The following is a 248,709-nucleotide window of genomic DNA, read 5'->3' as shown; positions in this document are numbered from 1 at the left end:
TGTACCATACTGAGATATGTTGCCCTCCAAGTGTAACTGATAAATCCCCCAACCCATTTCCAGCTGTTCTACATTCTGGTTTTATACTCCAACACAAACAAACCAGAAAAATCAATGTAAAATCCCTTTTTTTTTCCCCAAACCAAGTACACTAAGGAAGGAAAACAAATCTACTTACCTTAAATATTTACATCTAGAAATGTTAAGAGAAAGAAAAAGCTGAAAATCAGCTTCTCCATTTGACAGCATAAATATAAAAGTGTCTTCTTTGAAAAATTCATCTAAGCATTATTCTGCATTCTGACATTAAGGGAAATGGTGCCTGATTGCATCTTTTCCCAGAAATGGTAAACTGCTCTAGTGGTTTGGAAAAACATAAGTAAGAATCAATTTTTCAATTATTTTTCTTTTTTTCCACAGACCGCTGCCATTTTTTATTTGAGTGATGGCCAGAGTTATAAAGGATAAACCACCTCAAGACAAAATTTTCTCAGGGTATTTTTCTGCTATGAACTGCTGGAAATATCAAAAGAAACCAAGTTGGTGTGAAGCTGGTGTCCCATGAGGAAGAACCAGGCTGGGTACACCCACAGTCACCAATGTTTTGTGACACTGGGTAAGTTACCAGAATCAGTGTCTCAAATTCACTCTTTTTATCATGTCTAAAACTTTATTTTTTAAAAATAATCTCCTCCAAGCCTCTCTCTTCTTACATCAGTTATTACAAACTTCAGCTTTAGCAGCTACTCTCAAGGCCACATCAATTCACTCCACAACCATACCAGCCCTTCAGTTACATAATTTACGAGCTTCTTGCCTTCTAGTCTTTATTCCTGTTACCTTTGCACATCTCCTCTTACCTGGCTAAACCAACAACCTACCTACATATGGCCAGCCCACAACCTTTGCCCCACCAGGCTCTGCAGTGCTGCTCTCAGCTCCTTCCCAAAGCTCACACTCACATTCTGCCCAGCTTTCTTTTAAGCCTGGGAAAACCATCCTGATAAAATCTGAAGAGCCACTCCTTTCTCCTCCTTCAAAACCATCCTCACAACTCACTTCTGCCAAAATCACAGCCAAACCTACCTTCTTCAGCTGTGGCTGGGCAACATGAATCAGGGTTTTCTTCCCTCCTTTCCTTGCTCCCTATCTCTGCTCTCAGCTAAGCATTAGCCAAATCAAATTATGCTACCAAAGAAAGGTCCTTGCCATATATATATATATATATATATATATATATTTTGTTTGTTTGTTTGTTTGGTTTTTTTTTTTTTTTTTTTTTTGTGTGTGTGTGTGTGTGTGCATGTGTTGTATATCCCCTTGGCTCCCAGTGCCTGCAGAACAGAAGACACACAGGGCAGGGATTGCCTTTTCCCCTCCACTTTTCAGAGCACCTTGCAGAGCCATGGCTCAATTCCTGTACAGGCTCCCAGAATATAAACATGTGCTGATACAGAGCATTCCCTGGAGGAAAGGTGCAGCAGGGCTGGGAGCCACCAGTGAGCTGCAGCTGGCACTGGCACAGAGCAGAGGGGGACAGGAGATCAGACTGATCAGACAAGGGCTTGGAGTGTCAGGACGAGGGGAAATGGCTTCAAACTGACAGAGGTTGGTTATTACAAGAAATTCTGCTCTGTGAGGGTGGTGAGGCCCTGGCACAGGTTGCTCAGAGAAGCTGTGGATGCTCCATCCCTGGAAGTGTTCAAAGCCAGATTGGATGGGGCTTGGAGCAACCTGATCTAGTGGAAGGTGTCCCTGCCCATGGCAGGGGTTGGAACTGGATGTACTCTAAAGTCTCTTCCAACCCAAACCATTCTATCATGATTCATTGATGATTAATTAATCAATATTACAGTTAAAATATCCTTGATGTAGTAAAACACTTGAATTAATAAGAATTAAGCACAGAGGAATGAGATAGAAATCTCTCACATATCTTTCCAGTGGCTCCAGGACATGATGAATCTGAGAAATGCAGCTGAGGTGTGAGGACACAACCAAAGTTACTGTGCCAGGGTGGGTGTGTACTGCCCAAATGTCCCTTTTCCTGTTGTCATGATGTGGGACAAACAGCAGGTCCCACATAACACAGGGCCAAGTGTGTTCCCAGAAATGCTGAAGCCATGGCCAAGTAGGAGGCTTGGTGTATGTGCCAGAGTGGATGTTGCTGTGGTTCCAGGTAAAATATTGTGTATAAAACATTAGAGGTGGGGATGTGAGTAAATCACTTGGCTGGAGAGGATTGGGACTTACAAAAATCCTATTAGGATGTCTTCACTATCCAGATACACTTAGAAAAGCTGTTTCTAAGTAGTTAATACAAATTGCAGGTTTTTTATAAGTACAAACTATGTAGTTTCTGTGACAAGAGTGACTACAGGAGCAGAGAGCACTGAAGCTGGGGGTACCAGGTGTGGGAGGAAGTGACCCCCAGCACTCTCAGAAGCTCCTGTAGCTCCCTGGTCCACAAAGCTCAGACTCAGTTAGAAGCATCCCAGATTCCCTGCACTTAAACCAAACTTCACTTCCAACAAAAAACTCCCATAGTTTTCAGCCTTAACTCCTAAACCAAACCCATATTCCAACAGCTAAAATGTCAGAGCTAATTAAGAAGAGGAAGCCATGCATAAAGCAGCCAAGATGTGCATCTGCCACCAAGGAGAAACCCCATCCCTGCCGCGCGTGCCAGGGCCCGGCGTGCACACCACGTCCTCCCAGAGGCTGAGAGCTGGCTGGCAGCTTGGGCAGCCCTGAATGACACGCTGGAGTGCTGACTTCCCCTGTGGTTTCCAAAAGAGAAAAAAAAAAAAAAAAGCCTTAAACCCATGATTTTCAGTGATGCCCAGGGGTATGTTTAAGGAACAGCCAAATTCCACTCTGCCTGCTGGAGCAGCTCTGGTGGGGTTGCACAGCAGATAAGAGATCTCAGTGTTTGGGCAATTAGTTTTAACCATCATTATATAATATTGATGTCATATTGACTCCACATATATATGCTGGCACAGGGACTGGAATTACATTGATTTATTAAGTTGATAGCGTGCACCGGTGCCAAGCTACCAGGTCATTGATCAGCTGCCTGGGCTGAACTTCAGTGTGTAATTTCCAGCACAATGTGACTGATCAGCAATACCATAATTGGTTGCAAATGTCCTTCCTTCTATTTGTTTTGTTAAGTGGCTTTTTCATTAACACAGCAGAGCCAAGAAAATAAATATGACTTTACTATTGGACTGCAGGCAGAGAATAGCTGAGAACTGAATGCAGACTGGGGCAGGACTGTGCAATATTGTCAAACCAGCACTCCTCACTCCATTTTTTAGTTATAAATTTTCTGTTTTGCTGCTTTTAGGGCCCTGATTGCTTCAGAAGAGATGGCCTTTGGCTAGAAGGGACTTGGCCGACGTTATGTTCAGTAAAACACAAGTTTATTGAATTCATGCCCCCAAATGCCCTAAGTCAATAGGTTTATTATTAGGCAAAGCCATGATGTCTCTACTTGGAATATGGCCCTCAGATGTCCCTGCTAAGAGAGCAAAGTTGCAAAGTTCCTGAAAATATTGACTCAAGCATTGTATCTGTGAGCAAGTGCAATTCTTTGAACAGGAGAAAGAAGTGAGCTGCTGTGGCACCAGCTATCCCATGAAATAGCTCTGTGTGTCAGATTATTGCATGCCCTTTCTGATTTCCAACAGATGTAGAAATCATTGTCTTCTGGGTGTGGGACTCCTCAACACCTGCTTTTAAATGCTCTTTCCACCTCTCATTTTACCCTGTTCTATTAATGTCAGCCCATTTCTGGCTATATTCTAAACATACATAAGTGTGTAGGGCCTGAGCTGGAGTAGTGGTTATCAATGGATAACTTAATATAGATAATAGATAACTTATTTAGTAGTGGTTAGCAATGGAACATTATTACAGACCTTTCACATGAGTCACCACAATGCATTAGAGGAGAAAAGGCAATAAAAAAAAATAAATGTCAAAAAGAATGAAGGTATTGAGTCAGGAGAGAAGAACCAATCCATTATTTTTCACTATTTTCAGCAGTTTAGGACTTTATACTTTTATATTTTTCATCCACTGGACTCTGCCAAATAGAGCCATTGTTTCTCTCCTGTTAGCTCCCTGAAAATATCTGGCAATGGTTTACTCCAGCATGAATAAAACTAAAGACTAAGCTACTTAACCAATGTGTGTTCTTTGAAGTGCTGGATTTGAATCTCCAGGATACCAGCATGTTGCAAGCAGGCACACTTCATTAATGCTGCTGAAACATTTCCTCAAATCAGGATGGAAGTGTTTGATACCCACTGTTTTATTTTCAGTTCAGTTCAGCTGCAGGTTTCAAAGGGCTCTGGAGCACCAGCCCTGGGGATGATGCGAGTTTGACTGAAGCAGTGGTGAACAAGGCATCACTCCCTACCTGTTCAGGGCATACAGGGCTGAGGACTCTGATTTTGTCTACACTTTATAAAGAGCTCAGCATAGTCATTACTCAGCATGTAACTAAAAGAAACAGGTTTGTAATTTGGTTTGTTCAGAGGGTTGTAAATTATTAGCATTTACTATGCCCTGGTGCATGTACAAGCCAGGGAAAACACCCTTCATGTACGGGCCTGTCCTGCAACTTCTGCTCAGAGTGGTTGCTCCTTGCATGGGGTCACAGAAACATCACCCTCACTGATGTCCTGAAGCAGCAGGTGCCCTCCTCCACATTTCATTCTGGATGTGCTCCTCAGTGCTCTGGTGCCTGGACCTGCTGAGCGCCCCCCACCTCCCATCCCAACCCGGCTCCTTCCCACATTGCTGACAGCTCCTGTCCCATCAGACTGCTCCTTCCAAAGCCTAAATCCCGATTTCACAGGAGTTCTGCCTCCCCCAAGGCCAGAGCAGTGCTCCCAGCAAGGCACACAGCAAACCAGAAGGTCTCTTTCCACGCAAAGGGCAACATAAATCTGCCCAAAACGATTGGAGGGGATGCACTAATTGAGCCTTGAGTCTTTTCACCCCTGCTCTTGGTAGGGAAGAAGGTTGGTTTGGTTTGCAGCTATTCCAGAAGTTTTACATGAGAGGGAAATGCTCACCAGCTCTCAATGATCCGTCAAGGGCAGTGTCTGCTTCTTGGCAGGAGCCTGTGCTGAAACACCAGCGAGCATCTCTCCCTCTCCCAGCACAGCACTGCTGCCAGTGACTAAGCAGTTTCTATAAATCAAGCTGCAGCAGAGTTCAGAAGCCTAATAATAATCTGAAAATGTACAATAACGATAATATGGTGGTTTTAATGGTGAGAAGGTCACAGATAAGTATAATAGGCATTCTGATGTTGAGACTTGTAGCTTGGTTTCAAATAATTTTAACATTCTATTTGATGTCTAGTCTTAGAGCAGTAGAAACTGGAATTAAACAATGCAATTCAAACACAGCAAAGCTGTAATCTGATTTTATGTCCTACTTCCAGCCTTGCTGCTTCACCTTTTCCTCTGAGCCCTTCATCTCTCCCAGGATGAAGTGTTTGCCATTGCCTGTCTGGGGGCTGGAACCAGCTTGCCTGCTGGGATGCCAGCAGTGCTGCTGCTCCCCATCCTGCTCTATTTAGCAGCAGAGGCCACCACAGCAGGTGGATGTTCATGGCTTGGCTGTGAATGTCCTCCCCAGTGCCACAAACATTGCATTCCAAATGCCTGACAGTGCCCCTGCAGCTGGCACAGGCCGAGTGCTGCTCGTTCCATTTACTGGAACTGTCTCATTAATACTTTGTTTATATTGGTGCAACTTAATCCAGCTAATTGCCATCGTGAACCAGCAGCACATGGAGGCCCTGGCTATAAAGGAACTATTGTGCTGCACCAAATGTAATCCTTCCAAAAATGTCCTGTGTTGGTACCTGCCAGTTTTCCAGGATTCCATCTGTGTGGCACACTGACACAGAGGGGTTTGCAGACCTTTGATGTCCTGTGCAAACGGCTCCAGAGCAGGCACAGCTTTGCTCTGCTGCTCTTTTGGGGCAGGAGGGGTTTGTTCCACGTGTGCTCAGTACAAAGCAGTACCAGACACCATGGCTGGAAGTAATAGACATTCCCAGAGCAAGGTTAATGAAAACCTTACCAACAGCTGTCTTTGTACAGTTTTACTGGGAGAAGCCATTTTCCTGGAGTTTCCCCAAGCAGTCTCAAGTGCAGTGTGGTTCAGGACAAGGCAAGCTCTCCTCAAAAAAGCTGAAGGTCAACTTTGGATGTTTTTCTGAGGAGGATGGGGGCTGATGCTGAGCACCTGCTGATCCAGCTCTGTCCAGTGCCATTCTTTAGACCTTTCACCTGCTCTAGTGTAAGTCTCCCTGCCCAGTACAGGGGGGGATGGAACTAGATGATCTTTAAGATCTCTCTCACCCAAACCATTCTGTGATTCTATGATTAGCCAGAGTTGTGACTGATGGCACAAACAAAGCAGGGACTTTGGTGGTGCACAGCCTTTGTGATGGTCTGCTGTGCAGAAAAAAAGGGAAACATCTCTGGATGCATGAAACCATCCCACAGCAGCAGTTTATCCATCAGCTTAGGGAAATATTCCTGCACCACACCAGCCCTTTGCCCAGCAGTCATTCTTCACTGCCTGCATGCACAGAGCATTCCAAAGCTGCTCCATCCTTAGGGAATAAAGAACTTGATCCATAATGTGGCATCACCTTGCAAATCAACATCATGCTTATCAAGTATCCAAACAGTCACACTCTTGTCACATAGTCAAAGACCTGAAACTCAGCCTGGAAAATAATCCAGCTGTATGTCACTTCACTGTGGTGGTTAAATATGACCATGCATGATGTGTGGGTGGGGAAACTGAGGCATGGAGGGAGAGCAATGTGCTTGGGATCCTCATCAGGCCAGGGGGGAGAGCCTTGCTGCTCCATCCCCTGATCCCTTGTGTGCCCACACAGCCCCTGGGGAGCCCTGCACTCCTGCCTTGCTTCACAGGGCCTGGCTCTGGCTCCCCTGCAGCTCAGTTCCTCATTGAGACCAAGGGGAGCTGCAAGAATTAACCAAACCCTCCACCTCCTGTTCATCCCCTGCTCTGCCAGCAAGTTCACCACCAGTATTTAAGCAACTAAAACTCAGCCTAATTTTCTGAGTTCCTGGATGTCTGCATTGAGTCCAGAGACATCTGAGGTTCCTCAGAGCTGCTGAAAATCAGGGCATTGCTCTAGAATTAGCATTTATGTCTCTTTATGTAATCTTAAATGAAGAGAATAGCAGAAGCCCACAATATCCTACCTGAGCTGAGACTCAGATGAAGGTGCTGGTACAGTCAAGGCACTGCAGTGGGTAATAGGAGATTCTGCAGAAATCACTTAATTTCTGTGTGCCCTATTTCCACATCTGTGAAATGGGGATAACAAGACATCATATTGTGAGGTGCTGAGCCACCAAGAGTTATTATGGGAGCTGCAGAAGTTGCTATAAATACCTGAAGAACGAGGGCATTCAGTGTTACACTAATAGAATACAAAGGCTATAAAAGCCTTTGCATTTTAGAGATGAAGGTTTCAGATAACTACAGGAAGCTCAAAAAAATCCTCCCAGAGCTTTGTCCACGGGCACTGATGTTCCCCTGCAGAGAGGGGTGGTAGGAAGGCAGAGTTTATTCTTTGCAGGGATGGGGATCTAAGAGCCTTCAAGCTGGTGACTGCTTGAACTTCACTTGCACAAGGAGAAGGCTGTAGTTTCAAAAGTGAGCAGCAGGGCTTTGGAGCTCACTTTCAAGTTCAAATTAGGGCAGATCTGGAGACCACAGACATTTTACCACAGTTGGGCTGGTCTCTTGGCTTTCTCATGAAGTCAAGTTATGTCAAGTCCTCTTCACATCACCCAAATAGTACAAAAAAAGCTTTAGAAGAGATCCATCCCAGGCTTCCCACAGCAGTTCTAGCCCTTTCCTAAATTAAAAAGGTCCTTGATTCCTGCACAGCTGTGACCTCCTACTCCTTGGACTTAGAGACTCTCCTGCCAGATCCAGCAGATGCAGACAAAACAAATGGGTGAATTCTAAGGAGAGGGGAGGAGAAAGACCTGCCCCAGCACAGGTGGTGCATCAAGGCTTGTCTGGAATCACAAACCTCCCTTTAGGTTATGGAGCCTGTTTCTGTGGGCAGCCACAGCTGGCAAGTCTGTGCAGCACAGCCCAGGAGTGAGCAGGCTCAGACAAGGGCACAGCTCCACCTGGTTGTACCTCCACTCCCAGGGGGTGGTCAGCAGCCTCCCCAGCCTAGAAACCCCCAGCATTTCCCCTAAGGGGCTGCAGCAGGTTGGCTTTCCTGGGTAACCCTCCCCAGACCTTTGGAAGGAGCCCGTGGATGCCTCTGCACTTACTGCAAGGGAAAAATTCTGGAGGAATCTCAAGACTCGTGCAGAACTGAGGATCAGAGGGATTTGGAAAGGCTAATCCCCTTCCTCCTCCACAGCTATCACCCCTGTGCAGGTTAATTTAGCAAAAAGGCAGCAAAGGAGCTTCCCATTGAGGGTTTTTCCCCATGCTGTGCTGGTGGCTGTGATGAGAGGCAAAGAAGAAAGAAGAGGGGAAAGCTGTCCCCACCTCAGCACCGTTACCATCATCCCTCCTGGATATTACATTGGCAGCAAAAGGGAGGTGCCTCAGGCAGAAAAATACCATGAAAAGTACTTTGCTACCCCCGACCTTGTCAAACAATATTTGTTCCTGGTGAGATGTTTCATTTCTCCAATTCAGCTGTTTTCCCAACAAATGGATCTACACCTTGCACTGGTTGCTTCTGCAGGTTAAAAATTGACTGAACACACTGATTTCATGAGCCCTCTGGAGCTCCAGCAGCTCCATCAAAGCTGCAATCAAATGCATTTATTGAGCACTATATGTGAGAGAGATTAAGATGAATTGTGAGTCTCTCCCTGTTAATTGCAGGGTCTACCTGACCATCCTGCATGTGCCAGTCAGTGGGAAAGGAGAAATGAATTTACTCCTAGAGCAGCCATGGTTAAAATGTGCTGGACAAGGTCAATTTGAAGTGCTACTCTGGCAGAGTAGCTCCCATTCACATGGGAAATGTTCAGTAAAAGGGGATGAGGACTCAGATCAATGAGTGCTGGAGTCACTGGAAAAATATGTGAAAGATTCCTGTTTAATTCCTCTGGGCTTAATTTTTATTAATTTGAATATATTACTACATAAAGGATAATTTAACTGTAATATTGCTTAATTAATCATGATAGAATGGGTTAGGCTGGTAAGGACCTTAGAGCCCATCTTATTCCAATCCCTCTGCCACACTTTCTTCTAGACCAGGTTGCTCCAACCTGGCCTTGAACACTTCCAGGGATGGAGCAGCCACTGCTTCTCTGGGAAACCTCTTCCAGCACCTTACAACCCTCACAGGTAAAATTTCTTCCTAATATTTGATCTAGTAGTCAATTAATGTTCATTAAGGTGAAGAGGTGAACTCAAAACTGATAAAGTACACTGTTGGATCTGCTGGAAGAAATCCTGTATGCTCATAAATAAGCAACAACCAAGGAGAGCCCCAAGTCCTGTGTGGGTAAATATAACTGTATATTCAGAGATCAAGTTTTGAGCCAGCCCCCCTAAGTATTAGACTAACATATTTGGGGGGAGAAAATACTCCAGGGGAACAGGGAATACATCCCCACCACCACATCTCCTGGACGCTCTCTGCAGCCTCTGAGACCGGGAGAGACTGAGCCAGCTGGACCCCAGCATGGCACAGTCTGAGACCTTTCACACTTGACAGAAGCTGATCTCAGTCACATGCCTACAGTTAGGGCAGAACCAGCTTTTGGAGATTTTGGCTGCAGAGCTCAGTTACAGCAGAAAAAACTGACCTCTGGAAGAGCTGCTGCCTCTCTCCTGCACTTGGGAAGAATTCAAGGCAGAGAGATTGCAAGGGGCAGCCTCACATTCTGAGATGGAGCAAATGAGGAATTTGGATCTAAAAGCCTCCAGACTCTGGGGGAATTTAGGTCCAAATCTGTGCTTTCCAACTTCACACTTCTCCCTTGTTGTGGTGTCTCGTTTCACTTGGCTCTCTGGCCGTGTTTTTCAAGAAGCAGCCGTGGAAACCTATTGGTTTCAGTTCTGTCTGATATTCTGGGAAATGGCTCAGAAAGCTGGAATTTGACCAAGACTCATGTCTAAGCTCCACTGGACCCTTCAAGCACCACTGTTAGCATTCTAATAATAATAATGTTTCATGTGTCAGAGCCCTGGATCCAAATCTCACCCTTAAAGAGCTGCTTATCCCAGTGGGGTACTGCACAGTGCAGCTCTCTTTGAGGCACCCATCCTCTAAAGAGGCATCCATTTCCACCCATTCACAGAAACTGCCAGTTTATTGTTACAAACCCAAAGAGAATCAGTCCCATCTGGTGGCTGCAGTTCCAGTGCTCTGGAAACACTGCTCAAAACCTGTGTAGGGCTTAGGGTGACTTTGAGGCCATCCAGCTTCTCCTGGCCCCCCAATGTCCAGCCCAGCACTTCCTCATGCACCTTAAGCAATCCACCACCACTATCCAAAATCCTAAAGCAGTTTTATTTAAATTTTTAGCCTTCCAGCACACGCATGTTTCCTGTTATTTCATCAAAGACTTGGATTTCTTTTTGGTGACATAATTTGTCAACACATGCAGTTCATAACAGAAAAAAGGTTGATCAAAGAATAGCAGGTAAGTCTTATTTACTGCCTGATAACCAGCTAAATTGCTGCTATAGCTTTGTATTAGCAAGCTCCACATTTAGGGCTTTTATCAGCATTTCAGCTGCAACACACTCTTCAACTTTGGGTAGACAATTTAATAATCAGAAAAGAGGCTTTTTTTCCCCCCCAACAGAGCTCACTGCCAATGTTAGGATGCAGAAAACTGTAACTTACAGCCAGTGATTAATCCAGGCAAAATACTGGATGTGCACCAGGTGCAGAAAGATGGGAGCAGTGCTCAGCTGGCTAACCATGAGACAGCAGTGCAGGTCTGCAGTGCTCACAGGGAAAGCCTCTGCTTGGGAGGGGAGCAAAGGCAGCAGAAATGGTTCAAAGTATAAAAGCAAGCTGTGGGCAGCAGTAACTGTCAGAATTTAGATTCAGCTTCAGTTTGGGATAAACCCTCAGTTATTTGGATTGATCAGTTCCATTATCCAGCAGAATAAAATGAGCTGTTTTGATAACATGTAGCCTTCTTTAGGAAATGTCAGACATTTGAAGAGTGCTTCACAGATGTCACTGGCTCTGCCTCCCTTCCTGGTAACACCAACATCCCTGGGTTTCAGTCTTGGCTGGGATGCCAGGGGGTCAGGCAAGATCTTCCAGACTGACAACCTAGACACACAGTACCTGTGTTTTCAACCATTCATATCACCTGTAAATGTAATTTTTCTCTTTTTTAAATTCATAATACTTCAGGAGTACGGGGCTCTGGGAGCATGTGGTGGCCCTGTGTCAGCTGGAGTCTGTGGGTCCATCTGAACACTCCACATCCCTTTGAACTTCCCATTGGCCTCCTGCACCCCAAAAAGGGCATGTCAGGTGTTTGTAAATCCAGCCTGGGCAGGGTTAGCAGGGTTAGCAGGGTGCTGTGAGACTCTGCCTCTGGTTTTCTGTATGAGCTGTAAATAATGCCCAGCAGCCCAGGTCTCTGTGAAGGGAGCACACGGTGAGACAAGGCCAGCTCCTCACCTGTGGCTACATCAAAGCAAAGCTGCTCCTTTAAAGGCAGACAGGAGACCTTTCCCTGGAGAAATCCACACCCTGACTCCCAGGCATATGCACAAGGCAGAGTTTGCAACTTGTGACTTAAGTGACTTGAAACAAATCAGATGTTGAACCATATGGGTCTGGGGCTTTTGGAGACTGTAAACTTTTTTCATTACAGACAGAGGTACTGATGGGGCAGCTGTGTGCTCCAGAGCTGCAAGCCCAGAGCAACGAGGACACACAGGTGGAGTGGGATGGAGGGTGATGCCATAAAAATATGGAGGGAGATAAAATTGCAGGAGGTGATTGCGCGCTGCTGGGTCTGGCATGACAGCAGGACGTCACAGAAAGGCTGGAGGGCAAAGTCTGCCCCACTGAGAGGCACAGTGTGGCTGAAGAGCAGCTGAGGGCAGTAGCTGGGCTCTGCAGGAGACAGCAAAGCACTCCTGCTCCTGCCTTCAGCTCAGCTGAGCAGCCCAGGGAGGTTGGAGGGCTCAGACCACACATTATGCCTGCTGCAAGAGCCCATTACTCATTCTGTACAGCTCCAGAGGGCCATATTTTGGCTTGTGAGCTGTGCACTTGTCATTTATCTTTCTGCTTACTGCTGACTTTCTACTGTGCTCATCTTTGCTTCCCCTCCACTATTGCACTGTGCTTATTTCAAAAACAAGACCATTGTTCATTCTCTGCAGTCTCACCCTTTTCCATTCCCTATTTCCAGTGGTCTCCATTCGGTAAGTTTGTAACAGAGTGGTTGAGAACAGCAGACTTACAGGAAAAAAAAAAGAAAAAAACCCAAAAAAAAACAACAACAACCAAAAAAAAAAAATCCCAAAAAACCTCCAAAACAAATAAGCAAGCAAACAAACAAAAAGCCCACAAAGACACCCCCCCAAACAACAACAAAAACCAACAACCAAACACCCACACCAGGAAAAAAGATAAAACAGGGTGTCCTTGTCTAAGGTGAGCCTGCCATGGGAAGATCTCCTTCGTCACATCTTTCCTTGTGTTCATGGATTGCACAGACACAAACAATTTATCACCTAAGAGGGGTGTGAACCCCCATAAGAGTTCTTGAGAGGTGGGGGGGAAGTTTGTCCTGACACCCTTCACAATTTGTAATCTCTATCCTCTGTTTTATGCACTATATTGAATTGTTAAACTTAAAAGTCTTTAATTTGGTTAATATTAGATTTTCATTTTCCTCTAGATTATTTTTTAAAGAAATTATATAAGAAAGGGAAATTCTGAATGGGACAAAAAGCAGAACACCATTAGTGTGTCAAAAACCCTACTGAAGTCAATATATTTGATATTTCCCCTTTTCTTCTATCCCCATGGCCTTTTACTCTTTAAAATTAAATTAGAGCACTGTGACATGACTTGTGCTTGGCAAATCTGTATTGGATGTTGCTCATCTTCTTATTTTCCAGATATGTGTCTATTTGCTCCAGCATTTTTCCAGATTTTGAGAGTAAGCTGGCTGTTGTACAATTCTCCTGTTCTTTTTTCTCTCACCTCTCCCACCTTTTAAAGATAGGCAACACATCAGTCTTCTGGTATCACCCCAGCCCATCCAGGAATTCAGAGATACCGTTAATAGTTCTGAGATTACAGTTTTTCAAGGACTGCAGGATTAAGTCAGCCCCAGCCAATTTCTAAATCTCTAACTTATCTAAGTATTCTTTAACCTGATTTTACCCTAATCTGTCCTGGATTTTATTTTGCTTAGTATTAATTTAGTAAATTCTTATTCACTATTTACTTTCTACTGAATATTGTGAAATAGGCATTAATTCATAGAAGCATAGAATCAGAGAATGGGTTGGAATGGACCTTAAGGTCCATTTGGTCCAAAATAAGGTCCAAGGATCCTTTAGTCCAAACCCCTCAGGAGGACAAACCTTTCATTTGCTCTTCCTCACATTATTAATGGGCTTAAGGACTAATTGTTGTTGACCCTGATGTCTCTTGCTGACTGAATTTGGTTTTATACCTTTTTCATTTGAATTTTCCCCTATGTATTTGAGCTAATCTTTTACAATAATTTTCAGTAATATTAAAATTATAGTTCTTTCGTCTGACGTTGATAAAGGATTTATGATTTAGTAAATAAATTGCATTTCTTGTGCTCTCTCTAGGGTAGTACATTTCTGTATTCTCTCCAATAAACATCTGTCCATTCTCTGATTTTACTGAAGTTTGAATATAAGGTTTTTGCATGGTTTTTTTTGGTTGTAGTTGGTTGGTTTTTGCATATTTTTATTTTGCATATTTTTATTTATTTTGTTTATTTTCTATATTTTATGCATATATTATATATATTTTGTATATTTTATTTATTTTGTTTATTTTTATTTTTGGTTTATTTTGTGTGTTGTGTTTTGTTATCAACTTCTTTTACAGCAAACAGCTCATGAAAGTGGCCATGGGAGTCAGAACAGTCTCGGCAGTATCACCCAAAGAGCTGAGGATTTATGGCCTTGCTGTGGGGCTTTGGAAGCTGCAGGGACAGAGAAGGCAGGAATGGCCACACAGAACATTGCACTGCTCTGCAGCTGGGGCTGCTGGAAGAGCCTGTGGTACCAGATAAGGATTTTCAGACTGTGCTATCTGCCTAACCAGTAAGACTTGTACGAAGTGCTCATGTTGCCAGAATTCAGCCTGAATTTGCAATTCCCTGGCTATTCAACATTTTTTCCAAGGGTCATGAAGAAGCTATCATGGAGCTGGCAGTGCTGAGCCTAGGATGCATCAGGGAGTTCCCTATACCAGGAACTCAGCTATAAGTCTGCTTTGCACATCTGGAGCAATGGAAATGGCCTTAATTGAGGTTATAAACTAGCTCATGATGACATTTCCTCCCAGTTCTGTGTATCATAGAGGATATGCATGCACTGAAAAGTCTTAAATCATTTCTGAGCTGGAACAGAAAATCAATCTATTTAAATATGTTGTTGAGAGTAAAAGGTTCATTGAAAACTGCCTTGTACTTTCAGGAGTAGAGACTCAATGGTGTGTATAGAAATATCCTTCACAAAGTTTCATCCCATACGTTTTGTTTGAGATGCTTCTGGGGCAAGTTGAGAGCGGCCAGTTCCCCTCACTGCATCATTTTCTAGACTTATATCAGCAGCAGGTTTCAGTCAGGCTGCAGATCAAAGGCTTTGATCTCCAGTCATCTCAGCATAACTAAAAGGAAGCCACATCTGGAGAATTTATCTAATTCTGCAAGCTATAAATACGTATGGTTTTGGTACTATGCAGTTAATCAAAAGGCTGGAAAAGAATACATGTGCCAACCTGCAAAGGTTGGATTGTACTGTAGGAACTGATGAAATACCTTCTGATGCCTATTTCTGTGTCTGAGCAAACCACTCAGTGGTTTAGCATTTTGTTCTGGTGAACTCAGTGCCGAGGACACGAGCCTTCCAGAGCCCTTAAGAATTAAGTCACTTATTCCTAAGCAAATATAAGTTTACTACAGGGGAATAGCCCAGAGACTTTCCTTGCAAGATTTTGAATCAGCCCACTCTGAACACAGGGGCCTCAGGATAAAACTTGGATCTAGGTCCGAGTCCTGAATTTTTCATTCTCAAAATCTGGATCAGCTTAAAGTGCCTGGATTGTGTGTCTGATTTTTCCCATTTGCTCAAAATCAGCCTTAAACAGCACCAAGTTTAATTTAATCAGACAGCACTTAAAATCTGTAATCAGGCTCCAGTGGTGACTCCCTGCTCCAGCCTCTGAAATACAACTGATTTGTGCACAGAAACACGAGACCATCAGAACTCCTGATTAGCTGAATGCTCCACTTGTGGGATTATTTTTAAGCTTAGGTTCTTTTGCTGCAGGTTTTTCAAGAGTGTGTAGCTGCTTTATCTGAAGGCTGCACCTAAATGCTTGTGGCAGATCTACAGATACTGGAGTGGCTGAAGGAGGTGTTTGCAGGTCAGTGGCCAAGGTCTGTGCTGGGAAATGGAGGGATTTTGCAGACACAACACCTAACTGGGAATCTACCCCACAATTTCTGAAGACAAAATGAAGAATGAGTAATGAGGATCCCCCAGAAATACTCCCAATCAAACAAGCATCATGCCCTATGCCCACCTGTGCTGCTGCTGGTTTTCCTTGCTGGGCACCATTGCTAAGGAATCTCCACCTGTCTTTTAGCTGCCAGACCCGAGACCCAACTGCAAAAAATACCAAAACTCAGAGAAACAATTTTCTTTGTGGTCGTTGTCGTTTCTCTCCTTTAAAACCCCATTTTCCACAAGTAGGGAGGAAAGATCTGTAATGAAAGGCAAATATTGAGGAGCAGCCCAGGACAGCTCCCAGTTTCCCAGCAACACAGACACTCCGATCATGACTATTATGATTTCACCTTTTAAAGAATCTCCTGGCTGTGGCTAATTTTACATAATGGGCTTTATTAATATTAATTATGTCTCAAACCCATGTGTGATGTAGCTAAGGCACAGTTTTGAGGCAAACCCCAGTTACATGACTGGCATGAGGATTGTAGTGAAGTCAGTGCTTCCCTCTCCTGACGCCCTCATCTTTGGGACCAAACCCAACCCTGCCTCCTCCCCAGCTGCAAGGATGGCTGCTCATGTTTTCCCAAGCAATGATCATGCTCTGTAGCTTCTCATAGCATCCTTCACCTGGCACAAACAACCATCCAAATCTGAGCAGTACCTCCAAATCAGAAGAAATGGAATAAATAGCATCGTGCTGCAAATACAGCATGAAAAGTCGTGTTTGGGACACAGTCTCACCGTACTTTTAAGCTTCTCCATGTTTTATAGAACAATTTCAGAGCAAGACTGATTCATTTACAAAAGAAACCACTTCTCCTTCTCTCTTCAGGCACTTAGAGAGGCTTGTTTCACTGGTCTTGTCCCTGCCAAATACTTGCTACAGTGAAATACCCAGAACCACACTTACTCATCAGAGGACCATCCTCTTGGGAAAATGTTTCCTCACTTTGCTATATTTAAAGCAGGATACTCACAGATCTCTAATTGGAATTCTGTTGACTAAGTATTTTTCTTGACCATTCACACCCATCACTGGGTAATGGAAATTTGATTACTGATGGTTTGCACCAGAAGAAAATAAATTTAATGCTTTCAACTGGTACATGTACATGGAGTCTGTCCATACCACTTTTTTCATTATCTGGCATAGAGTAATTAATTATTATTAAACCTTATGTGCTGGGTTTGGGCAACTACTTTAAGCAGAAGAGAATTCTGGATGGTTAAAGAGCCATTTAAAACCTGGTCTCCAGGGTTTATTTTACCAGATTTTTGCATGGTTGACTGACCAAGTTTGCAGTGTGAAACCCAGAGGCAACACAGAAAGTTCGGCTTTGCACTGGTTTTGAAAAAAAGAAAATAAATCTTAATACTCTAAAATTTATCCCCAGGGTTGAAAGAAGAGAGTACTTTAATTGTAATGGGTGTTCAATAATTAGTAAAGTGAACCACTGGAGAACCATTCCAGCAGTAGCAGTTAAATATTCTCTACAGAGAAAAGTGAACACGATGAAAAGGCTGCAACTATAGACATACCTCCCTAAATACACTTCCTTTGCAGGACAGAGTCACCAGACTGAAGACAGAAAAAACACCACAAGGCAGCCAAAAATAAAGAAATCTGGCCCTGTGTGTGGATGTGTTGGTGAACAAGGTCACACAACCTGCTGTTCTCCAGCCTAGGTGTGTAAATCCCGTCTGTAAACCCTGGAGGGTGCAGGGAAACCATCCTTTCACTGAATAGAACCTGCAAGGCAGTTTGGGTACCTCTGCACTGGGCTCTAATGGAGGCCAGACACAAAGCCAGCTCTGAGGCTGTGGCCAGGTCAATGTCCCAGCCCCACATCCCAGGAAGATCTCCCACCCAAGGTGCCTGCAGTGACTTTTACAACGTTAATTACTTGGAAACGGCCAAAGGAGGCCTCTGCTCTTGGAACGTTCTGACTTCACATGGTTACTTCTCATAAAGGGTGAAGTCTTTCTTCTTTGTTCTTACTTATCATAAAGTGTGAAGTGTCTGCTCTGGTCCCTGTGCCTATTGCCAGCAAAGCCTGACCAGTGTGAAACACTGGCCAAAGGGATTTGGGTAGAATTTAGAAGCTCTGAGCTGGGGTCAGTATTTTATTTGTGCGTGCTCATCCATCGTGGTTCATTCCTCAAGCAGCTCTACAGTCCATGAGTGCCAAGACATTGCTCCAAGCAAGCAGAAAATCCTTGTAGTGGTGAAACTCTAAATGGCTATTTTATTTAATATTTAAAGACCACTTTTATGCAGGTTAGCACCCTTGAAACCCCTCTGATCAATACTGGGGGGCTTAGGACCAGCACAAACCTGGGAGCTGCTGTCAGTGTGTCCCTGCTGTCAGTGTGTCCCTGCTGTCAGTGTGTCTCTGCAGACACAGTTCCTGTGCACAGGCATTACTGCTCAGGAATGAGACTCCACATTCCAGCTGCTATAAGACTGCTGGATACTCAAAACCACCCTCACTTAAGCTCAGAGTCAAGGGTACTTCAGTTTCTAGTTTAACCCTTGAGGAATAAAGCCCGAGCCAGCACGCTGTGCTCAGGGCTCTCAGGGGAAGGCAGACAGGCTCACAAGGCATTTACTCACTCACAGGATGAGCGTGCACACAGATTTAAGTGGCATATTAAACATCTCCAGGCAATTCTGAGCCCTTCAGAACCCACATCATCACTTGGTTTCCGCTTTAATTTTGTCATTTGCCTCCTGGCCTCTGTGGGCACAGGCTGCTTAATGATTCCAGCCCTCAATATGTTTGTAACCACTCCTCCCATCACCAGATATGTCTCCTCTTCACAGCCCTTAATGCACATCTGCTTTTACTCCTTTCTGCTGGGGCTTTTCCACTGCTGTCTGTTGCTTGCAGAGCCCAGATTTCCTCTGCCTTTTACCCAGGTCAGCATCCTCACCTCCCTCCAGCAGATCATTGCAGCAAGTGACACTGGGCTATTCCTCTCAAAACTCTTTAAGCTCAGACCTGAAGCAGACAACATAAATTTTGAAACAAAGCTCTGAGTCTTTATACAGTGAGGCATTAAATAATACAGCAGCCTCATGAATTCAGGCAGAATTCATAACTTTGATACAGCTGAAATATCCTAAGCCTTCACTTCATATTTCCATGCCTTGATGCGACAGGAAGCTGATGACTCTCTGAGGGCTTTGCTGCAAAGAAAGTTGTATTGCTGCAGAACTTAATGTGAATCCATAAACTGATACAGCTCGACTGGAGCAGGACTGCACTGACACTGATTTCCATATAAAGTGGCTGATTACAGGTTAGTCAAATAGAGCCAACCAAACCAGGAAAAATTGATATTAACTTGTATAGATTGAAATGTAGAGATTAGGTGTAGCAGGTGGCTTTGTCCTGTAGATGATCTCTGAGCTGTGTGGCTGGGGACAGCTCAGTGAGGTGCCAGCACAGGGGGCTCTGTCCCCAGAGTGATTCCCTGCCGTCCCTGCAGCGCTTGTCCTGTGCTCCAAACGTTGCTCCTTTCCCTGGCACATGTTTGGTTGGTGTGGAGGAGCTCATGCTGTACCCCCCAACATCTGCCTTTACAGAACTGCAGTGGTTTTACCTTCACCCCACACACCTTGATGGGAAAAAAGATTGTACAGAACAGTGCTCAGCTGTTAGGTGGAGGGAGCAGATAAGAAGCTACTCTTTCTCTCATTTTAGTAATTCTTTCATTAATTGATATCTATGAGCTTCAGATGCTTCAGATTCATCAAGACATGTAATTTTCAAAGCTCTAGGCACTATAAAAAGCTGTAGGTCTGTACTGTTAGACAACCACACACTGCAGCAATGCCTTTGCTTCAGTAAAAAACTCTTGAGTTGCAATTTTCTATTCTAACTTTTGCTACAGAAACACCACCTTGGATCTAGGTAGTAGCTAACACAAAGAACAGTGGGTGAGGAGATCCTGATTTGGATGTGTTTCCCTGGTTATTTTAGGGACTTGTTGAGTAACAGTGTGAGGAGAACCCACTCCATTCCCTGTGTGTGTCTGGAGTTTGTGCTGTGATTAGTGGTACTTCACAGCCCGTCTGTGAAGCAGTCTGCAAAGTTTTCAGACTGAATAAGTCACAGAATTACACACATTTCCATAATTATGCATGTGTATGCTGATGCATTTTTATTAATTGAGTAGCCAGCTGGGAAATTCTAGTCCTAGTAATAAGTCCTAATATGTACAGGCCATATTTTAGCTAGGAATGACTTAGAATACATCTCAGGGATGTGCTGTCACCTGGTGTTAACACCTGCAGAAAAGACATTTGTACAAAGCAGAGGAATTGGGAGGACAGATCCATCAAGGCACTACACGAGGAAGCCCTTTGCCCCAGGACCAGAGTGGGAACAAATGGAAATAATTATTCTGGAGAGTGAGTAACTGAAATTCCTGTTACAAGGACTGTTTTAGCCATAAGCTGGTGAAGAGATGAAAAACTGCCATCAGAATGAAAAGTGCTAGAAGCAGCAAAAATACATGCAACAGCAAGGTTAGCAATTGGGTAGGAAAAAGGAGAAAAAAACTCTGCAGAATCTTCACTCTCAGCAAAAATTGAAGGCAAAACCCAACAGATTCTGTTTAAAGAAATCGTTTACAGCGATTTTCTTTACTCCCAAGTTAAAGTGTGCATGTTCTCATTCCAGCTGAATAAGGGAGCCTTTTTGCTGATGCAGAACACATCTTACTAGTTCATTTTCAGTACAATGCACAGAGAATTAAGTGCACAATTCCTGGTAACAAGAATGGAGATTGCACACGTCTCCTTCCTTCCTGCACATCACAGAATAAATAACTGGGAGTGCAGGGCAGAGAATGCCAGACACATCACTCTGGCTTTGGTTATCAGGACTTGAAGGGCTATAGCTAAAATCTACCCTAAAACAGAGGAAATATTTCTCTGTATAGCAATTCTTCCTATCTGCCATTTACAAGAGCAATGACCAGTCTTAATATGCAGCAGCTGAATACAAATCAGGCTGAGAGCTCTGTGCTGTGCAAAACCATCAGAAATAAATGCCTCAATTTTACTTTCTCAGGAAATCATGTCAACATCAGCACAGCCAGGTCTTCCTTCCAGTATAATCTCAATCAGGGCACAATTCAACTCTGATGGGCTTTTGTAAATATGGGGCTGACCTTTCTAAGCTTGTGACAGGGGCTTCAGTGTCGCCTGATCCGCCGAGGTGATGAGCTCCCTCTGATGAGCTCCCTCTGAGCTCATCTCATTGGGGTTTAACAGTGTGCAGGCTCTAGGCTCAGCCCTAAGCCCTTGGCTCAGCATCTGGGAAACAGGCATGACATTGATCCTGGACTTGGATGGGCCTGAGCCAGAGCAGAAGCAGAGCTGCATTCAGGCATGCAGAGGTGGGGTGGGGAAGTGTTTTTTTCCTTGCAGCAGAAAGGCAGAAAAGATCTTATTAGAGCAGCTCCAAGGGAGAGCCATGGAGATGCTCTGAGGGCTGGAGCACCTCTCCTATGAAGACAGGTTGAGAGAATTGGGGTTGTTCAGCCTGGAGAAGAGAAGGCTCCAGGGAGACCTTACAGTACCTAAAAGGAGCTTATAAAAAGGAGGGAGGGGGATTTTTATACTGGCAGACAGTGACAGAACAGAGGGAACAGTTTTAAACTAAAAGAGGAGAGATTTAGGCTTGATGTTAGCAAGTTCTTCCCTGTGAGGGTGGTGAGGCCCTGGCACAGGCTGCCCAGAGAAGCTGTGACTGCCCCATCCCTGGAAATGTTCAAAGCCAGGTTGGATGGGGCTTGGAGCACCCTGGGATAGAGGAAGGGGTCCCTGCCCATGGCAGGGGGATTGCAATGAGATGATCTGTAAGAGCCCTGCCAAACCAAATAATTTTATGGTTCTTTTGAGTATTGAGAAAATAATTTATGACAAAACTTCCAACCTGCTTGTAAGATTATCATGTCTGTTGGTTTATAGCTTCATCTAATTGAATGTTTTCCTTTCTCAAGAAAAAATGGGGTGTCTCCTGACTGCACAGAAGGTGCTGGACTCCTCTCTGGAACTGGGAGTAGCTGGGACAGGGTTGCTGTCACCTTTAGTATTAAAGCCTTCCCCTCCCTGGTGCAGAGAGGCATGGCAAAACCATGGCTTGAAAATGGCCCAAACTACTCTTTAGCCCTACCTAGGACACAAATGATCTAGGAAAGTGTCACAGCTATAGCTCATGCTCCCCAAGCAATGATTGTGAGGCTTCTAGCTGGAACTCTGAGCTCAGTCTGCCCTTTCTGCCCTTATTTTTTTTTAAGGAAATCACTAAACCATTGCACCTTTTTACCAAGTGACTGAAACAAACACAATCTCTTTGATTTTAATTGAAGGTGATGGGGATGCAAGATACAACTGGTTTTTGCAATCATCAGTGTTTTTCTGAAGAGAAGGTTACTGGATTTAAGTACTACAGTTCTGGATTACTACTCTAGTTTCCAGAACTGGCTGAGAAGAGAGTCTTCCAGTAAATAAACTGGAATAATTAATTTCCTGAATAGTACCCTATCATAATCATAGAATAGTTTGAGTTGGAAGAGACCTGTTCAAGGTCTTCCAGTCCACCCCCCCTGCAATGAGCAGGGACATCAATGACATGGTGTTGGTTGCTCAGAGCCCTGTCCAACCTGGCCTTAAATGTTTCAATGGACCCACCACCTCTCCAGGCAACCTGTGCTAGTATTTTACCACCACCATTGTAAAAAAAACCTTCTTTATATCTGATCTAAATTGGCACTCCTTCAGCTTAAAATAATGAGAGGAGGCTGCTTTTAGTGCAGAGGATACACAGCATCATTTCATTCCTTCCCTGTAAAAACAAAACACACCAAGGAACAGAGACATGAAATTCAGCAGTGAATTGCTAAAACGTGCTGTATTTCAGGCTCTCATCAAAAGCTGCTGCTGCTGTGGCATGCCCATGTGTTCATACAAGGAGGGCACCCTGAGACTCTGCCAGCTACAAATTGTGTTTTGCTTGCAGCTCTGACGAGGAATCATTTTCGTAGCAAGCGCAGAGTGGCCCTGCCTGGAGTTCCTGTCTCCGAGGCTCTTTGTGCATCTATAAATAGCAAATCATCAGCTCACCTCCTCTGAGCTCATCACACCCTCCCTGCCTTCCCCTCTGACTGCTTGTTGAGGCTGTCACCGTGACTCAGATGTCCCCTATCAGGTTCCCTGTGCAGGGAGATTCCCCATACATTAAATGGCATCGTGAAGCTATTAAGCTCCTTAGGTTTATATCACCTAAGCTGCTTAGGTTTCTATCGCCAGCAGTGATATGATGTTGAAGAAGCTGACATTTGAAGCAATGTAATTACAATTTAAGGTCTCAGAGCTCCTAAACACTTAAGTTAACAGAGAAGGTCTGCATCATTTTGATGACAACACTGAGTGAAAATAAAGTGTCAAAATCCCAGACGAATGTCATACACAAAATCAAGGACAAACAAGCTATGACCATGTAGGACTGCAGCATTTCACAGATCCTCCTGCAGAATTCCCTAAGACACCAGGCATCAATCTATTTCCCTTACATCCAGCCCCCTGCTCAACAAAAATATTATTATTTACACTCTAAACCACAATTCTCTGTTATTCTTTGCTTAAGAAATGCACAGATGAAAAAAGATCTTTCTCATTTATTGACTTAATTTTGAGACTTTATTTATAATTGCTGAAATGACTGCAACTTCAATCCAATATTGCTTTCAACCCCTTGTAATGGCAATTATTCGTGTATTCATCAAAGTGCAGGATTGTTTGCACTAGAAATCTCCAGATAACCTGCTTACTCAGTGACACTAGAGATATCTGTCAGGCCCTAATTCTTCATTTCCTGAATAAATGTTTCATAGACTCCATACTCAGAATGCGAAAAGAGAAAAATATTCTTTTGATCATTCATTTGAAATATTTGCTTCATCCTTTGAAAATGAATGTAACCCAGCATGCAGTCAGCAGTGAGACAATTTAGCTGGATAAATTAATATGCAGAGATTTAATGACATTTTGTGGTCTTTCAAGTGATGTAAACCCAGAGTTTCACTTCTCCACTTTTCCTGTATACATCTGGCCTCTATCTTGCAAGGTTTAAGGATGAAATGTTGCTGGAGATGCTGCCCAAACTTTCCATTTGAGCTGAGCGTGGATGCCAGAGCCAGAACAGACACTCAGTGTCTGTGCAGCTCCACCCCTGAGGTCCAGGGAGGTATGGAGATTTTAACATTTTGACTCAATGATTTAAAAGGTGTTTTCCAACCTAAATGATTCCACGGTTCTGTTCTATGTCTGTACCTGTACACACCTAACATTTTACCTACTAATATTGCAGTGAGTCCTGCCCTGCCTGTACCAAATTCAGAAACAAGAAGTCTTATGATTGACCCAGAGCAACTGTTTCTCATGCAATAAAAATCCTAGAGAACTGCGTATTTCTTAATATAACCCACCCAGGAATGCTGTGAGATAAATACCTACAAAACAGCAAGGAAGGTGTAATTTCAGAGCTGTGAATCCATCCTTTTTCAGATGGATGTGCACCAGTACAGCTGGAGAGCCAGGCTGCTCTTCATGCTGACCCTCATAACTCTCACCTGCTTGGTAAGCAAATGCAGTTTGCAGGAAGGAACAGAAACAAGCAGCAATTTAACTTGTAGTGCTTTACAATACTTTTAGAAATGCAGAACTGCAGAAAAACAGAGGTGGAGATCACCCAGTCTGTGAGAATTGTATTCTGTAGCCTGCCTGTGGAGCTGAAATACACACACTGAGGACAATTTGGCTTTCTACTTCAGGTGTGCATATTTTTAATGAAATATATAAATTGCCAAGCTTAACTATTGATTAATTATGATGTTTGATAATTGGTTAGCAAAAAGAGACCAGTAGTTCTCTTGGCACTAATTGTGATTTTGTTATTTTCTTCCCTTCTGTGCCTGACTATTGCCTGTCATCACCTGCCTTACACCTGTGCTGAGCAAAGACAAGGCACTGGATTTGTTTGTGTAGAGCCTATGTAGGCTCCTTGCCATATCCAGGAGTCTGAGACACTATAATAATTCAAATAATAATATGCAAACAGAATCCAATGTCATGTATTGAGAACCTGTTTCTGCTCTGCTTTAAAACATCAATGAATAAGGATTTTCCTTGTGGTGTCACTTATTCTGTTATGTATTTTTATCAAGGGAGCAACAAGTAGAACCCTGAGCTGGTTAAAGCTTATTTCAAGTTAATTTAAAATCATGCATTCTCTCTCTTGACTCATCCATCTCTACAAAGAAAGCAGCAAGCAATCCAGGACATTCAAAGAGTAACAACATTCAGATGTGTCTAGACATAAATAGCAACTTCTAAACCAAGAATTTGCCTCTGGAGCCTTTTCAGTAGGTCCTCAAATAGAAAATATTTAAAGGGTGATCATGATAGTATAATTTCTCTTTGTTTGAGGCAAGGATGGAGTCAATGTGTCATAAGGCACTAAGAAAGAACAAGAGGAATCTCAGTGAGACAAAATGAAAGGACTTCATTATAGACAAGACCCTCACTCTGGTTAAATCAATCATAAATCTGTTGACTTCAGTAGCCAAGGATTTAATGACACAGCTTCAACCAAAACCACTTTTTAGCACTGTATTGTACAATCTGAGGGCTCAATTTTATTTTTTTCTGTAAGTTTATAGCCCAAAGCTCAGGATCTGGTCATGTGCCTGCAGCAGAGCTCCCACTTGAAGCCATGGCTGGAGCAGGGACTTTCAACAACCCTTTGAGCAACATCCCAAACTTTCAGCATGGGAAAACTCTTTCTAAATATGAGTCTACCTGAGATTTCTTTGAGTATTAAGTAAAGAATTGGAATTCCAGCACTAACCAGTTGGTGTTTCCACAAATTGCCATGAAGTGCCCTCAAGAATAGGTGGCACAGAACCCAAGAGAGATGCACTGACACCACCTGCCAACAGCTCCAGCTCTGTCTGAGCTCTCCCAAGCAGGAGAGTGGGAGACTGAAACTCTCCTCACATCCCAGACTGCAGGGAAAGGCACCAGCAGCGAGTGAAAGAGCTCTGCCTTTGCCTGCCATGGGTTATCACCCTAGAACAACACACTCCCTTACCCCCAAACACAAGCTTGAAGCAGATGAATCACAATGAAAATACTTAAAATTTCACTGAAAATACCTAAAATTTAATTTTGCTATTTCTTTATGCAGAAGAGAGAGCACACTGGAAACAACACTGGGAACAACAAATGGAGTTCTCCAGTCCAGTCCTTTTCCCAGCCAATAAAGGGTATGCTTTGCTACCACTTAATTCAATGGAAAAATTCCTTTAGGTCTCCATGGGAACAGCATTGGGTCTATAATACTTAACTATACTATAAGTACCAAATTCTATAAGCTTTGGCTGAAACTTTTTAGTGTCCTTTAAAAGATCTCTGTGGATAAAGAACTTCAGGCTCTGGAGTCAATAAAGTCAATGAAGCAGCTTTCACAGGCATCAAAAGTTCACTTTCAAACTTTTCTACAAAATAGTTACTGGAATTTGGGGGAAGCCAGCACAAAGAAAACACTGTAATAACTAACACAATGACCCTTTCAACAAGGCAGGCGAGCAGCCTTCTTAATGAAATCGGACTTAATGTACGTTTGGACCAGACAGTGAAAGAAAATCTCTCACCAGCACATCACAAGGCCAATAATGTGTAAACAGATAATAGCAAGAGCTGTGTGGTTCATAATTAATTCAGAGGAGATGGCATTTCTGCCTTCTTCCCATTTTGGTCAGTCATTGAAGACAATTTGCCTCAGCCTGTGTGAAGTATCATATTTCAGAATTAAATCCTTCAAGTCCCATAATGATAGAACTAACATGAAGTAATAAAATAGCAATATTTATATCTACTGGACATTGCAGTTATCGGGCAGAATTCTAGACAAACCTCTGAACCCATAATCTTCTAGTCATACCCAAATCAATTTCAAAATTGTCAGAAATATAAAAAATGCAGAAAATATTTAAAATATTATTTATAAATAAATGGTGATGATAATGAACTGTGTAATTAATACTCTAACACTGAGGCTGAGTTGTTAAAAGTTCAACAGGGCCTTGAAAACAATGTGAATTTGTTCAATGATTTTTGCAGAGGTTTATCCAGGATAAAAACCTCTGTGGGTTTCAGATGCTTGGGGTGACCTTTCTCTGACCAACTTTTTCCCTGATGAATACCTATTTAGGGCCCCCTTTGTGCCTGAGGTTGTTGCTGTGTCAGGTAGAGCCTCTGCTCAGGCTTCAGAATCCTCCCCAGCTTGGTGGCTCCCAGCTCAGCCCATGGTATGTGTACCAAATTGGCAGCTGTCAAAATTATTCAGCTTAGAAATGCATCAGACACGGCAGTTAATGACCCAAACTGAAAAACAAGGGAAGAAACACAAGATCTTTTCAGTTCTAGGAGCTGAGGGCTGAACACCCTGTGCTACAGGTGGAGGCTGGGGCAGGGACATCTGCCCACCTTCAGCACTAACAGCCTCTACAGCCAAGTCTCTGTTATCAGTGCCTTCAAAGCACATCTCCCTTATTGCAGCAGTGTGGTGTGACCCAGCTCTAGCACTTGTTTAAGGGCAAAAATAAATTATTATATGACCTCACTGAACTCCTGATTGAAACACTGACATAGTGGGATTTTAAACAAACTTTCTTCTAGTAACATTTGCACCAGCTCAGAAAATCCCACGCTACGTGCTCTGACCACATCATGAACAAGGGCTCATCTGGATGCTGAACAACATCCCCTGCTTGGGAGGAGCATGTTTGCTTTCTGGCAGGATACAGCTTTCACACAGACCACAGCAGACACCAGCATTAAGAATGGATTCATGCAGTCACGGAGGCTGAATATTACCATTAGTGGGACAGTACCAAATACAGAAGATACCCTGTCTTAAAAATCTTTATTTTCAATGCAGAAACCGAGGATAATGACAAGAAATCTTTAGGGAATATCACAATTTCCATAGCTTGTGATGCTAATTACAGTCATTATCAGAAAGTCTAAAAAGTTCTGCCTGTTTTTTGTTCTCTGCTCATGGTGGCTGAGCTGTGAGATGAACTCAGGATGCAGTAACAGTGCTAAGTAAAAAAACTCCTCATATCCTAAAGCCCATTTATTTTCAAACACTACTACCTGAAGTTTCTCTAATAGCTCAAAAAGCCCTCTCCTATGTACATACACACACATAATCCAAGATAAATTATTTTCTATAAGACTCATATCCTTTGAATGCACAGCTAAAGCAGTGCAGCATCCTGTTAATGGGGTTTGTTCATTGATTCTGCATATTTAATTTTTTTTAGAGTTAGCTCCTTTTCCTCTCACCTCTTTCACCATCATGAATATGAAGAAATTTCCAGAGATTATCTGTGAAGATTTATGTTCACCAAAACTGTCCACTTGCCTGCAATAACACATATTCTTTGCTGGTCTTCTAGTTTTGGACTGGTTTTATCCCCAAAACTTTAAAGAAATAAAAAGAACACCTCCTAAATCATTTACTGCTCTAGCTACAGGTGTTCATATGGCCCAAGGCTGGATCCAAGGGTTTACACCACTTTACACTTTTAAGGAATTTGGGTGTGCTGAGGAGGGTCTGTGATCCATTGTCAGTGTGACAACATGGGACACACACATTCTGTACTCTGCTGAAGCTCCTCCATTAGAAAGATTAACAAAATCAGGGAGGGGAGGTCAGATAATTGTTTTAATACTTAAACAACAAATTAAACAGAGTGCTGGAGCTGGCACTGCTCACACTAATGCTGCCCACTCACCCAGAGTCTCTGGTCACTGTTTCCCACTCACAGGTCCAACCAGCCACTCACCATGGAGCCCCAAAGCAGAGGTGGAGAACCTGCCTTGCCAACTCACACATTACAGCAGATTGCCTGCTGATTACACCTTTCCTCTTCCAGAAAACAATTCCAAACAAATAAGGCATAGTATTTGCCTGGGACAGCTTCCACAAACAGTAAAAACCTCAAATAAAAACATAGGCTGGGAAGTCTGGCCGGATGAGAAGTCGCTTCCTCTCCTGGTGCATTTTTATATACATCAAAAGCTATTCTCACACACTCTTGACATGTTAAATGTGAAGTATTTAACTGTCTACATTATCCTACCTATTTTATTTTGAATATCTCAATGCCCCTGTAGTGATCAGGGAATCTTCCTTTTTTCCTGTAAATTCTTTATTAGGCACCTCCTAATCTCTAAATATTTAAGAGCTTTATTTGTTTGACACACTGAATTAATTGACTATTAATACAAAACCTCCCACAAAGAAGCTACAGATATAGTACCTCAAGCTGTGATTTCTTCACTTCTCACAGCCTAAGGCCTTGATTCTTCAATTACACAAATTTATCTGTACTATGGTGAAGAATCCCAAAGGGACGACTCACGCGAGTGAAGTTAATCACATTTGTGAAGATCCAAGTCCCGTAGTTCTGGCTTGGGACTGCATTTGGATGAGACATCTTTAGGGAACTGAGATCTGAAGAAAGCAGCACGAGCAGTGCAGTGTTTGATTCTTCTTATGAATAATGTTAGTGTGATAAACCTGAAGGCAAAGGTGTTTTCATACCTGAAACTCAGACTGGGGAATGCCCAGGAATGGTTCACACCCACAGCCCCACCAATGGCTTCCTGACCCAAGAACTCTGCAAACCTAGATGCCCCTGTCTGTCCACCTGTAAAATCAGGGGAATAACATGGATATGTAGGACAAAAACTCAGGGGAGAATAATTTAAAGACATCTCCACTGTTTTTCAATCTTTATATGAATCCAATGGAAAAGAAGTGATTATGAACTGTTTAAAATCAATGAACGAACGCCCCATGAAAAGCTATAAATCCAAAACTGTGAACCCACCAGCCCTTCCTTAATTAATCCCACTGTACTAACAAGCTTAGTGCATTACATCTCCTAATACATTAAAAATCAACCATCCCAGTATACTATTTAAGAAGGTAATTGTGCCACAAAGTTTATTGTGACTACTGAGTGCTCTTATGAGTCAGTGCACTTGAACCTGTCTTTGTCATCACTCCTGCTCTTTACAGAGGGAAAGGGCTTTCATCTGTCCATTACCTGTTTCATCTGCTCATTACTCCTGACCTGTTGTTTCAGGACCCACACACAGCTTCAGGGCAGGGCTCAGCTCAGGGACCAGATGGTCCCAAAAGGAGGGAGGTGGGAGCAGTGAGGAACACACAGGCCTGAACTGTTAGTACATCTAAACCCTGGAGATGCTGAACATGGGCACGTGAAGGCTCCAAGAGGAACCTGTGGCCCTGAGCAGCACCAGTGAGTGCTGACAGCTCACACACATTGCATCCTGTACACCATGACCTCTGGCCTGCTTCCTCCTGCCTGGCAATATATCTGTTTTCTAGCAAGTTTTAGCAGATTTTAGCCTGTGCTCTCAGATTGTTTTTAATGTGTATTGGTGGAGGGCTCAGAGAAGTCACCCTTTCTCCCACAGTCCCTGGGGATGCCCCCAACTGCTCCAGGACCCCACCTGCAGAACCAGCAGCTCCTTTGTCCCAGTGTGTCCCTAAAGGTCACCCTGCAGCCTGGATTCTCACCATTCCCACAGAGCCTGCAGTCATCTCAAGTGCTACTGTGGGAAATCTGGTGAGCAAGGGAATGCTCCTCTCTGTTGTCATTGTATTTCAGGGGTTCCATACTGTTGCCTCCTTATTGCAAGAGTTCCACACCTTCTCGGTGTTTCTTGAGGGCAGCTCCTCAGAGCACTGACTCTTTCTTCTTCTCACAGCAGCCAACTGACTCCAGTTCCCCCTCACCCAGCCACCCCACTCTTATAGCACTCTTCTTCTCATTGGCTACAGCTGTGGCCTGTTAAAGTCAGGCCTGCTCCTAATCTTTAATAATTACCCCAGGTGCAACTCCTTAGGGCAAGATTACTTGCTATACTACCTTTATTTTCTAATATTCTATCCCCCTATACCTCCCCACCCCAGGACACCTCACCTTTGTCTGAGGGACAGCAGGACATTTTCCAGCCAGACTTTACCAAGTGTAGGCTCCAAGTTCTGCCCTCTGCACAGAATGCTCTCAGACACACCTGCTCCTGAACAGGGTGGGTTCTGCACAGGCAGCCTGCAGTGCCCATCATTAATTAAACCCCTGCTCCAATTTTGTTTCTCACACATCCCAGAGACACAAAAACATGTTCTGAGCGTCACCAATCTATAACTGGGCCAAACTGGCTGTTTAGGAAAAATCAAAATTAATGTGAATGCTAATGAACAGCAAATCTCAGCTCAAGCATACGTCAAAGGAACAAAAATACTGAAAGAGGAGGCAAATTTAAAAAAAAATCAAAGTTTAGATTAATTCTTAGAAGGGGGAAGCTTTTCCATGTTAAATTCATGAACAAAAAAATCTTTGCATTGATGTTTTAAGCCACGTAGCACCAATTTGCCAGTGTTACTGAAACTTCACCACAACCAAAAGCAAATTGGATCCTTTGGAGTTTCTGTTATTAATCAGACATAGACTGAAAAATTCTTAAACACAAATCCAGCAATTCAAGGAAAGCAAACTGACTTCATGAGAGCAAAGTTATTACACAGCATTGATATTTTCTGAGCCTGTGTACACTAATGCTTATCCAAGGCACAGCAGTTTTACTCCACAAGCTACTGTCAGAGTCTGGTTTGGGAGTATTCTGAGTGCCATTTCTAAACTTGAGTGCTGCTCCTAGAAGCCATAGGCCTTTACAAACAGGTGTGAGGTGTAAATTGATATTTTTGTTTCAGTGCATTGAGAATAACTTCTAGTAATGACTGCTGCAAATAAACAACACTTTCTTTTCTAGGTGAAATCAATTGCCACTGCTTTTTAGGCACCACTGAGCTGTATTTTGGTAGGGGATTTGGGGAGTTTAATATATATGTAATGCTGGCTGGAATTATGAAAAGTTGTTACAATTTTAATCCTGGAAATAAAAAAAATGGCTTAATTCTTTACTGCAGTCAGCTAGCCTGGTTTACAGAATACAGTAAGAAATTACCACCACATCAACACTTACAAAAACAAAGCCAAAGTTCTTTAAACTGTCAATTCAAGAATATGTGGAGCCTCTGTGATACAGACATGAGACCTGACCACACAGTACATAGTCCAGCTTAAAAGAATAACTCCATTAAATCTGCAGACATGTTTTCTTTCGTTGGTGATTAATTTTTTCCCTCCCCCCAAGGGAAACTAATGGGAAACCTCTTTAATTATTAGAAGATATTCAAAACTATATTACAGTATCACTATGTGAATATAGGACAGATTTAGATGACAACGTTTCCAGGTTTGTAAAATACAATATTTCAGAAAAATAAAACTTAATAGAATATGTTCTCATCAAGCCTGGTCATCCAGGTTATGTTTGCCATTCTGCTGCTGGTTTAAGGTGGGACTTTTAGCAAATTAGTTAACATCTGTTTCCCCATTTGTAATTGGCAGCTACTAAAATGTCTCTTCCTCATACAACTGAGGACACAATGAATCAAGTCAAGCTGTGGTGCAGAAGCAAAGACATGCCATGAAGACAGTTGCATTGTGGATTAACTTTTCTGTTTGTAAAGTGCAGGGTATCAACAGCATGGACAAAAAAATGAGCCCTTGGAAAAAGATAGAGTGAGAGCAGAATGTCTTGCACTAAGGTTATGTATTTAACAGTTTTACATGAAATATTCATATATAAAAACTTTTTAAGTGCTTTTCTCCAATTTAAAAATCTAAAGAATTCAAAAATAAGGCATTCAATATTTGAAAAAGTACAGATTTACAAAATGTGTATATTCTGTCATGAAAACTCCACACCAACATTATACACTTGGAAAAAAAATACAAACAGGATATATTACAAATTTATGTAGCAATAACTTAGTTCTTACCATGCAATAAAAAGGACGTTAATTGAGATACACAAGCTTTTAGCTTCCCCTAAACTGGAGGGCTTAATTTTGTTTGCAAATGAGTTTTTATGCAAATTCATAGAACTGTGGCACTTGAAATTTCTGGTAGCCTTTCTATTGAGAGTTAAATTGTACATAATGATTATGAGGATGGAGAGTAACACAGCAGCTGTTACGAATCATTCCAACTTTGTTCGACAATAGCTGAAACTCTTTTCTCATATTCACGTTTGTTCTCCTGGTAAAGTTGTGCTGCCTGACTGTTTGCTGGACTGTTTGGATTGGGTTCATCAAGCAGAGACTGGAAAAAGGGGAAAATATAATGTGAGACAAACCAACACATGTAAATCAAGAAAAAAAATCAACTTACTTTCAAGTCAAATGTGTTTCAGAGGCAGACACAACTCAGAATGGTCCAGTTAAAAAAACCTAGTTAAACTCATGGTTAGGCACCCCTCATTATATTACTGACCCACAAATTACACCCTGCCTAAGCATCAGTGCTGCACACACTTGTAGCTTCACAAACCAAACAGAGACAGTTTGTGCTAGTCAGCACTATGGAGCTAAATGACTATTTGGTAATTACATTATACTGTCATTCAGGACTAAAGAGGGCTAAGATATCTACTACAAAACATCACTGTAGAAAAATTGGAAAATCACACAGAAGCAAAGGAATTGTGCACTTCCACTGTGCCAGGCCATTTTTACTTATTCCAAGTAGTGTGTTTCAGCAATATTGTCCCTTTGAGGGCTTCACAGTAAAGTTAAATGCTTCAAACATGAGGCAATTTTCTGCATCTGATATCCTATCTTGAGTAAAAACAGTTAAAAATGAACACAAACCAGTAACTGCTTTCCTGTGCAAAAATATATAATAGCAGTTTTGTATCTCAGAATCAGTGACTACCTAGCATCTTTGTCTTTATTTGATCTAAAAATACTGCTTAGCTCATAAAGATTTGAAGCTCCCCATGATACAGACACCTGGCTAACTTCATGACTGAGCTGTGAATTCTGGAATAGAGACCAACAATAACATAATTATTTGGTAAAACAGATGCAAAGTTACCTGAATTGAAGTTAAAATAGATGAAACATCATATGTTGGACTCCAGCGATTCTGAAGAATATCTAAACATATGCTGCCATCTGCATACACTGTAAATACAACACAGGTGTCACTTAGAAACTGTCAGATTTATGGCACTGCTCAGGGCAGAGTTATTGTTCCAATTCAGTCTGTGCTGAGATTATTAATGCTTTAGGAAAGAGGACAGCAGTTTGCCTCACCATCTTCTGTGGCCTGACACATACTTTGAAGATTTATTACTGAAATTAACAGAACGCCCAAGAGGGAAAGAAGGAAAGTCTGAAGATTATGGCATCAGCACAGGAAGGGGCAGATTTGGTGTCCTGCTCCTCCAGTGTGCCTGACCCACAGGGTCACAGTGGAGAGTCTCCCAGAGAGCAGCAAGGCTCCACTGCAGGAGTGGAACCCCTCACACCATCACACCACGAGCAGGGACAGCTCCTGCCCCATTTTCACACACTCACTATGAGAGGCACCAAGGCAGACCAGTAGAAAATATGGAAAAGTGCCTGAAATCCTACTTCTGTCTGGATACCTATCAGTCCTATGGAGCTCACATGAACCTGAGACTCACTGCTCAAACTTCTACACCTTTGTCTTCCAGCTTGTTCCCAACAAATACAGACCTTGTGGCAGAGAGAACCTGGCCTGCACAGTATGTGAGGTATAATTTCTACAGAGGAGCAGCAGGCAGGATTTTTCCTGCACTCAGCAAAACCTATCAGTGCTGGGGGAGGCAGCACAGTGCACTCTCATAGCTGCCCTCATCACTGAGATGGGGTCAGACTCTTCCTCTACAACTGAGCATCCTCATTTTCTTCCCTGTGCTGCCCTGGTGGGCACAGGGCACCAGATGAAAGCAGGGACTTGGGTGAAACCTCACCTGGCAGGAATAATTAACACTTGGCTCCAGCAGTTCCCCGCAGCTCATGCTGTGGCTGCACAGACATGGCTGGTGTTAAATGGAAGTGGGCAGGAATCTGCAGCCAGAACTGCCTCTTTAAACCAACCTAAGTGCAGCTGCTGCTGCTGAAAATACTCACAGGCTTTGCTACTGAGGCTATATATTGATTAGTAAGAGGCAGATAGCTGCTTCTTAATAGCATCATAACTCTCAATTTTTCATCAAGCAGTTGCTGTCCTAGACATCTACTTAGGAGATGGCAGTGAAGAGAGATTAAGCATTTTGGAGCTGCAGAGAATGCCTGACCACACTGTAATATTTAATGAGTATTACAGCTAAATAAAGATGGTTTACTCACCATTTGGATGGAACATTTTTGATAAAAACCTAACAGTTGGAGGCTTATTTGGATATTCTTCAGAAAATTCTATTACTAGTTTAAAAGTACCTGTCCAAACAAAGATAAATAAAATCAGAAAATTAACAACAAAAGAACATATCCAGGAACATAGACAACAAATTAATTTATGTGCTCCATGAACAGTATTTCTCCTCACCATATCTAAAAAAACCCCAACACTGAATCTGATTGTTTTTCATATATTTCAAGTGATATTGGAACTATGGAATGACTGCTTAGAGTAACAAACCCAGCAGTAGTGGTTGGGTAGAGCTTGGAGACTCACTGCATACATGGCAAAGGCAGTATCCAACATTATCCCACTTTTCCATGACCCAGGGATGCTGAGCCCATGGACTTGGGTGACTTTAAGGCGTTTCATTAAGAAGGCATTGTGGTGCCAGCAAAGAAACACTGGAATTTCATAATCAGCAATCTCAGTCTTTGGAGCTCACAACTGATTCACTGAAAACCTTTGTTATGGATCAGTGAATAATTTACTGTAATTCCTCCAACCCAACACAGAGAAAAACCCATCTGCTGCCAATTACTGCAATAATACTATAATTATTAAACTCATTATTCCACATATGCCTGAGGGAGGGTCATTACACACTAGCTTTCATGTTTATGTACAAATCTGGGATTCCCTCAACCTCACTGAGTTCTATCTATATTGAGAACACCTCAAGGTTTTTCACCTGCTCTTCATTAGGAGAACAGTGATGAATCAAACATGCCAAAAGATGAAACGAGAAAAGCTCTTGTTGAGCTCAGCTAAAGAGATGTGCAAACACACCTGGCAGTGTCAGGCCAATAATCCCTGCTAAAAGCTCTTGTGGGTATGTATGAAAAAGCCTTGACAGAAGCATTGCTTCATAGTTTTCTAACCAACCATGAGCCAGCACAATGAGACACCGCTTAGATTAAGATATATATTTTTGTAGCCCTCATTGTTTCACTTACTTGGTTTGTTTCAAATGATACACATCTATTAGTTTTCAAAAGCAGAACAATGTTAGTACTGTTAACATTTATTAGAATGACAAAGGATACAAAAGTCAGCAACTTACCATCTTCAAAAGGTGTCCCTTCTGGCCTGAAAGGTTTTAAAAAAAATAACTCCAGTTAAAAGTGATCGTTACCTACTTCCACACAGGCACAATAAATGTATATCTTCTTTCTCATCCTCTCCAAGATACAGGCAGAAGCAATAATTTAAATTATTAGAGAAGCATCCAGAGGTAACCTCTGAGAGCTTTGTTGTATTTAAGACATGTCCCACAGTCACCTGCTATTTGGGACATCAACTTTATCATCATCCCAAACAATACAAAGGCCTTTAGGTGACTAGTTTAGAACAAATGAGCAGATTATTAGCAAGCACACTTCAGTTTGATGAAAGGATATTAAGTCCTCTTCCACAGGATCCATACTGTAACTTCCCAGACAGATCCTGTACCTTGTCCTACTAGGATTCAATCCAATCACTAATACATCTGGATTTAATGGCTGAGAACATGTGGCACTTATGTACTTTAAAGAAGAATTCTGCTTTTTCATAACACATGTATAACCTATTTTTCATAACACAGTATATAACCTATTTATTAAGCCACATGCAAGCTTTATTCAACAAAAAAGCTGAACAAATTTAAAATTTAGTTTTTTTCCTTCCTAACCATTCCCCATTATCTTTGAAAAGAGATTTTTACCTTGGCTATTTTTTTAAGTTTACTGACTTTACATACATGAAACAAGATAATAACTGTAAATATAAACATCAGGTTGTCATATTTAACCCTCTAATACTGAATTTCATAGTGACCAAAGACTCTTACCCAAATATAACTGCATTCCATTGCATTATGTTATTCTCAGATGGTGCACCACTGACACCCACAGGAGGGTCTTCTTGCAATCTAAGAATTACAAACATAGAATGACAAGTCATATATATGAAATATTTCCACCTGCAGATATAACTTACCAGTAATATCCACATTTTATAAACATTTTCTCATTCCAGATCAGAGAATACACAAAGCATTCCATGCAGATTATCAACACTCTGAAAGACAGACCTACAAGGCAATGCACATCAAGATTTTCTCATGTTTTACACTGAGACACAAGGGCACAAGAGGTCTGATTAAGTGTTCAGGGAGCAAAGGATTAACTGTAAGAATAACTTATAGCACCATGGACAGCTGGGATTTATGGTGCTACACTGTGAACTATGAGAGAGCAATTGCTGCTGGCTGCCACAGTGAAGAGGAGAACAAGCTGCAGCCACAAGCAAGAGCTGAAATCCAGGCAGTGGCACACACACACAAGGGACTCAGGGCAGGGACCATCAGGGGAGCTTTTCCTGCATCCCCAGATCCATGCAAGACAAGTGGCTATATTTGGTATAAGCCTATTTTGACTGACAAGCTGATTGCCTCAAAAGAGAGCAAAGGGGAAACCTGCGTGCTGCTACTTCCTCTTACCAGCCCCACAAATGTGTTTATCTCTAAAGCAATTACAGGAACATTTAAAATTATTTTTAGTTCCTTAATCCTCAGACTAGGCAAAAGCATGTTGCTCACTGAAAGCTTCACAAACTTGAACCAGAAATATGTACTGCAGCCAAAGGACAGGATCCAAATGCCCCCCTGTGCCCATCACTGATCCATATTAAGGATCACAAGACCCTGACAACTGTACACCAGCAGGTCCCAATCAATCCACCTGCTCAAACCCCCTCAGTGACAGCTCCTACTCCCCTCACCTGTTTTACCTCCACAGTTATACAGGAATAAGGAAAATGCAGTGACTGCCCTTGTGTCACAAACAACTCTTGAGCGTTACCATGAGGTTTGGTAATATCACAGCACACGTATAAACAAGTCACTACAAAAAGCTCTGCAGACCAAGGGACAAATTCTAACTAAATGCCATATGCAAATGCAGATTTACTGAGAGCTATCAGCAGCACAGGCAGGCAATCCTCCCTGCACTTGCACTGCCTCAGCCTGGGGTAACACCATGGATGCTGAGCAATGCTGCTGCCCTACAGAGCCTCTTTAAACTCTGTGTTTACATCTCTGCTCTTTGAGCACACACAGTCCAGACAGCTGAGTATCAACAGCATAAACCACCTACTATTTTGGTCAGGGAAAGCAGGAACAGGATTTCTTCCTACGTGACAGCCAGGCTGCAGGCCAGCAGCAGTGCCTGAGCATTAGCCCGACAAATGCATCTGGGAGATGACTTTGGCTTTTAGATCAACTTCAAAGCACGTGTGCACCCTGCTTGTCACAGGGTCTAACTACAGACAGGATCTGGCAAGGACTGCAACCAGGACTAATCATGAAAGTCCTAAACAGCAGGGAAAATGTGGTTTGAGTACTCCCTTTTTATCAGCAAAGTAAATAAATAACCTTTTATTTATTTTGGTTTATTCAAACAAATTAGAGGAGGTAAGAAATCTGCTGAACTCCTCTCTCTTCACTGCTCCTGACAATCACAGTATGCAAAAGCAGTTTATATTTAATGAAGTGAATCAGAGCTCACAGCACACTGTCTGTTTTTTCAGTATGAAGTACAAGTAACATAAGAAACAAATACAAAACTTGCAACATAAAAGAGCAGAGTAAAACAAAAACTGACATGAAAAAGTTACATAAGTTTTGGAATATCAAAGTCGCTATATATATATGACAAATGGATTTGATTTACATTGTCTACTTGGTTATATTCTTCCACAGCTTTAGAATCTTCTTTCCAGCCTTAACTTCAAAATTATTGAACCATTCCTTGTAGGAATATAAAAGCATAAAACCCACATCTGATTGCAATCTTGAAAAATTGAGTTAGTCAGCCTGAAAAAAAATCACTGGTTCATCTGTGTAAGCAAATACAATAAAAAGTCTGAATATCCTGTTTTGATTTGAACAGGAATCAAGCAACACCCACTTAACAAACACCAACACTCACACAACAGCAGGGGAGGGCTCCACTTCCCAAAAACCTCCTCCTGCTTCCACATGCACGAATCAGGCTTTTGTCGCTGATGCTTTACGTGCAGCCACGTAAAGCAACTACAATACACGTCAAGTGTTTACTGATGTGTTTTCAGGGCCTGGTATAACATAGCTATGCTAAAAAAAGAGACACTATCAAAGCTGACTCACCTCCAACTACTCCTGAGCGACCCAGCCTGGAGAACTCTTACTGTACATCCTACAAGGAAACCTCCCACCCTTTTCCACACTCTGTTCTAAGTATGTTTACGTGTCAGACTGGAAATAATTTATTCCAGAGTCAGTGGTTCAGTCATTAACATTTAAAAGTGCAACTAATAACTGCTCCTTTAGCAGTTCGCGTATATTACACAAGAATTTTCACGACTGCAAACTTTAAACACGATATCACACGATTGTGCATAAAAACATTAAAGGGCATTTTGGTTCTTATAACACACAAACGAAGCGTTCGCTAACTCTTTGCGCTTCGTTTCCAGGTGCCTATCACAACAAACTTATTTTCAGAGAGATCCCCTGATCAGCAAGCCCGGAACACTTGTGAATTCTACCCGAGCTATCCCAAAGCCGGAGCCGGCGGGTTGCGGCCGCACTCTGGGGTGCGGGCCGGGCGGCCCGGCACGGACACGGCCCTGCCAGCGGAGCGGGCCCGGCCCGGCAGGGCCCGCAGCCCCGCCAGCCCGGCGCCCCGTGACCCCGCGGGCACTCCCGGCTCCGCAGACACCGCTCCAACTCCGATCCTCACACGCCCCCAGCCGTCGGCGCCCGGGCGAGGCGGCTCGAACAAAGCCGGCGCTGCCCGGCGGGACCCCGCTCTCCCCCGGCGGTGCCCCCGCTCCCCCCGGCTCTGCCGCTCCCCTGCCCGGGGAGGCTCGGTGCCAGCCCCGGGCGCGGGGCAGCGGCGGGTCCGGCCCCGCTCACCTCTTGAAGTCGCGCATCAGGCGGCGGCGCGCCGGGGTGGACATGGCGGAGCCGCGGCGCCGCCTCCCGCCCGCGCTGCTGCGCGCCCGCACAAACAACCCGCAATGGCGGCTCCGCGCGCGGGGCGGGGCCTGCGCTGGCCGCACCACTGCGCCTGCGGGGGGGGGTGGGGTGGGACCGCACCATAGCATCACGCGGGGGGGAGGCGGCTCCGCCCTCGGAGGAGTTTGGGAGGAGGCAGCGGGAGAGGGTCGGGAGAAAGCGGGAATGCCGGGGGGGACCGGGCCGGGGAAAGGGTCCGGGAGAGAGTCGGGAGAGAACCTGAAATGCCGGGGGGGACACGGTCTGGGAAAGGGTCGGGAGAGCACAGTCGCACCACGGGACAGCCGCACCCAGCACAGCCGCACCCGGGCCCGGCCGGGCAGCAGCGCTGCCTGACGCTCCCGGAGCGTTTCAGCCTGGGATTTTCTCCTTGCCAGGCACTCCAGCTCACTGCGGTTTAGCTGAACTTGTGCAAAGCACACAAACAATTACTCGAGGTCAGATTACAAGGTTGTACGTTTAGATTCTTCTGTGCTGTGTATTCAGCCCGCTCCCACTATTTGCAGTAACTGGATGTTTTAAAAATTTAGTTCTTATCAATTTTTAATTTGGGATAATGGTCCATTTTGCCATATGGGTCCCTCAGTATTTCTTTAAGTTCCCTCTAAATACAGACTGATGTCCTGGCTCTCAGCCCTTTTTAAAAATCCCATTACTCCAACAGACAGAGCAGGTCTCTTTGAAGTCGTGACCCAGTTCTTGCATGCAGTCTTGGAAGTTATCCCTGAACTTGGATTTGTGTGGTTTCATGTGCCTCCCTGCTTTTCTTTCAGATGATTGTAAGGAGGTCAAAACATCATGGGACTCATAATGAAATGACAGAAATAAACACTGTCTGCATCCCCTGCCCGTTCCCTTTGCCTCCAGCCATCCAGGTGGTGGAACAGCACCAGCCCAGGGTTTAACAGCACAAAGCTCAGTGCTGCTTTTTCACCAAGCTACTGCCAGCCCTGCTGCAGCAGCACCAGGGTCTGGGTCGTTTAGAAGAGGAATCTGCATTTCACATGGGATGGGATTTAACTCTGCAAAGATTTACTCAGACCACTTTAATCCAATGTCCCACCTTAGTGCAAATAGTCAGATGCCAAAAGTGAGGAATTCACACAAAGCCTGGTACTGCAGGGGAGCAAGCTTTTCCAAAAGGCTCGGTAATAGGAAACTATAATAACCCAGCCACTAAAACATGATTCCCCACAAGAGTGAGGAATGGTTCCTGGCAAGCAATCCCCTTCTCTGGACTCTCCTTCTCCCACCACACACGTTCCCATTTTTCATTCCACTGCTCCTTTACCTTTATCCAGCTTTTATTTTGCTCCTGTTAACTTGGAAGGCAGAAAGCAATCTGTAAAAACCAATGCAAGCTTGGACCTGTACACAAAATGAAGGTCACTTAACAACTTTAATTAATTCAGTATTAGCAGGCACTGCTTCAGAGCCCAGACAGGGCATCCTCTGTCCCCAGGGCAGCTCTCTGCCCTTTGAAGCCCAAGTCACCCTCAGCCTGTGCAGGGAAATAAACAAAAACCAAACAGCAGCACCAAGCTGGAGCTGCATCTGAAACCTTTGGTATTGCCACCTGGCTTGGGAACTTTTTCAGCAATATCTCATCAAGGACAATATTTCTTCTCCTCTGACACCACCAGGGAACAGTGTATTGATGTTATCGAATGGAATATTTTAATCCTACCTGGCAGTAACATGTGTAGCTGGTAGTTTTAATAATAAATTAAAAGCTTTTTTTTTCTCCTCTGAAGAACTAGGTGCAATTTCTGTTCTGTTGATTGCATGGCACATATATATTTTAAAATTAATATATCCCAAGCTACTTAAAAAAAATCAGTCCAAACTAACAATAAAAGACTCTGGCCTTGTGAAGGTGGTTTAATATGTCTCAAAATGAAATCTGCACTAAATATCCACTTTAGATTTGTATCTGCTGATAATTATTTCCAGTACTTCCTTGCCTAATGAACTTAAATGCATCACTGCCATTATAATGTCACTATGGGAATTTTAGTTCAAATGTTTTCAATTTATCAGGTACTTGTAACCCACTGACTTCCAGAGATGAGTGGAAACAACAATTTCAACACTAGCTTTGTCATTTGGTTCCTGGAGAGTTTTTTTTGTGTTTAACCATTAAAGCTATCGACTGTATCAGTGCTTCAAACACTTGGAAAGAATCCTTACACAGTCTGTGGTCTAGAACAGTAAATAATGTGTTCCTTCTTGAGTAATATTGGGATGGATGTAACAACTTCCTGATCAGGATGGCTGTTTCAAGTTCAATTTTTATTTATATTTTTAAAAATGCAATTTGATAGGGCATATGTTATATATTTATATATTTGTGGTTTTCTATTTTCATATTTTTATATTTTATTTACATATTTTATTATAATATTTATTATAGTATATAGCTTATTTATTTATATTTTTATACTTATATTTTAATCTATTTCAATATATTTTTTAATTTTAATTAATTTTTATATTTGAAAATATTATTTATATATTTCTATTTTAAAAAATAATTTTAATTTTTACAGCACATTCTACATTGATCTTGAGTAAGTACTAGATTCTTGTGCAGCATTTCACAAACCCAAACAATTTCTCAGGTAACTTTGACCATCCACAAGATGATGTGTGTGAGCTGGGTGAGCTCCTGGTGTCCTGCCTGGGTGCTGCTGTGGGTGCTTCCATCCTGGAGTTCCTGGGTGTCCTCAGCCCCACCTGGCCATGGCAGAGGGGCAGCTGTGCTAATCACATACCCTCTGAGAGAGACATGCTTCTCTCCCAGGATTTTCCTAGGAAGCTGTGAGGAAGTTCAGAGGAGAGAATGAGAAACAATTCTCATCTCCATTTGCTGCCCCTGTTGTTGTGCACATGTGGAATGTGTTATGGAGATTGTTTACCAAAGGGTGGTTTCTTAATTGGACACTGGAGGTGTTTGGGTTGATTGACCAAGTAGGTCAAAGCTGGATGGGACAGTCTGTAAGGGTTATGAGTTTCTTCAAAGTATGGTATGATATAGTTTAGCATAATAAAGCAATTGATCAGCCTTCTCCAGTCAATGCTAATTATTCCCTGTTCAGGGGGCTGTTGCCACGACAGAAAGCAGAGCTGGCTGTGGGGGGGACAGCAGAGCTGGCCATGGGGAGGGACAGCAGAGCTGGCCATGGTGAGGGACAGCAGAGCCTGCCATGGAGAGGGACAGCAGAGCTGGCTGTGGGGAGAGACAGCAGAGCTGGCCATGGGGGGGACAGCAGAGCCGGCCATGGGGGGGACAGCAGAGCTGGCTGTGGGGAGAGACAGCAGAGCCTGCCATGGGGAGGGACAGCAGAGCTGGCCATGGGGAGAGACAGCAGAGCTGGCTGTGGGGAGGGACAGCAGAGCTGGCCATGGGGAGGGACAGCAGAGCTGGCCATGGGGAGGGACAGCAGAGCTGGCTGTGGGGAGGGACAGCAGAGCTGGCCATGGGGAGGGACAGCAGAGCTGGCCATGGGGAGGGACAGCAGAGCTGGCCATGGGGAGGGACAGCAGAGCTGGCCATGGGGAGGGACAGCAGAGCTGGCCATGGTGAGGGACAGCAGAGCTGGTCATGGGGAGGGACAGCAGAGCTGGCCATGGAGAGGGACAGCAGAGCTGGCCGTGGGGAGAGACAGCAGAGCTGGCCATGGGGAGGGACAGCAGAGCTGGCCATGGGGAGGGACAGCAGAGCTGGCCGTGGGGAGGGACAGCAGAGCCAGCTGAGAGGCATCTCCCAGCCCTGAAGATCGGGGCCATCCTCAGAGCCAGCCCTGTGGCTCCCCAGGCCCTGTGCCAGCCGTGGGTTGCATCACCAGGCCCTGGTTCCTCCCCGAGCTCCCCAGCACACATTGGCCACGGCAGGGGCGGTGTCTTTACTGCACCAGGGCTGTGCCATCCCCAAACACCCCTGGGATTATCCACAAGCATTTCCTCACAAAGGTATTTCAGCATTGTGGTAGGGATTTCCCCTAAAAGCTCAGTTTGAGTTCAGACCTCTGCCTGTGAAAAGTCCCCAAGAATTTCAGTCTGGACATGGGTCAGGCTGGCTTTTCTCCTTGCCAGACACACCAGCTCACCGTGATTTAACTGAAGTTGTGCAAAGTACAGAAACAATAACTTCTGGTCAGATTGCAAGGGTATAAATTTAGATTCTTACTTATTTGGATTCTTACTTCTGTACTTTATATCCATCCCATTTCCACTCTTTGCAGTAACTGGATGTTTTAAAAATTTAGTTCTTATCAATTTTTAATTAGGGATAATGGCACATTTTGCCATATGGGCTCCTCAGCTTCCCTCGAAGCTCCCTCTAAACACAGACTGATGTCCAGTGAGAGTGTAGCCCTCAATTAAAAAAAAAGAGGGAGGGGGTGTAATTAAAACAACATACTTCTATATTGAGTTAAAACCAGCTTTGTAGTTAACCTAAAACTGCTTCAAATTATCAGTAGATAGTAATGTACAAATTAAATGGTAAATGGACCTCAGTGTGAAAAAGTATATTTTTACTGTGATTCTTTTAATACAGGAGTTCTTATCCATGATTTATTAGTGTAAATAAAACACATTCAAGGGGATATTTTTAAGCTGCTGAAAGGAGCTGCTCCTTTCTTTGCTGTATTCCTGGTGCTGCTGTATTGGTTCAGAGCCTGAAGATGCACCATGAAAAGTAATGTGGTAAATGTGTTTGAATATTGGAGGAAGGCTGAGGGAGCAGAAACAAAGACTTTTAGCGTGTTTTCAAATTAATGACAGTCTTTAGTTAAGCAAATTACAGTTTTTGTTGTCAGCCTTTTAGAGGAAGTTTCTATGAACTGAAATTAAAAGCCATGGTAGAAAGTGTTTTTCTTTTTACCAACAATGATTTCATCATAAGGATATTGTTAACTTGATTCATGTATTTAAGCAAAAAGAAAAGACTTCACTTAGTGTTGGAATTTATCAGTCATACAATTCTAGATTAGGTCCAGTGTTATTTCCATGGATTAGATAACAAAGGACTTAAAAATACCTTTTCCAGTTAGAGCAAGCAATTGAGTACCTTCACAACAATCATGAAAGAGCTCATGGAAAGATTAATCAAAAATAAAATGTTATTGCTTCTAGAGCACAACTTTACTGTTGTGATTTGTCATACAGGTATCAAATGTGTTAATTTTTTATTAAGAACAAGGATTAGTTTTGTAGTTTAAGGCTTCCAGCTGGTATGAAATTGCCTGCACAATTGGAACATTGGACTGAATGACTGAAGGAGGACTTGGGTACCAGCAGTGCTGCTCCAGAGAACTCTTCTCTGAAATTTGGAAGAGCCAAAAGTGTTCAGTACTTGGCATTCCCACCTTGTCCTTCTCCTTCACTCTGTCTTCTGTCTTTTAATCACTTCTGGCTTGTCCTGCTGCTGCTGGGTTGGGTACTGTGCCGAAATCTGTACTGTACTGTGCCAAAATCCTGCTCCCTTTTGCTCATCACCTACATTAGCTGCTGCTAATTGCAGTAGGATCAGGACATTGATGACTTTGGGAAATGAGGGCACTCTGTGCCTCAGAGTCAGTTCTGATGTTACAGGAGGATTTTTTCAGTCCGTGCTTTCATGCCTTGAGTACTTTTAAAACAAACAGAATCTGCTTCTTATTAAACTGTATTGTTTGGTTTTGTTGGATTTTTATTTTTTCCCCTTCCTTTGTTATACACCATGATTTCATCTGAAAATATTTTGTTAACAAAAAGTGGAATTACTGAACTTTCTGATTTAGGTTTTGCTGGAACATGAGCTGCCCCTGGTGATGTTTACACAGATTATGTGCTTACACAATGGCACAGGGCTCCTTAACTGATTTCAAGAGACCCTACACATAAAAAATAAATGTGTGGGGTTTTTTGGAGGGGAATGGCACTTCTGATTCAACTGTATAGAAAAAGCAGTTTCCTGCATATGAACTTCTGGATACAGTACCACATTAGCAAAAGGAAAATAATCATATAAAAGCTAAATTAAATTAGTGACATGTAATGTGCCTACATTTAAGGTCAGAGTTACCATTATGTTCTGGTTCCAGATTCAGTCAAAGCAGTGCAAAGTTCATCTTTAAAAATAGCACTGTTATTATATAAACCAAACAGCAGAGTTGTTTTATAAACCTGTAGAAGATGGTAATCTGTGTTATTCACAGGTAACCTGTGCCTGTTTGCCCTGCAGATGGTTTTCCATATTGTCCATATCAAAACCATCCATCAGTGCTGGCACTGAGCCCCTGGATGATCAGTGACAAGGGCTCTCTGTGGAGCAATGCAAGAGAAAATGCTGGAAATGTGAGGAAGAAACAATGTGGAACTTTGGAGACACAGCACACATAGTTAACAAGGTGGTAATTTATAAGTTTTTCCAAGTGTGTACCTAATTTCCATTAAAGACTTTATTCTGCATAAAATTCTGTTATTGTCCACCTACTATTATGAAATTCTGTAGAGGTTTGGAATTGTGGAGAGGAGAGGGAACTCCTGTGCTAAGTCATGGTATCACTCATGCTTTAGATATTGATTATTATTATTAGTAGTAGTAATAATTATAACAACAGTACCCTGCAGCAATTATTCTGGCAGTGCTGAACTATAAACATGGAGGTAAATAACAAGCCAGGATAATTCCCTTAGTCCCAAACCTCAGATCCAGTTTATAGAGCAGAATGAGTCAGTGGGAAGGATTCTTCTCTGAGAGGAAGCACAGGGAGGAGCAGAGCAGTGTTGGATATTTGGATTCATTTCAGTTTTGAAGACAGTAGGCTTTTTGATGAGAGATTTGGAATTGGTATTTTACCAATCCCCACACGGATACAAAAAAAGAATATGGTATACAATCTTTATATCTCTTTTAACCAGCTGATTTATTGTGTGTTCATAATATCCTGTTTGTCAAGCAGCTGGATACTTCCAAAAAAATCTTGGAGGTTTTTATGGAGACCGGGATTTTCAGGGATGATACTTCTGAAGTTCAGCATCCTAAAAAATGCAAAGAAAAGGTTTCTCCAGCTCACTGCTTTACTTGAAATGCTATCTCCTATTAGAAACCCCATTTCCTATTAGAAATCCCATCCAGTTACAGTCTGTTACCCAAAGTCATATGGGGAGTTCACAGGGTTTAATTGGTTTGTCCACACAGGAAGAATGTGGCATATCAGAAATTGCTAATTAGAGAAGTTGGGATTTTCAGAAATGCCAAGGAGATTCAGAAGTGTAAGTGCCAGTCCACAGTTTTCTAAGTATTTCAGTTAATTTAAATTCTCTGATGTTATAATTACTATATTCACTGAGATGCAGTTGCAGGCATTAATGGTTAAAAAAAAAGTGTTGTGTTCAGACATTGACTTTTGTTTCCTCTGATGTCAGTGGGAATGGGAATGGATTTAAATTTTGCCATTTCCATTAAGCAAAATCAAAAATCCAATAGGCAATTTCCTGCCATAAAAAGATCTGAGAGAACAGATGGAGGAAGAATAATCTAATTGAGATGCATTTTCTTTTTTACTAGCTTGCTCTATTTCATTTTTAAGAGCATACCTAAAATGTCTTCTTCCACAAAGAGAGCTTGTTCATTAAGTCTTCGAATAAATGACAAGCAAAAAGCTTTTTTACAAATCCAGAATGCTCGTGGTGATAGCAGACATTTTTAATAACTGATTAACACCGTGAAAACTCAAACACAAAGGATGAAGCACTTTGTTGAAGACAGCCTAGTGAAGCTTTCACCAGCAGCAGGCTCTTCTGACTCATTCTTTCTATTGCAATAGAAAATGCAGTTGCTGCAGAGGAATGAAGGATCTCATTCATTTCTAGGGGACAGGGAAAAGGAAAGACCAGAGGCCAAGTTTTCCTCCCACGGCTCAGTTACAGAAGGGGTTACTCCTTCTCTCTCTCTCATTCTGTCCTTCCAAATCTCTGATAGCTGTAGTGGGATGTGTTAAAATCTCCAGAGTCATTGATTTTGTTGATGATGGATTGGCTTAGTGTTACAGATACATTTTCAGAAGATATTGAGTTAAAACAACTAAGTTTAACACTTGAAATTAAATGGAGCTTTGGAGAGAAGGGAAAGCAATTTATCCATTAGGCTATTTAGATTCCCCAGAAGTCTTTGTAACCCTTCAAAATCCTTCACAAACATTTTAGACTTTCAGGAGGATTAATTTTATTTTTTCTTAGTATGCTTATTTGGGTTTCTTTTCTTTTCCATGTAAGATGAATCCCACAGAGACAGCATAAGGGGATTCTAAAGTGCCCCCCTTCAGAAGTGGTAGCTGGAAGCTAAATAGAAATGGAGGGATGGAGGATGTTATTTCAGAATGAGGACATGATGCAGGAAGTTGGTCTCTTCCTGCAGCTTTAGAGGGGGATTAGACCATCCATTTCAAACATCAGATTTATTTGTTTATGTTGGAAGCATCTGTTTTTTCTCCAAACAGCCAGGGAAGAGAAGCAGAGATTCTCAGAAAATGCTTTACATGACTCAAATTAGGCAATAATTAAACTATTTAATCAGATGTTCCAAACTGCTTATGGAAGATAGGGATCCTGCCTTTCTCATGTGGGCCCTTTAGTTTAAGAAGTTCTAGACTGACTTAAAGTTGGGAAATATCCCTCAGGTATGCAGAAGAGGAACACATGGAGGTGGATAAAGTAAAATCAGCTCTGGAAACACTTCTGGCAGGGAGTCTGAACCCACCTGAGCTGGGCTGAAAACTCATTGTATCTTCTGACACACAGAGAAGATCCTGCACGTTGGAGGGAGAATCTGTAGTCAGAGATGCTGCATTTTCCTGGCTGCCCAGAAGTTTTAAGAAGATGATCTTATGTGTCTTAATTTCCTACTCCATGCTGAAAAACTGCACGGCTCTAAGAACTTCAGGCTCTGTTCATGAGTGTGAATCACATCCACAGAAACATAAATGATAGGGCAGCACATGTAAATGCAATTTGGAAATAAAGATGCAAGGACTAGCTAAAGAGAGGTGAAACAGCCTCAGCTATCTGACAGTCCATTCATAACCTCTATCTAGCAAATTAGAAGAGTATTTTGGGACAGTCCTCAGCCAGCAGAGTCCTCCTAGAGGGAATAATTTCTCCAGTATAATTTAGATAAAACTCTGGGGCCCTTACCTACCCTAGAACTAGGAGCTAAAATAATAACTCACCTTCCACCCACCCACTGTACTTATTCAAAATGATGAGCAAAAACTGTGAACTAGGTTACACAGCAACAGAATAAGGCACAGACATCCCAGATGTTACTGAAGTAGGTGCAATGACAAAAAATATATGAGATCATTTAAGTAGAGAACAGACACTGTATAGCACTAGATGAGAAGACTCTTAATAATTTGATTATATTAATTTATGGTTTATCTAATGATGTGAACAGATATCACTCCATAACTATGTAGACATTGGAAAACTGCTTCTGTAGAACAAATTGTCCTTGATTTGTGTGTGAGTGTGCAGTAAAGGAGAGATATTCAGAGGAGCCTGAGAATGTGCCAAAAGATCCCCTAAAGCCCATATTTCCCTAAAGTTCTATAAGATCTTTCACAAAACATTGATTATATGTTCTCTCACACAAGAGTAGACTCAGAGACAGTGGCCAAGTCTTCACTTTTTGAGCCCCTCCTAAAAAGGCGTAACTGTATCATGGAAAAGCACCAGATTTGGCCCTTTGCAGAGTGAAGAAATCCCACAGTGAACAGTGAAAAAAACCCATTTTGTTGCCACCAGACAGAGGGTGAGTAACTAAAGCAAACTTCAGTTGAATAGCAGATACCATGCAATCACTTCTTAATATATAAGGAAGAACCAACAGATTGTTGGAGCTTAGTAAACATAATTTCTGGGTTTAGCTTGTTTAATGCTTGGCTTGGCCACAAAGAGAATTTTATAAAAAATTTTTCTAAGAACCTCTAGACAGCACTTGGCGTAAGACAATTTTCAAATGTTGACCATTTCCCTGACGCCATGAGAGGGCACCACGGCGTGACACAGCGTTAAGCATTGCTATGGAGCGATTTCCCTAAAAATTCCCGGGTTTCAGGCGTGTTGTGCCGAGCCCTCCGAGCCAGCAGGTGTGGCTGTGGAGCCTCTGAAAGGCGGGGGTCGCTTCCATCGGCTGTGGATCCTTTCTGAAAGGCGGGGATCGCTTCCATCGGCTGTGGATCCTTTCTGAAAGGCGGGGATCGCTTCCATCGGCTGTGGATCCTTTCTGAAAGGCGGGGATCGCTTCCATCGGCTGTGGAGCCTCTGAAAGGCGGGGATCGCTTCCATCGGCTGTGGATCCTTTCTGAAACACGGGGATCGCTTCCATCGGCCCCGGGCTGTGGAACCCCCGAAAGGCGGGGATCGCTTCCATCAGCCCCGGGCTGTGGAGCCCCCGAAAGGCGGGGATCGCTTCCATCGGCTGTGGAGCCCCCGAAATGCGGGGATCGCTTCCATCAGCCCCGGGCTGTGGAGCCTTTCTGAAACACGGGGATCGCTTCCATCAGCCCCGGGCTGTGGAGCCTTTCTGAAACACGGGGATCGCTTCCATCAGCCCCGGGCTGTGGAGCGGGGCCAGCGCTCGCTCCCTCCCAGCGAGGATCCCCAACAAGAGCCTTCCCCCTGGGAGATCCCAGGGGAGCTGTAAACACGAGTGTGTTTGTCTTCTACACAGACATGATGTGAAAAACGCCAATCACTTGTTTTAAAATTTTTAAAAAGTTTAATAGTAATAAAATGGTTATAAAAATAGTAATACAATTAGAGTAATAATAATTTGGACAATTTGAATTAGGACAGAAAGAGAAAATAAAAACAAACAGTTACGGACAGTCCAGGTACCTTTTTCTGGGCAGCATAAGCCCAAAAAGGACACACGTTAACAGAGGATTAACCCTTAAAAACAATAACCTGTTGCATATTCATACATCTCATACATGATGCATAAATTCCATTCAAACACAGGATTCTGTCCGGTCATCGTCAACTTCTTCCTCTTAATCTAACGGCGTCGTCCTCGCTGAGCGAGGTGGGAAGAAGTTCATTTCTCCTGATAATGGGGCAATAAATTCTCTTTTTCTGAAAGATTAGGTGTCCTGTGACCACTATCTCCGTGTGAGACCTTTCTTTAGGAAAAAAGTATCCTACATGGCATAGTTTTTATTTTAACATTTTGTTATAACCTAAAACTATATTTAGCACACTACTTAAGAGAATTAATACAGCATTACTTTCTAACACAATACATATAATATTCATTTTAATATTTGTGAAAAGCCAATCATAAAATACGCATTTTTCACACATAGCATCGGGATTTTTGCTGCAAAGGAAAAGTTTTGGTTGTGTCCTTTGCTAACCAGCTCCATTTTAATGCACATAATTGCCATTATCTTTGCAAATATGAGGGATTTGGTGCTCTGAGTTGTTTAATAGCAGATTTACTTTAGATGCTGGCGTATGGTTTAAGAGAAAATGTTATTTAATGCAGCTTAAAAAAATCATCATTTGCTACCAGATTCTTACCAGCCCTGAAAGCCAACTTCTCACAAGAAACAAAATCAAATTCTCCTTCAAAGCACAGAGTAACAGCAGAGATGTAGAGCTGCTGAAAGATGAGAATTGCTGATTTTAATGCCTGTCAGAATGGTGCAGGATATGAGAAGGTGAGAACTGCTCTTCTTAAAATATTTATTGCTGCATGAAATTGTTATTGTAATTACAACCTACTGGTGATTTTAAACAACAGCATGAGAAACATCTTCACTTGTTAAAGGACATTCCAGGTAGGGATATGAGATATCCTTTAGGGGGCTGTGCATTTTTATGGAATATTTCTCTTGCAGATGATCCTCTGCTATTTTATTCCAGATATGTTCAGAAAATGCTGGACTGAGTGTTCCAGCTGATGTTTTGTCATAGTTTCCAAAAATAAAAGAAAGTAAATGAAGGTTGTATGAAAGCAGTTGAGATTGTGGAGTCAGCAGTTGCTGAGCTGACTTAACTTAGAATAACAGCCACTGAAAAAAAGCAGCAAAACTTGGCTCATAGAAATTTCCTGAACTGGAACAGTCAACAGGATTATTTTTAGTTCAGGTTTTAATGTTTTATTATTTAAAGGGAAAACAGTTGCCAGATGAAAAACGTTCTGTATAGTTTGAACAAAAGGTATTTTATTACATGCTAATCTTTAAACAACAAATTTTTACAGGGTATGGTTTCTCAACTACCTCTCTTTCTGAAGTGTTCTAGTCCCAGCATCATTAACAAAATAAAGCTAATGTGAAAAAGTGAGGCAGGACATTTTAGCCAAAAACTGGTTTTGGTGTAGTTTTATAGTGAGGTGGTGACGTGTCCAGCATTGCCCAGGAAGACTCTTCACTCTAAGCCCTGATTATGAGAGGTAGTTTGGTGAGCAGGGTGACAGACATGAGTAATCAAAAATATTTATTTAATATTTTTTGTTGTTAAATATCTGATATTTAAATATGAACAGTGAAATTACCTATTTAGACTCTGTAGTCTAATTTTGTATCTGTTTATTCTGTATAATTAGGGAGCAGATTTAGCTTTGGCTGTAGCCTTTTATCCCAACAACTGAACACATTACATTTGCAAGTATTCTGAAACTGTATTTCAAAATGATTTCTAAACAAATACTTGGTACATCTTGATCAATTCTCTTGGCAGCAGCTCTGCCTGCAGTCATGTTGTTCCTCCCCAGTCCCACATCTTTCCCTGAGCTGTGCTGGAGTAATTCATGTGGGGTCGTGTGGTGAACCCAGTCAAGGACCTGATCTGGATTAAAATAACCTGACCAAAGATAGGTATTTTGAGCTGGGATCCTTCTCCTGCAAGAAATCTCATGGAGATGCTGTGGCACCACTGAGACTGTGGCCTGGGGAGGGACACAGTGAAAAGAGGGGCAGCTTCACCCAGGACATGGAACCACAGCCTTGGCTTTTCAAACTGAAACCCCAACAGTGACTTTGGCCCATTCAGTGTCCAAAGGGAAAAAAAAAAAAAGAAAACAAGAAGTAATTGCGTAGCTATGATACTGCAGTCTTGTTTTAATTGTGTTTCTCCAATATCCATGCCTAAAATAACTGAGTGCACCATAATTAATGGCATGCTACAGGGATCAGTGCACACAGAAAACACATGAGGAATCAGCACAATAATGTAAGAGTAGGGAAAGCAGGCAAACATGCATTTCTCGGAGGAAGATCTACTTGGAAAACATAAATTCCAAACAAAAAAAGCTAACAGAAAATCAGTGGATATTTTATAGTTATCTTCATGTTTTCTTTTACCAGCCCTGAGTTATGGTGGGCCTGCAGCAAGAGGAGCAGTTACACATTAACAGCCGAGTCACCACAGCATGAGCCAAGATTGTGACTGAGCATAAATTACCTGCAGAGGCAGTAAAAGAAACTGGAACTAGGAAAACACTGAGTGGAGATGAGTTAAACTGCTGTTCCACATGTTTAACTGAAACTGGAAGGAGTTTGGTTGTACTGGAAATGTGTTACTGAGACTGTATGTGTTGTAGGGACTGTCTTGTCCATCCTGTAATTTTGAGGGAAAGCAGTTTCTGTTTGACCATGACGTTATCTGGTATCACGAGGTGTCTGTAAAGTATTTAAAGAATCTTGCTAAGCAGCAAAGCTCATGCAATAAGGAAACTGGAAGAGTTAATGAATTTTGAAGTCTAGAAGACTTTGTTTATCACAGGAATTAGGGTGTAAATTCCAGTTCCTCTTGCAATCAATTTTCCTATTTATTGTCACATACTTTAAAATTTTCATTAGCTTTCTCCTATTGCATTTTCCAGTTGGTCACTGATATTGCTAGGAAAAAAAAGTACAAGCAACCTAAGCTGGATAGTAGGACATAGTAAAAAGCTATGAAAAGTCTGGAATGTTAAAAAAATTAACAAGGCTAAAAAATAAAGAGCCCTGTTGTTACGTTTAAGTTTAGAACAAATATTTCTTTTCTTTTGTGACTTTAAAACACAATAACTACTTAAATTCAGCCATTACAATATAAAAATTTGAAATATTAACAGTTTTGCAGGTTTCATGACAATTAAAAGTCAGACCATCAAAATTAGGACAATTTTGGTCCATCTTAATTTCTTCCTCTTTCTTCTTGCATTGTTGATTAAACTTCAGCACTAGGATAGTGCTGCCCTTTCCTCTTTGCTCCCTGGCTTGGGATTTGCTTCCAGCTGTTACTATTTGTGAAGTTTATATCCTGCACGTGGCTTGAATTTACCAACACCAGGCTGGTACAGCCCCATGGCCTGTACTCAGATACTGGGAGAATTATAGGAGATTACATCCAGATTTAGATATAGGCTATTTTTAAATGCACTTCCTCTCCTAATGCATTTTCCTGTATAATCCTATCTAAAAATTTATTTTGAGGGCCTGGGGTAAGTAAAGAACTGGGGGCTTAATGTCACCAAATCCAGAAAAAGCTTCCAGGGGCTTGGGGTTAGAGCTACAGTTCAGAAAAACAGATTTCATTCACTGGATCTCAGCTCAGAAGAAGGAAGAACATACCTTAAAGATCCCAGAAAGAAAAACAGTTTCTATGAGACTGAAAAAAAAATATGAAAAGGGGGCTGAGATAGCAAATCCTCCAAAAATAAATAATAACATCTTTTCCATTTTAAATGACCAGCTGGATCTGATGCCAGCCTGTCTGGATCATGTTCCTTCCTTGTTGTGCTGCTGGCTGAGATGGTTTGGGGTAAATAATCTCATTGCTGAACACTGATTCCTCACCTGTGAAGTGGTATTGACTTAACAAAGTCCACTGAGAACTACTGATGGAAAATGCTATTCTAGAGTAGGAAATAAAATATTATGCTTTTCATACAAAATACCAGTATCTGAATTATTTTAGAAATGTGTTCATTGTGTTCAGATCTAAGCAATTATCAGGTTTTAGAGGGGTGGTGAGAGAAGACCAGATAATCAGTTAATCTCTGCTGTTAAACATTTTGGCCCTGGGAAATTAGAAATACTTTCCTGTATGCTGAATGCCTCCCAGCACTCTGCAGAGTTAGCAAATAGGACACCTTGGAAAGAGGAAATCCTAACACAAGCAGGAACCTCTTTGCTGGAAGAAAACTAGGGGGGGAAAGGGTCTTTTGTGAGTAAAGTGGAAATAACTACCCGAATACAGAAATATCTGCTGCACTCAGTGATTCTGTGAGGGCACATCCAGATCAGAGTCACCCACGGGCTGTGCAAGAGCCTTTACCACAGTCACACCCACCATGCAGCTCTGGGAGTTCTGCTCTTTGCCACAAGTTTCTATCTATTTGGGTTGAATTATTTTCTGCAGAAGAGCTGATAATAAAATTATTAAGTATTTAATTGTGTATAGGGGTAAATGTTTAAGAAAAACATCACAGTTGCTTGACTGCAGAAGTGTATTTTCCAAGTGAAAAACCTGATTTTCAGTGAATGTGTCAGGCAAAGAGCACCTTACCTTACCTGCACCAAACATTCTTTTTGAGGTTTCTAACATTTCCTTTTCTAGGTGGTTTGGGGTGTTACAGACAGATCCAACAGGGAAAAAGCTGCACCAGCTGTTGGGAAGAAAATAGTTATTTTCCTTGTGCAAGTTTTTTGGACTCATTGGTTAATTCTGTCCTTTGTTCTGTTGCACAGGGAGCTTATGCAGGCTGTGATGAGACAAAATTACATCAGATATACAAAACCCTCTCAAAATTCAGAACTCGTGTCTCCCCTGGAGTCCCTTGAATACAGCTGCTAATTATCTCATGGAATGTGTTCTGCTGCAGTTTGAAGAGCACCAAAGTGAGGCCAAAGGAGAGACTGTCACTAAAACCATGGGTTTGCTTAAATGGTGTAAATATTTCTCCAAACCAGAAGGTCCTTTTCAAGGGGAGGAAGGATGAGGTTAAAGTAGGGAAGTGAGAAAGAGCCAGAGCAAGAGCCATTCCTCAAGTGAGAGCTACAGAAATGTAGGAAAGACAAAGGAAAGCAGGGAAAAGGGAGAGACACATCTCATCCAGTGGTAGGTGAAGATTTGAGCACCACATATCAGCTTCTCTGTCAAAGCCTGCTCCCATTTAAAGCAATGTTCTGCTTTGTTCTGAGGGAGGTGAGGTGTGTTCTGTTCTGAAACCATTAACCAGCCTGTTTTTCATTTCCTTATGGCAGAGAAGCTTCAGTACATTCAATAGTTGAATACTGAAAATTTGAAAACCTGAGATCTTGGTGACAGATAAAATGTACAGTTAATAAACATATTATTCTTTCAAGGCTTAGGGGCAAATGCAGCATTACTGAAGATGGAAACAATTTGGTTGCTATCACTGGAGCTGAACACACTTATGCCAGAATGAAACATAAATACTCATATAATCCCTTGTGACCTCTCAATTATTCCCACGCAGCCTAACAGTGATTTCACAGATCACACTGCTGGGAAATGTAATTTAAACTTTCTGTGCTATGTGTGCTCATCCCTTTAACTTCCTTACTCAGTAGGCACCCAGGCAAGTTAATCTGTAGGATATTTTAGTTGGAGTTAAGGGTTGCAGCAGAGACACTTGAGCCCATTGTGAGCCTTTGTGTTCTTTCCAGTACTATTTTCCCTGATGATTTCATCCCTATCCTAGTGACTGATTATCAGAGGAGTAGCCTTTGTAAGCAGGAGACAATGTATTGATTGCTAGCCATGGTGAGCTGTGTGGGAGAGGGGTATTATGTATCTACAGCTGGAGCTTGCTGAGTAAAGAATCACTACCACAAGATATTTGCTGCAGCTTTCCATAGATAAAAAGCATTTCAGAAATAAAATAGAATTTTCCCAAAGTGCAGCTAATGCAAGTTTCACTCAAACATTTACAGTTAAGTATAAATATTTTATGAGATTTAGGGAAATCTAGCAGTGTCCGTTGCTGCATATAAAACTCATTCATCTACTTTTGGATTTTCTTTTTCTGTCTTAACTGTAGAAATTCAAACCCACTCCTATTTCAACAGAAATAAGGAAGTTTGTTCTCTGAACTTTTGATATTGTTTGTTATCTCCTGGGTAGCATCTTGATTCCTGGAACTGGCAAGATACTCACTGCTTTTTACCAGTATCAATGTTTGGTTTGGACTGTCTGCCTTAAATCTACTTCTGAAATCTTGTCAAACCCAGCCCCTCTTGTTACACCATTCTTCATACTAGACCAGCTGGCTTGTGCTTCTTGGTATATACTCTTTTTAAAAACTCATTTTTAACTCACTCAGACAGATTATATTGTCCCCCTTTGTTGCCACATAAAATGCACAGGTGAACAGCCAAAAAAAGGTTCAATGTAGGGTGGCATGTGAAATGTACTGGCATGAAGGAACACCCTTTTCTAGCTGGGTTGGTCATATGATTGGTATTTGGCAGAGAGTCATAGCATGACTCAGTGAAATCTTTTCAACAGTGAAGCTGCTCATATAGTAAACATTCCCAAGCACTAGACTGTGGAGTTTTATTTCACTCAAGTAAAATCCCATTATATTAAATTATAACATGGAGACATTCTCTACATTAAATTAATGGATGCAGCTCTTCAAGTTCTCTCCATCTGTTCTACCCTTTAATTACAAAACCAAGAAAGTACAGTTCACAATCCCATGATAAAAAAGGAAAGTAGAAGGGATTTGGATGCACAGGGACTACCAGCATCTGCTACATGCATGGCCTCACTTCAGGATAAGCTCTACTTTGCTGGTAGCACCCCTGCTTTAAAAATATGTATTGGTAGATTCAGGTGGGTACACTCAGTCACTCCTCCACCCAGAGACCTTATTGTCCAGTGCTGTGGTTCTGACATCTCACACAGAGCTACTTTTCAGATTAAGTGAAATTACCTTTGTGTCTGCAATGCATGGAACACTGCAGAATCTCCTGAGACAAATGAAAAGCCATGTTACATATACCCTCTGTCAGTATTTTTTTTAGAGAGGCTACCCTCTCTACAAGGAATGTTTATATGTGTATATATACTTCTTCTGGATTATATGTATAAAGCATTAACATTAAAAGAGATGAACAAAATGCAAATATTTGCATTCAGTAACACTGCCCAGAAGCTTTTTCAAAGATGTAATAATGAATTTGTTTTCCTAATATGACTTTTCTCTTTAAGATACCTTATACTTTGAAGAGAGAGTATTTCAGTTTAGAAAATCTGCTCATATAACTAGCAAAATTAATAGTAGGTGTAACACTTCACAGAAGAGAAAGTGGGAGTTGAAATGGCGTTGAAGATCTTTAAGCAGATACAAGAGACATCCTCTCCTGTCTCCTGATCTGTTCACCAGCCCATGGTGCCTCCTGCTATACTGGTTTCATGGTACAGAGTGAGAACAAGAATTATTTTCTTTAACACAGAAGTGCAATAAATAGTCCCATAAAACCAGAAGAACTTGTTTTGAAAGAAGTCAGCCCTATCTCAAGGCTACTGTAATGTACACACCTTTATTGTGGAAATTCTTTCACTTGGTATATTAATTACATATTGAGTTTCTTGGTAGATTTTGGTACATTTCTGACTGTCTTCAGTTGGACATTTTCAAAAAATAGAGCTGTAGGAGCTATGCCAGTGAAGATTTTCTGCCTACTAGAAGAAAAAATATGAGTGATTTTCTGCTGTAATAGATAAGATTTGTTAAAAGACTGTAACTATAATCAGGACAGAGAGGGCCATTTAGGAAAAATTACATTGAGGGACTTCTTATAGGAGCAGCTCCATTACAAGAATGGTCAATTTAACTGCCCTGCTGTTGAGAATAACTTGGACTGCATCTGATGTCTGGAAGGTGATGTTCCTGGAATAAATGTTCTTATGAGGAGGTTCAGATGGATTTTTTTAAAGATAATTTTTGATAGCAAATTTGAATCAAAATCAAACTTGCTGGGCAGTGCCCCACAGCATGAGCCCAGAGATTTTGTGCTGGGGAGCCTCCCTTGTGAAGCTGGAAGCTCCCTCTCATTCTGCACAGCTGAGATCAGTCACTGCTGTGACAGGCCCTGATTGCCTCTCACTCATTCAGTCCTGATACAGATGCATTCACTGTTGAACTGAAAAATTATAATTGCTCAAGTTAATGACAGTTTCTTGAAACTAGTTCTTCTCTCTAATAATACACCATAACATTATTTAACTATGGAGTAATTGTTCATCCAGTGAAAACAACAGTCATAACTTCATTTGTAATCTGAGGAGGAAAACCACACTGGTTAAGTGTGCAAATTAACGTTTTGCATGTACTAGATATGGACACCTGAGAGTAAATCTCTGTGTGCCCCAGCAATAGGGTAAGTTCCTGCCTTTGAGCACAGTGAGACTGAGCTCTGCATGCCCTCAGTGCCAGGGAGGGACTCATGGTTACTCAGCTCAAGCTGAGTGTGCACTTGGGCAGCCCAGTGCAAATCCAGCTTTTAACCTGCAAACTTTTAGGATTGGCTGTTTTGGGCATGCAACAGGCAGGTGTGAGTAGCACCTGCATGACCAACCTGCAGCTCAATATGTGGTGATGGGGCTAACAGGGAATGTTCCTTTGCCAGGGAAAGAGCTCAGCAGTGCTAACTGATGCTATAATACATCACTAAGGGTGCCAGGTGCTCCCTCAGTAAGTTCCCAGTGCCAGCTGAAATGCCAGGAATTTTGACTATCATTTACCAGTGAGATTAATGTGGCACTCTTCATGGCCATTTCTCATTCTTTTGCCAAACCTGAGATTTTTATTAGTCAAATTTTTAACAGCGTATTTTCTTATTTTCTATTATATTTATCTTATGCAGAACTCCAGGGAGAAAAAAAAGTTTAAAATTATATTTTCAGAGCTTATGAGGTATTGGATTATTTGGCTGATCCAATTCAGTGAGGCTGAAAAGGGGGAAGAAAGGAAGTTATGGACAGGAAAAGGGATAGAGGAGAAGAACAGTAATCAGGAAGAATAAATGCTAGCTTTGATGTGAAAAGGATGTTGATCAAGGAGGGAGGTCACAGCATGCAATGAAATAGAAGATGAAAAAATAAAATTTATTGTTCAAATAGAATCAATCAGGTTTTGTTGTTACTGTGATCACATGGAGAGCAGGGGAGCTTGTTACAGCTGAAGAGAGGTATCTAATATTCTCAGGATTGATCACTACCTCTTCCCAGCATTTTTCATCCTTCCCAAGTCACATGTGTTTGATGGATATGATGAAGAAAGGTGAGGAAAGGTGACACAGCTCATGGCTGGAGGGATAAATGGTCTTCGCTACTAAAAGCGGAGACAGTGCTTTGTAAATGAACACAGAGTTGGTAACGAGAAAGCTCAGGTTTATCAAGTTGAGGAAGCTCAGGTTTATCAAGTTGAGGAAGCTCAGGTTTATCAAGTGCAGTCCTATCCACCTGGAGTTATTCTCTAAGTAATTTACCATTGTTATTGCATTTTGCATGTTTATATATTTACTGTTACTACACTCACAAATATTTGGACTGTCACTGAGTTGGAATTACCACCACTTTCTGCTTAGGCAATTTACCTAAGGATACTTGTGACTGACAATACAAGACTTTGTCATTCCAAAACACAGGCAGTCTAACCATTTTGATATTAATTAGTATCTTTGTTTTGATTAATATTAAAATGGCCCATCAAAAAATGAAGAGACAGTTCTATCCAGATTCTGGATAACTCAGCTACAGTATTGCCAATAATTTCAGGTTGCTACAGCATGTTCTTCCACTCCACACTTAAAATAAACTTTTTGGTGAGAACACTGTTATGTAAGGCTGCAAACGACATTTGGAACAATAAGAATTATCCAACTTGCCACTATTTTTAATACCTAAGATGGAAGGTACTGAAATTCTGAATGAGAATATTCAAAGAGCAAAGTACAGCAGTGAACCCACCTATTACAATTAGATCTGATTCAGTATTAGGTTAAAAATAAGGTCAGGTTCTTATTTGTAACTAGCTATTACTAATAATCCAACTGTTAACCACAGTGAAGCAAAATCAGGATCTAAGTGTGCCTGTGCAGTGAACTTCTCCTTTGTCCTTTAGCACAAACACGAAGAGATTTCAGAAGAAAATTTCCCTCCCCGGGCTGTCTCTTCAGAGGAAGCATTTAATCAGCAGCCAGCACTGCTTGGAACTGGGCTTGAGAGCTGATGCTGAGCTGGAGGCCAAGGCAGCAGTTTAGCCAAGCCATCCTCAGCAGGTTGTGTGGACCTGTTTTGTCAGACAAGACACCTGTGACATCTCCAAACCAACATGGATATCATATTAACATGCACTAGCAGTCATGGGTACTCCCCAGCTGAGTTTGTGCTCCTTCACTGCAAGGCAGAGGCAGTGCTATGAAAGGATCACACAGTCACTGGGCAGGAAAGTGAGGGAGCAATAACTCAAGTTTTCTTGCTGCAATTCTTTTTTGCAGCCTTTCTGTAGCTTAACTGCTTGGCCCAGCTCAAGGTCATTATGACAGTAACTGTAATGTCATATTAACTGATGAGTAAATATCAGAGATGAAAAAAAAAAGAAGCAACAGCTATAATATGCAGAGAATCTCCTTCATTCACTCCAATAAACAGGTACAGAATGACTCCAGCAGTCAGATGTTGCGTGGCTGAAGCGCAACAATCTCCAGGACCAGACAAGAGGTGCAGAATAAAGGTAAGAATGGTTGAAGTGCACTGTGAACTACTTTGCAAGGGCACAGTCAAAGAGTAGAAATGTTATGATAATCCTAAACAAAATGTCACTGGAATTTATAGACATTTAATAGGACAGCAGTCCCATTCTAAGGAAAACTATCCTCATTATGGCCCTGAAGCCTCCCTAGCTACATTGGCCAGCTGCCTTCATTTGGATTAATTACTACATTTTGGCATAATTCTGTGGACCAAGATGAGGAGAGAAAATACGTCCTGAGAGGTTTTAGCCATAATTTGGATGTTGCATTGTGTTTGAGATTTCACAGAAATTAATTGTTCAGCCCCTTTTTAATATGTTGGAGCTTAAAAATCTCAGGTCTTACAAGTCCTACATTTTTAATATTCCTACAGCCAGCCATCTGAAAGGCAGAAGCAGTGGTTTCTCTACTGGGTATTGGCATAAAAAGCAAAGATATATATCTATCCCATATCTAACACAGGAAACATTATGTAGGAATTGTCCATACAAGGCATGTGGGATGTGCCAGGTTTGTGCCACTTACAAAAAACGCACTTGGGATCACATTATCTCCATGACAACTGCTTGTACGTTGTAATAATTTGTTGTGCACTTAAACATAGCTTATGAAAAGGACTGAATAATAGGAGTTTTTCCAAAGAAAGCTCTTGTAACACAAGCTGTGCTGATCAGAGCATTACACCAGCAATCAGCAAGCCTAAAGCCTCCCAGCATGAGCTTAGCAGGACATTTCACAGATGCTTATGTTATCTGTTTAAAATGAAGGAATTTAAGGATGGGCCCAAGTATCTATTGAACTGGGGTCTCTACTCTCCACCCTCAATGCTTCTGTCATGCTTGGAAAGTGAGTTAATTTCAGTATCTGTTTCCTCATCAGGCTGAAATCATGTATTTGTCCATCTGGTGATAAAGTGTCAGTATTTGTCCTTGCAGAGGTGGTGTTTGTCAAGTATTCTAGAGATTAAAACTGGTAGATGATAGATAGGAGGAACGTGGCCCTGTGCTCAGGTGCACAAGGATGTACCCACTGCCTCAGTGCTCCTACCCAGCCAGGCTGGACACAGAGTTCCCACACTCACAGGGAGAGAGCAGGACATAAAATATTTGTAAAATATTAAGCCCCTAACATGGAAGAATCAGCACTCTATTCCTAGCTTTTAAAAGACTCTTGACTATGAAATATCTGTAACCATAGTGATTTGAAAATGTGATTTTCATGGTTACTCTGTAATTTCTTCTTTCAGTAAGACACTGCACTTCTGGCTTTATATACAACACGAGGGTGAATGATGAACTAGCAGATTTCAGTAAAATGTTTTGTGGTATACAAGGTGATTAATAATGAGATTCTATCTTTTACAGAAGCCATTCCATTGAACTGACTGGGCCACTGTTGATAGAGATATTACTGATGTCACTGATTTTGTCATGTACTATCTGGACTCTGAAATTAGTCAAATACACAGATGTAGTATTTGTTTGTGATGATGTAACACATACCTGATGTAAAAGTGTTCTGTTTTTCTTTCGGTCTTTTGCAATGGTTCTACTTAAGATGACAGGCTTACCTGATTTAATGGGACTATTAAGACACAAAACATATATTTTACCCAGTAGTGGCCAGTATCTGAATATGCAAGAGACTATGTGGTGTGTACTTCTGAATTTATTTGATCAGAAGACCCTTTTCTCATAGAGGCAGTTGACTTCCACACTAATGTACCAGTGTCTATATTCTTTGCTTGTAGAAATACATGTATTAATCAAAGTTGGTAGCCCTACATCTAAAGGTGGCAGCTCATTGTTACACTACTGTATAGCCTATAAATTGTACAGTATAGTTTTATATTGTATTGCATAGTCCTTTAATTCTGCATTTAGTATTAAAAAACCATAGCAACAGACATTTTGGACATGCATTGATGGATAATTTAGAATCACTAAAATATTCAGAGAGAGTCAAGTGTGAAGAAACCAATTTACGTGTTCCTTACTCTACAATGCTAAGTTGACAATACGTTGTGTAGTTGGATGGTGTGATATAAATCTACATAAATCTGCATTTAAACACTGATGTCTCATAGTACAATGGAAATGTTGGTGTTACTGATAAGATTATTGCAGCTGCTGACACCCAGGTCCATGAGTTTCAATTAATTTCAGACTCCTACAGAATTAGTTGGCACTATAGGCTAACCTGAATAACCTAGAGCTGGATGTGTGTAAACACAAGTGCAGTCAGCCTGACCAGTTCACCTCTCTCCAGAATGCCACACATGTGACACATTGGTCCTTGACTCAGGTGTCAGCACAGCAGTGTGGCCTCCATACCCCTGACTCACCGGGCAGCCTCACCCAGACAGCTCCTTAGGTACAAACCACACACATGCCTGGCATATACTCACATTCTAAATACGATTTATTACTGCCATCTCACAGGTCACAGTTTAATCTTACTGTGTATCTGAAGCCCTGACAAACACCCAATTTATGCAACACAGCACGTATCCTTTCATTATTACATTCTCCTTTGAAGGCTCAGATAAATATCTGAGAAAAGCAACTGTGATTCTCTAAACTATTGATTGTCATTCTCAAGTAAGAGGGAGGAAGGAGATCTGATTTCTGATCCACATATAGACAATTCAAAAGATATGAGGATAAAAAACAGAGCTAATACTTGGAATGGAGATGGAAACCAAAGCTTTTCCCTTCTCTGTGAGTGTACAGATAAATGAATCCTGAATTTCCTTTGCAAAGTCCTGAATTCTCCTGTAGTGAGTGGCACAGCTTCAGCTTTCAGCAGCAAGCAGGGAGTGCTGAATCATTGACCCCTTCCCAAGTGGAGTTTGTCTGAAAACGAGCTGTGACTGAGCCTTTTCAAGCAAATGTTCTTTACCTCTACACTCCTGGGAACCAGCGGTGGGGTTGGGAACCATCACAAGTGCTCTGAAGACAGCAGTGGTTGTTAATCTGTGAGGTGTCCAGTCTGATCCACACTAGCAGGAAGAAACTGTTAACTTGGCTTATTTGCCTACAAAACTGCAACTGAAATCCTGCCATGTTTTATCTGGTAGGTGTGAGGAAAGCACAGCTCATGTAGATGATTTGCAGTGTGATCCTCAAACATGTAACTATGCCAGAAAGTCAACAGTTATTAAAGAAAATGAACTTTAGCTTGGCAAATTACACTAGAGTTGATGTTATTGTTTCATATTCTTTGCATATATTTGCTCAAGACTGTTTTGGAAAGATGTGCTACAGAGTGAATTCTTGAAACCTATCACTTCTCAATGAATTCTACTTTTCCTTCTACAACTTTAAGCACAAAACTAAGGTCGTCTGAAGATAGGAACCTGTGTAAGAATGGCCAAATTATTTTGGGAGATAAACAAAACCTAAGTCAGGCAACTCAAACCAACTTGTCTAGCAGGAGATTATGACATCAAGAAACTGAGACTGGCCCCTGAAAGCAAACATTCCTTACTCCTTGCTCACTATGGAATTCTTAATTTCCTTCAATAGTAGGCAAAGAATTTAACAAGTCAGACTCTGTATTAGGCAAGTGATGACCAAGACAATTAACACAAATTAACTAGAAAAAGTCATTGTGCCCTCTTGATATTAACAAATCAATATTTTATCAAAATTTTGACCCATTTAAGTGAAAAAATATTAAACTGATCATTTCATACCTTTTGTAAGTTATTTAGGGGAAATCTTCCTCTATAATTTAAGATGCAGATTGCAATAAAATACATAATTCATTAGAAATTGGTTCTGCATATTTCCTACATTCTTTTTTATTGCAACTTATGGGTGTCTTACTGACATATTTTCCCTTAGGTAGCAAGTGTCTGAGTACAATAAGGTAGCTGAGGTCACCATTAGTTTCCTGAAAAAATACCACCTTCCTGAAAGTTTCCTGAAAGGTCCACCAGTAATTTCCTTTACTGAACACTTACACTGCTCTTCATGCATTACTGTCTAAAAAGGTCATAATAAACTCTGGACTTCTACGAACTCGTTCAGTATAAATTGTTTAAAGAAATCCAACACAGCCTTTTTAACCTAAGCACTGCCTGGTGCCTTGGTGGTACAATTAAGATAGTGTTTAATGCCCATGATTTAGAGCTGAAAAGCTTTATTTCAAAGTACCCAACACCAGCAAGCGCCCCCCACTTCCCTTTTCTCTGACAGACACGGTAACCGAGCTCAGGACCTCAGTATCACAGAATTGTTCGGGTTTGGAATGGAGCTCTGAGATCCCCAGCCCGACCCATCGGCCGGCCAGGGCCGGGCCACCTGAGCAATGACACAGGGACGTGTCCAGAGGGGTTCTGAAAGCCGCCAGAGAGGAAAACTCCATGCCCTCCCTGGGCAGCCGGTTCCAGTGCGTTACTACCCACAATATAAAGTTCTTTCTCGTGTGGAGGTGGAACTTTGTGTGTTTTAGTTTACGGCGAGTGCTCCTCGTCCTGTCACTGCAAAGACCCCGGCACCAGCCTCTTGGCACCCGCCTCGGGGATACCGATATGCATTAACTGCAGGGAGAACCACAAACACTGCGGAGCCGCACAAAGCCCTCGCAAACATCGTCTCCCGAGCCCGCAGCAGGCGCTTAGCAGGCGAGGACCCTGCCCAGCCTGTGTCCCGCGAGGAGCCGGCGCTCAGCAGCCGGGCACAGGAGAGGCCGGCACCGCCAGGCCGGCCACCCCTCACGGCAGTGCCCTGGTTCCCGCCTTACGGCTGCGACCGGGCGGGGCTGCGCCACGCCCGTCAAACGGACCCCTCCATGGGAGAGCGCCAGCCCCCAGGGCTCAGGAGCAGACCCGGGAAGGAGGACCGGGAGGGAGCACAACCACCCCCCGCTCCCGGGGCAGACAGGCGGGCGCGCTGGCTGCCCTCACCCGCCCCCTCCCCTCAGAGCGCACTCGCGGCCCCGCCCGAGCGCCGCGCACGCGCCCTCGGCTCCCGCGGCGTCCCCCTCCCCGCGGTGGGGCCGGGGCGGTGACGTCAGCAGCGGCGGCCATTACACGGTGCGGAGCGAGGAGCGGCAGCGCTGCCGCAGCCGGAGTGCCCCGGGCCGCCCTCTCCCCGCGCCCGCCTGCCCGCCCGCCCTGACGCGTCGCGGCCGCCGCCGCTGTGGGGAGCGCGGATCGCAGGGGCCCGCGGGGCGGTGCGGCAGCAGCAGCCGGTGAGGAGGAGGGGGAGAGCGGGATGGAGGAGAAGGTCTTCACCAAGGAGCTCGACCAGTGGGTGGAGCAGCTCAACGAGTGCAAGCAGCTGTCCGAGGGGCAGGTGAAGAGCCTCTGCGAGAAGGTGAGGAGCGAGGGGCTGCGGGAGGCGGCGGGGCCGGGCAGAGCGCTGCTGGCGGGGGCGGTGCCGCTCGGCCGGGCGGGCGCGGGGCCTCGGGCGGGCCGGGGGCTTGGCGCGGCCCGGCGGGGGGAGCGGGCCGGGAGCCGGGGCCAGGCGAGCCGCGGCCCCTCGGCTGTGCTGGAGCCTCGGCTCCGCCTCCCGCCTGCTCAGCGCCTCCTAAAATGGCGCCGCGGCCGCGATGGATCCTCGGGAGAGACCCCCGAGAGACCCCCCCCGGTTAAAATGTTAAATCAGCCCCCCAAAGCGTGAGTTATTATAATGAAAAGAAAAGCTTATGGTAGGTGCTTGGAAATCACACGCGGTAAAGAGCTGCTGCTTTGATTTATTTCTTGTATTTTTCATGATATGAATAAGCGCAGACACGTTTATAACCAATTGAAGGGTAAATTAGCTTTGGGGCTTTGGTTTCTCTCAGTAAGGTTCTGGGTTTCACGAAATTCACAGAATAAACAATCGAGACCCTATATAACTCCATATTTTTATGATGTTGGTTTGAGACATGGATATTACAGGGCAATGTGTTGATTGAGACATTCATAGCATAGAAAGGTTGTAAAGCCAACCAAGGACAGATTGTGTTTTGGAAATTCAGGAAAATTTTGTTCCGGTGGCATCCAGAGGCATTTTCCAGTTGAATTCTAATTCTGGATGTAACCCCATAGCTGAGGGTTGTTGGTGGTAGTGACTTTTTGTTTTGGTTTTTTCTTTTTCAGTTTTCTGGTGGTTTTATGTATTTCTAGACTGAAAGATGAAATATTTGTGAATTTTTTGGGAACTGGATATTAAGGAATACATGAAGTTATGGGTGTACTGGCTTCTAAAGAAGCCTATGTACTTGCCACCGAAAGTCCCTAGAATATTTTAAAATAGGACTCGCGCTCTCAAATACTGGATCAGGTTGTTTTGGAAGCAATTTTTTGAGAGGACTGTCTATGAACTTAATAAAGAACTTGCAGTGATTTTGGCCAGACTGGCTCTTGCTCCAGAACAGATATTTAGTTCACTTGTATTCCAGCAACTCAACACTGTTTCCATTTGATCCAGGCTGTGTATTTTAAAGGCTGTTGCAAGCAAGTGGCAATGTCACCGCCTGGCTATTTCCATGTGCCTCTCCAATGACGGCGGTCCAGCTTCTTCCTTGTAGTGCTTTATGTGAGAGGCAAGTATTTCACTTGCCATCGTTTATGAACTGGTGGGTGCTGAGTCCTGAATCCCACAGGAGTGGGTGCATATGGCCCCATTTTGTGGGGCTGTATGGTAACTTGCAGGATCGTGCGGGATGTATAATGTACAAAAAGCTTTCAATGTACTGGGGGTTTTGGTTCCGTGAGAAGCAGGCATACCACTAGAAGTTCCTTACAGAAGATACAGTCCCAGTCATCAGTGTTGCACAAGATGACATTTTCATTTTTTCCCACTGAAGAATAGAAATGAGCTGTATTTATGGATAAATGTGTAATGCTCATCACCAAGATAATGGTAAAGGGAAAAAGAAAAGACTTCATATCTGACTACCGTGTGTTGAGATGGGAGACCATGAGAATGTGGAAAACTGCCAATCACAGTATTATTTAGCAGCAGCCTTCATGTTGGCTGGGTTGGCTCTGGGGGAGCTCTGGGTGGGGTGACAGTTGTGTGTGATGGGTGTGTGGTCAGCACTGTGCAGAGTTCAGCCGCAGGGCTGCTGATGTTAGGGAAAGTTGATTTGTTGCTGATAGCTACAGGTGGATTTACTTGGACTTTCTGCTAAGAGTAGTTCAGTTTCTTCATGCTTGCTGATGGAAGGAATTGGAAATAGGCCCTTGAACTCTGAGTTTTCCATCTTTGTGTCTCTGCTGTGTTCATGGAAGTGGGGTGAGAGCTCAGCTCTGCACCTTTGTGCTGAGGGACAGCAATTGCTTTAATGGGTTTCCATGTTCCCAGCACTGACTTTCATTAACCTCACTGGGTTGTTCTTTGTTTGGACTGTTCAAGTAGTTTTGTGGATGTAATCACATCATGATTAGCTTAAGGACATGGTCAAATGCAGCTATTGTTTCAAAGGACAGATAAAGACCCTACTAGGTATAAATTGTTGTTCTTCACCACATTGAATTGCAGCTAGGGCTAGTTAAAATAAACAATTTAAAAAATTAAGGGCTTTTCCTGATAACACTGTTTGATTGGATGATCTCCCTGACGAGTATTTCTTGATCTGCTGGGGCTTCATGTTTGCAGACTGGTGCCTGTCTAATAAGAATAAGCCTAAGGGCTCTCTTGTATTTCACTATTGATACCTGAAGAACTCAACAGGTTTTTATGAACATGACAATTGTGTGGCCATTTGTGCATCCCAGTTACTTTCTTGGCGTGTCCTTCAGTGAGCCTGGTTAGCTGGGTGATGGTGGTGGTGGGAACTGGGCAGAAACATCTTCGAAGTCTAGGAGTAATTTGTAACCATGAATAATACATTATACTTTCACAAATGATTTGAAATAATCAGCCTCTGAGTGGCAGTTAAATTATTCTAGGCTTGGTACGTGCTGTGTGTTTAATGCTCCATCAGTTGAGTGACCGATTGTGCTTTGCTTCAGCATTTGAGAAGTGCAAGTTCCAAAGAAGTGATCAAAATATACCCAGTCCAGTTACTGGTACATGTCAGCTGTGTTTGTCCTGTTAGTGCTGAATTGTTTATTGGCAGAGTTGAAAGGAAGTCCTTTATTGCCAGGTGAGAGTTTTTCCACTGGCCATTTTGAATGGAAGGATGCTGGTTTAGTTTCTTTCCCATACATTGTGGCAGTGGAGGGAAATGGTCTTGTCTCCTCTGTGTGTAGATGCCCTTTATCACAGGAACTGGGGGTGTGGCACATTGCTCAGGAAGGTGGGATGACAGTCTAAAACTGCACAAAGGAATGAGGTGAATTTTTGGATAGAGTTTGCTTTGGTTATTGCAGAAAGTATCTAGTGCAGGTGCAGGCAGAGGTGTCAGAGCCACTCCCTCAAAAACACTACTCTGTAATTTAGTGAGTTTGAGTGTGGCATCTCCAGTTTTTGGAGAGAGGGAAGACTATTTGGTCATATATACTGTGTAAAGCGTTTCAGGGTTCTTGAATTGCTAGTGAAATACCTTTGAACAGATAGTTTAATATATTTTGGCTAGCAGCACTAAGTGAAGGGCTGATGCTGGTAAAGGCATTCAAGAAACCTTGATTCAAGGTTTGACTCCTGCAGTTTTTGATCTGTAACAATGATGTTGGTTACATTTGCTTTTTGATTTGTCACTATTGCTAGTTTTTTAGTGTAAATCTGTTTCTGGGCCTGTTCTGTACTGTTCTCTGGTATGTACCTTGTTTATGGTGTATTTTTCTATTTTTGTTTCCTGTTGTAGAATTTTCATTTTAACATCTGATCTTCCAAATTGGATGCTCTGTAACCAGAGGTTACCCACTGCAGCTTTATGAGTTATGCAAACTCATTTAGCTTATGTTGAGTGACTTAATTCTGAGCGGACATTTCTGATGAAGCTTTCTTTTGGGTCAGAAAAGCCTGTGCAAAGTTCAGTTCCTGTAATACATCAAACTTACATGTTCTGTGGATCTCACTCCTGTGTTTTAAGCTGAGCTGTCTGTCCAACCTCTTTTTCAGACAGAGGCACATGTCCCCTTCTGCTTCCTACATTCCGTTCTGTTCAGGAGTTCCCTTTCTTAGCTGATTATTTTGGCCAGAAGTGGATGTTTTAAACTGTTTCCAGCTGCATTTGCAAGGCCTTTTCCATTAGCTAGCTTTTGCATTCCCATATCCATCATGTATAACTAACTATTCTTCAGACTAAGATGATTGTGAACATTAATGTTCTGTCTGAACTTGCTGTCAGCCAAGAAACCTGCCCCAACAGAATTCCCCGGTGGTGAGAGTATGGTGTGCCCTGTGTGGTGGGCTGTGCGTTGGGCAGGTTCTGTGTTCCTCTGCCCCCTGGCACAGGAGGAATGTGCAGCGTTGCAGTTCTGCCGTGCCAGTGCACTAGAGACTGGATTCTGTAGCAAGGGAACGCTGCTGCCAATGGCGGGAGGGCCCCTCAGCAGCTGTTACAGGGGCCCTGGGAGACCAGAGGGTGGTTCAGGGCTCCTTTGCTGCTCTCTTGAACATACCTAGGGATCAAGTCACTGATGGGGCCGTGTACTTACACCTTTTGTCTCTCTAACATTTAAATGACTGTGTTTTAGATTATTCTTGTACACTTAAAAAAAAATCGTTTGATGCCCAGTGTTCTGATTTGTTGTGGGGTTTTTTTTCTGTGGTGGTTTGTTTTTTTGTTTGTTCTTTTTTTTTTTTTTTTTTTTTTTTTTGTTACGGTTGATAATGAAAAACAGAAGGAGAGAAAAACAATTGGAGAGTCAACCTAGCCAGCCTTCTCACCTTGTCTGGATTCACATACAACATTTTGATGTGCATATAAAAATTTAGTCTTGAATGTGCCAGTGATTCTACCATCAGCAGATTTCTGGGTTTGTTTTTTTTTTCAATTCTAGTAAATTCTGTAAAAATTGAGTTGTGCTGACAGTGAGATGTTCGGCTTTGGTTTTTGCTTTTTACTTGCAGTATTAGTTGTGATCAAGTAGGAGTGAAAGATACTTGTGTTGTTCTGGGCATAGTTTAAGCTAACAGCAGGAAGCACTCCTAAGTCAGAGCAAGTTCCTGCTTGAGTTCCGCCAGTTTGAGGCTGAAGATATGGACAAGGCTGCAGGACTGATGTCCTCTTCCAGATCTACCTGTGCTGAGGCTGTTCCCTCCTCAGATGTGATGACAGTGCTGCTCTGTGATTGCTTCCGAGCCATTTCCAGTCACTCACCTGGGTTGCCTTCCCCAGCACAAAACCCAAACCTGTCTGGTTGTGTCTGACCTCGTACAGAGATCTGTGTGAAGGGAATCACAGGGGTAGGGACTGAATTTTCACTCTTGCTTAGGGACCCTTGAACACTACACTGTATTCAGTAATGCTGTTGTTATTTTCTTTCAGGTAGAGAATATTACGCTGGAAAAAGTTCATTCCTAATTAAGGAGTGAATACTAGAGCTCAGTTACTCAGTAGGTCTCCAATATTTCTGCTGAATATTTTGAACATGCCTTCCAGTTCAGGTGTTTCTAGTTTGCTGGTTGGTTCTAAACTGTTTCCTTGACGTTTGACATGCCATCCTCCAACTGGTGTCCTGACCTGTAGCATGACTGTGCCAAGCTGTGTTGGAGTTACTGGAACAAAAGGGTTGAGAACTTTCTGACTTGTTGATATCAGGCATAACTAGTTTGAGAATAGGTTTAGCCTATTTATTTTTTAAAAAAAGTGAATGATTCAAAATGAATACAGCTTGTTCTATAGGGAGGACTGAAAAACATCCCTATAAGTGGTCAGCTTCCTGCATTGCTGTCATTGCTGTGTTCCTTGGAGCTCCCATGAGACAAGGAAGGCATAAGGGTTCCTGAGTTATTTGCCTTATGTTTTTTAAATAAGTTTTTCCTAGATTGTTTTCTTCAATTTAAAGATACTAAGATCTTTTGTATGAATGAAAATAATGGCACTGAGTTCTTTCAGAAGACCCTCTTCCTATCCTCACTGCTCTTGTCAACTACTGATTGATGAACAGCCTTTCCCCTTCTTCCAGATTTGCCTCTGAGGGCAAGAATGCTACTGAACTTTTCAGATGGAAATGTTGAGGGGACTATCAAGGTTTGGAATGGTGTCAGTCCTTTTGTAATACAAAGGAAGGGAGGGTTATTTGGCAGTTTGCTACTTGATGCTTTCTTGTAGACCTTCTAGAATTTACAGGCAATAAAGGAAAGTGGTTGTCTTATTTTAATCTTACAGCAGTCCTGGCATTGGGGTTGCTCTTTTGGTTGGCGAATATCTTCCATTTAAACTGGTCTGTCTTCTCACTGAACAGAAGAGATTAGAAATTAAGGTGTAGGTGCTAGTCACAAATCCAGAAAGCAGATGCATCAACTTCTGTCCTGGCAAAAGTGTGTTTTGCTGCTTAGTATTTCTATGTGGATGGAAATCCTGGTTTTACTTTGGAATACGAAATAATTAAATGTCAGTGGGGAGCTTTGTGTTTTAATTTTGTTCCTACTTACACATTCACACTGAACTCCTTAGTGGATTGTGAAGTTCAGCATAAATCAGTTTCCCATTTGTGTCATGTGTAATCTGACTGCCATGCCTCCTTCACAGAAGGGTGTTACTGGAGGCTTCATTTGTCTAGTTTTGTTTAAAATGTCAGTAAATTAAAATACCTTTTGCTTTAAAAAATAAGCCCATCTTTTGTCTGAACCTGATCTCTTTCCTCCCCTTGTGAGGAGTGGGGAAATCTTTAAATTGAAAAGCATTGACTCTGCAGAAGAATTGCTGACTGTAATGGATGACTTTGCTTGGAACTGGAACCTTTTCCAGGTCATGATGTTGGAACAGCTGAACCCAGTATTCATCCCAATTAGCTGATCATTGTGCCTTTAGTCACATCCTGTGCACCTTGGTGACAGGAAATTATGGGTGTGGCTGAAGTCTTCAATCTCATCAAAATATCTTTCTGGTAACTACAAATAACTATTTCTTGGTTACAGTGGGTGCTTCTCATGACACACTTTACTAGACAGCATGGTGGGCTGCAGGTGTGAATTCTGGTCTGCCAAGAATGACATGTTACCATCTGCAACCATGACTTTGGGGCTGTGTTGTCTAATCAAAGTAATGGTTGTATTTTCTTTACTGAGTTAGTAGAGGTAATCTTTTGATGACTGGTTCATAGTGCTGCTCCAAGCATTGATTTACAATTCAGATACAGGGATGTTTACTCTTTGGTTTGGGTCTTGTTATTTTCTTTTATGTGCCCCAGAGTTTCTCATGGTAGATAATTGGGCTGACTTGTCAGAGCTCATGCTAGAATGTAAGGACCTATGAAGGGGTCAAAGTAATTAAGAAATGTCTGGTACATTCTAGAAACACAGAGGAATTTGGGTGCACATTAATTCAGAGGATTTTGTAGAAATGGACCACTGGAAATTATTTCTGTGAGACAGGGTTGATGATGCACACTGCTCATGAGGGAAGCTTGCATATCCTCAGTACAGAGTGAGTTGAGGAAGTAAAATAGATGGATTATGGCTTTTATGGCACTCGACTCTGAGCCCTAATTTGTTGCATATAGGAGAAAAAGATTTGGAGGGAGCAGGGGAGATAAGAGATACATCTGCATGCATACAACCCGTGCATCTCATTAAATAAACTGAGGATCTGAAAATCATATGGTAGTGACTTTGTCATCTTTTCAAAATTCTTATCTATAGCAGTTCATACACTTGGATCTTGTACTGTCTTAAAACAATGAAGCTGATCTTTGTGTTTGAAGACCAGCACCTTGCAGAGATGTGGTTTGTAAACAGAGCCACCAAAGCAGCTTGGTACTGTTCAGCTGGGCCTTTAGATGATGTGCAGCAGGCCAGGAATGGTTTCATTCTTAAGTACTAGGCTGAGTTTTTATGCAGTGCTACTCTTTCTATAGTAAAGTGAAAATTGGTTGTTTTCTTGCATGTTTAAGCCAATATGATTTTATTCTTGTTAAGTTTTGAGATTTTACAAGTTTTCTCTTTACAGAGAAATGACTGAGTAAGCCAGTATCAAGTCAGAATGAATTCCAGTCACTATGACTAAGCTGAAATGTATTTGATACTTACTGCTTATTGTTTGAACTTTGAGATTGTTCTGAGTAAAATATGTGACTTTCCACCTCAGCAGTAGTGTTAATGACAGCATTGCACTTGGTTCTTATATTCTTCTTGTGTAACTGTCTCACAGCTGTGTGTTTTTTGTCTTTGACTTCATTGGTAATTGGCTGTAAAATTAGCATTTATCAACTTGAAGTAATGTGTTCTTTGCAGTCTTATTCTGTATGTGTTTGCACTTTATTTTGAAATCTGAGAGTGTAGTGCTGAAAAGATAATTAAACTGATTCAGAGGAGGGTTTTACAACTGTAATATGGTAGGTTGTTGATAACAAGTTTTTGCTTAAGTATCCTGCATCACAGAAGTTAGACTTGTGGTGGTATTCTACTATGTAAAAAAGATTAAGTGTTGGAGGTGTAGAGAAGTTCAGGGCTATCTTAATAGGAGGAATTGTTGAGAACTGAAAAAAGGCAGAGATACGAAAGAATTAATAGGTGCTCAAGAAAATCTGATGATGAATTTTATCATTGTTTGTCCTGATGATAGGCAGTGAAGCCTGGATGTTTCAAAATGTTGATGTCAAAATAATGCCTTGTTGCACTATTATCCTTTGTGGCAATAGGTCCCAGGGTGTTTGAAGTTCAGGCTGTGATGTGTGTGTGTCTTTCCTAGTTCTCCTGTCAGATGGTTGGATCAAGGAGTTTTCTGCCTTCTGCTGAAGAGTGCTCTGCTGCTTCCTCTCCCTGAGCAAGCGTAGGAGAGCTGTTGATGGGAAGTCCATTTGTTGGAGAGGAGGATGGGTAGGGGGAGGGAGTTGTGTGATGTGGCGAGTGAGCAGCGCCTTCAAGAATCAATAAAAAGAGGGAGTGGAACCAGGTGGAGTTGCTGTGTGAGATCCAGTACAAGGTCAGGAGCACAGATACTTCAGGAGTAATATTAGTGATCACAATTTGACATTGTGAAATTGTAGTATTAAATGTACTGTTGTCTTACCAACTTGTGTTTGTATTGTGTTATGGTATATTAAAATTCCTTTTTTTTACTTTACCTTTTTATAGGAATTTATTATGAAAGTTGGGGGATAGTAGACTGCTTGCTGGTGGCTTGCTTTCAGGATGTTATTTTTTCTACCTTCAGCTTTGCTGAAGCTCTTTTATAGAGCCGAATGTTTAAGCACTTGAGTATGTGCTACTGTAAATTAACTAAACAGTTCATAACACAGTGTTGCATGGAACTGCTTTTAAAACATGGAAATGTTGGAATCCCCGCACCAGCATTCCTCCACTGCAGGATTTAAACAGAGGTTGCTGTTCTGCAAATTGACCTGGAACAGTCTTTTCCCATCAGAGTAGCTGTCTGACTTCTCTGTGTTTGGTCATGTGCATATCTGAGTGATTTAATATTTCAGAAACTGAGGAAGCAACAACTCCATTGCTGAGAACTCTGCCATTCTCAGCACAAACGCTGCATACCTTTGATGAAAAATAAATGCTGCATTCTTTGTGCAGTGCTTCAAGTGTGTTAAGAAAATCCAGTGGTAGAACCATTCTCATTAAAGAGTAGGTTTTTTATATATATATTGAAGTGCTGTAAGCATCTCTGATGTTCTCCTTCTAAAAGAGAATTAAGCTGGCTAATGCTTCTGAATGTATGAGAGTATTAGAAGAGGCTAAAGCTGTTAAAACACCTTCAAAACATCCGGTGAGTGTCACTGCATTAAAATTAGCTCAAGTCAGGCTATCTTAAAATACATCTGCACTTTAAGCATCAACCACAAGCCAGGAATGACCTATCTTTAGTACTGGGCACAGTGCAAGTGGAAACTGTCATATGAGACTGACTTTTATGTAAATACGTCTGCAGAGTGACATCTAAAGCTTTGTGTTGTGCAGGGTGCTTAGCCATGCTGTATTTTTGCATTTCTTTGCAGTGAAACATTGAATTTCATGAGTTTCCATCATTAAACTTAGGTGTTGCTTCTGTTTGAAGTGGTGACCATGGTGGTCAGCCAGGATGATGTGTGGGACAGTGACACCACTTTTGGGTGGGAGTGTCAGCCACTTTCTTGTAGACAACTTGGGTTATAGAATAGAATATAATTTTTATGTATTTTCTTGTAATTGTGTTAATGAGGTAAAAAAGGGATCCTTTTTGAATAGGAGCATTGATGCTTGAAAAAGAGGGAAATCTTAGGAGATGCTAACTAGTAAACTTGTTACTATTTATATTTCTAATAGCTTCTTGATTTAGCAAATCATTGTGGCATGTGTCTGGTGACTGTTCTGAGAACAAACTGTAACCACTGTCTTGCATTATTTCAGAATTACCTTTCTGGTGCTATATTTAGCCTATGCGTCTTCATACAAATTACCTTTGTCTACAACTTTAATATACACAATTTTTTGGGAAAAAAATGGTGATTACAAACAGCCAGTTTTGGTTTATGAAGATACAGCTTGATGTTACTAGTCTGTGTTTAATCACAAAACTTGTTGAGAGAACTTGCACAGGTAATGGCCTGCTCTGTAATTGCTGGTACCTGTGGATGTTCTCATTCTGCTTCATGCAGGACCCCCTGCCTTTGCAGGTGGGTTGAAGATGTTTCTACAGGTGAGTGCCAAGGCATTGGGAGTGTTTTGGCTGTGTCCGAGTTTGGGCTTTTGGAAGTAAGATGTTAGCAGGATTTTTAGATTCCATTTTTCAAAATACTTAAAAACTTTTAAAGTTCCAGTTCATTATTCTATGCTTCACAGAACCATTTTTGTAGAAAGTCTGAAGGTTTGCTTCAGATACTGTCCGCAAGGAGGAAAAGCAGCCATGCAACCACTAATTACTGATACAAGGTTTCATAAAGTGAAATGCTGTTTTAATGGCATTTAAGTAAAGATAAACTTCTCCCTCACGTGCTTCAGAGAAGGAAGGGACAAAAGCTCCTAAAGAGAGCAGGTAGCAGAGTTGGAAGTGGTAGAGTGTGCTTTCAATAAAACAGCTCTTCATAGACAAACTCACAGTTTGTGCTTTTTTGCTTTACAGGCTAAAGAAATTTTGACAAAAGAATCCAACGTACAAGAAGTGCGATGTCCAGTCACAGTCTGTGGAGATGTCCACGGACAATTTCACGACCTCATGGAACTTTTCAGAATTGGAGGCAAATCACCAGACACAAACTATTTGTTTATGGGGGACTATGTTGACAGAGGATATTATTCAGTCGAAACAGTCACATTGCTTGTAGCTCTTAAGGTAACTTTCTTCTCAGCTTTACAGTCTTGTATAAAAGATATCATTACTATCCTGACTACACTTAATATCATGTTTTTCACTGCATTGGTATTAGAGCTACTGAAACTGACTTCTTGACTTTCTTAGTTTTCTAAGTTCACTTCTTAAAAAAATTACAAAAATGTTCAGATGCAAGCCTGAGCTTTATCTAAAATGAGTGTTTATTTTTTACTTGCCTAAGTAGCAATCTTTAAGAATTTGCTTGGAGAGATCAGCTTAATGCACAGGTGTAGTGAAGTCCTCTAGTAATAATAAATATAACTTGTAATTAATCTCAAAAGTAATTGGCGGTTGAAGATTGGAATAAATGAGTCCTTTTTTCCCTTAAAGGTTATTATATAATCTTCAGAATGGTTTGGTTTTAGTTGCTTTATTGATGTGTAGCAGGGATTGAGGAGTGCAAATTCTGTTCTGGGGAAGAGTTGCTCATTGGTGTGCTAAAATAAACTCTTCTGTGTAGGTCCGTTACCGCGAACGTATCACAATTCTTCGAGGGAACCATGAAAGCAGGCAAATCACACAAGTTTATGGCTTCTATGATGAATGTTTAAGGAAATATGGAAATGCAAATGTTTGGAAATACTTTACAGACCTTTTTGATTACCTGCCTCTAACTGCCTTGGTGGATGGCCAGGTATGTTAACATTTGACAAAGCTGAATGTTTGTTATTGTAAAGGGAGACCTCAACATTGCATTCTTTCAGTTCTCATCTTTAAAGGAATCTCATGCAGATTTTCTCATAATAATTTATTCTTAACTGTTCTAACTGCACTGATTAATGCAAATAAACTTCATGTTTCTTAACTCTTGCAGATTTTTTGTCTACATGGTGGCCTCTCTCCATCTATAGATACACTGGATCACATCAGAGCACTTGATCGCTTGCAGGAAGTTCCCCATGAGGTACTGAAAAATAATTTTCTAAGCCAATGAGATTGATGATTCAGCATGTATTGGGGGGGTTAAGCTTGCAGGCTGAAAATTAAATTCAAATCAACTTAACAATATTAAAGGGCCTGTTGTCTTCTGTTCTGGAAAAAATCTGTTCTGGATTTTTTTAAAGGAAAAATGAGGGGCGTGTCCTTGCTTAAAGAAAGAAACATATTAAGTGTCAAAGAGTTGTGCAGGGGTAGTGCAAGTATTTTTGGGTTTTGTTTGCTTTTGGTTCTTTGCACTTCCCCTCTGAAACATCATCTACATCTCTTACAGGGTCCAATGTGTGACTTGCTATGGTCAGATCCAGATGATCGCGGTGGCTGGGGAATTTCTCCTCGAGGTGCAGGTTACACATTTGGACAGGATATTTCAGAAACCTTTAACCATGCCAATGGCCTTACGTTGGTTTCAAGAGCTCATCAGTTGGTAATGGAGGTGAGCAGGACATCCTGTGTGTTCAAACTTGGGGTTGTGTCCTTGGTCCATTTATTCCATGCTCTATGTGTCAGAGATGTGCATATGCTATTGTGACAGGTGATGATCCAGTTAGGAGTATTCCAGAAACTTGACCTTGGCAGTATTCATGTGCTACTAAAGGAATTTGACAGTGGAGTAACCTTTTTTTGGCGTGGTTTTCCTGAAAATTTACAGCAATATCTCAAACCAAGCTTTGGTACTAGATGTGATTTCTGTGTAGATAAAAAAGGTTTTTAAATATGTGTCTCTTGGAAAAGAGGTGTAATTTTCTTTAGCTTGGATGTGTGCTTTTGTTCTTGGTCTCTAGTTGTTCCTAGCAGTTCAGATTTTTAAACGTATGTCTGGACTCTGGTTTTGGTGATCATAGTTGAAGGTTCAGAGTGGATTGTGTACTTTAGTATTGCCATTAACTATTTAATGCTAATGCAATGGAGAAATATTGCTAGGTAGTTTTTTTGTTTTTTTTAATACCTAGCTCATATTTGCTAGTAGGAAGCAAACTATGAAGGCCAAAATTCCTTTTTGCCCTTTTTCTCTCCAGAAGAGAAAAAAGATACAGCCTTAAGCTTATTTAAAGTAACCCTGCAAATGCCACTTAGGGCTGTGCACATTAAAAGGTTGGTTTATAGTCGGGCAGTTTCATGGGGTACATTAACTTGCTTGTCTGAATTATTTTTTCCTTCCTCTCCAGGGGTACAACTGGTGCCATGATCGGAATGTAGTAACAATTTTCAGTGCTCCAAACTATTGTTACCGTTGTGGCAACCAGGCTGCAATTATGGAACTTGATGACACTCTAAAATACTCCTTGTAAGTATATTTAAAAATGAGAATTATGTTGCCCGTGATTTGAGGATCCCATTTAATTATGGGATTATTAAAGTATGGGGTTTTTCCCCTCTCTAAGCTTTTGGGAGGTAGAGTGAGTGTGGAATTGTTGGGTTAGTCACATTTAAAGTCTTGGAGTCAAGCCTCTGGAACAGTTGCTGTTGGGATCTTCTCTGTCAGATTAAAGTGAGACTCCTCAATTTTGTTTTGCATAACTACCTGGATTTTAATGACTTACTGTATAGGGATGTGATTTGAGAGCAGGATAAGTCTGTAACATCTAAGGGTAATGCCTTCCTGTCAGTCTTGGGCAGGAGACTTTTGAAACCTTTGAATTCTTCTGGTGTTGGGTGTCAGGTCTTTTAATGAGATTTCTAATTAACTACTGCAGCAGCAACTTTACTAGTAAATGAGGCAAAAGCACTGTGCATACTGCCCTCTTTGGTAATAATTTGAGACTTTAACTTTCTGATAGATAACAAATGTTCAACCACTTTGAGTCTTAAAGTTAAAATTAATTTCTCTCCAGACCTTCATGGTAAGAGGAATTTAAAATGTGATGGTTAAAAGTACATACTAACAGGAGGGGAAGAGCTAGAACACTAGTTCTAGAAACCTTAGCTTGGTTGATAAAACTTGCAGTGGCTCACTTGTGTTGAACCAGTGCTCTCTAACTCATGGCTGGGGCACAGCTGGGTGAAGGCTGAGCTCTCACTGCTGTCTGTGCTCTCAGTTTGCAGTTTGACCCGGCACCGCGCAGAGGTGAACCGCATGTTACTCGTCGCACCCCAGACTACTTCCTGTAAAGAGATTTTAGACCTGTACAGTATTGCCATGAACCATATGTTGACCTAAAGAAAATGGGAAGAGCAACAGTAACTCCAAAGTGTCAGAAAATATTTAACATTCAAACTTTGTTTTCACATGGACCAAAAGCCGTGCCATATTCAATACAAAGCCTCTTGTCATCAACAACTGTGACCACTTTAGAATGAACCAGTTCATTGCATGCTGAAGCAACATTGTTGGTCAAGAAACCAGTTTCTGGCATAGCGCTATTTGTAGTTACTTTTGCTTTCTCTGAGAGACTGCAAATAATAAGATGTAGACATTAACACCTCGTGAATACATTTAACTTTCCATTTAGCTATAGCTTTATTCAGCATGACTGTAGATAAGGGTAGCAGCAAACAATCATTGAAGCTTAAAGAACATTTTTAAAATAAGTACCAAGGCCTCATATTTGTTCTGAAACTGTTTGTTTGTTTTATTTTCAGGGAATACTGTTTAATTTAATTGTATTGATTTTTTTTTTTGTCTGCACTCAGTTCCCTTTTCCACTCTGCCCTACCATATTGTCCCTTGTAATTGTCCAAGGATAGTGAATTACTTTGAACAGAACTGTTTTTTTCTGTAAAACAATGTTACTGCAGGACAGAGCTGCAGTGTTTTTCATAATAAACTTGTGAACTAAGTATGGAAAAATGTCAAAATTCTAATTGCATCTCAGGTCAACTGTGGTTTAATAAACTAACATGTAACTGGATGGGTTTTATAAACTTGCATAGAAATTTCCACCTTATAAATAACTAAAACTGAGGTCATTTGGAGTGTGCTGGAAAACTCTGACCTTCTGAATCCTGTCCCAGGAAGGTGCCTGGGTCTGTGTCTCACTTGCTGGTTACTCACATGTTGCTCTTTCCCTCTTGGTGCTCTACTGAAATACTCAGAAATGGAAGAATATAAGTTCACTTAACTGATTGCGTTGTGGCTTTATTTCAAGTGTAAATCTAAGTTTGAGTCATTTACAATGTAGGTGCTAATACTTAAAACCATTTTTCTGAAAAACTAAGAATAAAACCAGTTTTGTAAATATTAAAGGAAACAACTTGAAGTTTAGTGCTACGTGTATTTGCCCAGGCTTCCATTCTGAAAAACAGTGGTATGTGGTTTATGTTAACTTCTGTTTAAGTATTTCCTTTCTACTAACTTCTTCAAAATTTGAACCCAAATTTGATTATTTGGTTCAAAGCAGAAATTCAAATGTTATGCCTTCTTAAGGCTTGTGTGTGAAACTTCTTGGGTACATCTAAATGATGTACCTGGCTGTTGACTTAGTAGAAGGTCTCTTAATATTCATATTGTTTGAGACTTTAAGTTTCTTGGGCACAATGTAGATTCTGTAATAACATGGAGGCTTGTTTTTTAAACTGCTTGTTTCTAAGGGAACACACAGAAGTTTTGCCAATGTCCAACTCACCTGGAGGTCTAGTCCTACACGTGATTTTCTGAAAAGCTGGAGGACCACTTAATTCTTTAACTTGCAAAGAAGATGCTGCATTTCATCAAGCATTACTTAATTCTCTTTCAAAAAGGCTCAAGTTGTTGCTTTTCCTTCAGCAAAATTTGAGCTTTGTCCTGTAGGTTGGGTTCCAAGTGGCTCCTGGAGACCTCAGTGCTGTAGTTTGATCTCTTACAGGAAGAAGTGCATGCTAAAAATAAGTGCATCTGAAGTGACTTTTTTTAGTATATTGGGAGCTTTTGCTTTGATCACTATTAAAAAAATCCTTTGCTGAGAGTAGTTCACGTTCCATTCCTGTCGCTTGTCTTTCTCTGTGTTTGTGTAGATGAGACTTTGTGCTTTCATTGACACCATTCCTTCAGGAGGAATGACTTTGCCCTATTTTCTGCTTTCCTTGTTGCTTTAATTGGTGTGACTCATCTGCTCTGGCAGGGAGCAGTCCTTTCCTTGCTTCAGTTTCTGTACACAAATCCAAATGGTTAGTAAAGTCCATGGACAATGTTGGAGTCACTCCAGTTTTTGTGCTTTCCTCTATAATTATGTTGTGATGGTCTGTGTGAAGATTCCAGTGCAAAAACCACATTGTGAAGAAAAAATAAGTTGCTGTGATGGAGCACTAACCAGCTGAACTCATGTTTAGAAGATGCAAGAGAAGAAACAAAGATAACTGGGATTTGATTTAGTGGTAGCTGATTGGTACCTGCAGAAAACTTCCTCATCCCTGTGACCATGCTGGCTGCAGAGAAATGAGCAGGTTTTGGAGATCACTGGTAATTCCTTCCATCTCCACAATGCCTGCCATGCAATACAAACTGGAGGCACAGCTGGAACTCCTGTGTTGTGGTGGTTCAATGTTGAAGTGGGAATGTCACATCTAAGAACTAGGTGTGGAGGGGAGGTGGGGAGGGCTGACATTGGGGTTTGGTTATCAGAAGGCAATTGGGAATGAAATTACACTTTTCCATGAGCTGTTCTTTCTCTTCCTTTCTTCTCTCTTGAGCTTGAATAGAGCCAGGAGACTATTGGTGGACAAAGGAGGAGGGTTTTAAGCTTTCCAGATTTCATTTTGCATAAGTCATTGGCCATATATCAAAGTGAGCACCCTAAACTGCTGCAGGCCTGTCCTGAACTAAGGGCCCATTAAATCAAAAACAAGAGACAAAAGATATATTATATACATACAGAGGTGTGTAGATTTACCAGATTTTCTTCCCCCTTCACCCTCTTTCTACACCTTCCTTCTGCCTCATTCCACCCTGGGCTTTGTTCCTCTACTTATGGCCCCCCCTTCACAGATCCCTGGAGTTTGGGGCTGGCTGCTGCCCCTGTCCCTGCTCCATTGCTGCCCAAGCTGTTGTTGCAGGTGGATGTTTGTCCAAGGTAATCAATGTCTGTGACTCTCACCTGGGGCTCGTTCTGGATTGTTTTAGCTGCTGATGCTGCTGTACACACTCAGTATCTCTGTCCCAAGTGCTTGGGCAGTGTTACCTCGTTTAGGTCTTCTGATCATACCCTGGCAGGATCCTGGATGTGTGGGAGAGTGCAGAGAGAGCGTTATCTCCTTCCCCAGGTGTCTGGTAACAGAACAAATTCTGCTCTGGGAAAAAGGTGGTGAGGGGACATCCTGCCAATGGAAGCTGTGACATTTCACCTGCCTCTGTCTTGGTCCAGTTCCTGTCAAAAGCTCCTCTAGTGACAAAAAACTGCTGAGAGGTGCCAATACCTACCAATCCATGTTCCATGGGATTTATTTTGATTTTTATAGTAGTAAACTGAAGCACCGAGTCCTTTTTAGAAACCAATTGTGTCTAAGGACCTTGGGACAAGTCTCTGCTCTGACAATTTAAAAATTTATCCTGACTCTTAAAGGATTTCCTCCTGTACAAGACAAAACCAAACTGCTATGAGAGTGCTGGGTTTATTTTGGGCCTTTTTTCATAGTTCAATAAGCACATTCTTTTCCTTAGCAATACTGGAGTGCAGTTTCTGCTCTTGGAGGAGCTATGACCTTGAGAGGGGGCTGAAAAATAAGTACTCATTCAAGAAAAATGGTTGTAAGATGCAAGTGTGATCACAATTTTGAATTTCAACTTAAATGCTGCTCCAAATTCAGTGAGTTGAAGGTGTGCCTCCACTCTGATTACCTCCTTATGCACCTGTTCCACACTCATTTATTGCTTTAATTGCTGCTTGTTTTGTCTGGATGCAGAGCACTCCTGGAAACTCTTAATGTATTTTAAGGGTTGCCGTGTAGGTTAGAGCAAATTTTGCCTGAGAAATGGCTTTTTACGTGTTCTGTTTTTTGGCAACAGTACTCATGGTTTGGATGAGCTTGGATCTTTGGAGCGAAATGTCTGCAAGCAGTGATTTTTGAAGCCTCGTAGAAGGCATTGGGTGCCTTCTGTGTGCTACAGCAGTCATGACACAGAGTATTGGTGTTCTGCAAGTTCTTCTGGGAGAAGGCTGGAAACAGGTAAAGTGTTACCTGAAAATCAGACTGAACTGCATAGAAATCTTTCAGTACCCATGAACACACCAACAAAGCCCTGCAGAGTCAGCAGTTCATGAGTCAGCCTTCTGTGGTTTTACAAAAAGTTATTTTGGTGCTCTAATTCATTTGGCTTTACTCCTTTTGGATAGGAATAAAGGCAGGCTGCTTTCTTGAGCAAAGGACCAGAGCGCTTTGGCATATGGACAGGGAAAAAAGGCTGAAACAACACTTTTGGTTTTAAACTAAGCAGTGCTGCAAGTTTTAGCCCTTTAAAACCTGTGCTGGAGCTTAAAAGCTTTACTCTTTAAGATGAGTTGAACTACTGATCTCTTAATTACTCTCTGGTGAAAAGAACTTTGGGATGGAGACTAAAATGATTGCTGCTGGTATAAATAATGTATAAAACATTAGTTGCTAATAGTACCTGGGACTGCTAATTGGAGGAGGAGCAGCATGATCAGGGTGAGCATCCTCCATGAGAACTTGGCAGGAAAGTGATTTTGAGGAGAACACTCCATTTTGCATCTACTCATATCATTGCACAAGGTTGTATAAATTAAACTAAATCTTTGCTTTTGGTTGTCTTGACTTCTGTATACATCTTCCTCAGTAGATTCCCCCACATACATCTGGGTTTTTTGAGGCTAGGTTATTTTGGTTTGTTTTTGTTGCTTTAGTTAGTTTGTTTTTTAATTTCAATAAATCTATAAGCTGTTTTCCAGATTATGCATTTAAAACCAAAAGTGCTGAACTGTAAAAGAGGAGTGTCGTGTTTACATTGATAATTGCATGATTGATTGGGCTGAAAGGCTTTAGCCTGGCTCCCAACTGTCTTTATTTTTCAGGAGTTTGAGAAAACACCCCCTTACAGCCAGCCTAACCCTAAACCTTGCTGAGAAAACCTTTATCGTGGCCATCAGTGCAGGAGTCAGCAATGATGGCTGCTCTATTCTGCTTCTTTATTTTATAAGGAGAATGGGGGGCAGGGGAGGGGAGCACACGGCTGGAGAAGCCCTGCCTGGGAGTATCCTATGGTGGGTGTTTCATTCCACGCTTGACCCACTTTTCAGGCAGCTCTGCTCCTTTTCCACGGCTGTGTTTGTCCTCGGGGAAGAGAACACAGCCGGCTGCTGCTGGAGCAGGGACAATCCCAGAGGAGGGGGTGCCACAGCCTCCCGGGAGAGAGAAAGGCTGGTGATGGGTTCTGATTGTCTGGTCATGAGTTTATCCAGCTTTAGCTCAGCCATCTCGAAACGTTATTGGACTGTCCCTTTCTCCCCTGGAATCTCTTTTGGAAATGTTTAAAATGCATTTAAAAATGCTGACTTCTGAAACACACTGTATTTATTCCCATGGACTTTGAAACCTCAAAGCAACTGCTCATTATCATCTGTGGCGTCAGAACCAGCCCAGAATCTGCTTTTTGGACTTTGAACGGCTCCAGCGTTGGAGACCAGTGCCAGGCAGCCCTGTAAAGCTAACCCAGTTCCCTTCCCCTTGTGTTTATAGCAAGGATTTTTACAGTTTTATACGGTACCACTGAAGGTCGTTCTCAAGGCCACCCACAGAAAGTCTGCGCTTTCCATTTTCCCGGGAATGCCCGGGAGCGCATCTCTGCGGGGCTGAGCTCGCTGAGGCTCCCGTCCCTCGGAGCGAGCCCCGGCGCCACCGCGTGGCGCTGCCCCGGCACCGGCCGCCGTGACCCGCCCGGCCCGGGAGCCGCTCTGCCGTGGGCAAGGCTGCTGTGACTCCCTCTAACGGGCTGCAGGTGGGTGACTCTTGTCATCCCATCGCAGGGTTCCATGCTGTTGTCTCCTATCACAAAAGTTCCAAACCTTCTTGGTGTTTCTCGTGGGCATCTCCTCAGAGCACTGACTCTTTCTTCTTCACAAAGCAGGCTAAATGACTCCAGTTCCCTTCTTAAGGGGCCACCCCACTCTTTTATAGCACTCTTCTTCTCATGGGTTACAGCTGCGGCCGGTTAAAGTCAGGCCTGCTCCTAATCTTTGATAATTGGCCCAGCTGCAATGCCTTAGGGGTAAGATTACTTTCTACACTCTTTATTTTCTTATATTCTATCCCCCTACAGGTGACCCTTGCCCTCAGCAGCCAGAGGATCCAGGCTTGGCTCCTCCACAGTGCTCCCGATGATTTCAGAGGATGCCAGGGCAGAACTAGTACAAAAATCACTGTTTAAATATGGGGAGGTGGAGTAAGGGTGAGATTAGGAAATAGGTGCTGCAAATAGGTTTGAGGTAGGTATTTCTATTTTCAGTCTTCCTCCTCTTCATCTTCAGTTTTTTAAGCTATCTTGAATCCCCACTGTTATATAAGGGGAATGGGAGTGCTGTTAGAGGAAGGAATAGAAGCTGATATAATCTCACTTGGTGGCTGCTTGACAGGATTTGGTTATTGGCTTTTGCCAGTCCATTGGTGTCTACTCTGCTCCCAGAATGCCCAGCTGCCATGCTGTGTCCAGCTCTGGGATCCCCAGCATCAGAAGGACGTGGAGCTGCTGAAACAAGACCAGAGGAGGCCATGGAGATGCTCTGAGGGCTGGAGCCCCTCTGCTCTGCAGCTGGGCTGGGAGAGCTGGGGGTGCTCACCTGGAGAAGAGAAAGCTCCAGAGAGACCTGAGAGGCCAGGTCTCAGTCCAGTGCCTAAAAGGGCTACAAAAGAACTGGAGGGGGCCTTGGGACAGGGGCCTGGAGTGACAGGACAAGGGGGAATGGCTTTAAACTGAGAGAGGGCAGGACTAGATTGCATATTGGGAAGAAATTCTTGCCTATGAGTGTGGTGGGGCTCTGGCACAGGTTGCCCAGAGAAGCTGTGGCTGCCCCATCCCTGAAGTGCTCAAGGCCAGGCTGGATGGGACCTTGAGCAACCTGGTCTAGTCCACAGCAGAGGGTTGGAACTGGATGAGCTCTAAGGTCCCTGCTGACCCAAACCATTCAAGATTCTCTGATTCTCTGAGGTGGATTCTCACCCAAGTGCTGGGCTCTGCCACCCACCATTTTGCATTGCTGGGGTACAACTTCTGTAAAAAGGTGACACTGTCTCAAGGATGCTGTTTTAATACAAATTTTGATGAAGTGGAAATGCAATAATTAGCTTTTTATATAACTAGCATTTTCAGACTTGTACTGAGAACAAGAACTTTCTTCTTCTGCTGCTGCATTGTTCCAAGACTACTTTAAAAAACAGTGGCCCAGGCTTTTGAGCTCGACAGTGTCCTTCTACCATCTCTCTCACATGAATAATTCTGATGTTTTCTGGTTTTACATTGAACCAGTCAGTTCAATTATTTTCAAACTTGATGTGGCTGCTTGTTTTAAAAAATGCTCTTCATCTTTTGTATTCCTGAAAAAAAGAGGATGATTTTTGCAGCAAGTCTCATTCTCCCCTACATGTAGATTAGGTTCTTTTTCAGATCCCATGGTCATACCTGGCTCTCTCCCTGGCTTGCTCTCCCTCAGAGAATTCAGGATGAGTTCTGCGGATTTTTCAAACTTGTTGATGGAGCAAAGCTGAGCTCTTTCAAGCCCGATTGTCATTAGACTTTGACAATGCCACATCACATTTGTATTGAAAAATAATCGGTGTGTTATCTCCATAGTCTCTAACTCACCTCCAGCAGCTAAAAAAAAATCCCCTTTCTCTGTCAAAGTGAAATGTGAGGTGCTCTGAAGAGTGGGGGGCACATTAATTTTTGCCGGAAAGAAACATCCAAGAAGGGAACATGAGGCTGTGGAGCAGATGCAGTGTCCAGGAGGCTGCTCCTTCACGTTCAGCACGTTAAACTCTCTTCCCCTGCAGCTGCACGGCTGCTCAGCTGGCTGTGCCTGCAGCCCAGGGATGCTGTGAATATGTAGGTCAGGGTGCTTCTGGATCTGATTAAGCGTTAAATCAAGCTCAGTTGCTCCAATCTTTCCAGGTATTTGCTTTGGTGTTAAGCTGCTGCCTTCCTCCTCCATGTTCTCAGTGGTCAAACGCCCTAAATTGTAATTTACCCGTGGCTGATACATGGTGTGATTGTCTGCACTCAGGGGAGCAATGCTCAGCTTTAGGATTGTTTGCAGTGCAATCATTACCTGTGTGCAGAACAATTGAAATTGGGCCACCCCCTTTTTGAAGCAATCTTGTTTTTGCCTCACAGCTTTAGCCAGGGGTGGGTTTTGTGCCATTAACACTGAGTGACCCACAGGACCTGGGCTATCACTGCTGCAGCAGCTGCTTTCCCCAGCAGATAACGGGAAGCAGCTGGAGTGGCTGGGCAGGTTGGTTGTATGATATGTAGGGCACAGTGGGAGGTGCTGGGTGTGATTATTGCATATCTGTCACTGCCATCTGTCTCTTTTTGGGGTGTGGGGTGTTTTTGCTGTTTTAACTTTCCCAAACTTCTAATTCAACAGTAGATTTCAAAGTTCACTGAAGATGGAAGTTCCTCCTTTGGAAAGCTGTGGGGAGATGTACCAAGTATAATCAGCAGCATAATTTTAAATTAAATTTATCCACAACTATAATTAAGCATAGAATTTAGCTTTCTGCCTCTTCCTAGATTCCATTAGATTTGTCTTGTGTTGAGAGCAAACCCCATCCCCCCTTTGCTGAGCCTGATTTGCAGTCTGTGAGCTTGTGCTTGCTGGTCACGAGCCAAATCAGAAACCTTGGTCTTTGGCAACACTGGGAAAGGGGATTTAGAATTTGTAGACAGGTTTTCCACTGGCCACCTTCTCTTATTGTCTGATTCTCTAAACCAAGAAATTTTAATATAAATAAAAAATAATTTTAAGGAAATTTAGGAAAATAAAGGCAGTGGTTTTTAGTGCACTGAATGTGGTTCTCAGCACTAGAGTATGAGATGGTGTGATTGAGGAAGAAAGAGGTAAATGTGATGCTGGTACAATCAAAAAGTCATGTTAGATGTAGTCTGGAGGTTTCACACTCTACACATGAGATCATATAAATTAAAAATGAAAATTACGTCCCATTCAATGGTGAGCAAAGAGCTTATGTGGTTATCAATACCAGGATCTCTGAGGAACTTCTGTTAGTGTCCAAGGCTGCTGCCAAGCATCACCTGGGTGCTCCCTCAGCTCTTAGGATGGGTTCCAGGGGGGCACACGGTAATCCAGGCTGGAAGGAACCACAGAGGTGACCTGGATGCACCTGCAAAGTCAGATCAGGTTGCTCAGAGTTGTATTCAAGTCTGCTCTAACAAGCTACTCAGCATCCTAAAGCCCCTGGAATAAACTTCCCAAGTCAGGCAGTCACCTCAACAGTTCTTTGGAATTTATAGAGAGGCCTGTTCTAAGTGATATGCTCTGTAGAACTCCCAGGCTACCAGCTGAGCTCTAGGAGGTCCTTTCTGGCTGAGAATCTATTTGAGTCCTCCATCTCTCCAGATAAACAGCCTCAAAGAACAAGGTATTTCATATTGAATATTTTCTAATTGTAGTCTCACTTGTTATGTGAGATAGACATTGGCACAGGTTGCCCAGAGAAGCTGTGGCAGCCCCACCCCTGAAGTGTCCAAGGCCAGGTTGGATGAGGCCCTGAGCAATCTGGGACAGTGGAAGGTGTCCCTGCCCATGGCAGGGTAGGTGGGACCAGATGAGCTTTAAGGTCTCTTCCAACCCTTAACATTCTATGATGCTGTGTCTACTCTCAGATGGAAGGGAAGGGAGCAAAGGAGGGAAGGGAGTAAGGAATACTTGACACTTCATTGGCTTGGCTACTGAACTGAGCAAAAAAAGATTCTCAACTAAGAAATTCTGAGTCCTGCGAAAATTCTTCATGTTAGAAGATATTTTCCAGACCCACTGGCTTTGTTCCCTAATGTGTGGGGTGCACAGCCTGGGACTCTCTGGAACCCCAAGAGATGGGAAACCTCTGACTTAGCACAGAAATATTAAGGTTGGAAAACATCTCCAAGATTACCAAGTCCAACCCCTGATTGATCAGCACCTTGTGAACCAGAGCAGAGCACTCAGTGCTATGTTCAGCTGTTTCTTGCACACCTCCATGGATGGTGACTCCACCATGCCAGTGCTTGACAACCCTTTCAGGGAAGAAATCCTTGCTGATGTCCAACCTGAACCTCCCCGGGTTCTGCCTGAGGCTGTAAATGATGCTGTCCTCTGCAGTGTGGTGCTGTTGCAGGTATCAGTGTGCTTACAGACACCCTGGCTGTGTCTGCATTGGAGTGATGTGAAAACATGCTTTTTGGTTCCTAAAACATTTTTGTTTAGGATTGGAAGTGAAGAAAATTGTCAGAATCCTGCGTTGTCACTGTGTAAATACCTTGCCTATTTCAAAGCCATTTTGCCATGGAGAGCTGACACAAAGCAGGGCTCAGCATGGAGCGTGTGCTGTGACAGCTCATACCCTGCCCTTCCTCACAACGCAAACCCCTTCACATACCGTTTTTATTCCCCTGAAAACCCAGTACCTGTCGCTTTCTAGCACACACTGGTGACCTGTCAGCTGTCACCTGTGCTGGGGGCAGTGCTCAGGTGGGGCTGTGCTAACACAAAGGCTTTGGCTGTGGTTGGGTGCCCAGTTCCGCTCTGCTCCTCGGCCCGGGGGCTCCTTGCAGAGCTGGTGTCCAGAGATGCTTTAAAGGGCTGAGCTAGAGCTCTCTGAAATTCCTGGCGGCACCTAGGGCAGGTGTTCTGTGAGCACCACTCAGAGCTAAATCCATTCCCGGCTCCATGAAAATTCCCACACCTATTTCCACTGGAGGAAGGCTGTGTGATGTTGGAACAATTTTAAACTAGCCAGTTCTTCAACGTTGTTTTTCGGCTAAAATGTCTTCCGCCTCTGGAGCAACACCTGGCGATGGGATTTCACCGTGTTTACCGGCGGGAAGCTTCCACAGATATTGGCAGCATCACCCCGCCTTTCTCCCCGTGAAGGAAAACCAGCACCGTGGGCGTTCTGGGGCGAGCCCGGGTTACTCTGAATGATCGATTTCCCCACACGACCGGCCAGCCGGGCCGCTGGAGGGCACCGAGCCGGCCCCGGTACTCTCCGCTGTGGCGGGAGCCCCGCCGGGCCCGCTCCCCTCAGCCCGCGGCGAGGGGCCTTGGCCTCCCTCTATTGTGCGGCTCCTGGCGCGGCTCCGTCGCTGCCTGAAAAACGCTCCACCGGCTGCTCCTTCCCCTCCGACTCGTTTCGGCTCCGCTCCCCGCTCCGCACCTGGCGGAAGGCGGCGCGAGTACCGGATTTCGCCGTTTGGGAGCCGCGGTGCGGTGTTTTGCTCAGGCGTTCTCGGCGGGCAGCCCGGGCGTTGCGAGGCGGCGGGAGGCGGGTCCTTCCCCCTCCCCCGCTCGGTATAAGAGCGCCGCCGCAGTCGGGCCCGAGCGCCGCCGCCGCCTCCTCACGGTCCGTCAGCGGAGCCGCCGCCGCCTCACGGTGAGGCCCGAGCGGGCCGGGGGGGCGCGGGGGCAGCGGTAGGAGCTGTGTGGGCGCGGCGGGCCCGGCCTGCTGCGGACGGAGGGTCGGCAGGCCGTGGGGTGATGGCGGGGGCCGGGGCGGGCGGAAAGATGAGCGCTCCTGGGCCGCGTAGGAATGGAGCGCCCGGGGTTCGCTGGCCCCGGGCCGTGCGGGAATGGAGCTCCCGCGGGGGCGGCGTGGGCAGCGCTGCCCGCGGGGGTGGTGAGCGAAGCCTCCGAGCAGACCGAGCCTCCCCCCGCGGCTCCCGGGCCTCCCCCTCCCCGCTCCCCCTGCCCCCCCGTGACCGCAGCGGCCGCGCCTCAGGTGTGAGTTCGTTACCTGGCTCCTGGTTACCGGCGCTGACGCGGGAGCGAGGGGGGAGCAGCGGGCATCCATCCGGAATGGCGCTGGGAGGCGCAGCTGTAGGTGGCTGAGCTCGGCGTTTCAGGCTTAGACAAGTAAATTACTGCTGTAATTCAGGTATGGCCTGAGCTCGGCTCCCAGCCTGTTGTGCTGTTGTCAAATAAAGCTTTTAGGACTGGTTTGCTTAGTCACCCAGTGGTGCTGCTGCCCAGGGACTGTCACCTGCCGGAGCCGTACTGCAGCTTGTTAAAAATTAGTTCTGTTTTTTTCTTGTTCTCTAGGAAATCGAGTTCAGTGATGGTAAAAAAAAATTTTTTTTCGATGAAATTCTGATGTGTTGCCAATGATAAGGCAGTAGTTCAACTTCATTCTGCTTGTTTCAGACCCTCAGCAATAACTGAAGTTGTTGTTATAAGCAGGTTTGGGTGATTGGAGGGGAATATCCTTGCTGGGGCTCCCCTGGCTAAGTCAGCATCCCGGCCTGGCTCTGCTGTGCAGCATTATGTAAGCTCAGGCTCGGGGAGGCTGGCGATGGAGCTGGGTTTGTTCTGGAGTGCTCCCAGGCAGTCACTGCAAGAACAGATGCATTAAATTTAAAATGTGTGCCTACAGCACTTTTCCCAAACATCATTCAAACTGCTAACACAGAGCTGTGCTGTAGCCCAGATTCTGTGTGTGTGTGTGTATACATATGTATATTTATATATATGCACACACTTGTACCTTTGGAATAGTCATGACTGTGTTCCTCCAGAGCACCCATCTTAATTAGAAGTAGCACTGTCATATAGGGTTACACTGCTGTGTAAACATTAACTGGCTGCTCACTGCCAAATGGAAATTAAAGCAATGAGGACTCGGGGCTGGTGTGAGCTGCTTAATAACGCGTGTTGGCCGAGCCTGCCGTGGCCTGGGTTTGCACGGGGCTGTCAGGCTCAGCCACACTCCACCGATGAGCTTTCAGAAAGAGGTAATGCAAGTTTGCTTCAAGTGCTCCAGTTAATTAACTGTTGCTAGCTCAGGTACTACTGTGAGGAGCTAGTGTGTGAAGCTGGTAAGTTTGGTGGGGGAAGAAGGTAGGCAGTTTAATTGCAGTTGAAATTCTTTGTTCCCAGAGCTGTTCACATAGTTGCAGGCTGTGCAAATACATGCTTCAGTGATCTTGAAGCAGGTAACTCGAGGACCAAAAAAGAAAGGAAACTGTTGCAATGGTTTGCTGCTAACAAATATTTTGTGTGGTAAAGGAACTTACAACACATCCTACTAGCTGGTTGAGAACAAATTTATAAATTTTCTGTGGCCGGACAGTTGTGTTTATAGTGTTCTTTGGTTGGCTCAAGTGCACTGATACCCACAGTCTGCATGTGTAGCTTCAGCCAGAAGTTGTAATCTCCTGGCTGCTGTGTCATGTGCTTCACTTCTGGGTTTCAGTTGTTACATATCTGGAATGGTGCTTTTTTGTAGAATTTGATTGTTTTTTTGCTAATGGCATCTTTCAAGCCTGCTGCCTCTTTATTGTAGATCTTACTACAGTTTGTTTCAGGAACTTTGTTAAAATGCATGGTTGTCTCAGATGCTAACAAAGTACTGATCTTGCTTCCTGCTTTGCAAGGGCAGTAGTGAGTGCTGAAGGCCTTCCTTGTAGGAGTTTATTGCTTTTTAATCTCTTCAGAAAACCAAACACTTTTCTGGAGGAAAGCCTTTGATCTTGAGTAACCTGGTCTGTTTAACTGTGTTTGGAGCAAGGGAGGCTGGACTAGACCCTCTAGAGGAATTCCTTCCAACCTCAATGTTATGATTCTGTTCCAGGGGCTATCATTTGAAAACTGCTTTTGAGATCTGACATTGTTTGAGCAGTTGAAGTGAGTAGCAGTTGTTTGCATTTGGAGGCAAGTGGTGTTTTGGAAGTGTTGAAGTTTTTTTCAAGAGAAAGATAGCTGTAGTGTTATACTGGGAAAAAAAAGCACTATTGACTAATCTGTGTATTTTATGCTTTCAAGTTAAAAAAAGAAAGCTCATGAGTTTGTGTTAGACTTCAGTCAATCCTTGTTTCTTCAACATGAGGATTAATGAATTTAGGGCTGTTGATTCAAGGAGTGAATAATCTGAGTGCACCTTAAGTGGCATTAGGCTATCTGCTGTTGGGAGGAAACAATTTCAGTAAAGATGCACATCTTTGAGTCAGCTGAACATGTAACATCTGAATATTGTGTGGAAATAACTGTCCTTCTCTTGTAGATGCCTTCAATTAAACTGCAGAGCTCAGATGGAGAAATCTTTGAAGTTGATGTGGAAATTGCCAAACAGTCTGTGACTATAAAGACCATGCTGGAAGGTAAGAGTGTGAGACCCTGAGGAAGCCTCTTGGACAGGAATTGGGACAAGCTGGTGCTGTGCTGAAAAAGGATTCCCAGGTCTATGGAGCAGCTTCTGTCTCCTGCCTGAACAGCTGTAACTCCTGCTGTTGTAGCTGAAACTGTTCAGGGTGGATGTGCTCTTGTAAAAAGCCCTGGTTAAGAGCACTTGCAGAGAGATCAGTAAAATACAAGCAGCCCACTGCTTTGCCTACAGTCTACTTCAGTTTTGTGAGAGTTAAGCAAACAGAACATTAATAATATTTAAAAATTCAGTTTATTTAATCACACAAACCAGTCTTAGAACGTAAATATCACTTGTATGGAGTGGGAGATAATAAATCAATGCAATAAAGAGCTGAAGTTAAACCTGTATTGTGAGCTTGTGAATGCTGTTAAATTATTTGGGATAAGTACTTAGGGCTGATCTCCTGCTGCCATAAATTTGAAACAAAAGAACTCGTGGCGGGGGAGGGGAAATCTGCCAGATGGCTGGGATACAGAGCGAACTGTCTAATCCCTCCCGTGCAAATCCTCATTGTTTACTGGTGGTTTTTTCTAGTTTTTGGATGTATTCATGAATTAGCTTAGGAACAATTATTTCTGTACATATAGTTAGTATTATGCTCTTGCATGTAAATGTTTGGTTGTGGCACCTTACGAGAGCAGTAAAAATAAGGTTGAATGTCAGGTGTTGAATGCTTCTATTCTCTTAATAAGATGCTGTTGAACAAGGCTGGCAACACAAACAGGAAATGGAATGCATTAGGGTGCACAATTCTCAGTTTTCTCCTGCAGAAGTTGTGCCAGTGTTGGTGTTTAGTGACCCTCAGCTGTAGATAGAGGGAAGTTATTCACGGGAAGTGTGTAAGCTGGGCACCATAAACTTGCCTCTTTCTAACCTGGGAGAGAACCAGTCTGCTAGCACAGGTGAAATGCATTTTCAATGCAGGTGGCTGAGCATCAGGTGATGTTTTGTGTGTTGGGTGCTGCAGCTGAGAGAGGAGGAGCTGAAAGTTTGGGTTGTACTGAGCACCATGGGACCACCATTGAAATATCAATTTTCTGCTAACAGATAAAATTGCTGGTTAAGAGGTGATGGTGACAAGTCAACCAGAGTTGACTCTAGTTCAGATATTGCTTGAATTATTTCAGTATCTTTTAATGGCAGTGTTTCAGTTCTGAATCTGTGGAGTCATTTCAAACAAAAAAGCAATGTTAATTAGCATCCCACTGATAACAACAGTAGCAGACTTGTCTAAATACAGAAGTGCATGATTTTTATCACGTACAAATTTGAGGCGTGATGATGGTCATATGTTCTTGAAAATTAGGTTCCTTGGTGATGTGGAATTGGCTCATCTGTGCATGTAATGAGTGAAGGTCTGCATTGTTAGTCAATTACATAACTAATTCCAAGATGTCTTTGACAGCTAGGGTGTCATCCAACTGTTAGCATTTGGGTAATAAAAAAAGCACATTCTTTAATCAAATATGGCTTTTGTTCTATGGTGGTATTTGTTGGTTGGTGGTATTTGTTGGTTGGTGGTATTTGTTCTATATATCAAGTTGAAACTTTAATTATCTTTTTCTCCTTATTTTCACATTGATTCCTTGATCATATCAAGGAGATAAATCCAAATCTCTCTGGAGTGTGCTGACAAGCTTTTAAAACAAGGAGTGTTGGAAACATGCTTTATAAATGCTGTTTTTGATGGAAGGATTTGTGCTGCTGTCATACCATGTGAACTTCTTCAGCTGGTACAGGATCAATATGAGTGATTCAGAGCCTGAGAGCAGCACTTCTGTGGCTACAGTATTTCCTGCTCCTGCAGAGGACAAGATGCTGTGTCTATTTAACCACAGTAGATTTGAATTCTTATTTAATCATTAATGGAATGGGAGCCCTCAGTTAGAACTTGTGGGTTGAAACTATGTAAGTGGTAAAAATTCACAAATGTTTGTCAGGTTGTTCAGCATCTGAGTTCATATTCAGAACACTGAGTTAGCAAGTGACAGCTTAGCTGATGGTTTGTAGATAGTGTCATTTGATGAGGCAGCCTTATCAACCACTTAACCTCAGCTTGGTACAACCTAGGATGTATAATGCAGCCATAGCTCCACACAGCCTTCCAAAAGCTCCTTACCTCGCAGTCCTTTAGAGGTCCTTTGTTACCAATCTTCAGCCTCAGTGTTGTCAAAATAGTGAAGAACTGATGAAGCATCCCAGTTCAGTAAATGGTGTTGTCTGCCAATTGCTCAGTCATCTTTCCATTTTTAGATTTGGGAATGGATGATGAAGGTGATGATGACCCAGTCCCTCTTCCAAATGTTAATGCAGCCATCTTAAAAAAGGTAAGATGATGAAAGCTGTTGTGCTCCATGGCAGTAAAGAAATGTAAAATTCATCTTGGAGTTGGGTATTATGAACTACTGGTTAGAAAATATTTTTCATGTGCTACAAGCTTAACCAAATCAAGGTGCATGAGCATGGGTGTGTGGGCTGAGGCTGGCAGGTGGGTGATGGCAGAGTGTGTACAGGGGTGACCTGGAACAGCAGCTGTAAGCCAGACAGGCTTCCTAAGGAAGTGGTGCTGGGCATCGCTGCACACTGGCATTTCATGGTGTTAAAGCACTGCTTTTAATTGGATTCTGTGAACTGAGGTGGCTGTTCATGAGATGCAAATGTTTGGAGACTGGATTAATGGACAGGCAGTGGTGAGAGTGGCAGTCACTGTCTCTGGGTGGCAGTGACAGTGCTTAAGAGACACTGTGTGCCCTTGGTGGTATTAAATTCATTACAGACCATGGTCATTGGGTTAAGGGAGAAAAGTGTAGTTGTGTGGTGTCCAAGATTCTTTATGCTTTCAGATAGAAAGAGTAGTGCCAAAGTAAGCACCAAACTACTGTGCCCATTTTGGGGTAAACATAGGGTTAGGAATTGTTTCCCAGTGAACAGACACATAAATAACTTAAATTTGTGGAGTCTCTTGGGTTGGTGAAATGGAACAGGATTTTGCTTGCAGTAGATCCCTGCTTCTTTTATATGTCTAGGTCATGAGATTGCATGTTCCCAAACTAAAAAAAAAAACAACAAAACAAACCCCAAACCAACACTAATGGCAAACTTGCTGTCTGAACTTTGTACTGGGGTGAGTGTGACCTGCTGGAAGCTGTTACCACTCTGCTCTCTTCCCCTGTGCAGTGTCTGCTTAATACAAAGTATGTTTCTGCAAACAGATTAAATGCAGCAAAATGAGGTTTAGGTTTTCTTTGTACAGCCCATGTATGTTAGCCCAGGGACTAATAACTTCATAGCACCAGCTGCTGGCTTTTAAGATTAAGTAATTAACATGCTACTAAATCAGTTGGGATTTCTGAAAGCTGTTGTATTCTGGGATTGGGGATCTATTGTTCTAATTTATTCCAAAATGAAGTTAAGTTATAGTTGGGGTTTCATGGAAGAATCACTTGGATAAAACTTTAATATCAAAACCATAATTAGGTGATTCAGTGGTGCACCCATCACAAGGATGATCCACCTCCTCCTGAGGATGACGAGAACAAAGAAAAGAGAACAGATGACATCCCTGTGTGGGATCAAGAGTTTCTGAAAGTAGACCAAGGAACACTTTTTGAACTTATCCTGGTGAGTGTCCTCAAGAAGGGCAAAGCCTGTGCCTGTGAAGCTATGCTATGCACCTGAGAAATAAAGCCTTTATGCTTCTTGAGTTGCTGCTTCATTGGAAAAGGGGGGATGTGGGGAGGGCAGGTGGCTCTGGTGAGTATTGGCTGAAATCGGTGAGGATGTTGGAATGCTTGTTAGCCTAACGTTCATATACTATACTTGCTCATCAGTCAAAATACTTTACTAAATAGCACTGTCTTTTATTCTTGTTGCTCTCAAGTCCAAGTTGAGGGCCTATTGCTAGTTACAGAGTTCTGGAGATCTGCATAAAAATGAAAATCTGACTTTGACTGTTAAATTTGTACTGTGTATGGACTGTGAGCCAGCATTACCTGCCTTGGCTAGTTAGCAGTACTGCAACACTGAAGATCTTGGATGTTTGCAGACTTCTGAAAGCTATTTGTAAAGGGTGGAGCAGGAGGAGTGTTTTCCTGGTACAAATGACTACCTTCTATTTGGCAAGCAAGTTTTAGGTACTGTCCTGAAGGTTTTAGCTAGAAGCTTCTCAAAGTGGGGATGATCTGTTTGCATACAGTATTCTAAAATTTCAGTGTAAACTTAACTTCTGTAGTGCATCTACAGACACAGAATTTTGATACGTAGGCTTTAAATCTGAAAACTCTTTCACAGGCTGCAAATTATTTGGACATCAAAGGTTTGCTGGATGTCACATGCAAGACAGTGGCAAACATGATCAAGGGTAAAACTCCAGAAGAAATTCGCAAGACATTCAATATTAAGAATGACTTCACTGAAGAGGAAGAAGCACAGGTACTTGGTCTGGGTTTAATTACAATTTAGATGGCTGTTTGTGCTTAATTACTGTGTGATGCTTCATAACTCAATTTGTGATGCAGCAGACTTGTTACCAATCAATGTAAGCTAATGCATCAGCTCCTCATAATTGGGGAGCTACTAGCAGGAGACTTTTTGCTGTCTACCATGCTTGCAGCCCATTACCTGAAAAGGTCAAAACAAAATGTATTGATTTTTCTAACTCCAGCATGTTTAATAAGAAAGCAGGTAGGATTGTTTGTGGCAGTCTTAGTTCATTGGTTTGGGACAGTCATGGGAATGCTGAAGATGTATTGCTGCATGTGGCTGGAGAGGTAAGTTTGGGTTCTCTAAGTAACAAACTCATTGGTCTTTAAACTTGACCAACAAACCAACTGCAAAATGGCAGAGTTGGGGAGAAAGCAGAACATGATGCCTGGTTTCAATGTGGGACAATGAGTTGTAGGTTTTTGAGGGTATTTTTCAATGCTGTGTCATAAACAGCTTAGACTTCAGATATTCCATTTGCTTTGTTTGGTCAGAAAATTTCAGATTTGATCAAACCTAGGCATGAAAAACCTGGCTTACACTGATAAACAGGCCAGCTTGGAAGACAGATTTTATAATTGCAAAATCTGTGTGAAAAGCATAAAGCTGCTCCAAGTTTGTCTCTGTGCAGTAAACAATCCTGAAAGCTTGTGTGTATTTACAGCCAAAGGCTTAGAATTTCACTGCCACATACTGACAGTTAAACTGCTCTTGCAGGTACGTAAAGAGAACCAGTGGTGTGAAGAGAAATGAAGTTTTGTGCCTGACACTCGAACACTGTAAGGATTGTTCCAAATACTAGTTGCACTGCCCTGTTCATAATTGTTAATATTAGACAAATGCAGCAGCAAATGAAGTTGTGTTAGCAGGATGTTGTTCCCTTTGCATGTGTAGTGTTTTTTTGAGTACAGATCTAGATCTCTGAGTTTTTACTAGTGTAATTGGATGTCTTTTTACTTTGCAATGAATAAAACTGAACTAAGTGTGGATTCTGTATGGGAAGTAGCACTTAAGGTTGTCATTTTCATTACACTTTTAAACTGTTGAAGTCCAGATATAGTGCTAAGGATTGACTCTGTTGTAAATAAAACCATCTATAACTTCTTCCTCAAGAAGAGCAGAACACATGTATTTACAGGGTATTGATAACTTCAGAAAGAAAAACAAACTAGAATGTGTCTTGGGGAACTAGATAATATAAAAAAGTTACTGGATTTCTTACAAAAGCATTGTGGAAAAAGTTAAGTGTTACTTAAAGCTATATAATTTTCAAGATGGTTCTTGTCCTGCATTTAAAAAAAATTAAATATTTGACCACTTTCTTGTCCTTTTAGTCTTGCCTTATAGACTAGTGAAAATGTGGTTTAGAACTAAACAAGCTCCTGACAGATAAATTTGAGTACTTCAGCCATGTCTTGAAGACCTGCCTCTAGGTGATAGCAAATAAAGTGTGTTGCTTTATGCACAGGATGGGTGTGTTTTTATACATATTACTGTTTAAAGTGGAATCCAGATTTGACCAAAAATGACTGACATTACCAAAGTTAATATTATTGACCTGTGCATGCCGTTAGTGGCTGGTTTTTAGGCAGTTTTAAAGACCCTTGTGATGTAGCTCTTGGAAACATGGTTTCATGTGTCCACAGGAAATCTTTTGCCTCTGTATGTGATACTTCAGCTTGTAGAGACTTAATTATTGCATACAAAGCTAATGCAATATCAAGCTTAATTTCTTTGGACAAAGCCACTTGCAACTAGTTGAACAGTAACTGGTTTTCTGATTTTTTTTTTTTTTTTTTACAGTTCCCTTATAGGGAGTAGGGGATGGTTGTGTGGTAGATCTTTGAGGTGTGCTCTTAGCTTGTATTGCATTCCATTCTCTGTATAAACCTTAGAGTAGAATGAACCTTAATAAACATACTTATCTCACTTGAAATATTGGTGTTTCACTTCTGAATTAATAAAGGGCTTTTAAACTTTTGTTTGCAAATGGTTCTAGTTATTTGGAACTAGAAAGTTTTACTGTCACTTATCACTGAGTGTAGAAATAATAGCATTGAGGCAGTGGTTAATGGAAATAAAACAGATGTAAAGTTTTTAAGGGATTAATGCAGGGTCAGACACAGTGGGCAGCTTTGAGATGAAGCTGGGTGATGGTTAAATATCCAGAGAAATACTTTTGATGGCTTACCAGGATTGCCTACGTTTTGGATGTAACCATTATGAAAGCATTCAGAATTTGCTCTAAAGCAGCATTCAGACCCATGCTTTGGGTAGAACTGCTCCTCACTTCTGGTTACTCAGGAGGTTTTGGGGCCTGCTTTTGTGTTGCTGTGCATTATATTGGGTGTATTAGACATTCTTAGTGGGCATAAAATACTGCACTGCTGCACTTGGACGTGCTGAGGCCTTTCCAGCAGCCTGTATTGCAAACAATGCACCTCAGTTTAAAAGTGCTACTAGAGGAAAATGTGATGTGCTTTCTGTGGCTATGTTTGTAGTTAACATTCAGAAGCCTGGTGTAATTGTGTTTGGTGGCAGCAGCCTGTGTAAATTCCTTTGGGTGCTTGTCACGAGCCCAGTGTCAATGTTTGTCAGCCTTGCAGGATGCCTCATGCTGCTTCAGGGTGAGGGAGGGACAAAGACACAGTTTATCTTCCTCATTGCACTGCTCCAGCTGTGCTGTGCCTGCATAACCACACCTGGGATTAAACTTGGTAGTTGTGAGAGCAGCTGGCCCAAATCTGAGCTGTGCTGGGCAGATGTGCAGTGCTGGAGCCCCAGGTTGTGACACTTGGCTGTTGGCACTGAGGTACCTGTGGAGGTGTAGGGAGGGCTGCTCTGGGTGCTCAAGGCATTGTGTGGCTCTGTCAGATCTGTAATACTCTCACTAGTCTTGGTAGTTAGGATTGCATAAAACTCACATTCTCTAATTGAAATTCCCCTGCAGTACTGACTCAGACTTCAGCCAGATTCAAATTCTGTAGCTGCCTGGCAGGGATGTCAGCAGGAAAAGCCTGGTTTTTTGAATCTCTCAGTTGTCTTACCCACTCCAGTAATACTAGTGCTCAGCTGTAGAGGAGGACACTGGGGAGGTGCTGGGAGTTTGGGCTGTCCTGTGGCTGCTGCTGCCTGTGCTCCATGCTTCAGCTGAGCCTGCTCCTTGCTGCTCTATCAGGCCCTGGCTGTGTACTCTGAGACTGATTTCCCACTGTTAAACTTTCTGTTGCTGTTTAACTTGTATTAAAGCTGCCTTTTTTTTTCCCCTAACTTTTTTTTTTAAAGTCAGTGCATGATCTGGGATCAGGCTTTTCTTGGATAAAGGGATTGAGTGTGGGGCTAGGGAGAGGCAAGGCTGGGTGTCAGTAGGAATTGTAGGAAAAAAGTATTTTCTTTGTACCCTTGGCTTAGTATTTCAGTCTTACCCATTGAAGGTTATTGGCAGTTATTCTAAAAACTGTTCAAACATACAAATGTTGAAGGGAAAAAACAAAAGCAAGCAGGAATCCTCTTGAATGCTGAGAAATAGTTACTTGAGAGTTTGATAGCATTATAACTTCCAGTGGCCTCTTTTGAACAGCCAGTCTGGCAATTACTTTATTTATAAAGCTATAAACATACTTTGAACATAAAAGCCAAAAAATACAAACTCAGTGAAGTAAAAAAATTACAACAAATGATGGATAGTCATTGGACAAATGAAGGTACAGCTGCAAAACATTTATCCCTGCTACATACATACAGTGGTTTTACTTGATTTAATGAAGTGGTACTTCCATGACTTCTACATTCAGACTGATTCCAGGAATTCAAATACGTATTTCAGGAAGAGTTATAACTGCTGTAAAATAACTAAAAGAAAATTCTTGTTGAGATAAAAACTTCAGGGCAAAGTCTTCCTTTTATTAAAAAAGAGTATTAACACAAAATAGCAACACTTCATATGGCAGTTTGAAAGACACTCTTTTTGGTATTAATAACTTTGTTTTGGCATTGGTTATCAGCCATGGGGCCATGGAACAGAAGTCAGTCATGCTATTTTATCTTGGAAAGGCCAAACAGTAACTTTTCTGTGTTTTGGAATAAAAATAATGACATTTTCTCAGTTTCCCCAGTATAAACTGGGTGCAGTATATCACAAGTGGGTATTCTGAGTTTATCCTGCAGCAGCTGGAAGCACAGGGTAAGGTCTGGCCTGTATGCATAGAGCAGAGCACACAACGCTGTGGCTGTGACTGCTCCAGCTCTGGGGCTCTGACAATGCTGCTGTGCCACGAGGGCACAGGCAAGGGCTCCTGGAGAGGGGATGTTGGTGTCACTAAGGAGCTTTGGCAGGAATCAGTGGAATTACAGTGGTGAGAGGAGGCTGTAATGCAGATGAGCCTTTTGCTGGTCCAGGCAGGGACTCCATGGAGGGGCCAGAGGAGCTTGAAATAAGTGGGTGAAAGTCCCAGGGGGTGAAATGAATGAGGGCTGCTCTGGGTGCCTCGGCCAGTTTAATACTGATAGGACTTGCCCTGAAATTTCCTCTGGTGTTATTTAGATACATCTGCTTTTTCTTTTCTACCTGCCTTTGCTTTGCTGCTAAGTTCCATCTGTCATCCAACCATGCAATAGCAGTTGGGTGTTGAGTTGCACCAGCCTTGCACCCAGGATGGGGTACAGCAGGCTGTGGTGGCTGGTCTGTCATCTCTGGTGTTTCCAGGAGGTGACACTTACAGCACCTTACAGCAGAGGGTCTCAGAGTGACAAATGATGAGCTGAGACACAACCATTTTTAAAGCTGTTTTTTTTGTTTGAAAATCATATGATTAAAAAGACCATATCAGGTCTGGCAAGTCTACTGAGTTCCTCTGTTCAGCACCGGAACATGCTGTTGGCTACGCTTGCTAAAATAATTTAAAATGAGCAGATTGCATATTGATCTAGTGCTATGAAATTAACCCTCTGAGTGCAGTCAGTACAAAAGTGTACAGTTGGCATTGGATCAGGTCATGCTACTTCTCCAAGGGTTAAAATGATTCAAACTTCAAAACGACTCTTTGCAAACTTGTCAGGCTTGTGCACATAGCTTTCTGTCAGTGCTTCTGAAGTTACATTTATACAGGAGAGGAATAAAGAAATAGGTTTACATCTTCAAAACTAAAACCAGAAATAAAAAATGTACACTACTAGAAGCAAAACTATCTAAATAAAGGGACTAAACCCAAAGCTACTCTACAGACTAGTTAGGTTTGGCTATTTTTTTTTTAAATTTTTAAATCTTTGAGGCATAAACTTGGTTAAAAAGTTACATTTAATCCAATGTAAAAAATTATGGTTTGTTTTTTTGCATTAAGAAAAAAATATAAAAATAGTTTGTACATTATAAAGGTCATCTTAAATTTCTTGCAGTTCTACAATAATATTACTACATAATTTGTATTCAGTACTCCAAAACCCATCTATCAAGTAGGAAAAAAATAGTGCCCCCTCTACCTCTGTGTGGTGTAATTTTTCTCTTCAGCAGTCTGGAATAGATTTCTTTCAAACAGGAAAAAAAGTCTGCACTGGACTAGACTGTGGTCTCTGAGAAGACTGTAAACCTGAAGTAAATCCAGAACTTGGAATTATTTGGGATTTACATCAGTTCATGGAGATCATAATCCATCCACAGTGTTTTTTGTTTATCAAATTCTAAGATAAATACAATACCAGAAACTGGTAAACACTTTAAAGCTGGAGAGCTTTATGAACATTTGGCATCATCATCAGGGTGGAGGGAGAATCTTTTAGAAAAAGCTAGAATAAGGTTTTTTTAAAAAGTTCTATACTGAATCATGACAAAGAGGGTTCTTATCTCACCAAGGGTATGTACAGACAGATGCCTACAGAGCAGGGCAGTGAGTTCTGCTGTGCTGCCACACTGCCCTGCCACAGGAGAGCTCACACCTCCCTCTGAAGGACCTGATGGGCCAATGTGGTCCTGGGCCAGTGAGATGCTGCACCACTGGCCAGTGTGATCCTGGGCCAGTGAGATCCTGCACCACTGGCCAGTGTGATCCTGGGCCAGTGAAATCCTGCACCACTGGCCAGTGTGATCCTGGGCCAGTGAAATCCTGCACCACTGGCCAGTGTGATCCTGGGCCAGTGAAATCCTGCACCACTGGCCAGTGTGATCCTGTGCCCTGGGCCACTGAGATCCTGCACCACTGGCCAGTGTGATCCTGTGCCCTGGGCCAGTGAGATCCTGCACCCCTGGCCAGTGTGATCCTGTACCACTGGCCAGCCTGCCGGGGCTGTTGGCTCCCCACATGCCCTGCCCTGCTCACTGCCGTGGAGGTGCAGAGCTCGATCAGAGCCTACAAAAGCAACAGACTGATTTCTGAGGCTTTGGCCAGTCTGTCTGGTGGGATTTCTGACCGTCCACATCTGCAGAGGACAATTCCTAACAGCAGGGCAGACCCTGCACCTGCCCGATGCCCTGAGCGACCGTCAGCCTTTCCAGCAGCAGGTCTTGTGCTCCTGTGCCTGGCTGGTGCTCCCTTTTCCTCTGCCTTGCTGTACAACCATGGAATGGGACATTTATCCCTGTTACCTGCAAACAACATCTTCCTGTTCTCGAACAAGAAGTTCAAAAAATTCACCTCTTTAAGTATTTAATTTCTCTTTTACCTGGTCAGATCAGAATGCTGGTATTGGTTTGTTTCCTTTTCAGACATAGGGGCTTTTAAAAAATTCTCCTATTCCAGCTTTTCCAGCTCCTTGGTGTAAGGGCTATGGGACATCTGTGAGTGACTACACTTTGAAGCAGCTCGGAGGGCAGGGAGTGGAAGCCAGGGTTAGACTGACAGCACCTACCACCTACAGCAGCAAGCTGGGGATGTGGCTTTGCTCTCTGCCACACTTGGAGATAATGCAGTAAAAAAGAAACCAAAACAAAACCCCAAACAAACAAAAAAAAAAGCATCACAGGGCAGGGACAAAAGGCTTGTTTACTCATCAGCACTTTAACTTTTGGCAAGTACTTATTTTTTACCTTTTTTTTTGAAATTGCTTTTCTATCTTTATCACCCTCCCCCTCCAAAAAAAAACCCCAACCAAGTGAGTTTTCCATTATCCTTAAGTCATCCTGTCGCCAAACTTTGCATGTTTTACAGTGAGATGGGGATTTGGCTGTGCCTCTGGTCCTCGTCCGGGGGCAGCGGAACCAGGCGGGCGAGCGGAGTGCCCGGCGTGGCCAGCGGCTGGCAGGGACTATGTCCCCGAGGAGGCGCGGCTGTAGGCGGGGGGCGCCGAGGAGCGCCGGGCGCCGGGTCTGGAGGGGCCGGAGGCGGGCGGGAGCTGCGCGGACACGGGGCAGGGGTCGGGCTGGTCGCGGTGCGCGGGGTCGGCGGGGGCTGCGAGCTGCTCTGACGGGAAGGCGGAGGGGATGCATCGGAGTGCGTCCGGTGGGGATGGAGGGGAGTCTATAGCACTTCCATCGGAAGAAACTGGGCTGGCACAGCGTCCTTCTCCTTGTAGGTACCGAATGCACTTCTTTTTCCTCCTGGAACAGCAGAGAGGGGCCTGTGTGAGTAACGGGAGGGTCCCGGCAGCCCCGCGGAGCCGCCGTCCCCCATCCCCGCGGGGCCGGGACGGCGCTGCAGCGCTGCGGGGACACCGCCAGGCGGCGCCAGCGGGCCGGGAGCGGGGCCCGCGGGAAGGGGCTCGGCCGCCAAGGGAGAGGAGGAGGAGGAGGAAGGCATGGAACAGGAGTAAACACCAAAATATTGTGATTAAAATTAAAATAAAAACACACAAAAAAAAAAAAAAGAAAAGAAAAAAAAGAAAAAAAAAAAAGAAAAAAGCTCCCCCCAAATTAATAATTATCAAAGTCGTGAAAGGAAAATAATTATAAAAAAGTGAAATAATACAATTTAAAAATAATTTTTTAAATAATAATAAACACCCCCAAAATAAAAAAAAATTGGAAGAATAATAAAAATCCAACCCATGAGGTCATTCCTCACCAGCCACCAACCCAACAGCTCAGATTCTGTGTGGGTGCCTGGGTCTCACAAGTTTAGGACTAAAGCATTCCCACCATGGATCCCCTCCCCAGCTGCCACAGGGCCCACGCAGGGGCCATGGGACATTCGTGTGCACAGGGCACGTCAGCCCCAGGCTGTGCTCTGCTGGGACACTGCTCTTCACACCAGCCTTGGCGTTTCTCATCCCAAAATCTGAAGGTTCCAAGAGTTCATTTCCCAGCACTTTCCTAGCCTTGTGCACAGTATTATCTACCTAGAACCATGGACTGGTTTGGGTTGGAAGGGACCTTACTGCTCATCCCATTTCAGCTTCCCTGTCATGGGCAGGGACACCTTCCATTAGACCAGAGGTTGCTTCAAGTACCATCCAACCTGGCCTTAGCTCTCAGCTCTTCTCTTCTGCTCTATGTCTGCATGTGAGTGTACTTCCCATTCATCCCCACCTCCAAGGACAACTCAGTGAGTGATACAGCTGAGCAGAAATGTGCTCAGCTACCATTCAGGAACAGGGAAAGAAATGGCCTGGGACTGGCTGGAGGGAGATGGTCTGAGGGTGTCTGAGGTCCTGCTTTGAAAACTGGAACAGTCCTGAGGCCTTCAGAGGACTTGTTGCTCCTTGGAGGGCAGATCACCTTTCACCTGCTCACTGGGCTGAAGGAAAATCAACCCTGACAGAGCTACCAATGACACTTCAGCCCATGGGGTTCCTGGAGAGGAAGTGTTGGCTGTGACCTCCCCTTGGGATGTGACCTTTCCCTTGGGAAGTGGAGCACAGGTACAAAGCGCAATGCAGGCAGACACTGGGGAGAGAGATTGGCAGAATGGTCCTGCAGTGCTGACTCAGTTCCATGCTTCCATTCTGTGGACTGTGACAGAGCTCATCAGCTGGGGATGGCTTTACTGACCCAAAGGGGTTTTTACAGGAGCAGGTTTTTACCCATCGGGGGCAGCTCTCCTCCCCCAGCCCTGCTCTTCCAGCAAGAAATCTGCTGGGACTGGGAAGGTCCCTAAGGCAGCAGCACCTGTCTTAGGGAGCAGGGACCAGCCTCCTTTAGTCCCTCCTGGAAGAAACACTCAGCTTCCCCACATGTTTGTATGTTATGATTTGAAGGTATCAAAGATACAAGTCACACATCATTCTTGCTGTAGCTGGGTTTGGCCATGATTCCTTCACATCCTGTGACAATTTTGGCAGTATTTATCCCGAGTTCCAGGTGTCACCTTGTACATCCAGATTGTTTTAACCACCCCTGGCTGTCCAGAGTCAGTCCCTCACACTATCTTGTCTTCAGTGTTTGTTGAGCTGTTTTCCTTCTCTCCATGTGACAGATCCCTCATGTCACCTGCCTTGGGTCCTTGAGCATCTCAGAATAGATCCTCAAACAAAAGAGCTCTCAAGATGTCACCTTAACAGTACTGAAGGGACAATTCCCCTGTTGGAGCCTTTATAGCTAGAACAGGTGAAAGAACACCTCTCAGCCAGCTCCTGCCTCGCTGTCTCAGCTGAGGAGAACTCCCTAATGTGGGCACACAGCTGTCCTTGATCTGCCTAATGAAAAACCAGACAGTGTGAGGATGAGCATTAACTAGTCCAGTATCAAACATGACTTGCACTGGATGTGAACAAGAGCAGTGCTGTTACTGCTGTCAGTGCCATGTTAGCCCTGCTGACCCAATTAATGTGATAGGGAACATGAACTATTTAACCTGAGGGTATTTTCCATGGGCAGTAATTCCCCAGAGAGCAGCCTGAGGAAGAGCTGTGTTTCCCAGAGACATGTTGGGAGCAGCTGCAGGATAGTGTTTCAACGACCTGTTTAAGATTACAGGAATGTGCCCATTGATTGATTTGATTTAAAGTTACAGGGGGGAAAAAACACCACATGTGATACCACAGACTGCTGATAACGGCCCAGTCCATGGGCTATGCTGAGGTGGGTGTTACACAGCTAAAGGTGTTTATCCCTCTCTCTTCAAGGGAACTTATCCCTCTCACTTTGGAAACTACAGCACGCTGGAGTGTTTGTCCAGGGTATGGGGGAGGAGTGTGAAAGCTCTGGAGCAGGAACACCCAGTCTTAGCCAGTTTAACCTCTCCTGTGGAGTGGGAATCCTCCTGGGGAAGTTGTTCTCCGCGGGTGAGCAGAGCCCGCGGGGCAGGAGCCCCCGAGTGTGGCAGCAGCACAGTTAGTACAGAATTGCAGAGCAGCTCTGGCTGGCCAGGGCTGGGTTACACGGGGACACAGAAGAGCATGCCAAGGTGCCCAGGCACTCCAGCAGCCTGTGTTAATCAGGAAGCCGTGCAGAGGAGAAGCTGAGCTCAGAGCTGGAATGGAGGCAGAGGGAAGGTGGAAGGAGTGTCCGTGGCAGAGTGAGGCACTCAGCCTGGCAGCACAGCTGCAGGGGGCATGGGGCACTCCAGCAGCCCCCTCTGGCATTCAAGTGTTAATGAGACACTAAGGGAGCTCTGCCTGGATTCTTAATCAATTAAAAATGGTGCTTGATGACACTACCCAGGGAATAAAAGGCAAACAGGGAGCTCTGCTGTTGTGGCACGCTGAGGTGCAGGAGGGGACTCAGCCACAGGGACTGGAGCTTGGGGTGCAGCAAGGTATGGGTCAACTAAATGATTTCAGTCACTTCAAGCTGAAGTGAACACATCAAGCAGTACTTTACTGCCACCTTTTTCCCTCATGCATTGGTGTAAAACTGCAAATTGCAATGTCTGTCTAAGCTGGGGTCTCTGTGCTTTGGCACCCAGATCCAGAAGCTCCCAGGAGCTTTCTCTGCCTGCCTGCCTTTGCAGCCCCTCTGAGCCCAGCAGCACTTCATTGATGTGAACTTTACTATTTCTTGACCAAATCTATCTCTGGGAGCCTGAGGAGCACAGCACTGCTCTGTTTTGCTGCTTGAGGCTGTCCCACCCACCCATGGTGGGTACTGCAAAATTTAAGGCTCAGGAAGAGATGGATCTTGAAATACATAGTTAGCCCACTATAAACAGGAAAAAAAAACCCATTAAATCCTCACTTGCTAGCCCTAGGGTGCCACTAATGTGATTTGAAAAAAAAGCCTCATGTAAGGATCACAGAGGTCTCCATCCTGGAAATAAATTTTAAGATCAGGGAAGTCTATCAGCTGAGGAATATGTACAGCACTAAACCAACACTGCCCCGGGAGGGATAAAAACCCCAGAGTACAGCCTGTCCCTGCAGCTCAGAAAACTCCTGAGGATGCCCAAAGCACAGCTCATCCCTGCCGGGACAGAGCAGCCCCTGCTGGTGCCAGGATGGCTGCAGGACACCTGGATGGCTGCAGGGGGACACCTGGAGCTGAACCCCTGTCCCGGGAACACCCAGCAGCGAGGAGATGCCATACACACCTGCACGGGCCGCACCAGTCCGTTTGTTGGTTGAGGCCAAAGCGAGCTCTGCATTTCTTAGGAGAGGCAGGATCTGAACACAGAAGCATGCGCGGCGAGAATGGGCAAGGCAGAGGCACAAAGAGGAGGAGGAGCACGAGGAAGAAAAGAGGCAACATCATTTTAGCCACTGTGACACACGACTAACAGACCACAATCCCATTATTTTCTGCTACAGAATGGCGCTGGCACCACCTGGAAGAAAGTGATCGTTAGGTAAATATCAGTGATCACTGCTGGCAGCTGGGGTGGTTTGGGAAACAGCTTTGAGAAACGTGGGCAATTACGGGGAAATTCACAGCTTCCAATTTCTTAAGTCTGGAAAAGCTGCCAAATCCGGAGGCAATGCCTGACTCCTGTATCTGCATCCTTGCCGGCTCCCTGCCCTTCCAGCAGACACCACGGGCTGCGCACCGAGAGAAGAGGAGGAAACGTTGCAGAAGCAGGCGGAAAGCAGAGTTAGCACCACGGAGACCTGGGCCCAGGTATTCCACTCTGTCCCCAGTTTTAATGGAAAAGCTGTTCTCCACGGCCTTCCCTAAAACACCGCTGTGTTTTGCTGTATAATTACAGGACTCATTAGGGTGAAGCCCTGTTTGCTTTCAGGCACATCATGTTTTTCTCTGGTGTTGGGAATGAGATTGAACAGCACATTTCTGTGCTGGATTCAGCCTCTCTCTTTAACCACCATCAATGTCTCGTTGTGTACAACAAGCTGGTTTTCAATCTGTAACAGGTGAAATTCTAATTTTTGTATCACACAGACAAGACATATATAAGGATATATAAAAATATTCAATACACTCTACATAAAGGCCTAAAACCTTGTATTCTTCTTATCAAACTCGGCACAGAATGAGATCAACAGGGTTAATTAAACTGAAGGTATTAGTGGGACACATCTCTTGATAATGACTCCCTTTTTAACTAATATTGATTAGTACAGATAATATTTATTCATGCTATGGCAGAAATACTTCAGAAATCAGCACATGAATAGCTTGGATGATGGGAATGTGTCTGTGACCAGCTGAAATCTGTCAAAAGGGCCTTTTCTAATTGGCAGGGTGATACAGGGAGGTGGGGTTTATTATGACTTTGCTTCAACTCTGCATTACTTTGAAATGACAACCAAAGTTGGAGTAGTCCCATGAATGATCTTCAGTCTGCCACTACATTTCATCCCACACACAATATGGATGCACCTGAGAGGAGTTTTCTTTAGTTAATATAATCTGTAGGTCTGAGGGGGACATTCACCTTGGATGTTTTCAATAGATAAAGTTTAGTCATAGTTTACATGAAGTTATTATACATTTGCCAAAATCCAGTCTTTTCAGTTTTCCCTTGCTACCCATGTTCTAAATCAAACGTGCCTATTAAAAAGTCACAGAAATGTTAATTTACCATGGCTTAAAAAATGAGTGTGTATTTCTCTAGTTAAGCTCTGAAGAATAAAAGAAAACATGGTAAAACACAACAACTGCTTTGGATTCTCCCATCTGAGCAGGGAAGCAGGAACAGCTGCCAGGCTGCAGGCACTTACCTGAGCTGGAATCTTGCTGCTTTTCCCGTGTTCGTCTCTTCTTCTTCCCCTAGGAAATCAAAGGACAGGCTGTTACCTGTGCTCCAGAAAACTGAGGGTGCTGTGCAGGGTTTTTGGGGCCGGACTGGGTGCTGGGGATGGCTCAGCCCATACCATGGTGCTGCTGGCTCAGCCCATTCCAGGAGGAGATGAACTGGAAGAGGCTGCAAAGGGACTACTCAGGTTTATCTGTGAGAGTGTCCCTTCCTTTCCCCTCTTCCCATTCCAACTCTCCTAAGAAGAAACTCAAGAGGAACTCTCAAAGAGAAACCCAAATGTGTTTTTGTGATCTTGCTATGGCTTCTGCACAGCACAAATTCATTCTGGGCTTGTGCCTTTTCTCAGGGATTAAACCCTCATTTCCAGTGAGCCCAGATCCAGCACCACAGGCATTTTGGCTCAGCACTTTGAGTGAGATCTGTGCATATTTGGAAACTGCAATAAACCCAAGAGGTGGTGGCAGCCATGTCCCCACTGCTACCCCCACATCTGCTCCATTTTCTCCCTAACCCACTGCTCCATGCTCTGCTTTATGAGTCCAGGACTGTGCTGCAAACACAGTTAGGACCCAGATCTATGGTGCAGGCTGTGTCAGAAAGTGTGAGGGGAAATGTTAGTGGATGTAAACCAGCTGTAATAAAGCCAGTGCCTGTGCCTGTACTGCTCAGCACCTCTGCCAGCTCCCACCAGAGCTCTTCAGCCCACTCTGATGCACCTCACCTGGGGATCCCACCCATTATTGCTTTAGTTAATTAATTGATGATTTAATTAATATGTTTAATAAGATCAATGGAATTGAACAAGATTTGCTGCACGCAATGGAGAGAGTATGATCAATAGCTGATGCTCCTGTCATATTCTTGTGTCTCTAAAAAGCACTTGGTCCATTTTAGAACCTTCCCTATTTCCAAAACATGCTTTAATGTGGTGCCTTATACCCAAACTGAAACTGGTTCTTGATATTCCCTGGTTCCAAATGGGAAAGAAAGTTTTAGGAAATCCCCACAAATTTATTTTTAAATAGTACTAATCTATTTCAGTGCTTTTGCAGTTCTGGACTCATCTCTTATTCTTCTTCCACAAATAAAAAAGTCCTATTTTATCCCCAAACTGCCTCTCTGATTCACAAGATGCAGCATCTCCCCTTGTCCCCTAATGAGCTGATTAATGAGGGCACAGCAGCACGGAAGCAAATCTGGCTGTGTGGCACAGGCAGCTCCCAGGGCTGCCTTTGACCTGTGACTTTTTATATGACTTCTTGTGGTTTGAGTGAAGGTGGAAAGCTCTGAGCTGTGGTGAGCTTTTCCTTTAGAGGGGAGCAGCTGTATTTCCTGCCTGATTTCTGCATCACGTGCTACACCAGTGACCTCCATTCCTCTTCCTCCTCCTCATTCCTGCTCAACTTCCAACAACATCTCTTCCAACCTGCATCTCTTCCAACAACAACACCCAAACCAGCTGGTTCACCGTGCTGGGAGGACCAATATGCACTTTTAGAGCCCACCATCTGTCCTCTGGAGAAAGGAACCACCCCTTGGTTCCCCAAGGAACCAGATGAAGATGATACAGGACTGGGACTTCCATGGAGGATGTGCTTGGCCTTGGAGGAAGATGGTGCCATGCTCTCAGCAATGCTGATGCCCTCCAGATGTGTGCCCATCAAAATGTGGGCTGGTGGCTTCCCATCACCTCTGCTTTTTCTTGGTAGAGTTTTGTCATTCTGGAAGGAGGGCTGGAGTCAGTGTGGGAAGGATGGGCACTCACTGTGCAGTTCCCAGGGGTAAGAAAGTGTCTGTGAGGGAAATGATGGAGATGTGTGGATGGACAGACATCTGAAGACTTATGTGTGCTTTGCTTCAGTTCACTGATGAGCTTGTTAGGCATGTAATATCAAAACAGTTGTGAAAGTCACAAGAAAAGGCCCCCTACAAAAAGAGCCACTATTTTAAATCACAGAATCATAGAATTATTTGGGTTGAAAGGAACCTCAAAGACATCCTGTTCCAACCCCCTGACATGAGCAGGGATGCTTTTCACTATCCCAGGTTGCTCCAATCCCTGTCCAACTTTTCTTTGAACACTTTCAGGGATGGGGCAGTCACAGCTTCTGTGGGCAACCTATGCCAGGGCCTCACCACCCTCACAGATACCTCAGCTGCTGTCCAAGATGCACAGAGCTGTTTGCTTCCAAAAAATTACATTTCCAAAGATACATCCACAGCACTTAAAACCCTCTCTTCCTTTGTATTTGCTTGGACAATAAGAAAATAAAAGCTTGTGGCTGATGGGGGCTACATCGTTCATCCTTCAGACAGGCAATAAGGTGTTCAAAACACTCCTGAAATGTGAATTTCTATGGCTCTTGTGCTGCCAGGAATGGCATTTCCAGGACCAGGTGTTTGTTAACACCAGCCAGTCCCCCAGGCCCTTGTGGGCCGTGCCCACGGTGGGGGTCCCAGCACGGGGGCACTCAGGGGGCACTCACGTAGTTGTCTCTGGCAGACCAGCCGGGGTAGAGCTGCATGTGGAGCTGCCGTTCCTTGCGAGCCAGTTCGTAGTACTTGGCCTGTTCCTCCCGGGACAGCGCGTGCCACTGCAAGGACAAACAGCTCTGAAGGATGGCCCTGCTGTCCCCTGCCAGCCTGCCCTGCTGTCCCCTGCCAGCCCAGCCCACCACAGCCACCCCACCCCAGGGCATACCCAGCCCCTGTGTCCGTGGGATAAGAGCAGATGCTTGTTATGTATTTAAATAGCAGCTGTAAGGGACAAAGATGTGGCACTAGGTGATGACACTGGCCCCGTGAGCTCTTACCCTCCTGCCCAAGATCTGGTTGATGGCAGCACTCTCCTTCAGGGTGCACTCAGCGATGACTTTCGCCCGCATTTCTTTCATATACAACATGAAAGCGTTCAGGGGCTTCTTAATAGTGGGCTTCTTGGCTTCCTTCTCTCTCTTTGGTTCTGGCTGAGGTTTCCTTGGTGGAGCAAAAGAAGGAGCTGTCAGCATCAGAGCCAGCAGAAGACTCAACCCCAGAACAACCCAACAGCATGAGCGGGGTGGGGGCTGAGATTTGCTCCTCAGATGCACAGCTCAGTGTCCATCCATCCATCCCCCCCCTGTGTGAGCACTGACAGTGACAGATGAAATGGGAGTTGAGGAGCTGCTGCAGCACTTCCCACTCACATGTTTCGGTCGTAGTGCTCCATCTCTTGCTTGCCGGAGTGGGGCACAATGGCGGGGTGTGGGATGCCGGTGGTGTGCATGCCAGAGCCCAGCATGAGAGGGTGAGTGAACCTGCAACAGAGAGCAGGTGAGCTGTGCCAGAGGGCTGCAACAGAGAGGGGGTGAGCTGTGCCAGAGGGCTGTGCCAGGTGGGGACACAGCGAGGGCCGAGCAGCCAGGACGTCCCTTGGAGTGCCAGGCAGCCAGGGCATCCCTCGGGGCACTGGGCAGCAAGGGCCTCCCTCGGAGTGCCAGGGCATCCCTTGGAGTGCCAGGCAGCCAGGGCATCCCTCGGAGTGCCAGGGCATCCCTTGGAGTGCCAGGCAGCCAGGGCATCCCTCGGAGTGCCAGGGCATCCCTCGGAGTGCCAGGCAGCCAGGGCATCCCTTGGAGTGCCAGGGCATCCCTCAGGCAGCCAGGCTGTCCCTCGGAGCGCGCTCTGACGCGGCGAAGCAGACGGAAAGCGAGGACATGAAAAGCACACAGTGCTGCCAGGCTGGCAGGGGCAGGCAGTGCCCACCAGCCCTGGGTCGCCCTTGTGGCACGGCTGGTCAAGCTGTGGGTATGTGGATGGAAAGGATCCAGTGCCACAGCGAGGGAACCCGCCTGCAGCAGGAGCCAGCCTGGCTGAGATCAAGGGTGCTTTCACCCAGCAGTTTCAGCTGCTCAGGTCTCTATTGCTGCACTATCTCATTAGCACTGCAGAAAGGAACAACAAACTCCTTTGGGAGTTTGGGTTTGGATGGGAGAGATTAGGACCACCCCACACCTTTCTTTTAACAGAAATAGACTAAGTCTGAACATGAACCCAGCTGCAACTCTAGGAGGTGCACCTTGCCTAAGCAATGCTCTCCACAACATGGGCTGAGATCACGAGAGGTCTCATTAGCTCTCAGGCTTCATTAGCTCTCTCCCAAGTTCTGGAGGATAAAGCCAGCAAAGTCAGCTTTGCCAAGCTTGCCACTTTATGACTGCAGCTTGAGATGGCAGAATTGCCCAGGGGAGATGAACTGTTCATTAGATATGCTGGCACGAAAAGAAAAGCTGTTTAATTTAATCCACCAGCACAGTCTGATCCTTATCTGGCCAGGTGTACTTTCTCGGCTGCAGCAGCACTGCTGCAAAATCCACCCCAAAATCCTGCAGGCAGGAGCTCAGGGAGGCTGCTGGGGCTCCACAGGGAACCGTTAGCTCCTCTTGCCTTCACTTTTGAGGCTGTGAATGGGTGATACCTTGTGAGAAAGGAGGGCTGGCACACTCCCTCCCCTCTTCAGCAAGGCTAAGGGGCTCCATGGATCAAGGGCTGCATGGATCAAGTGTTGTATGGATTAAGGGTTACATGGATCCAGGTTTCTGTGTGGCTAAGGGCTTGCCTGAGCAAGGGTTTGCATGGTTTTCCTGTGGGAAATCTCCACTAACAGCTCTTCAGGACAACATGAAGCAGAAGCAGAAGCTGGTGTGGCCCTATGGAACCAGGAGGGCTTTGCCCAGCAGCACACCTGGAAGAGCTGGGCTTAGTGATTCCCATCACAGGTGATGCATTTTGCTCACTCAAAGGCAGAAGCTGTGTTTGTATCTCACAGAAATGACTTGTTCTGATGGGAGGGCAGCAAATCACTGCCCCCTCCTGTCCTGCTTTTAAAACTAAGACCAAGTAAACCAGATCCATCTCTGCAGAGCAAAGCGCTGGTGGCAGCAGGGACACATTCAGGGTTAGTGACATGGAGCAAAGTCCTGAGCAATGGATTCCAACCCATTTCCCAATGCTGAGCTGAAGGCTGGAGCTTTTTATTCTCTTTAGAGCACTGCTGAATAAAACCCAACCGTTGTGCATCCTTCATCCTCAATATTCCCCTGAGCACTCTTTGGACCAGACACTGCCTAAAAGCGCCTTCTGTCCCTGTGGCTGCCCTGGGAGGGTGTGTGGCTGTCCCTGGGTGGCTGTGGTCTGCTGCAAGCTCCTGCTGCACAAACTGCAAGCTGCACGACCAGCTGAGCTGCCCTGTCTGCCACAGCTGATACTCACCTGGAGAAAGAAGCCCCAGCAGAAAGCGCTGACGAGTACGGCTGTCTAAATCCACATGACGGGAGCGGATAGACAGACTGGCTCTGCCTGGGATCAGGAAGAAAGAGTCTATAAAGCATCCACAGCCACGGGGTGTTTCCTAAAGATACCCTCTGCTAACGGGACTCGGAGCACTGATGCTCCTGGCTGGGTGGACACTCCACGTCCCTTAGGCTTGAGGGGCAGTGTGGGCTTTGGGTGTTATTTTGAGAGAACCTGGGCCTTCCTGCAAAGGTTGAATCCAGTTCTGAACCCCTCTGTCCCTGGTACTGACTAATGCTGCAGCTCTGAGTTGACCTGGTAACAATGCGAAGTGCAGAGGCATGCTGAAAAATCAGATGTTGCTATTGTACAGGAGAAGTTGCTCAAAAGAGCACAGTGTGACCAAAAAAAAAAAAAAATTAAAGCCTGCTCAGATTCTCTGTGTGGTGTAAAAGAAGCTACACCAGGAGGATAAATACAAGGAAAACTTCCTTACTGTGCAGTGACCAAGAACTGGACCAGGTTGATCAGAAAGGGTGTGGAGCCTCCCTCACTGGAGATATCCCAGGATTGTCTGGATGCAATCCTGTGCTATGTGCTCTGGAACAACTCTGCTTGAGCAGGGAGGTTGGACCAGGTCACCCACTGTGGTCACTTCCAACTTTATCTACTCTGTGGTGCTGTGATGCCCCAAGCACAGGAGACTCCTGGAGCCTGGAGAGGAGGTAGCTACCCTGCCTTTGTGCTTCAGGAATGCTCTGACTTCCTCAGCACACCCTTTTAAGGACACCCATCAGTTTTAAAGAAGCCAAAATCTCAGTCCTGCATTCTTTTTGAAAGCTGTTTCATACTGGGGACCAGACATGTATCAGACCTGCGGCTGGAAATTATTTTTGAGATAGTAAAATAACTATGCAGGAAGTTCCTTGTTGTTCCCAGCAAGGGAACCCCCACATTTTCATATGGAAATAGCTCAAAAATACCTTGGATTGTTCTGCAAACCTGCCAAAAGATGCTTCTAGCCTAAAACTGCACATGGAGATCATAGAATTACAGAATGGTTTAGGTCAGAAGGGACCTTAAAGCTCATCTCATTCCAACCCACCCTGCCATGAGCAGAGACATCTCCCACTAGACCAGGCTGCTCCAAGCCCCATCCCACCTAGCCTTGAGCACTTCCAGGGATGGGGCACAACGGGGTGCTCACAACTGTGCTGGTACTCGAGCTCCTCTGGCCAGGCTGCACAGAGCTGTAGCTAAACCCAGGACTAGCTATTTTCAGCTCTAATGATGAAAATAATCCACAAAAAGTCCATTATCATGAAGTGTGGTGCACTGTGAAGGACCCAAGCTCCTGGATGCCTGAGATTTTTTTGGGCTAAAGAGAAGTTTCTCTCCTGAAGAGGAATAATGACAGCGGGGCAGCATCAGACCTGAGCTGCGCTGGGCAGGAAGGAGGCCCACGTTCCTGCTGCTGTCCGAAATCCTCCTGGCTGGACTGAAATCTGTGGGATGTGTCTGCAGGAAAGGCAGCCAGGGCTGTTTACACCCTGGCAGGCAGGAGCCCTCTCCGACCCCTCAGATGTCGGGGGTATAAACACACCAACAAACAGCCGAGCACCGGGAAACCCAAACAGCCTTTGAAGGTGGAGGCGGCTGCCCCAGGGCCAAGAAAACACTTGGAGCTCATCCAGAAGAGACCTGGGTTACTCCAGGGGCTGGGGTATTGGGATGGGAATGGAGTCAGGCACTTGCAGCTTCATCCAAAGTCCCTCTGACATGAAAATTAAAGCAACTGCAAAATCAGTCCCTGATGGTTGGGAGTGCACGACTGCAGCCCATACCATGGAATTACTGGTTTGGGTTGGAAGGAACCTTAAAGCTCATCTCATTCCAAGTCCTGCCATGGGCAGGGACACCTTTCACTAGATCCAGCTGCTCCAAGCCCTGTCCAACCTGACCATGAATACCTACAGGGATGGGGCAGCTGCAATGTCTCTGGGCAATCAGTGCCAGGGCCTCACTACCTACCACCCTCTGTGTAAAAAACTTCCCAACATCTGATCTAACTTTCCTCTTTTAGTTCAAAACCGTTCTCCCTTGTCCTATCACTATCTGCCCATATAAAAAGTGCCTCTCCCTCTTTTTTATAAGCTACTTTTAGGTACAGGAAGGGGCTCAGGCCTCCCTGGAAACTTCTCCAGGCTGAACAAGCCCAGCTCTCTCAGCCAGTTTGCAGAGGATCAGCTGGTGATGGGAGGGTGGCTCAGTGAAGGGCTGAGGGATGGAGGAGGAGAGGCTGCCCTGGCACCACTGAGCTTGGCCCTGGGCACAGGTGAGTGACACGATTTGCAGGTTCCTGGCTAATGTTTACTGCCAGGCTCCCATAAGCAAAACTCACTTGACTGGACTCTTGGAAGCTTTTATCTGACTGTCATCCCAACTTAATTACAGAGAGAGTGATTGCAGCTCCTCCTCCTGAAGCGCTCGGTGAGAACAAAACCAGTTTGTGCCCAGCTCCTGCCTGCCAGCTTGTGGAGGAAAAGTTGCTTCCCATGTGTGGCTGCCCTGGCCTGGCAGCTGACTTGGTGGCACCAGCACGACCATGGAATCCTGTAATGGTTTGGGTTGGGAGGAACCTTAAAGATCATCCAGTTCCAACGCCCTGCCATGGGCAGGGACACTTTCCTCTAGCCCAGGTTGCTAAAGATCCCATCCAACCTGGCCTTGGACACTTCCAGGGATGGGGCAGCCACAGCTTCTCTGGGATGCATCCCTGGCATGACCATCCCCAGCACACCCATCCCTGGCACACAGCCCCTGGATGCTGCATGAACCTGCCAGGCTTCAGTGCTCCTGCACCCACCCACAGCAGTGCTGAGCCTCTGCCGAGGATTGGTCACTACACGAGTGGGGCTGGGGCTCTTCCAAACATTTCAGGCAAGGAAAAGAGTGAGCAAAACTCTGTTAGACACACATGCCTCAAGGTGCTGCTGCACGTCAGGCCCTTTGCTGCTTTACCATATCTGCTCTATTAATGAAGCCATTAATGAAGACATCTGATGAGGATGCCAAACCCCATGGATGCTGGAGCAGCTCTCAGCCATGAAAGCTCTCTCTCTACCACCAACTGCCCCACAAAATCTCCACAAAAACCCAGACTGCTCTCCCTTCATGAGCCCAGGGCTGTCTGAACAGCACCATCCTAACCCAGGAGTGGATCTTCCATTTGACAAACAGGCTCCTTTCTCCCCACTCCAACTGCTTCTTTCACGTTATAGCAGAGTCACCCCAGTCCTTGTTTTTCCTGAGGATGAATCACATCATATGAGGAGTTAAATCATCACCCAAGAGTAGCAGATTTAGCACAGAAGGCAAAATGTAATCTCTTTGAAGCCAGACTCTGTATCAAAGGCCTCATTCTCTGTTTCCTTGTGGTTAAATATCTGGAACATGAAATTCATAAACAAAACAAAACAAAAGCTAGCATTTTACTTTGTGCTTTGAGAAGCTTCCCCTTTCCCACTCTACAATAGGTTCTTGTACCTGAAGCTCTCTGCTGGGCTTTGCCAGGGTTTTATCCACTGGCACTGGGGGAATCTGGCCACTGTCCCTGCACCCTCTCCTCATCCCAGCAACCCTGAATTGCCACCTGCAGCCACCAGTCTCCCTGCCAGCCTCTGCCATGTCCCTACATCATCAGCAGGGATTAAATATTAACCTGAGGAGTGATGATGCCCACATGGCAGCACCTGCCAGACCCGCTCTCTCAGTGTGCTCATGGTCACAGGGACAAAAGCCAGTGGCAATGACCACAGAGAACACACTGGTGTATTTTTAACTTGTGTCCCCAGGGCAGGTTTACCAGCAGGCTGTGCTTTGCAGGATGCTCTGCAGGGCTGGCCCATGCAGGGGGTACATTTTGGGAGTGCTCCAGCTCATGGTCTCTCCTTTCCCATGCCAGCTGGGGCAGTGGTTACCAGCTGGCCAGGCTGTGGGTACCAGGGTTGCTTCCTGGCAGGTCTCTGCCATGATGTACTCTTTCCCTGTGTGTCAGATCCCAAGAAACACCAGGGCCTGGCAGATGGAGCATCCCACGGGATTACTCTGCACTGGTGGTGTGCTCAGGGAAAGCACTATTTGTGCAGAGAAGTCCAGTGAGGGAGAAAATTACCTCCTACTCAAAAAAGAGACTTGTGCTGTGATTAGGAGGGGTGGGTAGGAAGCTCTCTCTGGGTTCCCTAATCCACACAGACAGATGTAAAGCAGGAGGCAGTTTTGCATTGGGCAGGTTGTAACCCCTCTCCAGGGATGCCTCAGCCAGGATGAAACCTTCAGCCTCTCCATGGGTCTGCTCCCACCTCCAAGACAGACAGGGCTGGATTCTCCTCCCTCTTCACACAGCACACAGGAGGGGAGAAGCTGGGGGAGGCACTGTGGAGGTCACAGGGAGCAGCAGGAGAGGTGGGGTGGCTCAGTGAGCCGTCCCTCACTCACCATCCCATCGACGGCGTGATCTGCCCCACTCCTCCGGGGGGCAGGGGGTAGAAACCAGGGATGTCTGAGGTCTGGGAAGGACGGTGCACTCCTGCAAGAAGGCAGAAGGAGAGCAGTTGAACGTGGCACTGCACTCCCTGGGTGACCCAGCTCGCTCCCAACCCCCTGGCTGCTCCATCTCTGGGCACTTGAGGACAGCCACATGAAATAACCATCTCCAAGTGGCAGGGTGCTGTTCCCTGTGCTTCTCTCTGTGGGGATGTGGTGGGGCATCCACATTGCTGCAAAATCACAGACATAAGGGGGGGTGGAGGAGACATCTTGCTCTTGCACAAGCATCACAGTGCTCCATGCCACCCTGAGGCCAAGGAGCACCGTGCTTTGGTAAGGATTTGGCTGACTCCAGGCATCCCTCTGCCTTCCCCAGAGAGCCCACTCAGGTGCTCAGGGGATGGTCAAAGCCATTCCTGTGCTCCCTCTCCATCAGTCATCTGCAGGACCTCCCGTGAGCAGGCAGCGGGGATGTTCCAGCAGGCATCACTTCCAACTTAATTTTAAGCAATTTGAGTTCAAAACAATCGTTCTGCAGCTCTGTGAGTGCCAAGGAGCTATGGAGGTGGGTATGGTGCCAGCTGGGAATTCACCCTTTGCATGGGGAATCCCTATGTGATCTTCAAAGCCTCTGGCACAGCAGCATGGCCAGGGGACAGGGCTGCAGCACTGCTCCCTTCCTAGCTGGGCTGGAAAACATCCTGTGCTGCCTGGGGCTGCGGGTTGGACTCAGACAACCACAGTGCTGCTGGCAAAACCAGCCCCCAGCTGACCCCTGGACTGGGAACTGGAGGGTGCTGGGGCTGAGCTCTGACAGCAGCCCAGGGTAGTGATGGCTGCTACTGAGCCTCAGACAAAAACTGGGAACAGGGATTATCCAGTGGCCATCCTGATGACAAACACATGGACTAAATTGGTGATGAGCTGCAAGCAGCTGCAACTGGATTTTTCTCCTAGGTATTTAAATGATACCTTATTAATTAGAAATTATACCAACTGAATTTTATTAGGAGTCAGCTAAAATAAATACATAGCTGACCTGACAGGAATCTTTAACCGAGTACAAGATTTCCTTCAAGTGGGACTCAGTGGCCCATGGAGGGTCAAACAAAACCAGGCCTGCCCAAGGCAGCTGATGGAACATCCTCAGATCTGCACCCCCAACAATAGGAGTTGCATAAGCCAGAGCACAAGTTATTCTTGCTGGCCCAGTGGTTGGGCCACCAGCCACTGACTCAGAATTCCTGCTTGTATTTCCTGGTCTGTGTGTCCTTGGGCTACTGTGAGAAACTTTAAAGGGATGCTGGGAGAATGAGTATGAGAGTGCCTCTCAAGTGCTTACACTGGGTGATAGTGGGAGCTGTTTCAGTGATGAAAACACAGATGGGGCACTTCCCCATGAACACAGGAGAAAACCCTCACCCCAGCAGTGTAGGCATCGGGCATGTGTGATCACAGCTGCACCACAAAGGCAGGACCCAGCTGAGCATTATGGGCTGAACCTTTCCTTGAATTGCACAAGGGGGTCTCTGGGACACACTCCCTGTGTCTGTAGAAGTACAGGCTAAATGGGAAGGGGAGACTGGACAGTGCCTGCACTGAGGGCCAGGTGGGCAGCCCAAGGACAGTGTCCTGGAATGACTGACCCACTGCAGAGCTGAATGCTCAGGGACTGCTCCAGTGCCAGCTGTAGCCTCCACAGAGGGATACAAGCAGCCCTGCCCTTGGGTGAGCTGCTCTTGTACCACTTAAGGTTTTCCAGGCTGACAGTGAGTCCAGGAGGCAGCTCCTGGAGGGGCAGAGCTCTGCCAGGCACAGCAAAGGCAGCGTGGGGAAAGGTGTGTTGGGCTGACTTCCTGCACGCTTTCTCTCAGACTCAACTCATTACCTGAGCTTTTAGTAGGTTAATTTTGTTAACTCTTTCTGGTTTTCTGCTGAGTTTATTATGCTCTGATGGCTGACAAGCAGTGTCCTGCCTGGAAGACACCCAGGATGTGCCCTGGGTATCCCTTACCCCAGACCTAAATTCTACCCATCAGCATCCCTGATGAGTCCAGAATGTGGCCTCTAGGTTCAGACCAGGGATTATTCAGTGTGTCCTCCAGCCAAGAGCATCCTCAATAACCCATTGTTTTATCAGTGATGTTAATTTGGTGAAGCTGATGCCTCTGGGACCGTTTGGATCACTCCTGAGTGGAGGCCTTTGCCCAAATCACAACAGTTGGTTTTGTGCCTCTGTTTTGGCACTGTCCTCCTTCCTGAATGCAGTTTGACACAAAACTGTCAGGTTTTTTTGCTTTCCCATGAAATCAAGCCCAGGTTTGTGTAAAAAACTGGGTAATCTGAACAAGATGTTCTGCACTAAGGTAAGGTTGAGAAGTTTGATTTTACACTCAGTTTGCCAGGAACCCATGAAGAATGATGGAATGATGGACTGGGGTGAATTCCTCAACACATACTTGTATTTACAGTTTATTTTAGAGGGTTTAACCTCAATATACTGTACTTTCCCCTATAGCCTCATGAGCCAATTGACACAGCCTGGGCTCATACAGGAACACAAAAAGCCAAACCAGGTGACAACCACTTAACATGTGGCTACGGGGACACACATGTCACAGTCCAGTCAACTATCAGACACCAATTCCATTTAGTCAAAATATTTCCTGTTTCAAGTATTTATTTTCTCAAAATGACAACTAGACAACAGTTTGGGTATGAGTCAAAGGAAAGATTACTTTCCATTTTCTGGTTGACTCTTGTGCATTATCGTGCAGGCTCTGGTGTGGTCTCAAGGTGCAGGACAGCTTGTACAGAGAACTGAGCACACTCCATCAGCAGGGCTGGCACTTTTGGTATCAAACTGCTCACAGCCAGATCACAAACATTGCCAATAAACTAAAAATAATCCCCTCCTGCTAAGCTGACCAAAGGTGCTGATTTTTCTCATTGATTTGGGAGCAGGAAGGTGCCAGCCTCAGCGGTCTCCAGCTGAGCCCCCCTCCCAGCACAGAGGTCCCAGTGGTGGCCTTACCTTGTTTCTGGTTGATGTCAGCAGGCAGGTGGGGGGAGTGGGAGCCGTGGCTGAAGTGCTCGTTGCTGTAGGGGATGAGCGGGGTGAGCGGGTGCACTCCGTGCGACGGCTGCACCACGGGAACTTTGTTGGACTGCAAGACACAACCACAGACAGGACTCAGGAGTCATCAGGATCCACCAGCAAGGACAGCCAGTGCCCTCTGCAGTCCTGATGCTGGCAGCAAGGCTGGGAATAGCTAAAAACACTAGACAAACACTAAACAAATTACTAAACAAACACTGTAGCATCCTGCAAAAAAACCCAAAACCCAATCCATAAACCAAGGAGGGAAAACAGCTGGAGATGATTTCTTGGATAAGTGGAAAACAGATCAAACCAGCTTGAAGTTTTCAGAGTTCAGAACTTTTTTTTTCCATTCAATTCTAGTATCTTTTGCTCCAGGATGAATGCTCCAAGTTACCCAATGCAAAGCTCTTGTTCTCTGTCCTGGACTACCACAGGATCTAAATCTGGACTTTCACAGTGAATCCTTCATATTCACTGTGAAAGTCATGTTTGGGCTTTCTTAATCAGGGCTGTCATGCAAGGACAGACACAGGATCACAGAATCATTTAGGCTGGAACAGACTTTATAGAGATCATAAAGTCCAGCCATTAACCCAGCACTGCCAAGGCCACCATTAAACACTGAGGGTAATGTCTTTGAAAACAGGACACGGTCACCAGTTAGCCCTTGGGCTGAAATCCCTGTTGGACTGAGCTCCAGTGCTGGAGAAGGAGCAGAGGGAGCTGAGGTAATGCTGGAGATGCAAAAAATCCAGGAAAAGTAAGCAAATAAAAATCTGTCTCCTCTTGTAGCTGCTCCTGGTTACGTGCAGCGTGGCTGTCAGAGCCCAACACCTTGGAAAATGCCCTTTTTGGTGAACACAACAGGAAGTCCTCCTGTGTGTTGGAGCAGAGAGAGGGGAAGCTGTTTGGAAGAGCTGCACAGCAGCAAGGAGCACACACAGACACTCACACACTCACACTCTGCCATCTACGCAGCCTCCTTGCCTCGAGCGTCTCGTGCTGTTTCCTACATGCCCAGTTTCGCCCATGGCTGCCTTTAAATCCAAACTGACTTCATCTTGGTGGTGGAATGTTAGAATTTGTCCCAGATAAATCCACAAAAGAAACCAGGACTAACAACACTCCAGAACAGGGTCAGTTTGGGAATGGAGCAGGTCAGACAGCTCTCCAGGGGCTAGGAGCTGGGCATGCCAGCCAGTTTTCATCAGTCTCATCAGAATATCTGCAGATGATTTGCTGTGTGACTTTTGACAAGTCATTTAGGATCCCTGGACTCAATTCACTGATGCTTTCCATTTTGGTAATGATTTTGCTCAGGCAGAATGAGCACAAAGCTCTGGCTGGCTTTGGTGAGGGAGGCACAGAAACACACAGCGGCTCTGATCAACGTGTCCTGGGCCCATCCTGGCTGCTCCAAGTGAACTGGGAGCCCTGGGCAGGTCCTGTGTTTTGCATCCCTGCTCTGAGGAGGAAACCCTATGAAGCGGAAAAGAAAACAGACTGATGGAGACGCTGCTTTACATCTGCCTTTCCCACAAAGGTTTGCTCATGCAAATAAAAACCAAGAGGCATGCAGGTTTGCATTTGAGAATGAATGAAAACCCTAATTCCTGGTGCTTAACAGGTGTAGATTTACTGCACGCAGTGGAGTACTGGGAATGTAATCCCCCTTCCCAGCACAAACTGGTGTGGCACATTCCTGTCCTGCAGCAGGGCCATGGGTTATGTGGTTTTCCCACTCAGACCAGCACTGGGCTGGTTCCTGCTTAGTTAAACACATGTTTGGAGCTCTGAGCTCTTTCTATTCTCAGCCATGAAATGAGATGAAGAAGAGCTTTTCAGTGATATTTCTAAAATTAGCTATGGTTTAGCTTATTTAAGAGCCACAAAGCCTAAATGAGGGATATGCAATTCTACGTGTACATTCTAACATGACACTGGAGCAGAACAAGCTCAATGTTGAGCTGTTTTGAAAACCTCAACTCAAGCACTTCTGTTAAAAGTAGGGCAGATCTTTCTTTCCCATTTGCCTCATGCTTGATCCAAGCACAGCACCATTCAGCAGCCAGCCTCACTGCCTAATGACTGTGAACAACTTTCAGAGCAATGGCAGGAGACAGGGGATTGGAAGGAAATAATTTTTAAGGTCCCTTCCAACCCAAACCATTCTGAGATTCAATGGTTCAGTAGTAACCTGGTGGTACAACAAGACTTGCAGCTCAATTACTCAGTTTTTCCATCAGTTCAGATGGAAAACAACATGCTGCCCCAGTAAGGAGAGCTTCCCCATGACCCTTCTACATTGGCCCTTGCCTCACTCAAAAACTTCTCTACTCCCTAAAGCCATAAAGATCTGGTGGGAAAGGATGGCCAGCAAGGAGACAAAAAATTTCTGCAAAGGGCTATTTATCCCCCTATCCACTTCCTCCATTAGGGAGTTTGTTACAGGACTCCATCTCCCAAAACTAAGGGAAGAAGGAAATGCTGCACAAAAATATGGAGAAATAGAGAAAAACTCCATGTTGATCCTGGTTCAAAGACTGCAGCTGCCAATGGTTGTGGCCCATGGCCACGACTGCAGCTCCTGGTCTTCCCCAGCTGCACTGTGAAACCATACCTGGCTTACAGAAATCCATATCCCAGAGAAATGGGATCAATTCCCCGTTTTTTGCAAGGTCTAGATTGTGCTCCTGCAAATCAGCTGCAGCACGTGAACCTTGAAGAGGCTTTTCAAAGCCAGGACTTAGCAACTGACAATGTTTTATGCCATAAAGCTGCCCTGATGTAAATGTTTTCTCCCAGGAGGATTGAATTGACACAGGGCAGTGGTTTGGTGTTCCCTCAGAAGATCCCCTTGGGAGGACAGTGGGTGCTGCTGCTCAGGACATCACAGGGGCTGTGCTGTGGTTTGGTAAAGCATCTCATTTTGTCTCCTGGGTTTCAACACAGCCCAGAGCTGCAGTGACAGAGCTGCTCACTACCCAACCACCAAAAATAACACTGCTGGTGCCAAACATCATGGCCCCAACATCAATGTGTCACCTCCTGTCCTTCAGCAGCCATAGGGGGACCTGAAGGGGCTCCAAGGACAGCTTTGCCTCACTTCTTCCAGCACAGCCCCTTGAGGACAGACTGGGGAACGAGCTGTGCAGCCACGACCTCGTGCAGAAATGAGGAGACACATTTACAGCAACTGCAGAATGGCATTTCCAGAGGGGATGGAGCAGCAGGATGGGGTTTGCAACCCTGAAGGCCTTTTCCCCCTCTCTCAAATTTGCTAAATTGCAGCTCTGCTGAGTGCCCAGCTCCCATGTGAGCACTGTCCCCTCCTCCCCTGTGTGCTGGGCCAGGCACTGATGCTGCAGTGCATCCCCTCCCAGGACCAACCATCCTATCAACCTCCCTGAAAATGACTGAAAAACCCAATGCTGCTGAGGGAAGAAGATCCCTCCTTGAAGCCAAGATGTGTTTAATAACTAGAGGTAATTGGAGGAGCAAAGAGAAAAGACAGTAGCATTAATTATTAAGTAAGATTAATTGTTGGCAAGGCAAAATTAGATCTCCCCAGTCAGAGATGGGTGTGAGAAGAGAAGAATCACACAGAGAAGCCAGGGTGTGTGATTGTGATGGGATCTCAAGGCCAGACAGAAAACTCTCTGTCCTCTGAGCACATGCAAACCCAGTGGATCTTGCATATGAGGATCACCCTCACCACTGGAGTTTCAGTGTATTTGGGCTCCAAGGAGCCTGATCAGGCTCAGCATCCATTGCCTTTGCTCCCATTCTCCATCACACACGCTCTGGCCACAGGAAGCAGTGGGGTTATACAAGCTGCTGGGATGCTGCTACTTGATCAGAACTATAAATGATTTTAATCAAAATGTGGGGTTTTGACTAGAGAATGGTATGAGATTATAATCAACATTTTCTGGAAAGCACCTTGTGTTAGCAAGTATTTTAATTAATGTTTTAAAGACTTATCTATTTAGTCATGACATGCTAAAAATGAGTAGTTTTACTTTGCTGGTTTGATGGATGATTTTTCTATTAAACTTTAAAGCTAACCTTAGAAAAATGTAGCACAGAAGGCCAAAAGTCAAAATTTGAGTGATATGATCAAACTAAAAAATTTCCATGGCTAGTAAAACTCTTTGAGTTTTTAACTCTGAAAATATTCTAGAAAAAAAAAAAAACTTTTTCCTGCTTGGATCAGTTTAGGAAAAGAAGCAAATGAAAAAAAAGGAGGATGTTTTGTAACCTGTGAAAAGTATTCTTTGCTACAACTGAACACAGCTATTAAAAGCACAGGTGGTCACACCACACTGCCTGGGAGCTGCTGAGGATCCCAACATCCCACCAGTGCTGGGCTCCACTGCTGCTTTTATAGATGGGAATGACTTTAATTAATTTTCTGGTAGAAGACAATTCAGAACTAAAATAAAGCAGTTTAACTCTACTGTCCCTTCCAATAGTGAAAAAATGTTAATTTCATACTGTTAAATTTCCTTTGGGGATGTGACTTCAAGTGGTACTGTGCTCCCCATGGAGGATACCAGGGTGCTGCCTGCCTTGCACAAACCACAGCTCCCAGAACATCAGCCAACATCCCAAGAGCTCAAACTGCTGGAAAACCCTCCACTGGGGGAGCCACTGTCCATCCATGGGTGCACAGGAGCCTGCAGGGAGAGGAAGGTCCCACAACCTTCCCACAACCCCTCTGTGACCCTTGGAGCTGGTGGATCCATGACCCTGGCCATGCTGAGGAAGGCTGGGAGAAGGCTGCAGGGAACAGGAGCAGCAGGAGCTGGTGGCCCCATCCACGACCCTGGCTGTGCTGAAAAGGGCTGGAACAGGCTGCAGGGAGCAGGAGCAGGTGGCCCCATGACCCTGGCTGTGCTGAGGAAGGCTGGAGCAGGCTGCAGGGAGCAGGAGCAGCAGGAGCAGCAGGAGCAGCAGGAGCTGGTGGCCAGGGTGAGCGCTGTGGTTTCCAGCCTCGCTGGGGAGACGAGCCGCAGTCAGGTGAAATTACTCACATCACTTTCAAATTTTCCCACGTTGCCAGCCCCAAAGACAGAGAAATGAAGAGCTGTGGGCCAGCCCAGCAGTGGCCTGTGTGTAGCAAAGGGCCTGACCAAGGGAAGGGAGCTGGGGCTGGCAGCTGTGCCATGCTGGTGGCCATCACCACCATGGCAGAGCGGGGTTTTGGCAGTCCCAGAGCCCTGTGTGTCACTGGCTGAGCTCTGTGTCTGGCTGCTGGGAGCATCCCCCAGGGCTGTTCTCAGCTCAGATGTCAGGCTGAGCTCTGAGCAGGTCTCTGTGCTCCCTTGCCCTGCGTGGGTGCCTAGATGCAGCACAGGAGCTGCAGGTTGCAGTCCAGCCCCGAGTTGCCCCATCTGTGTTTGCTTTGACATCACTTCTCAGAGAGAGTGAGATGAGTCGATGTGCTGGCTGTGACAAACAAAACCTACCAAGGTTTGCTGCTGCTGATTCAATGAGGAATTAATTCCTCTTCATTGCAAAATTAGTCATCGTGCCACAGAAAGAGGTATAAGGTCAGGCTGCACCCAAGCATGCACTGCTGCTGGGGAAGCTACCTGTGACCAGGGGCACTGTGCCTTTTGCTCTTTATCCTCCAATCAATCCAAATTAGCAAATCATGAGGGATGGATCAGGGACATGAATCCAGCTTGGATAAGGCCCTGGGCAGCCTGGTCCATTGGAAGGTGTCTCTGCCCATGGCAGGTGGGTTAGAACTGGATGATCTCTAAGGTTCCTTCCAACCGAAACCATCCTGTGACTGATGATTAAGGACATTATTAGGCACATCCCACAGCATCAGACGCCAGGAGGGCTTCCAGGGGAATGCTCTCACCTGGGACACAGGGGCCCAGAGCCCATGACTCAAAGCCAGCTCTGCACATTCTAAGTTCTGGTGACACCTCCCAGCTCAGGGCCCCAGACTGTCAGCAGACCTTGGCCCCTCATTTCCCCGTGGTGCTGCAGCAGGAGATGCTGTGATGAGAGATCCCCCCAGGACCCACTGCAGACCTGTGGCACTGGCTGTGATCAGAGAACCCCCAGGACCCACTGCAGGCCGTTTGTGGCACTGGCTGTGATCAGAGATCCCCCAGGACCCACTGCAGGCCGTTTGTGGCACTGGCTGTGATCAGAGATCCCCCAGGACCCACTGCAGGCCGTTTGTGGCACTGGCTGTGATCAGAGATCCCCCAGGACCCACTGCAGGCCGTTTGTGGCACTGGCAGTGATGAAGGATCCCCCAGGACCCACTGCAGGCCGTTTGTGGCACTGGCTGTGATCAGAGATCCCCCAGGACCCACTGCAGGCCGTTTGTGGCACTGGCAGTGATGAAGGATCCCCCAGGACCCACTGCAGGCCGTTTGTGGCACTGGCTGTGATCAGAGATCCCCCAGGACCCACTGCAGGCCGTTTGTGGCACTGGCAGTGATGAAGGATCCCCCAGGACCCACTGCAGGCCTTTTGTGGCGCTGGCTGCTCGTGCCGGCCCGGAGCCCTCACAGCCCGCAGGCAAAGGCAGCACTGACTCATTTCTCAGCTCAGCACACTTTTTTCTCTTTTCTCACTTTTGCTGCAGTCCCAGCACCCCAGCCCGCTGCCGCAGAGGAAACAGGGAAAGTTAAAGCCACCCATGCTCGGGCACTGCTCTCACCCAGCCCTGCACCCCTCCAGCAGAGACAAATTTTGGTGGCAGCAGCAGCATCTTCCTGGACACTGCCCAGGTCAACCAATTTGGCTGAGGCACAGAGAGCTGAATCTGGCTCTTACCCTCAGCACAACAAAGGGTTCCTCCACAGACCCCGTCCCCAAGACCAGAAGAGTCCCACTGCCCTGTGCACCCCACCTCTGGCTGGCCCTGACATGCTTATGAGTAGCAGTCAGATGGAGAGGAATGGAATAATTTCCAGTTATTAATTCTTGCATCAATTCTGCTTATGAATTGCAACAAGAAGCTGGTTGGTTTAAGAGACATATCACACACAGAGGAAAATGCTGTCTTGGCTCAGGTTTTTATCCAAACATTACCCTCACTCTGGTTTTTACCCCTGCACTCTACATTTTGTGGTTGACGGAGCATTCATTTCCCCACTCTTCCCTTTCTCCCTGATTTCTTTCAGCTTCTTTAAGATCCAGCTCTGCTTTGTAAATGCTGATGAGGCACCTGGGTAGCCCTGATCTTCTTTGCACATTCCAAGGGATGTGCTTGCCTCAGTGGCCAAACTCGTGTCCCTTGATCCTGATTCCCCTGTGAGTGGGACGTGCATCAGAGAACAAGTTCCCTGGCATTTCACACCTTCTGTGTCCCAGCTCTCAGAGGATGACCAAGCTCCAGACAGGATGGGGACAAATCACAGAATCACAGAACAGTTTGGGCTGGAAGGGCCCTTAAAGATAATAGTTACAACTCCCTGCCACAGGCAGATAAGTACCACCCACTAGCCCATGCTGCTCAGGGCCCCATCCAATCTGCCTTTGAACACTTACAGCAATGGGGGAAATACAGGGAAAGAACTTAAAAACCTTCCAAAATTTCTCAGTGCTGCTGCTGGTTTCTGGTTTTAAGCAATAATGGTTATTATTTTTCAGTCAAACTCTGCAGGGGAAATGAGCTGAGTTTTTCACCATTTACGGGCACAGGAAGAGCTGTTTCACTTCTCAAGTATTTATCTTCTAAGAGAAAGATGTAGGTGGTTCTTCCTGAAAATTTAAAAATTAAAAAAGGTATGGAAAAATAAAGATGAAAAGTCCCTCTCAGAGGTTGCTCTCTTAGGGTGACAGGGGACAAGTGTGGAGGCAGCTACACCACATACCAGAGAGGTGGAAGCCTCAAAAAATGCAATTTAGACATCACCACACAATGTTTACAGTTCCATCCACCTCACTCCAGATGCCTCAAACCTGCAAAAAAGTGCCCTCATGCAATGCTGCCTTGCTTGGGAAATGCTCCTGCTGTGATGTTCAAAGCATTTGCTCAGGAGGGTATAGCAACCCCCCTCCAGTGTGCCACAGCCACAAAAGGCAGAGGTGCCATTTGGCTTCATGGAACCAAAATGCTGGGGCAATATAACCCAGGGGCTGCGCTGCAGCACCAAACCCCTGCTATTGCCCAAAAACTGCCCAAAAGACAGGGCAATTTAATTCTGGGGCTGCATCAACCCCCAGCTTGTTCTGAAACATCCATCCCTGGTTATTGGCTCTCTGGTGTTCTGGGCTACACAGAAAAAAAAAAAAAATCTCTGTCCCCATCATGCCCTGTGGTTCTGAGAATTTGAATCAGAACTTGCAAACCCTGGAGTTACCGGTAACGCTTGAGGCTGTGAATGCAAAGGCTCCCATTTGACCTGTGGAGGCTGATAGTATCTGACCTCCTTTATTTCACTCCACTTCTCAAAGGCAAGCAGCTGGTCCAGTACCCAGAATTAATCAGGAAAATGTCCAAGAGGGCAAGGGAGGAAAGCAGAACAAAAATATGTCACAGAGGCAAGGCTTGCCCTGTGGGCAGGCTTGAGACATCATTTCCCAAAGGAGCAGGAGTGTCACTCTCCACTGCCTGGCAGCACCAGGGCCAGCCAAACCTCAGGGTGCAAAGGTTTGGTGAAACACTGATGGTCTGAACTGTGAGAGCCATGTTGTGATCCCTTTTGCTGCTCGTTTCAAGGATTTTCTCCTGTTTTGAAAAGCCATTTGCAAACCCCAGCCCCAGCTCCATGCTGGATCTGAACTGAGCAGGCTTTGGCATCTGGCTGTCACATCCCTAGATATTGGGAAGAAATTATTCCCTCTGAGGGTGGTGAGGCATTGGCACCAGTTTCCCAGAGAAATTGTGGCTGCCCCACACCCCAGAAATGTTCCAGGCCAGGCTGGATGGGGCTTGCAGCAACCTGGTCTAGTGGATGGTGTCCCTGCCCATGGCAGTGGAGGTGGAATGAGATGGCCTTTAAGGTCCCTTCCAGCCCAAACCATTCTGTGATTCCAAGATCCCTCCTCTCCAGGGATGTGCTTGCAGCAGCAGATGGAAAAACCTGCAAGATTTCTGGGGCCATCTGCCAGCAACAAGAACCCTCCAGGTGCCAGTGTTGTGCAGTTTTCTGGAGGCAAATGTTTGCTTACAGAATCCCTGGGCGTGAGGAGAGGGGTCCTGGCTGCTGGCTGTGTTTTTTCTTTCCATTTATAACAAATACAAAACCAGCCCGTGTACTTGAAAGTGTGTGTGGGAGTTTACAAAACACAACCCCTCAAAAATACTGATGTGATTTAAGACGTTTCGATTAACCAAACATCAGAGGGGTGAAACCTGCCCCTCCACATCACAGCAGCGCCAGGATGCAAAGCCACCATGGGTGACACCATCCTGCTGGTGCCACCCCTGTCACACCAGGACCTGGACAGGAGATCTATCACAGGATGTTTGCCCCTTGTCTATAGGCTTGGGAAGGGACAGTTGTCAGCCCTTCCTGGCAAGCACTAGAGTCCCTATTTTCTTTTCACTTTTTTCCTCTCCTCTCCTCTCCTCTCCTCTCCTCTCCTCTCCTCTCCTCTCCTCTCCTCTCCTCTCCTCTCCTCTCCTCTCCTCTCCTCTCCTCTCCTCTCCTCTCCTCTCCTCTCCTCTCCTCTCCTCTCCTCTCCTCTCCTCTCCTCTCCTCTCCCTCTCCCTCTCCCTCTCCCTCTCCCTCTCCCTCTCCCTCTCCTCTCCTCCCATTTTTGAAATCTGCTAGTCTCACAGCTCAGCTTCAAGGGAGATCTCACTCCCTGACAACATCACTGGCTGAAAGAAACAGACAACAAACCCAAGTTTCTCACACCGTCTGAAATCCCCAATTTGCTGACAATGCTGTGAAAAAATAACATTAATAACAGGAATAATAAATAAAAATAAAAATGGTACTGTAATGCTGCTGACTTGTCCAGAGGGAGCTTTCTCCCATGGCATCCATGGCCAAGGCCACACACTCACAGTGTGAGATGACACCAAAGGAAGGCGTTTTACCACGTCAGAGGTGGCCATGTCCAAGCCCATGCCACAATCTAGTAACAGACAAGTCAAAACAACCAGGGAGGATGATATGTAAGATTATCATCCTCCCTGAGTGCACATTTCTCTACTCTGGCAAAATCCCTTCAAATTTATACAAATGTCAAGCACATTTCAAACATGGATGGCCAGGAAGGAATGAACCATGGCTGCTCTGAGCCTTCCCCAGGGTCTGTCCCAGACCCCTCTACATCATCATTCCAGCCCAGTGTGGGGACAGATGTCAGTCCCTCCCCAGCACTGGTGCTGCCAACCATCCCTCCCCACAGGGACCCCAAACCCCCCTGGTGATGCTGGCACGGAGAGAGGCGAGCTGCCCGCTGCCACCCCCACATTATCCTAATCTGACTCACATTTAGCTCCCAGTTTTCAGATAAATGGCTCTGTGGGGGCCATGGAGGGAAGATAATCCCCTCTGGAGCCAAAGGGATGCTCTGTGGACACCCTGCAGCAGCGAGGCGATAGCAGCTTTCCTTGTTGCTCACTTTCAAGGGTGACATGTTTACAAAGAATGCTACAGCCGCTAATCCTGGATGATACCCTGTGTCTGCCTGGGAGAAATCCTAATTTTCTCGATAGGAGGAATTAGTTCCTTTAATGCTTAATACCCTTTTTTTCCTCTGAAAGCAAGCAAGCATTATTGTGCAGAGCGGAATAAACATTTTAATTAAAAAGTGGAATTTATCTTCCAGTCAAATTCGTACGAGCCCCCGATGACACGTCAAACTCTGCTTTCCCATTTTGAATCTTCCTCTGATCTCTTAATGCGAGCAGCTGAATTAAAACCTGGGCTTGGTGGATTTGCATATAATTAGAGAGCAAGGGAAATTAATAGGGAATTGAATGGGTTTCTCCTCTGCCCATCTGATGTTTTTACCAGATTAAAAAGAGTTGATTTTTTTTAATGACTGCAAAAACATATTAAATATTATTTAACCTTTTTTTTTGTTGGGGATGGGGAAGCAGACAGACTAAAGAAACAAACTTATACATATGATAATGAACAACTCCTATCGTGGGAAGCAAATATCATTGTAATTAGGATTAGAAAGGAATCCTAATTAATCTTGTCCTGCCACTTGACTTCTAGAAGTTCCTTAAATGTTACCTCCTATGAGATGTAAAACAAGGAGCAGTTTAAATGCTTGACAGCTAATCCTGGTAGCCTCAGCAGCATGGGGAAGAGGCTCTTGGATGAAATTTAGGATGGAGAGGTCTGACCCTGTGAGCTGGACTCAGACTGAAGGGGAGCATACAGCTTTGCTGCCTCAATCTCCTAATTGCTCACAGCAAGCCAGGTAATGAGTTAGCAAACCAGGAGAGATGTGATGCACTAAGCACCACAGCAACCCCTGACTCCATACAAAGCATCCTTACAGATCTTTTTCCATTAAAAAAAAAATAATATTGTCTATTCAGAAATACTTCTGGGGCTCATTTTCAGAACTGAAGTTCAGTAAGGGGTGGGAATATATGAGGTAACTCTGGTGCTGTGCATCCCCACCCCATGCCTTGATTTCATCTTCTCCACACTCATGATGATAAAGATTACCCACTGTGCTAGTACTAAGTCATACATATTTTAACTCAGCTCTTGTCATGTGTCATCAAATCCTGTTTTTCAGGTATTGAGATTCATAGATTTAATTGCACAAGATTTTACTACAGGAGTGGATGGTCATGAGATTATTTTCATCTTTGTGTCTCAGTATGGAAAGCAGCTTGGAGAGAGCTGGTTTCCAAACTTCAGGGCCTGGATGAAAGTCTCATTTTCCAAATACAGCCAAATACAGTGCCAGGAGGTGCCACAATGGGAGATTATGACTTGGCCTATTAATAAATGCAGCAAACTTTATTTTTATGCTAAAATGAAAATAATAAATGAATCCTGCAATGGCTAGGCTGGCTTCTCAACATATTTTTACCAAGATTTCCCATCAGTTATTGGCTACGGTGTTATGAAAGTGACTGTCAGCAATGGCCCAGGAATGACCTGGTAAGGTCAGATGTGAAAAATTGTCACTTCGAAACCAGAGACCACCCAAAATGTTCCCAGTCTTGGATTTCATTTTAACACTGGCTAATCATCCTTTCACAAGGCAGGACTGATGAAAGGCTTCACACTGAAAAAATAAGAAAGTCAAAATTTCATATGGTTTTGATGAGAAAAATAACTGATGAAACTTTTCTCTTTCAACTTGGTTTTGCCTCGAATTCAGGGTTCATGGGAATACAAGCAGCAACAGGAGCAAACCTGTGAGGGCTTAGTAGGGTTCTAATGATGCAGTTCTTCCTGAGGAGCTTACCACCTGCTCCAGAACTGCATGGGGCCAGGAATTTTAAGCCACATTATTTACTTTTCTCAGAAAATCCACAACTCTTCATAGGCCGCACCAAACGTCACCACAGTTTTGCTGGGAGAGATTAAGTGCATGACAGAGTCCTGGTGGATGCACTCACCTTCCCAGGAGGCAGAAGACCCAGATATAAGCCACGTTCATCCCAACCCTTTCTTTGATTCTCATCTCTGGTGACATTTGCAAGCTGGGCTGTCCCCCTGGCTGACCACGGAGAGGGTCCTGGTGGCCTGACCCTGACTGGGGAAAGCAGCCCCAGGGAAGTGTCTGCTCCCATCACCCCAGAGTGAGCTATCACCATTTCACAGAGGTGGCAAAGGGCAAAAATGTTAAAGTACCAACTCTGCTGGCTGAGGTCAGACTTGTTTTCCAACACAGCCTGCCCTGGGAGCTCGCCCTGCCCCGAGGTCAGCCGCGACACAGCGCTCCATGGAAAAGGTTTTCCAGAAAAGTTAAACAAAGCAGAACTGAGCAAACAGAAGGGTGTGTATGGAGTCAGTCCCACGGGAAGCAGGGACCAGGGTGGCTGATATGCAAGCAGCTGCTGTGTCCCAGCACATCCCAGTACGTCACAGGTGCCAGGTCTGCCTGCACCAGCAGCCCCCAGTGATGCCACCATGGTGCCACCAAAATGCCAAAAGCTGCTTCCATGAAATGCAAACAGATCCACAACTGCCCCAGCATTTACACACAAATGAAAAGAAAAAGAAAAAAAAATTCAAGAAGAAGGAAGAATGGATGCTAACATGAAGCTTCTGGCATAGATTTTTTCCCAACCAGATAATTAACTAACTCAACCAGCACCAGAGATCAGCTATTTAACTGCAGGTCATTTTGTAACACAGATTTTTTTTTTAAACTTACTTGTCATGGTCTCTGATCTATTACAGTAACTGACAGCTGTAATTGCTGAATGATGGAACAGAGATTACAGAGAACATTGATTATACTAAAAAACCCCAAAACATCTACCACACCTGTATGCATACAACCTCCACATGCCTATAGTGACATTTTTAAGCTTAGGTATTATTTAGAGCTTGAGCAGGAAGTCCATGTGTCCCACATCTGCTTTTAAAAGAATCTGGGAATGAAAAACTTTTCTTTCCACCAGGACAATGACACAGGCAAAAGATTCCTTGCTTCAGGACACTGTCACATGATTAAATCCTATATTAGTATTGCATTTTTTGTAGTAAAAGTTCTTTTCATTACCATGGATTGTACATTTGCTGAAAAAAACAATTAAAACACTATTGCCATTGGGTTAGGATTTACATTCTTCCCAGTGAAGTTTGCAATTAAAAAATAAGCCCATCTATCTTCTGGCCATCATCTAAGCTCCTTAGAATGCAAAAGGTAAAAATCCTACGGATTACAGAGAATTACACTTTTTTATAACTCTCAGTTTTAAGTGAGGTGCTACACAGATAAAGAAATTTCTTCTTAAAACACATGCTTAATATAACATCTTCCATCTTCCCTTTAATTCTCTGGCTGGCTCTCTCCTCTATTTTAGGACTTTCTGAAGAAATAAATCCCCAAGCTGAGCTGAGACCCAGTTGATGGGATTCCTAAGGAAAAACCACCTCAGAACAGGTGAACTCTGTGTGTCCCCAGCTGAAGTGTTTGGGGCACCTCCAAACACTTTTAGCAAAAGATTAACAATTTAGATTCATGGAACTGAAAATAAGATACAGCCTGTGCCAAAGTCAATGAAGTTTCCCCACTGAGTTATCTCATCGAAGGCCAAGAACACAACATTATCTCCAGTGCTGGCAGGTGTTCATTCGGGTCTTGAATCACAGAATCGTTTAGGTTGGAAAAGTCTCCTAAGATCATCGAGTCCAAATGTTAACCCGGCACTGCCAAGGCCACCACTAAACCATGTCCCCAAGTGCTACATTTACATGTTAAATCCCTCCAGGAATGATGACTCCACCCTGAGTGCCTTGGGCAGCCTCTTCCAGGGTTTGACAACCATTTTGGCAGATATTTTTTCCCAATATTAAATATAACTTTCCCTTCCACAACTTGAGGCTGCTTCCTCTTGTCCTATCACTTGTTTATTGGGAGAAGAGATGGATCCCTACCTGGCTCCACCCGCCCTTCAGGGAGCTGTAGAAAGCAAGAAGGTGCCTCCTTTTGTCCAGGATCAGTCCCCCTAGCCCCTCTCCTCATGACACTTGTGCTCTGGACCCTTCCCCACTCCACTGCCCTTGTCTGCAAACTCTCCAGCATCTCAATGTCTGTCTTGGAGTGAGGGCTCCAAACTACAACACAAAACAGAATGAGGTGCAGCCTCATCAATGACTGTATAAGAGCCAGAGTTTCCCACAGACTGTAGAAGAGCCAGAGTTTCCCACAAGATAAATACTTGTTCATTGTGTTGCGAGGAGACCAGCCATAAAACTCTGCCTTTAGTCCATCTCTCTTATCATCACATCCATCTGCCTTGGCCTGACTGTCTTTTGTGTGTACAAGGCTATATTTGGATCAGTAGTTTAACAGAAGTTGCATTTCTTAACTGTAAAGTGTATTTCAGGGTAGAGACTTGTTATCTCCTGAATCTGAAAAAGATGGAGCTCAGCAGACTCAGTTCTGCTTGTGGTCTTCACCAAGCAAACAGTAAATATTGTTTGTAACAGGAAATTTTACATAAAATATTTCTATAGATTTGATGCAATGGCATAATAATAACTACCAGTGACTGACCAAGGTCTTACAGCTCAGGGATTTTCTCTGTCTGTTTGCTGGCTGACCCCAGAGAAAGAAGAGGAGTGGGGAAATTACTCAGATACAGAGGCTAATGAGCATTTTTCATTATTTTGTCTTTATGACAGCAAAGTTTGCCACTGATTTCAAGAGGAGTACTGTCTACCACTCTGTAGCCACTAGCACAGAAATCTATGAGCATTAAAAACTTAGGTTAGCGAGGGCATAAATACGTGCACACACACGAAAGTCCAGGCAAACATGCCCAAACATGCATGCCAAGGCTCTCCTGCACCATGGAATCACAGAATCAAATGATCTTGGGATGGTTTGGGTGGGAAGGGACCTCAAAGCTCACCCAGTTTCAACCTCTCCTCAGAGAGCCCAGCATGGGAGGCAGCACCGGAGCATGGGGTGGATCTGGCCCTTACCAGCCCTCCTCATTAATCCTCAGGCTTGTTAGGTTATCAGGACCCAACTACTCCCACTAAACAAAATCCACATGCATGTTCCATTTAAAAAAAGTATTAGTATTTTAAATTACTACAATTTGTGCTTGGAACTAATAAATCTTAATTATTCAGCAGAAAACAAATTGTAGTGTGGGATTTAATTCCTCATGTTTATCTACTACAAATGAGCTACCACTGATCTAAGAATGAGCTACATGGCAATCAGCAATTACATGATTTATTTTTTTATTTTCATTCTCCACTGGGTATTATTTGAATACCTGCAGTGCCTCTGTTCTCACCTGACATGTACCATGCTGTGCTGGCTGCAATGACATCTGCTGGTGGCTACAAACCTTCTCAGCTGGCCTAGGTGACTTTATTCACCATAATAAAAGAAGCAACTATGTGCTCCTGCACTTTTGGTTTTATTATGGAATTTTTTCCTCCAACTCAGTACAGAGCTGTGGAACAGTATTTAGGTGAAAAAGAGTAATTCTGCTACATCTGAGCAAACTCAAGAGGTAAAACCCACCCCAGCAGCCTATGGAACGGCTCTGCAAGTCTCAGTGGTTTCTCCAAAAATCCCATGTGCCATGGGTAAGAAAGGAAGGGGCGGGTTTCACTGGAATGGAAGAGTTAGTGTAATTATAAGTTACAGGATCATGGCAAAATCCAGATCAAAGAAAGGCATTTCCCATGGCAGATCTCCAGCAGTTTCAAGGAAAGATAACCTCAGTTCTGTCTGGGTGGCAAAGAAAGGCATTGGCCACTGCAGCAAAGGACCACACGACTAGAGTACTGCAGGACTCTGAGCCCACAAACTGGCAAATGTTTCCCTTTTCCTTGCCCTGGGGGTGGGCTGGCACACATTCCCCATGTCCCAGCAGGGCTGCCACTGCTGGGTGCTGTTTCCCATGGAGCCCACAAGCTGTTCCATGGAGGAGAGGCTGTGCCACATCATGTCAATGCCAGGTGGGATGGGGCTTGGAGCAAGCTGGTCTAGTGGAAGGTGTTTTTGCCCATGGCAGGAGAGCTGGAATGAGATGATTTTTAAGATCCCTTCCTACCCAAACCATTTTGTGATCTGTGACCATGAGGGACTGTGGGCTATCAGGGCTGCAGGACAGTCCCAGGTGCCCCAAGGTGCCATGCTGTTCATTGGGTGCCCTTTAAAATAATAAGCATCTTTAAAATAATTCCTCATGGGTCTCCATGAAAGCTATTTATCTTTATGCTAGTGGATAATTCAGAATCCTAGCTCCCTTTGTAATGGGATTCCCACTACCAAACCTGAGGTGTGAGGAGACACACCACCAAAGCCAATGCATTTCAAAATCCAGAGGCATGCTGCAGATGCCAATAGGTAAAAGAATTTGCCATAAACAATCCATAAACAAATGGGCCAGCACTCATGGAGGGTGGTGTTTGATGGCATCTTTCTGTTAAGACTGAATTCCTCGTGTTCCTGCACCACAGACTTGAACTCTGATTACAACAGCCCTGCCCCAGCCAGGGTAAGGACACATTGGGAAGTATTTACAGTCATCCCTGCTGTTTGGGATTTTTTCTTAGAAGGTACATTACTAGAAGAGAAATGCTGCAAAATAATTTTAAAGATTTCAAAGAAAAAGTTATTGCCCTGAGTAGAAAGAAGAGAGCATAGCCTGATACCACAACTACTTTACATAAGGGAACTACTTCTCATCACCACTTACACCTGATGGGATCTCTATTCTGTCATATTGAAACAAGGTAAGAGTTAATTTAAATTCTGGAGATAGTCACTTAATGATTTTAGCAGGAGGGGGCTACAGGCAGATTCCTTGCAGGGAGAAACCTCCAAGCCCAGCAGCCATCCCATGCCACAGCACAACCCAGCCACCATCTGAGGACTTCCAGGCAATGCAAGAAGTGAGATGATGGGTGAGATCAGGGTAGAATGGAGACTGAGGGACATGAAAAGGCAGCTAAATTTTTCATGTCACCAAAGAGTACCAGTCTATGAGCTTAGAAGCTTTGAAGAGTCTGATTTGTAAAATTGAAAGAAATGAAAATAAAACAATTAAATAAGTTAGATGGCAGCTAACAGACTGCTCACCTAGCATTTTCCCACCTCGGGCAGGAGCTCTGATTAATGCTAATTAGCTTATCTTCACATTCGATCCAGATGATTCATCACTTACTACCCCAGGAATTATGACGCACTGGGGAGAGATATATTTGTAGATTCCATGGGTGTATGCCATGTCTGGAACACTTAAATGATTTTGGCATGAAAAGGGACCAACCACAAGCCCAGCTAATCAAACCAGCATTTCTCAACCTACACCTTCCAGTAGTTATAAAAAAGATTCAGAGCAAAGACAAGACTATGGCACTGAAGACAAATTTATCTGCCTCATCAGTGGTGTAGAATCCTTGCAGAACAAAGGGCTTTATCGGCAACCTGCCAGCAGCCTGTGGCTGCTCCTCGTTTGCATATAAATTTAAAAAGAATTTTAATAAGTGTTAAATGCACACGATTATTTCTTATTTATAGCTGAAAGTAGGTGTATGCAATGCTTTATAAAACATAGAGAAAAGAAAAAGTACCTTTGGAAGTCTGAATGGAAATCAACAGAAAAACCTGAGACTGCTTCACTGAACTAACTTTGGGGTATGTGGCTTTGCTCCCCTGTGGACACAGGCACAGTGGGGCCAGCTTGGAATTCCAGCCTCCTCCTTTCACATGTGATGCATCAAATGAGAAAAGATGTGCTCACAGCTGTGTTCTCCTCCCTGGAGAGGTGCACAGATGGCCAGCTGTCCCCGTGCCACCGGGTGACTGTCACTCAGCACGGGGCTGCAATGGAGCAGCTCATCCTCACACAGCTTTGGCAGGGGTGGTCTGCAACACTGGGGGATGCATTTGGGATGGACTTTGGCCAAGTTGCTTTGCATTCAGTTGTGAGCAAGCATGCAAACAGCCTGGAACTTCTCTTCTGAAAGCTTTTGAACTGTTGATCACATAAATCCCAAGCCCTCTTGTTACATGTAAAACAGGAGTAGCTGTCATACTCCTCCCAACTGAAATTTCTATTCTATTCTATTCTATTCTATTCTATTCTATTCTATTCTATTCTATTCTATTCTATTCCTCTCTCTCTCTCTTATTTGTCACTGAGCTGCAATGAAGGGAAGGTCATTCCCTCACACTCATCACAACACCAGGACCTGCCACCTGCCTGTGTTTGCTGTAAACAGGATAAAACAAAAAAAAGCTGAATTTTACTGTGGGGGTTGAAGTTTCAGCTGTCTTTCAAAAGCAATGTGGAGTCATGAAACAGAAGAGATCAAAGACTTATTTGTGAAGTTGAGAGTTATTATTGGATACAGTCCCTTCTCAGTCAAAGTATCTTGATCTCTTCTGGAATTCAGAAGAATTTCCTCAGAAATAGATCCTTGCACCACTGTGCAAGGAGCTGCTGTTAAATAAAATGTCAAACATTTTATTTAACATTTTATTTACAGGTTGATTGAGGAAACTGTTCCAGCCCAGTCATCTCTCAGTGATGACATCTCTTCCTTGAAGTCCGTTTTTTCCAAGGAAGACTTTTGTCAGACCATGCACCTACAGTACCTGTGTTTGTTTATCCCTGTGAGAGCCAGCAGGGAAATCTGGGGCAGGACACTCCTTACCTACTCACTTGTGTAACCAGCACTAGGGACTGGAGATATGACACTGAAAGTGTCATCACTTTCCCATTTTTTCCTAGCCCATGGGTCCTGTGAAACATGAGCCTAAACTAAATCCTAAGGTTCATTTGGAGAACAATATTAACCTTGGCCCCAACTCCAGTCCCATCTGATGGGACTCTGGATCTCAGTGTAGTTTCTACCCAAAAAAAGCATTCTAGCAGGTCCACCTGGATTTAAGGCAGGTTATATAGCTTCCATCTTTGTGCCTTTGGTGAGAGTTTTGGTTAGGATTAGTATTAGGCAAGGGGAGAACAATGACACTGAGGCTGAAGTAGGTGTTAGGATCATAAGTCAGGTCAGGAAGAACAGATAAATTTGGGTCGTGAGAAGATTCAGTGGAGGCAGGTGAGCAAAGTATGGGGAGAGAAGAGGGAGCTCTTGGAGATAATTTTCTTCTGGAACTGGTGCAGGCTGTGTGACTTTGGAAGGTCCAAAAGACACTGATGGGCTAGGATAATAAAGGGATTTGGGGGAGACAGCACTGAAATGGAAAGCTCATGGTGAGTGAATCTGTGACTCCTGTGAAATCTGGGCTTCACCAGGAGTCACTGGAGCAGTGAATAGGTTGAGGTTGAGGTCAGGGTTAGAGTTTGAATCCAGCAGATTATATGGTGGACTCTGCTGCCACATCTGCAGCCATTTCATTTAGTCTGGGAACTGGGAGAGGTTTCTAGGGCTGGGCTGACATTGAATGTAGGGTTAGGGCCCGAACCAGGAGAAACCACTGAGATTGTACTAAGGCATCACTAAAACAACATGAGAACTGCTGAGTGCCCCTGGGCCATGCTTCCAACCGCAGCCAGCAAGGCACTGATGGCCAAGGCTCAAGGCAGTAGGTAGAGCTCAGTTGGTAAGTGCCAATTGAACAGTGTATCATGTCCAGATCATGAGTCCCTAAGCAGCTACACTGTCTCAGGGCTTTTCTCAGATAAATCTTAGCCCTAAAATTTTCCCTTCCTATCCAGTGTCTCCCAACAGCCCTAACCCCCATGCAGATCATTGCTCTGTCCTTGTTCCCAGGCTCACTTCCAGCTTTTGGTCTCCACCAGCCCAAACCTTCACTCTTAAAACATATCCTATTCCAACTCAAAAACCAGATCTCACTTTTTTGCTAAACTGTACATTTAAGCCAAATCATCACAAAACTGTCGCCATGTGAAAGATGATCACATCTTGGCTTTCCCCTCCCACTGGTGTTCTGCAGCCAGTTCATTCTGGGCCTTAGTGCTAATGAAGAATACGAGGAGTAAATGAGAATGAGAAACTATACCCAAAATCTGTTTCCTCCAGAGCAGGCTGACTGACCTGTGAAACCCACATGTTTTGTGTAACAGACTGTAAACCTTTAACACTGCAGGAGAAATCAAAAGTAAAAGGAATTTATGGATGTGGGAGTTCTGTCAGCCACCCCATTAATGCATGAGGATAAACACATACAAGGGTCCTTTGCACAGATCTGTTGTGGGAGGTCTCTTTTTTCCCCCAGTCCAAAGCTGGAAACGATCCATTTCAGATGATGCATTATAAATGTGGTGTACCATACTTTTCCCCCTGACTTACTGGGCAGCAAACAAATAAACCCATGAAGATTCACATCCTGGCTTTCCTTTCACAGGCACGAGTCACTGGAAAACAGGCAGCAGCTGTAACTGTGCTGCCAAGAAACAAGGCATGAAAGGACTCCTGAGCCTCTTTGTGTTTTTGGGTGTTGCTACTTGCATCTTAATCCTCAGCCTGCTTGGAAGCAGAGCAGGGCCAGCCTAAATGAGTTCTGCGCACAAGTAATCCTTCCTGTCTCGCTCAGCTCCAGTGAAGGGCCATGCCCTGCCACCTCCAAGCTGGGAAGATGTGTCATCCATATGAGATGCTGAAACACACAGGTCTTGTATGAGCAAAAGCAAGGAAGATTTTCATACACTTACAAATAAAAGAAAGACTTGAACGTCCTTACAAAGATTTGTAGAATCCTAGAAAGATTTGGGTTGGAAGAGACCCTAAAGCTCAACCAGTCCCAAGCCCTGTCATGGGCAGGGACACTTTCCCCTAGACCAGCTTACTCCAAGTCCCATCCAACCTGGCCTTGAACACTTCCAGGGATGAGGCAGACACAGCTTCTCTGGACAGCCTGTGCCAGTGCCTGCATCCTCAGGGCTAAACAGATGCTGAACATGTGTCCAGGTATGCATGGAATACTGCTGAGGTCACGTCCATGAGGGCTGACTCCCTCCCAGCCCAGCGTCCTTCCCAGCAATAATCTTCCTTCCATGGCTCGGGGGGCTGGGGCTCTGCTCAGCCTCTGCTGACACACACACAGCTGCTCACTACAATCTGACTGCTCTGCAAGGCAAAATGGCACCAGGACATCACCCTACAGCAGCCTGGGCAGGTGTGTGTGTGTCTATCTGTATTTGTGTGCACAACGAGGAAGTTAATTTTGGTTTCACATCTGAAATTCTTCACTGCTTTAGCTACATGGTCTCCTCTGTCTTTGGTCTGTGTGTAGCCAAGTTCAGGTGAAAAACACCATGTCTGTATTTTCCATGGTAAGCCACACAGGGTTTAAACTCATAGCACTGTATTTGCAAACATGCAACTTCTGCATGAGCTGAATCCTTTTTCATTTGAAACCCTCAGCCCCAAAGTGTCTGACGTTAGAAAAAAGAAAGTTCTTGACCACAAACAAAAAAACCTCATTCTGGCCCCACTGTATCCTGTGAACACCATTAGAGAAATAGGAGCCTGTGTTTTGATTTCCATGCCATGTTGTCTTTCTGGTCTGGCTAGGGTTGGTCTAAACTGTATTCTGAGCAGAAGGAGAAGCTCATTCCTCACCACCTTCCCTCTGTGCCTCCCTGTGATACAGGACAAGCCCAGGTGTTCTTAGGCATGGGAGCAGGGATAATCACCCTCCAGTACCCCACATTAATTTATTCTGCTCTGTTCCTAAATTCAGTCTCTCTGATTCAATTATCATTTTTCTTTTCCATGCAATCAGCAGCACAAGATTCTGCAGGCTGGGTATTTCAGGCTGTCCAGGTCCTAATTTCTTATTCCTTTTCCTGGTTTCCCATGTTATGGGAGCCTTTTATTTGCTCTATACATTACCTGAAGAATGGGAAGCAAACCCAGGGCTCTAAGACCATTTTTTACCACCCAGACTCTTCATTATATGGCTCCCTTTTTAGCAGGTGCTTTAAACAGAAGCATTTCACTGGGGGAAAAGAAGATTAATCCAGTTGTGAATGACCAGATACTCTCATTAGCACTGGCTGACAGGCTTTTCTTTGGAAAGTTGCACCACCGAGTCTTGCCTGCCTGCATTCTTTGGAGGCAATGTAATCCTCATTTAAAAGTTTGTGGCTGTCCAACGTCACTTGTTACCTCCCTTCCACAAACAGCAGGGGAAGGCAGAAGATGCAGAAATTAGACTTCATCATTGGCTTGTACTCCATGACATGTCACAGGCTTAGTTCACCTCAACAGAAATGAACTAAAAAATTAGGAGAAAACGAGCTGAATTCCTTGTCCCAGCTTCTGCAGCATCAGCAGTGTGGCAGCTCCAGGCAACAATGCCCAGCATCCAGGGACAGGATGAATTTGGGATTCACCCAGCCCTTGCCACTGCTCCAAGTACCTCCCTGCGTACTCACTGAGTAATGAGCATTATACCCTGCTGACTCATCCATTATTCACAAGTAAATCCATGTGTGGTAGCTTGGAAATGAAACATGAAGAGAGATTTTTATATAAATTTCTTTCTAAATGTGTCCTGAGTATATTAGCCAGACTGAAAAAGAAAGTCCAAGACCAGATCAGCACACATTTGCTGTGAGGGGACAGAAATCATTCCCAGTCTTTCCAAGGAGTGGCCCACTGCTCACTGATGGATCAGTTCCAGACATTTCCACTCCTACCTGTGATTACAGCAGCTCAAGCTTCTCCCCTCCCTCTCTCTGGGCATGTTTTTGGGTGACCCAGCAGCTCTCTGGATCTCCATTGCTGCTGGTGGCCCCAGCACCTGAGGACACCACCCAGGCTCTCTCCATCAGGCAATAGAGCTGACTCTCTCCTTTTCAGCTCATTCCACCCATCCTTGTTGCAAGGGAAAATCCAAATCTCTGAGCCTGCTAAGGGAGCAGGAAAGCAGAGATCAACACCCAGTAGCTCTTGGCATGCTCTGCTCATCATTTAAGGAGCTGAATTTTAAAAAACGTATCAGAGTAGCAACACTTTGCTGCTTTTCTGTTCTCTCCTGATCCAGTGTTCCCAGAATGTGTTATGTCCTAACCAAATGCCCCAAGGGGCAGAGCAGTGCACCCCAGTGAGTCACCCTAAATAGCACCCTCCATGCTTCAGCTGAAGTGATGAACCCAACAGCCACTTGTGCTGCAAATGGGAGTCAGGACACTTCCACACATGTGAAACAGAGATTGACACAGTTGATATAGAACAGCTCTTTCCTTAAAGCTGATCAAGAATTTGCTGAGTTACAAGTCAGGGCAACAGGAGGTGCTGTGGGAATAATGGATCTCCAGAGTAGTACCCAAGGATGCTGCTGTCCTGAGGCACCAACCTCATGGGCTCCCTTGGGAGTTTGGTACCCAGGGGTCATTGGATTAACTCCCTGTTTCACAGGCACTCACTGTACTGCTGCACCTCCTCCCTCCATGTGTGATCTGTCTGCTGTCAGTGAGCAAAGAAGGGGAAAATGGAGAGGACAGAGTGGCCCAGAGATGCTCCCAGGGAATGAGGACTCAGCACCCAGGTGGCACAGGGATGCAGGAGAAGGATGCACTGGAGATTTGTGTTTTGATGGCAATCCTCTGCCCCAGGAAGATTCAAACAAATACCCACACTGCCACTCTAACCTCTACCTTCCCCCAAGGAGGGAATTCCTTTGAGGACTGGGGAAATCCCACAGCATCACTAGATTTTCTGGGAAGGCTGGAGGATAAAAAAGGCACCTGCCTCCATTCAAGTCTCTAAAGCCTTAGAGGCCTCTTTGCCAGCAGAACATCAATGAAATAATACTGAGTGGTTTGTGGGATTGGGATAATTTTATGTAGAGGCATTTTGAAAAGGCTGGATCACCACCACCTGGCAAGTGTGAGTACATCTGAAATCCTCCTCAGCTGCAGAAGGGGTGCTCTTAACATGGCCAAGTGCTTAAGAGGAGAGCTGCTTTCCAAAAAGAAAGCAATTAACTCCTTTGTCTTAATTCAGGTGGATGAGCATCAGGAAGTGACTCCGGAAAATGCCCATATTGGGTTCCATGGTTGTCAGCCTGTGAGTTCATGATGCAATTCCAAGACTGAAATTATATGGCTGTTTTTTCAGTATTAGTCATGCAACCTTTCTCTGGGATCTGAATGTCAAGCTGGGTCAAGCTCTCTCCTTCCTCCACATGGTCACCAATTCTAAGGAATATATAGGTCAGATTCTATGCAGACACTCCTGCAAAGCTATTACTTCAAATTATACATCAATTATATGTGTTGAATTTAGCAACTCTTCCTTTTAAATGCAAGCTTGTTTCATGACTTTAAAACTCTTGGTATCTGCAGTAAAATATTTTGCCTTACATTTGTTGTCCTGAAATCAGACAGGACCAACAGAGCACAGAAGTTTTCTTCTTCAAGGAATTCTGTGGTGGCCTTCAGAGTCAAATTCTGATGACCAGAATTGGCCAGAGAATCTCAGCCCCACCATTGCCCCTAACACCAAGGGAAGGGTAGAGAATTGAATTGACAGAAAATACATTTCACTGTATTTCCTTTCCTGACTTTTCATTTCACTTAATTCCTCCATTTCTCCTTTCATTACTTTTCATGAAGTAAAAATTCTTCATTTAGTGAAAGGAAATGAAATCTCAAGATTTCAATGAAAATCATTTCATTAAGTTTTAGCTCATTTCACTACACTCCATTTCATTTTATTCCATTTAATTGTTTTCAATTCCTTTCAGAATTTTCTTTTTGTTCACACCAAACTTTCAGCAAGCTTAGGGCTGCAGCTGAGATGCCCAGCCCCATGCATGGCCCTAATCTCAAAGGTGTGGAGGCAGCAGTGCTGTGGCTTTGCTATGATCCTCCTGGCATGAGTTTTCCAGGCCAAGTGTCCAGGGAGCTCAAGGCTATTTCCCTCTCTCAGCCCGAACTCTCTGATGGCAGCTTGTCCTGGGCTGAGGTCCCCATTCCCATGGCTGGTCCAGGTCAGAAGATGTAGCTGCAGCAATGTTGTGGCCCTGCTGTGATCACCTTGGCAGCCTTTTCCAGCCCCACTGTCCCTGGAGCTGTCGGCTCTTGGACTCTCTCAACCCCAACCCTCACCCAAACCAATTTTATGATTTCTGCCTTTTCCAGATCAGAAAGATGTAGGAGCAGCAATGTTGTGGTCCTGCTGTGATCTCCCTTGCAGGCTGATCCTGGAGCTGTAGGCTCTTGGACTCTTTCAACCCCAACCCCAACTCGTACCCTAATGACAGCTTGGCACTGGGCCACAAGTCCTCATGTGCCCAAGTGGCACAGGTTGAAAAGTGTGGAGTTGGCAATGACAGCACCCTGCTGTGATGCCCTTGCAATGCCTTTTCAAGTGTCATTGTCCCTGGAAGTGTGGGCTCTGTAATCCTAACAGTAGCCTGTTGCTGGGGCTGAGGTCCTCATCACCATGGCTGGCCTGGATTCAAAAAATGTACAGTGAGCAACCAAAAAAAGGATACACTGATCTAGAACTGTCTACCTCTTTAGCAAGAAACTTTTTCTTCAACAATGAAGAAAAAAATGTATGCTGAAGAAAGCTACGCTCACATGGAACTCAGGTGGAACTAGGGAGACTGGATTAGAGTCAGGATTAAAGAAAACATTAAAGAATTATACTGCTTGTTTTGCATAGGGCAGTGCTCATGAAAAAACACCTAACACACAGAAATAAGCATAACTCATTTTCCTTCACCTAATCTGCAAAGAGACATGGGCAGCATTACACACATGGCAAAACAAAAATGTAGGAAGCCAAGTGCAGCCAATGACTCCAACAAGTAAATGAAGAAATTCAAGCAGAATAAGATGAAGATGTAAGACTTTCTGAATGATGCTGTCAGAGTTGCTTGCAGGCCTTTGCAGCAGCCTGGTTGGCTCCAACAGCAGGACATGAGATTTTACCAGTTCCATGAGATTTTACCATTTCCTTCATGATCTAGAGATTATAGATTTGGGAGTTGATTAAGCAGAATTAATTTGCTTTTATTGTGGAAGTTCAGTACTGACCAAATGACAGAAACCCATGAGTGATCAAGCAAGAAAAGCCTCATGTGAAATGCAGATGGAGACAAACTGGGAGGGCAAAGGTGCCCCCAACTTTCCAAAGCAAGATTTCACTTGGTGTGATGACCTAGCTGCCCACACTTGGAGCACAGCAGATTCCAGACTCCTGGTGCATCTGCACTGCAAGCCCTGCCAGCTCCCAGACCACATGAATCATGCCTTAGGATTCTCAAATTCAAAACATGCAAGAAAAATGCTCCCTTTTGATACCACAAAGGTCCTAAAATGTCTTTGGGACTGGGATTTAGCTTTCACCACTCTGTCTGTGGATGAGGTCCCCTCCCAAGGGCCAGTCTGCAATGTCTGGAAAACCATGTCCTGCCACAGCAATGGGGTGCACCAGGGTCACTGCCTGGGAACATTTTGGATGTGTAATGATAAAAGGCTTTTTCCACATCTGTCAGAGGTGGAGGTGTTGAGCATGTGAGGAAGCGGAGAATTCACAAGCTAATTTAGCAAAGAAAAGGAAGTTTGAGAGGCTTTGTGGTAAAGTCAGTTAAAGCAATGGTATAGTACTGAGGTAAAATAACTGAAGATACGAACCCCACATCATCCTAATCTCTGTTTAATCAATGCCATTCAAAGAGGCTGAGAAAAAAAATGTGTATTTCATTCTGTCAAAACCAGACATTTTTGGGCCTTGATTGCTGGTAACACATCATTGGAAATGTGGCATCCTACAGTGAGCTGACCTGAAGAAACATCCTTCAGTTTATAATAAATTTGAAAATTTTTTAAGTACCTAGATCTGCTCAAGAAAGGCGTACAAGTGCTTTTCATTGAAATTCAACAAGATTTATGCAGCAGAGACCTCTGGGTACACAGTCAGCAAAGCTTTCATGTAGCAAAACAAAAAAAAATTACAAATTAAGTCCTTGATCTTGCATGTATAAATCCAACACTTGCAAATACAAATATATACAAATAATTTTATGCACCAATTGTTAGGCTGGTTTTGACGAGACCATCCATATATGTGAAATCATTTCCCTACGTGAGCATCTGCAGGTCCAAGCCTAACACCAAGCAAAGACTTTGGGAATGCTGCCCATGGAAGAGGCAGTAACCATGAATTTAGCAAAACAAAGCATTTATGGCCATAAATCCTTGGTATTCATACAAATCAGATGAGACACAAGTTTTTAATAATTAATAAGTTTGCTGTGCTGTTTGGCCCTGGCAAGGGCTGCCCAGGGATGCTGTGGATGCCCCTTCCCTGGAAGTGTTCAGGGCCAGGTTGGAAGGGGCTTGGAGCAGCCTGGTCTGGCGGAAGGTGTCCCTGCCCATGGCAGGGGGTTGGATTGAGAGGAGCTTTAAGGTCCCTTCCAGCCCAAACCATTCTGTGATTCTGTGACTTTGGTACTCTCTCTTTTGGACTCTGATAGCCTGCATTCCTTATTTAAGAGAATTACAGAACTGAGAAGGGATTAAACCAATGTAATATGCAGATATTAAACAGCTGCCTGCAGAATTTTATCTAGAAACCTACACAACTTTTAGAGAATGATTCATTTAGTCATGAGCACATTGATCATGGTTGGGAAAGGAGTGAAGAATTCTATCTCTGATCTTTATTCAAGAATTACACTCCCTATCACAAAAGTACATAGAAATAAAACCCACCCTAAGATGATCTTACACCCTCTGGGAGTCTTGCACATGGGTACACAATATCTAGAAGTTTCCTAGGAATCTGAGGACATGGCTGTTTTTTGGGAATAGTTCATAAGCAACAAGAATAGCAAAAAGTAGGAAGACCTGCTGCTGGAGAGAGTACAACAGTGGATCAGACAAACCAGAGGAAAACGCAGAGCCCCAGGAAAACAAAAGCTTCAGGGCTTTCCCAGCTGCTGACAGCACACAGAGCATGGCCCTGCCAACTCACCAGCTGAACATCCAGCCCTAGCTACAAAGGCAGCTACCCAACATTGTCATATTCCACCTTCAGAGCTAAAGAAAACAAATTACCCACCAGCAAAGAGATAATTTTTGCTACTAGCGTGTTCTGCAAGTGTAGGATACAGCACTCCCAGCTTCTGCCTTTACTTGTCATTTTGTGAGCAGAGATAAAGCATTTCTGCACAGCCCTTATAGCAAAGGCAAATTGTAAATGCAGGGTTATAATTTATTTATGTACATTAGAAACTAGCTAATTTGCACTAGTGACTAGATATACCCTATTGGAGCTTTTCATATTTTATGAATCAGCAAGTGAGCTAATGAACTAACAATTAAAGAGTGAACAAAGAAATGTACTTTGTTTGTTACTTTTAGAGAGCTCTAGTAATATATCATATTAGTGAATACATTTGGTTCAAGTGATGCAGTCTAGACAGTAACCCACACCATGTGCTGCTATATTTTAGAAAAGAAGGGAAATGTTTGTGCAGGGCATGATACTGAGAAAGAAGGCAGGGTTGTGCACAGTGGTGGGCAAAACCAAGGCAGGCAGGGAAGGTCTGTCTGATGGGATGGGAAGATTACCAAAAAGGAGCAATGCTGCTCTGAAAGATCTGGGTTGCTATCACAGACTCATAGAATGGTTTGGGTTGGAAGGGACCTTAAAACTCTTGCTCAAACAATCCTGACATGGGCAGGGACACCTTCCACAAGACAAGATTGCTTTAAGCCCCATCCAACCTGACCCTGAACACTTCAAGGGGTGGGAATCCTTAAATACAGTTGTGGGTCAATAAACATGCAGCTATTATTTGCCCAGAGAAAATCAATATATTTAGAGGAGGTAGAAATTAAAGCAATCAGCGCTGCCCAAGTAAGTGCAAATGCTGCCATCAGTTGAGGAGGTGCAGGCTGCAGGAGGGCTGCAGCTCTCAGCTCCCAGAAAAGAGAAGTGAGGTGCTCCAGTAGCACATTCCCCATTTTTAGACCAGCCTGGCCCTCTCCAGCCCTGGCAGGAAGTGTGCATTTGCACCCCACCATGGCAGGGGGAGCCTGGCCCCCGGTGCAGTGCCACAGTGTGCAGGTGTCAAAGGAGATGTGTCTGCAGCCATGGGCCAGTTGCTGAGGGGGCACCCCGGCCACCCCAACCCTGCTGCCACAAACAGGGACCATGGCTGTGTGCTGACAGCTCTGCTGCCAGTTTCTGCACCCCAGCTCTCCTGCCATCAAACAAGCCCAGCAGCTCCACTAGGGACCAGCAGCTCCAGCTCTGGCTGGCTCTTTTTAGGCCAGCTATAAAGCTGGTAAACACTTGGACTTGTCTGACAAAACATTCGAGCAGGAGGAAATGGGGTGTGTGCAGAAATACTCCATTACATATTGTAATGGCAGACATTAATTCAATGTTAATAACACTTTGCACTTTTCAATCACATATTCTAAAGCCCTATAGATAGGTGGGGAAGCATTTGGCTGATGATTACTGGGCAGAGCCCAAAGGTGTATTTTTCCCTTAGGCATGAGGAGATGAAGTGACTTGTCAAAGTGGCAGAGCTGGGAAGGGAATCTACATTTACCCATTTCTAGACCTACATTCCCATCTATTTGCCAGAAAGAGGAGTTAATTTAAATATTACCGTTTGCTGACCTACTTACAACGCTACCATCAAAACTTCCAAGCTGTGATCAAGAACATTCCCCTCTATACTTGGGCTTTTTTAGGATAACAGAATCTTTGAAGTACGCCTTTCAGCTGCATTAAACATATGGATCATTATTATTTGCTCCAGTTTCTTAACGAGTCCCTGTTTGCTGCGATTCAGCTGCTGCAGACTCTGAACAGACTCCGGCTCAGCTTCACAGCCTTGAGAAACACCTTCCCAGTGCAAGGATTGCCCTCTGCTACTGTCACCCGCGGCCATTGCCACCCTCTGCCCAAGGAGCCTGTGCAGAAAGAGCAGGAAATGTGACTGTCCCTGTACCTGCTCCTGTTTGTGCTCTTCTCCTTGGTTCTCTTTCTAAACAACTTTCTCTTTCCTCAGCCAGCCCATCTTGGGTACTCAGTGGGACATTTTGTCACCTTTTATTGTCAGCCTTCCTCCCCCCACCGAAACCCCAAACCCTTTCCTGCTTGCAGAGAGAACTACAGGCATAACCGAGCATCAACAACCACAACATGCAACGTGAAAGACAGACTCACAACACACTGGACTCCTTCCCAACAGGCACAGCACCCTTTATCACCCTTCACATCACCCACCACAGCTCTGCTCCTGCAGTTCCCTGTGCCCCAGCCCCCACAGCTCACCAGGCACCTCAGTGCCAGGCAAGACAAACCCCTGACGGAAGCTTCAGCCGCTGTGCTAGATTAAAAAAGCTGATAAGCAAAAATTGGATGTAAGAGGACAGAGGAAATGGCCAGCAGTGTGCCCAGTTTTGAGGGCTGACCTTCCCAAGTGGGTCACACTGTGAGGAGGTGAAATCATGGCTGCCTGAGCCCGCTCAGTGAGAGCCTCCTGGGTACAGTCACCCCTGCCACACTCTGCTTGTCCCACACACTGCCGGGAAAGCCAACCTGCACAGCTGCCTACGGCCATGAAAGGGCAAAATCCCCATTTTAATCCCCTGGGCAATTCCACCCCAACCAAAACACCATCCCCAAACCTTGGTGTACCTCTCCCTGCATCTCCTGGAGCCGTTAGCTGTCCTCAGCCCCGCTGTTACCTCACTCCATCCAGACTGTTTACAGACATTTTATCGAGGTGCACCAGGTGTGGATGCGGTTACCCGGCTTTGAGACTGTTTACCTCATCCTCCCTTCTGCATCACATTGTCACCAGCTGTATGTAAAAATCAGATAATGATGGTGCTTTGGTCACAGCCAGCTCAGCCTCTGCACCTTCCCCTCACACATGCACTGGAGGACGCGATGAATTTACAATCCTCACAGCAAACCACACACGAGCTGCTGCAATCAAATATCTACCTTATCTATTTTTTTGCTGAAGTAAATTACACTGAATGTTTTTTTTTTACCCTTTTCAAAGCTGATACATAAATGACAGGATGTTGTTGAAGGAAAATATGAGCTTTCATAAGCTATTATTATTAGCACATGTGCACCTCTCTGCTGCTTTGATCTTACTGTAGGTTTGTGTTTATTCCTCCTGACTCCGTACCGACTGAACTCAAACCCGATGTCTGCTCCGATAGAGATCATGAACAATTAAAGCTGGATTTGTTAGCCACAACATTGTGGAGCCAGAGCTATGGGATAATTACCAGGGTGACATTCGCCCCAATACACTATATATAGTTTTCCCAAGGTCTCTGGGCTGTGACAAGGTGTTTGCTGTGAAACGGAAGGGCGGTGATGTGTACTGAATAAGGGCTCTTTGATATTTCACATGTAAGTTAGAGCATGTTCAGGTTTTGTTTGCAGCGGAACTGTGCTGCTTCTATTGTTTTCTGAGCAGAAAAAAAAAAAAACAATGCTCAAAAAACCATTACAGGCCTCCTTAAGGATGGTGTCAAGGATTCACAGCCATCTCAGCTGGGTCAGTGATGAAAATAAATGTATATATTATTATATATAGGGTTTTTAATACTTCAGCTGGCAGCATGGAGTCAACATTGCTGCAGATAAGGAATTCCTAGCGTGGTTCTGCTTTGATCATCAGGGAATCCTCTGCTGAGCTCCAATCCATAACACAACCCCAATCTCTCTGAAGGCAAAGGAGTCATACAGAGCAGTTGGATGGGGCCTGAGCGACTTCATCTCTTGGGTGCTATCCCTTCCCATGGCCGGGAGGATGGAATGAGAAGGTCTTTAAGGTCCTTTCTGACCCAAACCATAGTGTGATTCTGGGACTCACTGACTCCAATCAGGCAGGTTCCATTTGTGCTTGGTACTGTGCAGGCTTCAGCTGCAAAGGCAGCTGAAAACAACCACATTTACCAGGGCAAATGGAGGGAATGACTTAAAGAGAATAAAGTAACAAGAATGGGACAAGTGTTTTTAGACATTGGCTTCATGCACAATTAAAGATTGAAGCCCAGCCTAACACATGCTCTAACACATCAACAGACCATGGAAGGCAGCATGTGGGGACAAGCACTGCAGCTGTGGGACACTCATGTCTGGAGGCTGGACTAAGTCTGTCTGTCCTTCCCCGCATCTGTGGTGGTACAATCCCCTTCTTTGTCCCCATGGGGGACACAGAAATGCATTAAAAACATCCCCACAAAATGGGGATTTCTAGAACCCTGCTCAGCTCATTGACCTCCACAGTGCCCCACCAGTGCCTGCAGCCCCAGCCATGCTGGTGGCATGTCAGGGCTTGTGCAGAGTGATGCCACCAAAGTCTCAGTGAATGCCACCAGGTTTGGTGGTGACACACAGGTGGTAGGTGGCTTGCAGTGCTGGCACAGGTCCGCTGCAGGACCAGATGTTGTTTGTGTTGAAGGGCGATGGCAAACTGTGCGACAGCAGCATCAGGAGGCTGGAGAGAGCCATGGGAGAAATACACGAGGGAAAAAAGAACATCAAGGCACAATGATGTTGAGGAATGTGTCTGTGAAAATTCTAACCTGGTGAAAAATGTTACTTATTCAACCAAGGGAGTGAAAAATAACCACAGAGCCCAGACAGTTTTTGTAAAAGACAAGAAGTTTGCAGAACTCTGAAAATCAGCCCTAACAACTGTGGAAAAGGAATTGGGAATGGCAGCAATCACAGGAGACAGCGGCTGCCAGCACTGCTGAGTGATATTTACATCAATGTCCTGCCAACAATACCATTACTGGATTATCAGGGTGGATTAAGCCTTTAGCCAATTACCCCGACTGGTAAATTGTAGATTGTCTAGACTTTTTCATGTTCAACAATATGCATGAAGTTTCTCTTTATCGCTACAGCATCACACAATGCTCCTGTGGGATGTAATCCTGTGCTTCCCTGGGAGGTTCAGGTGAGCCCTGCCTGCAGCTCCAGGTTGCCTTAGTGTGGCCCTGTACACAGACAGATTTATTTCAGACAGGATTCTCATAAATTCAGAACGACTTCCAAATTTCTTGACTAGGAGATCAAAGAGGCAAGCATTTGCTTCATGCCATCTGGGGAGCTGCTCGACAGGGCAACGCAGTCTGGGGAAGGGGGGAGGAGAAGGGAAAAAAGAAAGTCTTGGAGATTATGCCCTCAAAAACAAACTCAAATGCCACCCTCACATTAAAAAGCACTGGTTGGCAGTAACAATTAATTTCTTAACTGAAACCCGCCCAACTGTGTCCAAGTGTTTTAATTTGCCTATTGCTACAATATGCAAGGGAGCTGGCAGTAATGGATTTGCAATTAAAACTAAAACTGGCAAAGAAATCGCAAAGCTGGCAAAAGAGCTAATCTGCAAGCCATGATCACAAGATTACAAAGTGTTTATGAACATGTTAATTACCGAGCACATCGCTGAGAATGGCTTGTAGCAGAGAACACTGGGTTTGCGTGATCTAAATCCCTGGATCTACAAGGCCAGTGAAGTCGGTGCTCTACCTAATTCCCACAGCTCCCAGCAGCTGGGGAACACAGGGAATTGCTGTCTGGAAGCAGGAAGAGGGACAAGGGACTGAGAGACAGAGGGTCCCTGTACCCTCCTGCATCCCAGCAGGGGAAGCAGAGATGGCAATTGCCTCTCAAGCAGGTAAATGCTGGTGGTCACTGGGACTCAACCGGAATATGGAGACCATCAGTGTGAAATTAAAATCAGCCTGAATAAAATAGTGCCCTATTTACTTTCATCCTGCTATCTTTTGGCTTTATAAATAGTTATTCCAGCAGGTCCTGGATATTGCCGGTTGCAGAGCACATGGCCCATGCTGCAACCTCTGAGAGCAAACAGGCATCTACTGCCACGGGCATGAAACCTTCACAAATTACCTGCAAGGGACAGGATGGGAAGGGAAAAGGGCTTAAAAAGTGATCAAACATCCGTGCAAATAGCTCATAACAGCAAGTGACAGTGGTCAGGGGCACCGTGAAGAGCAATTTTGAACCACAGGAGAGCATTTCAAGGAGAAAACAGAGTGGAAGAGTAGTCCCAGAATAAAGGGCTGCTGGGAAAACTGAGATTCTTTAATATATAGGATTAAGGATTGCCAGTATCCTCAGGGAGGAAATGCAAATGGGGTTCAGACCATTTTTTCCATAAAAATTAGGAATGAGAAAGAATAGACTTTGAAGTTCAACATGTTAGCAAATGAAAGCAACAGCAAAGGAGACACAAAGAGAAAGCAAGCCCTGGATGCCTGGAATTATGTCTTAAACACTTGGTACCGAAAGACAGAACCTGAGGTGATGAGGAGACTTCCCTTAATGCCATGCACAGATCCCAGAAAATCTCTAGATTAGGAACTGCCTGAGAAAAAAATTATTGCACAACCAAGGCAGGATGGAGTACAGCACCCAAATGGATTCTTGTTTTATTCAACCACACTGGGATGGATGATGAGGCAGCGCGGAGCAGAGCGAGGAAGACATGGTGAGTATGCCAGGCTGCTCTTGGATGCATGGAGCAGGAAAAGGATTTCTGGATGGTTCTCTTTGCTCCATGAAATGGTGGCTAAAGTTGGCATAGAAGGAGCTGACAGACATCTATGGAGATGTCAGAAATCCAACAGGCCCCTCTGCAGAGATCTGCAGGGCTGGCTGCACTGATGGGCACCGACCACTCCCAACACTCCCATGAAAGCCAGGCAGTGAGTCCAGGCTGCAGAGAGGTGGTGAAGGACCAGGAGGACACTGTGAGGACACAGAGCAATTGTCATTGCTGGCTCTGCCCGAGGATGGGTGGTCTTTGTGGTGACTCCTCAGAGGCAACAAGGGTCTCACTCAGATCTGAGAGCTGGCTGGGATGGGCACTTTGTATTGAGCTGACGGACATTTCAGCCTGAGTACTTAGGTAAGGCAATTACAGAGTGAGTTCAACCCATGGTTACTGGTGGCCATGGAATGCCATGTGTCAGGAAATGGCACCCGACCAGCACTGATGCTGATTAGCGCTGTGGAGTTAATTGGTGCTACAGAAAGGGTGGTTCAAGGGAGAATTGCTTGGAAATTAATTTATCCATGCCTGCCTCTAGCGCACTGTCAAGCAGTTAATGTATGTTCAGATGGGGTAACTGAGGCAACTTGGGAGTCCATGGCCTAGAGGAGATGGTGCATCAGGAAAAAGCAGAGGTGAGATCATGTGGGTCCCTCAGACTATGAACACTGTGGCTCTACAGCTGCTTGCTCCTTCCTCAAAGTGAGATGTGTGGACTCTAAAAGTTCAAAAATTATAACACAATCACAAAATCTTCAGTTGTGCCTTTTTTTTTCTTTAAAAATATATACTTGGGAGAAATATTTCCTAACACTGAGAAATTAGGTTAGCTCCTGTGTGCTTTTTATCCAGCATCTAAACCAGATTCTGCTTCTGCTGGGGTCTGCCGTTCTGCCTCTTACAAGGAAAGCCCCAGATACAACTGTTGCCTATTTAAAGTCATCTACAAACCAGTTTAATAAAAGCTGACTGCATCTGCTTCCATGTTATTAGTTCTGCCCCAAAACTCTGTTCCTGGCAACACAATGTTCCACGCTAATGAGCCAAATCTTCCCCTCCCATGGCAGTACTCCTAAACCTCCACACCATTCAGTTCACAAAGTTACCACCCTGTTTTTCCCTCGGGGGAGGGAAGGATTGCAGCTGCAGAGGGGGTTCTTCAAATAATATGAAGGCCAAAGATCTGTGGGAAAATCTGCTCTCAGACAAATAGCACTTGGGGGCATCTGCAGAGAGAACCAGCCCCTCTTTACTTCTGTCTGGGTCCCACGTCCTTCTGGCAGCGGAGTTTTTTATGAACCAAGCTGCCATTAATCCCCTGCCAGTTCCTACACACTACCATCCTCTGTGGGCAGACAGCACTGAGTGGGAGATAATGCTGCAGGGAAGTGGCATTGACTTCAGCTGGATTTTGTGGCCTCTTGGGAGAATTTCGACTCGGGGCAGTTATTTCTCACCCGCACCTGCTGCAAAAGGGAGGAATTTGGTGCAGACCAGGGCAACTTTTCTCAGCTCCTTTTCCAGTGAATTTTCACCCATTCTTGCCAATTTTCCTCCTGCAGCACTGAGCATGAGATAAACAGCAATTCGAGGTTATCGCACTGGAGTGATGCTGGCCAGATTAAAGGGAAATCAGATAACTCATTACCTAACTGAAACTCGCTGCTAGACTTTTAGAGAGAAGAGATAACATCTGAGAGCTGGAGGACTCTGCTGCCCTGGCAAACACCCTGCAGCACCCCAGCTGAGCAGGGGAGGCTGTGCCCTGGCTCTCCTGGCTGGCTGACTCCGCACCTGGGATGGGGGGATGCCTAAGGATGTGGAGATACCGGGATGCAGAGATGCAGATGCCCAGGGTGGTGAGAAGCAGAGATGTCCAGGATGCAAAGATGTCCAGGACACATATTCAGGATGCAGAGACACAGAGATACGGAGGATACAGAGATGCAGAAATGCCCAGGATGCAAAGAAGGGAGGCAGAGCCCCAGCCACCACAAACACACGTGGTTTTGGCCTCCACACACTCACACCTGGAGCCTCCAGTAAGGAAAATTTCAGCTTAGAAGCTGACATGGGTGCAACTGATGGCGTTCACATTCTACACATGATGTGCTTGCAAAAGCTGTCTTTGCCCTGTTGTGCTGAGTTTCCTCATGATTGTAAAAGTTGGACTGAACTCATCTGACCGCCTCCTCTCTTGCTTTCTGCTATAAACCTTTCTGCACCCTGTGCGACAGCAGCATCGCCCTGGAAAAGTTTTCATCTGCTTCAGATTTTGCCTCAAGCCATTAACTGACAAACTGGCAGCAAACTACTCTTAAATGATTTCCTAGAGATTACTGTTTAAGTAAAAAAGGTTCCAAGATAAATAGACTGAGTCTTCATGACAAAGAATTTGAATTATGCATCCAGAGGTTTGGTACATGTGTCCAAAAGCTACGCTGTGTGATCCTGGAAGTTGTTCTCATCACCATATTACAAGTGGGTAAATAAATTACATTTGTTCCTGGTTTAATAACGAGGATTTATGTGTCATGTGTATTTCAGACAATGTGTTGGATCATGCCATCATTGTTGCCATCCATCTAATGCCACTATATGAAATTATCATTTAGGCTGAGAAGATTATTTGTTTTTAAAGCAAGACATCAGCTGCCTTGAAGGAGCTGTGGTCTTAGGGACACCTGCAACTTCCTAAAAGATTATGAAATTGCAATTTGTTTATTAATATGTTGAAGTAAGTGGTCTAATAAGCAGCACAGCTTACTCTTTTAGGCTAGTTCTTCTCTGATCATTTCTGAAACATCCCCTCTTGCATCAGCCTGTGTGGGATTTTATGTTTTGTTTCAGTATCGACACTGCCGTGCCCTCCAAGCATTGCTTGCACATGAAATAATAAAGCTCCTAATGCTCCTGGGGGAAACTGAGTCACAGAAAAACAAGCTCCTGTGGTACTGGGAGCTGAAGCTGGGATAAAACCCTGCTTCCTCTGCCGTGGCCATGCGCAGCAGTTACAAGACTATCCGGTTCCTCTGCTATAAAACTTGGTAACATGCCTCACTTCTTACCTGATTTTGAGAACATCCTGTGTTAACACATAAACAACTGGTGCTACTCATGTCTGTTTATTTGGCTATTTACACCGTCTGCCACAGCACCTGGTGCTCTCTGGTAAGAGGATCACTCAGCTCCCATATCAAACGAGCAGCTCCTGCCCACGGAAACAGCAATGCTCCCACCCCACAGCCAGGCATTTACCACTGCTTTCAGCAGGAAATTTGGATGAAGAGTGATGCTTTTGGATATGGGAGCTGATCTTTCAGGGATTCACTGCAGCCTGCCTCATCCATCGCTATGCATTTATAAGCAGATCCATGTGCTAGAGCTGTACAAATAGCGTATTCCAATTTGAAAACATTCTATTTTGGAAAGTGAATACATGCATGTAGTTATATACTAGTTCCAGTAAATGTCAACAGCCAAACAATTGGCACTAACATATCAGGTAATTTTCTGTACTCTTGAGTCAAGAAATTCAATTTTCTGTACAACAGCTCTTGCATTCAAGCACTGTCAGAAGTCCCAGCCAGGAACATTTGGTGCTTTTACCTGAATTCTGCTCCTAGCAGAAAAACCTGAGCTCACCAAAATAGTAAAAAACTGACGTTGCCAGATATAATCTCATTTTCAGATACCCAATTAATTATGGAAAAGAGAAAAGGGCTTAAGCATGACACCAGCTTCAAGCCAGAAGCATTAAAACTTTTTAGCTTTTTCTAAACACCGCTGTCTGTTGCATTGTAATAAGCAGGATGCCAAAAGGAGCCAAAATTTTTCAGCCCTCAGTTGGAAAGAGATCCTTCAATTACTGATGATTTCACATAGAAATTAAGTCATTTACACTATAAAACTATTGCCTTGTCAAGGTGTTCCCATGTCCCCTAGTCCGGCTGTTCTAGGGAGCTAAATTAGCAACAATAAACCCACTTCCTTGATGTCATTTTACAGCATTTGATTCTTCAGAATTGTTAACAGCCTGCAAGAAATCAACTGACCAAGGTAAAAACTGGCGAGCCTTGGAACAGGACCCCCACCCAGGACAAGGGACAAGAGCTGCCCTGCAGTTAAAACAACCTGGAACAACTGCACACCTCCCTGTAAATCCCTTGGAGCTGCATTGCTGGGCGAATTTGTGTCCTGCCACAACAACCAGATGTACATCTGATTTGAATGAAACTTCAGACTTCATGATTTTCATGCCAACTATTTCAGAAGCAATGTCATTTTCTTCAACACCCTGTTATTTCACTTGCCATCTCCACAGATTCTGCTCCAGTTCCAGAAGCAAATTTATTTTGAGGATATAGACTGTTTCCAAGTGGTTTTAGAAGGGCCACACACTTAAAATCCAGGACAGGCTTAAACCACAGACTTCAGGAACCCTCAAGTGAAGGTGCGCATCTCCAGCACCATCATATTTCTTATAAAAGAAAAATGCAAACAAGAGATCAGGCTGAAGATTCTGATGTTTTTCAGAAAACAATCCCTATAACAATGCTTTCAAACAAATAACAAGCGAAAACCAAAACACAACAGCAATAAAACCAAATTTGATGAGCTCTTCAAAAAGATCTCGAGAGATATCAGCTGGCAGGACTCTGTTGTCTGTCCCAGAGCTATGGCAGTTGATCTCAGCCAGGGCTTTGCTGCGAACACACCGAAGGCAGGAGGCTGCAGCCTTTCATATTCCAGAACAAAAGCCAAGTTCTGATCGCTGGGACAAGGAAGAAATTTTTTCTTGTGGATACATTACTGTGTAATTACTGCAGATTTCATTTACTTTCTTTCGAGTGCTACACCAGATACAAAGGCTGTATAGATGTGGCAGCTTCTTGTGTTATTATCTAATGCTCTAGGTTTACATTTTAACAGTTAGTTCCCCAAAATACTGGGGATGTGTGCGTCTATTGAAGGAAAGAAAACATGTATTTCCCTGCTGGGAGACAGGGAAATACAACTGATATCGCCAACCACTGTCAAACTGACAGCAAGGAAAGAGTTTTACATAAAATCTAAAAAAAAAAAAAAGTAATGTATCCATTTTCTCAATAAAATCAGGGTTAGAAAAATGGGATTAAGATCAGAAATGAATGCTCCTGGGTAAAGGACTATCCATGGGATGAGATGTAAAATTCCATAAAGCACAAATGTAGCTAATATTAAAAAGTCAAATCTTTCTGTGGGTGTGCATGCATAGAGATGTCAACACAACTATTTCATGATCACCGAAATTGCTACTAGCCTGCATCCTCTCTGAATGGCTATTTTTAGGACCTAGCCTTTCATGTGGTATAATGATGTGGATTTTACAAGAGCATTTATAATATGTTTCATATGGTGTACAGTCCTGGAGAAATTGCTTTATATCAGAGAAAGTCAAACAAAAAGGTCTGGATGTTTATTTAATTTTTCTAAAATTTTATTTCTTATTTTATGTTATTACTTCTGGTTTCAATTTTGGGTTAATATGCATACTTAATTTATCTATTTATTTAATTTATCTAAGCACTCCAAGGAATACTCAGCACAGCATGATGCAATCTTGCAAAACATCACTTGTATTTCTAAATCCATATATTTTTTTGGATGGCGAGATTCCAAATCTGACAGTGCCAGTCCATAAGTTATAGCAAGAAGCCAAAGCTCAAAGGCCAATTTTTGACCTGGGGTTTGGTGGTGTCAGGGGTTGTGCTGTGTCTCCCACTTAGAATCCAAAGACAACAACTCCTCCTCACTATCCTGACTCCCACACCAGGAGCAGCAACACGTAAGGAGAATCACCTCATCAGCCTCCCCATGCTAAGAACAACAAATTTTCATGTGGTAGATCTTACAATGGTTTATTTCCTAAACATGAAAGCAATCTCCGCAGTGCCATATCCTCAGCGTCAGAATAAAAATCCCACATTTCTGATCCTTTCTGAGCATTTTGCTGCAAAGAGCCTCTTCCTGGCAACTCAAAAAATCTTTTCCCAAGTGCCTTTATAATCACAGCCCCCTTGCACCCAGCCAAACACACTTTATAACCTTGGGATTTCACATTTTACTTTTGTGTGGGTCCCATCAGAGCAGCACCTCAGTTTATGCTCATGTACGCTACTCGACAGAGCAAACTACAGCAGAAAATAAATTCAACGTAGAGCAGACAAGCTGAATCACTTCACAAAAGAAAAAAAAAAAGAAGCCTTATTTTGGTCAGTCTGTGATTACTATGTAGCTCCTCAAGGCAGACGTGTACTTTGTGTATTACAGTTCCAGATTTTTCAGTGGAACAAAGGAGATACTGTTGAGACCTTTTTTTTTGCCTATCATTTAATCAAATGCAAAGTTGTTATAACCAGAGGGGAAAAGTGCTCTAGATTCTAGTATCCAGTTTTACTTTGGTTTCAAAAACTTACCACAGCATTGTTGAGTTTATTGTTTTCTTTCACAAAATACTAATTTCGGGACCCCGTGAAACACAATGAAGCAGATTCTTCTCGTGGCAGCTGAGCTGTGTTTAGCACAGAGGTGGTGAACGGGAGAGGAGCAGTGGTTTAAAGCCACTCTGGTGACCTCCTGCCCAGCACCTCCAGCCAGCAGGATGCTTTGGGTGGGGACAGCTGATTTCATCAGGTTCTGCTAACCCTTTTACTGACCAAGTGTCCTACTTTCTCCAAGAAGCACTTCACAGAGGGGCTGGTGGTGGAAGAGCTCTTCACTGGGAATGGTCATAAACAGCATGTCCAGAGAAAGGCAATGGAGCTGATGAAGGGCCTGGAGCACAAATCTGATGAGGAGCAGCTGAGGGACATGGGGGGGCTCAGCCTGGAGAAGAAGATGCTCAGGGGGGAGCTCCTTGCTGTCTAAAACTACCTGAAAGGAGGGTAGAGCCAGGTGTGGAGGGGCTTCAGTCTTTTCTCCCAAGTAAGAGGCAATAGGACGAGGCAATGGCCTGAGGTTGCACCACGGGGACGTTCACATTGGAATGCAGGGAAAATTTCTTCACTGAAGAAGCTGACAAGCCCTGGCATAGGCTGTTCAGGGAAGTGGTGGAGTCATGCTCCTGAAGAGATTTAGAAGATGTGTAGATGTGGTACTTGGGGACATGTTATAGTGGTAGCCTTGTCATTGCTGGGTAAAGATTGGACTCAATGATCTTAGAGGGCTTTTCCAGCACAATTGACTTTATGATCCTAAATTATAAAGACCAAAGACAAAAACCAGAGACAGAATAGTGCTAAGTTGCTGTGTAAGGAGGTGTAAAGGTAAGAGCTCTTTGTCCAAGATAACCCACCAAGAAGAAGATCCTGCTGTAACCAAGCCTTAGAGGCACATGGTGTTCCAAACCCTTTCTTTCTGAAACAGTCAGTGGGTTTGTGAGCCACCAGCATGTGCTGAACTGGCAGTCTCATGGTGAGAACGAGACCTTGGTTGATGCTCACAGAGGGTTTGGTCCAGACTTTGCAGGTTCTCTGGACATTCACCCCATGAAACACACGCACTGCCTGGGGCCTGGAGAGAGCTGTGCCCTCTCAGACAGACCACTGGACAAGCCAGCAAACAGAGCAGGCACCTGGTCTTTACTGATTCAGCTGGATTAAAACTGGAAACTAGGAAATGAACAGCTCTGTATCCTGTATCCAACCCTCTGAGTCACCTGTTTGCCTACCAAACCTTTGTTTCATCCTCCAGACACAGAGACTAATGAGCAAGTATCTTGTTATAGCCTTTTTTTAAAAGAGAGATTCAAACTACAGCAATGAAAGAGCCTAGAAGGGGGACTCACACATCCCTGCTTGGCACCAGCCTGGGATTTATCAGACTGAGAAGCTTTCCCTGCTGCAGTGGCTCTGCAAAGAGTTCAGGAAGCAACTTGTACCTACTCTCCTATTGCTGTGCCCTCCACCCACCACTGGTAAATGATGAGGTAAGAGCATGTGTACATCAGGCTGGCAGAGATGCTGACATAAGCCATCTCCTGGCTCCCCGAGCAGTGAGGTGGAATGGCAAAGGCACGGGAAACCAAGGGCCCTGAGCAACTTGGAACAGTGGCTGGTATCCCTGCCCATGGCAGGGGCTTGGAATATGATCATCTTTAAGGTCCCTTCTAACTCAAACCATTTTGTGTTTCTATGAAATGAGCAGCAAACAGGAAAGGGAGCTGCAGCAGCTGTGGCCAAAACATCAGAGGGGTGGATAAAGAGAAGCTCCCACAGTGGCCATGCCTTCAAAAAGACAGTTTTGGCACCTAGTCCCTGTTCAAATCAATGGAACAGACAGGGGAAGACAATCCTTGAGGATTTATTGAGGAAATTGTGGCTTACACATGGTGCAGGAGGTTTTAGTAAGTGAAGAGCAGCACGTGTCTGACTATGGTTCACCCAAACCCTCTCTGCCCAGCACAGCCTCCCTGAGAGAGGAACGATGCTCACAAGTGCTCAGGTCCTTCCTCACCTGCTCTGTGGTGAATTGTCAAGGGGGCTCAAAGGCCAAGCCATAGGAAACAAAGACTAAATTTGGTCTTGATGAATCATGGCCAAAAGGCAGATAAAGAACTGCAGATGTGAAGTTAATGGCAAGCTGTAGATGCTTCCTCAAGAGTGTTGATGTTTCTCAGCAGGAGGCTCTGCTCTGCCCATAACCACCATGCCATGTACACACTGACACACACAGTCCACACCAGATTGCCATCTTAGGTGTGCAGCTCACACCAACCCGTACCCCAAAATCCTGCTTCCCTTGCAGATCACGCTGCAGATAGGGAGGGTTCAGCCTGTGATTAGGATCTGGCCCTGTGCAGAAGATCTCTGACAATGGGCAGGGGAGTCATCCCTCCGGAGCCAGCAAGGGCTGTTTAGTCACAGGAACACACGCCGTGCTACTGGCCTGGGGACCTGGCAGAGCCAATGCCAGCACACCCCACTGCATGGATCAGCCAGGGCTTCTATCCCAGTGCAGGAATTTAGAGTCATGGCATGAGAGGGACTACAAGCTGTGAGGCAACACACGAGTGAGCACATTGCAGAGCTCCTCCTGCTCCCCCTTCTCTCAATTACAGCTTTGGATACCAGACCAGCTCTGCACTTTTCATCTTGGACGTGCCATGTGCCACTCAAACCCAAATCGCTTTGTTCTTCACAGCTAAAATTTCAAAACCACTAATCATTAACATGGATGAGCTTCAGGAACTCGAGTTGATGTTAAGTTTTTGCTTTTCTCTCCAGATTCTCAACTGGTCAAGCCCATAAAGTTTCACACACAGCAATGGTTGGAAATTTGCAGGAACGGTGCCTTTACCATACGTATCTCATAGCAACTCCCTGCCAACAAAGCATCCCATGCCTGGGAAGCCAGTTCCAGGGTAGCCTGTGAAGGAATCCCAGTGGGAGACCAGATATTGTTGAACTGTCTGGATCACGTGCACACTTATTCACATGCACAGATTTACATAAAACTTGCTTTTGTTTCCCTGTGACATTTTGCTTTCTCTTTTTTTCATTCCAAACAATTTTAAAAATAAGGTTATATTAGACCACACACATCCAGTGCTGTATCATGTCACTGCTTCTTAAGCAGAACTCTCTAATTTATTTCAAAGGGAAGTTCTGCTTCAAAATTGAGGGTGTGATATGAACTCAGAAATTAACACAAGAATTTTCCTTGGGGGAAACCAAGACTGAATGAGACATGCAATAAATGACCTCGTAAGCCCTGTGCCTTGGTACATCCACATATCCAAAACTGTGCTTTAACACAAAACATTATTTTCAATATTATCTTATTTCAAGCTAGGTAGAAGAGCTGAAAGAAGTGGATTTGCTTTGGTCAGGAGGGAACAAATTACTCATCTGTCTGTCTGCCAGAAGGTCCATCAGCAGCACTGCACTCCTAACGCTGTGTGCCGGGAATGTAACAATTCCTGGGGACAGGGAACCCTCCTGGAGAGGTGTGAGCCCTGCTGCCAGGGAACCTGGCTGGGATGCTGCTCTCCCAGAGCAGCAGGCACTGCTGGAACACACAGAGCTCCTGTTGGCTCCCAGCTGCCTCCCTCCCTCCCTCCACACACAACATCTGCAGGGGGATGCAGCCGCCCTCTCACAGCGACAAATCCCCATCGCACGGACACTCTGGGGAGTTTTCCCACTGGTTTCAACAAGATCAGAACCCAACACAGGAAAAAGCAATACTAAAATATTGCCCTGACAGTGAAAGTCGGGACAGAGAGGCAGAGGAACAGAGGAGCTGCAGATTTCCTTCCGCCAGCTGCTGTAGGGGCCACAGTGTCCTCCTGCAGAGGGATGGAGCAGCCTTGGGGAGGGGATGCAGCAGAAGCAGCCATGTCCTGTGCCTCAGCTGCTGCTGCTGCTGCTTCAGCTTCTGTCCACTGAAGAGCAGCCCCAGACTGCAGCTCCATGCTTTTTTGACCTTGTGTTAGACATTTGGGCCCTGTGGCCCCAGGCCAGCAGTAACTGCACTTTCATCTTGCCCTGCCCAAGGGGACATTTCATACCCTCTGAACAAGCTCAAGGAGCCCAGCAGACTACAGGGACCAGGCTCTGAAAAGCCACATTATTGTGAGCCCTGCTGTCTTATCTGGGGACTTCAGCTGTGCAGGGCTTGGAGAGGTACCCCCACTCTTCTGCTCCCTTGTAAGCTCTGGTTTGACAACTTAGTAATTAAGAAAATGAGGTAGTGTCTGTTTTCCAAAGAAAAAGAAGCTCTTGAACTTCTGTTTCTCACACAGACAGAAAGTCCAGTGCCTCAGCTTTACACCCAGAACATTTTCATCCTGCCTTTACACTCCTCACACACTCGCCAAACACATATGAAGTACACAGAAAATGTGAGGAGCTCCTCTGAAATCTCTCCCATCAATGGCAGCAGGGAGACCTCCTGCTCTATATACAGGGCAGCATGGCTCATTCCCCTATTTTATAAACCTATTTACGAAAAGAACTTAAAGGAACTTACAAGAGCTCTTTTTACCATTTAACTACCACATAGTACAAGATATAACAATGTTCAGAAAACCCCCTCAGGTCTAAACTCAATTATACAACTGTAGCAAGAAAAATATTTTAATCTGATCAAAGTGTTAACATGTTTGACCATGTCTGACCTCTAATGTTTGTAACCACCTAAAAGGCTGCTGTTCTTACTAAGGATGTACCTTAATTTGATTTAAAGTCATTTGTACTATTTAAAAAAGGATATAGTTTTATGATTTTATATTTAATTTAGAAAAACAGTTCCTCAACTTGTTCACATTCTTTGGAAGTTTCTTGCAGATTTTTAACCCATAAGTCCTATATATTTCACTCTGTGAAAAGCTGGACTTTGCATAAGATGGGATAAAGTGGAGCCTTGAAAGACCACACACACAACACCTGAGAGCCAGGTGAGAGATGGCTCTCCTGGGGCCTTGCAGAGTGTCAGGATTTCAGATGCACACACAGGCTGTGCCAAGATGCTCTTAAATACCCTTGACTGTGTGTGCCCTCGCCAGCCCAGCAGCTGATGGCATCCACAGCTCCCAGAACAAGGGACACCCGGGCTCAGCCCTCTGCCTTGTCCTCAGCTCCAAAGCGCCTTCACACCCTGCCCACGCCCCCAGCTCCACTGCCAGTCTAGGAAAGCTGTGCCTGCCCCAACCAGCAGCTCTCCAGCTGAATCATCCCACACTGGCATGGGCCACCTTCAGCCAAGGAGGGCCACCCTGCTGCAGGCAGCTCCTGCCACCCCCTCTGCTGCTGCCCTCCAGGGAGCATCAGCCGGGCTGAGGGCAGCTACCCAGCCATCTTCAGAGCATGTCAATAACATGGCTGGGTGTGTTTTGGTAAAAAGAGGCAATTTTGGCTGGGAGATGTGGGGACCTGAGCAGGATGCTCGGGTGAGCAGCGTAACAGTTAGTGGCTACAAACACCTTGAGGGAAACAAAGCAAAAGTGGTGCTGCTGACAAAATCAGCAAGAAAATAGGAGATAGAGCAGCACCTCGGTACTGCTGTAGCAACACACCCAGCCAGGCAGGCGCTGGAGCCAGTCCAGAGCCACTCACAGCTCCCCCACAGGGTTCGTGGGGAGCCCACCGAAAAAAATGTGGTTTTACAGAGCGTTGCAGGGCAGGGGTTCAGCCCAAGCCTCAATGCCAGCTGCTCTGTATATTTCAGGGAGTTATACTCTGTTTTCAATCAGGTAAATTACTGTTTTCAGTGTAAAGCCCTGACAGTTTGCCAAAGTACTCCTGGTTTAATTTTTTAATTGATTTTTTTTTTTTAAGATTCTAAAATTAATCCTACTTGCAAACAACTGTTTCCAGGAAGCCTCATTAACCAAAATACAATCTCCACTATCAAGTGCATGCATGATTGTGATACCTAATCCTATTCACTCACACAACCCTCCTCCCTGACTCGTGCTAAAGTGTTAATTAAATACACTTTTATGGATGGTTAAGTATCCGCAATCTTCGGTCACAGATCTGACCTCCTCGATTATTGGAAGCAGCCACCAGATTATAGCCCACACTTTATATAATGTACACAGCAGCAATAAATCTATATGAGAGCAACCCATAATTTACCATGATAATCTTTGCACAGTCAATAGAAATATAAGACAAAATTGCCCAGAATGATATATTGAAATAGTTACTGTAATAAGTTGAAAAAATGCAAGACCAGCCTTCTTCATGAGGAAGGAATCTTCCCCTGTCAGCCAGGTTTTTAACTGAAAACATCAAATCAGCTCTTCATAAACCATGGCAGGATCCAAGCAGGCCTAAAGGAAGGTGTTTGAGGCACTGGATGATTTTGATGGCCCTCAAGGGGATGGGATCATTCCTTCTCTGCTACTTATATCTTCTCCCCTTCCAGTTCTGCACAGTTCATTTGCTCCTGTCGGCTGCTCTGACAGCAACCGCTCGGATTTTATTCTGTTATCAAGGGAAAAGGTGATTCCTAAACCACAATCTACTCTATAGCCTAGGTGCTGGTAAATAGGCTATTGCACTTTGCTGCCCATCTAGGAAGAGTTTAAGATTAAAAGAAATATCCCACCATAGCAAAAAGATGCTGGATTGATGGAACTCTGGACTTACTCAAATTCTCTGTCGGGGAGCAAATTAAGTGTGTTTACATAAGGCACATTTAAAAACATTTAAAGTTTATCAGGAAGAGAACAGCTTAATATTTTGGGGAATGAGGGGGATACCTGGTACCTGGATAAGGTGGGAAGCACCAGAAGAAATGCTTATTTGGGATACAACAACGTAAGTGTGCCTTGCCCTGCAAACACATCTTTTCTTGCTGTAAACTGAAGGAAGACTTAAAAATTTAGGGATAGATCCTTGATCTTTGCAAACTTCAGCAAAGTTCCAGCAGTCTGCAGCCAGGAAAAGTGAATCTCCTAGGAAAAGCTGTTTGGCTCATGCAGGGACCTGTCTCCTGCCACCCAGGCCAGCTGGGTCAGGCATGAGGGTACGGCACCGATTTCCACACATAATTCTAAGTTTGATACTCCACAATCCATCCATTTTCCATAACACCAGTTTGACATCCTACGCCTCTTGTGAGCAAATGACCAGAATTAAGGACACGTTTACATATTCTTTTAAACTTTATCCCTTTAAAGGTTAAATCCTGAAACTGAAATAAACCAGATTACGTTCTGTCCTCACTTTCTGACGGCTAATGCGGAACAATGTCTGAAACAAACGCAGCAGTGCCGGCTCCCAGGAGTGACACCAGCATTGACTGTCTGCTGCAATGTCAGGACATTATTTTCTCAAGTTCTGATCGAGATGGTGGCGGGAAAAGACAGCTTTTGTAAAGAAGCTTTAGTTTTATCATTCAGATGGCAAAACTTAGAAACGTGAGAACATACAGAATTTCTAAAGCTGATTTAAACTGAGAGGGAAAAACTTTCCAGGAGGAAGATGGGAACAATCCTCCAGCAGTACAAAGCCTTTTCCTGAAAACCTCTATTGCCATTTTAGAGGCACAAGATCCATTTCCTGGGCCATCATCCACAACAGAGCCCTAACACACAAGCTCAGCTGCGGAACATATCCCTGAACACAAACACAAAGACCAGGAGCTGCTCCCTCCAAAGCCCATAACCCAGAAAAAGGAAGAGACACTCTTCCATGAGATATTAGGATTTGACTGCTGGAAGAGTAAAGCCAAACCTAGAAGATGAGGAGACTGGAAAAGCAGCTCCTCCAGCAAACTCAGAGCGAAGCAGGCGCTTCCTGCCAAGCATCTCTCCCCCTTCCCACTGTTTTACCTTTTGGCTTGGACAGAACAGTGTCCAGCAATTTCAGAAACTGGGCTCCAATTTGTCAAGAAAAAAAACATGTGTAGGTGCCTGCACAATATCTGCAACATACTTCAGCAGTGAAAGAGGCCACAAGACTTCTCCATACGGAGAGGAGGAACTCACCAGAGGTGACATAGATCCATTGGGCAGATACGGATCTGAGAGCATCAGAAAAGGGTAACCAGAATAGGCAGATCCTTTATACATCCCTGGGTCCTGATGTTTCATACCTGCTGAAATCAATGCTCCCTGTCAAAATTTGTCTTATGACAGGCGACTCCTCCACCTGTCAGGGGTCCCCAAAGAGGTTACAGCACGTTGTGGGCATCTTTTTGTCCCATACTCCTCACAGAAGGTGATGGGGAGCGCCAGGGTCCCCCATGGATGCAGACTCCCACAGTGGCGACACTGGGAAGCCTAGGTGCTATCAGAAGTAGTTTTCCCGCTGGGGGCTGTGGTGACCAGGCTAGCATCCCTCACTCCCAGGGGTGTCAGAGTGATGGGCCGGGGAACCGGGGGACCAAGCACCAGACGGGGCGCACTGGGGAAGACCAACAGGAACCGGGAACGGGGAGAGGGGGACGCACAGAAACACGCGGAGGTTGCTGTGACTAACCATCATCCATGTGGTCCGGGAGCTTCTCCTGGTACACCCTCTGCGGATCCTGCACTCGCCGGAGGGCCTGCACGGGGAGGAGAGAGAGGGGCAGCGCGGGGGCGTGGGGCGGGGGCCGCGCGGGGCGGGGGGCGCGGGGCCGCCGTGCGGGGCCGCTCCGGCCCGGCTCACCTCGGCATCGGCGGCGGCGGCGGCCGGGCTGCCGCTGCCTTCCGACTCGTTCACCAGCGAGGACTTGAGGTCGGCCAGGTCGCGCTCGGTGAAGGCGTTCTCGGGGATCTTCTCCTCCTGCTCGCCCTCGTCCTTGAAGGCCAGCATCTCGTCCGTGGCGCCCAGGTCGTCCCCGCCGCCGCTGCCCAGCTGCGGCATTTTCCTCCCGCCGCTCCCTCCCCGCCGCGCAGCAACTTTCCCGGCGAGTATTGTTCTCCCGGATCAAGCCCTTCGCAATTAGTATTTTTTTTTTCTCTCCCTCAATTATTTTTTTCCTCCTCTTAAAAAAAAAAAAATAAAAACAAAAACTAGCTCCCTCTTCAATTTTTCTCTTTAAAGTTTTTTTCCTCCTTTCCTTTAACTTTTAAACTTTTTTCCTCCCTTTAATTTTGTTCCCCCTTTCCAAATTCCCTTTAAATCTTTCCTTTAAAAAAAAAAAAAACCAAAACAACTAGAATTGCTTTTCCCTCGTCACTCTTTTCTTTACCCCCCCTTGTTCCCTCCCCGCTCCGGCGGCCCGCGGGGGGCTCGGCAGGCTGCGGGCGGGCTCGCGTCGCGGGATGCCGGGCTCCACGGGCCCCCCCGTGCCGCCGCCGCCCCCCCGCCCTCCGAGCCCCGGCAAGTTTGGCTGGAGCAGCGGGCGCCGGCGGCTGGCGGAGCACGGAGCGCCCGGTCCGACTGCGAGCGCGGCGGCGCGGCGGGCGAGCGCTGCGACATCAAAGCGGCCGCCGGGTGATTGGCAGCGCCGGGGCGGGGCCGGGGGCGGGCGCACACAGGGACACACGGACACACAGACACACAGAGAGAGGCGCGCACACGCGGGCGGGCACACGGAGACACACACGGGCACGCTCGCTGACACACGCGCTGCCGCGCCAAGTCCCTGCGTTAAAGGCGCAGCCGGCCTTTAACACCGCGCTGTGGCGGGGTGACCCCCTCCCGGCCCGGGGGGGCTGTGGGGGTGCGGGGTGGGCAGCGCCGGGGGCTGGGTGCAGCCCCGCGTGTGTGTGTGCACGTCTGTGACACACACGCATCTCTCTGCTCGCACATCTGCACACGCACCTGTGCCTACCTGTGTGCACACACGGACGTGCCTGCACACACATCTGAGCACACACGCACACATCTGTGCCCGTCCCCATCCCTGCACACACACATCTGCACACGCACCGTGGCACAGGCTGGCCTGCAGCCACTCCTGCATGCCCACGGCAGAGCATGCACCTGCAGCAGTCGGTGCTGCCTCACACACACAGCTGCAGGCACACAACTCACACACAGCCACACTTACCTGTGTGTGCACACACGTCAGCATGTGTCGGGATCTGCACAGCCCCACACAGGTCCCTACAGGGGTGTATGTACAGCTGCACACACACCTGTGCACACACACAGCACACACAGCTGCACATCTGGCACACACGAGCACTCACACAGCAGCACACGGCAGAGGGATCCACACACAGCCCCAGATACACCAGCACAATAGAACATGTAACATGAAAAAGAACATGTAACTGCACACATCAGCACACACAGCTACACATCTGGCACACACAGGAATCCGTACACACACAGCTGCACACACTAACACATCTGCATGCTCACATGCACCTATGAATCTACAAGCACTGATCAGCAGCACATGATAAACGCAGAGGACAGAAGGCCAGACATGGTACTGCTGACACACATCAGTGCATGTGTGTGCACACAGCTCACATGAGAACACACCAATGTGTGTGCACACACTGAGACATCAGGACATGTATGTGTGCACAGAGAGACATGCATGAACACACACACGTGTACATAGCAGGACATCAGGATGGGTATGTGTGCACAGACATGCATGAACACACACACGTGTACACAGCAGGACATCAGGATGGGTATGTGTGCACAGAGAGACATGCATGAACACACACACATGTACATAGCAGGACACCAGGACGTGTATGTGTGCACACAGACACACCTCAGCACGTGTATGTGTGCACTGAAACTTGTTGGGATGTGTGTACAAACACACACTGCAACACCAGGACTAGTGTGTGCGCACAGACAGACAGACGTGAACAAACACACACTGACACATCAGGGCACGGATGCCTGAGCTCAGGCACACACAGCACACGTGTGTACACACAGACAGACAGACAGACAGACACACTGCCCATTGCCAGCTGTGCTGCTGGCACACCCGTGCCACACGTGGGTGCCCCTGGCCACCCTCCGTGCACGCCGGGCACGGGCGGTGCTGCCGCCACCGCGCCCTCGGCCCCTTCGCAGCACAGACGTGACGTGGGGTGGCAGAAAATTATTAGTTTTCCTGCCTGGCCCCGAGGGTCAGGAAACAAGAAATTACCATCTTCGCAGCCCATTTCGAAGGCACTAGACACTTGTGTGTCGGCGTCGGAGGGTTTTTTAAGCAGTTCCCATGGAAAAGGAAACTCCCCATCTCTTCTGATCACACACGACAGGTCCTGTGCATGTCTCCAGTAGCTTAAAACAACACACCGATATTTATTTTCCTTAATTAAGATTGCACAAGATAGCCCTGGGTCCTGGAGACTTTGCTACAGACTGTAATGACGCCATGTAAATTGTTTTTTATGACCCAATATACAACATATTGTCACATTCAGCCCTTGAATAGGAAGCTAAAAATCTTGGTCCCTACTTCTCTTGTTAATTAGGGTATTATTACTAGGGATATAATCTCATTACTTTTTGGGGAGGAGAAGAACTAGTTGGAGCCACTTTGAAAAGTACTTGAATATATTTAAATGGAGCAAAATCTGTCTTTCTGCTAATTGCTGATTTTGCATGACATAGAATTATTGCTCTGATTTTGGGGCACAGTTGATGCCTGGCTGAAGAAGATGGGAAGGATGCTGTTTGCTTTTTTCCTGCTTAGTTTTCTCCTCCAAATGAATAAACTGCCCCATAGGAAACTCCGTTGGCAAATTTCCATTCTTTTAAACATCCCCAAAATAAAACAAGATGCAGCCACTTTGAGGAATAATCATTTGAATGAAATATTTGCTACTTTAAGATTTTTTTTCCTTCTTCTTTCAGATGATCCTCTTGTTTTGCATGTGAAAAAAATCGTCTGAGATTTACAGCCCTCCCAAATGGAGATAAAGCCTTGGCAATGAGTTGGAAACCTGTTGTAATCTGTGATCCAGGAAACAAAGAGCCTCATTAATGCAGAGACTTTGGTGAGCCTTTGATGTTAGCTAGCATAGCATTCACTCTCAGTTCCATTTGCATTTAAACATTCATAAAAACATCATCTCTGCTTCCTTTGCCTTAAGCAATTTAGGAGTAAAGTATAGCTTCTATTTAAAGAAACCCACTGTGGTGAGGCTTAGAATACAAATATCACATAATCTTCAAGCAGAGCAAATATTTTATCCTACATTTCTGGTGGGCACATTTAATAATATTATATGTAAGACCCAAAATAAAACATCCATCTTATTTTCATTAACCTTACACCACATACTTGAGTCAAAAGAGAAAACAGGGCCCTGTTAATTCTAAATATACTACATACCAATTTGTGGAAGGAAGAGAATCCACAGGATTTTACATTATTGACAAGAGCTGAATTTTTGAAAACTGCATGCCACAGCAAGGTGCCTAAATCTGTATTTAGGCACACAGCACTGAAAACTGTGAACAAGTTCAGGTTTATGTATATATTTCTGGACTGCAGAATCTACATCCTGGTTTGAAAATGGAATAGAAAAAGATTTTTTTAATTTTATTTTTAACAGAATCAGAGAAGTAAAATACAAAAAAAACCCAAACCAACAGCAACAACAACAACAAAACAAACAAAAACCACCCAAGAACCCAAAAAACCAAAAAGCCCCACCAATCAAACAAACAAATGAAAAAAAACCCCAAAAAAGACCAACCACCCCCCCCCCCAAAAAAAAAAAAAAAAACAAAAAACCCTAACACATGAAAATTTTCTTCCAAGAGAAGGCACTGTTGCTCCCAGATGGCATCTTAAGGGAATGACAGTATATGGGGAATTTGAGGAATCACTTACAAAGCAAAGGCCTGTCCATCTTGTTATCTTCAAGTATTATTCCCCAACACACCTAGGGGAAGTGGAACAGTACAAAAAATACTGTAGTTGCTTGTCTTCACATTTGGAAATATTCAGCCGGGGTTGTCCATGTTTCCTGTACCCTTAAAAGTAACCAAGCAATGGAAATTGATCCTGTGGCACACTGGGAGTCCTTGATACTCCCCCTCTTACAAGCAAATACAAGAAAATCTTTAGGTTTGGTGCTGTGAGTCAGTGTAGCCTGGTGTTTGAAGCATTATAAGCAAGTTTCCTATATGATGAATATCCAAAATTAAAAACTGAAATGGAAAACACTTAAAACCAACTTTACCTTGGATAAAATATTTCTGGAGCTGGATCAAAGGAAAACAAAAAGCCTGGCTTACTTGTCAGATCATATCTGCACTGAACTTCAAGGTTTGATTTGTATTATTTACATGGAAAAGGTCCCAAGAAACCAATTTGGCACTAAATATCTTCATTACGTTTTTTCGCTTGTATGGGTGATTAAATCAATCTAGGGTTCCTGTTTTAATTTTTTTTGAAAGGTGCAGCCATCTGTGAATTGAGGAACTTTTCTGATGTCATCTTTGTGCTTCAGACATACTTTCTCCCCTCCTTTTTAATTATTTTTTTTAATAAGGAAACTTTTAAAGGAGCATGTTTGCTTTACTATTAGAGTTTCTAGCTGTCCTTCCAGTAACTATTTAGAATTAAGGGTATATAGTAACATTTTGGAACATTTTAACTGTAACACCTGCAGGTAACAGTAAACCAGATTAAAATATAACCAAGTCTGTCTGTTAGTCTGCCTGTTCCTCATCTTGCATTTATCAACATGTTCCCTGAATGCTGTGTGTGAAACTCAGCACATGTATTTTGCACCATGCTATGCACAGCAGCACTGTGTGGTTTTACACCTTAGAGTAAATGAAGCCTCTCCTTTAAAGTCCATGTAAATGTTGCCTCTGACTTCTCCTAGACCAGGGTTCCACCTTCTGTACTTTAAAAGGGCCATCCTTGGATTTATTTTATTTAGGGGATTTTCTTCTCTCTCTCTTTTTTTTTTTTTTGTTGTTGTTTGTTGTTGTTGTTCATTTGAATTATCAGTTTGCAGTAGCTCCCATTTTACTGTTTGGACACATTTTGTCCTTGCACAAAAGTTCATTTAATGAGGGTGAGGAACACATCTACCCCTGGCAGGTTAAACATCCTACATCAGCTTTCCTATTTCATTATATTTGCAGCAAACATATGCATATACAAATCCAAATATGCTTTAATTTAAACCCAGATTTATTTCAGGGTTTTTTTGTTTGTTTGGGGTTTTTTTGTTTTTGTTTTTGTGTTGTTTTGGTTTTTTGTTTGTTTGTTTTGTTGTTTTGTTGTGTTTTTTTTTTTAGTCTATTAATCAGTTCTCCACTAGCAGAAGAACCTTCTAAATATTTACCATCCTTTTGGAGAAAAACATGAGCACAACCATCCCACAAGGATGGCTTGACTGATAGATTGGCAGGGCAAACATTTCAGATGAGACGGATGAAAACTTCTGTGCGGGATTCCAGCTGGGAGCAGGAGCTCCTGGAGGACAGGCTGGTACCAGCTGAACCAATCCTGGCAAGTGACCAGCGTAAATCAGGGCACTGAAGGCTCTGTTTTGCCCAAAGGGGTTTACACTGGTGTAATTACCTCAGCATAGTCATAGCAGGAACATTTCCTTAGTCTAGACAAGCTCTAATACATAAAATAGATCTATCGTTTGCAGCTGAAACATCCCGACCCAGCTGGGCCAGGGACAAGGCTCTGCTGTCCTCTCCTCTGGCTGCTCTGTGCCCAGGTACAGCAGGATTTGGGCTGCAGCATCCTCCAGGTTGGTTGGTCTGTGACAGAAAAAAGGGTCATGCAGTGGCTCAGCCATTTCCTGCCTGGATTCACTCTTAATCTTAAGGGATTTTAAGTGTTTATTTGACTTCATGCATTGATCTAAATGTACTTACAGGATTCCCTGACAGAAGTTTGCTTTTAAACTACCAACAGAAAATTGACTCCCTGACACTGCAATATTTAGGTTGCTTTTGAATATCTACAAGATTTTCTGGAAATGCTTCTAGCTGCTAGGACTGAAGACTCCATTTTTCCCCTTTGGGAGTCAAGTAGCAAAGGTAGCAAAGGTGACTGGGGCCAGCATCCTGCTTTCTCCAGGAAAAGAGGATAATCTCTCAAAAGACTTCATCAGATGCCAAAAGCCATGGTGTGAAGTCCATTTTTGAGCCTGTGATCTTAGTATGGCACAACATGGCACAACCCATCATCAACTTTACCAATTTTTGGTTTTTTACCCTCTGTTCTGATTTTGTCAGGTTGTAAGACCATCTCTTCAGGCAATTTTCACTTAACAAGTCTTTTCTTTGCTTATGATACCCATAACACTTCAGATTATTAAATGATTTAAAAAGACTAATCTGTTTTTCACTCTGTGTTTTTGCTCACCTCTTGCTGTTGGAACTGGACCAAGCAACTGGCATAGCATTTAATATTTCTTATTACTCTCACTGTCAGGTTCTCAGGCGCTTGCCCAATGCTGAAAGATCTGAGGTTCAAACAGGAAGGAACATGTTTATTTGTTTACAAAAACACTTTTCCAGGGCTGCATCCTGTGGTCACACAATCATCCAAGGAGTCCCTGCTCCGATGACTCATTCCTCTAAATTAAAAGGATCCATGAGCACGGATTTGCAGAATCACACTCATTTCTTCCACAACAATTTTTACGTAAACTATAGGGAAAAGTATGTTAATTTTTCAGGTCTATAACACTTGATTTTTTACCAAACCAAGGTACAGGGCTGCTTTTTTCTCCTAAAGCGTTCTTTACATTTTAAGCAAACCTTACAACCCATTGGAAGTAGCCTCTCCCTGTGCATTTGCTACAATTCACATAAAGTACACTTTGTCCTGGGATTCCTGTTTGAACACTGGATGGGACAAAGTACAGGGGAAATCCAAATATTGTCCTTTTAGCTCAGGCTCTGCTCAGACATGCTGTCCAGGCTGCAACTGAGCCTGGTTAAGAGGTGGTGATCCAGACCCATCTTCCTACTGCTCCTTCCCTGGTGTATCTCCCACCAAGGGTGTTCCATCAGACAGGGCAGTGTAATTTCCCACATAGGCTCTCCCCAGCTTGCTTTTGTCTGAACGAGCTCATTTCTAAAGGACAGCTCTGGTGTTAAAAGAGTCAGCGGGGGGAAGTGGTGGAGCCACCATTCCTGGCACCTCCTGTTCAAAAACCAAGTTAATGTGACACTTTGGAATGTGATTTAGTGTGCATGGCAGTATTCAGCTGAAAGTTGTTCTTGATGATCTTGGAAGTATTTCCCAACCTTAATGATTCTGTGATTCTGTGATTAATTTTGAAATTTTAGGAATTATATGGAAAAATCTAGGTTAGGTAGATCAGAAGGTGACAGTAGGGCTGGATGGCAGCAGTGAACTGCTGAGGTGAGTGATGGCAAACAGTGAAACTGGTTTTAGTTGTGGTGACCTGGGACATCTGAATGGAAAACTGCTCTCTCTGGATGCTTGAGAGGGCAGTAAAAGGAACAAGATCCAAACCAGAGGCTGCCTCAGCAAGAGGTCCCTGCAGGGACTGGTGCTCCTGAGGAAAAGGGGAAAGGGCTGGCTGCAGCTCTCTCTGTGATCCCACATTAGCACATCAAACTCGTGCAGAGCAGGGCTGGAGGCTCTGGCAGCTCCTGCCTTGCACCCATTTGAGTCCCACGGCAGGAAACCCTCCCTGAGCCTCTGCAGCCTGACCAGCTCTTCCCCAGAGCCAGAGCCACGCAGAAAGAAAGGGGGAGTGAAATGGAAGCAGCTGCTAGGAAGTGAGAATAAAGGGAAATTGTCAGGATAATGGGGGTGGGATAGAGTGGCCAGATCAGAAACTAAAGGAAAATTATTCCAATGTCTGAAATTATTGACCCATGTGACTTGGGGTGTATTGGCCACTTCTGATACATCCAGCATCACTCCAGACCCACACCAAAATATGAGGTTTTTTCCTGCAGTTTTTTTTTTTTTTTATGATTGTTAGTGACAAAGAATAAAATTATTGAAGAGATGAAGGGGCAAATGAAGCAGGAAAAAGAATAGGGGATTAGGTGGATGCTGAATTTATAAATGTTCACACCAAAATTATTGAAAGAAAAAGTAGGAAAGAACTGAATCATTTATTTTAAAATCTGAAGTCATCAAGGCAGAGCTTTCTGTTACTGTATGCAGAACACTTAATTTCTGACTTGGAATATATTTTTATTTATTTTGCAGACATCATACCTTTCAGATCTTTACTGGTGACTTTCTCAAGGCACACTGACTGGGAACCAGGCTGAGGTTGTCATCATTGTGCTTTTCTGTACTTCAGACTGAAAAATGAAAGGAAGGTGAGGACATGTGAAAGCAGAAGAGAGGATTATATTCCTGTACACTTATGACACCCCCTCTATCCTTGATATTTCCCTCTTGCCAACAGGTTTTTCACTTGCCCCAGCTCCAATGGATGTGGAGGAGCTTGAGCAAAGCACAGCAGGGCTGCTCCTCTCATACCAACTTCTGAGCACTTCCAAAGTGGCTATAAAGAAACCAGATTAAAGCAGCATTAAAAGCTGTGTTACAAATCCTACCATATTAAGCAATACAATTCTAATAGCTGTTTTGGGCTAACTGAACAGAAGGGGTACCTTGGAGTTGAACTGCATGTTTCAACAGTATGTTGTTCTGAAAAGTGTTGTATATGTGCCGACATCCGCTGCTGGCATGTGTACAGACTGGAGCTTGCCAGCTCCTCCTAATCTGGAAAGAGGAGACATGCAGTGTTAAATACATGTGTCATCACCAGCCATTCCCTCCCTCCCCCCAAATTTTATCATTTGGTTGTGCAACACATTTGAACCAAGTCAGCCCATTTAGTTTAGATGAACTCAGGCCAAGTAACTGTACTGGAGCTGACTTCAGAGGCTTGAGAGGAACTGCTGGTGTAGCTCTTCCATGAGTAAATGCAAACACTGTGTTATGATCCTTACTCTACTCCTTAGACAAAGGCCTTTTGGTAGGGCTGCTGTTGGAAGGAGGGAGAGCCCCTGAGAAAACAAACTGCAGCTCATTGCATCAGATGACTTTTGACTCCCATCTTGTTAAACCTTATGGGCAAAACAGGGTCAGGTCTAAGCAGGGCTGACAAAGAGGACTCCAAGGAAATCCATGCTGCGAGGGGTGGTTTTGGTGACTCAGTAGGTGACATGGGTTTTTCTGAGTCAGGATTGAACCAGTGTGCTCTCGAGACGTTTGTGCACCGCAGCTTGGGATGTGTTTTAGACTGACAGCCTGCTACTCATGCCTGTAAGGGTCCTGGGGGACTTCTGTCCTCATACAGAGAGTGATTTTAGTCTCCTGGTTGAAGTCCAGCTGTATGAATTGTGTTTTGCCCAGTATCCACTTTGTATGGTGTTAGTCACTGCCCCCTTTAAGGCTGTGACCATGGTTCCTACCACAGCCCATGAGTACAGGTGGAGCTGCACTTTTAACTCACCAGGTGGAAGTGAACACCTGGCACCTACAGCATCAGCTGCACAGTATTTAAGGAGGGGTCTCAGGGCTCCCTCCCTTCCCTCTGACGATGGCTGAGCACCAGTGGTAAGTGAGCTCAGTGGTTTAAACAAGCTTGAGTGCTGTCCCCAGGGGCTGGACACACTCCCTGGGGCTCTTGGGGTGACTGGAGCTGTCTTGCATGGCTCTGAACTGCACCACCAGCACTTCACTGGCAGTGGGGTGTGCTCAGGAGATACCCACAGCTCTCCTCTGGTTTATTTAAATGGCTTTGCTGTTCTTTATATAGTCCAATAAGTGGGCTGAAAAGAGAAGGCCTGAATACAGTCAGGAATACAGGGTATATCTTGGTGGACCCTGGTCCAGACTTTAGCTCTTGGGACCTTCAGTTTTAGTCTGTATGTGGGCTTATTTTGTTAATTCAGTGGTGGATCTGTCCTGATCCAGAATGATGCAGCAGCATCAGACGGTGCCTTTCTGAGGGCTATGGAGATGTGGAAGGTGTGCAGTTGCCATAGGCAGTTTGTTAACAAAGAGAAGCTGTGAAAAGTTTTGATGATTAGAGAAGAAAGCACAGAAGCAGAGACTTTAGAAGGACAAGAAGAAAAAGTATGTAAAAATGTGATCCCCCATTTTAATGGCTAAACATGAATTATGTTATGAGATGCTTTCATCTTAGTATAGGTTAGCATTCCCTAGCTTTTTATATTTGTATATAAATATTTTTTCTTGAAGTAAAGTCAGCCTAATTGGAAGTAAGAGCCATTCTATGTCGTTTATTTTAATACTCTAATATATTTCCCCTAGTTAATCATTGCTATTTCTAAATATAAATTTCCTTTCCTTTTCTTTCAAGTCACTTAAAATGAAAGGGCCTGCTTTACTCTTTGACCTTCTCTAACAAGCAGACCCTTGAAATGCAGAATTTCCAGAAAGCAAGCTGTAGGAACTACAGATGGATTTAGTAAATTACAGCCTGCAGATGAATTGTATGAGGAGTCAGTTTGGGATGGAGGCTTAAAATACACAGAAATTTTCTGTGCTGTAGCTTTTTTCTTCCTGTCAAACACTGCCTGGTAAATGCATAACTCGTGTGATGTTGGCTTTCTGCACGGATTGATTTGTAAAAGCTATTCCATCCCAAATTACCAGCTCTTTGGGTCCCAGCCTACAGCCCTACTCAGCCAGGAGACTCTGTCCTCTAGGTATGTTTCGGTATTTTGCATTTCTTTTATTTGCTAAAGCTATTCTGACAAACTACTTACCCTGATCAGCAGATTCTAAAACCTGTTTGTGGTTTCCCAGGGATTTCATAGACTAATTATTAGTGCATGTGTATTTGCAGGACAGGCGACTCCTAAATGATAAAAATGTAGTTTATAATCAAAGTGCCTAGCTTGTAACAATAATCTTGAGCTAGGCATTTGCTTATCTCCTAATGTGTTAATCCTTTTCAGGATTAACAACTCATTTTTCAAAAGCATGGTCTTGGTTCTGCAGACCTTGTTGACATAACTGAATCTTTGTGAGTTCATGAGATGCAGTTGTGTGCAAGGACTGCAGGAATGGATGGTCACCTCAAGAGGTTTCCTCGATGTGATTTAGCTCTTGCTCTGGGGTGTGAAGCTCCATAATGTATGTGATGCAGAGCAGAAGCAGTAAGTTGTCATTGTGATCAAACACAAAGCCTCTGTGGGGAAGAATAAATTATTTGCATGGGTGTGATGAATGCTTGAAGGGAATTTGATAAGTGGCATGTTGAGCACTGGGAAAATTTCTGAATATGATCCACGTTGTTCTTTGCAGTGTCAGAAACTTAACATGGGCTGTCATCCCTAGCTCTGGTTATTGCACAGTTTTATTAAAGGTCTTACAAAATGAATCTAAGATAGAATGGCCATCAATATGAGATCAGATAGGCTTAGGGGTTTTTGCATAAATAAGGATTTATTTCTATCTACTCCTGTATTCATAGGATGGTCAATAATTTTCTTTTTACAACAATTTCCTGTGATACATTTGAGAGTGCAGTCCTTGAAGTCACTTGCATTTAAATCAGCCTGTGACAGACTTCAGTGAGTCTCTGCACTGGGTTTTTGCATCCAGCCTATATTTTTCAGTATGGGACTCTCAGGAATCCTGTCTGCTTGAGCTAAAATGTAATTCCCTTTTGTAAGGAAAAGATGCATATGGTAATAACAGTCTCATCAACACTTGGGAAGCTCATGCAAAATACCCTCAGTGCTGCTTTCTGCTTGGCCTCTGAAAGCAGATAATGGCATCAGGGGCTGCAGTTCAGAACTGCCCTGCTTCCACCACAAACCCACTGGGGTGCAGCCCAGCTCCCATCCCCAGGCATGGCCTGGCAGAGGAAATCAGAGGTGTGAGGGTGGCTGTCCATGCCCATCCTGCCTGGAACAGCAGCAGCACAGGGCTGGGTGTGTGCCCAGGGACACGGTGGAAGGCAGGGAGCCTCTGCCCAGCCATGCAGATCCGCCTCTGGGGAATCCTCCCATGTGCCTGTGTCTGGAGCTGTAAGTGCTCTGCTGGCAGAGCAGTCTCAGTGCCACAGCTCTTGATGTGCTGGTAGCACCCACAGCCAGGCTGCAAACCCTGTGCTCACAGCTGGTAGTGGTGTTAGGAGATTGCAAAATTTCCCCACAACTCACAGATCTCCAAGCAGGACTGATTCCATGAGAAATAGTGACACCATGCAAACCTGAACAATTCTGGTAGAACAGCAGCCCTCACCTGTCTCTATGAGCTTCTTCCAAAACAAGACACTCTGAGTGAAGGTACAATGCTTTTTCCTTTCCAGAAGGTCTGTCCCACAAAGGCCATGTGCATTGTAGGTTTCATGGTGTTCCTAGGGCTGCTTGGGTGTAAAAGAGCTGCAGGATGCACACTAACCCAATGCCATGATTTGCTACCTCTCTAAGGTTTGAATCTCCAGAACACAAGTTGTTGACACAGAATATTGTTGGGTTGCACAGTCCTTTTCTGGAGCCACTCACAGCAAGGCTGTAATGGTTCAAGGGCTGAAATGTCCAGCTGGAGCTCTGCAGAGAGCTGCTCAGGGAGGCAGAATGTAATTATCTATGCTGGAGCCTGGCCAGGCTTCCAAGGTTAACACCTTTCATCTTGACATCAAATCTTTAATGACCTCATGTAGTAAAGACATTTGTTCAACATCTCATTTGGGAATGTGGCATCGTTACTGAGCCTCTGTTGTCTTGTATTGGTTCAGTATTGGTTTAAAGGAAAATTGCTGTCAAAGTCCTTCATGGACAACCACACATTTCCTCTGGAAATTCCTGTTTGAGTATAACCAAGACCCACTGGTTTGATTTTTCCTTCCTCCAAATCATCTAGTCTTCTGTCCTCCTTACAAGCTAATAGAGAACACTGTAATTACCCTTATTTTCAGGCTGCCAAATAAAGTAATTAGAGAAATAGGCATTATGATTTTGGAAAGATACATTAGAGAATGAAGGGGAGTGATGAGAGCATGTTCTCACAGAGCCAATTAAAACACTGCTGAGGAGATTCAGTGCTTCTTCCTGGCAGTCCAAGCAGACAAAAGAGATTCACAGGGATTTACTCAAACAGAAGGATGGCAGAAACACTCCTTTCTGTTCCTGAGCATATGACATATGGAAATCCAGCTGGGGAAATAACTTATGCAGTGACTTCTTTGAGCAGTACCCACCACTTAGAAATGGTGGAATGATATGAAGCATATTTCTTAAAGGCATTTTTTGTGATATCTGAGATGGCCTAGCTGAAACAAAGAATCTTGAGTTACATTTACTTAAGTTGTTTAGACTTTGTAAAAGACTTCTCTTTATGATCATTAAAAATATTAAACTATTCATGCCATTCATCTCTGTTTAACTGGAACTTTTGCTTAGAGAGAATTACAAATATCTAGGCTATGAGGGTTTGAAGCACAAACAGAATGTGTGCATGGGGGTCAAGGAGATCTGGAACACCTCATATTATGCTGACTGTAAACTCTGTGCATGTTTGGCTTTGGAGAAATGCCTCTTCCTCAGCAGCAATTTTAATTGCTGAGTGAACAACTGGATCCCAGTTTTTGCCACTCTTACAAATGAACTACACAATCTTCTCCACGTGCCAAGGTGGTGCATGAGGCTTCAGCCTAAGTCTTGGGTTTTTTCCCTTGATTACACATCCATGAAGCTCTTCATACCCACTGCTCTTTAGCTACTGTACAGTGAAGGGTTTTCATTTCACATATTAGCAAAAGGAAGCTTAGATATTGCTTGTATGAAGTTAGAGAAAAACTAAAAGTTTCTTAGCCTCTCTTTCAATACTGATATTGGATCACACCACTGTAAAGCCAGGAAAAGTTGAACTTATCCATTTCTAATGCCACAGGATTTCCTGAGCTCAGTGTGAGCCTTCCTGGGTTCTGTACAAGGTATTTTTGTCCATATGAAGTAGTATTTGAAGTACAATAAAATTCTAACCTGTGGACTGAAGCAAGAACTTAACTTGAGCTAAATTCTCCCCTTCCAGAGGTCATTTCCCCCCCAGATTATTGACATATATATGTTTACCAGTAAAATTTGTGATCTTCAAAACAAACCAGTCCACTTTGTGCCTGGCATCTGTCACATTGGAACTTGTATTTGCTACAGTGAGCTCACATGCTCACAGGTGTTAATGCTGTGTCATTTTGCTCTGCCCCTGTTTAGCTGCTCCTCTGGACTCAGTCTGGGCTGGTGACTCTCCTTAGGGGCTGTAAAGCAGCAGGAGTTTGGTGCTTTCTTGTCTAGAGAGTGACTGTACACTGTGTCAGTGTTCATAGAAAGAAGTGTTGTAAGCCAAGACAGAGGCTTGTAGAAGCTTTGGCTGTTTTCCCTTGAGGAGTGCACATCCCAGGTGGCCAAAAGGAAGCTGCAGCAGGAGCTGTGAGCACTGTGTGCCTCACCTCTTGGTGTGCTGCTTCCTGCTTAAAAGGAGCAAAAAGATTTCTGTGGTCTGAGAAGGTCTTTCTGTGGATGTCAGTACAGTTCTGTCTTGGTGCATTTTTTAGCAATGTGCCATATTGTCTAAGAAAATAAGAGCATGATGGCTTTCCAATATTAAATACAGAGGTGAAAAGAACAGAAACTGTAGCATCCAGACAATATTGATGATAGGTCACATACACTGGACCCTCTAGAGGCCACACCAAGATCAACTAATTACAACAGAAATATCTGCTTTAAAAGTTTTCTTTTCTTGTGGTTAAACAATAATGCATAACTGAATCCAGAGAAGGTTTGGGATGGGGCCCCTTCCAGCTTTCACCAGAACCTGGTTATGTGCTTTGTTTCTCATCTTTCTGTCAGTGGCATTCCAGCATCCCAAAATATTGGTACATTTATGGCTTTATCTAGAAGTAATAGTAAGGGGCAAGTGCTCTTCTCCAGCTGCTGTTCCTGCTGTAGCTCTGTCTGATCTTCTGAATGTGCTTTTGATGTGAGAGAAACCTGGGACCACTCCTTGTAGATCCCCCGAAAAGGGGGAAGTCTTACAAATCCTTTTTGTTTTAAGGTATTGGAAAGCACAGAGTTTCCACCCAGCTTCACTCCTGGTGCCACAAGCCTCTCTCAGTGGGGAGGCAGTGGGAATGCCAAGTCCTATCCCATTCCCCTGCACATCCTGCCCTGCTGACCCACTCCTGCCCCTCTTCCCCTGAGGCATTGAGTGTTTGGGACATAAAATATCTGTTTGCTCTTTGCAGGCAACCTTTGTCTTGGTGGCTGAGGAGCCTCCTGCCAGGGCCTGAGCAGGTTAAATGCACAGAATCAAATGTTCCTCTCAGGTTTTGATGCTGGGGTTGGCAGGACCGTGGGTGCTGCCCAAGCACCTGGCCCTGGCCGAGGAGCCACCTGTGCCTGCAGTGCTGGCAGAGGAGGCTCAGGGGCAGCCCTGCCCCTCCACCCTGCTGCAGGGTGAGCTGAGCCAGCCTTTCCCCTCCTCCTGTCCCTGCTGTGCTCAGGTTGGCCCCCTCCCACATCCAGCCATTGAATCTGTGTGTGACCATGCCCTGGCAGGGGCTGAGCCTCGCTCCCAGCAGCCTCTGCCCAGGCCTGCACTGCCCCAGCATCCCAAGTTTTATCCCCATCCATGTGGGAAGCTGTAGAGTTCTTGCTCCTCCAGCCCCAAGACTTGGCTTGCTCTCTATCTCATTTAAAAAAATCATAGTAAAAACTCTGGTTTTCATTACTCCAAAGAAAAGCTGGGGGGTAAAGGTCTCTGTTGTCTGAACCAGATAGGAAGAGAATGCCTGAACATCTTTATCCATTTTGGGGCTCTTTTATAAATCTTGTGATTTCTTAAGAATCAAACCTCTCTATTATTTCATTTTATGAGCAGTCTGACTAATGACTTTCGTAAACTTGTGTTGGCAGAACTAACAACTGTTAAATAAAATGAGTAATTGTTTTCATTCATCAGTGGCAAGAGCAATTATAGTTTCGGTGTTCTGCCCCCAAATGGGGGCTGAATCCTCCAGCCATGGATTATTTATATTACCTGTCTCCCTGTTTACATTCTCCAGCCCACTGATGGCTCTATTCAGCATCCAGGCCCCTTCTTGTAAAATCTGGTTGCTTCAGATTTCAGTAATCCAGGTAACTGCTTCTCCTTTGATTTCAAGCATGAAAGAAGTTATAATGAATTCTTGTAGCTTGATTTTTTTTCATTTGGTGCTAAGTGGCTACTAAAATGTTAAGATCTTAAATGTTAAGAAGCCTTCACATAATTTTCTGACATGTAAGATTCAAGGGGAAAAAACCCCATTGAATCACAGAATGGTTTGGGTGGGAAGGGACCATTAAAGATTGTTTTGTTCGAAACCCCAGCTGTGGGCAGGGACAGCACAGCAAACCTCAGGTTTCCCTGATCACACACCCAGTGAAAGAACCAGAAATAGTTCAGTCTGAAAGGGTTAAAGAACAGACTAACCTGTCATGTGCCTGTTGGACACGAGCTGAGGGACAGCTGCTCTGGCAATGGAGCTGGTGATACCCCGGGCAGGGCTGAAGGATGAGTCTCATTGTCTGGGATTTTGTCGTAGTGGTGTGGTTGGAAATCATAGCAGGATGGAACAGCTCAGCAGGGATTCAAGGGCTCTCTCCTCCAAAGGTCCACTTGTGGTCAGGTACACGGCCTGGAGCACAGGGAGTGTCCAACCCACGGGAGCAGTGGGAGAGATGTGTAGGAATGGAGTCATATTGCTGCAGGCACCTCCATCCCTGAATCTTTATTGCTTTTTGTGCCACTTCACTGCAACATGGAAAAGGCACAGAAATTATCTACTTTGGCTCTATCTCAGAGCTGAAATTGAGCCAAAAGCCCAAGAAAAGACAGCTTTGCTGGGTTCTGCAGTATTCTGGGCATGGATTGGAAGTTTGTAATGTTCCCTTGTCTTTCTAGTGGGAAGAAGTAAAACTGATGCCTTGAAAATCATTGAAGTCTAAATAGCGATTTTCCCATCTAATCCAAATTTCATAGCTTTATCCTGTTTCTGCTATTGCAAACTCCATTTCTGTGGATGACACCCTGAAAGCCACAGTGCTCATTCCTAACCCCCTGATCTGCTTCTTGTCCACAGAGCAGCTGGAGTTGATAGCAAGTAATGAATGGAGAGGGGGGAAAAACAAATCAAAGTGAGAGTGGTAATGTTAACAGTCTGTTTTGTACTTGGCAGATCTCAAAACACCTCCCAAAGTTAAGGTGCCTAATTTTAAGTCCTTCAGCCACCCAGTGTGCTTGTTAAGAGGAGGGAGTGGAAGCATTTGTTTGTGACAGAGCTATTAAATGTAGGATTTGTGTCTTATAAAGTGGCAGCGTTGCTTTTGCAGGCTGATTGGAAATGGTGAATAGATTTGGGTCCCATGGCCCTTGGAACGAATGCAAAATTCACTCCGCTCCAGTAGGAGATGGATAGGGAAAATTGTTCCTATTCTAGTGTCTTCCCCTGTGAGTGTCATAGTAATGTTGTCTTGAATTGCACAAACATTGTAGGCAGGTTTTGAATGTTCTGGAAGCAACCTTTAATGCTAATGGGTAGTAAAGTGATACTAGAGGTATGAATCTCCAAGAATTTAATTTTAAACAGTGTATCTGAAAGCAATGCAATTCTATTACAACATCACTCCTGCTTTGCATGTATATATATTTCTCTTTTCCAGGGCTCTCAATATGATTTATGAGCAGCAATTAACTCAACCTTTTAACAGCGTGTGACAGGTGTTGCTGGGCCCATTTATGAACCAGGCAAGCTGAGGCACAGAGGTGTCAAGCATAGTTTGGCAGAAAGAATATTGCAAAATGAGGACCAGAACCCAAGAATCCTGAATCACAGCCCCTATTCTATGAGCTCTCCATTTATTGCTAGGAGAGAAGATCATTAAAATCCACTGGGCTTGTCTGGCAGACTTTATAAACTTATGCATGCTTTTAAATGCAGTGGGGGTTATCGTTATTAAATGATGAATGTAGGAGGGTTTTTACATAATGCTGAAGAAACACATTAAACCATGATGGAATGAGAATCAATATAGGTCATTAAAAATAAGCATTCTGCTGAAATGGATTTTTCCTGTCATTCAGCAATGTTTATATACTGTGCTTGCTTCATGCTTTTCTGTAACAGAAAATACTTTTTTCAGGTGTAAATGACAGGTGGCTTTTAGAATATTGTACTTTAGTGCTCACAGACCTTGGGCTTCCTTCCCCTGCTTAGCAGGGCTGAGGCTCTGTATCACAGCCTGCAGCACTGGGGGAGGTGTGGGCTCTCTGTATTTTATGCTTACAGGATAGTCTGGGGTTTCAAATCCCTCTTGGGAGAGAGACCTTGGTGCTCTCACTGGCAACCTCATAGCGTGGAATAATGCTCCTGACTGGGGAAAGGTGCTGGGGAAAAGGTGCTCCAGTCAAGATAAAATTTGCCCCTCCTTAGCTGAGGCCACAGCAGAGCACAGACCTTGGGGACAGTGCTCATCCTCAAATACATCACCACTGAGGCAGAGCTGGAATTAGAGATGAAAATCTGCTTCTAGTCATGGTCCTCACAGATCTGCAAAGTTCTAGATCAATAGAAGAGGGGCACTTCAGCTGAAATCTGGTATAGCACATGTTTTGCAGTAGAAAAAGGGGGTCTGAGCCTCTATTTTTCAGCTCTATGTGCAAAAGAAGAGTAATTTTATAATGTATCTTGCAGTTCCTACCTGCAAGTACATTCATATCACTAATACACTTAGAATTCCAGAAGTTCTACCTTGCTAACTTGGGTGGGATAGAAACATGCAAAAACTTGATAAATGCAGCATGGGGATTTGCCATGTGCTTAACTCTTGGAAAGGGAAATGCTTTATTAACATCTGAAATTAACAGCTAAGTAGTAGTGGAAATAGGACTTTTTTTGTGTTGTATGGAGTTTTCTGCTGTATGGTAGATGATTTAATCAGGGGATTTTTTTAAAATGAAAAATAAAAGTAGAATACAGATGTGGGTAATTGAATATAGAAGATCCTGTTTCTGGTTTTAGTGTAAATGCATTTATTATTTGTAAACCTGACTCATTTGTAAAGTTGCACCCCAAAAAGTGGACACACATTCAGAATTATCCAAGCCCTTTATGAGTGTGAGCAGTACTTCATGAACTGGTGTCAAAATGTTCCCCAATAATGGCCTGGGCTACCAATACATTTATTGCTGCCAATGAGTAAATCTTCTATATGTTTATTTTCACATGCAACTGTATTAAACTCTGGGCAGTATTTTGTCCTTTGCAGATAAGTACTTACAGAGAATCAGGTAAGCTGTGAATATTGCTGAAAATAACCTCAAAAATGTAAAACCCATTCCTAAAATCTAAGCCAAAGGCAAAACCAGTGGTCTTCTAAGACCCTGTAACCCAACAAAAACTTCTCAGCCCATGAGGCTGGATGGTCTGATGATCCTTATGTTGCTCTGGACTCTTGATTTAAACCCCAAATCCTGTGAAATGGTAAGGCAATCCCTGCCTATTGTTTGTTTGGTACGTTGGTTGTTTTTTTTCCTCTAGCTGAAGGTGCAAAGCAAAATAGGTCTGTGGTCCCACTGCCATTACAGACTGTGAGAGTTTGCTTACACTGAAGTCACTGACAAAACCCTCAATAGCTTTAATGGGGGCCAGAACAGGCTCACCGTGATTTACTCTAAACTGTTCAGCTCAAGGCAGAAAGACGGGGGCTCTTTGAAAATGACAACTTGTGGGTTTTGGAGAGGTCATTAACATATTTGTCATGGGGGAAAGAGGGTAAATAAGGAACTTGAAAAGAAAGACAGATATTAATTACGCTTCAGACAACATTGTTGTGTGCTGATGACATGCTGCAGCTCTCCAGACGACTATAATTTGCAAGGGAACCCAACGAGTAGGAGACTTTACAACAAGCCAAGCAATTAGTTCTTCCTGAGTTGCAAGAGTGACATCATGTGTGCAAAACATGCCTTCGCCTTCAGCTAACAACACATACTCATTTATTCTTCCTGCAGGGTCACTGTTGGCTGTGAAGGCCATTAAATCATTCCTCTGATGGATGTGTTAACTTTCAGAGCTGAGTGAATAAGGGTCCCTGAAGTGCAGATAAAGGAACACGTGTCCAAAGCTCCAACTATCAACAAAAGCAACCCCAATATCTATTTTTGTGTGCTATAGCTGGCTTTCAAAACTCTTGTATTCTTTTAAATGCCTTAAGTAATTCTTCATGGTCTTGAAAATCTGTCCCTGTTGTAGGGTCTGACCTGATAAGTGAGTGGGTTTTCTTTGCTTGGTTTTGCTTGCTTGTTTAGGTTTTGGTTTTTTGGTGTAGGATCTTTTTCTGTGTCTGAAATTTGTCAAGACGTTGTTGGACAAGCTGAGGCTTGCTTTTATGAGCTCTTTGTATACAGTTCTGAGAAAAAAAAAAGGGCAAGGATTTTATTTGACTAGGAAATTTAATAGAAATTAAATACTTACACAGCAATGTTAATATATATCTGGGTATAGATTTCCAGCAGAGCGTGCTTGGTTTCCTAAATTGCATCACTTAGTGCTTTGCACTGCATGAGTTTATTGAAGAGACAATAAAGATCTATCTGATAGTCAATGGGAGTAAATTATGGCATTGATCTGGAGAGACAATTACATTTATTCTTTAATCAGATACATAGTCCCACTGGAGCCAGATACTACTTACCTGCTGTAAATTAAGCTCCTGCTTAAGTGCTTTGTAGAATCAAAATCCAAAAAAACCTAACTTGTGAAGATATTTCAAGTCTTCTGTCTGTTAGAAGTGTGATGCAAATTGTCATGTAGGTTTTTTTCTTTCCTCTGGATTAATGAAAACAAAGAATGAGATGTGAACAAGCTTGACTTTAGAGATCCACTTTAGTGTGTGAAAAGCTGTTTTATCTTTTGAAGAAAGCTGTTACTACAGATGCAAAACTAACGTTTTACCACTACTTTTTTTTTTCTTCTAAACATAGCAGTAGGCACAAAGACTTGGCAGAGCAGATGCAGAACAGGGCCACAACCAGCTTGGCACAGAGAGCTGCGGAGCTTTGCATCAAACAAGAGCAGGTTTCCCTGACTGGGATGAGGTTCTAGACAGGGCTCTGCTCACCCTCATGGCCTTTCCCTGTCTGACAGTGTTTGCCCAGTGTTGGTGGCTTTCAGTACATCTTTATCTGTCCCAGATTTGCCTTTTCCAAGGAAGCAGAAGGAAAAGCTGCTCTTTTCAGCCAGACCCACGACACCCCTGTGCTGCACTCTTCTGTGGCAGCCCAGGGCAGTGACTTCAGTACAGCAGGGTACTTGGATCTGACCACCCACCCCAAGCTTTCAGCAAATAATCTATATGGTTCTTTTGTTTGTTTCCAGCTCACATGTTTACATAGTCCCCAGAAGCTTCTAAAATTAGAACCTGAGGAAAACAGAAACCTGTTCTCCAAAGCCAGCAGGATGTTTTAATAGGAACTGTTATTGCTATTATTAAGAATAGTAATAATCTTATGTTAACCAAAGGCAGGGATGAATCTTGCTGGACTGTGCCTGGATGTGTGCCATGTCTTTATATCCTTGCAAAGCTGTGGCAAAGAACTATCCCAGAGAAATGTTAAAGCTGATGGTGGCTGTTCTGTAACAAGTAATACAAAAGGGAACTGTGCAACCTTTTAGTGCCTGAGACACTGAAGTTTCCTGGTGTTTCTTCCATTTGTGACAGTTCATCCAAGCAGAGAGGGGCAGATCATGCAGAGCACTCAAGTGAGTTTTCTGCAGTAAAGTTCCTGTTTTGGTCACAGCACTGTAGGCAGGCAGACATCTGAGAAGGTGACAGTAAAAGTGCCAAGCAGAGCTGAAAGGGAGGAAGAGAATTCTGACTTGGGTGAAAAAGCTCTGAACCCTGCTCCTCAGCTACAACTGCAGGGACTTTCCTCCCAACTGAACCCTGAGGATCCCTTCATATGAGCCTGCTCATTTAACTCCTTTATCTGTAGCTGCCAGCATGGCCACAGATGTGATAGGGGAAGCCACTGGTTTTGGTGGTGTGGTCAAAAGAAGAGTGAGGCATGTGTGCATGAACTTTTTTGGCTACGAACTCTGCACAGCCTGAAGAATTGAACCTCCCACAGAGCCAGAGCTTGCCTGCTTTGTGGGCCATTCTGATTGAATTATTCCTCTGGCAATGCACCCCCTGAGCTAAACTTAAATAATATGAAGCTGGTGACAGGCTGGTTTAGGTTTTAAGTGCATGTTTTTGATTAATTTGCTGTATTTTGAGAGAAAAAAATGTGTAAACTTGGTCTGTATTAAATACTAGACTGCTTTTCATGTGTTGTGGGTCTACAAAAATCATATGCCTTTTTTGCCTACCTAATGTACATTTTCACATATGGGAGAGGCAGAATTGGGACACTCCACATTTAAATAAATATTTAGCAAAAGGGTGTAGGGGGAACTGAGGTTCTGTAAGGATTAGGGCAAAACTTTCAATGTAATAAGAAAAAGAAGCAAAAAATGCAACTATTAAAACCCATACATTCTTGTGCTCTGTTCACTTGGCCATACTGACACATGGTGTATAGAAGAGGTGAAATTCTCTCTTCTATACCCACACATTCATGTGTGCCTTTGTGCCCATGTTCATACCCACCAAGCTCCCACAGAGCATGTAAGAGAGAGCCTATTTAGTGGTTTTAATAAAACTACAGTTTCATAGCTCTAATAATCCACAGCTAGGAAAATACATGGTTTCTTCCTTCATCTTTAGATTTATTTGAGAGATTTTTGTTTTGCGGTTTTACTGGGTGACTTTTCCAATGGAGTGGCTTAAAATAATTTCATTTCTTCGAAGACCATAGTGGTTACCATAGAAATACGTTAGCTGCAAAACAAGGAATAATTAGTTTATGTGTTCCTTTGTGTCCCCTAATTTCTTCCATTCAGGATTTTTAAGCATATAATTATAGGGATTATTCAGCTTCATGATCTTTTTCCCCCTCTATAAATTCATTTAAAGACAAAACTCTGATGTCTGTAGAGCATAAATAATAATGATTATGTGTGGTAATTAGTCCAACCCGTTTGTCCACATAGCAGAAACAATGTGTTTTCTGTCAGAGGCTGCAATGCTGACTAGTGGCCACTCTGAGCTTCCAGAGTGGCTTCTCCAGTTATCTCTCTTATCCCTTATGGCTGCTCAACCAGTGACCCTGAAGAGTTAGAAATGGGATTCTCGAGAGCCCTGCAGGACATTTGTGCTGCTCAGGCTCTGGGACAGGCTAAGTTTGACAGGGGAGGCATCAGCAGGCTCAGAAGTCTCTAAGGTTGGGTGGCTGTTGAGCAAGGACAGGAGTGTTGCGACACTGGGGCTGCTGTTTAACACCTCTCCCCTGGCTGGATTTGCAGAGTAGGCAAAGTTCTGCCTCTGTGGAAGGGCTGAGACTTGTAGGACTCCTCCAACAGCACTTGTGACAGATCAGGCTTTTTGCAAAATAAGAGTTTTCCCTGAACACAGGGAAGGGTGCTGGAGCCCTTCAGAGTAGTTCAGAGATTGAATCACTTTTCAACTATTGTTCTTTGGGAGAGGTGTTCTTTCTCTAAAGCTCCAAGATGAATAAACAGGAATAAGAAAGGGAACAAGTGTAGGATAAGACTCTTTCTCCAGTCCAATCTGTCTGGAAATGTTCCATACAAGGGTAAAGCATCAGGAGCAGGATTTATGCCCAGCCTTTCGTTGCCCACAGCCTGCTGCTTGGGAGCCAGGATGTTGCTTATGGAGGAGGTAGCTGTGGCCCTATGCTCCTGAAATCCTGAACCTGGGGAGAGGTAAGGCCCTATGCTCCTGGAATCCCAAACCATGTCCTAACTCTGAATTCTTCTTTGGAGAAGAGAGGAATACTGCCACTACCTGTTCTGGTAAATACATTCCAATGATTCTCCTGGATCTAGCCTTTAAGGAAAAACCAGTGTCATGTGGCTTTCAAGGATTCTGGTCCAAGCTAGGTTAAGATTGTGGAATGATTTGTATTGGAAGGGACCTTAAAGCCCATCTCATCCCAGCCCCCTGCCATGGGTGGGGACATCTTCCAGCAGACCAGGCTGGTCTAAGCCCCGTCCAGCCTGTGCTTGAGCACCTCCAGGGACGGGGCAGCCGCAGTTTCTCTGGACAGGGCGCTGATCCCGGCGATCCCATCCCTTCTGGTGTTCCCAATTCCCGGTGTTTGTTTCCATCGTTCCCAGTGTTTCCATCGTTCTCGGTGTTAGTTTCAATCATTCCCGGTGTTCCCAATTCCCGCTGCTTCCATCATTCCTGGTATTTGTTTTCATCATTCCCGCTGTTTCCATCATTCCTGGTATTTGTTTCCATCATTCCCGGTGGTCCCATCCCTCCCGGTGTTTCCATCATTCCTGGTGTTCCCAATTCCCGCTGTTTCCATCATTCCTGGTATTTGTTTCCATCATTCCTGGTATTTGTTTCCATCATTCCCGGCGGTCCCATCCCTCCCGGTGTTTCCATCATTCCTGGTGTTCCCAATTCCCGCTGTTTCCATCATTCCTGGTATTTGTTTCCATCCCTCCCGGTGGTCCCATCATTCCCGGTGTTCCCAATTCCCGCTGTTTCCATCCATCATTCCCGGTATTCCCATCCCTCTCTCCCTCCCTCCCTCTCGCGTTCGCTCCCGCGCGGTTCAGCCGCTCCCGGCAGCGCCCCCTGGCGGCCGCGGGCGGGCGCTGCTCCCGGCCCGGCCCCGCGCATTGCAGGGCCCGCGCTCCAGCGGCTGCTCAGAGCCACCACCAGCCCGGGATAAAACTCTTATTCTGTTTATTACTGGTTCGCATGTGCTTTCAACGAGTTCCGATCTTGTACAAACCTAATTCACACTTTACCATAATCTCTGATACTCAGAACAAAATTTCCAGTTTTTTGGTTTTTTTAAAAATATTTTTCATAGATGAACTGTCACCTTTAGTTTATTGAAATATAAAATTAATTTCCTAGTGCAAAGATGACTTTTGGTAATAGAACATAATATCCGGGCATGGACACTCAGAGTATTTCACTTAACACAATACTTGCACAATTAGGAGTTGCTTACCTTAAGAATTATTCTGAGGAGTAATAAAAAAAGAGTAAGAAAATTCCAGTTAATAACCTGGGCAAAACAATTATCCTTCTAAGAGTCTTTATTGAATCATGTATGCAAAGCAGAGGAGTTTTTCATAACAGATGTATTTAATCTTGATGCAATAATGGTTTTAACCCCACAGTGTCTCACAGTTCAGTCAGAGCTTAGACTAGTTCTGATGTGCTTGAATAGAGCCTCTGGGATCACAAACAAGACTCTACTGCTGTGGAAGCCCCTCAAAGTCTTGTTATTTTCCAGCACTAACCATAATAATGAATGCCTGGAAGATCATTTATATAATGGCTCAATGGTTAGTTTTCATAACTGCCTACAACAGGCCTCTGGAAGCTCTCCCAGTGTTTATTGAAATAAATGTTGGGGTGAGACCATGGTGTTTGTGTCATAGATGTAAACTCTGGAACAAGGAGAACAACCCCATGGCATGCCCTGCTCTGGAGTTTCACCCTTCCAGGGTGAGGGCAGCACCTGGTAGCTCTCCCTGCTCTGACTGGCATTCAGGCTGGCACCCTTTGTGCTTGGCTCCTGCTGGCCCTGGTGGCCGTGACATGGAGCACAACAAAAGCTCAGGTCTGTGGAGCTGCATCAAACAGAGATACCAAGAAAAGGCTCTCCTAAAAACAAGGGTGTTGATCTTTACCTCATTGCATCCCATGATGTGGTCAGGTATAAGTAGAGCACTGGATCTTACAGCTGGCAAAGCATTAGTGGGTCACCAAGACAATTTCCCTTCTTCACAAAATATGATTCTCCTTGACGAATATTTGCTTTATTGTGCTGGCTTTTGAATTCTCCAGTGAAGAAATTTCTGCAAATTACCCTTTTACCCCCAAAGTACTTAATATTCTAATTTTCTCCTTTGATTTTTTTTCCTCATGTTGAGTCTAAATTTCTCTTTATTAAGTTTCCTGTAATTGCTCCCAGATATCCATCCTATCCCACCCCACCTACTTCCCCCCCTCCATGTGAAGCAGGTACCTGTCAGATGCTTCTGGACCATTTCTTTGGTCAAAGATATACATATGTAATTCCTCTAATCTTCCCTCTACCACCTGTTCCCTCAGGCTCTTCATTATTTCCCTAGCCCTGCTCTGAACAGCTTCCCATTTATAAATATTATTTTATGGTGGGTCCCGAATGGCTCATTCTGCCATCACTCTCTCCCCTTCCCAAATCCACACAATGCATGGAGCTCGTGGTTTGGGTACAGACCTGGCTGATCCCACTCTCTTACCAAAGGGAAGCTTCACTACCAGAGAGTTCCTTGTCTCAGGAGCAGAGTATGGCACATCAAAGGCTTCTTGCAGTTAAATATCTACCCAGAATTAATCATTAATGGCAAGCATGACTGATGAGGGAAGAAGACATTTGTTTCTTATGACTTAAAAATCCTTTTCTGAGGACTTCTCCAGTGTCTGAGATCTTTCCTTGCCCGGCTTTTTTTAAAAGCAGGAATGGTCACTGAGAGACAGTGGTAAGTTATGTAACTTGCTTTTTAAATCACTCTTTAGTCTCTGTCAATATTATCTGCTGAGTGCAGAAGACCAGAATCTGTGCTTGCAGTGTCCATCTTCTGTGCTCTGGGATTCCTGCTGCCATGGAATTTCTTGTGACAGTAATGGAATGGAATTCAATGCTGGTGAGGGACTTAAGTGTGACTCATGGTGACAGCACAAGGGGGGATGGCTTCAAATGAAATGCAGTAAGTGTAGATTGAATCTTAGGAAGAAATTCTTCTGTGTCAGGGTGGGGAGGCCGTGGCACAGGTTGCCCAGAGAAGCTGTGGCTGTTTCACCCCAGGAAGTGTCCAAGGCCAGGCTGGATGGGGCTTGGAGCAACCTGGGACAGTGGAAGGTGTCCCTGCCCATGGCAGGGGGTTGGACGAAGATGAGCTTTGAGGTCCCTTCCAATGCAAACCATTCTGTGACTCTGTGATTTCTGACTGGGTGTGGAATATGAGCCTATGTTGCTGCTCTAAGGACTTTTATATTTATCTAGAAAATAAGCAGTTAAAGTCTGCAAGTGGAGTTAGTTTTGGGTAAGAATATTTTAAGACTTGACTTCACTTAACCTCTTTGATACAACATTTCATTCTGTAATGGACTAGTAAGTTTGGAGAAATATATGTTTAGGAGTCTTTTTAGAATATATTATGTGTATGAGTAGAACAAAACCCAACTTCTAAAACACTAAATACTAGTAATGAAATATAATGACCACCAAGTATTTAATTTCTTGAAATAGACCCCAAGAGAACTATATTTGAGTGTTTTGTTGACTGAACATCTTTTAAAGAAGTTAATCTTTACAAGAACAAAAGAAAAAGCTTGAACAATAAGACTACATGAAATAATTGTGTAAGTAAATATCCTCCCACTTAAGGGAGGATAACCCCAGTGAGCCTCATGCACAGAGCTTGTGAGAACAATAATTCAGACCGTGGCTGAAATGGGTGGCCACACCTTCCTTTGGGATAAATCATCAGCATAACGTGTGGATTTGGCTCAGGGTTTATGATTACAATGTCCTGCTTCTGCTTGAAGTGCAGGATGTTCTGTTGGATGTTTACCTTTGCCTTGGCCAGTTCTGAGAAGAAAAAGGGAAGGAAGGATAGGGGTGTGAGGCAGGAGCTCCTGGGACAGCAGTTGTTTTGCTCAAGGAATGTCCTACACAATTCTGCTGCTTGGTTGGCAATTATTGTTACTGATTTTTCTGCTACTTAATTTCTTCATGTCTCCTGGTGCTTGGGAAGGCTGATCTCAGAAATGACTTCTACAAGGGAAAAACCCTTAATGTCCCCGTCAATGCTCAGATATTATATTGGTTGAGGAGCTCAGAAGGTTGTAAGGGACAGCCAGAGGTGGGAATGGGAGCAGGATGATGTAAGATCTGAGAGCTGGGCCAGTACCTTTGTGGCTATTGTTGTTAGACAAAGACTGCAAAAGAAAATATGAGCCCAATATCTGCCCAATATGAGCAGATCATGCTGTGGAAAAGTGCTCCATGCTCCTCACACAAGCCAAGCCTGTTCCTAGAGAACTCATGAACTGGAAGTGGAAAGCAATCAAGGTGAATTCTCCCCTGTTCCCACCACAGATCTCTCAGCAGAGTGAAATTGCATCACCTCTGTGGACTTTCTGGGCAAGGTTTGCCACTAACTGTTGTTGAGGGTTTAAAAAAAATCTAGAAAATTGTATCATTGCAACATCCATGGATCTGAAGTTGCTTTGTGCTTGGTTTGGTGTTCACTTTGATGTGCCTGGAGAATCTAACCATGGTTAGCTGTTTAATAAACAGGGGAAGGACTCCTTGCGTCTTTTGGCCGATCCCCTGAACCACTACAGGAAAAACTGCCTTCATCATTCAGGTGAAAAACTCTTTAATCTGCTCTAAATTACTTCCCATGTGGGAGCTCCACAGCCTCTCCAGTCAACTGATTCCAGTGCTTTCCTCTCATTCAAAGGGTTTTCTTGATGTCTAACCTGAATCTTTCTTGCCAGAGTCTACGTCCATCCTCCTCACTGAATTTTCTGTGGATGTGCCCAATAAAATGTTTTCTTGCTTGGAAGTATTTTAGAGACTGTGGTCATGTTATTCCCTCGCTGGAGCCCCATTCATTGAGCTCAGCAACCTCAATTTTCTTAGTCCTCTCTCATGGGCCATATATTTGGGTTGTCTGATAATTTTTCTCTTTGGCTTTTGTATTCTTGGACTCTCTCCAACTGTTCCAAATCTTTCTTGAAGTTGAATCCCCAAAATGGTTGGCAGTGGCACAGCTGGGACTACAATGACACAGAACACAGATGTTGCATTTCGTATCCTATAGAAAATACTGCATATTCTTTTATTTTTTGGGAAACAAATCACAATTATTGACTCCTGTCTGGTGTTACTCTTTCACAGAGTATATCTGCAGGGATGTATTTGTGCTTATTAATTTCATTTATACCTGTCCATATTGGACTTGATCCATTTTTACTTCTGTTGTAAATATCATGTTTCTCTTCCTCTTGTTCTCTGGTGTGTTTGCAAAGGCTTCTACATCCACATTATCTGGAAATTGAGTTTCCTGAAGATCTTTGATGAACCAACATGATAATGAGGTATTGATTGGCTCTCTAGCTCTGCCTGGATACCCAGGTCCTGGGCAGTGGGGGGAGCCACTTTGACACCCATGCTGAAGAATCACTCAGATTTTATAGGACCAAAAGTGGCCGAGTACCCCCAACAGTTTTGTCTAAATATGACCAAATCTGAGGTTTATTTTATGGCTGAATTTTTTTTTTCATAGATGGTCCAGATCAGGAGTTACTGACCCCCCCTGAGGGCTAAACCTTTACCTTCTTTGGGGACTGGGAGCAGCCTGAGAGCCACAACCTCATAAGATTTCCAGCTTGTATCAAGTAGTTTCTGTGTGGGTAGGAAGCACTGCGGTGAAGGGATCTGAAGATAAGAAGGGGCAGAAAACTTTCAAACAGAAAGTGTGAACCAAAGCTTGGTGAAGTCAATGGAAACTCTCTGACTGATAGCACGTGGCCATGTGGAGGGCTGTTAAAGAGGGGCTCAGAAAGAAAAGCTATACTGTTGAAGCAGAAAGGGTGTTATGATAGGAGAGGAAAATACATTCTGTAGTAACTTCTAGGGTTCTGGAAGTACAGCCTTCACCAGGTTGCTTGGAAATGTTTAGAGAAAGCCCTGTTGAATTGAATAATTATGGTAACACAGGACTTGAAAGAGAGAAAGAGGAGGTGGAACAGAATAAAACTAAAACAGAAATAACAACAAATTTAGAAAAACTAAACCAAACTTCTGGCTTTCTGAAACTCCAGGTGGTGTGCGCTATCCTGTACCCTTTTAGGGTTTCTGTTTTGAAAATTTACTTTCTCCTGTCTGTGTACAGAGTACATCATGGTTTCCACAGTGAAATCTGATCATTGTTTTCAGTGCGGTAGCTCCGTGGGCAGTGGGGATGATGGAATTGTAGGCTCTGGGTGTCTGTGGGACCCAGTGCCATGCAGATTCCTTCCCATTGTCCTCTTTACTTGCACATTTTGCTGCCATTCAATTAAAGGTGCTGTGTGATGAGGATGGTTGAATGCAGCATTTTCCCCAGACAGATAATTACTCTGCCTTTTGCCTTGTCCTTCTAATCACTGCTAAAAGTGGTGCTGTTGGTGCCTTTTGTGAGCCTGCAAGTGTTCGTGTGTTTACATAAAGTCTGAGGGCAGAATTTGTCTGTGCAGTAACGTTTTATCAGCAGCAGGTAGCAATTGCAGGAGAATAAGTCTGTCTGCTGCTTGGTTTGCAGAGCCTGTAGACTGCTCGTTACAATAATGAGAAATGCAAGTAAGCAGCGTCGCTCCAGCACTTGCAGTCCCACTTTCTATTGCTGTCATCAAAGGGTTCAGGAAAGTTTGCATTCAGAGTAGTTTTTTTGCTAATGCACATATACATGTGCACATTTCTGTCTGGGAAATCTTGTGCTGCACATAGCAATTTATGGGTAAGGCATGATCTGGGTTTGGGAGCTCAATTCAGTGGCTGTGGCCAGGTGAGAACTGGGATTGAGAGCAGAAGGTCAGTGTAACTCCAGATATCCCAAGAAAGAAATGTGTCTGGGAGAGGGATCATGATCAGAAAGCTAAAAATGTGCAGTTGTAGGGCCCTGGAGCATGGGGGTGGTGTGGATTTTAACCAAAAAGCTGGAATCATCCTGACACTCACAAAACACTTAGGAGAGAATTGTAGTATCCCACTTTGTAGATGGCTCTTGTCAATTTATGCCTTTTCTTTTGTTTTGTTTGGGAAAGTGGAAGCTTTGTCCTGGCACTTACAGTCTTGTATTGAAGGAACAAAATTACTGCTCTTAGCCTGGATTTCCAGCTACTGAAGAGTTAGTGTGGAAATCTGGTACTAAATCCCATGGTGATTTCCCAGTGTTGCATTTCGTGCAGTACTTTCAAGTTTTCCAGTCACACAGAGGCTGGATAAAATTGATGCTGGTAAAATTCACAAAATGTGTTACTACAGAGAATCCTGAAATGGCATCAAAAGGAGCCCCAGGAACACACCAAGGTGCTATATGCAGCCTCTGTTGTGGCCAAAAATAAAACATTTACACAACCCAGACCTTGAAAGTGAAAAAAAAAAATCACAGAAACATTTACTAGGAATGAGAAAATCATCAACTGAAAAATTGCATTTGTAACCTGAGAGTAACCTTTTTCTTTTAAGAGCAAAAGTTTTTTAAAATTAATTGTGGCTTTATTTTTCTCTTTTGTCCTTTCTATTGTCCCTGTACCTTGGAATAAAATAAAGTGAGGGATTGCCACAAAATCTGTGTAGCTTTTATAGCTTCTGTGAAGTTTGAAGAAAGACATAAAATGGAAGGTACCCAGCTGGTACCTTGGCCTCGTCTGAGTGCCAACTTTCATTTTTAACAAACACTCAAAATCTGGATTTTGCATGAGATGAAACACAACTACGTGTTATATTGAAGGATCTGACCTTTCTACTTGTGTACCTGCCCGTGTGTTAGATTTTCTCCAACACTCAGAGGCTATTTTAGATGTCCAAGAAATACTGATGTTCCAGTGCTTTAAACCTCCAGGAAGGCTCCAGGAAGGGTAATTTTTTTTTTACTTATGCTACATTAATGATTTTACAATATTTCAGTTCACATGCCCTTTTTTGGTGTTCTCCAAGAATACCCTTTTATTTTTCTTTCCCAAACCTACTGCTACACAGCTCTTCCTGGTTTTGGGCACTGGGGGGAGGTTTACTGGAGAATGAAATGATAAATTCAGGAAAGCCTTCAGTCTATTATTTAATTTCTGTTTCACATTCTGGTTTTACAGATAATTTTTACTGTCAAAGGTGTATTTTTAATTTTTTTTTTTACCAAGACCAAGAAAGAAACCATCAGTTTATAACTATTAACTGTGAGGAGAAGAGAAGATTCTTGAAGGCACTGGATTTCTGTAAGAAAGCAAAGTTAGTCAGTCGTCATCTGGATTTTACTGGATTTGGTTATTTCAATTATTTTTAAAGTTTGATTGCAAAGAAATGTATATCCTCTTTGGAACTGCTTAAGTATTGGGATGAATATTTAACACAGGATTGCCAGGGATGGAGCTTTGAAACACAATGTCATAGCTATTAGAAAATAACGCATGGTCTCTTAAATACTTTTTTTAATATCCTTTGCTTCCTTTCCAGTAAAAGGGAAAAGAAAGCTTAATAAAAAAAGAGCAAATTGCTTTTCTGTTTGCTAGCAGCAGTTGATTTCTGTGGACACTTGAATGGCTCTTCCAGCAGTGCTGGGGAATGAGCACATGGATCTCATCAACTTCTGGATCAGTTCCTGTGGCTGAACTGAATCTTGTGTGAGTTTGTGAGTGATCACAGTCCTGCTGAACCCCCAGGGCTTCACTCATTCCCAGTAGCTGATGATGGAGTCTCTTTTTCTCCTCAAACATGTGGTCAGTGTTTTCTAAACCAGAAATAAAGCATTCACTGGTCAGAGGAGCGTCCCTGCAGGTTCAGCCAGGCTCTGGTGTTGGCACAAACCCCACCTGTCCTCTGGGCAGGCCAAGCCATGGGGACAAGCAGTGAGATGTGAATTGTACCACTGAATTCTGCTCAGGACCTTCCACGTTGCAACTGCTTCACTCAGGGGTTCAGAAGTCATTTTTCTGCTAGAACGCCAAAGAAATCTTTGAATTAAAGACAATTATTTCACTTTTATATGTTTGGTTGTGCTTTGGTGCAGGTCAAAGCCAGGCTCAGAGCTAACAGCTGCACTCCCAGCCTTGCTGGATGCTTTGGGATTGGCTGTAATTCATGGAAAGCACATTAAAAAATTATTACTGAAGAGGTAGGAGAGAAATACAGAGCTGAGCACACTCAAACTACGAATTTTAAAAGTTTCCATTGTTTACTTATCTCATTAAGAATCTATCTCCATGCAGGCACACAAGCAGCAGGTACAAATATATCTTGATGTCTATCTTTGTTCCACTGTATGTTTGCCTGCAGCTCTCTATAGATAGAAACATAAACTGTGTGTATATCCTGCTGCTTTTGAAACGTGCAGAACATTACCAACAGTTTCTTTTCTCTAGTTTGCTCAAATGCTTGTGGTTAGATATTCTGAAAGTATAGAATTAAAAAAAAAATGAAAAAGACAAAAAGATTTTGACACTTTGAAAATGAGATGCTTTGTTAAAAATACGTTTTTAAATTTTTCTTTTATTTTTAATAAGCCAACAAATTATTTCATTTCTCGGCCTCTGCATGTTGTATTTGATAACATAAAATCAGATAATATTGGTGATGAATGAATTAATTCAGAGCTGGAGGCACATGTGGCAGTTGAGAGCTGGAATTTGAGTGATATGGGGGGATTTTCAGAGCAGGACTGTATTGTGTGTTTGTTACCAGGAAAGTCTGGATTTAAGAAATAAAGCTTCTAGTCAGAGTATACAGAGTTCTTTTTGTACCTTATTGGCTGTCTCAAAATCCAAAATAAAAGGAGATGTTGAAAAGAAGAAATTTAAGTAAGATGAAGAGGATTTTAGTAATTATTTTATTCAAATAAGAAAACATTTGGTTGCAGCATTTAAACATGAAGACTTAAAAAGGGAAAATTCTTTATCAAAATGATGCTAAAAGAACGTAATGAACAGAAATTATGTTTAACAACTGAATTAAGATTACCTCTTGGGTAATTCGATTATCTTCCTGATTTACCATTAATATTCAAAAGGTACAAAGATTATGAGCATACCTGGCCTTATTATTTGATAAAACAAGACTGAGTAGATAGGAACAGCACTTTGAAAGTAATAATTCACATCAGTACTTGGAGCCTCAAAGGAACAAAGATCTGTAATGTGTTATTTCAAAGAGTTTTACTTCAAAAGTTATTGAAAAAATTGCCATGGATTAGTATTTAAGACAAACTCTTCACTCCTGTAAATTTATAATGCTGAAGTGCTGTAGATAAACTACCAGGTTTTCCATTTTTTAATATTTTTCATTGCCATCATGTAACACTGCATTAATTCAATGTTATTTCTAGTTAGGACTCTACAGGCTTTTTCCTATTCATGATAGAGTTAGGTTTCATCTTATGTACTTTTAATAAGGCCATTTGTAATGACACTGGTATGAATTACTACAAAATAAGTAATGGTTTAATCCTGATATCATCAAACAAGTAGTAAACGGTCAATGATTTCTTGCCAGGAGGATTTATAGCTGTGGTTCATGAAAGCTCTTAATGCAGGTATCAAGTTAACCAGGGGAATTTCAGTGTGAGACCATTAGGAACATACTGCTAATATTGCATTTGTATCCTCTGTGCCAGAACCAGCACTCAAAACCCAGCTGGCAAAATCCATCCAGGATCATGGGGAAAAACTCCTACTCTGCTAAGTTTACAAAAATTTGTGTAGAAAATTATCAGTTTATCTGACAGGGTTCTAGCTGGGAAATGGAGACAAACACAGTACTCAGTATTTTAAGTGGATAATTATTTACTGAGTTTCTGATCCTCCAGTTATGTACTCTGAGGGTTTGAGCCCTGCATCAGGTTTGTAAGGAACTTGTAGCTTTATTTCTGCTTCAAGCTTATTAGAAGTTACTACAACTAGCTCAAGAAAGGCTTTTGCAAGCTAAGTGGATTTGTGGCTAGCCCAGATAAATCCCATTATTGAGCCACAACTGGCTGGAGTTGTTCTGCAGAATTGTTCTGTTCCTTGATTCAATGTTTTAATTTTCAATTTACTGCCGTGTGTATTACAGCCTGCACAGTGAAAGCCTGTTTTCTGTGGACACTGGCTGCAGTAGAAGTATCTCACACACATGAGCTGGAAAAAATGAAATAAGAATAAATCATAGAATCGCTGAATGGTTTGGTTTGGAAGGGACATGGTGGTTTCCTGGTGAGGGAGCAAGGTGTTAATGTTCTCCCAGGAGGGTGTTCCTCCTGGAGAACCCTGTTCCCTTCCTCAGTGGTGTTTGCAGAATTGCCTCTGGTTTTGTTGGAAGCTCCTGCGTGGGCTCAGTTCGGGCTACAAGAGCTCTGGTGCCATCAATTTGTGAATCACAGTTTTGAGGAGAGCTTTGCCTCAACAAAGTGAGCTGAAGCAGCTCTAAAATTCTCCTTCAGCTGACATGGAGCTGTGAATGAGCTGTGTTCTCTGATAGACCTGGGCTTAGCAGGGCTCTGGGTTGAATAGAGTTTTTGAAAGAGGTGTTTTACATTCGAGTGTGGGGGGAAATTGAGGCTTAGTTTTTTATATACAAAGGCACTGCACTGTGGTGTTGAGGGGTCAAAAGGAGAAGGCATTGCAAGTGGTTGAGCACAGATATGAATGCTGATTTGGAGAGCTGCTTGTCACAAGGATGGGACCAAGCAGGGCCCTTTGAGCTCTTCACACCTGGAGTCCTGGGCTGGAGGGCAAGCTCCAGGCATGGCTGAGCTGCTGGCAAGTGTCTGGTCAGCTGGTGAGACTTTGCCCTAAGGTGTGAGGAAAGAGGAATGTTTAGGGGTTGCGTTTTGACATGGGATGAAGCTTTGGCTTCATGTTTTGACATGGGATGAAGCTTTGGCTGTGCTGTGAGGGAGATGGGGCTTTGGCTGCAGTTTTGACTGATCACTTGGACAGGGCTCTTTGGGAAGTCTCTTGCAAATGGTGCAATTCTCACCAGCCCCTCTCAGAGCTGGGCTGGGTGCCGTGGTCCAGTCCTGTCCTGTTGGCTCAGCGAGAGCTCTGCCTGCATCTCCATCCAGGTCTATTCACCTTCCTTTCTGCTGGAGAATATTCTGTGCCATTCCCACAGAATCTCCCGTCTGTCCTTGCTGCAGGTTTCCCCTTCAGAAACCGTTTGAGTAGTTCTGTTAGTGAAAATCATAACCAAGGAAAGTTTTTCATTTCAACAGTCAGACAGACATGCACACACAAAAAACCAAAGAATGATCTGGAAAAAAATCCCCCAAACTCCATTCACCTGCCCCACAGTGACAAATGGAAAGAAGGGTGGCCACTGCCTGTACTCGACAACACTGCGACGTGGTATTTTTGGAGGTATCTCGGGAGCATCTACCGCATTTACAGCATGTGAGGCATCTCATCTGGAGCCGTTTTGATCTCCTGTAACCTACTCACAAACGCACATATTTCATAACAGGCCCTGTACCCTGATAAGGATCTCTGAGTTTCTTCTGCGCGGTATCTGCAAACAATTCAAAGCTGTTCCACACAAACAAATGTGAGAACCCCCTGACCACAGACTGCCTTTAGAACAGACCAAGATTTGATGTTACTCATATCTTCCAGTACCTGTCAGAGTTCAAACAGGAAACCTGGTTTTTCCTCTCATGTCAACAACTTTTTTTCTTCTTTTTTTTTTTTCTATTTGAACAGGCGTTCAGCAGCAGGCTCACGCTCGAGCAGTGGAAGTCCTCAATTTCTACAGGACAAACAAGTATGTGCTCTGGTACGTCATTGCTGACATTAACAAGAACTGAATATGTGGTTTTCAGGTGATCCTGTGGGTGCTTCTGTAGAAACGGACACATTGGCTTTGAGCAACCACACAAAAAAGGGATTCATTCATACAGGATATAGGTAAAGCACAGCCCAGGGCTCACTGCGAGCACTGCTATGCTTGGGAAACGTCAGAAAAACTGGCTGCTCTTTCTCCTGGTACCGCTGCATTTTGTGCTTACACAGTAACACTTTTTAGCATTTCAGCCTGTTTGTCATTTATACGATATCCTGCTTGCCAGGGCTCTAAAGAAAAGTTTAAACTGAATAATTATTTACTGATTAGAAAGTTTCATCTGAGCACCTAAACTAATAATTATCATGTTTCCAGAAAACATGAAAAAAACCTCATGCCCAAATCAGGGATTTGGCCACAGCCACTCATTAATATTTTGGGACTGCTGGGAATAGAAATCAGGAGTTACAGAAGTGATGCATTCCCCCTTACACACTACTTATTACTTAATGTTTCATAATGCAGATCAATAAATGTAGCAACTTTCACCAACTTTCAGAACTTTCCAGTCCAGGCTTGGAAATGCTTTAATAACATTTAACTTAACCTGTCCGTGAATGTGCGAAGTGAAAGTTCATAGTAGAGAACAATTCTTGATAAAGGCTAATATTTGTGACAGAAAATACTGATTCTGTGAAGGAATGGATGACTTCTGAGGATTGTTTCCCCCCATTTGATTTATGCTTGACAGATGCAAAAAACCCAATTCAAATACAGCTGCATTAAGAAAAGAATACACAGGCATTTCCATGACTTTCATCTTGCTTTGTATTTATGTCACGATAAAACATGATTTTGTGGCTTGCATCATCAAGGGGCAGAACATCTGGAAATTCTTATAACAGAAAAGTGTCCATAACGCTAAATATGATTGTTCTCTTTTTTTTTTTTTTCCTTTTCATATGAAACTCTAAAAGCAAACAGCTGGATAACAGTATGACTAGTAGTAATACTCACTGTGAGTGACACATGCTGGAATGAAGGTTATAGGATCCCAAAGGAAGAGGCAAAGAGGTGTCACAGAATTTCTCAGTGGTGAGCCAGGGCAGAGGCATGTGTGGCAGTGGGTACCCCTGAGCTGCCCTGAGGAATACCAGGTTAAAAGGAAAAACAGCCTTTGGGAACCACCTGCCACCCTTGAAATCATGCAGGCCATTTCAGTAATTTGCATTGTTTTATCTTTATATCTTTATTTCTGTATTTCCAAAAGGATTTCTGCCCAGATGATTGAATTTGATTCCATGTATTTTTCCAGTAGTTGTTTCATGAGCCAAAGCACTTTAGATAAAATCTGCAATCAAAAATGGCACTGTCTTTATATTTGTACAGCTCTGCATTGGTGCTCTGTGTGTTCCACTGAGCAGCTGCAGGCCTGGAAAGGCTGTCACCCCCTGCTCTGTCCATCCATCTCTGCCTTAAATGCTTGTAAACCAGTGTCAAGAAGAAAGGAATCATTTGTGTCAGTAAAGGCAATATTTGCTTTCTAATTTTCTTCTAACTATTAATATTTCATGAAGCCTCAGTGAAAAAAAATAATATTCCAGGTATGGGCTGCATGGAAACCTGATTCAGAGAAGAAACATGGCTATATGTTACATGGCTAAGGTCATGCTGTAGCAAACATCCTGCTGAATAAATCAGTACCCACAGTTCAAAGTAGCAGCTCTTATCAGAAATGTGTATTAGAGCATTTACAAGCTTTTAATTATTTGCCTTCTGCTTTGAAAGATATCTTGATGTGCCCACTTGGTTGGCCCTGCGTTATCCACGGGATCTGCACTCACTGCCTGTGGTTCCTGGGGCTGATCCTGACTCAGAGGGTGCTGGTGATGAATGTGGATCTGCAGATGTGCCTGGCTGGGCTTCCCTTGCCTAGGGTGGCCAGAGAGGGGCAGATCCCGAGAGCCAGCCAGTGTCACCAGAGTGACTGATGGAGTGGATCAGCTCCTGCCGCTCACATTCCCCAAAGGCAACTCAGTGCTCCATGCCCATCACCATGGCCAGAGGGTTCTTCATGAAAGTGCTGCTGATCCCTGCATAGTCAGGGGTATGATGAGCTGAAATTGGGTAAATATATGTAATTACAAGCAACTTATCTTCTAGGGCAAGCTAGGCTTTCCTCAGTAATTGTAGGTACTGCTGTTACCAGTGTGTGTACAGTGTGCATATTTTTATTTTACTGACAATTGAATGATAGATCATTGCTACTAGCTTGTGTATCCAGGAGAAAACAGATAAATTTGGTTCTTTTTGAAGGGTTCTGTTACAAATAGGAGATCTGATCACTCTGTAAACTTTAGCAAACAAATGGTTCACATTGCTAGAGATTAGCACATGCATTAGGAGCTTGCGTAAACCAGCATCCACTGCAGCTCTGGTGAACATGTTCATTGGTATTTATGTAGGGTTTTAAACTGATTGAATGGGCCTGTGGAGAATGCAACATCATGCCCCAAAGAGCAGCTCCTGAATCCCTGTAATGTGCCAGTAAATTGGGCTCCTACCAGCACAGCCAAGTTCTGGGAATCCAGTCATTGTAAAATCTGTTTGTTACTATATTTCATGTTTTCAGCATGGCCATTGCATGCTGGAGATGCCTGGGCCCAGCCTACCTGCCTGCCTGGGTGGTGCTCTCCCAGGTGAGTCCTGTGGGGTCTGATGTGAGTGTTAGCTCTGCTCTCTCCCCCTTTAGTCGGGCCAGAATTGCAGCAGGGCCAGCCCTGCCTGATGCTGTCTTTGTCAGAGAGGGAGCTAACCTGGTGCCCCAGACTTGTTTATATCAGCTGTTAGATGGAAATTCTTTTGGACTCTGGGTTGGATTTTATCTGTTTGAAATGGGAAACTGTATCAATATCCTTTCATGTCTCTTCCTATTGTATTTTACAGTACATAAGACAGAGGGAACAACGTGTTGAATTAAAGTGATTTACAGATTCTGCTCCAGAACCTTTGCTTGATTTCTTGGACTATATAAGGTAACAATATTGATTTACTGGGAACACCTAAGCCTCCAACAGAGCTCAGACAGAGGGATCAGGACTTGTCTCTGATGCTCTGGTACCTGCCTGCTTTACACTGGGCAGCAGGGCAGGGAGAGATACCTGTGAGAAACCACAGCCTGCCCTGTGGTGGGTCAGCTGCCTTAGGATGCCCTTTTTAAGGGATGACTTGGGACTTCTTTGGGAAGGTGCTTCATGTTTAAAAGGCCATAAATAACCTCTAAGATGTCAGGCTGGCATGTAGTGGGGAACAAGAAGGTCCTGCCTTCTTGTACCCCTACACTTTCCTCTGTGCAGCCCCAGCCACCTGGCCAGCAATGTGTGAGGATTGCACCAGGGAAAAACCATCCCTGGCTGCTGTGCAGAATCCTATTCTGGTTAATACCCACCGCAGGAGTCACAAGCTCATCACTCAGGCCAGTGGCAATCTGCTGAAAACAAAGGGTTCCTTAATAGCCGAGATAAGCACACAAGGCACGGCTGTGCTATTTAAAGCACAGTATTTATACCTGAATGAAGTTACTCCAATTTCGGAGCAGAGTGTTTGCTGGGAAAGCTGTATTTACATTCCACCCCGGGGACTGGAGCGCCCTTGCACACTTTCATGTATCTCCTTTCTTCAAAGTCAGATGTTTCACCTACAGCTTCATTCCTGCCTACAATTACACCAGGCAGCTCCCTTCAGTCCTTTTGTAGCTTTTTTTTTTTTCTTGATAAACAGTGGTGGCAGGCACAGAGGTGGCTACGAGCTATGTCTGCACCTCATTACCTGACTCAAAAGAAATGCTGTGTGCTTTGGGACAGCCCTGTGAGTTAGGAAAATGGTGTTTTACAGATGGGGAAGAGAGACAAAGAGCGGGTGAGCGCCTTGCCCGGGATCCCACGGGATGCTGGCAGCAGGGAGCTGTATTTCTGTCTAGTGCCCTAACCACTGATCCATCCTGTCTCCTGCTTTCGGGCGAGAGAGTCTGAAAATGCCATTGATTTGCACTTTTTAGTTCTGGGGAAGAAAGGTAGGGCTGACTAGACTATACAGGGAGACATGCAAAAATAAACAGCATGATGTAAATTAGCTTTGTAAAACTTTAATAATCTAAGATGCTATTTAGAACACACAGGCAAGGAGATGTCTGTTAAAAAAGAAAAAAGAAAGATATGATTTTAACCAGATAAAATCCCTTTAATTAGTCTGAAATTCTTGCCTATGTTTTATAGCAACACACTTCCATATGCATGCCAGAAAGTCGGGGAAACATGGAAATCATTGTCAATTTGCAGCATTCACTGCTGGGATGCAGCAGATTATTTCAATGAAGGCCAGATAAACTGTGCTTGTAGAAAACATTTATTTGGTGGTCTCTTTGCTTTGTCATCTTCCACTGCACATCTGGTTTGGGAAGGAATAAAAGAGCCTGTGCTCAAGAATCAGGTTGCTTATATGATGCAATATTTAAATGATTTTTGTTTTTCATAAGTCTGGAAAAGTAATTGTCATCTTGGTGGTGCTGGTTCTAACACTGAACCCCTCTTATTGTTGTGGGTGACCTTGAACCATGATGGAAAGCAGTAGTCTCCAAACTAGAGATGTTTGCCCTCACTGATATGGGGACAAGGCTTCTCTTACATCTGCTCAGCATCAAGGTGGTCCTGAAGGGAGTTTTGGAATGTACCATGACGTAGGCAATGTGGATCAATGGTTGGAATAAAAGTCACGAAATCTCCTTGTTCATGGAGATGCACACAAATGGACTCTGGGTCCCGAAGGCGTGGGGCACAGGAGGAGCTCTGCACCCGCTGTGGAGCAGGCTCAGGGCAAGCGTGCACTGGGCAAAAGAACGTTCTTGCATATTTTCCATTGCACTAACCACAGGCAGTTTGTTTTTATGCAGTTCTGTTACTGCACTGTGGCAGGAATGGGCTGTGTGTCTCTCCCATTGCTGTCCCCACCTGACACCTGAGGCACGTGGGGCTCTGGGGCTGAGAGCTCAGCTCTGGCTGGGGAACCAGGACAGGAGCTGCACATGCTGAGAGCACCTGCTTGCTCTTGCTGACACCCTGCCTTTAATCTTCAAACACTGGAGGTATTTTCCCCAGATCTCTGGTGGCCTCCATGATGTGTTTGTTTGGCCCTGAGCTTGGCTGCCAAAGGGGGGACACCAGCTCTTTCCCACCCCAGCTTCCCCAGGAGGGATGGTGCAGCCTTGACCTCAAGCACCAATTAACCACCTGTAAATTAGTACTGATGATATTTTCCCATCAGGTTTTAAAGCCACTGGTGTTGGCTGTGACAGTGGACAAGGTTGGGTGTCACCTCCAGGAACCAGGTGATTTGTCAAGGTCATCTTTCAGCTGTGCAGAAGCAGAGCAGTGAGAAAAGGGGGTGGATTCAGAGAATCCCATGGTTTGGGATGAATGTTGGCTCACAGCCCACAGCTGGCACAAAGGGGGAACACAAAAGCTGTATCATAGCAGGGAGCTCCCTGCCTTCCCTGCCAATGTCCCATGATGGGAACATGGGGAGAGCAATTTCCTTTTCTGTCTCAAGTTCTCTGCTGCCTTTGTTTCCAGGTGGCTCCATACATGAGTAGTCTTTTGGTCTCCAGTTTTCACAAAAGTTCCTGTCCAGCTGAGAAAAAAATCAGAGCACAGCTTTGAAAATACAGATTTTTTATTTACACCTCCTAGCATAATATTCTTCCATAGCCATACTCTCCACAGCCCAGTCTGTGGTTCCGCCAGAGGAACTGCTGGCAGCTGAGGACACCTCCATCCTGAGGGACTTCCCTGGACTTCCCATATCCCTGTGCAAGGATGCACCCCTTGTGTGTCAGGTGTCCCCTTGGTGGCTGTTCCCACCTCATTCCAGAGAAGGAACCCTGGGCTAAACTGGGATATTGGCACTGTCTGCTGTCAGGGGTTACATGGCCTTGGAAGAGGCAAACCCTTGATTTTCCAGTCACTTAGCAGCCTGGGTAAGAGAAGAGCTGTGCAAATAAATGCAGTGTTTAATAAAAGTGAAAACAGACAGAATTGGGTATTTCACACTCACTGTAAAACTGAAACCCGATTTTTTTTTTGGTTAAAAAATTCACTGGCTTTTTTTCTTTTTTTTCCATTTAGAAATGAGTGATTTTTGAATAAAGAGAGGAGAACTTGTTTAGAAATGAGTAAAATTTGTGCTATCATTAAGCAAAGGGGATTTGCAGTGGGAATATCTCAGTTTGTGCTGACATCTTTGTGTGTGTTCCCATGTGAGAACTCGGCTTGACAAAACACACATTTGGGGCTAAGCACTAACTAATCTGTTTGAGCATCACTCATGAAGACAAGGTGAAAATGCTCTGCAGATGCACTTGACAGCTGTTTGCCAAGCCAGAGAAGATTTCTTTTCCTTTCTATGCTCTTGAATTGTGGCTTTGTAAATGCTTTTTTTGTTGGGCAGTGGGGCCTGTTACTGCAAGAAAGAATATTTGCATCTAATTTGTAGAATAAGAATTGTTAAGGTTGGAAAATACCACATTTGAGATCACCAAATTCAACAAGGAGGGGAGCATGTCCAGAGAAGGGCAATGGAGCTGGGGAGGGGTCTGGAGCACAGGCCTGATGAGGGGCAGCTGAGGGAGCTGGAGGAGCTCAGCCTGCAGAAAAGGGAGGCTCCAAGGGCACCTTCTCACTCTCACAACTCCCTGAAGGGACGCTGGAGCCAGGCAGGGTCAGTCTCTCTCCCACGGAATAAGCAATAGGATGAGAGGAAATGGCCTCAAATTGTTCAAGGGGAAGGATTAGATTGGATATTAAAGAAAATTTCTTCACTGGAAGGGTGGCCAAGCCATGGCAGAGGCTGTCCAGGGCAGTGGTGAAGCCACCATCTGGAGGTGGAGGGATTATAAAGGTGTTTGTGTGGCACTTGGGGACATGGTTTAGTGGTGGGCTTGGTAGTGTTGGGTTAATGGTTGGATTTGATGATCTTAGAAAGCCTTTCCAATTCTGTGATTCTGAGAAGGCTCCATCACTGCAGGAACGCTTGCCACGCTCCCTGTGCATCCCATTCTGCTGTGAGTACTGGGGTGTGATTTATGGTGGTGCTCTGAACGATGGGATTTGCTCTGATTTGCACTGATCTGAGGCTCAGCACAGCCCTCCTGCATTCCCAAATGCAGAGCCCTGGCCTGCAGTGCACATGGCCTGACTGATGGGGCTGCACTTTGGGACAGAGGAGAACATTTTCCCGGATTAAGAAGGAGCTAAACAAAGCCCAAGTCAGATATTAATTACATATCAGTAACCCTCCTCTTTTCCAGAACTATCCACTGGTGTTTTTGTCTTTCCATCTCTGAAATGACATTACTCTTCCTGTAATTTTGCAAATACTATCACTGTTTCTCTAAGTCCTCTGTCCTTTCCAGACATGCCCCTCTTCTCATCATGCCATGGATATATTTAACAGAAGAAAACCCAGTGGATTTGTTGTCTGCTCTGTGGTAATGATGGGATCACTTTAGCTTTGCTAAATGCTGCTCTGAAGCAAGTCAAGAGGGAGCACAAGTTTAATAAAGAGCAGGTCACAACATGCACAAGGATTTTTTAAGAATCTGGGTATTATAGGGTTTTTTCAAGTTGGGCTCCTTCTCATATTTGAGACGAGCACTATAGTAACAAGACAACCAGATGTAAATGAGCTCTTGATTTCATTTTGAGATGACAAAGATAATTAAATGCCAGGAAAAAGTTTCTCCTCTGCTGCTATTTATTGAAAAAATTTACATTTTCTTGAACGCATCCTTTAGGTGATTACTGAAAAATGAAAGACAAATCCAGTATCTGATGATGTGTCACACTTTTAGATGAAATAGGTAAGTGAAGCTGTTCATTCTCATCCACCTCTGATTTCAGGAAAGTGACAGAGAAGTCTTTTTCAGGATAAAACATCACTTACACAAGTATTTGCACAGGAAACAAACCAAGGTAACCAGGTACAATCCAATTCCTGCTTATCAGTGCTTACAGATTTTATGGTTATCTGTAACCACCTGTTTTACTGAATTCCAGGTTATTTAGTGGACTGCCATAAAGCTGCTGAGGTGTTGCTTTGAATGTGCTGTAAACCAGGAGCTTGGCTCCTCCTGTGCTGGCACAAGGGGCAGAGAAACTGAAGTCACTCCATGGAAGAGTGACTCCATGGAAGTCTGATCAGCTCCACTTGGGAATGTCAGGGGGATCCCACAGCCTAGATCATACTTGATCCCAGCCTGAGGGCACTGGAGGTGCAAGGAAGAGGGCATGGGTAAATGAAGATAAAGTTTATCTACTCTGTTGGTGTTGCAGAAACAGCTCATTTCACACCCACACAAGCAGCTGAATTCATTCACTTTTCTAGTTATCAGTAGTGGTGGTCTTGCCCACAACACCAACTACCTTAGTTCCCATTCCTCACAAACAAGAAGCACGAACCATTTATTCCAACCCACGTTCCCGGTGCCCTGGCACTGGAGATAGGGATCTCTCCTGGGTACTTTGATTTCTGTGGGCACTGTCACCACCTAGTGGCATCTCCCTCCTGCTTTGCGGGGGCAGCTGCTGCATTCTCCTCCTGCAGGCGTTGCCCCGTGGTCATTCATTTCAGCCCTTATCGCCGTGGCTTTGCCGATTGCCAAGTGAAAAGCTGGTTGAACCAGACTGAGCTGCTCCCAAGAAAGAGCAGAGGGAAAATCTGCGGGATGAAGCTGCCACCCCACCTGAAAGCTTTTGACTGGAGGGTTGTGTTTAAAGGTGTTTGAGTGCAGGAGGAAAAGAGATCCTTTTGTGGGAGACTTTTGTGCTCTTGAACACTCAGGCTATTGCAAAGTGGAGATGTTGTGAGTTGTGACTAGATCAAATACAATCACTGGTAATAACACATCAGGGGTGTGTGTGGATGTTAATCATACAGCCATGGTTATGTTAGTTAGTGTTTTGATTCAGTTTACAAATCAAGCACTGAGTGAAGATGTGCCCTGCTCAGTGCTCAGGTCTCTGTGCCATCCCCACAAGTGTGAAACATTTGCCTATCAGGATCAAAGCTGAGCTCTTGCTTTTCTGTCTAATGCTAAATAAGTGAAGATGAGAAGTATTGTGTGTTTATCCTGGATTTCCCTCCCTTGTTCTGTCCTTGAAGCCCTTGGTGGGTTCTGTGATGTCCCAGCAGGGGCCTGGTGTGCTCAGCATTGCTCCCATGCAGGAGCTGGAGGGTGACCCCACTTGTTGTGTGATGATGCCTTGATTTTAGAGGGGTTGTTTCCATGCAGAAAACCAAGCCATGGACCCATTAATCAAAGCAGAAATTTCCCATTACTGAGGCTGAGAAGGCACAATAGGCAGGAAGAGGGCTGTGGCACTCTGCCTGGCATTGTGGGCTTCTCGGAAATGACTTTCAGCACTATAGACCCACTCACTGTACATAATAATGTAAATTTAAGGTTTTTATTTTTCCCCGCATGTTGTTGTGAGTTTTCCTTGGTTGTGAGTCACTGGTAGGGCCACAGTGTGTGCATCATCAAGGAATCCATCCATGAGTTCCATTGTGAAAGCAAAGCCTGAGCTGGTGGATCCATCTGTCTCTGCCTTTCCCACAGACACCATGCAAAGCCCTGAGGAACTGAGCTGTTTGCAAGGCATTCTCTTGCTTAAGAGAGGAAGGAGTCACAAAAATAGTGAGGAAAAAGGCAAAATTTGATTCTTCTGTGTAGTCTGGGTTATCTGGCAGCTTCAGCAGCCCCTGCAGCCTCCCTGCTCTGCAGCAGCCCTGGATGTGCATCCTTGGGTGGGCAGCTCAGGGTAGGAGACACCTTCAGAAAATGGAAAGGCACTTCGGCTTCACTCTGTAACTTTTCCTACCACCAACACCAGTGCAACTGCAGGGCTGGAAGGTCTTGGCTTTATGCAAGCAAAGCTGATGTGAGTGGATCACCCTGGGGAGAGTCTCATCCCCCCATGGAATGCCATCAGGGGCTGCCCTGGTTTGGTTTAGAACAGCCCTGCAACCTCAAATAATGCCACTGCTCATGTCTCATCCATAGCACTGACAACACTTAATGTGATTTTTCAGTTTCCTATCTTTTAATTTAAAAGAGGCTTTTCCCTATCCCTCTGCCTCTCCAGTTCACAAGAGCTCCGTGAGCAGGGGAGAGAGAAAATGAGGAGCTGGTCTAAGAAAAATGAAGGCAACCACATCAGAAAACACAGGAGCATAAACCTCACAAAGAACAGAAAATGAAAATGACTGCTTTTCAACCAATTAAGCTAACTGTTGGGTTTTTTTGTTGTTTTGTTCTTGGCTGCAGCTTGGAGCTAATGAAGCACAATGAAGCAGCAGATAGCTTCTTTGGAGATATACCCACTGCTCCTTCTGTGATCATTTGAAACAAACTGCTGTAAGAATTGTGAGAGTTCTGGTCAAAATTTGAATTAAGGTATAAGAGCTGAACTATTATGAATTTATGGCTATGTCATATATATGACTTACAGGGCCAGATCTTTCATAGTGTTACTGATGTCATCCTGGAGCCAGGGCTGGATATGTTGTTGGAAGATTATTCTAAGAATGGCCCAAACCAGTAAATGCCAGCTCTTCTTACTAGAATATACATGAATTTCTCATCAGCTGCAGTGGAATGTGTGCAAATATAGGAAGAGTTTTGGTGTTAACTAACTTAATATTGTGCTGTTAATGCTGAGGTTTTGCAGCATGTGAGGTGGAACTACAGCCTGGTGGAAGTCCGTGGTAAAGCTGTTGGCTGCCCTGGGGCACCTCCTGTCTCCTGTCCTGCCCTGGGAAAGGCACTGTGCATCTGTGTGGGGAGGGTTTGAGACCTGTGCTTGGGGAAGGTCTGGGGACCTTGAGAATGGCCTTTTTAAAAATTATGTTGCTATGGTATTTGGGAGGAATGGGTCTTAACAGCATTGATAGCACATTCATATTTATTCACCCTGAAATCTCAGCTTCAAAGGAACAACTCACTGTTCATTTTCCCTTTATTGGCACACTTTAAAAAAAGAAAGTGATTGTGTTCAGGAAGCCTACTTCTGGGGTATTGCCAGTCAAAATATTTGGTGAGCCCAGTCCTGATTAAAAGGCAGCAAATGGAGGCCAGTTTATCTACAGGAGTGATCCTGAGTGCTGCTGGTGTTGTGCAGAAGGGGAGCTCATGCTCACCCAGCATTTGAGGCATGTCCCCCCTCCATTGCAGCTTTGTTGCTGGGAGGGCCAAATCTACCTACAGGTTGCCTTAAATACCTAAACTGCTGATAATCACCTAATAAATTCTGATCTCTGCCCCTTGCACCATTCCTCACTGAAAGCCAAGTGCAGTGAGGTTTGGAAGGGCTCTCTGGAGCCAGCACCAGAGATTTCCTTGGTTGGTCCATACAGTGCTTAAAGCCAGAATGTAATTAGCTATTGGTATTTGACCAGGATTCTGTGGTCAGCTCTTGTGAGAGGTCATGAGGTCTCCACTGACCACAGGAACATGGTTTTGCATCCCATGACAGGTATGATAAACCTTCAGCTAATGTCTCTGTATAATGTTTGGGCTTTGATCTCTCTCTGCAGCCATCCTTTAAGCTCAGTGTAATAAACCATGTCTGGGGCACAGGGAAAGATCCACTAACTCCTTCTGCTGACTTTGCCCAAAAGAGCAATTGGACACCTACTCTGGTACTTGCTTCTGAGTTTGTGAGTCTTCCAGCTGGTGCATTATGAATTCATCTGTAGAGAAACAAAGATTTAAATTTTGCCTTCACACCCCATGAGAAAAGCAAAGCAAAAGGGGTATAATGTTTTACACAGGTGTTCTGTAGAATCTGTTTTTGCAGCTTTTGTGAAAGGAAGTTTGGGGCTTTGGCTCAGTTTCAGCTGAGCTGTTATTACCACAGAAGAGCCAGGGCACCTCTCTGGGAGAGCTGGAGCACGAAGGGCTCGGTCAGGACTTGCACAAACGGGCAATGGACCTCAACCATTAAATGCAAGTTCTGACAGCATGGGTCAAACTCGCATGTGTCAGTCTTTGGGTTCCTCCTTTCTCATTCTCCTAATTGGGCTCATTTTCTGTTTAAAAATAATTGGCAGAACTTTATGATGTGAAAACAAAAATAAGGTGACTCCTGCTGAGATCTGTGAAGGCAAAATGTTTTCATGTGCTTTGGAGTTCACATAACAAACCTTTCTGTCAAAAGATGTGTTAAGAGATGCATTTTGCTGTGACATGCTTTAAGCTGGGCGTTGTAAGGGGCTGCTTTCTGGGACTGGCAGAAATAGGACTTCCAAGTTTGGATCACAGAAAATGGTGTGTGTAGTGGTACTCTGTAGATCAGTCAGGACTGAGGGGAAAAAACCCAAAACAACAAAACAACCCCAAAACCCAAGGAGGAAAACCACAATTTAATCTCCCCATTGATGTCTGAATACTCAAAAATAAGGAAAAACAGGCAAAACTTCTTCTTGTCATATTCTGGAGGTTGAAATGCTGGACATGACCAGAGAATGTGCCTTTTCAGCCTGGAAAGGCGACAGTACCCTGGGTTGTATCAAAAACTTGAGCAGCAGGTTGAGGAAGGTGATTCTAGCCCTCCACTCTGTTCCCCTGAGACCCCACCTGCAGTGCTGCTTCCAGCTTTGGGACCCCAGCAGCAGAAGGATGTGTGGATCTGCTGGATCTGTGAGACCAGGGGGGACACAGAGGTGCTTCAAGGGCTTGAGCAGCTCTGCTCTGGAGACAGGCTGGAAGAGCTGGGATTGTTCAGTCTGGAGAAGAGAAGGCTCCAGGGAGACCTTAGGGCCCCATCCAGTGCCTGAAGGGGCTCCAAGAGAGCAGGAGAGGGGCCTTGGACAAGGGCATGGAGTGGCAGAACAAACTGGAATGGCTTCAGACTGACAGAGGGCAGAGTTAGATTGGGAAGAAGTTCTTCCTCTTGAGGGTGGTGAAGCCCTGGCACAGGATGTCCAGGGAAGATGTGGATCCACAAGGTGAGGCTGGATGGGCCTTGGAGCAACTGGAAGGTGACCCTGCCTATGGCAGGGAGCTAAATGAGATAATATTTAAAGGTACCTTCTTAAACAAACTATTCTGTGATTTTTAGAAAGCTTTCTTGTCACAGTATTTGTGAAATGAAGGAGAAAAAAAAAATCATCTCCCAACACTTGGAGATAGGATTTCCTACTGACCAAATCCTGGCTCACCAATTAAATTGCAGTCCAGCTTTTTTGCCAATTGTTTGCTTAAAAATAACCTGCATGGAGTTGATGTATTTTAAAGACTTCTCAGCAATTCACTGTGAAATTAAAAAGGAGGAGGGAGAAAAGATAGTGGGCTGATTGGACAGCAGCAGTCCTGGACAGGATCACAACCCAGGGGCTGCAAGACTGGGCACAGCCCTGCAGTGCTTGACCCTGTGCTGGGGCAGGGCTTGGGCATGTCTGTCCACACATTGAAACCTGCCTGAAAATGGGCAGCTGCCTCCTCTCCTTGCCTTGCTCCAAGGAAGGAGCAGGCTGTGCCACAGCTGTGTGTGGTCCAGCATGGTCCAGCATGCCCTGTGGTCAGGTGCCATGGCCAGGAAATGCGTGCCCTGGCTGGCAGACCCACGCTGTGCTCTCCATCTCTAGGGGAAGGCTCCTGCCTGTGCCCAACCAAGGTCCTTGCAGTTATTTGTAGGGTATTCCTTATTCCATACAGTCCCCTGAGTCACTTATGTGAGTGATTTATTTCTGAGCAGTTTGTGGGTGTCTCTGGACTGTAAATTCCCATAGTTCCCACTGTGTGGGTTGCACAATATGCTTCTGCTCCCTCTTCAGGAGCGGGTATTTCTTGGTTTCAGTGTCTGGTATAAAGTTCAACTTTATCAGCTGGGAAATGTGCATTTTGCTTTGATCCTGAAACACAAAATTGCAATTTGTTCTCTTGGCGACTATTCCCACTGGTGGCTTTATACATTTAGGCTTGGCATTTCACTGAGTCTTAATAGAGGAAACTCCCCATAATGAAAATATTCCTCGTACACATCTCCTCTAGAATGAGTCCAAGGGATAAGACTGAGTAGTTCCTTGAGGGTCTTCTAAAAACTCCAACCAAAATATATGGACAAAACCAACATAAGTGGTTGCGTAACTGATGGAAAGCCATTAGATTAGCAATGGAAATATAAATTCACAGTTTGGGAGAAGACAGGAAATATTTCCCAGTTATCTAGGGGCTGGTCTAGGTGATATATTGTACATGCCGTAGCTGATGGTTTTACTTTTGTCAGAGTGAAATTTTCTGCTTTGCCAAAATCACAAGAAATACCCTTTTCACAGTTTGAGGGGCATTTAATTGAAATGCAGCCCTTGCGTTCACTGTCTGATGGTGAGTTTCACTCCAGTTAGCCCTTAGGGATAAAGATTTATATCATGTGAAAAGAGGCATCCAGAGATTTTAGCTACTCCTAACGTACACTGCAACCCCCAAGAGTCCCTCTGACATCCAAGTACTGGAGGGAATTATAGAAAGTTAACATGACCATAAAGAACCTGCTGGCTTTATAACCATTGCACAAATAAGTCTCATACATAATTCTAGAGGATGCATCAGGAGAGAATACAAACAAAACTCTGAGCACTTTATATACAACCTTGTAATGTTTTTATAGGTCTGCATTGCTTTCATCCCCATAGCATGAGAGTTTCCTACAACCAGTGCTTTGGCATGGGGGAGCTGAGTAGCTGATGAATGAGTTTATGGAGGTATTGCCCCTCTGCCTGCATCCTGTTGGAGTTGCCCATGAATTTGAACTCTCTTCTCAGATTTTGGTTGCTGAAGGAACTGCTGCAATGGAATTTTAGCTGAGAAAGAGGAGAAAAGGTTGTGGAATATTTTGTCAGGTCTAGATCCAGCCTCAAACTGCAAAAGCCTTGATGATGTTTTGGCACTGCTATTGCTCTGCACAGATATTGAAGCTGCCAGATTTGTTTTTATCATATGAGGAAACAAACTCGTTAATGACTGAAAACAGATGCACAAGATTGTGTTGAAAGTCACTTTGTAAAGAATACAAGCCAGAAACATTGGAAAAGGCACCAAAAATATTAATGGAATTTATTCTTGGCAATGAAAGGTAAATACACATTATGCAGATATTCTCTTTTAACTGCACTGTACTCCTTCCTTGCATTTCCACACAATCCATGGGGAGTAGGACTTCATGTAGGACTCCAGCATGGTTCCTCATCATCCTGTGTAGCTCATCATGGTACAATGGCTGTGGGTTCCCAGGGTATTTTGTTCACAGAACAGAAAGAATCAGAAACATAAGTAGTTGAGAAGATCTGGTCCTCTGACAGGAAGCAGAGCAAATGTGAGTTACATCTTGAAAAGAGCCAGGCCCATATAAAAGCTTGCACTAACAGCTGGTTTCAGTTTGGACAATTCCCACTGACCTGAGTGGTTTCTCCAGTAGGATCTACACAAATTAGTCAGTACAGACTACCTGTCATCCACAAGGTACCCAGCACATGTTGCAACCTGTTATTCCATGAAACAAGCTAGTTAAAACTCTCTGAGAGCTACTGAAATGCTCCTAGACAAAAAAATAAAATACCTGGTTAAAATTGGATTGAACCAGAAGATGCCTTGCAACTTTGCTGCCCAAATAACTTTAAACTTCTTTGATGCTCATTTTACTAATACAGAATCAGATAAGCACCCACTGTAACTTGGGTGAGAGGCTGGTTTGGGGTTTTAAATCTCTGAAATTAATGATTAACTTTTCCCAAGGGATTTCTTTTCAATTTAATACAGTCAGGAACTACTACTAGTAGAATATATTGCATTGACAGCCTTGACTGTTGGTCAAGGTGTGGTGCTACCAGCCCACGTTTGCAAATGGACAGCAATGACATCTGGGATGGAACAAGGATGGGTGAACGTAGCTGATGCCATTCCCAGGGGGGACCAGCACAATAATATGGGAGAGCCAGAGTTTTCCAGGTGAATCTGAAATGAAATTAAATAATTTGTGTTTGTTTAATATAGGGATGTCTGATATTATCTGTCTACAGCATTAGTCTGTGCTGCTGTCTTTGAAGCTAATAATTGGCATTAGGGTGGTGTGTTAGTTTCCATGTTAGGCATGAATTTGGAATGAATCTCAGTTATCCAGACAAATGGGCATTTTCATGGTATTACCCACCACCACATGATGTTACATATTCCTCATCAGTGGCTGTGCTCAGGTTTGGGCATCATTGGGGTTTGGAGCTTTTCCTTAGCTAATTAAGACTTGTGAGAAGGGCAGAAATATTTGGTGTGTTGGAGAAGAAAGGTTAAACCAGCAAAATATGTCAAACTTAGCCAAGAGATGCTTAAGGTGGTCATGGCTTGTGATGCTGATGGGACTCAGCACTGGGGATGTCACCATTTATTAGTGCAGTGTGTGGAGCGGCAGTTAAGGATGGGGAGAAGCAAAATGCAGATGAAACATCAGGATGTGCCCTTCAAACAAGATCTTTAAAGCCCAGATTGGTTGGTTGAAAGCCACATTGCTATAAATCCCAGGGAGTTTTGGTAGAGTGCAATCTCAGTGGGAGAAAGGCAGGCTGGAGGAGCCCAGGAGCTATTCACAGGCTTTGGTTCTTTGGTTTTGGGTGTAGCTGTTGACTCCATTGCAATGGGCTTATATTAAGGATGAGTTGGATCTGTTTTGTGCAATGGCCTGAGTTTTTTTGGATTGCAAGTTCTTAGATGATGCCCACAATGGAATTTTAATTAGGAAACTGAGAAAGGTTCTTCTGGGAGACGGGTAAACCACAATAATTATTGGCAGTGAGAAAGTCAGCAAAGAGCAAGTAACCAGAGGATTTATAGAGGTCTTATTGAGAACTACCTAAATTCCAGTTTTAAGGATACCTGTGAAATAATCTTTCATAAGAAAAATTGCTTAAAACTGTTGCAATTCCACTCCTCTGCTTTATCCAATGTTCAGCTGTACCTACAAGCTTTACTGAGTACATGGATGAGGATCAAACTGGCTGTGTGGCCACTGAATCTGTAATCACCACAATGTCAAAATCTCCAGAAGAACTTCCCAATGGATGCTGATTCTATACTAATGACCATGGAAACTCCAATGCTCTGGCAAGGTGATCAAGATGCACAAAGAAGTTTGTCTGTTTTTCTGGGCAACAGAACCAGAATTCTCTCACAAAACACCAAATTGCAAAGTATAAAAAGAATTCTAAAGAGTTTAAGAAACAGTTTGTAGATTTGCTCTCCTGTCCAAGATTCTGAATACTAAGTAACCTGACAAGGAGTTAATCGCCAAACCAGCACCCCTTGCTCTGTGCTTTGAGTTCAAACTAACATGACCAATTTCACATGAAAATGTTCTTGGCATAGCAAAGTGCTTGCTTGGCTAAATCCAACCTCCTGCTTCTGTCTGCAGAAACAGCTGCACAAATTCCCCTCTGCCACTTCTGTGTATGAGAGGAGGGTCCAAAAGTGTCGCTCTGGGGATAAAACTTTACCTTTTCCTCACAGGTGGTTCAGTTGATGGGATGGGCAGAGCTGCCATGCACACAGCTGAAGGCTGCTGTGAATATGGGATGCCTTTACTGGACAGGCAGTGACACCCACTGCTTGACCTAAAGACGTGTCTGGGCTGGGCAATGCCCACACCTACGATCTTCTCATGGGAATCCTTCTCCCATTGTACGCAAAGGCTCTTCACGGCTTTGTGGTATCGGGTGTTTCAATCTTGTGGAAGTAGCTGGGGAGAAATACCTAAAAAGATCATGCCCTTCTTGTTCTAAATCCCTCCTCTGTCCCTGACTGAGCTTTGAGTCACACTGGGCAGTGGAAATGGGTTGGACTTCTCAGGCGGGCTCAGAAGATCAAATCTCATTTTCTTAGACTCTGTGGCCCTGCTCTGCCACCTGCTAAGGTCACCTCTCTGTGTACCAGCAAATGAGGCTGCTACTGAGGTCACAGGAGGTTTGTGTCTGTAAGAACAAACCCAGAACTTGCAGCAAGTGTCTTTCTGAAAGGATCCTGACTCCGACCCTGAACTGCGCAGCCCCACGCAAACTGCTTGGGGCCAGACTGCCAAGGTGTTTAGGTGTTGGTCACCTTTTAAAGGCTGGACTTTAACTTCTTGATCTAGTATTCATAATGAAACAGGAAGGACAGCAGGAACTTGCACCTTCTGATGTGGATTTTACTAATTAGCCCAAATGCTGCTATAACACTTAATGGCTGTTTAAGGCCATGCATGCCATTAGTGCAAACTGCCTACTTGTAACGGAGCAAAGAGCACTGGGAGCCACGGTGTGAGCACCAGCAGGCTCCTGGCTGGGAGTCTGCCACAAGCTGATTCTTGTGCAGCATGTGGGAAGCAGGATTTGCCACAGTGCAGCTGGGTGTGCTGCTGATGGGCAGTGGCTGACAAAGGCAGCAGTGCTGCGTGACCATCACAGACAGCATCCCACACTGCTGCTGCAGCTGGAGGGGTGTCCAATGCCCCATCCATCACTTGGAGCTACAAAGCCTTGCTCCTGCCTGGCTTGTTGGGTGTTTTTGGGAAAGAGGGGAGAAGGGACAGCCCAGGAGCTGGTGGTAAATGGGTACCTGGTACCACCTTTGTCCAGGGGAGAGACGTGATGAAACAAGTGTCCAGCTCTGCTTAAATATTTCTTCATCAAATCAAATGGAATCTGCCCATTAGCTCCTACATCTTGCAGAGACCATGTAAGTGTCAATTAACATGTCCAGTCTGACTAGTGCAGAAGGGCTTCACCAACATATGAGTACTCTAAAGGGAAAGGAGGATTTGCTTGATAAAGAAGGTGTGTGGCAGATGTCACAGGCTGAACACAGGACTGATCTGTGAGGCTTTCCTCTGCATCATTAGAGTTTGTATTACTGCTAAGCACAGAAAAACAAATAACTCCCTTAAGTTGTTAATTTGAATGTACAGAAGTTAAAGGAAGAATAGGAGGAAGATGTAGGTCAAGTGCTTCAGGAAGATGCCAAGCAAATGTTCAAAAAACCACAAGGCTGGTTTTAACCAGTGTCAGAGGTAGCTGCATGTAGTTTGGCTGATGGTGTGGAATTAATTTTGCTCCTATTAGAAGAAAAAAAAAAGTAACAGCATGTGGTGCTGCTGGGCAATGTAGGGACACTTTGGTGCAGCTTTTTGGTGTCCCTGCTTTGGAAAGCCCTCATGGTGCTGTACTCATAGCCAGTGCTGTCCTCCAGAGCCCTCTCCATCCCTGCCCAGCTCAACAGCCACTGTTCCTGCTTGTAGGAGCATTAATAGCTGAGGCCAGCAAGGGGCTGGAGGCAGAAATTGCTGTCCCTTCCTTTTTAATACTGTCAAGGAGTAGGATTTTATGACTGATTTCCCTGATTTTAAAGGTATTAGAGGATGTTTGGGAGTCTGTAGGAGACTGGGGAAATTCAGGAGACTGGGCAAAATCTGCCACTAAGTAATTTTTTGATGAGAGGCGGAACTAAAGGGCCTTTAAATCTTGTAGGACCATCAGACTAACCCAGAAAAAAATCCCAACTCTAACAGCAAGGGTACTGGCCAGCAGTATTCCAGCTTTACTGTCAGACCTCCTCTGGCCCTGCTGGCACCAATCTGCCTGCTTTGTCCCAGTCCAGGGGTTTGGGTCCAGGTTAGTCACACCATGCCTCTGCCAACCAGCTCATGTGGTTAGGGCTGGCAGGCTTAGCCTGAGGAAACTCCACCAATCCAATAACATTATTTGGGGGCTGGAGAGACCTGATTCATAAGTGATCTCTGCACAGACACTGCTGCCTTTGATCAGGAAACCCACTAAACAGCCATCATTAAAACAAATTATTTTTTCTTAGCCTGACTTAAAAAAAAACCAAAATCCAATTCCCCAAACACCCCAACTCCTTTCCATAAGTCTAAAAGGTTTTAGCCCCTTTGTTTTCACAGTACTCCATTTCTGAAAAAGGTTGTGAATGTGACTTTGCACAGCAGGCTGCAAGAGCTGCCTCCACTGCGTGTTCCTTGCCACATAAAGAGCACATGATTCTTCTTTCATGAAGGGGAAAACCTTGTGTTATGTATCCTCTGACCTATTGGGGGCAAGAGCCCCTGTGCAGATCAGTGCTCTGCGCCTTGGCTTTCATGCTCTGCTGGTTGCATGGCTTGGAGAGGTTCTGGGGAATTTTTGTGTGGCTCTTGCCAGCCCTTCAGCTGCTCAGTCCCAGCCTGGGCTGTGCTCATGGCATGGTCTCTGCTTAAACACTGCTGTGTGCTGGCTGAGGGTGGGAGAGAGTGCAGAGTGCAGATGTGGCAGAGCTCAAGAGCTTCCCCTGTACCCCTGAGTCTTTGAGCTGGACAGAAAGGGTGGGAGGAAACCTCTGAGCTGCTGTGCCACTCCAGATGAGCTTGTTTGTGCCAAAGGAACTAAAAGAAAGAGCAAAATAGACCTAAGTAAAGTTCATCTTGGATTCAAAGGACCAAGTGTTAATGATCACACACCACATGTGTGATCTGTGCTGGGTTCATAACCTGTTTCTGTTTTGGGGTTGAAAGAATAATGTGGGTGCAGTGCCTGTGTTCATGGCCATGCTGCTGCCACAGAGAGCCTGTGAACAGGGCACCTTCCAGGGAGGCTGGGGCTTGAGGGCTGATGTTGGTACCCACCTCCAAAACCAGCCTCAGAAAGTAAGATAGTAATAATAGAGTAAATTAAGTTTTTTCTTTTATTCTCCTTTCTTCCCCTGCACACTGCAGACTCAAAGAAGGAAGAGTTTGCAACCTGGGAAACACCATCCATGCGTGGTTTTGGAAGTGATGAATGGGAGTTTTACTCTTTGAGGAATTTCTAAGTTGTAATCTCTGAATGACAAGATTAAATTTAGAGCAGCTACAGGGATACCCATCAAATGTGTACTGCTGGTGGTGCAAATCTTACTGATCCTGAAATGGGAATGATTTAATTTCTTTAACTCATGTTTCTCTCTATTAAGAACCACTAGAAAGGAGAGTTATGCAGCCAATCTCGCCAAGGGAGGCAGGAAAGCTAAAGCTGAGTGATGTTTTCTCCCTAGAGCATAAGAAGCTGATAACTGGGAAGATACATGGTGCTGGCCATAACTTTGGAGGGCTTTGCTCATTTTTATGGCTGCTCTTAATTCCATTCCTGACCTTCAAAGTCCAAGTCTTGTTGCTGAAGTCCTGAAATTTATTTAAAAGATGACAAGACCTAATGAAATCAGCTGGTAATCAAAGTTTTTTTGAAGCCATTCCATTCATCCCTTTTCACTCTCCAGCACAGATCTGATTTTGCCTGCTTTAAAGCATTTCCTATAACTTGGCAATAAAGGCAGACTGAGCTCTTGTCTCTCGTGACATATCCCAGGCTGGAACATGTGAGAGGTGGAAACCTGGGAGAGGACAGATCTTAAGACAAGGGAGACAAAAAAGGACCAGGCTCTGCTGAAACTAAATCTGTACAGAGATGTGGTCTGCAGCTGAAGATGTCCAAGCAAACACCACAAACACCTCTTGCTGGGTGTTTGTGGACACAGAGCCAGGCTCTAATGCATTTGGTGCTTTTAAAACCTTGCAGTTAACTCAGGGTGGTGCTGAATGTCCCTGCAGCTGTTGGAGGAACACAAGCCACTGCTGGAGACCAGTAGCACCCTTCCATGGCAGTCTGCAGAATGAAAGAGGAACAAGCTTTGAGTTTGCAGGTTGCCAAAGCCTCCATGGTCTTCTCCAGGAGATGAGATTTTTGAAAGTGAAGAAGAGAGGCTGAAGTCCAAGTGGAGGAATATCCTTTGTTGCTGCACTAAATGGACAACTGTCACAGGTGGAATAACCCATGATGGAAAGAGGAAAGGTGTGATCCCAGCTTGGGTGAAGGAACAAGGGGATGCAGACAGGGAGAGACACCATTGCAGCAGAGATGGAGGGACTATCAAAATATGAATGCAAATGGGGTATTATTTATGGTTTTTATGTTGGCATTTGATGAGCACCTTAATGTCTTGCCAGAAACAATGCTCTTAATGTTAAAAGAAAAGCTGCAGGCCATGAAAAGTGAGCACGAAAAACTCGGGGCTTTCAGGGATAAACTTAAAGAAATATGGGAGTAGGTGTATAGGGAAATGAGAGATAAAATCAGCAGTTATTTCAGGGAAAAGGGCAATCACTTGGGGGTTGAAAGTGAGCTGAACCATTCATCTTTCTAATGAAGAAGCAGGGGAACAAACAGTTTGGGAAGGATCTTGGGTGTCTTTCATATTGCAGATCTGCACAATGCAGGACTTGAAGCAGCAAAGGGAAAAGTCAGGTCACATCCTGAGATTCAATATCTCTGAAAGCCAACTCCTTGGAGAGGTGGATGTGAGAGAGCAGATTTCCAATGGGGGACTGCCTGCAGGGAAGGAAAGCACTGACCCCTTCCTCTCCCTGCACCTCATGTTTTGAAAAGAAATTTCTTGGAGTAGCAGGTGGCTACAACCATCCTGTCTGAGATGTAATTGCCTTGAAAAAGGTTGAAAATATTCTGCAATCAAGGAGGATAAATGGAAGCATGAAAGATGGAGATGTTATTGGTAAATATGGAAACTTCTATGGGCAGGCTGGACACCAAACACTCGTGTCACAGCTTTAATGAGTGTTTGGGATCAGCAGTGCCTGGGCTGTCAGTCCCTGTGCCCTCAGTGTGTTACTGCTCTGACAGCACCAGCCATGGAGTCCCTAGAAAGCAGCTGCATTTGCAGCCTTTGGTCACTCTCCATGCTGCTCTTCTCACCTCATTTTCTCTGCTGGAGCTGCTCTGGAGCTGCTCTGAAGCTGCTCTTGAGGAAGAGCTTCTTCACTAGCCTTGAGCAGTGAGTGCTGAGGTTCTCCAGCCCTCACCAGTGGGACATGAAATGGCCTCAACTGGCATGGGAGAGGCTCTTGGCTCTGGGGCATCTCTGGGCCCATCTCCTCCCCACCTCAGATGGGAAAATCCACACAAAACTTGTTCTTCATCCCAGTGACAAATGCAGCAGTAAGCTTCTTGGCAAAAGGCATTTCCATTTTTAATGGAATGGTTATTCCCACATCCTCCTTCAGTCACTGCCCTTCAAACCCACTTCCTTTAATTAAAATGGTAAATGTCTGCCCTTCATTTGCTGCCTCTGGTACTTTGTCCTTATAAATCCTACGCAGTGCCAAGGCTTTGATCTGCCCATCTGCTCTGATCATGATCCCAGGACATCTTCAATTAACATATTTTTAAAAATCTTGGTTTTTCTTCAGATTTAAGCATTGCTGCCTTCTACTGGTGCCTTCTGCTGGTGCTATTTAGTTCCAAGTTATTAGTTAATCTAGTTACAGAATAGTTATTATTTAGTTCTTGGTTATTTAGTTATACTGCTTTTACCAGTGTAAAAGTGTATTTTTTGTACATGTGCACAAAAGAATATGTGGATTTGAACACAAACCTTGCCACTATATTTGAGAAATTTGATTTGGGTGGTTTTTGGCTCTGGGCTCATATCAATCCTAAGCCTGTGCGTGGAGAGGGCTGCACCAGCAGCCAGGGGCTGTCAGACAGGGCAGCCTGTGCAGCTCTGCTGGTGGCCACCCTCGGGGCTATCCTGGGCCCTCCAGTCTTGCTGAATGTGTTCGGTATTGCCTGGAGAACTCCCAATGTATGAAATAGCAGCATCACTAGATGGCACATGTGAGCTGTTCTTGTCTGACTAGCCGAGGATAAGCCTAGCAGTGTGGTTCTTCCCTAAATGTTACATTTTTTATACTTCTGCTTCAGGCAGCTTCAGGCAGCTTCAGGCTGCTTCAGGCAGCAGGATGCATCTAATGCATCCAAACCTATAGCTCCATTAAATACCACTCTGTTATCCAGTGCTGCTCTGCCACCTCCCTGTTCCTACCCTTTCCATCCCAGGGATGCACTAGGATAGAGTTTTAGTTTGCCATCCTTCATGAGAATGAAATATAATATAATAAATGAAAAAAAATAATTATAAAGAGGTCTTAGCATATTTAATGAGCTGCCTTTCTAGAAAGGATTTTTTAAAATAATATTTTATGAATTCTGTCTTTGTATACATAACTGCTTGCAAAAACATTGGCAAGCAAAGCCTAAAACTGCAGAATAACTGTGGTCTAATGGTCTTTGCTGGCAGGGAACAGGGTGGTGACTGTCCCACTGTGTGGCCCTTCCCCTCAGATGTTTGTCCCCTGCTGTCACTACAGGGGTGACAGGCATCTAAGTTATGGCCTGAAGTTGCTAAAACCAAGTGTCAAACATGCTCCTAAAGTGCCCCAGGCTTCTGTTAACATCTGCTGCCAAATGGGACCTTTGTCAGGAGGAATTATTCTGTTTGTTGGGTGCCTTGTTCAGGACTTGGTGTGCCAATTATTGAACTCATGGAGGAATTTTCTTACTAAAGCTTTCAATCAAAGTATAGGACAAAAAAAAAAAATCAAAAAGAGACTTTTGGACAGACAGAAATAAAACACTTTGATCAAGAGAGAACAGAAAATGGTACCACTAATTACAGTCAATGGAATAGAGGCTGATGTGTGTATGTGCACCTGTGTGTAGGGAGCTGGGGTTTATCGTCAGCTTCTGCCTTTTTCTTTCATAACTGAGGGTATTTCCACATGGTGACTGATGTATCTCAGGACTGAGAGGAAAATTGCCTTTTCCTTCTCTGAGGTGGAATAGATCAAAGGGCAGAGCTTCTTCCAAAAGAGGAAATCCACATGCTTAGAGGATGCTCTGCAAGCTGCTGTTACTGTCCTGCTCTTTGGACTTTATCCAGGCTGGATGCAGCAAGGAAAGCAAATACCTGCTGAGCTCTCAAGGTTTGCATTCCCAGGAGATGGGCTGCTCCCAGCCTCAGCAGAAGTGCCAGACACTGGGTAATGCTTTGGCTTGTGCTTAGGAAACAATCTTGCCTGCTCCAAACTCTGTTGGGATCCATGGAAAGGCTGTGCTGAGCTCAGCTGAGTGCACTGAAGCATCTAAACTATTGCTCACCTGTGCTTGAGCAAGGAGGTGGAGATTTTGCCCTGATCTTCCCTCTGAGTTGGAGGGGAACCCCTCCTCACCTCTCCCACATGGACTTACTTTGCAAGATCTTTTGCACCACTTTTACCCTGCACCTGCCTTTATTTTTATATAAACACCAAACCAGAAACTTTCAGGATTCTTGGCTCAAGTCACCCACTTCTCCTTCCTGCAAGGCTCAGTGGGATGACCTCAAGGCAACCAGCAATGCTCATCACCAGCTCTAGAAAATACTTCTTTAGGAATAAATATCTTTTAAAGTATTTCTATAAGCATAAAGCAGGCTGAAGGAGGGCTCCCAGGCAGCACTTTCCATGAGATCCTTGGCTGGAAAGTGTGAATTGTAAGGATCATAAAGAGCCCCTTTCCAAGGAGTCTGGTGACAGATGCTCTCAGCAGCATGGCCCAGCCTGCTGCCCCCAGCAGGACCTGTGCCCTCTGAGGAACAGATAACAGTCACCTTCACAGATAAGCCATCTTCTTTTGTCTTTTTCCAGAAAAAACAACACCTCTTTCCCAGAGCAGCCCCCAGCTTCTATCACAGCCAGCAATTTGTCTTGTGCTAATGCAGCCCTCCCTTTCCTGCCAGGGGTGGGATTACAAGTGCACTTGATACCAGCTTTAATCTGATGCCAGGACTTGCTTATGGAGCTGTGAAAGACCTTTTCTATTGCAGGCTCCTGACCATGTTGTCCTTCCTCTCAGATTTCTGCTATCACATCCTTACTGTTCTTGTCAGTCAGTTGTTGGCCAGTTCTGATATTCTGACTTTTTTTGTTTGAAGAAAACCCATGTGTTTTGGAATGGAGATGAGAACCCTGGCTATTCCTCTTTAATGCCAAGGATGGGTCTAAACCCTCTGTGAGGTGGGAAGGACCCACTGGCCCCCTCTCCATGGGGGCTTTGCTTCTTTGCAGGACTGAGGGGAATGCAGCTCATTGCCAAGGGCAGCTCTTCCCTGAACCAAAGATTCCCCTGGCTCCCATGGGAAGAGGAAGTTCAAAGGGAAAACCTGTAGGGCTGTGTGTATCCTGTTGAGGATATCCAGTGATTTAATGGACCCTATTTATTACACTACATAAAAAGGTGAAATTATTCTGTTTTCCAAGTCCAGTGCTGATTTCCACTGTCTCCTTCAGTGCTAATTCCAGCTGTATCCACTCAGCAACAGCAGAAACAAGTTGTCACAGTGCTTAGAGAAGTTCTTTGTACACTCAGTTTTACCTGGAGGAATTTAAAGAAGTGTAGTCTAAACCCACATGTCCTGTTTCATTGGGAACTGCAGCTACAGCTGCATTTCAGGCTGAGGTGCTCACACATAGCCCAACCACACTTAGATTTGATCTCATGCCTTCGGTTTAACTGCACAGAATAAATACAGCAGCTGAAGAACAGATGCTCTTAGTTTTGTTTTGTTTTTAAAAAAAACCCCAGTGTTACACATCTGTATTTGCAAGATTATTTGATCAAGCAACCTAAATATGACCTGATTAAATAATCATTTAAATGGAGCTGAACCATTCCCCCTCCTGCTTTTTTTCTTTGCAAATATCAATCCAACGCAAATATTTTGCTGCCAAGTCTCTGTTTGTTTCTAGAAGTGTTCCAGTACTAAAACTCCATTGCTGAAGATGGCAGAAACAAGCAAACCCTCAGCTCCTGCAGCTCTTGTTTGCCAAGGTGAATTTTCCTTGACCATTTTACACGGCCATGAATCTTCCTGCCATGCTCATGCTGGCAGTCAGCAATGAGCCCTGGTAGCTTCTTCCTTCACTGAGTGCTCTTGCCTAACACTGCAGCTTCCACTGCTTGACCCTTATTCAATTAAGTTTTTTTCCAGTGACTCAATGACTTTTTTTCCAATTCTATTTAGCAGTCTGGTCCTTGACAAGTAAAAGATGTGTTAGACTATATAAAAGCTAATAATTGTGTCTGCAGCTCTGTAACCACAATGTAGAAACTTATCTGCCAGATTAATACCAATGATTCCTGACTTTAAATAGCCTACAAATGATGTTTTACTTGGCATGCATTTATCACCTATTTATCTGACATACTGTATCTTCACTGCTTCTCTAATGTTACTTGCAAGACAAGATTGTAGGGGGATAGAATATAAGAAAATAAAGAGTGTGGAAAGTAATCTCACCCCTAAGGTGTTGCAGCTGGGCCAATTATCAAAGATTAGGAACAGGCCTGACTTTACCAGGCCACAGCTGTAACCCATGAGAAGAAGATGCTATAAAAGAGTGGGGTGGTTGGTTGAAAAGGGAACTGGAGTCAGTTGGCTGCTTTGTGAAGAAGAAAGAGTCAGTGCTCTGAGGAGATGCCCACGAGAAACATCAAGAAGGTTTGGAACTTTTGTGATAAGGAGACAACAGTATAGAACCCCTGCAATAAGATGACAACACAAGGTAATTATAGTATTTAGAAAATAATGTGGCCTGTGATAATTTTGGATTTGATTTTTTTTTCTGGGAAGTGAAGAGGGTTGACACTTTCTTCAACATATGCAGAAAAATGTATGCTAGGAGGTCATGACTTCAGATTCTTTCTGCTCTTTCTTCTTTCTCTGAAGAAGAATTCATGGAGTGTGGGGTTAAGTGCAGTTGGACTTGATGATCTTATGGGTCTTTTCCAACCTAAATGGTTCTCTGATTCTGAGATCTCTTCAGTACCTGCAGGCACAGCTCCTTGCAATGATGGCACAGTCCATGCCTCTGTGTCCCTCACCACTTCCCTGTGGATACAGGTGTCAAAAAATCGTAGAATGGTTTGGATTGGAAGAGCTCTTAAAGGCTTCATACTCCCTGCCATGGGCAAGGACACCTCCCACCATCCCAGGGTGCTCCAAGCCCTGTCCAGCCTGGCCTTGGACAATCCCAGGAATGGGGCAGCCACAGCTTCTCTGGGCACCCTGTGCCAGGGCCTCACCACCCTGACAGGGAAGAATCACTTCCTAACATCTAATCTAGTGCTCTCCTCTTTCAGTTTAAATCATTCTCCCTTGCCCCATTGCAGCCTGCCTGTGTAGATGTTGTCCATGCTCTGGCCTCAAGGAGGCTTCTCCTCCAGCCTTATCTGATATATCAAATTTCCAGCTCTCTCCAAATAATTCATGTTGTAAAAGCTGGGACATCTGTTTTGACAAGCTGCACCCTACAGAGGAGGGTGTGTATCACATTCCCTCTCCCCTGCCTGGGTGGGGCTTTTTCACCCCTGCAGTGTGAAGATGAGGTTACTGAGACTACGGGATTGCTGCTCCTGCAAACAGCTCTGTTTGAAGCAAACCACTGGACCAGGACAGGCATGAGAGAAAGCGTTGCAGCCTTTGCAACTTTTGTTTGGAGTGAAAAGGAAAATACACAGTGATGGAGAGGCTCTTGGCTTTGATCATTACTGGTTCAGGGAAATAAAAACATAACCCAGAGGGAGAGAGTGAGGGGTGTAATAATGTCAGGTCGATCTCTTTGTTATTTTCCAACGTCAAAAGGAGCTGTGGGAGTTTAGCTTTTATTGCCTTCCCCTTTTGTTTTCTACTTTTCAGCTTTCTTCCTCAAAAATCAATACAGCCCATGCCTGGACTTCTCCCACCCATGTGCCCCCACTCCTGCCAGTGCCCAGCCCACTGCAGGCTGTGTGGCACAGAAATGGTACAGGGCATGGGCCAGGGGTGCCCATCACTGCTCAGCCTGCTGGGTGTACTTTAGAAGATAGGAATAATGTACCATAATACTTTCTTCGGTGTTTTGAGCCAGGGTTTGCTCTCTTGGCAGAGCTCACCCCACCCTGTTGATGAAGCATGCCTGGGTGCAGCCAGGATAGAAGCCTAAACACGGCTCCCTCACCCCAGAAATTTGCTGGTTGGCATCCATCCGCAGAATTCCATTAATAATCTCTTTTTCCTTCAGCACCATCTCTAGTGGTTTTTTTTTTCAGCATCATGAAGGACTGAGCCTGCTGTGCTGGGGAAAACCAGGCTCTGGGCTGGTTTACCTGGCTAGGGCAGAACACAGCTTTCTGTGGGGCCACATCTTGATTAAGTAGCTGAACGATGTCTGGAAACTCCAGGCAGGTGGTAGAATGGACAAATGGGAATAGGAACAACCAACAACCTTTCTGAGCTGAGCCCACATTTTGAACCAGCTGGTCCTTCCCCTGTGTGAAGCTGCAGCTGGGCTGGCATGGCCACTCCTGGCTGCTTGGCCCGAGGTTCTGGATCCTCAAGGATAACTTGCATGAATAGTTGGTCCATACTGTGTTTTTTGAAAATAATCAGTTAAAAACTACACAACTGTTTTAATAATTAAAATTTATTAATTAAAAACAGAGTTTTAAGATATTTGTGTCCCATTGAGAGAACGGGGAAGGAGGGAGCAGTGACATTGGGTGGGTGTGAGAGGGCTGTGCTGCTGGTGGTGCTAAATAGCTGCTTGTGCTCATTTGCAGACACCAGCAGCAGCCCACTTACACTGGCCCAGATAAAGATTGTTTATTCTGACAGAGATGTTCTGTGGAGCATCAGAGCTGTGTAAGCATCCCCAGTGCAGGGTTTCCTGCAGTGGAACCAACCTGTCTCTGACATGGGCACAGCAGGCAGCACGGGCTTGGCTCTGAGCAGCACAGCCTGGGTTGAGTTTATCAGTGTAAGAGGCATGAAGATATGTTTACATGGGGTGATACCCAGCAGCGAGGCATCCTTGCTTATTTTATGATTCCATCAGCATGTTCTTGACTGATTATGAAGGGATTCCTTGCAGGTTAACAAGCTGAAAACATTTCTGTTATTAAAGAGAGCCACATCAAACTTTATTGAACAAATACATCTTGGATCTCTGGCTAATGAGTTTTTCTGCTGTTCAAACATGTTATGTGATGTGAATGAAATTGCAGTTGAATTAGACTTAGCTGTTCATGTAGAATTCACAAGCTGTGTTTTCTTCCTCACAGCTTTATTTTAGGCAGGTAAGTTATTTTTGGAGGAAATTACAGTGTTGCACAATTTGACTATGTAAAAATGATTATTGAAAATAGTATTGACTGGTCCCATTTTATGAAGAAATTGAATCAGAAGCATACTTTGACATGCAAAAGGGCTGATCCTTCCATGCTTCCCATCACTAACTCCTGAATAAAACACTTTTTTTGTGGTTTGCTTTGTAAAGCTGTGCCTTGTCAGAGGAGCACAGGGCAGAGCTGCTGCAAGCCCAGCCCCAGGACTGTCACCAGAGCTGAGTGGAGCCCACGTTTTGGTACCTGCAGTGACTCTAGTGACTTTGATTTATTCCCAGCTAACTTGGTACGAATAGCATCAAAACCAGGGTCACATCTGTGTTCATTAGTCATGCAGAACAGAGCTTAAAAATAATCCTCTGACTGACATGCAGATTTAAATAATGAAAGATGGGGCAATTCCAGATTTCCCCAGCAAACTGGTGTTAAACAAACTGCTCTGAAGACCTAAAGCCTGTGATGGAAAAGGAACATTTAGACAGAGCCTGTACGTGAACTATTTGTAGAATTATTGTTAGTCAAATCTATTATGATGCATTCCCTTATGTTCTGTTTTCACCTGTTAAAATAAATTGAGCTGTAGCATTACTAAAAACTAAGAACTGTGAAAATAAAAGAGGAAACTGACATTTAGAGAATTTTGGAGATTTCTTATACTGTAGAAGGAATTTGTAAAATTTAAACTGAAGCCACAAGCACAGATTTTCTTCACTGAGAACATCTAGTGTAATCCTCCTGTTCTTCTGGCACCCCCCAGGATAATCTGCAGTTCATAACCTGTAGGAAAAATAGAGCCCAAGCGAGCAGGTGACACTGATGCTGAACTCCATATGAGGAGATTTGCTGCCATCTTTTGGTAGATGTGTGTTCCAGAAATTAATGAAAAATTCTCTCACAGATACTAAGCATTTTGTTCCTCTGCTCATTCTTAACCCACCTGCAGCATCAGCCCCTGGAGGGATTTAAAACTGTGTAAATGTGGCATCTGGGGACGTAATTTAGTGGTGGACTTGGCAGTGATGGGTTAACAGTTGGACTTTATGATCTTCAAGGTGTTTTCCAATCTAAACAATTCCAGGATTCTGTGATTCTGGGCACTCAGCCTCTCCTGTAGGGGCAGCCTGTGAAAATTAATCTCAGCTCCCAAAACCCCTGTGGGTGCCTGTGGGGCTGGAAGGGCTCAATATGAGGCACGGGCTGGGCTGGTTTCTTCATGGTCTGGCTGCTCAGAAAAGCTGTAGGCACCAGGCTGCAATCTCTCTGCGAGTAATAAATACTTCTTTATGCCCAGAGGTAATAAAAGAATATATTTGATAGTCTGGGGCAGCAGTAGGATGATGCATGGGGGGAGGGAGCAGGGCTGGGAGAGCGGTGTTCCACAAATCACGCTCATTATATCAGATTTACCTTTGCAGAGGGTAAAGAGCTGAGGCTGCACTTTGGCAGGGGCAGGTTGAGGAGCTGCTGCACAGGGTGAAAGTGCACCCTTGTGACTGGGCCAAAGGGGTGCTGGGGAATATCCTGTGCCCCTGCTCCCCTCTGGGGTCCTGCCTCTGCCACAGCAGCCTCCTCGCTTCCCTTGCTCCTCTGACTCCTGAAGGAGGAGGGTTATGCACCCCAGCAGAAAGCTGCCCACTGTTTTTTGCTGGGCTATGCTTTTTCATGGGACAGTGAGTGAAATCCAGGGCAGGCTTTGACAGGCCCCAGGATGCAGGAAAAGAGGGAAGGTACCAGCTGCTGCCAGAGGGAGAACACAGAGGGTGTTGAGAGCTGACACTTCACCCTGACTGCAGCTCTGCACTCTGGTTACAACACCCACGCTTGTAGTGGTGCCTGGATCAACAAAATGACTGTGGTCAGAAGAACTTTCCAAATTTGAAAGAGACCTCTTGTTTCTGTGGGTTCCTACCCTGGTGGCAGGCTGCACACTTTATTTTAATGTGGATTTGATATCAGCACAGTTCCTTCAGCCTTTGCTGCCTCAGCTGCCTTTCTAAGGTCACTATGTGGCTACACACAATCCTTTCCCCTCTACCACCCTGTCATGACAAGAAATTCCTCAGATCCCACTGAATTCCACAAGCCACTTCATTTATACACTTCAATTCAACATTAAGTTCCTTGCAGGGTTTATTTAGTTTGAACCCTGACCAAAGTTCCCTAGTGCTGTGTGTGTGCTCAGCTGCATGACTCCAACCTTGCTCCTGGGCTGTGCCAGGGCAGGCACCACTCACATGATGGGGTACAGCCCTGCCACGGCTGTGGGAGCAGTGCCCTTCAGAGAAATGCTGTTGGGAAAACAAAGGTATGAGCCAGGTAAGAGCACAAGCAGGGAAACTGCCTCCTCTCACCATCCGTTGCCACTGTGCAAGGGAGGAAGAGCGGGAAAGAAATAATTAAAAAACCAAACCAAAATAAACCAACGTTCCTGTGAGTGGGATGTAAACTCTCAGCAATGATTTTTTTTTTTTGACACAGACATCCCCTGTGTGGTGGAGGCAGAAGGGTGACCAGCCAGACCACCAGCAGTTTCCTGGCTGGGATGATTCCCCTGTTTATCTTGTGGCTGATGCTCTGAGTGTCCCAAGGACCTCCAACAGTGCAGGACTGGGTTGATATCTCATCCTGAAAGTGGCCCAGCTCCACCTCTGTTCCCCTCTGATAGCAGAGCACTCCCTGCCTGAGTGTTTTGTCACCAGGAGAGTGTTGCTCTGGATCCAGTCCAGCTTCCATGTAAGCTGTGAGGGCTGATTCGTGTGTCTGAGGGGGAGTTAGGAAAGCCATCAGCTCCTTAATTCGTGAGAGCCTCTCCCCGCCTGCAGCCAGTCCCCACGGGGGGAGTATTGCTGCCTCGCTGACCCCTGGCTCCCTGACAGCTCTTTGGACACTCACAGATATCACACACAGCCTCACCTGCTCACAGATCCTCTTTCAAATCCTCCCTTCCTCCGTTCCCATCAGTCTTGCCTCATCCGGGATGTGGGGAATTGAAATTTTAAAAAGACAGGGAGTTAGAATTAAACTCTAAATTGAATTCTAGGCAATTCTAATTGAGCTAATTCAGACTAAATGGGGACTTTCATCGAATCGGTATAGTTTGGCTTGGAAGGGCCCTTTAAAAGTCACCTCGTCTCGTTTCCCGCAGAGCCGGGCATTCTGGTACCCAGGCGGCTGCAGGTGCCCCGGCTCGTACCGGGGCCGGCACCGGTGCATCCCGCGGATGCCGCAGCCGGGGGTCGCTGCGGCGCCTCGAGCGGGCGTGGCCGGGGCGCGGGGGGTGCCCGGCTCAGCCCCGCCGTGCCCGGGGAGCGGCTCCGCAGCGCCGCCCGGGCCGCCCCGCCCGCCGCGGCCGCCCCGCCCCGCCGGTCCCGCCCGCCGTCACGCACCGCCGCCGTCGCAGAGCCCGGGGAGGCACCGGGCAGGGGCAGCCGCCGCCGGAGGAGGCCGAGGCGGAGCGGAGCGCAGCTGCCGCCGCGGCGGGGGCAGGTAGGGCCGTCCCGGGCGGGTGCCGGGCCGCGGGGCGATGCGAGGCGGGCGGCGGGACCGGGCGCGGGGCATGCGTGGGAGCGGGGGCAGCCCGCAGCGCCCCGGGCGGGTTTGCCCACCCGCGGCCCGGCGGAACGGGGATAAAACCGTGTCCTTACGTAATGCCGGGCATTGCGACACGGGGGCCCGCTGGGGAGGCGCGGGCAGCCGGGACATCGCGGCCGGCGGGACAGCGGGCGCGGCGGGGTCCCGGCGCCGCATCCCGGGATGCCGCCGGCCGCAGAGGAGGCCGAAGCTGGCGCTGGCCCCGTGACGGAAGGAGAAAGGTCACTGGGCCACGGCGGCTCCTGCCGAGCGCTTCAGCATGCGGGATCGTTCTGCTCCTTCCCGGGAAGCAAAGGTCGAAGGTGGCCCTACCTGCCCGCGTTTAGCACCGTCTTGGCTCTGACATCCCTTTCACCTCGCTCCTCTGCGCCCCCGGCATCCTTCTTGCGGGTTGGCAGATTCATTCTGATATGTACCAAAGCCCCAAGCCTCAAGCCAAGCAGGCAAACTGATTTCTTCTTCCATGTCATTCTTATTCTGAGAATATAGGTTTGTACTTGTGGGGAATAATGTCAGTTTAAAAATCCCCATGTCTCTGCTTTCTGCTCCTCTACCAAGCACTGTAGGGCCACAGCAGCAGCTGCCTCGATTCTGCCTTGTCACAGCCCTTGCTGGGAACAACTCTTGCTGGAGGGGGGAAAAGTCTTTGACTCATTCAGTCTCTAGGTATTTGCAAAATTAAAAAAAAAAGGTAACAGATTTTTCAGAAAATGGAGTGGAGCTGACTCATCATCAGTGACCAATGCAGGGTTGTGTCTCTGGGGAATATTTATAGTGATTCCAGCAAAAACAGATCCCAGCTTGTTTCTCAGATGACTTAGTGAGAATAGAGGTGTGTTGCAGATTGTTTTGTTGGGTACAGTGGATGGTTGAATAATCACCTTTCTCATGGCATTTCACTTATGAATTTTTGTCAGAAATTGGCTTTTGCACTGGAATGTCATTGTAATGACATTCCAGAATAATACCTCCCTCCATCAAAGGTTTGCACTGATCCACCTTTTCTTCCTGCCCACATTTTGGGGTGTGTGTATGGGGGTGTGAAGGTGTGGGGGACATCACTGTTGGCTGCTGCAGCAGCAGGAGGATGTCCCCAGCCCTGGCACTGTTAGGCTGGAGGCAGAATGCACAGCTCAGGCCTTCCTGGGCTTGGCATCTGCTGCAGGTAGGGAAAAACACATCCACCGGTGCAGCAGATGCTCCTTTCCTGCGTGAGCTGTCACATCGTGCTGGAAGACAAAATTCCATTTTAATTACTCATCCCCATTGATGTGGTGCTGGGTGTTCCTGAGTGGGGCTGGCAGCGAGGGACATGTTCCTTCCTGAGCGCGCTGCCGGGCGTGCGCTGGCCTGGGCCCTGCCATGCTGGTGGCACGGGGTGGGACAGCAGCACTGCTCTTCTCCTCCTCTGCAGGTACTTAGCAGAAACAGGTTAATTTACCATGTGGGGATGCGGTTCCATGTTCTTCCCTTGCAGTTTAGTAACTACAGTAGCTACAGCAAGCTGCGACTTCCCCCCAAGTTAATTTAATCTATTCTTATATGTGATAGTTTAATAAGGGGCTGCCATACAACACTGCAGTTCCTAATGTGTACCTATACAATTAAGAGCAGGCTGTCTCTTTCTTTAATTCCATAATTAGTATAGCCTAAATAATAATATTTACATTTGCTTTTAAGGGGTTTATTTCCTTT

At 44.5% G+C, this 248,709-nt stretch overlaps 5 protein-coding genes across 6 annotated transcripts in view; 3 read left to right on the top strand and 2 right to left on the bottom strand.

Annotated features, from left to right (window-relative positions):
* Positions 1-32,556: 32,556 nt before the first annotated feature.
* Positions 32,557-40,296, bottom strand: UBE2B (ubiquitin conjugating enzyme E2 B). Its single transcript, XM_036391478.2, has 6 exons — positions 40,175-40,296; positions 37,067-37,147; positions 36,299-36,324; positions 35,184-35,273; positions 33,901-33,989; positions 32,557-33,126 (listed from the first exon to the last, which is right to left on the bottom strand). The coding sequence occupies exons 1-6, from the start codon at positions 40,216-40,218 to the stop codon at positions 32,998-33,000; spliced, it is 459 nt and encodes a 152-aa protein (XP_036247371.1). The 5' UTR covers positions 40,219-40,296; the 3' UTR covers positions 32,557-32,997.
* A 26,784-nt stretch (positions 40,297-67,080) lies between these two features.
* Positions 67,081-83,225, top strand: PPP2CA (protein phosphatase 2 catalytic subunit alpha). The gene is made up of 7 exons (XM_036391687.2): positions 67,081-67,373; positions 78,154-78,363; positions 78,863-79,036; positions 79,217-79,306; positions 79,613-79,774; positions 80,508-80,626; positions 81,378-83,225. Exons 1-7 carry the CDS (start codon positions 67,272-67,274, stop codon positions 81,448-81,450), a joined length of 930 nt encoding a protein of 309 aa, XP_036247580.1. The 5' UTR covers positions 67,081-67,271; the 3' UTR covers positions 81,451-83,225.
* A 9,539-nt stretch (positions 83,226-92,764) lies between these two features.
* SKP1 (S-phase kinase associated protein 1) lies at positions 92,765-102,081 on the top strand. The gene is made up of 6 exons (XM_036391690.2): positions 92,765-92,853; positions 95,476-95,572; positions 97,873-97,946; positions 99,097-99,240; positions 99,910-100,050; positions 100,819-102,081. The coding sequence occupies exons 2-6, from the start codon at positions 95,476-95,478 to the stop codon at positions 100,852-100,854; spliced, it is 492 nt and encodes a 163-aa protein (XP_036247583.1). The 5' UTR covers positions 92,765-92,853; the 3' UTR covers positions 100,855-102,081.
* A 4,135-nt stretch (positions 102,082-106,216) lies between these two features.
* On the bottom strand, positions 106,217-176,743 carry TCF7 (transcription factor 7). 2 transcript variants are annotated; one of them, XM_054516432.1, is made up of 11 exons: positions 176,337-176,743; positions 176,166-176,232; positions 175,673-175,779; positions 125,971-126,103; positions 122,886-122,976; positions 116,303-116,413; positions 115,931-116,093; positions 115,604-115,711; positions 113,080-113,128; positions 111,495-111,567; positions 106,217-107,629 (listed from the first exon to the last, which is right to left on the bottom strand). In XM_054516432.1, exons 1-11 carry the CDS (start codon positions 176,532-176,534, stop codon positions 107,338-107,340), a joined length of 1,392 nt encoding a protein of 463 aa, XP_054372407.1. In that variant the 5' UTR covers positions 176,535-176,743; the 3' UTR covers positions 106,217-107,337. The 2 variants fall into 2 exon arrangements, with proteins under 2 accessions (XP_054372407.1, XP_054372408.1); XM_054516433.1 differs by lacking the exon at positions 111,495-111,567 and having other exon boundaries at positions 107,452-107,629; positions 175,673-175,782.
* Positions 176,744-246,787: 70,044 nt separating this feature from the next.
* VDAC1 (voltage dependent anion channel 1) overlaps positions 246,788-248,709 on the top strand; it is a 14,786-nt gene continuing 12,864 nt past the window's right edge. The window contains exon 1 of the mRNA XM_036391656.2: positions 246,788-246,909. The gene's annotated coding sequence lies outside the window, so the exon portion shown is untranslated. The remainder of the gene's footprint in view (positions 246,910-248,709) is intronic.

The sequence above is a fragment of the Molothrus ater genome, chromosome 15 (genome assembly GCF_012460135.2).
Source record: "Molothrus ater isolate BHLD 08-10-18 breed brown headed cowbird chromosome 15, BPBGC_Mater_1.1, whole genome shotgun sequence".
In the NCBI taxonomy this organism is placed as follows: Eukaryota; Metazoa; Chordata; class Aves; order Passeriformes; family Icteridae; genus Molothrus; species Molothrus ater.
This window is presented reverse-complemented; position numbering and strand designations above follow the sequence as displayed.

Coding starts and splice junctions, on each gene's coding strand:
- SKP1 (XM_036391690.2), top strand. CDS start 95,476: ATGCCTTCAATTAAACTGCAGAGCTCAGATGGAGAAATCTTTGAAGTT. Junction 95,573..97,872: donor TATAAAGACCATGCTGGAAG/GTAAGAGTGTGA, acceptor TTCCATTTTTAG/ATTTGGGAATGGATGATGAA. Junction 99,241..99,909: donor CACTTTTTGAACTTATCCTG/GTGAGTGTCCTC, acceptor ACTCTTTCACAG/GCTGCAAATTATTTGGACAT.
- UBE2B (XM_036391478.2), bottom strand. CDS start 40,218: ATGTCCACCCCGGCGCGCCGCCGCCTGATGCGCGACTTCAAGAG. Junction 36,325..37,066: donor TGGAATGCAGTTATATTTGG/GTAAGAGTCTTT, acceptor AAAACCTTTCAG/GCCAGAAGGGACACCTTTTG. Junction 33,990..35,183: donor AAAAATGTTCCATCCAAATG/GTGAGTAAACCA, acceptor TTGTATTTACAG/TGTATGCAGATGGCAGCATA.
- PPP2CA (XM_036391687.2), top strand. CDS start 67,272: ATGGAGGAGAAGGTCTTCACCAAGGAGCTCGACCAGTGGGTGGAGCAG. Junction 79,037..79,216: donor CTGCCTTGGTGGATGGCCAG/GTATGTTAACAT, acceptor TAACTCTTGCAG/ATTTTTTGTCTACATGGTGG. Junction 79,307..79,612: donor TGCAGGAAGTTCCCCATGAG/GTACTGAAAAAT, acceptor CATCTCTTACAG/GGTCCAATGTGTGACTTGCT.
- TCF7 (XM_054516432.1), bottom strand. CDS start 176,534: ATGCCGCAGCTGGGCAGCGGCGGCGGGGACGACCTGGGCGCCACGGAC. Junction 175,780..176,165: donor CCCGGACCACATGGATGATG/GTTAGTCACAGC, acceptor TGATTTCAGCAG/GTATGAAACATCAGGACCCA. Junction 116,414..122,885: donor ATCACGCCGTCGATGGGATG/GTGAGTGAGGGA, acceptor TCTCTGTTGCAG/GTTCACTCACCCTCTCATGC.